The 241628-nt window shown below is 39.9% G+C and overlaps 13 protein-coding genes and 2 long non-coding RNA genes across 30 annotated transcripts; 6 read left to right on the forward strand and 9 right to left on the reverse strand.

Moving 5' to 3' along the window:
• Positions 1-6614: 6614 nt before the first annotated feature.
• apobb.1 (apolipoprotein Bb, tandem duplicate 1) lies at positions 6615-19145 on the reverse strand. Its single transcript, XM_067482355.1, has 25 exons — positions 19006-19145; positions 18866-18898; positions 18613-18725; positions 18381-18526; positions 18146-18290; positions 17850-18002; positions 17471-17595; positions 17288-17373; positions 16750-17194; positions 15779-15893; positions 15230-15376; positions 14923-15134; positions 14654-14849; positions 14374-14553; positions 14054-14257; positions 13779-13946; positions 13478-13683; positions 13070-13252; positions 12846-12976; positions 12550-12760; positions 12215-12468; positions 11929-12065; positions 11726-11835; positions 11248-11639; positions 6615-11152 (listed from the first exon to the last, which is right to left on the reverse strand). Exons 1-25 carry the CDS (start codon positions 19061-19063, stop codon positions 6840-6842), a joined length of 8463 nt encoding a protein of 2820 aa, XP_067338456.1. The 5' UTR covers positions 19064-19145; the 3' UTR covers positions 6615-6839.
• Positions 19146-26742: 7597 nt separating this feature from the next.
• Positions 26743-35285, forward strand: hpcal1 (hippocalcin-like 1). 2 transcript variants are annotated; one of them, XM_067482280.1, is made up of 4 exons: positions 26743-26847; positions 32066-32564; positions 33585-33690; positions 34824-35285. In XM_067482280.1, exons 2-4 carry the CDS (start codon positions 32187-32189, stop codon positions 34913-34915), a joined length of 576 nt encoding a protein of 191 aa, XP_067338381.1. In that variant the 5' UTR covers positions 26743-26847; positions 32066-32186; the 3' UTR covers positions 34916-35285. The 2 variants fall into 2 exon arrangements, with proteins under 2 accessions (XP_067338381.1, XP_067338380.1); XM_067482279.1 differs by having other exon boundaries at positions 26784-27081.
• A 153-nt stretch (positions 35286-35438) lies between these two features.
• pdia6 (protein disulfide isomerase family A, member 6) lies at positions 35439-41841 on the reverse strand. Its single transcript, XM_067482278.1, has 13 exons — positions 41698-41841; positions 41229-41370; positions 40486-40543; positions 40136-40262; positions 39788-39894; positions 39539-39675; positions 38574-38688; positions 37985-38125; positions 37515-37599; positions 37355-37427; positions 37115-37273; positions 36908-37004; positions 35439-36143 (listed from the first exon to the last, which is right to left on the reverse strand). Exons 1-13 carry the CDS (start codon positions 41714-41716, stop codon positions 36072-36074), a joined length of 1332 nt encoding a protein of 443 aa, XP_067338379.1. The 5' UTR covers positions 41717-41841; the 3' UTR covers positions 35439-36071.
• Positions 41842-45404: 3563 nt separating this feature from the next.
• Positions 45405-48243, forward strand: LOC137102982 (potassium voltage-gated channel subfamily F member 1-like). The gene has a single exon (XM_067482936.1). It carries the CDS (start codon positions 45646-45648, stop codon positions 47128-47130), a length of 1485 nt encoding a protein of 494 aa, XP_067339037.1. The 5' UTR covers positions 45405-45645; the 3' UTR covers positions 47131-48243.
• A 9065-nt stretch (positions 48244-57308) lies between these two features.
• Positions 57309-60858, reverse strand: LOC137102374 (phospholipase A2 inhibitor beta-like). Its single transcript, XM_067481830.1, has 2 exons — positions 60267-60858; positions 57309-60151 (listed from the first exon to the last, which is right to left on the reverse strand). The coding sequence occupies exons 1-2, from the start codon at positions 60300-60302 to the stop codon at positions 59123-59125; spliced, it is 1065 nt and encodes a 354-aa protein (XP_067337931.1). The 5' UTR covers positions 60303-60858; the 3' UTR covers positions 57309-59122.
• Positions 60859-61005: 147 nt separating this feature from the next.
• Positions 61006-62444, reverse strand: LOC137102376 (leucine-rich alpha-2-glycoprotein-like). Its single transcript, XM_067481831.1, has 2 exons — positions 62286-62444; positions 61006-62137 (listed from the first exon to the last, which is right to left on the reverse strand). Exon 2 carries the CDS (start codon positions 62133-62135, stop codon positions 61137-61139), a length of 999 nt encoding a protein of 332 aa, XP_067337932.1. The 5' UTR covers positions 62136-62137; positions 62286-62444; the 3' UTR covers positions 61006-61136.
• A 1371-nt stretch (positions 62445-63815) lies between these two features.
• LOC137102373 (rho-associated protein kinase 2-like) lies at positions 63816-89301 on the reverse strand. 6 transcript variants are annotated; one of them, XR_010911225.1, is made up of 34 exons: positions 88882-89300; positions 84077-84158; positions 83320-83420; positions 82755-82892; positions 81607-81867; positions 80820-80964; positions 80511-80649; positions 78950-79041; positions 76605-76764; positions 75485-75581; positions 75295-75374; positions 74789-74837; positions 74552-74687; positions 74350-74441; positions 73905-74151; positions 72997-73103; positions 72721-72880; positions 72389-72549; positions 72097-72281; positions 71828-71897; positions 71499-71602; positions 70967-71153; positions 70600-70693; positions 70259-70353; positions 69845-70033; positions 68825-68993; positions 68376-68588; positions 67886-67953; positions 67676-67764; positions 67018-67096; positions 66651-66918; positions 66268-66547; positions 65380-65470; positions 63816-64352 (listed from the first exon to the last, which is right to left on the reverse strand). XR_010911225.1 is itself a non-coding variant. In XM_067481825.1 (34 exons), exons 1-33 carry the CDS (start codon positions 88975-88977, stop codon positions 65125-65127), a joined length of 4518 nt encoding a protein of 1505 aa, XP_067337926.1. In that variant the 5' UTR covers positions 88978-89301; the 3' UTR covers positions 63816-64352; positions 65100-65124. The 6 variants fall into 6 exon arrangements, 5 of the variants coding, with proteins under 5 accessions (XP_067337926.1, XP_067337929.1, XP_067337928.1 ...); XM_067481825.1 differs by lacking the exon at positions 65380-65470 and adding an exon at positions 65100-65209 and having other exon boundaries at positions 88882-89301; XM_067481828.1 differs by lacking the exons at positions 65380-65470; positions 68376-68588 and adding an exon at positions 65100-65209.
• Positions 89302-90580: 1279 nt separating this feature from the next.
• On the reverse strand, positions 90581-102947 carry LOC137102446 (sine oculis-binding protein homolog). 6 transcript variants are annotated; one of them, XM_067481988.1, is made up of 7 exons: positions 102621-102947; positions 99827-99956; positions 99346-99540; positions 98355-98506; positions 97007-97102; positions 94845-96773; positions 90581-92663 (listed from the first exon to the last, which is right to left on the reverse strand). In XM_067481988.1, the coding sequence occupies exons 1-6, from the start codon at positions 102711-102713 to the stop codon at positions 94851-94853; spliced, it is 2589 nt and encodes an 862-aa protein (XP_067338089.1). In that variant the 5' UTR covers positions 102714-102947; the 3' UTR covers positions 90581-92663; positions 94845-94850. The 6 variants fall into 6 exon arrangements, with proteins under 6 accessions (XP_067338089.1, XP_067338088.1, XP_067338086.1 ...); XM_067481987.1 differs by having other exon boundaries at positions 94845-96794; XM_067481985.1 differs by having other exon boundaries at positions 94845-96821.
• Positions 102948-105718: 2771 nt separating this feature from the next.
• Positions 105719-107845, forward strand: LOC137103002 (uncharacterized). The gene is made up of 2 exons (XR_010911328.1): positions 105719-106078; positions 106791-107845. It is a non-coding gene; the product is annotated as an uncharacterized lncRNA (long non-coding RNA).
• Positions 107846-123235: 15390 nt separating this feature from the next.
• Positions 123236-130071, forward strand: LOC137102136 (reticulon-4-interacting protein 1 homolog, mitochondrial-like). Of its 2 annotated transcripts, none has more exons than XM_067481320.1 (9): positions 123236-123879; positions 123987-124135; positions 124644-124712; positions 125335-125459; positions 125900-125948; positions 126067-126203; positions 126743-126926; positions 128375-128470; positions 129493-130071. In XM_067481320.1, the coding sequence occupies exons 1-9, from the start codon at positions 123555-123557 to the stop codon at positions 129703-129705; spliced, it is 1347 nt and encodes a 448-aa protein (XP_067337421.1). In that variant the 5' UTR covers positions 123236-123554; the 3' UTR covers positions 129706-130071. The 2 variants fall into 2 exon arrangements, with proteins under 2 accessions (XP_067337421.1, XP_067337420.1); XM_067481319.1 differs by having other exon boundaries at positions 126067-126192; positions 126720-126926.
• Positions 130072-130168: 97 nt separating this feature from the next.
• LOC137102135 (beta/gamma crystallin domain-containing protein 1-like) lies at positions 130169-155045 on the reverse strand. Of its 2 annotated transcripts, XM_067481317.1 has the most exons (23): positions 152145-152383; positions 151896-151967; positions 150211-151601; positions 146312-149750; positions 145854-146033; positions 144923-144961; positions 144119-144237; positions 143270-143426; positions 142887-143026; positions 140737-140863; positions 139380-139415; positions 138525-138685; positions 138230-138353; positions 137663-137808; positions 136452-136578; positions 135884-135913; positions 135661-135773; positions 135153-135285; positions 134158-134297; positions 132711-132834; positions 132095-132253; positions 131604-131760; positions 130169-130958 (listed from the first exon to the last, which is right to left on the reverse strand). In XM_067481317.1, exons 2-23 carry the CDS (start codon positions 151941-151943, stop codon positions 130870-130872), a joined length of 7179 nt encoding a protein of 2392 aa, XP_067337418.1. In that variant the 5' UTR covers positions 151944-151967; positions 152145-152383; the 3' UTR covers positions 130169-130869. The 2 variants fall into 2 exon arrangements, with proteins under 2 accessions (XP_067337418.1, XP_067337419.1); XM_067481318.1 differs by lacking the exons at positions 151896-151967; positions 152145-152383 and adding an exon at positions 154717-155045.
• ripply2 (ripply transcriptional repressor 2) lies at positions 154026-170677 on the forward strand. Its single transcript, XM_067481322.1, has 7 exons — positions 154026-154145; positions 155359-155399; positions 160749-160843; positions 163826-163892; positions 166356-169996; positions 170085-170155; positions 170246-170677. Exons 5-7 carry the CDS (start codon positions 169883-169885, stop codon positions 170406-170408), a joined length of 348 nt encoding a protein of 115 aa, XP_067337423.1. The 5' UTR covers positions 154026-154145; positions 155359-155399; positions 160749-160843; positions 163826-163892; positions 166356-169882; the 3' UTR covers positions 170409-170677.
• On the reverse strand, positions 158435-162910 carry LOC137102137 (melanocortin-2 receptor accessory protein 2A-like). Its single transcript, XM_067481321.1, has 3 exons — positions 161018-162910; positions 160343-160442; positions 158435-159651 (listed from the first exon to the last, which is right to left on the reverse strand). The coding sequence occupies exons 1-3, from the start codon at positions 161301-161303 to the stop codon at positions 159174-159176; spliced, it is 864 nt and encodes a 287-aa protein (XP_067337422.1). The 5' UTR covers positions 161304-162910; the 3' UTR covers positions 158435-159173.
• Positions 170678-173354: 2677 nt separating the features above from the next.
• LOC137102840 (uncharacterized) lies at positions 173355-184535 on the forward strand. The gene is made up of 4 exons (XR_010911283.1): positions 173355-173761; positions 175569-175684; positions 175828-175929; positions 179325-184535. It is a non-coding gene; the product is annotated as an uncharacterized lncRNA (long non-coding RNA).
• A 6355-nt stretch (positions 184536-190890) lies between these two features.
• Positions 190891-201622, reverse strand: LOC137102839 (single-minded homolog 1-like). 3 transcript variants are annotated; one of them, XM_067482745.1, is made up of 12 exons: positions 201473-201622; positions 200202-200616; positions 198785-198867; positions 198569-198658; positions 198359-198467; positions 197819-197904; positions 197347-197546; positions 197072-197178; positions 196741-196888; positions 193800-193956; positions 193292-193679; positions 190891-192815 (listed from the first exon to the last, which is right to left on the reverse strand). In XM_067482745.1, exons 2-12 carry the CDS (start codon positions 200374-200376, stop codon positions 192082-192084), a joined length of 2277 nt encoding a protein of 758 aa, XP_067338846.1. In that variant the 5' UTR covers positions 200377-200616; positions 201473-201622; the 3' UTR covers positions 190891-192081. The 3 variants fall into 3 exon arrangements, with proteins under 3 accessions (XP_067338846.1, XP_067338845.1, XP_067338847.1); XM_067482744.1 differs by having other exon boundaries at positions 201395-201622; XM_067482746.1 differs by having other exon boundaries at positions 190893-192815; positions 193292-193676; positions 201395-201622.
• Positions 201623-241628: the final 40006 nt, after the last annotated feature.

A 241628-nucleotide genomic window follows, 5' to 3' on the forward strand; every position in this document is an offset into this window, starting at 1 on the left:
ATTATATTTTCAAATTTCTGTGCATGTTGTTGGCAATTTCAGAGTGATTTCATGCTGACTGTTCAGAGACCGTTCAGCCAGTTTCGAGAAATGTAAGGTTAAGGGATGTCTAAAGAAATCAACCATTCAAAATGAAAAGAAAAATCAAAAAAATTACAGATCTTAATTAGAAATATTAGCACAAAGTTACCTTATAGTGTTCATATAAAGGCCTCTTACAAAAAGTTGAGCAAACCTTTGCCCCAGGATTGTTGAACAACATGAATCATACGGACATAGAACCGAAACCTGAGTCAGCTGCTTCTTTTGTTACCTGCTGTACATGGAGTATGTTGTGAACACATATTAGACAGTGTCGTAGATCATTAGCTCTTCTAAAACGTTGCACACACTGAATATTTTAAATGTTTAATATCCTACCGATTACTAGATTTGGATTATTGTGGAAAATTGATTACTATATTTTATTATAGCATAAGAACCATAGGTCTAAGCGATTAGATAACAGTAATAATGTCTGCCTTCCCTCTAGGTGTGCCAGTTCCTTGCCCATGGTAGTGCAAGGTGTCTAACTGGCATAGCTTACAGTTAAACCCTAATGGAAAAGAGTCATCACTGAAGTCTTAGTTATACCTGAGTTTTTCTTGCTATGACAAGTCAAGATGTCTCCTATAAAGGAAGGCTTATTTCAGAAAGTATACTGTACATTAAAGCAGTGCTGGAATAAACAAAATGGTTCGGAAAATGAATTTCACGAGACTATTCGTACACAGAGTTTGAAAAATTTCAATGTTGTCATACGAGCTGATTATGAGAAAGCCCATCTTTTCTTAGATTAGTATTTGACCTTCAATTTGCCACATTCACATAATTCTGATGCCATGTTTCCCGTTACCACAAACCCACCAATTTACCAAAGATCTGTTGCAAACTTGAGGTGCAGCCATATTTATTAAAGAGATGAACAATAGCTGCAAGTTGGTTTATTTGAACAAGCCTCTAATAAGTAGTTCAAGTCAACCTGAGTGAATGCTCTTCAATGGGATGGATAAAGGATTTTCTGACCTTTTGTACAAAGGAATAAACGAGGTCAGTATCAAAATGCTGAGCATTTATAGAAAAACCTCAAGGAGATCAACACTTTCTCATTCTACAGTGTCAGATTCAGTAACATCTTAATTTTTTTTTTTAATTAGACAAACAGTGTGTTGTTCACTATTGTTGATTAAAACAAAGGTGTGTCAGCAGTGATGTCTTTACAAACATGGTTAACCTTTCACCTACTCAAGCAAGGCTGTGAAAGGTGTTAGATCAGGATTACAAAACAACTAAGGCAGAAGAGGATCTTACCTTCTGTGGGTTCTTTGTGATGTCCAAGCATTTTCCACTTTTACCAGAACAGTAGGGTGTCACAACATTCGAAACATTCATGGATCAAACACATTCTTAAACACCAAGGCACAAAGAAAAACAACAAATAATGAAGGAGAAATCCAGTATTTGTAATCGCATTTTACGCTTTGTCTACATTAACCTCAGCACATGAACTCACTCAATTGTGTTAGGAAAGCAGTGAGGACTCATTAAATCAATATGGTTCAATAGGTTACACGTGGTGTGACTGTATGACTACAGTGATCCTAACTAATTTGGATGCAATATTTCTGACGTCTGGAAGAGATATACAATAAATAAAAATAGAACAAAATGATAATGAGGACATTTTGGGAACACTATTCGTGATATAATAACAGAAAGCATGAGAAGAGGTGAGGTGACATTAGGGAAGTAGTTAATAGACTAACTCTTACATACATTAAAACCTGTAAGAGTGAGTTTTGGGGGTGAATTTTTGAGGTATATATAATATTTCAATAACATCTGATTGCATCTTGCTTGTAGTCTTTGGACTGCTGTAGACCCTAACAGGGTTTGTAAAAGCCAAACTCGTCAGTCATTTTAAATTGCTCAACAATCACTTCATCTCTAACTGCGGAGATACACAGCAGGAGCCATAACTGCTGGACTTGGGACAAAAAAAAGATTGAATGCCTCTGACTAAAACAGGGACTACAGCAGAGGGAAAAGATCAAAACCATTAGTCATATTTTTGAATCACTAGCGAGAAATATTTGATAACAAGCATAGATAAACAAATGATTCATAATAATTAACTCAATTAGACTCTGGATTTGGACCAAATGTGTGAAGTGATGCCTCTGAGGCAAATGTTGTGGTTCAGACAGACACCACACACACACAGTTAGTTACAAGTTACACATGCCACAAACTAAGAAAGACACAAAGTTAAGTAAAGCTCAAACAGCATTTATGTCTGATTTAATGAAGAAAAGGCTTAGCTGTAAGTTACAGTAACAACAGGAAAAAGTGCCTTATTGGCAGTTAATTAAACCATATGATGCTAAAAACTTGTTTAAGCTAAATTAAATGTGTAGCCAAGTTAGCTACTTGCTGGCTAACTCCTGTCCTCTCATACTACATCCATAAATCTCCTTGTTGGTCTTCCTCTAGACCTCCTGCCTGGCAGCTCCAACCTCAACATCCTTCTACCGATATATTCACAGTTTCTCCTCTGAACATGTCCAAACCACCTCAATCTGACTTTATCTCCAACACATCTAACATGAGCTGTCCCTCTGATGTCCTCATTCCTGATCCTGTCCATCCTTGTCACTCCCAAAGAGAACCTCAACATCTTAATCTCTGCTACCTCCAGTTCTGCCTCCTGTCTTTTCTTCAGTGCCACTGTCTCTAAACTGAACAGCATCGCTGGTGGCACCACTGTCTTGAACACCTTTCCTTTCATTCTCGCTGATACTCCTTTATCACTTTCTCTATCACTACACTTTTATCAGCCACATTACTACCAACCTCCAAATTCCATTGGTATTCACACCTCAAGACGTACATCCACAACTTATGCAGTTAAGTCTTTTAAAGTTTCTGCACTGTCACATTTTTAAAAGTTGTGATTTTTACATTTTCTGAGTGAATTAAGGAACAACGAGTGACAGAAAAAAGAAGAAAGGAATAAACGTATGATGCACCATGAAAGAGATGAATTAAGGGCGTAAAATGTTTAAGTGTCTCATACTGATCATAATATTAAATCGAGTTATTAATTACATTAGTCATGTCTGTATAGTTTGCAATAAAATTGGCAGACTGTTGTAATTCTCATCAGATGAGACCAAACGCTAATTCTCTATCTCAGACTGTTGTTTTCATAGTTGTTCATTTAAGTTAAGCTCCTGGAAGAGACGTTTGACTTTGTCCATTGTTTAAGATCAATGAATAAATCATTTAGATAACTTACAAGGACTTGGAGCTTTCCAATTACTGGAAAGCCCCAAAGGCCTACTGTAGCTAATAAATTCACAGACATAGAACTTGTATCCACTGTATTAACTGTTTGTGCATGTGTGTGTGTGTTTCTGTGTGTGTGTTGAGGCTAAGTCATGTCAACTGAACCTCTTGGTTGGAAACATTTCACTATCCAAGCAGCTTCTTCGGTCTGAGGGAAACTGGTTAGGAAGACCCAGTTACATACTTCACAGTAGGCCTTGTACTCGCCTGGCCTGAATAGGCTTGTTAGGTGGATAATAGGGGAAGTGAGAACAGGGCAGAGTTCCCTCAGACTGAAAAAGCTGCTCGGATAAGTAGTGAAACATTTCCAACAAAAAATGCATAATCAATACCAGGTCCTTGAGACCTGGTATTGATTATGCAGTAACCTGAATGCAGTCATTATTAATGAATGACAGTGTCTTCAATTAAGATGGGTTATGGGGCAATGCAAAACCACATTAGAATTATAATCATAAGAGCTCGGTCCCACCATGCTTAACAACAGCACAGATGTGAATATTGTGATGTCCTGTTTGCCTCTTACTTGCAGTTTTTCATTTGCAGAACTGACTTTTGCCAGACTATTGTAGGGCACATTATAGTAACAATATTTAGGTGTTCATCTCTGCTCTCAGTCGTGAGTGTAATGTCTCAAGGAGAACTACACTGTTGATTATAGTTTTCAGTGTGAGGAGTGATCCTTGCTTAGAGGGGTAAAACTAGGCAAGTGCTGAATATCTGCAGGCATTTTTTGCACATGATCAATACATTTAAGTCTGTTAAAAATACACATACACAGGACTCGCTAGTCATAAACTGCAAAATGTATAATAAACTAATAGTAGCCTGGGCAGCTCTCAGTGTTGAGCTGCTAGAATGTATTATGCATGTTGGAGCTGACTGTTGTTTACATATTGTTTTATTTTGTAGCTTAAAATTTCATATGAGAAGCTCCCAGTTGCAGTGGAAATTCTTCTATATAAGAAAGAGCTTGTATATAGTGTTAGGGGAAACTTTATTCCAAGGCACATTTATTGCTCTGTAATTTAAGAAGAGAGGGCAGCACTGTTAAAATACTGCCCTACCTCTGTCTGACCGGTATCTTCCAGTATCTTCTAGAACTACGTGATAACATGTTCCAGTATTGTCAAAGCCAACAAGCTAATGAATCCAAGGTTTCAGTTTCAGACATTGTCCCTTAAAGGCTTAAACAGGAATACAGCTGAGCTTTATTTACTTTCAATCTTAAAAAAGGTAAAAACTTGCAGGTACTTTCTAAGTATACTGTCAGTCAGAGCAAGGGACATATATCTAAAATTATCGATGTAAAATTTGCACTTCTTGCACTGATTCTTGTCTCAATACATTTTTACAATGAGGTGTCAAGTGCAAAGTTTGCTCACCTAAGTTAATTTATTTTGTCTCATGAATTAACTCATAACGTCCAATAACAAAAGGCATATTAAAAAACTTAGCCAATGAGAAATACAAAGGATCCTTTTTGTTTTAGGTAATTTTTTTCAACAACATGTTGAACATGAAAAATGGATGCAAAAGTAGCAGTGTAAGAGATAAATACATTGTTCCAGTGACTCCCCCTGGTCGGTAGATGACATTGCATGTGGCCTGTTTATCTCATCCACAGCCAGAAATTTTTAATAATATATAATAATATAATATAATAATTTAGATTCAGATATAGAAGGCTGCTAGGTAAACGCGGCTTTGAAATTATATTAATCAAACAGACTTTATGACCATGAATTTCTCTAGGAGCATGTCTAGGCTCTCCTCTAAGCATATTCTATATTAGGAGCCACCAGATGCATTGTTAACTTTGTCATAGTTGTAATGCTGATGGTTGAACTCAGGATCTTGATAGCAGCAACCAGAAGGAACATTCTGCTCTTAGACTGTTTCTAAACAAATGTTGTATGTGTATGTGTATGTGTAATGCTGTATGTGTGTTCTAGCACTGGTGTACAATGTACTTCTGAACTCTTTTGAAACTTTACTGACAGTTGTATATTTGTTGAACTTTCAGAGAAACTTATGTTTATGTTAAATACATTTTATTTATTTAACATAACATATTGAACCTCCTTCTAGTATCTAAACTACCACACAGAATGCCAACAAAATTCTTGTGCTTATAACCAGAAACCAAGATTGATATGTGAGGCTATGAATCATGCATTACATAATCCATACTGCTAAAAACGCTTGTTCAGAAATTGAAGGGCTTGTGTCTCCTGGTCACTGATAAGGAGCTGAACCTGAACAGGTTGTTATCAAGCTTCTTGTCAAAAGAGCACTGGACTGCAGTCCGTCTGCTGTGTAGGCATGATCTTATGTACATTAAACTGTATATCAAGTTCTGTGAACTGGTTATCTTCTTTGGATAAAATACCCTTATCATGACTTAAGACCATACTAAAACCATTGTTAATGTTGAAGCAGAGGTGTTGCTTAGTTTTAAAAATGTGACCCGAATCTTGCAACACAATGCCTCAGAAAAGAGTATTCATTTAATTTTTTAAATTGATTGTTGCTTTATTTAAGTTAACAAGATATCGCTAGTTTACAGTGATTATAACCATTCAGCAAGAAGATTTCTACTAGCATCGCTAAAAAGAAGTTACAATCTGCTTTTGCAGATCCTTAGGTAAAGTCAAAGTGTGCAACCTAAGCTAAAATTAGATCCTCTGCTCTGCACAGTAATCCCTCTCCCTGCTCTGATATAGCTTCCCTTTGCTATTTACAAGTTGCCATTTACAAATTACAATAAATAAGAATGTGACAACATGCAAACACCTTTTGGGAGTAAAAATGTCTGCACCCCTGCCTTTGCTCTTCAGTGGGTCTGTGTCATAGGAAGCCTCGACAGCACTTCTCCACATTAAGATAAGTAATTGAGCATATTTTAGGAGAATGGTTGAAAAATGTTGTTTAATGTACTTTAATCAAAATGTTAACCAATTCTTGAATTATGACTTGAGATTTAACAACTGTTTTCATTTACACTTTTGCAAGTTTGCATCCCCCTTGATTATTTACTTTATTCAGTCTCTGGTTAAGGAACAATGCTACTAGCGAATGTGCATTAAATATGATGTTGATGAAAAAAATGTTGTTCTCCTCTTCTTGGCATTTCAAAATAAGGAGATGCAAACCTTTGCATGCAACTGGATTTTATGGATATTGGCATGAAATTGAGACTAACATCATGAAGGAGGAAATCACAATTTTACAGAATGCATTACTATATTTTATTAATCCTTTTCACTCTGTGTGAGAAGGTGGAATTCAGTAAAATGTGACATATTCAATTATTGTACACAATAAACCATTTACAATTAAATTATACAACATGCATTTTTGTAAAGTCTATTGTTATAAATACGGTTAACAAGCTAATTGTCCATACATTTTTCAGATATGTTTGATGATTAAACAGATGGTAGTGTTTCTCACAGTGGGAGAGGAAATTCAAGGTCAATCTCAACCCTTTCTTCACTAATTTTCATATAGGATGGAACCTCTTCTAAAACTTGCTGCAGGACATCATAAAAACTATTACTGTCCACATTGGGAATCTGGATCAGACCTATTATATGAACATGTGGGGCAGTCTGCTTTTTCTGATGAACAACCTTGCCATTCAATTCAGCGTTTTCAAGAAGAACACTGACGTTGTAGAAAACTTTGTAGTCATCAAGGTGAGTCAGGGATACTGTGGTAATCTTTTGGCTATCAGGTGTAAAGACGGCTAAGTAATCCTTTTGCAGCTCTATATGATTCAGGTATCTAGTATTGCCAATATCGACATTTCCCTTGTTTTTGAGTTTAAAGACAAACTCAGCAGGATGGACTACAATGTTGATTCCATTGGACAGATTTCCCTTGGTTACACCACACAGTTCTGTCTCACAGTTTGCTTTCAGCTCGACCTTCATGTCATAGAGTTTGGCTTTGGAAAGGTTGGTAATTTCTGCATTAATTTGCTGTTTCATCTTTAAGATGGTAGAGTCCGTGTCACCAGAAAAAGTTAGTGTAACAATGTTTGGGGTGAATGTCACCTGTAAATTGCTCTTGTGGTTGACATCAGCAATATTATCCTTGCCAGTACCTGAATTATCCGCTGATAAAGTGAAGGTGAGGCCATCTTGCTGAGCTAATAATTTTTGGGTTACATTAACCTCACTTATGACATTGAGAGTAGGGAGGTTCAGTAAATGAGCGTAATTTGTGTCAAGAGAGGCAGACATTCCTTCTTCAATAGCAATAAATGCTTTGTTCAAAATGTTAGCAGTGTAAGGCGCAGTCGTAACCATAACTGCAGTCTTGGCTTGAGCTTGGCCTGATTGGCCATATAGAGTTAAAGATGCCCGATGTTCAAATCCAAGAGCAAGATGGTTGAACTGAATGGTCTCTACTAAGACAACACGGCTCATTTTAGGGATTCCAATAACCGTGCTGGACTGAAGATTGTAATTAAGAATTTCAAAAAATGAAGATGTAGCCTGGGAATTGAAGAATCCAGTAAAATGGGGTGTCATTTCATTCTCAGTGGAGTTCTGGAATCCAGCCTCCATCTTGACTGCGTATACAGGAGTGAGGAATTTAATCTGACCATAGAGGTTACCAAAGCATGGGACCACAACATCACTCGGAATGCCTGGCAGCCCGTTCTCAGGAACCAGCTCCTTAGGAAAGCGTGGAATGGTAGGGAATGATATCTCAGGAACAGTGATTTCTGGTAAGGTTATTTCAGGTATAAAAGGATGGTAGTTTAATGTTAGATCATTCAAGAACGCATCCATATGAGACATATCGATGTCACAGTTGAGAATGAACTCAAGTATTTTAATGATTCTCCCGCTGATGTCATCAAATAAAATTGTGGTGGGGGTCACAGTGTAGCCCACAATGGTGAATTCAGGTATGTCCAACTGTGTTGGAATTGTATGTTTTATAAATGTAGTAAACCTCTCACAGTTATAAACAATATCCCTGCCAATGATATGCAGTACTGATTGAATAATTTCTGCAATTTTGATTTCTCTCAAGTCTTCTATGAAACTTCTCATAACAAATTCAACGAAATTTCTTGTTGCCTCAACTTTCTGGGGGATTTCAAGAGTCCTGATTAGCCCGTTTAGGTAAACTGTCCACTCAGCAATAGAGAGATTGGCATAATCCACAAAATCCTTATAATTCAAAGTGTTAAGTTTTTGGACAATAGTTTCAATAAGCATATTATTGACCTCAGTTGATTTCAAATAGTCTATAGCACTCTGGAAGACTTGCATGAATTTGGTTGGCAGGTTTGCTTCCTTCACTATTTTGATTATAGCCAAGCCGGTTTCCTCAATTCTTGATTGCTTGATCAGCTCCACAGCTTTTTCCAGAACTGCTTGAATCTTTTTGTCAGTCCCAAACTTTGTAATGAGCTCTCTGATATTGGCAAAGAATCTGCTGATGCTATCCAAGATGCCACTGTCCTTAACCAGTCCCAAAATGTAATTATTTGGACTAAGAAAAAACTCGTCTGGAATCATTCTAATTAGTACCTCAAAGTAAGGACTTGCCAACTCCTCCATTATGTAGACAAGCATGTCCATGATATTATACTTCTTAATGAAGGCTTCCAGGTGTTGTGTTATCTCCTCAATTAGGATTTTAGGCAGTTCATAATTTCTTTTAATATAATCGTGTATTTCATAACCCTCCAAAAAAATAAAAAGCATGACACTAGTCAGTATTTCCTCAGATGTATGTATCAGGTTTCTCAAATATGCTTCCAAATCTTCCACAGAGATAGATTTTTCAGTAAAATCAAGGAAATGCTGCTTCAACTGAATTGCATTGCCTTCTATATTCATTTGAGAAACAAAGTCACTCGCATACTGTGGAAAATCCTCAAGTGTAGACATTATCCCCTTATTGATGATGTAGGATTGCAGAGCCTCTGCAGTATGTGCAACACAATCTATCATAATTTCTAAGTAGAAAGGCAGATTTTCCGATAGAGGGAACTGGATGATATGAGTGTTTGCATTCTTGTCATACTTTAGGAAGCCAGAGATTGTGAATTCCTGGTTCTCTGTGGAGTCAGTATCAAGCATGTTTGTGAGGATGGTTGCAGAGATTTCAATTCCAGTTTTCTCAGCAGTATTGTAGAGACTCGTAGCCTGATTAAAAGCATGCTTGTTCATTTTAGACTTCATTTCATAACTGGTCGTCTGCTCTTGTAGTGACAAAACAGTGACCATTTTGTTTTCAAATGTAGTCTCAAGGGAAAAACTGTTATCTAGCATCTGGGTTACTGCTCCCCTGCATTCATGTGAGCTACCAAAAGCCAGAGGATTTGCTCTAAGGAGAAACTTGCCAAAGAGCTGGGCACTGTGCGTCCCATACATGGTGATGTCTCCACCAGCATTGAAAATGGCATCAAGACTGATATCATATGGAACGATAGTGCAATGCAAGGAGTGGCCATAGTGCATTGCCTGTGAGGTGAAATGGACATCACTGCTGGTCTTGGCAGTAAGTCCGACAATTACAAGTTCACTGTTGTGGTTAATATGCGTCCCAAGGATTTTTCCAATAGTGGTGCACTTTGCAATAGCAATCTTATCAGCATAATTTACCTGATAGACGTGCTTGATTTCTTCGGGGCCGTACATAGCTTTCAGGGTTCCAGTCAGGTCCATCTTATCAAGCTCTGCATTTAGCTCAGCCTCATTAATGAAGCTGGCATCCAGAATTTTCAAGTTGTTATTGACACTTGCAGATGAGGAGTACGGTGTATAATCAACGATAATATCATGGCTGTAAGAGGCAAACTCACTTGCTGTGGCTTCAGCCTTTGATTTGAAGTTAAGGCTACAGAGAGTAATGGTCAGAGTGTTGGTATTGTTAGCTGTAACGTCATGTATTCCACCGTTGTTTGTAATGGATAGAGTAGCTTTTGAAGAATCAACCTCAACATTGAAGGTGTTTTCCAGAGGGAAGGGGCTTTGCAGGATGGTTATTCCACTTATGATTAAGCCATTCTCATTCATTTTTAGAGAAGCCTTCTTAGTAGCCTCATTCTCGAAGAGCTTCACATTAGCGTTTGTGTCTACTGCTAAGCCATTGACATCAAGAGAGGCAGTCAACACAGAATCAACACGGTTTTCAGAGTGGTCTGCATTTGTCTCGATCCTCATGACAATTCCCCTGGTACCAGCAGAGGCTTCAGCCTGGTTGTGGATCTTCATATCAAGAACATGGGCACTTGAATCACATTTCAGTGCCAGGATGTATTCTTTGAAGGAAAGCTCAATTACATGTTTGATAACATCTTGAAAGAAATTGGTGGCGGACACAACAGTGAATTCACCATTGCCAAGGTTTGCAGCAAATGTATTATGGCCCTGAAAAATAGTGGAGTCAAACTGAATTTTAGAACCCATCATTGCTTCTGACCTGTCTGGGAAGATGGTAAATGACTGGGTTGAAATGGTTTTAGCATACATGGTTCCAGCTGTAACTGTTCCCACAAAGCTGTTTTCTGCAGAGATTTCTTCAGTATTGATTCCACTCACACCAGTTTGCTCCAGTTCAAAATTGAGACCAAAAGGACTTGTAGCTTCAATGTTGATGCTTGATTTTAAACTGATTTTGTCCGTGATGGTTACATCCTCAACAATCTTAACACTGGCTCCAATTATTTTATGTGAAAATGAGCTTTCTAAATTGGCCTCAATTGAATCAGAGATGGTCAGCATTCCCAAGCCTAAAAACATAAAAATAAGGAAACAGAAAACAAGAAAAAATGAAGAATCAATGAAAAAAAATTCCTATTTATTTGTAATATTTCATCTGAAATACCTTTCATCCTTATTGAGAGGATTTCAAGAGGGGAGATCCCATTGACATCAAACTTAAATGAGTAGCTTGTGCTACTAGCTTGTGCTTGTGCTTCCAAAACATCTTTTCCAAGAGCGACTGAGGCCTCCATGGTGTACAGATTGCTCCTCAACAGAGTCAGTACGTCAGCTTTGCCAAAAAGAGGTAAAACTAGACTAAGACTCTCAGGGACAACAAACTCTGGCAGGGGAATCTCCATGGAGACAATCTCCAGTCCGAACTTAGGGAGAGAGATGCTAGGTGTGATCAACGTTTGTGGGAAGTTAAGGTCCTCTGATGATTTTCCTCCAAGAGGGAGAGGAATTGCAATGATGAAATGCTCGTGGCTGAAGTGGTAGACAGCTTTAGCTTGACTGTTAAAAAGGGAAAAGTAGAGTGTTTGGCTTACACGTTTTTTTTTTTAGAAAAACAAATGTACATTTGGGTTGTTCACACTTACATATTCAGGTACAGTGTTTCTGGCAGGGAAATCTCAGGCATATCAGGTAGTCTAAAGTTCTGAATATAAGGAATTTCATCACCATATTCTTCCATGTAGTTGTTTGTTGCCTGTGAAAAAGAAACAAGCAGTGTTTCATTTTATCAATGCTTCACATTTTTACCATAGAAAACATAAATGATGCGTAAACCTAAGACTCATACCTCCACAATTTTCTTGAAAATGTGACCAACTTTCATGTCGGTGTACAACACCTGGGTATTAAGAAGATCAATGCCGTACTGCCGAAATTCTTCGGTTTTCACATCAGACTCAAACTCAACCTTAATTTTGCTTTCATCTGCAATAGTAGAGATAGAGTAGAGATTTAGTGCTAGATGTTGTTACATTTATAATCCATGTACATATGCACCTGCCTAAAAGCTAAGTAGGCAAATTATTAAATGAGTGTCGAATTCTGAAAAAGGGCTAAGTGAAAAAATACATTACCATATTTCATTTCAATTCTCTGCTTAGAAATGGCATCCACCAACTGGATTTTACTTTCAAACTCCAATTCAACTTCTCCACCATATTTCATTTCAATTCTCTGCTTAGAAATGGCATCCATCAACTGGATTTTACTTTCAAGCTCCAATTCAACTTCTTCATCATATTTCATTTTAGCTGTGAGAGTGGCATCAGCATTTACTGAGGGTACAAGAAGTTGGACTTGCAGCATACCTTCCTTCATGGCCTTCAAACTGAAAGATGCACCTGTCAGTTACTGTAATTTCAATGACAGGGTCAAATTAATGGTATTTCATCAGGATTTATGGTCTTACTTGGCACGGCCAACTAGAGAGAGTTGCGGGAGGTTTTTGTTCGTAAAGTCAAGATAGATTGAGTGAGTTCCTTTTCCCTTTGTGTTTCCATTTGTAATGCCCAGCCTGAGTCCAGCCTCCACATCATAGTCAGGGATCTGGATGTCTGCTGTGAAGGCATTCTTCTTCCTGTTATATTTCAATATTGCTCTGGCTTCAGTTGGCTCTGTACCTGTTGTTGGCCATACAATCGATTAATATCACATAACCCTGATAAGACAGAAAGATTCGGACCTACTTTTTATATTGTACCGTACCTTCAGCCCTCAGAATAAACTTCAGAGCGTCAACCTTTTGACGACGCTCTTCTCCCTCCTTGAGGAGCTCGTAGGCAACAGTGGCTGTGTACTCTGTGACTTCACCAGTAGGGTAGAGCTCCACCTCAAATCTACAAAGATGAATTCATTAGTCTGTATTTCCAAGTAAAACTACTTAATTTGAAAAATTATTATTTACTGGAGGTTCGGAGAGTGTTGCTCACTTGCTGTCTCCAGTTAAGGGGAAGTAGGGGGTGGTTTCTCGAGACAAAGTGTCAAAGTACTTCACAGAAGTGCAGTATTTCATTCCAGTGAAGACCGGAGTGCACTTACTAACTTCAACCTTGTCCATCATTGTTGGGGTGATTGTCTTAACCTCTGATCCAGTAACTGCCACCAGATTGTTTCTAAAATTTAACAAAGTTATTATGTAACATTAGCTGTTTCTTTAATTTTTAAAATTACTAAAATTTTATTATTATTAATAGTCAGGTTAGCTAGGTTAACAGTTGCATTACAGCCAAAGGTGAATTGTATGTTCTCTGTGTTGCTTTCTCTATTACTAGTGATGCAGTTTGTCTGTGTACAACATTCAAGTTGAAGGAAATTGCATAAAACACCAAAGGTCTAACGTCATTTTGATGAGCTTTGTAGGACTGATTGGAGCAGGGATGGTCAGCTTGACGTGGTCATGTGCCATAGAGATCTTGGCATTGAGTCCACTCTCATGGAAAATGTTGGTGTGCATCTCTAATCCAGAGTTGACATATTCAGGGATGTGGGACCCAACTCGAGTTACAAACTCAATACCAGCGGAAGGTATGAAGGAGACTTCACTCTGCGTGGAAAGGTAGTAACAACATAATGAGCTGAATTCATGTTGTGTAAATAAAAAAATAAAGGTGGCATTTAAACACTTTCATAAATACTTACCATTTCACGGGCAAGCTTAATCCCACCCTTGACACCAGGGGTGAAAGTACCTGACAGTGCAATTCTTAGAGGCACACCGGTCAGAGTAGGCAGGAAGAATTCATTGTCCATGAAGATGTAGTGGGCAAAGATTGTGTGGTCACCATTAGCCATCATTGCTACAATTAGCTGTGTCAAATGAACGTACACATAGCACATTTAAAGGAGAAATACCAATGAATTGTTCAATTAGCAACCGTGCTCTTTAAAATGTAACTAATAACCCTTTTTCTTACATCAGTTGAAAACATCCTGAACATGTAGTCAATCATCCTGGTCACAGAGTAGGTCATCTCCTCCATTTCCTTTGTTGTCAGATATCCCAGCTCATTTCCCAAAAGTCTAAGATAAGCCATTGCCTCAGGAGACTGTGAAGACTTCAGATCCCTAACCAGTTTGTTGAGGTTGTTTCCAATCTCCCTCATCAGGTTCTGGGAGGTCTAAAATCATTGTCAATTATAGATCTAGATCTAGTGCATAATGTTTCCCTCAATGGCATCAAACATTATATTCAAAAATATAGTGTTTTTAGTCTGATTGGACTTTTAGAGTCTACCTGTTTTTTCATTCTGTAGTTCTTCAAAGCAGGCAGCATATCTTCCAGGATCTCATTGACTTTAAGTGGCGCATTGTCAGAGACAAAGTACATTGTCTTCAGCGCAGTGTCGGGGAAGAATCCATTCTCTCCAAACAGTGCATCAACAGTTGGGTCAAATCCATTGCTCTCCAAACCAATCTGTAGGGATTTGACAAACAAGACAATTTTTCTGTCACAACTTCTCTCAATTAAAAATTGTCTCAGACCACGATTTAAATTACTTAGCTTAAAATTGTACCTCCATCATGTCAATGTCAAAACCAAATGCTTTCAGAGTCATTTCAAGCATGACCTCCTTGGGCAAGTAACTTGAACCCTCAAAGATTACGTTGCCCTCCAAAGGTCCAATCTTGTAGTTGCGAGAAAACATAGTGGAGTATGTGAAGGGCCCAATTTCATTACCCTGCAGGACAACACGTATCCTCTGTCTCAGTCTGTGGAAAAGAAAAATAATTGTTACCATTGGCTACCTACTAAGAATTTAGTGGAATAGTGTTTTTTGCTTACTCTTGGGTCTCAGGCTCAGTTGAAGTCAAAATGTTATTAATGTGTGAAATTATGAAGCTCTTGATTTGTATGTCCCACTCATTGGGCAGGGCATCAATCAGCTGAATCAATTCACTTTGCTGTGGGTCCTTCATAAGCACCAAATATGCAGCAATACGCTTTTGCATGTGGCTGGTGCCTTCCAAAAGCACTTGCATGAGAACCTCTCTATCCTTTGTTCAAATGAGATAAAAAAATAAATAAAACATGAGCATACAGTAGAAGTAATTATTAAGTTGATTTTAGCAGTCTGTTTTAGTTGACTTGCCTGTTCAGAGACAGGCGCCTGTCTGTACACTTGGATGGCAGCCTGCTGTACAGCAAGGGAAGCTGCAGGATGGTTCACACACCCAATCACAGCACCTTGCAGAGCAGGACTGGCAGGGACCACAGCGGCGCCCATGTTTCCAATAACCTAACGTGAAAAAAAAAGTTCAGACATTTGGCTTTCGGAGGTTATCAAGAGGAGTTTAAGTTTTAAGTCTGTTTCTCTTTTTAACGGCAGTCATTCCTTAAACAATCCACATTTCTATGTATATTATGCATGAACAGTATGTACAGTATCTGAGAGTTCATTTCCACGGCCATTTTGTTTGTGGTATTTCAAACTTTTCTGAGAAACCCAAATTTTATGTGAAAGAAAAAAAATGTGAATGTCATTGTATTTACGATAAAAAAAATGTTCTCCAAAATTGTCTTAAAGTCAATTTTGTCTACTGATCTTAGTACACTTTGCACATTTAGAGTGTGAGCCAATGCCTCTGCTTGTTAATCCTGTCATTGATCGTCATTTTGCATAGTTGGGTGTGATACCTACCCTCAGTGTCATAAAAGTGTTGTCGTTGTCACCAGAACAGTCGCCCAACCTGGAAGCCATGAACTCAGCCACAGAATGAATCTCAGGGATCAGTTTTCCTTCAGCTTTGTAAAACCTGTTAAAGAGAGATTGGAAAAAATGACCACTAATGCCTGTGTATATTATCCATTATCCGTGGTGGAGGAAGTACTTAAAAACTGTACTTAATTAAAAGTACAAATACACAAACAAACATTTACTCTAGTAGAAGTATAATTACCCATTTAGATTTCTACTTAATTAAAAGTAAGTAAGTCCATGATTTATATTTTACTTAAAATATGAAAAATATAAGTACTCGTTTATTGTTTTCTCCCTGTCTCTGGACCAGTGCTGCTTTATGTTTTTTCTTTTTGGGGGGCGGGAGAGCATAAACTAATTCATTGTAATAGACATAAATGATGGATCCAAGCATTTATAGCCATGATCTAATGTTTTTTTCAGTTTTATTTCTAACTACTCATGTGGTAAAATTGCCTAGTGACAGTAACAGTCTAACAGCTCTGTGATTTTAAGAATAAAACACAGGACAAAATATATGACACATAAGTCTTTAAATTAAGGTTATAGATGGAGGGACTAACCTGTTCCTGGTTAAAAATAGCGATTCTTGTGTCGCTTATGACTTGATTTAATAAATTAAAAATGACAAAGTGGTTCATTATGAAATTTGTAAACTAAAGTGATTGTAACGTGTAATGCAACTTTGATTAGAAATGTGATATTTGATCTTAGATATAGTGGAGTAAAAGTCAAAGTAGCCTTAATTTAATCTACTTAAGTAAAGTATAGATACATGAAAAATGTTCTTAAGTACAGTAACAAAGTACTTGTATTTCGTTACTTTCCATCACTGATATTATCATACACAAAGGATAAAACATTGGATGAAATATTATTGAGCTATTCCTGATGTGGTCAGCTTCTCTTACCTCTTGACAACATTGCTCAGGGCATACATTATGGGCTTGTTGGGCTTATCTTTGGCCATCTGGAGCATGTCATGGATCAGGAGGGCAGAGGGGTTAGATATGAGTCCCATAGCAAAAACAGTGGCATCAACCTTCAGTGAGGAGCTGTCAAAGGTCCTGAGGATCTGCATGATGGCACTGCTGCACTCTGGAGTTCCACACTGGGCTAAAACCTGGTAGGTCAGGACATGGGATACAGCAAGAGCCTCAGGAATGACAGGACTCAGGGTCCCAGCCTTCATTCCACGGACCATGGTTACAAGCTTTTGGAAGAGGTGGGCCCTCCTTTCACCTTCGGTCTCGGGCAGAGTGGCCAGTTCTCTCAGGAGATTCAGAGCTGCGTTTTTATCCTGGAAAGCACTCTTATCTTCAACAGCTTCCATGTGAAGACCCCTGACAATGTCACCTAAAAAGATTTAAATAATAAGATATTGTCACCTTTATTTGACTTTTAGTGGCAATCCAAATAAAATCATTACAATTTAAATATGGGCCTCACTGTGTTGGAACACTCTTTCATTGTGAGAAGAAACCTGAACCAATGTCAGTTGTTGCTTTCCAACATTGGTCACTCCATATTCTCCCCTGTGGGAAGAAAACATAACACTGAAAATACTGTTAAACATGATGTACTTTTACTTATTGGAGCGTTTTAAATAGCCTAGAAGACAGATTGACTTACTTGTGAGAGAAAGGAATGAGGATGTGCTTTTCAGTGCAAGACCCAGAGGTCATGTGCTTCTTCTTATTGTCAAACCTGTAGTTGCAGGTCTGGTGGCTTTTGACCAGCTGAGCAAGAGGGTAGTGCTGAAAACCAACATTTATGTTAGTGTTGCATTTTGTTGAAAATGAATGAGGTAATAATTCTTGTATTTGTGCATCACAACAAAGACTTGGTGAACTCTTAGGTTTGTTTTTTGTTGTTGTAATTGATGTCCAAATTGTCCACATTTCTCTTGCTGCTATTACAGCCATAAATCCACAGAACTATCCAACATTGGATTTTTTTTATCTTTAGAGCCAGTGCTGCCACTGCATATTAGTTATACTGCATGTCTTACCATGCCAGAGATAAGTGCCAGGGGGCTGGTGTAATCTCTCATTGGTACGAATTTGTCACATGTGGACAGATCTCTTTTTAGCCTGATGTCAGTTGCAGCGTCCCCTCTTGCGTTAACTTTGTAATGGGTCTTGCACTTTCCATGGATAGTTGGCTAAAATGAAGAACATAAAGTTGATTAGTGTTTGCAATGTACTCTACACAGCCTTTTCAAACTTTTATTGCAAATACCATGAAGTATAGGTCACTTTTTCATTGGTACTATAATGTGTTTCTTTTCTTGTATAATCTATGTACCATATTCTCGTTGTCCTCTTTCAGCAACGGGACACCCAGTACAGATATTATACCCCTTTTGATGTTGAGGATTGTTGTTGTCTCACTATCCTCAGGGTAGAGTTTTACATCATACACACTATCAACCACAACCTTAAGAGGATATCTAAAATAAACGTGGGATAATAAAATATTATTTTCAGTGCAAAAGCAAAAAAATATTCGTGTTTGACATCTGGAATATAGAGTAACATACTTCTCCATTTCAGCAGCAAAGTCAGCAGAGCTGGGTGCAGGTCCAAACACAGGGTTTCCCTCCGCGTCCATGTCAACCACCTCCGTCAGGCTACAGCCAGTGGTGTGGACTATAAAACTGCAGGTCTGCGGCACTTCAATTTCAACCTGACAGAAGGCAAACGTTTTTTGGATCTTGACTGTCTGACAAATAACCATTGACTAACAATGATTGTAAAAGGTGCTTAATTTACAGTGCAAAAGGCTTTGGGTCCATTTTTGAGCGCTGAGGCTCCGTTGATAGCGTTCAAAGATTCTGCTTCATACTGGTATTCATACTTGTGTAGGGTCTTGTACGTTTTGGCCACTGGTACAGGAAATCAACACAAGCATGAAAGCAGTGCATTTAGTCCCATGAAACACACATTACTGTCAACACAGTAATTTAACTCATTATTCCATCTAAATTATATTTTTGATCACCACATGTAGTCGGGCATCACTTACACGGGCATGTTGGCTGATCATTCTCTTGGGAAACTGTTCACAAAAACAGTCAGTTAAAATATTTCCAGCAAAGCAGTGGACTACTCAAAAATCTATCTATTAGATTATGTTCAGTGTTCAAATAAATAAGTTACACTCACATGCCAAGGCAGATGTGCTGAGGAGCATTAAAAGGCCGAGCTTTGATGCCCCCATCATGGGTTCGTTTAAGTTCTCAGACAAGGCTGATCTTTCACCTCATACATCTTGGGGCTTTTATACCCTCAGTTTGGCTGTGTTCGAAAACTGGGAGGCACAGACAACACTTTGAATGCTCAAAGTCCACCCCACGCACCTGTGTGGAGGGACAAACGCAAATGTTTTCTAACTATATTTATAGCTCAAAGCACAGGCTTTCAAAATTGACCAGTTACTGAATATTAAATGTTCAATATATCTTGTAACTGTATTAAAGATACATTTTATGGTTATCTGGAAACTTTGTATAAGATAGTTTACAGTGATTAAAGCACGTAAAAGGTCAGCCTTATCAAATAGTAGTTGTTTTATAATACAATGTTTCTTAGTGTTGTCCACTTAATTTCCGGTTATTTACTAGTTTTAAATAATTTATATTGACCTTTATAAATACCCTATATTTATATAGATAAGTTACAGCTGTGGGCTCTTACACCTATCTGAACTGTATTTATTAAAGACATTATACATCAGAGCTACTTTCAATATTTAAAATGAAATTATTTTACTATTTACTATTATTAAATTGTCTTAAATTGATCATAACTACAGTGTACTACAAGTCAAAATGAAAACAGTGAAGTATTTGATTTGGGTTAAAGGATGAACTTTGACTTAGAGCCAAAGTTTCATAAAGGATTTGATTTGCTGTTTAAATTGGGACTGTGATCCAGTTTTTGGCAGGAACAACACATGCAATAAATAAATAAACAGCGATCAAAATGTGGATTGCTTGAAGCCATTTCTTTCATTGCATTTATTCTAAGTCCTTTTTATTATTTTGCAGCATTGCACAGAACTTGACATTTCAAAAACATTGGACTTTTTTTTTTATTTCATTCAGTGATTACAAAAATACATCTACATTTGTTGCAACATATCCTCATCAGCACCTCTTTAGAAGTTTGTCAAATACTGACAGTGTTTACACGGATAGACATACACGGATAGACATGTACACAGAGAGTCCAAAGGGGGTTCAAGCTTCTGAATACTTTGGTTTTTGGCTGCATGTTTTAGTGTTCTGCTTAGATTTATTGTGATGAATTAATAATGTTTTGTTTTAAAACATTTTTTTTACCATTAAATAAGTGGTGATACAAGCTTAATGTATAAAACCGTCTTGGCTGCTCCAAGCTTCTTGCAGTGGTGCAGCATTCGGACAATATCAGTGCATCTTTATGTTATCATTAGTTTAAGAGAAATTATTTTGAATAAAAATTTGATACTTTATTCTCATTGTACAAGAATATCGAATTTTCAACGAATTTTCGATGCACTCTCAGGGTACATACTCAAATAAAATACAACATATGAGTATAAAAATACGATACACCAATCACACGTCAACATCACATTCATATAAAACCTCACACTCAGTGCCAACGTTTGCATTTTAGTGACTTAGACTTAGTTAGAAGAAGACTTAGTTAAAAGCGTGTCCATATTGCACTTCAAAAAGTAAACATAATAAAATATTGCCCAATTAAATATGCTGAGGGTAGTTTTTAAGGTCATTGTTCGCTGTGCTTGTAGCTCTGGGGTAAAAACAGAAATTGTGTAGTGCGCATTATATTGGATCTCTATTGTTTACCCGAGGGCAGCCTTTCAACAAAGTGATGGGCAGGGTGGAAAGACTGTTTGAGGATGCTGTGGGAGGGGAAGTGAACATGTCATCCAGTGCTGGGAGTTAGTGATGTTATTTGCAGTCTTAATGATTCGTGCATCAGGACACCCCGTGGTAGCAGGACCCAAGAGGATGATCCATACAAATTGTTTTTTGAGCATTAAGAACCTGCTCCTCTAAAATATGTTGTGGGTTAGCAAACCAACTAATGTAAAAGAGAGGATACTAAGTCTTAATGCACCTTTTACTTGATTATGATTACTATGATTGTTTGCCTCTTCTTCTTTTAATATGAATTAATGCTAAACAGTGTTGGGTAAAAGGTAATAAAAACATTACTGCAACATGTGTGCAGTGCGTAAGATTCTTTCCACTGTGAATAACATAATATTCATGTTGATCAGTGTAAAACATTAAATTTTTAAAACATTAACATGCTGTCAATTTTAGACTGTGACCATCTGCATTGATTTAATGCTATGAAACAATTGAAAATGTGCAGAGTAATATCTGAATGCATCACTTTTACAAAATCCTTAAGAGCAAAAGTCCTAAGTAACGTTAGACCGAAAGTTGCAGTATATTGTAACAGCCTCTGTACTATTTCCCTTTGTATTACAATTTTTACACATATTAATTGTTATGATGTTCTGGTTTGTGTTTATTCACTTGGATTTAAAAATTAGCCACTTGATTGATTCATCTATTCCATCACCTGTAAAGGTTTTGCAAAATATAATCAAGAGCTTAGAATGAGAGGGGAAAAAAAGAAAATCAGAAAGAAAAAGATGACCACAGACCACAGTAAGCAGATCATTAAAACTATTTTCAGTCAAAAGAAACAAAAGAATGGCGGACAATGCAGGTGTTGTTCACCTGAAGAGGCCCATGACGGTGGTTTTAAAGCCTGTGACTTTACAGAAAAGAAATATGTGCAGTGCTCTGACAGGGTTCAGATTAAAGGTCACATGTGGCACTTTCTCATTGCTAAAAACACAGTATGGAAAGAAAATAGAGCTTCTTGACAGTGTGTGATTAGGCTGAATGCTAACTTGACAACTTGAAAGAGACAGAACACTGCTTTGTATTATTGTCTGTTTGCTTTGCTCTGTGCAATCACTGCTTATCTGTGGACTGGATTGCTACAATCAGTGCTAGATTCGAAAACATTAGCTTTGTCATCACATAAGTATTGAGAGCTGCAAATTTGTTATTTTGAGAGTCAAAATAACTAAATTAGAAAAATTATATATATATATATATATATATATATATATATATATATATATATATATATATATATATATATATGCTTTTGCAAACCTAAAAATGATCCCAAAAAAATGCAGTGCATGTGATTACACACTAAAAAACCCAATCATGAATACTTCATTCCATTTTGATTTATAATATTCCAAAATAAATTAACGATATAATACAGTTTGTAATAGTTTCTCTTCAAGTTTATTGACCTGTTAGCAAATCTGGTTGAGCAAACATTGGCTGAAAGTCCAGACACAATGAAGTCATACTCAAGGTACAGTATCAGTTATAAATCTCCATATTTGTTCAAAGTCATATTCCTAATTCAGTTTTATTAGGATCTGACACATTGCACTTTAAACCAAACCTAATAAAAGTTCACTGATATGGTCATTCTGGTAAAAAGGACCAAAGCTGATCATAAACAATGTGTGCTTGCATAGATGCATGTTAGAGGCTAACACTGAAGATTTTTTTTTATCCAAACAACTTCTAGAATAATATTCAAAATAATATTTGGAGTAACAATTTATTACATTTTGGCATATTTATAATATGTAAGACATTTTATGAGGCGAGATCACTAAAATTACCCGAATAAAAGTGGAAAAACACTAGTAGAGGATGTTTAAACTAATACATTTACTGTTGACATAATTCATGGAGTGCGAAGGTAACAAGTTGGGAATCAGGGCAGCACTTGGCATGACCTTAGGTCTTAGGTCTTTCAAGATATGACTTGATATGACAAATGATAGACATACTGTAGGACTTGGCAATTTACATGAAATTTAGGAGTATTGCTTTTTATTTTTTTATTTTAAGATTGTATTGACAGAACAGGTAATAAAGGCCTGCTGATGTTTAAGAAACGTATGTTGATTGGTGCCCGTAACGAAAATATCTCTTAAGAAGTGTCATCATATTCGGCATGATCAACTCAAAGACAAAGACATAAACGTGGACGTGGATAGCTTACAGACTGGGTTTACCAGGCACAGGTCGGAACTTCTTTTTTTAAAAGTCATAGAGCTTAGTCAGCTTAATCTGTCTATTGCAAAGTATGTTAACATGCATTTAAAGATCAGTAAGCGTTTTGCTATCGATCATCTGTAACACAAATAACTACACTAAACCTCTGTATAATTCTCTATAATTAAATTACATTTACTTTAACTTTATTGATATAGTGCCAATTCACAACAAAGTCATCTCAAGGCACTTAACATAATATCCAGATATTTAGCGAAATACCCAACAGATCCCCCTTGAGCAAGCCCTAGGTGATGGTGGTGAGGAAAACTCACTTTATTGGAAGAAACATTCAGCAGAACCACAGTTAAGGTGGGAAGCTATCTGCCTCAACCAGTTGGAGTAAGTGGAAATTGAGGAAAGAAAGGAAACGAGAGAGAGAGTAGCCACTACAGAGAGTAGCCACTGATGTAGTGTTTGTACTGATACTGCAATAGTACAACATGACTTCAGCAGCTGCAGCTGGAAGTTCTTCGTGTCAACTGATTGTTTACACAAATTAAAAAGAAAAACAATATTAATTAACAAAGACTGACCACGTGACTGAATATTTTAGACAACTTAATATCTTGAGTAACCAAATTTTACTCACACAAAACTCATAAATTGAATTATTCAAAGTTCTGTTATTTCATGTTTTCAAGGCAGCAGGTGAACTTTGTTCCTAAGTTGAACAAACCTGAAATGTTTTGTAATTACATGAAAATATATCATGATTGCTAAAGTCTGGATTGGCCTGATTTTGTTTTCTGGAATTGGCCAAACGGGTCAATGTCCACATTACAATAAACACACACTGTATTTAATGATTTGTGTTTGTGTGCTCAGAACTGTGACTGACTCTGAAATAAACTCATTAAGTGAATTGACCATATTAAAAATGCACATGCCACACATTTATAAGCAAATAAACAGGCTAATATTGTACCTCAAACAAGGCAAACCTTGATTTCAGTGCCATGTGTTTTCTAAATATTGATAGAGAACTATGGGGGCAGCATTGCCACTCACTGTTTAATGTAAAGCCAGACCAATCAATATTTGAGCTGTGTGTGCTGCATCTGATGCAGCGGATTAAATGCTAATTTGTGTCCTAAAGTGGGGACAAAGTGGGAAATTACACATTTTTACACTATTTTGCAATATGCATAGATTTAAGCCTTTCACATGAAATCCAGCTGAGTCAGGAGTCGCTACATCCCAGTAAGGTGCTATAAGCTCAAATAGTACTTTAAGTAGGAATTGTTTCTGAAATTACTGTAGTTTTCAAGTAAGTACACACGGTACAGACAGACAGCTAATCCATCTAAAAGTAGGACACAATAAAAACTTGATTTTACAACATTTTGAAATTATTTACTCAAGGGTTTGGCTCAAAATCAATAAAAGCGATGGGATCTTTCTTCATAATGACAAAAAGCTTTTTTCTTGCAAATAAAGTGTAAAATGATTTTGGCTATATGTCGAAGTGTGTCTGGGCAAGACACTGAACCCCCAACAGCCCTTTCCCATCCCAAGCTGTGCAGTGCTGGTCCAAGCCCAGTAGAAATTGGGGAGGGTTGGGTCAGGAAGGGCATCCGTAAAATCTGTGTCAAATCAACATGCTGACAATGATCCGCTGTGGTGACCCTGAACTCATGGGATAAGCCGAAAGGACAAAAAAAAAAGGAAAGAGTGTAAAATTATTTAAAGTAAAAAATGAAATGTTTTACAAGTTAATGGGCATATTTTAGTTTGAGAGCAAAAGAATAAACTGTTTACATGTAATAGTAAACAACCCGTGTGTGTGTACATGTGGCTGTATACTATATATGTTTATGCACTAAACATGGCCACAGAACAAACGACACAATATAGAACCATTACCTCCGGTTTGGTCATTGGCTGGAAAGGGACTGTGGCCGTAAACACCCCAAGCACAAACAAACAGGCCTGTGAATTCCCACAAAGTCCACCCATCAGCTTTATGACAGACCTACTTAGTAACAAACATCAGCAAAACACTACCAGCAGACTGAAGGGCTGTTAGCGACATCTAGTGGATCATTTTTTCTGAAGAACAACCCAGAAGTTCCACTGCTCCTCTTTATAGTGTTCTTACATAACTACACTGTCTCTTTTGTTTCTAATGTTCTAATTTAATTGGCCTTGACTTTGACTTAATGAATGTAAAGCTTGCATTCTCACAGCTAAATGTTAATATAGTGCACATCTTGTTTAAAGTCTACTACTCATTGTTACTGTGCTGTTGACTAACATTTAATTTAGTAAATATCTAAAACGGAGGAAAAACCTAAAAGTTGGCTGACAACAGTTTTTTCTAATTGCAATATTCTTCAGGGACTTTCAACCACATCTCGTGGTCTTTATAAACATATGCATTTACCCCAAGTTTAACCATTTTCATCAGTAGAGGATTTGACTATTTTACCAAACAATTAAAGTCAGTAAGTGTGAAAATGGTTAGCAGTCAACAGTTATGCCATTAAGGACCACTAATCAGCTTTTTTCAAATAGTTCAACTTAATACGTAATTAATTAATACTCTATGTAGGTTTACATGTAACATTTAGATTGAACCGACTTGCAGTGGCAACGTGATAAGCTGCTTTTTAATTTTAAGCGCTAGTGTCTTAAACTAGTCTCCAAAGGCTTTTCTCTTCTAAGTAAGTCTTGACAGCTTTTTCATCTGCTTTACTCCAGTGATGACAGGCTTTTGGCTGTATTAGCTTCCAAATTGGCAAAAGCACAAAAAGCAACCTCAGACTTATCAAACACTGCCCCAGGCCCCCCCTTTGTCTGCATTGTACTCACTATTAGGTAGAGATAAACACTCCATGTGTGTAAGGAGACAGGTGTCAGGCTTCACGAACCCACACACACATACACACAGTTAATAATTTATCCACTCACTGAAATGCTGACACACCACCCTGTCTGCAGTGTCACTTAAGCCTACACAAGCTTTTCATGGGTACTGATGGACCCGAGTACATCCTGGGAGATGTCACGCCGGGGAAAATAGTCTATAGATTTTTACTTCCTTGTGTAAACCCATAGTACAGCTTGTCGCACAAAACATTACAGAGACATACAAGTTGTTTTTTAAGTTAAAATTACAAAAAAAAAAAAACATTGTCAGCCAAGGAGGCATGCTCTCTTGTGCAACTCTAAAAATTAAACACAAATATTCTTTTGGGTGTTTATGGAGCGAGCAAGTTTTTTGCGTCATAATGACAGAAGTGTGTCAATAAAACCATTTTTCTACAGGATGCCATAATGTATGCGGCTGAAATCTCCTTGTCAACCTTAAATTCTTATTTGACAATTTATATCTAAGAATGTATTTGGAGAGACCTCTTGTTTGTTGTAGTACCACGATCTTCCGTCAAATGAGAGCAGTTTATTTTTGATACAGTGCTAATAATAGTCGCCAGTGATGATTTTCCACAGGACGCTGTTGCGACTGTTTTCTACGATGCAGGCTGCGAGTGTGGACGAATCCATTCAGCGTATAAGTGGGGGGGGAAGTTGGAACACTGCTCAAAAATTACAAATAAATATATGTTAAGTAAATCATTTTTAAATACCAGCTATATTTGTTTTAGCCAAATAACTGTCCGCATGGGTCTTTAGACGCCATGTTCCTTCACCTCGCAGCCAGACGACGTCACTTTAATCGCCTTTAAAGAGAAAAGAACCCTCATCAGTTGCTACTTGAACGAGCCCCATGAAAACCGAGCTCTGTGCCACATCTTCCACTAAATGATAAACCCGCTACACCGGGACCTGGATGCTGGAGTCCGCGCTTACGCTATCTCTGGTAAAACGCATATTGTTTGTTTCTATTTTTTTTTTTGTTTTGTTTTATCTCAATAACTATCAGACGGCTTTGAAGTTTAAATTATTTTCGTGTTGGATTTTACAGTAGGAGGAGGTGGTAGGTTTAGTACTTTTAGTTAGGCTGTAGTCTTAAGTTTGGCTGTAGGTGACGCCTTCAAGTGGGAAAGTGGACTTTTTCACCAGAAGACTAATAAACAAGTTTCTCCTAAACAAGGTAAGTTTTCATAACTTTATGGAAAAATAACTCGGGTGGGAAATAGCCACTGTAATGTCCAGCCCACGTCAGTGGTGAGTCTGCTCTTTACTGCCACAGAGGAGAGTAATACAGGGGCAACACCCATAAAAAACACATTTCATCCACACTTCAAAATATGTCCATACATATGAAGGCTGAAAAATATACTTAGAATTAATACAAGCTGTACAAGTACCTAGAAGCACACTGTACAAATATAGATATTATTAATATGCAATGTAGTTGAAGCTCATAATGCTTAGCAAGATGCTTAAAGTTATTAGGCTCTCACTGTTGACAATGTATACACAACATTTAAAATAAAAAATAAAACCCAAAGAACCTGTGCACCACTGGTGGAGCAAACACAAATACTTAATTAAATTATTAATATAATAATAGTGAACTAATCGTGTGGCTGTGTGTGCCACAACTGTTTTGTGTGACTGGGGTGTATGTGTTGTCTGTTCTCTGGTCACTCTCGCAAAAGATTTTAAACTAAGTGAACCAAACAAATAAAACCTAACTAATGTAGTTTGAATACAAAATAAATAAATATATAAAAATAAACTTTGGACAGCAGAAAATTCTAAGGCAAGAAGATAATTTTTTACAATCCCAATATGAATCTGCTAAAGAACAATTTTATTTCATATTATTTATTTGCACTGATGAAAACATTTTTAAATACTGATGAATCCGTGGAAGGTGTATCGTCGTGCAGTAGGACTCCATCCTTGCCAAAATTACACTCACCATCCCTCTTATTTCAGCTACTACTCCACACTATTGTTATTGTTGTATAGCTAACAGTTTTTAATAACAGGACCAAATCCAATGTGTGAACAGTGTGCATCCAGAATAAAATGGGCCCACTCACCAGTTGTGCAATAAGTATTCTTAAAAACTCACTAAATAAAAAGGAAGCTAATGATTTTTAATGAAGTTTGATCAGTTACATTTAGAATATGTAAATTGACACTTAAAACCCTGGACATATTAAGAAATGAAAATGACACATTATTCATTGTGCACGACCCAAAACACTGTGAGAAATGCAGTGTTTTACTTTAGGCTGCAATTAAAATCAATAGAAAACATTTTAAATATACACTCAAAAAAAGTGTTTCTTAAGTCTTGATATATGTCCTGCCCTGCGTGTGCCACAGATTGATAGTTATACCGCCTCCTACTCATAAGCCTTAGCAGTACTATGCTGTTGCCTTGACTACTGGTGTGTCAGGGGACTTCATCCTGATCCGATGCATGATTTTCTCTGACACTCGTTCAGAGAGACTGGCACGAAACAGCATTAGTAGCAAGAACTGGAGAGCTCATTTTCTCTTTTTCTTCCTTGTACACTGGCCCAAACTCCTCACCCACCTGATGAGGACTTAGTTACCAGCACTACACAGAACGTCTGGCTGCAGAGCTCCTCTGCTCATCCGCTGCACAGCAGGCTACAGGCACCACTTAAATGGGTAGTCTGCCTTCTCTCTGTGCACCGAACCATATTAGTTTGTTTGATTTACATTCCAGTCAAAAGTGGCACGATACAGACAGCATGAAAAACATTTTTTATGTCATGTTTACACGGAGTTGGAAAAGTACCCTGGTTACATAATGAAATGTGGAATCTATTTAATTATGGGAGGAAGAACAAAAATTGGAGGTTGTTCAAGTGATTAGACAAACCTTATGGATGCACTACAGGAAGCTTGCTTGTACAACTCCACCTATGTGCATCCATACATACACTTCCTCTCCAGTCATAAAGGGTTAGGGGGATGCATGATGCACTGGAGCCTGTGTGAAACAGTCTCATTAAGCAGGGCGCTCGCTGGAAATGTGGACCATACAGAACAGAGATGGGGGTTGGGGACAAGGAGAGAGAGTGTCTCTGTGTGACCTAGCGGAATTGCAAACAATAAATGTGGAATGGCGATCTCGAAGGGCTGCTGTGTATCAAGCACCTCTCGCAGCTTGTTCGGTTTACAAACTTATCATGCAACTGTAGCAGTCAAGGAACAGGGAATGTGAGTCTCTGTATAAGGTAGGTCATAGGGCTGTCAAAGCAATATTTAACAGTTATTTCTGAACACATATCAAAATATATTACAGTGTAGTAAAGTAGAACTTAAAAAACAAAATCAAAAGAGAAATGTAAAAAACATCTCAGATACAGACCTACAGTATGATTACTTCCATTTCCAAAAATGTTCTTGATGAAATGCTGGAAAGTCTTCCTACTTTCTGTTATCCTAAAAAGTCCTAGAAATCCTAAAAATATCCTAAAAAGCCACAATAGAAATATAGAATAGCCGTAATCTATTCACAGAAGTCTAGACTTTAATGAGCATATTTCGCTGAAATGCAAACTGCTTTGCAAGTGACAATCACTGACAAGGGTCTTTCTTGAATTTGGCCAATTATAGTCTTTCGCTATTTTTTACCAAAAAGGAAATCAACTCTTAATCAACTCAGAGCTACAACATAACAGCAGCACTTTACAATTGCCCAGCCTGGAATCTTCTGGGTTTCTTGTGGTTTTCTGTGTTTGTGGGAATAAATAGCAATGCCCATATTTAAGTCTGCCCCAGCTCAGCCTGCACACAGAGCTGTGCTGGAAAAGTACATGTGACCCAGAGCCAAGGAGGAGCTGCTGCTTCCTTATCCTGTTGTATGATAGAGCGGAAGGAAAATGATTAGGCCTGCAGGCCTTTATTCCGTGGCCTAGTTAAAACATCGTCAGCAGACAATGACTTCCCATTTTTTTTAGTGGGTCACTCCTCCAAGCTTGCTATGAAGTAAGCTGAGGCATCACAACATCCTAAAATGTGAGGGTGTCATTAGGGTGTCATTATTTCAAAAGTGAATAATAGTATTCCAAAAATCTGTTGAATTTAATATTTTTATTCTTGCTGACATCATAGCTTTAAAAATCGACTGGCAGCTGGTTGGTCCACCAATTCAACACCCGTTGAATAGACTGATATGAAATGTGATAGTTTTAAAAATTAACAGTCCCAAAAATCCCTGGCAAATCCCTTCACTTCAATGTATCTGCAACCGGCGGCTCAAATGCAACATAACTTGTTAAACGTTCATTCTTCACCCAGATCAAAATATAAACACATCTTGTTTTATGAACACCTTCAATGACAGATTACCATGAGCACATTAGCATTCTCTCCTGCTAAAATGAACAAATATCAATAGCACCATCACTGTGGCATTTAGCACAAAGCAGCATCACAAAGTTGTTTTGTGGAATATTAAGGAATTATAGTTCAATATAGTTTGTATTATAGTACAAATTTGAATCTTAATTATTAAAAACAAATTCTGCCATTCAAGAGGTGTACAACAGGATTCCTGACGTTTCATAATTTAATAAACATGAAAAAGAAAATGGGAAAAGAAATTTATTGTCCTGATGTGCTGTGCACCTGGCCTCATCGTTTCCTTTGAGTGACATTTTTCAGAGTTTGATGGCTCATAAACGTACAGGAAATTACACCCGGCTAAGAATGATGAGAAATGAAGACGTCTGTGTGTAAAAAAGACCCTGTTCAAATACACAGCTCTCATTTATTCTACGTCAGAGAGAATCGTTCTGATGCCAATCACACAGGAACGATGGCTTTTCCATAATAGAAAGAGTGAGAACAGGGGGCTAAATCTCCCCCTCTCTCTCTTTCATAAATTCATGTAATTGGACCACTGGTACAAGCAAAGCGGCTCGTGTAGTGTGGCTGGAAATTGTTTTTCTTTCTGTGTGTCATACTTTTTCCATTCTTTCTTCTTCCCTGCCCCCGCACATCTTTCTCTTTCTATCTGTCCCTCCCACTCACACTTTACCAGATACATGTTGTTAAAGATTAGCTCAGGTTTTGGCCATTTTATTCCTCATGATTTAGATTTCAAGTGGTAGTCAGTGGCTTTCAACTAATTATTTATTATTGCTTTTGCCATTTGTATCTTTGTTTGTTTCTGTTTCTTTCTTTCACATACAGGTACCTTGGTAAGGTTAGTTAGTTAAAATCATTTTAATCAAACAGATTAATTTCTGCTTTTGCGTTTTTGACTAAGTTATGACAGATATTTTCTTCTCATTTATACTAAAGAAACTACACCACTACCTATTGTTGACTCAGTCAGCATCATAACCTTTTTACTGACTAAGACACCCACCTTCCCCTCTGCCTCACCAGTCAGATGCAAGTGTCCCGTTTATTAGTAATTATACTGGTATAACTTTATTCTAAATGTGCCATGTTTATGCATCCTCACATCCCCAATGAATACTCCTGCATACATGAATAAAAACATTTTTCAAAATAACCATGGAATAACCATGGAAACAGATAAACCACAGAAACCAAAGGTGAATAGGACCAGGTGGTCAAAAGCTTCAGCGTCTGTGTTTGCATTGGTATGTTTTAGCCTTCTTTTGTGTTTCTCTTTCATCAGTACATGAACCTCCGCAGCTTAACCTCCACCTGTTTAAAATCAATTAGAATATCCATTCTCACATGAAAGTGGGGATTATTGTCGAAATGAATACCTGGCCTGCTCGGTAACAGTCAGCCTCGGCCTGACCTTTCAGAAAGTGGTTTTATTGAGAATTACAAAGCCCCAGGACACCTGTCCCTCCACCGTGCTGCGAAGGGTCGATATATTTATAGATCCCCATATCACTGGGTTAATACTGTGTCCACAGAGACCAGGCTAAACACTGCCACACAAACACATATGCACAAGTACCCTCATGACATCTAAGTTGCAATCTCATGTATGTACGTGTGGAAATTGACTCAACTGCTCTCCCTCGCCTTGGAGCATCTTTAGCAAATGTTCAATAATAAAAACACTCCTGTAAACTGACAGGGAATTATTGTACCCCTGAGTCATTCATGGTATTCACGCAAGGGAATTAATCAGGGTTGTTGGTGTCTTGCAGGAACGTAGGAAGTTGGGCAGCCTTCGACGTGGACAGTAAAAGCACACAGAGCTTGGAGACGTGAAAGGAGAAGGTAAAAACAACATCCCAGCTCACTGCCTGGTTGAGAGAGTGCTGTGTCATGGGGAAACAGAACAGCAAGCTGCGGCCTGAGGTCCTGAACGACCTGAGAGAAAACACAGAGTTCACTGACCACGAGCTGCAGGAGTGGTACCGAGGCTTCCTCAAGGACTGTCCCACTGGCCACCTAACGGTTGAGGAGTTCAAGAAGATTTACGCCAACTTCTTCCCCTATGGAGATGCCTCAAAATTTGCAGAGCACGTCTTTCGTACATTTGACACCAATGGCGATGCTACTATTGATTTCAGGGAATTCATTATTGCCTTGAGTGTGACGTCTCGCGGTGGGCTGGAGCAAAAGCTGCGCTGGGCCTTCAGCATGTACGACCTGGACGGGAACGGGTACATAAGCCGGGCAGAGATGCTGGAGATAGTTCAGGTGAGGACAAACATCATAACTCATACTAGAGGAAAGGCATCTCCACAGACATAAGTGATAAAAGTGAAAAAAAAAGAAGGAATATATGTATCTTGTCAGATTTCTTTAGGGTTAGCACATTTAAACTGAGCCTATATTGCTGTTTGGTAATTAATTATTGCTTTCCTGGATTATAGACTTGCAGAAAACAGTGACAAATGATGGTGAATTCAAAAGTGACATCTTTGAGCATTTTGTTGTATCAGTCCAAGCACTGAAGACATTTACCTGTAGGATTTGACAATCATACAAGACAAAGAAGAGCAGCAAAAGTTCCCATCTCAGCATGTGGCACAGACATTTGTTTGGTGTGTAAATTACAGGATATGCATCACATATGCATTTTAGCCTGCTGTCTCATTTAAGGTGTAGTATTCGTTTACACATTCATCCTCACTTCACCTCATGGATACAGGCTGCGTCTTTTTTTCTTATCACTCTGGCTATATTTACTCTTCCAATATGGTGAGCTGAGCAGCCTGCAGGGCCATATCAATATTGGCTCAGTCCTTTGTGTTTGTGGATACAAATGAATGTGAACACACACACACACACACACACACACACACACACACACACACACACACACACACACACACACACACACACAGAGTAGTGTACTGTTGTGTTGTTGTTTTTTAGCAAAACATCTTTCTACCATTTAAGACAGAGACCTCTAGATGATGTGAAATGTGTCTGACTTTTTATTAGATAAGCAAATAGACACATTCTGAGCTCACATCTGACTGGCCTGTTCAGAGAGAGACGTACAGTGATGGCAATAACAGGATGAGCTTTTGTTGCCAGAGCACCATCATTACCAGGTAGCAACGGAAAACAGGGCAAAGCATTCAGACAATACATGTAACAAACATGTCAGATGGGAACACTTATTTTTCATCTTTAATGACTCTAAAAGCTCCAAACAGATTAACAGGGAAATGAATTCTTACAGCAAAGTGTTCTTACTCTAATTTGTAGGCAATTTATAAGATGGTGTCATCAGTAATGAAGATGCCCGAGGACGAATCAACACCGGAGAAAAGGACAGATAAGATCTTCAGACAGATGGACATTGACAATGACGGTAAGACTGTTTCATTTTTTATTTTATTTTATGTGTATGCTTTAGTGTGGAAATCTCATAACCAGCTGTCACTTTCAGTACGGAAAGTGTAACTCCTGAATAAAACTGTTACGCTTGGGCTCATCTTACAGGGAATAGGTGTGTTAATGAGTTTGCTGTACAGCAGATGTACATAAAGAGGAAAAAATATTAATTTGTTTGCTGGTCCTTCGTGGCTGCAGCTGCAAAGACTCAAAATGAAACTTACTGAAACAAAAGTAGGCTACACAGTTGCAGATGCCCAAAGTTAGTACCTGCCATTTTTTCAAATCAAGTCAGCCAAATTATTGACATATGATGAAGGATTAGTTAGGTAATAATACTTGTCATTATCAACTATACCCAAGAACAATTTAAGAGCGACAGGAAAGATGGAAGATGTTGGAGACGAGGAATAGGTTGCCATAAAACAACATGACGTAACATGACCATGACTCACAAGATCCGTAATAGTCTTGTCATAACCTCCTAAGTCATATCGATGCCAACGATTCGAAAAGTCTGAAGGTCGAACTATGTGTGTCGAGCTTTATAACATCACATGGTACCACAGACCAGACCCACGGCTACATCTGTAATGGAGGGTAAATCCACCAAAACCCAGTTATCCCTCCTTCCTAATGAAATTTACAACGATGCCACATGACAGAAAGACGTGGCAACACACACACTCCACACTCTCTCATGTCCCTCCAGTTCAGACAACCTCAGTAACACAGAAATATTTATAAGTAACAACATCATTTTCAATATTTAATGAACCCCTTGGTTTGTTTTAATCATTGGAATTGTTGAATGTTATTTGACTTGTATAGGTTTATGTAGATCAAGTCTTACATTTCTGGTTGAAAATTGCATTGTTGCTCACACTTTTCGAGTGTCGTTCACTGGGTCATAAAATGGTTAATGCAAGTTTAATGGGATTTATTTTATGAATGTGCATTTTGCTTGTAATATGTTTTGAGAGCAGCAGGGATATTTTAGGTACATGAGCTCAAAGGGAACATCTGATGAGTTTCTGTGGATTTTTGTGGGTGACTGCTGGATGGTTCGCCCGTGTCACACGGTTTCTTTTTTTGGTTTCTGCTCCACAGGAAGATTGTCTTTGGAAGAGTTCATTAAAGGTGCCAAGAGTGACCCATCCATTGTCAGACTGCTGCAGTCAGATCAGGGAACCTCTCGTTAGCTCCGAAGACAGAGACGATTACAGATATACACTTTGTAGAACACACTCCCATATGCATCCAGCTTTATACAGTTCCCGTCAGGGGCTCATTCATCATCACGCCCCTTACAGACAACTTACATTTTAACAGCACTCCACGTCTTATGTTTACATTAAGGGATAGTTGTCTTGTTAATTTGGCTGATTCTCTGTGGACTATGACTTGCTCTTCAGTTGACGTATTCTAATTATGCTTTCTCAAAACACTCCCTTTGAAAAAGTTTTTAGATGTTCTCCATAAGTGAAGTGCCATATCATCTATTTATACTGACGGCTTACAAGTATTACCACTCTCATTATGTTAGGTTCAGAGGAAACTAATTACATCGCTTGGTATAATTTGATTGGACTTAAATGTGTTGTAGTTTAGCCATATCAACAGTAGCTTGACAAATCACAATACGGAATAAGCTTTAGTGTATGACTTTGGTATTGCATGCGCTCAGTAATTTTGTAACAGTCTATGTGAATAAAGAGGCCGTGATTGTTTTTATTCCTTTTTTATTTTTGTAACAAAAATGTAATTTTGTTTTCACACAATTGAAATAAAGTCGTGTAAGAAAAATCTACACAACGTGTCCCACAGTATCCCCTTGTCCTTGACACACGATGCAAACCCACCAATATTCTGGTTTAAAAAAGGAGAAATGAAAAAAAAAAAGAAAAATGTATTCACACCAGTGAACAGTGACTTGTTACTTTGACAAGTTCACATTAAAATATGCATTTGGGAATAGCTGAATAGGGAACAATGTTTGAAAGAGGCTTGAACAACTAAAATGCCACATTCAGAACCTCCTCCCTCCTCTCCACTGCTGGCAACGGCCGTATAAATATGCAGCTTTTAATGTTCAGCAGGTATGTGAGGCAGAGTTCACTCCAGGGACATCACACACACACACACACACACACACACACCTCCCCCCCTCATGTCCCCATGTGACTGACAAAGATGATGTGAGAAACTGCAGGTGTCTCTCATGTGTCATTTATAGAGTATTTCAGTAACAAGGCGACAGGTCCTCCCATTCGTCCATAGGAGAAGAGAGGCGGGTCGCGCAGGACCAGACCAGATCCAACCCAAGGCAGTCTGGCTCAGATCCCGCCCCATTTAGGCTCATAGCTCATCCTTCTCAAAGTCATCATCCAGGTCTACATCACTGAGGTCGTAGTCCTCCTCAACAGGAAGCTGGGGATGACAACAGTTTAAAATAAAGATTTAGAAAAAAAAAATGGAGCCAAGCATGAAAAGTGCCCCTTGTTTATAGACACTGAAAAACAATTTTTAGTGGACTGCACACTTGTAAAACCTTCCCTGAATTACAACAAAAAACTCCAGATCTGACATTTACTCTGAGACCATGCCAACTGTCTATCAAGCAGTTGGCATTTTTCTTGATATATTCCTTTGGGTAAATATCAAGTTCTTGCTGTTGTATATTACTCACATTTTGAAATGTCAGAAAATGTGATCTACTTGCAAATTGAGCAACTCCGCAATCTTAGTCCACACATGCTGCTTTAAAATGTTTTAAACTGCAGTAGATACACAAATGATAAAATATGAGAATCTTCATCTGCAGATATTTTGTTCCCCCCATGGATCCGGGACAAAATGCTCTCCATTTGGACACGGTCACTGGATACAGACATATCGTTTAAAATGACCTTTAGTAAAACTCTCAACGGAGAACACTGAAAATAAGAGTTTATGTTCAGTGGGAGCACAGACAAGGCTGATTGATCTGTACAGTACAAGCATAGAAAGTTTGGGTTTTGGCTGCGCAGAAATGCAGTGAAATATGCAGCTTGAGGTTAAGTAACATGTAATAAAATGTATTAAACATTGTGTCTGTCAATTTTAACTCTTGTTTGGCTGTAAGTCTCAAACTGACCACAATCCAAATACACAACGGAGACAAAGATCACTCTCGCTCTGACTCTCCCACTCACCTGTCCATCTTTGCCATCCCAGGCTTCAACAGCATGAATCTTAGGCATAGACCCACCTCCCATTGTGGCAGTTGAGCCACGGCCCACAGAAAGCTCCCTGAGGACAAAATCAGTCAAGTGAGCTCCACCTTAAAGTTTACTCTGAAATTTGTTTTTGTTTTTTTTAAGTTTACTAGTCAGATGACAGTATACAACAGCACCCCCTACCTGAGGAACTCATGAATGCCAGTCTCACTGAAGGATCCCCTAAGCAGAGCAAATTTCATCTTGCGGGCATTGAAGGCGGCCATAGCAGGGTACCCAAATCCACCAATACCCAACGAGGCCTCCAGATCCATCTGAGCTCCAGCTTCAGTCCACAGCCAGCTGATGAACGGACAGAAGGCTATTAGTCAGTCATAATTATTCAAACTGAATAATTATCCATGGCTGGTCTCTCCTACTTACCCCCACATCTTCTTCTTGTATTTCTCTGCCATCTTTATCATAACCTCCAGATAGGCATTTCTACCAGCTGCACCTGTTTAGATACAAGAACGACTGAAAGTGAGTAATTTGGGAATGAGACAGCCACTGCACCACCATTTGTGTAAATGGGTGTTCTCACCTGTGTCGAGGATGTGCGGTAGGACAGCAATAATACACAACTGACTGTCATCACAAGTCTTCTTCAAGACATCTTCGTTAAGAATCTGAATGACAAACATTCAAATCACACAAGTTTAATGTTTTGCGAATTTGCATAAATATATATGATTTAATTTTTTTTTGTCTAATAATATCAACTAACTAGCATTCTTTGTTACAGAACATCTGTTCAGCACAGTACAGTCACAGTCTTTAAGATGTGTCCTTCGTGTGCAATTTGTAATTCTTTTTTTAGGTGTTTTTTTTTTATGTCATTTCAAATGAATATGTTTGCTAGATAGGAGACAAGTTAAATCACAATTTGGTTCTAAACTATGAAAAAAAGAGGGGAATAAAAGACTGTGGAAATTCTGGGAGTTAAGGGACAAAAACCAGATGCAATATACAAGCTTCATATATGCATCTGATAACAGCCCCCATTGTACTGACCTCTAGCACTTCAGGAGGAGGGGCATTATCAGAAAACAGCTCCAAAGCCTTCTCAATGATGTCACCACGGGAACGTCCTCCCTGATAGTCCTCTGGGTCCTCCCCTTTGCGGAAAATCTTGATGGTGGGAAATCCACGGATCTATGGACATAAACGCATTTCTTCAAATCTGGATTAGGGAAGCAAATAATTCCTTGAAAAAAGTCCCAATTGTTTCTTACTTAATTGAAGATACCATCTAGGAAAGATATTTTGACATCTTCCTACTATCTTATATATTAAGACACATATTATGGTGGCAGGAATTTGGAGATTGACATCTGTAATTGTAACTGTATCTAGGAGGAGTAGGTGCATTTAGTTTGTAGGACTCTTTGAGAACAGTCAGTGTGTGGAGCTTGTAAACAGTAGCTTTAAAATGACCTCTTAATTTCAGTCACATTCTAAATTACATTTTGTTTAGTTTTTTGTACAAGGACTAAAAGGGACCGATAAGCTTAGTAATATTTAACACCTCGTATCCCTATTTGCATTGTGAGATGTCTTTGCTAATACATCGACATATCATCATTTACAGATGCTTACTTACCCCATAGCGGCTGGACACGACCTGGTGCGTAGTAGCATCCATAGCTCCGAGGTGCACTTTGCCCTTGGTCTGCTCCTTGACAGCTGTGGCGGCAGCTGTCCACTCAGGCTCCAGGCTATTGACAACAGGAAAGTGTAATGATTTAAAAAAAACAATAACAAAAAAACAAAAAACCCAAAAACCACACAACATAATACTGGTAATAATACTTCTACTAATCATAGATGTATTATCTATGATTAGTAGTATCATGCTACTAATATACAATAATACCAATTTCTACATTACAGTACATCATTTACTTACAAATTATAAACCTGGCATCTTTCCTTATGATTCCAGACAAAGAACTCACAAAATTCAAAAAGTTATTTCTTCATATCAACTTCTATATTCTAATTTTGAATTGCAAATACTATATTTTGCAATAGAATCTGTGATTTAAAAAAAAAAAAAAAAAAAAAAAAAACGACTTCATATATGTACTAAATGTACATATATAAATACACAATTAATAATAACGTAATAATTATGGCTCTGGAATGAAGGAGCTCAGACCTCAACTTTAAAAAAGGTACAATATACAGCACAAACTCAAAAATCTAATTACTGTGCTCCACCGAGCCGTCCCACTGGCTGCTCTGCTGGGGGCTGTCTTTGTGAAATTTAAATACATAAGGAACACTAGAAACTTACTAATAAAGCAGAAATAATTACAAATTTCCGCTTGGTCAAAAGAACAGGCTTGCTATTAAGAGAGTGTGTAACAGAAGCATTTGACAACACCTCTTTTTTTTTTAAATTGATGATGATTTTTTACTCTACTAAATATATATTCTAAAAAGTTACTAATATATTTTTAACTTGATAAGAGGAACCCCAGGCAAATATTTTATCTCTAATACTAATGAGAGTGTTTCACTGTTTCCTATAACTCACTAAAGACTGTCAGACACCAAACTTACTTCTTGCAGTGTCCACACCAGGGGGCGAAGAACTCCACCAGCCACACATCATCGCTCTCCAGCACCATCTTGTCAAAGTTGTCATCTGTGAGCTCAACTACATCCTTCTTGCTGCCACTGCTGCTGCCACCACCGCTCTGTTAGAGGGCAGCTGAGTGTCATTTAACCATGTTCGCTTGAGAGTTTTATCTTTCTAATTTCATAACTGCAAAAAACAACAGATACCAGACAGGTTCACTACTTCTCTACCTGCTTGTTGTAGCCAGAGCTTCCAGACTTGCCGCTCAGCCTGTCTTTCACCAAACTGCGCAAAGCGTTCATGGCTCCATCCACGATGGCCTGACTACTTCGTCCACCTGAGGGGTGAAACACATGCAGACTTTTGTTAGTGGAGCTGAAACCTAAAGGTCTGCAAGAGAAGTTTCTACACATTCAGTTTCGTTTCAAGTGAATTGCCAAGTGCCACCTACAGCATGCTGTAATCTCAACTATTCAAAGAGAAATGACTATATTTAAGAGAACATAAGGAAATCACTTTGGAGGAACATGTCAAATGTACATTGAATGTACATTAATAGGTGCTCTGCTTTTCTGTACCTTGGTACTCATCTGGCTTGTTCTTATTTGCTCCAAAGATCTTGATGGTGGGGAAGCCTCTCACGCCATACTGACCACCCAGTGACTTGTGCTGGTCTGCATCTACGGCACCAACTTTGACAATACCCTGAAGATTTGCATAACAAACAGACCAACCTTTATTACAGCAAAATATAACCAGACCGTTATAACTTTCTTCGCGTTGACAGTATTAGTATCTGGCCACTTTCAAGTCTCCGTTTACGGTTCTTCTAATGGCTTCTAAACACTTTAAGACATACTAAGACTACTATGTTTAACAATTTCTTAACTGGTAATAAACGTCAAGATGATCAGAGACATTTGTTTACCTTGAGGGCAGTGGCTGCTTTCTTCCACTCAGGAGCCAGATTCTGACAGTGGCCACACCTGTGATGATAAAAATCCAGGTGATGCATTGAACAATAAATAAACTTCTTACGATGGTTCATTTTTATGCTTAATAGACTTAAATGAGAGATGAGAAACATCACTGACATTCATTATTCACATTTTCAAGCAGAAAACTTCCATGTTGTCATTTGGTACATCTGAAGTTAGTCACTCAATCAAATGATCCAATATTAAAACATCCAGTGAATCTTTGACATCTTTCATTTACACAGACTTTAGTCCTGCACATCTCTACTGGCTACAAGTTTACTGTTCCTAGTCTATAAAGCACATATTGGCACGTGAATAGGTCAGTCAAAGCCAGTAACTTGCAAGAACAAAGCATTTTCTGTTCAGTTTAGCATTTTCTTGTGAAGTTTTTAACCCACCGCATAGCACTTTACACTGGTTTTGCATGAGGCTGTACTCTGCAAACAAAACTTTTAGAGTGCACCTTCTACCCACCCAACGGAGGAGGCACCACATTTGCATACAAGTTTCTAGTCCTTCTTCTGACCACGACTAAGGCTGATGTTTCCGTGAAAAGAAGCAATCACCAAGTGGGACTCAAAATACGATGAATACTATGAAACTGTCGCCAGTGTGTCACCATATGGGGTTTACTTGCCATCGTTACCATCGTTAGCTCTAATAATGGCCGACCACCGCTGCAAGGACTCACCAAGGAGCGTAAAACTCCACCAGCCAGAGACTGTCACTCTGGATCACCTCCCTGTTGAAGTTGGAAGCGGTGAGCTCAATAACATCGTCGCTAGATGAGTACAAAGCCTGGACACAAAGGACCAGGGAGCAGCCCAACACTCCTGGAAGAGAAGATGAATACACAAAAGGTTCCGCTTTAAACAATGCAAACTCTCCCATCGGCTAAAATAGGCGTTGAAGGGGACATCACCGTGCGTACGTTACTCACGTAAATAAATAGGAAGGAATAGGAAATAGGAAGTCATATTTCCGTTTATTAATCCATTGATTAAACGACAATGGAGGCCTCTCTCGCTCTGTTTTGTGCATCTTAACTTAGCTGCTGGAGCTAATGACAACAGCGGCGTTGTAACCCAAACACATTCACCAATAAGAGTCACGCAAATGTTGCATTTCATAAAGTGGAAAGCTTCGCTTTAATCACTCACCAAGCAGAAGCAGCCTCATGGTTTCCGTTGCTTTCCTCTTGTCTCTCTGGTTGGCAACACACACTAAACGCTACCGAGGAGTCGGGAAAAGTAGACCGAAGAACTCTTACCGTGGCCCACGCCGATTGGTCAGCTTGGGGCGACGCGGCGCCTCAGCCAATCAGCGCGCGCCGTGTAGTTTATTAGACCCGGCACGCTGAAGAAGAGAGCGAGGGAGGCAGTGGAGGAGGAGAAAGAGGGAGGCGACGAGTAGCTGCACCAAGAAAGGACCGACTCAGTCTCTTATCATTTTAGAATGAATCGTGTGCTTATTTTATTTTTTTTTTGTCATGGATGGATCAAAGGGGGTTTCACCAATTTTCAACTTGATTACTGTGCTTCTGCTTTGTGCAATTAACGCATATGAAACTTCCTTCTGCCTTCTCTGTTAGTTTTATGTCATCTGGTCAGTCGTACTACAGAGGACATGGTTTAGTCATGTTTCTCCTCCAGATCTCTACCAGATGATGTCACTTGGAGGATTGTTTTTTTCAGCTAGAAGCACTGAGATATTTCAGCACAGGCAGAGAAAATTTTAATGCCATGCAAAATCATCCACTCCTAAAATGGAACCACAGAAAGCAAGTTAAGATCAGTGACGTCACCACTCCCTTGCCTACTGGGCACATGTCTAGGGGTCCAAAGGGTCAGGTTAGCCCAGCAGGGCTACAGCTGCTGTTTCAAGTAAATGCTTGATGATGGAGAACAACAAATAGATGCACAATGACCTCAAGAATGGTTATAAAAAGGTTTAAATGGACATAAAGAGATGCACCATCACAGCAACTGTAGAAGGAGGCAAATTACATTATCTGTAATGTCAACGGTAAATTCAACAATGGGACGAATCCATTATTTATCCATTTCCCTTTGTACTCCCAGATTTGGTTGACATCAACACTCAAGAACTGGCCTTTTTTTTTACTCTGAAAAACTTGTTTTGCTTTAGCATGGTATTTGCTGTAGAATAAACCACCTACCAATGAGTTTATATAATTTCATTTGAACTTAAGCAGATAGTAAACACCTCACTTCTTCCTGCAGCAGTTATATCATCAATGAAGATAAGTAAGCATCCATACACACCTAAGCCAAAACGCCCCCACATGCTTTACAGACAAGTTCTAAAGGTGATCTAGAGACAAAGGGAAAGACTGCAGTACTCTAGGTATTGAAAACTGTCAACCTCAATATGGACTTTAACTACATCTGATTTTTTTGAAAACTGTAAACAGATGTAAATGTAGAAATGATCGGAATTTTGCCCCAAACATTATGAAGGACAGTTCACAACACTTCACACTGTATTGCAGTGTTAATGTATTGTGCCTATAAAAACAAGGTGGAGACACTTTTACATCTAAGTGCTCAGGGGCCCAGTGTCTAATCAGCCCATGTTTACAGAGAGGAAAGCTAAATTATCTTACCTACAGAATGAAACTTTTTAATAAGGCACAATTTATAAAGTTGATAAATAGTGGCTTTAGCATTGGCTAATGAATCATTGCTAATGTTTCATGGACCAGTTATAAATCATTAATAAAAACAAATCTTTTGTTACCAAGTACCCAGCACGGCATGCAACTGCACATGGGGCCTGAAGTCTACTTAACTCGATCAATCACGGTTTTGTTATAGATTGTTATAGATTTTTTCCAGGTAACCAACACACAGAATTCCTTGGCTGAGACCTTTTTATAACAACATAAAAAGTAAACCTGGCTCTTTACACTTTCATTTTTTTTGATAATGTATTTAATATATTGGAATAATTCCTTTTCAGTGTGTTTGGGTGTAAGTAAAGTAATGGACAAACATAAATGAAAACAATAAACTAAAAACCCAAGGAAGTGGATTTTACTTTCAATAAATGAATTATCAAATTTGTTGCCAATAATTTTGATTAAAAGTAATCATACAGCAGATGGCACATGTTGCTATTATATATATTTTATGGCTTAATGTTACTATGTGTATATATTATTTAACGTGTTAATGTATGCTTTAACCATGCATCGTATTTCATATCCATAGCTACAATGTAACTCCAACGGTTGAATAGCTAAAGCATAACTACAATCATATTCAGTACATAACAAAATACAGTAATATAAAACAAAAATATTGAAATTCTGCTGGAAAAGGTGCTTTAAAATGAACTTAACTTAAAAGCATTGTTAATGCTTTTGAACTAAAATGTAGTCATTATCTAAAGTCATGGACGTTCTCGTTAAAATGTTTTATTTATTTAAACCCACCACAGAAATCCTAACTGATGTTTGTCCATTAGGTTCAGAGAGCTAAAACACAATAAAGGTATTTAACCAAATCTCGATTTGACTCCACTGGATTGTAGTTACTTTAGTCTATAACAGAATCACTCGACTCTAATGTACAATGTTTTAATGACTCATTAATGGCTTCATATCCTCACTGGTTTGCACCATAAGCTAAAAACTAAAATCCCTTAGGCCCATATTTTGAAGGCGTTGTGTGGCACTAGGTGGAGACAAACAACAAAGCAAAGCACAGTGAAGCTGGGCTGATCAGTCTACCTGACTATCAATAATTCAGAGTAGTTTACTGCAGAACTAATCGGTTGTACTTAAACTACAAGTTGTAGGAAATGCTTTACAGCAAACGTCTGATAGTCTGAGAAACGAAATCCTGCAATGTGGCCACTGATTGCACTCAGCGGTGAGACTCCTTTTCTCCAGCCATCCGATATTGATTGGTCTAATTGTCTAATATTTTAAAAGGCTATTTGCTCTCAGACAAAGTGATCATGAGTAATTCTGAGTTTATATCGTTATATATATATAAGTTATTTGGTAATTGCCTATAGTACATTCAAAACTGATGATGGACAAGGCGTCCACAGTGGGTGCATGGGGTATGGAAAAAGATGTTACGGGCTTTTCTTGTGACAAGGGGTAATTTAGATAATGCCTGTAATCGATTATCTTGAACTAATTGTCACTCTTGGAGCTGCCATATAACGCAGCACCGTGCACATACCTGTTTTTCCTGTTGGCTTTACCATTCATTATATGCCGCCGAGATTTATGTTCTGCTGTGCCCGGCTGCACTGTGCGGCATCAAGACAACTGCAGTCACACACTGCACTACCGGAATAGACGGAGCAAAGCTGGAAAATAAAAGTATGATTTACTTATTTCAGTTTTTTTATCAGCTCGAGTATGAAATGAAATCGTCACATTGAGCTTAGTATGATAATGTATTTACAAAGCAGTTTATCTACAAACCCTTTTTACGCTTAGTGCCATCCCGTCATTCACGTTTTAGTCCACTGGAAGTTTGTCATAGCAGCTGAGAAGACTTCATATCCACGTGAAAAGTGTTTAAACCAATCAGCTCAGCAATGTTAAAAGTATTTAGCAATCTTTTTATGAATAAATAATGATACATTTAATGAAACAGGTGGGCTTTGGCAGTAGGAGGTTTGTAACAACCACAACAGTCAAGAGTTGTTTATTATATTTAGATAATGTGATGTAATATTTCAACATTGATTTCCATAGTAGGGCATAGGCTGTATTTTTAATAAAATTGTAAATAGACTACATGACCCAACTGTCCATTGTGTGTTTTATTTTGAAAGTTATGGCTGTAGATCCTGCGGTTTGATTGTGGCTCGCTTTACATTACGCGCACAGCAATGCCAACTTTCTCTGAGCGCACAGGCGCACTGTTCACTGCCACACAAGACTGCATGGAACTGAGGACACTTCAAGCTGCAGTCACCACAGAACAAATGTATTAATTATGATATATTTTTTTTACTTTAATAGGTATTAGATCATTTGGAAGATTTTACGCACAGCGCTAGGGCTCCGGGTGACGTGCGTGTAGTTTGCCAGTGAAGGCTGTTGCACACTGGTAAACATAATGTGGGGGATTCAGAGAACGCGGTATGCAGACTGCAACGGTTCTGAAGCCAGTGAAGAGACAGAGGTTGTTGTGAACATTGGTGGAGTGAAACAGGTGCTGTATGGGGACGTGTTGAATCGCTACCCGGACACCCGGCTGGCTGAATTGGTGGACTGTTCAGTTAGGTCTTCGGAGGAAATATCTTTACTATGTGATGACTATGACCCAGAGACTGGAGAGTTTTATTTTGACAGAGACCCAGAAGCATTTAAGTGCATAATTGAGTTGTATTATTATGGAGAAATTCACATGAAAAGAGGTATTTGTCCGATTTGTTTTATGAAAGAAATGGAGTTCTGGAAAATCGGTTCTGATTTTTTGGATGAGTGTTGTAAATGTCATCTGAAGGAAGTGGAAGATGAACTTGCAGAGATTGCAGAGAAAGTCAGAACCATCCTGGTAGACCGAGAAGGGGATCCGGCTGCGGGAGGCTGGCAGCGCTTCCAGATCTGCCTCTGGAGGCTGATGGAGAAGCCGGAGTCTTCACTGCCTGCGCACATAATTGCTATAGTTTCTTTCATCTTCATCCTCATTTCCTCCGTAGTCATGTGCGTCGGAACCATCCCTGACCTACAGGTGGAGGACTCAGAGGGTAACCTCACGGAGCACCCAACTCTGGAGGTCATCGAGACTATTTGCATCGGCTGGTTCACTATTGAATACCTCCTGCGTCTGATCTCCTCCCCTAACAAAATAAAATTCGTCCTGTCTTTCATGAACATAATCGACTTCTTGGCGATCATGCCCTTCTTCGTGGTACTGATTCTGACCTCTTTTGGCGCGGCAGTGATGGAGCTGGCTAACGTGCAGCAGGCTGTGCAGGCTTTACGCATAATGCGTATTGCGCGCATTTTTAAGCTGGCACGCCATTCATCTGGACTCCAGACCCTCACATCTGCCCTAAAGAGCAGCTTCAAAGAGCTCGGTCTGCTCCTCATGTATATGGGCGTGGGGGTCTTCCTTTTCTCCGCACTGGGCTACACCATGGAGCAGAACCACCCGGAGACCTTGTTTACAAGCATCCCACAGTCATTCTGGTGGGCTGTGATCACCATGACCACAGTTGGCTATGGAGACGTGTATCCTAAGACCACTTTAGGTCGGTGTAATGCAGCCATCAGTTTTCTTTGCGGGGTGATCGCTATAGCGCTGCCCATACACCCTATCATCAACAATTTTGTCATGTTCTATAACAAGCAACAGGTGCTGGAGACAGCGGCCAAGCATGAGATTGAACTGATGGCGCTGCGCTCCAATGACGAGGAGCTCAAGGCTGCACCTGGCGCCCATAAACACGTTTGCGGAGCAGGGGAATGGGGCAACGCCATGCACTCCTGTTACAGCGACACATACATCCCCTTACTGAAGGATCCCAGGGGAGGGGCCGGCATCCAGACCCCCAGCATGGACACAAGCTTTGAAAGCACAATCGAGGCAACGTGAGATGAATATTTCCTCTCACGAACGCTGAAGAAGATCCAGATCATTTGAATACATCCTGCAAAAAATAAACTTTAAATACATTATTCATGTTTAACTCCAAGCTTAATCACCAATTCTGAGTTAAGGATGACTTGAGATTGTAAATAGTGTTGTTGAAATAATAGGACAAGGACATTTAAAGACTGAATTGAGCTGAATCTTTGCGCAGTCAGTCTCCGTAGGCTGAGGGGTTTCTGTTTAAACAGCCAGTACACTGATTCCCCCATGTAGGCTTCTTATATAACAACCACATCCCCGAGTGCTCACACTTACACTGTAGAACGCACTGTAGCTTCTCTTATTGTACAGAAATATATCAAATTGAATGTTTGGAATGAATGAAGATAACCAGCTCCTCTAGGAGAAAAAGGAAATATAGTTCACCTGTTGTAGCTTTATAAAGATTGTACAGGAGCACAACTGAAGAAAACCACAATGTCATAAAATTGCAGACATTTTAAAGGTACATTAGAGAAAGATGTTGTTGAGAATATAAATGCAATGTCCATCTTTGTTTCTTTCAGTGATCTTCTTGGCATCTGCATATTGTCTGTAATTGACACTCTATGGTTGTGAGGTAATATATCAAATATAAAACCCCTCTGTGCAGAAATGTCAAAAGCTCTGACTGTGTTAGTGGACTGCAGCTCCAGATATGATCATGTTGCAGACACCAGGACCTCAGAAGTTTCCTTGGCTCCAGGACGTGTCCCCATATGATGGGTTTAAATATTGCAGCAGCCGTCACCACTCAGCCACTCCCCTGAGGTCCAGAGGAATAAACTTGACCAAGTTATGTGCAACCAGCAACAAGTTGGACGTTGAGCTAATTCCAATGGCGGAAGTATCAAACTTCCAAAACAGATCTTCAGGTTGCAGACTAGTTAATCCGAAAATATAATGGGCAAACAAGGAACTCTGATGAAAATATAAATAATAAAAAAAATAAGTGTATTAAAACTTAGCTTGTCACTTCATTTTTAAAAAGGCATGAGTCTTGCAATCATCATAAGATAGAAGTTGTATGAATAAAAAAAGAGCCTTATCTACCCGTCAAACACGTCTCTTAATGCATTACTGCTGTTATTGTGATGCAACATGAAGGGATGATGTTTTTCACACTGTGTCCCATGTTTTAAAAATGAACTCTAAATTGGCCTAATGGGTGCTATTTTAAAAGCTTACATTTTCACATTTTGAAAGGTCTCAACGCCTACATCATTAGTCTGAGTGACATGAAACTTGCTGCACAAATAGAACAATCCTGGCTGCCACAGTAGGGGAGCTGTAATTAAAATCTGACATGTTTTATTCAAATGTCATGTCTTAGATGTCACTGGTTTGTGCGGCAGACTGGAGGGTTGTTTTATGTCACAGTTGTGTTCCTGTGCCCAGTATTGATTTCTGGGGGGAATAATGTGAATGTAAAAACACATAAAAGAAGGAATACGTTTCCCATTACCTGAAAAGAAAGCGGCTGGGAGCAGGTAGCCTTAAAATGAAATGGTACAGCTTAATTTAATTGGTGATGGGCGGCTCTGCCCCCAAGTCAGCTGTGGTTTACATCCTAATTAAACACTTTTCCTCACTTTAGTCAAAATGTTTGACTAAGCTGCACATTTGTAACTTTTAGTTAACTAGTTTCATTGATTTGTTTACTCATTACCTATCTGTTAACCATTCAAAATGGCTTTCAATTACTTTTAGCTATTTGAAAAACGTATTCATAAAAAGATAAATGAAATGAAATTTAACAGTAGCTAAAAGTAATATAAAAATAAAATATAAGCATTTACCAAGTAACCTTAGGGAACTCTGGAGGTTTGCAACTTAAAAAAATGTTAAATCACATCCACATCTCAACTTTAGATGTTTTCATATATTAAAATATCAAATTGTCATTTTGTTTTTATTTAATGTAATTATTGTCTAATTATTACTGTTTGCCACAATCTTGCAACTACAAAACTATGTGCAGGATCCATGTTCCCCTAACAACTATATAGGACTCACTGCGGCACAGCACAGGTCACCCAAAACACCCCAATTTCAGCAGTATCCATATTTAGGTATTAAAAAGGTTATAATAAACTCATTTATCACTTGGGCCAATCAACCAGTCATATGGTTGGCTGTGGCACATGTTTGGCCTGATGGGGGAGCTGAAAGCAAAAGTCAAAAATGTTAAATTTGAAGTTGCAACATCGGCTGTCACGTTGAGATTGACAGTGAAAACAGATGACACCTTACTGCTGCCTCACTGATTGGGTGTCTGCATCAGTTACTAGGACAAGATGTCCATGTGTTTGATTAGTGAGAGACACTGATTCAGCATTAGCCACCTCTTCTGTAGTGTTTTCCACTGAGCTCCAGTAAAAGTTATGCATCCTGTAAGAAAGATCATGAAGCAGGTCAGGCAGGACTCTAAAGCCTGTCCACCCACATGTCCAAACACAGGGCTCTGCTATCTCTTCTGGACAGCCAGCAGATTCACACATGTCAAAGCATGGGAGAAAGGCCTTTGTGCTGGCTGACAGGTGGAGCTGGAATGTCAAAGATGTCCATTGTGCAAGAAAACAATGTTGCTGCAGTAGATCCACATGCAAATACACAAGCGCCTTCAGGTTCAAATTTAGATTTACAAGCACACTGGGGTATGCAAACATCACCCCTCCTCTCAGCCTCCTGCCTTCAAGTTCACACACACCACGGCTCACACAGACATATGCACACACTCCTTCACCCGTATACGCACAACCATGTGTGACCGATGCTACACTGGCCCACAGGCTAATCACCAATTCTTACACCTACATGTTGGTCATCTGTGGCATTCAGTGGGCGTTTTAGGTCAATAGATATTCCTGTAAATAAAAAAAAATGTGCTTGTTACCGAATATTAATAATAGCCATTTCATCCAGACAGTGTTTTCAAGTGAAGACAGATCTACTGTTCTAACAATCCTGAAGATATGCTGGGCAATACAGCAAAGTCTGTGTTCACTTTACTCCAAACACTCTGACTTACATTGTTCTAAATCCTCTAAACAGCCTAAAAGATTACAACTTTGTGGGTGTGTGCTTGGGAAAAGAAATGTTTAAGCCTTCACTGGCAAAAAATGTTTAGGCATTGATTAAGTTACTTTTCTGTTTTATGCCTAATGGTATTTATTTAATGTTACTGACATTTCCTGTCGCAGCTTAGCCAACGTCCAGTGAAAGCAAGCGGGGAAGACTGAAAAAACAAATCAATGCTTGGAGCATGAGTTGTTTGTTTCAGTATGACACTGCTGTGTGTGCACTGCAGTATACAATGGAATCTACTTTAAACTCATGGACCCTGTAAATAAGCCTGGATTCTTGGATACTTTCAGCTGCTGCAACACTGTTCGGCGAACGAATTGGTAAATCAGCGTAGATGTAGGTAGAAAAATGGCCATCGCCATTACAGTTTGCATGTGCTTCAGAAAATCAGAGCAATTCCTGAAACTCATGTTCCCCATCCAGCTGACTCTCAGCTCTGATGTTTTCTGGTGAAGTGCCAGCATACTGGTATTGAGTTACACTCAACCATTTTGATGCCAGCACGAACACACAGAGGCTCCACTCACCTCTCTTATTTCTCTCGACCTTTAGGACACAGATGATCATAGGCTTTTCCTCAACAAAAACAAACCTAATTTTGCTTCGCGTGTATGTATGTCCCCAAACAACTTGCCGATGTTTCTATATGAATGATGTGCTTGTAAGGGGAAACTGGAATTTGTCTTTTCAATCAAAACTTTCACGACATCTCAGAGTTTCAATCAAGAAATCTGATATTGCTCTGAGTTGGACACGGAAATGTAAAAAAAAAAGAAAAAGGGTACAGAAAGAAAGAGAGAAAAACGAACTGAAGACAAACAGAACAAAAAAAACAAAAAACAGAAGCATTCAAAAGTATAGCTCTCAAGACAACACTAAAAGCAGGTAATGAGTACCTGCTTTTACCCTCAAACGCTACAGATGGGGTAGTTTAATGGATTCCTTTGCTGTAGAAGATGGTCAAACATGTTCATTTGAATAAGAATGTGTGTGCATAACAGCTCACAACTCTGAGCATTATCTCTATCTAAGAGATATATTCAGCTGCAGGAAAGGGAAAAGGTAATCTCCCTCTGATGTCAGATTCAGAAGAAGAGAAAAACATGCTCCAGGACTGTGCAGCGAATGGCTTTAATGTTTCCAATAGAAATGTTTAAAATGCTGCGTAGGTGCACCATGGAGCACTTCGATTCAGGCGGAAAGCGGAAGAAAATTGCGCGATAGTAATTACATAAATTAAATATGACCTTCTACAAAATAGCAGAATGGGATGGAGCACCAAACCCACTCATCCCATTTGCATAAATGAAATCTTCTTTTCCCCCCAAGACCTTATCGTTTTTTTTTTTTTTCTTACTTGTTTTATCTTGCAGAATGTTCCCTGGCAAAATCAGCACATCTGCCCAAGTGGGTTTTTAAAACACAGAATAAAAAACAGCTGGGAAAATGTATAAAATACACTTTGTAGACCAAAGTTGCTTGTGCACAGTTTATGTATTAATAATTGAAGAAGCCTGAACATTTGTAAAGAGTTAACAATAAAACCACAAATGTTTTTTTTCTTTTGCAACCTACATACTGACCAGTGAAGCTGAAGTTTATCCTTCTGCAGGTTGATGGTACAATACCTTAGACTCCTATAAATGGAAAGAAAAACAAAACTGCGAATAGCATACGGGTAATGTAATTTGCCTGAAGACACCCAGTGAGTCAGTTTCCTTTATGTCTCATACGTGGTCTGTCAGAAAAGTTTCGCTCCTGCCGTGAGTTGAATGAAGGCTTGGAAACATTTCGATTGAGTTCGAAAACAGCTGCAGGAGAATAGGTCTGCACTGGTTTACAGTAGAGTGCCATGAGTATCCTAATCGATTGCACTAGTAGTTTATTGCCTCTAATCTTTTTTTTTAATGAAAATAAAGATTTATGCTTAGAGGGTCCAGGGTGCAAAATAAAAGTGTGATAAATGCTCTCAAAATATGGCCTCAGTGGGGATAATAAACCTTTAAATCAGTTTCAAAGCATTCACTTGAGACAAATTTGGAATAAAAGAGAAAGTGTTTGTTCGGGAGTTCAAAACTGCTTTGAGACTTGGTGTAAGCTCAGCATCTTGTGGTTATGGCCTCAAATTTTTCAGGTTGTTATTAGAGGAGTTTTTATGGTGCCTTTAATGCGAAGCAGAGACCAGGCTGTTCTGGGTGGTATCAGTTTAATTGGGAGCCTCAAGGAGGTGATGTGTCCTTAATGTAGTAAAAAACCTGTGGTGGCTGCTACTCAGCACACTTAATTACATACAGTATCGGCCCTCATTGGGGCCTCTGCTGCTCTAAGAACAAGCTCGTGGTCAGACCTTCTGTTCTAGAAATTACCTGTCTGCTTAGATTTGTTTGCCATACTGTAGATGTTAAAGCATCCACACACACACACACACACTCAACCCCCATACCTCCAAAGGGGGAAAAAATATTTCAAAGTAGTTTTTAAATTCATATAAGGTCAAAAGTAAAGATCTAAAGTATATAAAGGTAAATAAAAAAGATGTTTTCTCACTGAGAGGTAAAGTGAGAAGTGAACGTCTGATTCATGTCTGTGTATAATATGAAACTGGAGCAAGCAGGTGATTAAACTTGCATAGCGTACTGGAAATAGGGAAACAGCTGACCGGACTGAGTCCTATGCTTTGTATTTGTCACAGAAGTGTTAAAATGGTGGTAGTGTTGTGGCAAACAAGAGACAGACCCCATGTATTCACATGGATACGAGAAGTGTTGAACAGATGAAATTCCAAAGTGTTGCTTGTGAAGATATAGTTACAGTAGCTGCTGATATGAACTTTGTCTGACTGGAGACCTGTTTTTAACTCCTTCCCGTCTTTACACTTAGCAAACATCTTTACTCAATGTCTGACCTAAGAGTTTCATTGATCCTCACATCTTAGCAAACCGTTCATTTGAAAGTGGAATTTAAAATACAAATATTTGAAATAATAATATTTAATAATAGACTCGGTGAGTTGTGTGAGGAAACAATGCTTTTGCTCAGAAGCCCTGTGTTACAAAATGTAAAATTCCTGTTTTATATTCCACAGTTTCAGGCTGCAAATATGAATATGTAAATTAAAAGTTATAATCCTGCTGTTTTTTATTCATGTCGCTCTGCACTAATGTGTTGAACTGTGCTGCTTTAAGTGTAATTTTGTGGCGGTGCTGTTGCGTTTTGTGTGACTGCTTTGATCAGCCTGAAATAACACCCTTCGTATTTGTGCCACAGTCTTAAGATGAACTTAGGCTTTGTGAGCTGTGTTCACTGACGGCTTCTAACAACTTGTTCAAAGCATAAGCTTGTTAAAGCAGCTACACTTTATGTAAAAATCAATGCAACCTTTGCAGGGGAGTTTTAAGCAAATGAATTTAATTAGAAGATTATAAACAGCACCACAGAAAAGAAAGAAAGGACTCCCCAGTGTGCTGTACTACAGGGGCAGCACACATGTGGTTCCTTCTTTCCCTTTTCTGCATTTATGCCCTTCACTGAAGGTCGCTGCATCAAAAATGGCCACTTTTCACTGCATCAGCCAAATTCTAGTGGCCCTGTGTCACTTCTACTGATAAATCTATGGACATCCAAATGGGAAATTGGTCTTGAGAGACCACAGCAGCAGCGATTAATCTGACATGCTCGCTGATGCACTTGCCACCGCTGATTGTCCCGTCCAGAGACAATGATGTTTTGTGGAGTGAAACATCTTCGTTCTGCAGTAGCTTGCTACAATGATTACAATTAATTTAAGATGGCAGGTCATAAAAACAATATTTAGTGAAGGCATCATTGGACAGATTTCTCCTTCGGGACATGGGACATTTATCTCTGTCTCAAAATAACTCAAATGTTCATTTTTTTTATATGTGTGAGACAACTGTGTATTATACATTTCATTAAAACATGTGAAATTACGAATCAAAAATATACCACCCAGCAGAATCAGAAAGTCTACAAAGGTTTAATGGATATTTGAGCCACGAGCTCTAAAGAGAGGCATTTGTTTTCACAATAGTTCTTGTCTCAGTCAGGAAATAGGCAGCACATGAGTCCCAGTAAAACAACATGTTGTTTCATGTTCATTTATGATCTTAATGGTACTGGACAAAGACAGGCAAGCTGTTGCCACCAGCATCAATCTAAGCAAAGCTATAACCACCTGCTGGAAAAAGCCTTACAAATATATCTCTCAGCTAGAAATTAAATGTGCAAACTCAAAAAATATTATGCTCTTCCTACATTTAGATGTGGAGCCAGGAGGCAATCAGCTCACCTTGAAACCACAAATTGTCATTACTGCATCTGTGTTGTTGTGCACACACTGAACAACTGACAAACATGCTGACTGGTGAGTTTCAAAGATTGCTGGTGTATATTTGAGCTTGTCTCTAGGGAAAGATAATTAGCGGTTAAAACAGAGGTATTTGAAAAGATTGTAAATAAATTGTTACCTCAGTGTGCAACAATAGCTTTTTTTAGCCACTTTATCTCAATCTGCTGTTAGAAACAGTTGGTCTGAGCCTCTCTGTGTGCCCATTAGTGACACATGATCTTCCCCAGTTGCCTTGACCTTGTTGCTACATACTGTGAGCAAGTTTCAATGGCTGCAGGCACCTCTGCACGGCTCAATGCTCACCACCCAGACAACAGGTGAAAGGTCTATTATATGCACTGCATAAACCGCCACAGGACAAATGGAGACAGATGATAATCCGCATAACATCAGTGTGGAAAAGTACCTGTGAGCTGACATAAAAACTTATTGCAGAGGGTGTGAAGATCCAATGAGGAGGCTTAGACATCAAACAGAGATGAAATGGCGTGTCCTTGATTTTTGCTCTCAGAGGTAATTAAACTCCCTCTGCCCTGCGTGTCCCTTGTGTGGGCCTCTGTGGGTGAATACAGATGGATGGCAGATGGATGGATGGATGGTGGAGATCAATCTGGCATCCCTAGAGAGAAAAATTACAGAGTAAGACAAAAAAGGAATAGTGGTGACAGGAGTGTCTACTAGAAAGATTTTTCCTCTCACAGAAGCCTGCGGTGCATCGCTGCAGTGAATATTTACATAGTTATTACAGAGTTGATATGTACAGTCTGAAGACAGGAGAGGCGAAGAAGAAAGCTTTGAGCATACATCAGTGGAAGGGCCATTGTTTTTCTTGAGGGTGGGTTACTGAAAGAAACATGGATGTTGGCAGTAGAATCCATTTGAATAGTGCTCTTAACAAGTGGATGTTGGTTTGTAAATGGGATATTAGCTACACAATTTTCCACAACAAATCAACAGTTAAATTCATGAGCAATAAAATCCTCAACTGTCCAAGACATTATATTCATCCACAGTTTTACTTCTGCAGCTTTATTTGCTTTGGTATGACCAGAAACAAGATATGCTAGAAAAATGTTTGCAAATATATAACAAACATACTGTAACTGAGTCAGTTTACAATTTTGGGGGCTTTTTTCTACTTTTCTTTACGATATGATTTATTAAAATGTTGCTCAAATTGCACAACTAATAAAATACAAATATACTAATAAAAATAATATATAATTGTTGATGGATCCATGATTTTCTTGAAGAAAATGCAAACAAATGAACCTACAACTATCAAGCCAAGTGAGAAAATGTTTTTTTTGTTTGTTTTTTTTTTTGTATTTTGGCTGAACAATCTTGACCACTTTGTTTGTGTATAATCAGATTATTTTTGCAGTTTTTAGCCAGAAAGCGCACTGACACAAAGCTGTTTCTGGATGAAAAAGAAAGGAGCATCCACAAACTGAAGCTACAGCTCCTCTCTTTACACCCACCATCACTGCAGATCTATGTCCCTCATTAATTTTGCAGCTGTTGAGTTGTTAAGTTGTTGTTATCCTGATGTTTTTTTGTTGCATTTATCTTTCTTTGGAGCTTTGAATACCACTTTCAAAATGACTCCCAAAACTTTCTGCATTTTTATCTGTGAACAGAGCTTTTGTTGGATAAAAGCTGTTATTTTTCTTTCAAGGTTAATGTGTTCTCCATGTGGTTTCCATCATTTGGATTTGTGGCAAAGTGTTAAACACAGTGTCCATCTAGGAAGAGCATCCTAATAGCCCCTTAATTTCCCTGGAGAGCACAGGAGGCCATTTACAAAAACCAGTCATACCGTAGGGGAAGCGCAATCCTCTTTGCTGATAATGAGATAATGCACAAAGGTGACACCACCATGTTTATGTTGTCGAGTAGTGCCATCATTCAGGAGCAGGGGGATGAGATGAGTAAAATGCATGTAGATTTATGATAAATAAAGATAAAGATTAATGCATGTAAACATACCACAGTGTTTTTCACAACCTTCACTAGCTTGCAAATGGCTAAACATCCCTGATAGGCTGTAAGCTGCATTTAATGCTGAACATGCACAGGTTTGAGGCATAAACAAAAAATTCTGTCAATCCTGGGTAAAAAGCGTGGGTTGCTTGATAAAGGCCTCAGTGGGAGTGTTTGTACTTTGTTAAGTGCATGCATGGTAATGGCCTCAAGCTCCTAAAGGCAGCCACAGTGTGACTCCTCTCACCCGCCTTCGGGTAGGCTTTTAATGAGTCTAACAACCTCTTTTCTTATTTCAGCCTGAGCTCAAGCATAAAAAGGTGAGTACGACCTGCAAAATATCAAGGACGAATAAAAAAGGTGTGCAGTGCAGATAAAGAACAGTTGTATCTGCTGATGGATGTGTCTCCCTTGTTAGAGGTGAAACTTTGTCTTAGGATTTTCTTACTTTTTTAAGAATTGCACTACAGCCCATGATCTTTGTTTCAACTAATTTGAAGGTGCAGTTTCGAGGAAAGGCTGATAAAGAAAGTTTTGTAATTTCTTTTGATCACCAATAATATATTTATTTAATAAAGTTGGAGGATTTGACGCCAGATGATGAAATCTCACTTGATTTTTGAGCTACTTTGGACAAAGATGAAAGCCGTAAACACAACAGGGACAAGTTGGTTATGAAAACAGTCGACGTAACAAATTAGCAGACAGTTAGCAGATTTATTAACTCAGGAAAGATGCCAAAACCATTGTTTGATGACAGCAGTGAGTAAGAATCAAAACACTACAGTTGCAAGCCAAACAACATAACGGAAATTAAAATATTGCCTTATCTATAAACAGCATAAAATGAAAAAAAAAAAAAGTATCTCAAAACGTTTCTTACTTGGCTAAATGTGCAATGATTGTTATGACTGTTTATTAAAAATTAAAATGTGTTTATCCCAGTTCTATTCTAACTCCCCAGATTATATTAGTGCAATGATTACACATAGATAAGACATTATCATGGGGAATTCAACTATTATGAAAAACGAACATCAAATGGGGCATAAAGGACAAATAATAGAAATCATACAATGTCTGGGCCTGAAACTCTAATTTCAATAGTTGTTAACTGATTATGACAAAATGTCAAGTAATTACTCCACTATTATGTGCTAATGAGCAGCTTTCAAAGCCCATCATCTCTCCATTATTGCAACATTAAGTTAAAAAGGCCAAAGTCATTTTACGCGTGTGAAAATCTTGCCCGTGACCTTTTAGATTTCAGTCTCAGTCAGTCATCATTAGCCAACAGTTTGCCAGTGTACCACAGTATCATTCCTACATACTGATCAGGGAAGGAAGCTTCATCCCCATTTATCCAAGGAACACCCTGCCTGCCTATTACACACTTAGAAAAAACAGAGCCTGGGGTGTTGCAGGAACAAGATGGAGATTAAATGTCGCCCAAAGAGCAGCAGTAGTTGTTAAGACAGAGGAGAGTGCGCTTGTTCAATGTCCCCAAAGCAGATGTCTCCATCCAGGGAAGTTTTACTAAAAGGCAATTAGGCTTCAGACCAACAGTCTGTTCACAAACCCATCCGTCAACCTTTAACCTCCAGGACACAGTTCAGAGAGGTAAATTGTAAGACATACATCAAACCTCTGAAGTTTTCCTTCTGCTCTTTAGGGGGCATTTATGAACTTGGTTTAATTTTCGTAAGTAACAGCCTCTAGAGGAGGCAATGTTTTATTTTTTATATGAGTAATAAATTACATTTAGGTGCACTCACTGTGATCAAGGCTAGAGGACAAGGGTGTGTAGGCATGCAAAAAATATACACACATACACAGTATGAGAGAGAGTGAGACCTAAAGAAAGAAAAAGAGATATTTAAACTCATCCAGAGGAGGTCAGTTGGAAGACTCTTGGATTGCACTGCCCACACACTCCTACGTGCTCAACATCATTAAAAACAAAAGGCCACGGCTGAAACAATGCTGCAATCTGTGATGCAACCAACAACACGTGAGACAGATCTGCCGGAGTAAGGATTCACCATAGGAGCCTCGAAGCACAGCAAACTTCTGTAGGAGCAATTCTCCACCACCACCATTAGTCCTTTTTCTTTCAATCAATAACTTAAGAGAGTGTGCTTTTACTTCACTTTGAATTATTTAATTTTATTTAATCATTTACCTTAGAAATGATGTGAATAAACATGTTCATAATATGTTAGCATCAACATTTGCTTCAACACATTTTGTAAGTCAGCTCTCAATGAAGGGTATTTTCTGTTTAAGTCATTGCTTTGAAGATTTGTTGAGCGTTTAACGCCACCCAGTGGGCTGGACGACATCCAAACAATGGAGAAAGTGGTCTGGGACATATACAGTATATATATTATTAAAGTATTTATATAATTATGTTGTATTTCAAGATTTGATATAGTGTTAAGTTTTAATTTGACATAAGATTTTATTTCAGCACAGTGAGTAAATTAATACAGTATCCACCTTTTTAGCCCTTCCCCATTACTCATTTGTAATCTTGTCTGATTGTTTAAAACCAAGCTCACTGTCAGTTAAAGAAACCACTTGTTGATGTTTGAAAGCTTCAGGCCCTGCACACGTCACCTCCTCCAGAAACAAAACATTGTGAGGATGGACATTGAGCCACTTCCACAAATACTTAATCTTCTCATCACACACCCAGGGGTTTCCTGTTAGAATCACCTGAAAAGAGGATTTCCTATCGTCTAGTAGCCCTGAGGGGAGATGCTGCAGCAGATTCTGATTAAGCAGCAGCAGTTTAAGATGTTGCAGACCCTGAAAGAGTTTCCCTGGTAGCTCTTGGAGCTGATTTTCTTGCAGAAATAGCTGAGATAGTTTCAAGTTGTCGGTGAAAATTGTAGGTTTCAGTGAGATTAATTTGTTGCCTGCAAGGTTCAGTGACTCTAGGCGGTGCAGGTTTTTCAGAGCCTCTGGATGGAGCTCTTGCAGGTTGTTATGACTCAAGTCTAGATTCTCCATATTGAGCAGCTTTTGAAGCAGAGCAGCTGGAACGCTGGTTAAACAATTGCCCGACAAGTCCAGCCAGGTGAGGCTGCTGTTGTCAGAAAACCACTCAGCCTCTGCTTTTCCTATCAGATTATTCTTTAGGATGAGACTACGGATCGACATGTGGCTGAAGACATTTGGAGGCAGGTCACTCAGCTGATTCCCTGTGAGATCCAGTGTGTTCAGGTGAGGAACGCCAGTCAGTAGATCGGAGGGAAGGTGCGTCAGGTTGTTGCGATACAGCTGGAGGTTGGTTAAAAGGGGCATGGCACTTAAATGACTGGCTGTAATATTGCTTAGGCTGGTGGACTGGATGGATAGTTGCGTGATGTTGGGAGGCAAACCGTTTAACGGGAAATGTGTAAGGGAGCTTTGGCTACACACCACCTCTGCACCTAAAGGTCCAAGAGAACAGGAGCACAAATCTGGGCAGGAGCGGGCGCCTCTTTGTTGGTAACGGCATTCAGCCAGTGCCGTGAAAATCAGGAGGAGCCACAAGTTCATCTTTAGAGTGAGAAAAACATAAATATACATACATATAGTTAAATAAACATGAGCAAGTATTTACAGGTAAACTCACTGAACTGAAAATGAATTACAAATGAGAATATAATCCTACCTTAAAGGCAAAATAGAGCTCCATCTGTTTTTCCATCTGGACTTGGATTTAATCAAAGTCGAGTACATTTGTTCCCAGCAATGAGTCAGGACTAAATCTTGCAATAAGCAAACAAAACCAAGCAAACAAATCAGATCATCAACTGGTGAGTGGTTACTTTTTTCTGTACTTTCCATAAAGGAAAGATGTTACCACACGTAAATCAATATTCCGTTTTTTTTCCATTCCTACAAGAGCTGTAGGAATGTGTGCAGCAGCATGTGTGAGGCTGTTACAAGTGTCATCAGTCTCTTAGGTGCATGTATAACCGAACACGTGATGAATTGTTTTAATGTAATTTAACATAATCGTTTATTTTATCTTTTATAATCATTTATTCCAACATTTGCGTTTCTCCTTTTAACAAACTTAAATTTGCCAAACACACTGACAGTTTGGAACAGATGAGGCTGCCAAATACTGTATGTCTGTCAAACAGGAAGCTACAATCAGCTGCTGTTGAGCTTAGTTTAGCATTAAAAACAGCCAGAGCAACCTGCAAGGGCTGTTAACACATTGTGACTTGTTCGTTTAAGTGTAAAATTGGCAAGTTGTGGTTTTTCAAAAGCTTTAAAGGTGTTGCTAAGTGAATATATTTATCTTTGGACAGAAATATAATATTTCAACTGCTTCCAGTGTCTATGTTAAGCTTCGATTGGTTTACAGAGTGTGCAATGGAAGCAAGAAAGACATGCTGTGCTTTTCTTTACCCACATCATGTTTAATTACACACATCACAATCACAAAAGGGAAAGTTTCAGCCATTGAAAAGTAACAGTTATCACAGGCTGAATAAGGTGCATTCAGATAATGACAATATGAGTATTAAAACTATAACGAATCAGTGTTTAATTCACTTTCTGTCAGTGACATTACTGATCGTCCTCCCAGAAGCTGAGTGGAACATGTGATGGATTGAGGCTGGTAGACCTTCTCCTTGTTCTTCTGTAGCCATGACCAGAGGTACTCCAGCTTACGATTGCACAGCCAGGGGTTGGAGGCCAGGTCAATCCCCTGCTCATCCAGGGAGTGCAGCTTGTCAAGCAAGCCTGGAGGGATGTGGCTAAGCTGGTTGTTTTCCAGGGTTAGGATTCTGAGCTGAGGGAGCTTCTGGAAAAGGTCCTTGGGAAGTGTGTGGAGCTTATTTTGAGCGAGGAACAAATGTGTGAGGTTATGAGTGTTCTGAAATATAGATTCATCGAGCGTGTCTAACTTGTTATTGTTTAGATCTAGCTTTTGAAGTTTGGTCAGCAAGTTTAGAGAACTATTACAAATCTTCTCCAGATGGTTGTTGGAAAGGTCCAGATTCTCCAAGTGGGGCATATTCAGGAAAAAACCAGCTGGGATCTTTGTCAAACGATTTTCAGATAAATCCAACCAGGTGAGGCTGCTGTTTTCAGGAACCCACCTAGCATCAGCGTTATCAATGAGATTGTCCTTCAGCACCAAGCTGCGGAGCGGGGCATGGTTAAAGACATCTACAGGCAGGTGGCTCAGTTTGTTTTCTGTGAGATCCAAAGTGTGGAGATGAGGAACACCTCTGAGAAGATGTGACGAAAGGCTGTGCAGGTGGTTGCTGGACAGGTGGAGCTCTTGCAGCAGCGGCACGGCGTTTAAATGCTGCTCAGAGATTGACGTGATGTTTGTGAACTGGATTGTCAGCATAGTGGTGTTCTCCGGGAGACCCCCAGAAGGAAACTCAGTCAATGGAACCCCATTGCAGACCACTTCAGCTTTTTGGGGGAAGCATGTGCACAAAGCCGGACAGGACATAGTGCCATGGAAGAAATGTGCCAGCCAGAGGACGGCAAGGGCACAACAGGCATTCATTACTAGGACATAAGAAGGGACATCACACAGAATTAAATGTGAGCCGCACAACTGAAAACCTGCCAGAGCTTAAACACTTTCAATCATCTGAGCACAAATAAAATTAATACAAGTGATAAATTTCCAGTTTAGGCACATGATAAAACTCACTCTTGTTCTCTGGATGATTGAGTATCAGTAGCGCTGTTCCTCACACAGATTCAGCAGTGTCCACTTACAAATGACTGAGTCGTTTGGGGAACAGAATCCCCCAATCTAATCATTACTTACTGAGTAAACAAGCTGCTGTCACCACACAGCCATTTGTCAAGGACAGACAGTTGATTGAGCGACTCTAACCTGCAGGAAAGTACATAATGTGGAAACATAATTTGTGTTTCTGTGTATCATGAAAAGCATTTCCTCGTAAAATGGCTGATTTGGAAATATGTTGAATTCGACTATGCAAAGGCAAAGTAACTAAAAAGTCAAAAACTAATAATAAAAACAGTATTTAAGAGATTAAAAATGAGATAAAACAAAGTGGACATACTGAGAGGCAAAAAGTAGCAAAACAACACATTCAAGACAAAGTGGAAATAATGTTACAACCATCAGTACACTGTGTTCTTGATAAAACTTCTTTCACCAGATCAAATATTGGACATGATCGGACATTAGATATGGGTTTCAGAGTTTGCCTATAGCACTTTGATTATGAAATAGTAATACAAAGTAGTGATTGAGAAACTTATATATTTATTACAATATTTTACACGAGTTAAAGAAATTGCACATTTAAGAATGTTTTATTAGATATGATAAATTATACATTACTGGTGTGTTTATGTGTAAACAGCATTTTAATGTTGTATCTGGTAGAAACAGAGCTGACTATTAGAGCTAATTATTTTATTCGTGCTCCAAGTAGTTTATGCGTTATATATCTTTTTAGGTTTGTGTTATGTGTTAAGTATTTAAATGAATATAATGGAGTAAAATGTGCAGTATTTTAGGAGAGACAGGAAAAACTCAAGAACCCCCTTAAACTTGTATGCAAGTAAATTACATTATATAACTGCAAAACTGGGATACTTGATTAAATGTGAATTGTGGAGACGAGAATGAATATGTAACGAGGAGAAACAGCCGGGGAAAACTTCATGCCACCTGAGGCCACAAGGATCCACGGGCACAGCAGGTTTGATGTTGAGTTTACCACAAGATAAAGTCGCACAGCTGATAAAATACGACTTCAGCACATGGGCAACATGATGAACTGTTACATTATGTCCAATGAGTGCCAGTTGGCTTTAGGCTGTTCTAAAAGATTTATTTCAGTCAAGCCCACTCACTCCGCATGCACTTGTGAGATAGAGACGGACCTATTCTGGTATAGTTCAAATAGTCTCCTAAAATAGATATAACATCCTGGAAGGATCACTACAGTATTCCTGTGTTTCTATTTATTATGTCATGGATTTGCAATGAGGACTCTATATAAATGTCAAACGGACTGTTTCCTATTTGTGCATCTGAAAACAAATAAAATATTCTGACCGCTTGGGGAATATGCTTAACTGTGTATCTTCCTGATTTCACACAAATAATAGTTACAGTACACTTTTACAATACAGTGCTAACTGTTGCACCACCATACACAGCACTTTAAAAATGACATATGGACACAAATCCTACAGAACATGAATTATTCATTTTAAGGGTAACAGAATTTATTTGAATTTGTTGTTTCACATTATTCCATTACATGTTGTAACAGCTCTACTTTACGTGAATGTTCAAGGAAATCAAGAGTCAACAATGTACTGAATGTCAACAATGTTTTATACATTTGCAGTACAAGCAAAGACTGTAAATAATGTGCTTCAGAGTTATATCCATAAAAATAAATCAATTATATACTATGAGTTATACTACACTGTTGCAATACACAGACAGACTTCTTCATTGTATATACAAAAGTTCACACACATGCTTCACAAATATAAATCCACGTGAATCACTACATGTGAGGATCAGGGTTATAAAACAAGGCAGTTTTAATCAACAAGAACTAAGCTGAGTTTCTTTTCCTTTGGATAATGTCCATGAGTTGTGTTTTATTTCTTTTTTTCACCATCTAGTCCAATGAAAGAATAACACATGTAGACACTTCATCCAGGCTGTGGTCATTAATCTCAAAGATGAAAATACACATCTTTGATCAGCCAGGGTTAACTGTGAAAAAAAAGAAGAGAGAGAGAAAGAAAGAAAGAAAGAAAGAGAGAAAAAGAGATTGATGTGAAAAACTGGGATGCTACCAACAGAATGGCAGGACTTCAAAAGGCATGCCCACACATAATCCACACATATTAAACGAGGAAGCTATCCGGTAGCCACAGAATGCACAAGTAAAATGGGATTAAATTCAGACAGATATGGAAGTATTTTTGGTCTGCATGTTTACACGAGACAGGACAAGATATTACATTAAAAATCTGACAATTTGCTTATTTTAAGAGAAAATAGATCTCAAATATCTATGCATCCACTTGTTGAGATTAAAACAGATACAACATGTAAATCAGGGAGCCACGAAGGTGCTGGTAGCCAGATTTTCTATGGACAGAACCAACTAGATTATTTCTACTCTTTACACTAAGATAACCAACTGCTGGTTGTAGCTTCATGGTTACTAAAACCTAACCATCATCAAGAAGGCAAATAAACTAATCACTAAACATTCATATTTTACTTTACAATCCCCCCTCTTAAAAATGACTCCCAAATCTGTCTGTTTTTAAGCATGTACAGTGAGCAAGTTTCCAAAAGCTACACCTGTAACATTGATAAAGGTCTTTTAAAAGGATAAAGGATTTTTACACCACTGCAAAATTAAAATTCACACAAAAACATGCTTCTGGCTATTTTAAGGCTTCCAGAAATCTGCAAGCAAACACACGACTCATGCAGAGGTCCAGTTACCCTCTTTCCCCCCTTTTCCCTCTCCTCAGAAGAACATATCATCATCATCATCATCAATAGCGACATCATCCAACGACCAACTCCAGTCTTTCAGGCCAAGCTCAAGCAATCTGAAAAGCAAGTACGAGTTTCACTGAGGGGCCAAAAGTCTTTACCACGCTCAGCAGGGGGCATTACAGAGCTGTGAGCGGCGCGTGTCTAAATGCTCCTGGAAAGCTATAAGAGGCACAGCAGCACAGAATTGTGGCGGGGGACAGACAAACCAAGCTCTGTTACTTACAGTCTCCCAGCATGAGAGACATTAGGATGGTGGGGTCAGAGGTGAAGAGGTCAGGGGTCAGTGCAGGATGATACGGAGCATGGGGCCAGTGCTGAGGGATGAAAGCCAGTTAGGTTGTGGCACAGGGGTCAAACTTTGACAACATAGTGTCTTAGTCAGTCACAGAAAACAAGACCGATACAGTTAGTGTAGGTGTAGGGTGATTTCCATCTCATTTAGGAGATGCTGTGCAGGCTGCATACAGGACTAAGCATAAGCAAATGATCTAGAACTTCCCCAAAGCAAGACATCTTGTCCTATGGGACGGAGACTCATCAACAGACAAAACAAAATTAGTAATACCTAAAACTGTCTTCTGAAAAATACAGACTTTTTTGTAAGATCAATTCAGCTGTAAAGAGTTTCAGCTTTACTGTACCCGTGACCCTGAAGGGCACATGTCTGTTGTAAAAGGGAACATATCTACGGTTTACAGGGTACAAGCTCTTCTGTGACAGAGGGAAACAAAGGAATAAAAACTACTGATAAGCAGAGTCAAACATAATAAAAAATGAAGTGGAACAATGCCCATAATAAATGAAAACATGCTTCCAAGCATGATTTATAAAGAACATATACAGTGTTACATTATTTTGGTTTATTTGGGAACATATATTCAGTATGCAGGCACCTCTTGTATTGATATTGATTTTGCATTGTTGCCAGTGCTTCTCATTTAATATGGGGATGTATTTTTGTTGTTTAATCACAAATAAGCCTTATGTATTAGCAATACCGTACAGAGTGTGACAAACATTTTGTAATCCTTCGTAACAGTCAAACTGTAAAAACTGTTCAGGTGAAACTTATATATATTTTCTGTATTTGCGTTTTTTTTACCATCCTTACCTGGTCTTCCCTGATGACTGCTGCTGTCGGGTGGACTGGATCTTAATGGCTCCACGATGGGAAGCCATTTGAGGTGAACTCCTGGGTGATGGTCGCGGCGAGATCCGCGGAGAGGAAAGCAACGCTGCTTCAGGGGGGCTGCTGTGTCCTGCAGGTGGTGAACTCATCGTTGGGTTTTTCTTCGGGATGCGTTTGAGAAGGTGACTGACCCAACGCTGCTGCTCCTCCGGAGAGTTGGTCAGCAGAAGCAGCTCTTTGGCAGTGGACATATCATAGTTCACTGTACAAGAAAAGCAATTAAAAGGAGTCATCCAAAAAAGCTTGATTAACTTCAACCTTTTATTGTAGTAAAAACCAGACTTCTCTCTAAATGGTCTACTGACCCTTGCAAGGCACAATAACTTCCTCCATTCTGTCCAGGTGGTCTTTGTGGTACTTAGTGTGGCAGCAGCGGCACTCGAGGGCCGGAGGGGGCTTGAAGACATTCCACAGGGGCCGAGTGCAGACCTCACAGCTCGAGGGGAAGTGATAGAGCGTGAGAATGAACTCGTGGCCCTTGTGGCTGATGTAGGACGGGCGATCACTAAACGGCGTGGGCTCGACTACAACCTCTTGTTCACGTTTACTCTCGCCTTCATTGGCATACAGAATCTGGAGAGGGGAGGTGATGATGGGAAAGAAGTTTCATGGGAGTTGTTCAAACGGAGAGTCATTTAAAGAGGACAAATTGAAGAAGTTCCAGCTCATTACCTGGAATATCCTCTGAATTTCTCGGGCGTCTGCACGGTACACATCAGTTTGGGTGACGGGTCTGACATGAAACAGCTTACTGTAAAGAGAGAGATATGGAAGAGTTCGGTTCAGACCCGGGACAATTGTAGAGAGGGAGTTAAAGTAGTGGACCATAAATATTATATTTTAAATGATGTTGGCAGTAATGTGTGAAAGTCTTTCAAAACTTCCAATCAAATTTCTTCCTGATTTTAGTTAAGTCTACTTGAAAGACTCTTGTACTTTATGCTTTTTCAGTCAGTCTTACAGAAATAACTGTATACAGTATTGTCATGTCACTCCGCCGAGGTCACAACATCTTAAAAGCATCTTATTGGAAAAGAACTGAACACCTGTTGAGCTTCCCACCCTATGCACACACAGTATGTATATGCTGATTTCCATCCCTTATCTTGCATTAAACATATCAAAACTTTCACCGTTTAGCTCATAGCATGTGCTTAAGAACAGCCTCAGAGACCTGCTGGAAAGGCTGTAGACTCATAGTCATGTTATGCTGTAAAAGACTTCATGCTATAGTTGTAAAAAACTCCCCTATTTAATACATAAATTATAATATAATTACTATCATGTGACTTTACTGCACTTTAGTAAAACCTTGCTTTTAGTAACTCACTCAATTTCCAGGGTCATGAAAGGGTTGGCCTGCTCTCGGTCCAGTTCACTGTTATAAAACAGGATCTTTTTACTGCTCACCACTACGTACTGTAAAGGAAGAGTTCAACAAAAGGAAAAACTCGTCAGAGCAGGAAATGACGCAAGAGCAATTGGCAATTACCAAAGAAAACAAATCTGTAGATACGACAAATGAAGGTGGAAACGTTACTTTTTTGTCCCAGCCAAACCGCTTTGTGTTCTTGGTGGGAAGTGAAATCCAGCCCTCCAATCTGGAGTCTAGTTAGCAGAGAAAAATAGGGAGACGGGAAAAGGTTAACAAAGAGAGGAAAATCGCTTTAAATATGTAAAGTACTTAAAAAAAACACCTTTCCTGGTGGTGACACTTGTCCCTACAACCAAAATGATTTCAATTCACCTGCGCGCGCGCACACACACACACACACACACGCGTTTGATAAAGATAAACCAACTTTTATTTTTAGTGGTGTTTTTAGTGCAATAAATTTTAACAAAGCAGGGCAGAATTGAGAAGTTAGTGTTGCTGAGAATTAAAAAAGGATTAAAGTACAGCGAGACAAAGTCAATGGATTAGTCAGCTGCAACTTTGCACAGTTGAACAAAGTTAAAAACCACTGTTTGGTCAACTGCAGATTTAATTTCCACACCCGTCGTAAGTTTGAACCACCATGCAGGATCACCTGCAGATTCAGTGTCAGTGGGCTGTTCGTAGGTGAGGGCCAAAGGACGGTGGCCCTGCTCCACCTGTCCGTCACACTCTTCATCCTCAGAGTCAGAGTCAAAGAGAGGACGAGCCGAGTGAAGGTTAGGCCGGGTGTCGACGCAGACAGATTTGTGTGTGCGCTGGTAGGTGAATGACATTGATTCCGAGGTGCGTGAGTGAGTAATGCGCACTGTGACCAACCCAGGGAGGGAGAAATCAAAGTGAAATAAGGGGGAAAGAGGAAGGAGGTCATAAACAATAGTTCTGGAAGTCAGAGAGGCAGTGAAAACAAAGGAAACAGGAAATTTAGGAAGAGTGAGGTAGAAAGAGGACTGCAGGTAGTGAATGCAGGAACACTTTGTCTTATGGAACTGATGGGGTTTGTGCCAAATCAGCGCGACAATGAGTGTGAGGTTAGGTGACTACCTGGATAGCCGTCACTTATGTCCAAGTCATTGCCACTGCTGATGCTGGTGGAGTCAAGAGAGTGAACGCTGAGGGTGGTGAGCTGGGAACGAAGCTGCTCAATGTCGCTGTCTTTGCTGTCCAGCGCCATCTGAAGCTCCTGACGCACCTGGTTCTCTTCTGCTATCACCTGTAAAACACACAGGAACAAGTTATTTACTGCGATTCGTCATTTGTTTTTACTATTTAAAGTTATGATAAGAGAGTGAACATTTAGTTTCGTTATCTTAATCAATTACTATCCCAAATAATCTCAGATAGCAATAACAGTGACTGGACGAACCCTAAACTGTGCCGTTTTTTTTTACTGCTCTGTACTTGCTTCTCGGGTGTTTATGTCAGATAAGATTAGAGAACTTTATTAATCCCAGTGTGCATTTCAGTTATCAAGTTTTCGAGTTTACATATAATAAAATAAAGTAAACACAATAAATACATAAAAGATACAGTACATAGTATCAACAGCGACGACATTCACCTTTCAACAACACGTAGTCACAGGACTGTGTTGCCAAGAACAGTGAATTTAACCATTATTCGTTTACAATTATAGATGATTTAAGCTTTAAAGAAGTTTTAAGGCAATTATAAAACCTGAGAGAGAGTCATGTTCAATCATGCTCATTCAGTTTCTTGAGCTGCTTTTTGTGTTGTACAATAGATTTAATTCAGCTTGGCAATGATCAAAGACAAAGACTTTTTGTTGGACATGCTGCATGTTGTTCCAAAGATAAAGTGCGTATTTTTGGCCTCCGTGGTCAACGAGGAGGAATTTTTCCTCAACGCTCTCGAAAAGGAGATTTCTGACTTGCTGCTCATGACGGGCAGCATTTCTGCAACTTGCGACACAATCATGGATTTTAATTACTGGTAAAAATTCTGCTTTCTCAAGTATCTCACAGAAACACCTGTCTTCTTCTTAATGTTTCTTTATATATTCACAATGTGCCATTTGTTGTGTGGCAGTGTGGGCGTACTGACCGCCTGCATCTCCATCAGCTCTTTCTGGTATTTGAAGATGGTGCTGTTGAGTTTCTCCTTCTCTGCTCTGAGCTCCAGCTGCAGCTTCCTGTTCTCCTTCTCCTTCCTGTGCACCTCAGTGTCGATGGTTCGGTGACCTCCCCGCACCGTCTCCCTCCTGTTCATCACCTCAGCCAGCTTGTTGACGGCCTGAGAGAAAAAAAAACAAAAAACATTTTTAAATACGTGGGGAAGTCTGGACACAATCAATGCACACAACTCTATTATTTTGCCCAGAGTTCAACAAAAGCCTGTAGCTGAAAATTATTCTTAACTACAAATGATGTGATATAACAGCCATCTGTAAATAAAAACTATGAAAGTGTTAAAAATATTCCAGGCTTTCCAGACCTGTGTAGGCGCCCAGACACATACCTGAATTTTCAGTGTTCTTTCATTCTGCAGATGCTTTTCAAAGGACAGTTTGAGTGAGTTCAACTGCTTCTCCTCCTCCTTGGCTTTATGAAGCTCTGTATAAACAGCAGAGATGAATAGATGAATTAATCTTTTTTTTTTTTTTTTTTTTAGAGATAATCCATAACTTCTAATACAATTTTCTGCCATTTCCACAGGCACTCAATTCCCAGACGAAGATGTTAATGGACACGATTCGTGACGTTTTTACAGCCTTCTGCCCATAAATCATCTGGACAGCTTTTTACAATATTATCTACTATTGGCTAGAAATCTGCTCTCGATCCTGCTCTTTGACTCACGTTGCTGCATTTCCTTCAGCTGGTTGTTCAGCTCTTCTTTCTCACTGGCAAGGTTTGCTACGTCCACCGTCAGAGTGCGATTGGACTCTTCCAGCTGTGACAGGGTGACAGAATATAAGTGAGCCGTGTCCAAATGTATGCAACGCTTTTAAAAAAATGAATGGCAGCATTCATATTAAGAGGTCAGGCAACACATTGTGCGTCTCCCTGTTTAAAATACACGATAACATTTTGTTGGAAGTCATAACACATTTGCTATGAGGAAGTCAAATCTTAAAACAAACATGAGCCAACGTGTTCTTCTACTGGAATTTTAAAGACGTACACCCCCGTCTGCAAATAGCCTTGACCCTGACTCTGATCTCACCGAGCTGATGGTGGCCTCCTTCTCGCTGAGCTCCTGTTTGTGTCTCGCCATCATGTCTTTGATTTCCAGCTCCTTCATGATTTTCTCCTTCTCCAGATTAGAGTACTGCTCCTCGGCGATGGAGCGGGCCAGCTGCTCGGAGTCCGCCTTTGTCAAGCTGTCTTCCAGCTGGGCCGCCAGCGATTCCCTGCAGAGGGAAGGAAACAAGGAATCGTTATTATCCTCGTTGAGGATTAAAATCGTTGCACAACAAACATTATTGTTTGCTAGTTTGTGAGCTGTGCATGGTCACTGACATTCAACTCTCAGTACACGATGATTTCATATCCATTTCTTATCAATATTATGTTGTTCGTGTAACAAGGAGATATTTTACATGAGCTAATAATCCTGTCTTTACACCTCTCTACTTTTTGTTTTCTGTCTTTCTTTCTTTTAAATGTCCATACTGATGAGATACTCTACTGTTAATTTTTAGGGTTTTTTAAAAAATGGAAATGTTGGTTGTCACAGAACAGTAGGCCACAATTACCTCTCGTCTTGATATTCTGCCAGCTGTTGCTGAGACTCCTGGTAAAGCTTATTTTTCTCATCACACTCGTCCTTCAGCTCACGGATCTGTGTCTTGTACAGAGTCTGGGGTGAAGACAGCAGGAGATTTAATTAATTTCTTATCACAGATTGGTTAGTTTGCAAAATTTACACAATGGGTACATTTGAGGAGTTAGGGCTGCAAAGTAAAATGCACTAGTTAGGAATAAAATTTGAAATTCAGTGGCTCTATTAAAACCTTGGCTTTGCCACTTCTGTTTGCAGAAAGGCTGGAGAAAATCTTTTTAAAAGATTATTGGTTATAATCACCGTGAAATATTGCTCTGCCTCCAATTGGTCCTTCATTTCCTTCAGATGGCCATCAGCCACCTGCGCCTCCCTGGAACAGCACCAAAAATCTGTCAATCATTCCCCTCGGCCAACTGACCAAGCACAGCCAAACAACTTTCCTCAAATCAAATACGATGAATCAGATTCTCCACAATAATGTGCCAACAATATTACAGCATTAACAAATGCTACTGTGTGTGTGTGTGTGTGTGTGTGTGTGTGTGTGTGTGTGTGTGTGTGTGTTTGACCTGCGAAGCTCCTGGTTCTGTTTCTCTAGGTTCTGCTTCATGTCCAGCAGGTGGTTGAGCTCCTGCTTGAGCTGTTTCTCTGAGGAGCGGAGCACAGACATCTGCTGGTTCTGCATCTTGAGATCATTCTGGCTCAGATTCCGCTTCTGGGTTTCCTGCTCCAGGCGCAGGATGAGGTTCTCTATCTGCAAAAACACACACAGGCTTATTTTATAAAGATGGCACAGAAAACCTGCTGCATTTACAGCAAGTGCTGAATGTGAGGTACTTTAATTTATGCAGATAGACACACCTCCTCTGAAAGCTTATCTTTTTGTGCCTGCAGCTCCTCCAGCTTGTGCTGTGCCTGCTTGTAGTCACAGTCCAGCATGGAGTGATTCTTTTCGACCTGTAGGAGTTTACTCTCCAACTGCAGCTTCAAGCTTCGCTCCTCCTGTAGGGTACACTCCATCTCTACAACAACAAATCATCAGGAGGATAATCTATACTCATGCTCCAGCCTCCCTAAGACTTTATGATTTGTAATACTTGTCTTTATTTTTATTATTTCAATATCTGCCGCAGGTAAAACACAGCTCTGGCTTTTATTCGACCTGCAGTGGCGTTTTTTTCGATCTCGCTCACCTTTTAAGGCCTCAGATTTGGCCTCCTCGATGGACTGGTAGATTTTGTGCTTATCAGCGAGCTTGGCCCTAGTGGCCTTGTGTTCTGCCTCCTCCTGCTCCAGGCTCTGCTGGAGTGACTTCAGTTTGAAGGTCAAGTCAATCTCTTGGTTGCTCTTTTCCTACAAAGTCAAAGGGGGATATTAGTTTTCAATTGGTTAGAACCAGAGGAAAATATAAATTACAGGCTTTTCTTTAAATTCACACTGGAAATCAGCAACTGGAAATAACAACCAACCTTCTCAAGGTCACTGAGCTTCACTTGTAGCTGCTTCTTTTCAGACTGGATGGTGGACAGCGTCGATTTAACCTCTTTCAACTCCTCTTCCAGAACAGAAACCTGTCCTGATGTGGGGGAATAAGGATAAGGAGAACACAGTAAGAGCAAAACAATTATAACAAGAAATGAGGAGGATGTGTAAGATTTGTCATGGTGCACACTGCAAAAATCCAGAAATGCATGACAAAAAACTTGATGTCAGTGAAGACTAATGGAAATGTTCCCAAACTATTTTGGTCCAAACAGAAATGATCTTAGGTGAGACATTACACAATACTCCTCCACACTTTTCTGCCTCAAATGTATGAAAAACACCATACTTATGGTTATTTTCTCTTTATGCTTACTAACTCCACCCACATGGAAATAAAGAGGCTTCACAGCAAACAAGTAACACTGTTGTTTCGATACGTCCCCTCTGACCTCAGGGACTGGCTCCTCTGGACGGAATGAGCACGTTCAAGTTTCCAAACAGTGTCTCACAAGAGGTGCTGGCTCTGATCTGTTTTGGGCTTTTATAGCCTTTTGCTTCACTCTCAGCTTTTCAACAGATGTTTTCATCTATGATCACAATTTTCCCAAGTACGGCGCCAAAAAACGATTCACAGTCTAATACCCTGCAAAAGGTCCAGCACAAGTTGTGTAATGCCGCTTTCCTGCTACTGAAGAGATGTTGACTGCAGGAGTTTCGAGCAAACCCAGGTTTATTATGTGCATTTATAGCAAGAATGGTTTTTCATTGGTCAATTTTAATGTTGCTGACTTTAATTGACAATTCAACTCAAATGCCTCGCTGGTTGCTTAAGTTGTAATAAGGGTTAGGGTTACCCTTTAATGTAAAGGTGTAGTACACAATCACGTCTCACCCTGTAGGTCAGTAATAGTTTCTGTCCCGAGGTTTCGGTCTCTTCTCTCCTCGTCCAGCTCGGCCTGCAGCCCCATCACCTGCTTTTCCAGTTCCATCTTGGTGTTTTCCAGCTGGCTGCATTTTTCTTGCAGGTCCCTGAGGCTGACCTCCAGGTTCTGAACCTGTTTCTGTAAGTCCGCTTGACTCTTTTTCAACCTCTCTGCCTCTTCTTGCTCAGCCTTAATCAGAGTGTTGGCCTCCTCGAGCTATGGATAAGAAAGAGATGAGATAAAACTTGTTCCCTGAAGGCAAAATGCATGGTCAATGCAGCAGCAAAATGAAAGAGGGATAAGTTGAAGGATAATTAGATGAGCAATCAGTTGCTTTCTTGAGTATGGATTAGCACAAGAGAAGAAAGACAGAGCAATGTAAAGATGTTTTAAAAGGGAAAAAGCTCCCCTCACTTGTTTCTGCAGCTGGATGTTCTTCTCATTGGAGATATGGGAATTCTGGTTCTTCTTCCTCAGATCTTCCAGCTGATCCCTCAGGTTGTTCACTGAAAAGTAAACACAGAGGAAGTTGGGAAACATTTCAAAAGGCCTTTTCAGCTTATTCAGGAAGTTTCCTAATACTAAAGTAGGATTTTCTTCCCCTTCAGGAGCTCACGTTCATTCTCCAAGCTGCGTTTTCTGTCAGTCTCTATCTCCACTTTACGCAGATTCTCTGTACTCTGGTGCTGCAGCAGCGCTCGCTCCCTCTCCAGCTGCCTCAGTGAGGCTTCGACTCTCTGTCTGCTATTCATCTAATCAAAAAAGAAATCGCAAATGGGTTGATCACAATGGACTCAGACCTACTTTTTCACATCAGACATATGCATCTATCCATTCTGCCATTAATGCTTACCTCGTTGTCTAATTCTTTGACCAGCTTGTCTAAACGGTTAGTTGCATTTCTGAGCACAAAAAGAGAGTTTTATCATCCATATCATCCATTTCTAAATTTTACTTTTCCATAAATTGTATATTAAACACAACTAATAGATTATTTTTATTGTTGTTAAATATATTATTAACGTTCACCAGACAAAAGAGACAAATCCATTGGAAATGATTTCATTTCCTTTATTTTAAAATTTTGAATCTTCTAAGTGATGGATTTTTATACTAGTGCTTCAAAATGCAGTAATATGCTACACAAATCTTAAATCTTGATTAAAAAATGTATAATTATGTATCAAGACAAACAAACCTTTGTTTAATTTATTGTGTGACTGTCTTTATAATCAAAGTCAATAAATGTTCTCATTTAGACAGAAAATTGTAACATATCAGAAGCTGTATTTGCATTAAAAAATAAAAACAATAAAGGTGTGTGTGTGTGTTTGTGTGTCTTATTTGTTGTCATCATACTTGCACTTGTGTTCCAGATCATCTTTGGCTTGCATCTCATGGTCCAGCTGCTCCTCCAGACGATTAATCTTTTCTTGCAGCTTTCAGATGTCAGACAAACATAAAAATCAAATAATATCTAATGCTTATTTTATGCAATTTGTGTGTTCTCCTTTACAGAATTTTAGGACAACATGTGCAAAATACCAACCTCTTTCTTACTCTCTGAGCAATGCTCCTTTTTTTCAGAGTTTTCCTTGCAGTTTTCTAAATTCTCCACTGAGCACTTGTTATTTCCCTTTAGAAGCCTAAGAGAGAGAGGAGGACAGGGGTGAGTCACGAATGTTTACCCAAGGTAATTTTCCAGCCCCAACAACATCCAATCCTATCCACAGGTCCGCAGTTCTAAAAGCAAGTACACCAGGTGAGAACTGAGCATCTATCCAAGCATGTATTACATTAACACGACGCACCAAACCTGGAAACATGCACTGTGAAAAAAGCAATAAAGGCTGAAGATCTATAAAGGTCCTTCTAAAATCTGGATGGCTTCACCATGGAGAAGTCATCCCACCCACAGTGTCTGCTGCCAACTCTTAACATCATAATGGTAAACTTGCAATAGTGGGCAGTGTTGGGAATCGTTCTTCATAATGACCAAAAAAAACCCAAAGCAATTTTCCAATAATACTAAGACCAAGGTTTAACCTTCAGCATACATCTGCACATATGCCTAAACACAGTTTCAGAATGTGTAGAGCACATCCCCAAATTAATGTTTAAAGATGCAGGTGTATCTAAAATTACATGAAGGTTGTACCAAAACAAAGATTTGCCTGTATTCAGAAGCACAAATGCAGCAGAAATTAGGCACAAATTCAGCCTATTTGGTCCAACACCTGAATATTTACACATGCGAGGAATTCTAATCACTTACCGACTAAAATTCTTAAAATGTTTAGGATTTTAAATCTAAACACACAGGTACCATTTCTCATACTGCTTGAAACAAGGATAAACAAATCTAGACTTCTTCATAAGCACATAGGTAAGTTAAATGGACTGTCAGCACAAGGCAGCAGTGTGGAGCTCAAACAGGCACTCAGGGTCTGACTGGTTTAAGACTGTATTAAAAGGATCTTTCTTTTATTTTAAACACATATCTGTCCAAAAGCCAGTTTCCAAATTCTAAAATCCACATAAAAATCCCATTAGCAGTGGGAAAAGTACATTAGGTTAAAGAATAAGAAACAGACTTATAAACACAAATCCAGATAATACACAGAACCACAAAAACACAGATGAACAGTGTGTCAGAATTTAACACTTACTGGTCCTCTTTGAAGTAAGTGAAGCCGACAAATGGTAACTGGTAGCCAACAAAGGCTTTGGGTGGAGAAAAGGTCTCAACATCTCCTTTATCAAGCTCTATGTTGTCAAAGTTACTGGTGTCAATGTCACTGCTCAACTCTGGCACAACTGGGGCCACAGCTGGAAAACAGGAAAACACAGAGATGACTGAGATTACTGTGACAGAGATCAGAAGTACTTCAACATGCTACTAGTATTATATCTGTTTCAGAGTAAACTCTATGCCATCTTTAGCAGTGCTTATAGCAGGAGTGAAGTTTTTGCAGGTTGGCGTGAAGCGGACACCACTCCTTTTTCCCGTACAGTGCCCACTTTGTGTCCCACACACAGTGCCTTTCACAAAACGAAGCCTAAACATGCCAGGAGAGAACGCTCCTTCTGCTCTTTTCTCACAGGAGCAGGCGCACTTTAAAACTCTGCACAACAGGCAGACAAATATGTGTCAAAGGGCCAATCAGATAAAAGTAAGCTAGTCCTTTGGCCTTTAAATAGTTCCTAATTAAGAAAAAAAAAGCTGTTCTTCAGACCAGTGAATTTCTGGCTCTGAGCAAAGAGCTCATTACTGTTGGGTTAAGACACAGCCCTCAGTGTGACTTAAAGATGGTGGCGAGATCAGGCACAGCAATGAAACAAATGACGGGGAAATAAAAAAAGACGACGCAGAAAAAAAAAAAAAAAAAAAAAAAAAAACGCCAAAATGTGGTGAGACAGAAAGAGACATGGGCTGCTCCATGGAGGCCTTTGTGGCATGAATTCCCAGAATGCTCTCTGATAGCGGGTGGGTAATGACAGGCACCCATGGCCACAGTGAGAGCGGGAGAGCGGGAGCAACTCTCCAAACTGGGGCGCCCCTCTCATTAGACCAGTCCACATAGGCCACACAGCCTGCCCCGCCCGCTGCTACGGGGGGCACAGCTTCCCGTTACCATCCATTCATCTGTATGTCCGTCCAGATTTTTGGCTCTGATGTGTCCCACTGCTTCATACACTTGACAGAAGGACAACATGGAGAATCTTTGATAGAGCCAAATACAAAAGTGCAAAAAAATAACCCCCCAGAGTCATGGCCACGCACAGCAGGGAATCATGTAATTCCTGAAGAGTCACGGAGCAGCTCTGCACGACACCAGCATGGGAGCAGGGTCCTGTTTAAGGTGCGTGTTTGAGTGTGTGTGAGACAGGACATGCATGTGCAAACATGAAGAGAAGTGAGCAGCACAGCAGTGGCACAGTAGTGGTTTCATGTTCCAGACTGCCAGGCTCTGATCAAGCGTCCTGTCTGTTGGCTTAATCAGACCCAGGTGAAGCAAAGAGATGGGGGGGGGGGGGGTCAAAGAGAAAGAGCCTGCACGTAATTATACACAGACACAGAGGTCTTGTTCATATTCCTGGCATATCCTGTTTCCGTATTTCCTTCTTTCTTTTTTCCTTTTGCCTACCTAAATGACGTCTAATTTAGTAAGCTGACCTGCAGTAATTAAATGTTACGTTTAAAGACTGTTTCTGTGTGTAAATACTGACACGCGTTGATGATTTGTGCAAAATTTTGAATATTCAATACTGCCATAGAATCATAATTGTAGACTCAACAGCCATTATTATGTAACGAGTCAGGATATTATTCTGAGGTATGTAAATAGCCAGTAATAGACCATGCAGGCCAAAGCTAATGACTAAAATATCGTTAAATGAGGCTTAATACACTATTGCAACATGCATTTCTCTTTCTCTCTCTCTCTCATTTATCTCTACAAGGTTTTAAACAAGGAGATTTTTATCTGACCTGCTTCTTGACACCCTTTCAGTTTTCTCAGTGCATGTATTGCTAGTATGGGCGATGCAGCACTAGTATTAAATTCCATGCAAAGCCCTTACATTTTCTTATAGTGAAGTGTCTGGATTGAATGTCCCCATCAGAAGATCTAAAGGTAATGTTCTCTGCTATATACAGTGAAACCTGTGAAATACATATGCACTTAATTATCCTAAAGGTTTCATGCATCTCCACAGCATCCAGTCAAATAATTTAAGATATGAGCAAGGAGCATAAGGACAGCATGTGTTCCATTTATGCAGGCTTAATGGCTCAGGAGATGGAAATAAACTTTGAACTATGCCTGAAATGAAACAGCTCTGCAGAGTATTAGGATATAGAAAAATAATACTGTATGTAGAACATTGGCACAAAAGGTGAAAAAAGCCACACATTAGCACAGATAGAAAAAGAGGGAATCTGCACCTGCACTGTGGTGATTTAGAAACAACAATAACATCATATCAATAACATGCATATGCACACACTTACTCTCTCGGATGTTGTCAAATGTCCACTGGTCATTCTTGAAGAAGGGGTGGCATTTTATCTCATCCACTCCGGTGCGGCCTAGACGAACCTTCCTGCACACAGCAACGGGACCAAGACTGTGAGCAGAGCCTGCTTGGCCCAAACACAAAACACACCCTGCTCCGCCCTCCACCCACCATCTTCACCAAGATGTCATCCCAAACACACAGCCTAGCGGAGTGGCCACTCAGCTCGGACCACAATGACCAGCATGGAGAGCCGTGTGACCACTGGAGGACACCAGAAATGCTAGATAACCCCTTCTGACAAGTCAGAACTGAGATAATACACATCCAGGAGGAGAGAGAGAGTAAAGGCAGTAGGTTCACAGTACAACTTCAACAACCCTAAAAAACTACTACTAGAGCTACTGTTATGTTCCCTGCCACTTCTCTCTCTAAAACTGTACACACATTCCTTCTCTCTCTCTCGCCTTGTTCCCCTTTCCTCCCTCCTTCATTGCTGGGTACAAGGCTAGAGGGGTGCGGCAGTTAGGCTTGCCACGTGTGGGACATTCCAGACCCAGCCAAGAGAAAGAAAGGGCAGGGGCGGAGAGGAAGAAAGGTTTTAAACCCCCTGCATAAAAAAATTACTCAGTGCCGTAAAAGGAGAGAAAAAAAGAAAGTTACAGCAGAAGGATAGAGAAATGGCAAGTGGCACCAAACAAGTTAGAAGAAGAAAATGCCTAAAATAAAGAAAAAGGAAAGATGCACAGACATCTAAAAAAATAAGAGGATGGCAGTGGTAAGAGGAGTGATTCAGCATGACAGGCCAACAGTGACAGAGCGCTTGGGTTAAGCGCTTAATGCAGTCAATGGTCACAAAATATGTACGTTTGTGGTTGGAGAGCCGTACACACACACACACACACACACACACACACACACACACACACACACACGTGAGATTCTGTCTGTCTGTGGCGAGAGAAATGTCAGTGAGAAGGTAAATAACCGAGTGAGCATAAATGAAAGGCTGCTCTGTTGTGAAGCAGAAAGAGTCTGTGTTTGGTCCTCCTGGGGGCGGGGTTACTAAGGTAAACAGGAAGTGGTCTGCTTCAAGGGAATAGACACCTAACCAAGAATGTGATACACACACAAGAATTCATGTAACTTTTACATTTAATCGATACAAATATACAATTTAGATAGATATGTATATGTATTTTTTGCCAACAAGTCAGATGAAAAGATCAACGCGAACAATGAACTGACTATACTGCATATTATCACTGCAGCAAAAACTTGATGGAAATTATCTGACCTTGCCATAAAGCTCCATTGTTGTACATTAACTATTAAAAGCTATTTATTGCGCCGCAATGCTGCACTGAGTGTTGTTTTCACTCACTTTTATGAATCCTGTGTGATACAGTTTATTTTGAAGTAATATCACAATAAAAACTTCTCACATCAAATGTGTGACATTTATTTAGTGCATAGTCATACTGTTAGTAGTATAGTATAGTCCACACAAGGCAACCTGAAGTTGTGAAATACTCCTCCTAGGCCATTGTACTAACCTGTCAGTAAGAAAGGCACAGATGAGGTCTTTGGCATCCTGAGACATCTCTACATCATCTGGGAAGATGAGGGAGTTCTTGTGGTTCATGATCTTTCCATAGGTCCCCACCAAAGACTCGGCATAGAAGGGAGTTTCCCCTTTGAGAAGGACAAGACATTTCACAGTGTTGATTACAGGTAAAATGTGTTAAATTCAACTATCTGTATCTGTTGCGGATAATTAAATTGTGATATTTGTACTGTAACCTCCAAGAACGAATTCTGCACACTTTATTAGCTCCAACATATATGGTCTGTAAAAAACTCACCAACTAGCAACTCATAGATAAATACTCCTACGGACCACCAGTCACACTCCCGGCCGTAGTAACCTTCACCACCCTGAGACTGCAGCACCTCTGGGGAGATGTAGTCTGGTGTGCCTACAGCTGTGTCGCAGCGCACCATGCCTGTCTGCAACCAGACAAATACATAAGATATATTAGAGAGGAAAAGAAGAAAAAAAAAAAACGGGATAAAGAGGAAATAATAAAGAGGCCATATTTTCTACATTTCCTATATCTCAAAGATGATTAAAATCGCAATTTAAGCAACAAACAAAGAAAAAAAAACCATTGTGACACATCTGTTTTTGTATATAAAAAAAATAAAAAAACATCACGTGCCACGCTTACTCTGCTGGTAGGTTTTCAGAGGCCCTATGTGCGTGTGTGAATCCACTTGTGAACCAGCTATTTTGGAATTGCTGTGGTAAAAACAAAAGGTGGAAAAACACTTCCTGACCCACAGCAGAGGCGGGACGTCTGCTGCGCTCTAGATTGGTTGTTTAGCACAACAACCTTATTGGGCCTTGCAAAACAACCTGATGCAACTGTGCTGCACTGGGCTTCACTTCACAATCTAGACACATGGTGGTGCACAAGGGCCCAGAAAACGAGAGATGCTGCAATTCAGTAGCAGTGTCAGTGATTCAGGAGATGCATTCTACTCAAAGACCAACTTAGTCTAACGTGAACGGTTCTTAAGTCTTTCAAAACACAACGATCTAGGCTCAAGCCTTTTGAAAACAATAATACAACCATAAATGTAACCCACTGTGTCCATCCTCATGCATGTGCCAAAGTCTGCCAGCTTGAGGTGTCCCTGTTGGTCCAGCAGCATGTTGTCAGGTTTAACGTCGCGGTGGATGAAGCCCATGGAGTGGATAGCGTCCAGCGCCAGCACTACTTCAGCAGTGTAGAAACAAGCCCATTTTTCTGGTATGTCATAGTTCATGGTGAGTGTAACCAAGTCACCTCCTGCCATGAACTCCATCACCATATAGAGGTGCCGGTCGTCTTGGAAAGCACAGCACAGCTGGGAGACAGAAAACAAAGTCGCTTAATACAATTCAAAGCCCTACCCAAAAGTCAATATTGTTATAAAGATGTGACAACTAGGCGTGTGCGTCTGTGTGTGTACAGTATGTATGTGTTATCTCTGCATGATCTATGTTCGTCAGAGAACAACAGAAAACCCCATTCATAAAATACTTCCAATCTGGTGCCAAAATTATGACATCAAGTTACAGTCACTATAGCTGGGAAAAAAAATTATGTTACAGTAGGTCAACACATTTTTGCATAGCTTTGATTTTTCTGGTTGTCTCTCTCTTTATATACTGGATATACTCCTGAGACCCAGCCTACTCATTTATCTCCTCTGTTGTGGACATTAGTTTTTGACATATATCTTTTGACTCATTTTAGCTACCCTGCTCAGTAAAGGACATCCTGGCCTTTCTAATGATATCTCATGTGTTTGCGTGGGATGAGGAGAACTTTGTTTTCATGCTGAGACAAAATGGACAAAAGTTTCATGTTTAAATTGTTTTTTATTAGAACAATATCTTATCCTATTCTCTGTTGTATATTCCTTTGTCTAAATGTGTATCCACCTGGACTTTGCTACCATCTGCAATAACCTGGTTACATGTTAACCTGCACGTTGCTGTACTGGTACTTACAGAATAACAAAAAGGTTTGACCCATCTGATTCAAAGCGTCAATACTGATTCTCACTTTATTCTGTTTACCAATTCTCTATATTTTTTTATTGTTATATTTGAGTTCCCAACGGGCATTTAGCAAGGCACGGGGGTGGGGGGGGGTGGGGGTGGGGGTAATAGAAACATGCTCCAGTTCTTTCACTGGACCACGTGTTGTGAAGTTTTTTAAAGAATAAAACCTGTATATTTTTCACACCTGGACAATCCAGGGGCTGTTAGAAAAGGCCATGATGTGCCTCTCCTCCCAGAAGAAGGCAGAGTCCGACCTTTTGATCATTTCGAACTTGCTGAGCTTCTTCATGGCATAAACTTTCTGAGAGGCCTTGTGACGGACCTGTGGCAGAGAGGACACATTGTGTTAAAAACAGTGATAACTCCCCAAGGACATGATCAGCCACAGACAGGCAGATAGAAGCAGAGTGGGGAATCCATAATTTTTGTACACACCAACAAAAAGACATGCTCACACAAGATTTCAACCACAAACACTTAACACCCCCTAGCCATCCACACCCCCACACCAGACTTCACACTCCTCTCCTACGCACTGAACCTGCCCAGGCTTGTTTCTGCCATGATACACTCTGCAGACACTAGATTTAAGCTCTCACCAGGAAAAGAGAAAGACATGTAGAAAAACTGCAAGTTTGTGAGGAATTCCAGCAATGCTTTTGTTTTTTATTCACTACTGCAAAGATACAATAAAAAGCATCAGGGATCAATCACACACTTCTTTGCAGACAGAGAGAGAAACATCTCACCAGCTGCACTTCTCCATAGGCTCCCCTCCCGATCAGCTTAACCTTTTCAAAGTCCTCGAGCTTCACCTGCAGCTCTCGCAGCTGATCCACCGCCTTTTCGTCTGCAAGACACACATGCACGTTACTATGGCAACACAAACATCAAGCTGCAATCATGTGGGATAGGGTCAGTTATTAACTGCTGGTTCACCGAGTTGTTGTAAGTACATATAGTGTGTGCAGGGCAGGAAACCTCCATAAGAATGCCACAGTGAAAGTTAAATCAGTGGTACAGCAGATTAATGTAATTTATTAAAACCAAAATACAGTATACAAGATTGGTTAGCCTGGTGAGTGAAATGAACTTCTTAAAAGGGCATGCTGCTGTGTGCAATTTCCTAACATTTCAGGGAAATCTAAGCCACAGGCTGACATGTGGAATTAATTAAAAACTGCATGTTTTACTAGTGGGGAAAAAAAAACTACTTTTAGTGACAACAGATGTTTATCCATATATTCCATATCTCTACTGTGACTTCTAAAATGTGGCCTGAAGAAAATTTTCTTTCAGACTTTGGACAGTCATGCTATTCATCGTGTATGCATTAAAGATCTATTGTACAAACTGTATGCTGTACTTTGTGCTCATCTTAGCTCCACATGACCAGAGTTATATGTTTGGTATTTATCCCAACCTTATCTGTGTTTTGCAAGCTAACCATGTGAATCTTGACCTTGTCCACATTCACACAATCATCGCAAACACTGTAGCCCTTACATCGGTTCAGAAATGCCTCTATGTTTTTATTTTTCCGGAGCACAGGATAGTTCAAATCATGAGCCAACGCATTCACGGAATCCTGAAAGACAGGAAAGACATATAAATACAAATAAAAGTCATACTTTGTAACATACAATATATTATGTTAAAAAACAAAGCCTTTCCACTCAAATTAACCACTGGGTTGGATTATTTTACTATTATTGCTTGGGTTTGTTTGTTTGTTTGAACAATTTGAGAATAATGAAAACATGATTGAGTTTCAAAGCTGAATTTAAGGGTTGCTTATGTAGAGAGAGAAGGACTCAAAGAATGAATACGTTTTATGATTCTCATTAATCTGTCAGGACAAGTGGTTTAAGCTGGGCAACCATGGCCTTTTCCAAGATGATAAAACATCACAGAACTGAATGAACAGGGGAAGTAAGAAAGGAAATAATAAAATTTTTCAGAGCAGTGTGTTCCTGAATGCATCACGACTGGTGGATACAATGAAGCAGCAAAGCAAAACAAAATGGGACAATGGATGGAAAGACAAAACAAGTCATGCAACAACAAAACCTAATCAAATGATAAGGTTACAGCCCCCTGCCTAAGCACACAGCCCATCAACCAGGCCCAACACCACCCACTTCAACCAAACAGATACATCCGGCTCTTCAGAGCAGCAGGGGCAGCATCAGACTAAAAGCTGGGTCCTCAGTAGTGTCATCAGGGCTTAAATCGGTGGTGTTGGGTTTCACGTAGAACCAAAATGTCTCTGCAATCCAAACGCAGTCCGGCAGGTGGAGGTGGGGGTGGGGTTAGGGTGTAGTTTGATGCTCTGTTCACCCAAGAACAGGGGTCATGTAGAGACATTCAGCGTCAAGGGGATTGAGCCATAGCAGTGTCTATCGGCGTGTTTGTTCGGGGACATGTGAGTGGGTGGGCAGCAGCTTGTGGAACAATTCTGCACCTTTAAATAGCAGCAGTGAGGAGAGATCCCCCCCACCCCACCCCCAGCCGCAGGCGAGTGGAAATAGACCCAAAGGCTCAGAAACTATTGTGGGACAAACAGCTTATGCGTCTGGATTCAGGCTGAGCGGTCGAGGATCTGATCATTTTACATTGTGTGTGTGTGTGTGTGTGTGTGTGTGTGTGTGTGTGTGTGTGTGTGTGTGTGTGTGTGTGTGTGTGTGTGTGTTTAAGCGCAGGGACATGAGATAGTGCTCTCAGGGTATTGCAGCAGAGAGGCAGCTGTGTTCAACTTTGGTAAACTCTGTCATATTAAAATCATATGCAAATAAGATCTATTTTTAAAAATTCAAATAAAGCATTTCAGTCTTTGGAATCCTTGGATGTGAAACTGGTTTTGAAATATCAACTTTGAGTTTGCACATCCTAAGGAAATATTCTGGAACATGTCCACTGAGCCAATTATTTCTTTCATATATTTTTCCATGATAATCTCTTTATTTTCATTTTCACATCAGTTAGGTATTGTCACTTCCTTAAAGACATTTTCTGTGTCATCCACAGCCGGTTCTGTCAGTCAGAAATCCATTAGAAATTTCAACTGGGTTTGGAAGCAGTGCATCAAATCTGAATCCAATACTGAAGCTACTGAACAAATCAGCACCTGCAGTCTCTACAATGTCCTGGATTTTCAGTTAATTGTCCTCTGCTATTAGAAATGGAAGATGATTTAAAATATTCAATAGGCGAATTGACTTATCTAATAAATCTGGGTATTTAAACAGAATGGGACCCAAACTGTAACCAGCTATTAAAACCCAAACAGCTTGTAACATAAGCACTTTAGTCTATAACAGTTTGATGAAATAAAGATATACTCAGATTTGCACACATACACACTAAACGGTTTTGTGTATTCATATGTCGCAACTTCTCCTTTCACACTATATTTATATTTATCAAAGTGCATAGTCAAAATGGGGGAAAGAAAACAATTTTTGATAAAACATTAACAATGGCTGAGTTCTAAAGGCAATTAGTGAAAAAAAACGGATCCACCTCTGGAATCTGCACAAATCAGAGCATGATCCTGGGGTTTAGGGTGGGTTGTGACAACAGCCTCCCACTTACTCCTTTGCAAGCTGATATTGCCCAAGAGCAAGTTCTCCACTGCACTGACACATGGCATTGGGCACTAACAATAATATAGACAGAAACACAACCTGTCTTCATGTGTAATCAATTCACTTATTTTATGTCACACATTTTGCCCTTTGATGTAAAGGGTCAAATGTGCAGCAAAGAATGATTTTGGTGGTATTGAGACGCAATGCTGTGGGGGTTGGGGGCTTCACAGGAGCAGGTCCAGTGAGGCAGTTTAGAATTTAGCGAATGATGAATGCAGCCAAACTTCGAGAGGTACTGAAGAAAACCTGCTCCAGAGTACACACAACCTGAGGCTGGGGCGATGGTTTACCTTTCATTATGACAGTGACCTGAAGCGTACAGCCAAGACCGGCTGGAGTGTCTTCAGGATAGGCCTCAGACTGTCCACGTGTGCAAAGCCTGTAGAGACTTGCCAAACAAGACTCAAAGTTTTTGAGGTTCTTCTACAAAATACTGAATAAATGGTCTTAATTCTCGATTGATTTCACTTTTTTATTTTTAACAATTACATTTAAGAAAATGTAATAACATTATTTCACGTCACTAGGGGTTGTTCTTGAGACTGATGAGCAAAAACTCTAATTTTATCAAGTTACTGTACAGAGTTTATTGTCTTTCCCCAAAATAAAATATAACTTTGCTTTTTAGTATTGGTGCTTGAATATTCTTAGTGGAGCTTGTTAGGTTTAAGGTTTCGACTTTTCCTGGAATTTCTTGTAGTGCTCAGCAATTGTCGTCAGGGATTTACTTGTAATTAAGACATGATGAGAGATGGAAAAAGGACAATCATTTGAACAAATTTATAGTTTGACGCAAAGTATTATATATTATGAGCTGCAAATGTTTTAAACTACTTAAATAATCTATAACTGATCCGCCAATCATCACAACAATCATCCCCATTTAATTTTTTTGTTTGTTTTATCAAGCGCAAACATTATTTGCTCATTCTAACTTCTAGAAAGTGACTATGTGCACCTTTATCATTTTCAAAATCAATTTAAATTGAACAATTTTAGATTGTGGATAACTTAAGTCACATCTCAAGATAAATCTCTGGATTTTATTCTGTTGGGATTTTATGTATGTTTTATGTAGTGAGTGTTTTTTTCTGTTGATGGCCAAGCCCACCGAAACAAATTCCGATCGACAATGTCGACATGGCAATAAAGTATTGAATCTCGAAGACATGAGCTAGTGCTCTCAGAACTTGCACTAAGAATTTTTTCACTATTGTGCGGAAGCTAAAAGAAAGATCAATTAAATTTAGGAGCAACAGATTATTTTATTATGAAGACAAATAATATTTTAATCCCTACAATTTATAGAAAACAATACAAAATCTCCCAAAATCCATTTCCTTCGTTCTATAGATTAAAACAATTCTACAAAAACTATTTTGTGTCCACACAACAAAATTACGGATAAACAGGAAACAGTGATGTTAGTTAGCAGTGGGGGTTATCTCCATCTCAATTCCAGGATGTGACTTCAGCTTCCCGTAGGATAGCTTTCTGCATTAGCCAGCTTGGTGGCCATTGTTACTCAAAAGTCCACTGCTGAGCTGCTCGGATCCAGATGATAAAACCCCAAATGCTCACTGGTGAAGCTTAGCTGCTAGCTTGATGAGGCTTAAATGGATTCATCTCATTTTGTTCTCCAATTATTTCACTATGTGACATATTATTACTCTAAAAAGCTTTAGTGTACACTGGACTTCACCTGTGACTCATCAGCAGTCAAAATAAACACATCGCCACCAACAGGAAGTACAGGAGACAAAAACATTGTTTGTGTATAGACCAACATATACACAAGGGCATATGTCCTCACATCAACTTATTTACCTCAACAGGGCACAGTAAAGCATGAATGGGCTCCAAAGTAGCACCATAATAACCATTAGGCCTGTTGGTGATCTCTTAATACTACACATGTATGAAGCAACTTAATAACTTAAATGCTTTTCCTCAACATTTCCTCATCTGGTTGCTGCATGTGCTAAGTAATAATGTGACTAAAAGCATCCGGCCTTTTTGCTTTCTCAAAAAGGTGTGAGGTTTATGGTTTTGAGGCTGGTGTCAGGCAACTCTGAATCCGCTCAAAGATGTTTATGTGTTGTCCGAACAGGGGCAGTAGCTTTATCAAAGTTCATATATACATTCTTAGGTCAGGTCAGAGAGAGGAAGTGTCAGGGGCCACACACAGATTCCACGTTATGACAAACACGGGGATGGAGTGTGGACAAAACGGTGAATGAATGAGCAGAATTTAGGACACTAATGACTGGTTGTTTTCTGTTTCTAAAGAGCCAAACGTCGGATTTTTATAGACAGGTCATATATTTCCATTGTAACTGTTGAACTAACACAGGAAAAGGTGCCCACACGTTGTGATTAGGTGGGGTTTCCTTCGGCTCCATCACCGAATAAAAGCCAAACTAATGACAAACGGAGGTTTGACAAAGACTAAATGAGGCTCACTGTGACACTTCTTGTTGTGCATTCCAGCTGTTTTTCTAAAAAATAAAAATAAAAAAAGTCTCTTCAGGTCACGTTTTATCATGACAGAGGAATTACTCACGAAACAACTATGTGTATGTTTGCAACACATTCCAACTCAGCCCGAGTTTTTGTACATACCTGTACCCGTACATTATACACCCGTAAGGCGAAACTCACCAGGAGTGTTTCCAAGTTTAGTGCCGACTGTGGATTCCTCACCAGGGACTCCAGCTTCTGTAGTCGGCTTTCGAGTCTGCTCTCCGCTCCCAGCATGATCCCAGCACAGTGTATCCAGGTCAAATGACATGAGACAAACCCAAAAACACCTGTAGGCCTGTTTTTAGTGGAGGACCGCGCACCCTGCTGCGGGGCTTCCCCTCCTCAGGTCAGCTCTTCTGTAAACTGCGGCTGGTAAGATTAATTATTCATCCGCTGCCAAAGTTCGCACCGTCTCCCCCTTTTCATCAATATCGGAACAGAAAGTGGAATCCGCTCAGGCCTTCTGGCGTCCAACGGAGGCGCACTCTGCTTTCAGGTGTGCTCCGTCTGCTTCAGGTAGCTACAACAAAACCTGATCTGACCGCAACGTGTGAAACCTGTGGCAAAGACACTGTTAAGTTGGCCCGAAACAAAGCAGTGCAACTTCCGGTTTCAGCCATCAAATTAAAACTGAGACCGAACGGTAGGCTACAGCGATCAAAACAAATATGTCAATAAAATAATACCAGTGCCTTCTGCAATGGTAGCAAATACAAATTTTAAAAAAAGCTAATTTAACAGATAAAAAGAAAACTTGATTTTGTTTTGTATAGCTACTGTTTCCAAGTTCACAAATAACTTATAGTTATGTTTTCCATTGTAAGAATGTTCTTTATTTGGGCTACTGTTTGTTTTATTTGCTTTCATAAATCTCTTATTTATGTGTCCCATAGGCTACTTTTTTTAAAACTATCCTTTCTATTTTATATGTAGTAAAACACATTTTGTTGTATATGGTATTGGACGCATGTGCTACATAAATTACGTTTTTCTTTCTCAGACACAAAGGTTTATTTTACAATAATATGGAGCAAAGTGTTTCACAAGTTTATTATTTTAAAGCCCACATCCGGTTTGGAGGTAGCTAACTTTAAGTAACTTGACAAAAATCAATTCCAGATATGTTCCATCTTTTCCTGTGAACCTATATGGGTGTTTGATGTTTCCAGTCCAGCAGTTTTGGTCTCTGTCCTGCCTTTGGTCTTTTGCCCCAGGGCGAGATGCCATTGCCCCCTAAAACCTCCACAGACTGCTCCCAGCAAGCCCTTACCAAGCCGGAATTCCTGCCCTCTTATCTCATTCATCTCTTTTACCGTCACTGCACAGGGACATGACCAGCCTGAACTATTTACGGAATGCTGACGCGCTGCTTTGCAGACGAGTTGGCACTATAAATAGAAATTTACATAGGCGTAGGGTGGTAGCCATGCCATTTCACAAACTACATAATTATTTTATGTGTGAGAGTTAATTACAAGTTAACAAACAACAAAAACAAAAAACCCAAAAAACAACAACAGAGACTCCCTTGCTCTTAATAACTTTATTCATTTTACTTTACAAAGAGGTCTTCACCAAAGCTCTTGGTTACTGAATCTATATTGAAATACAAAGAATCTGTCAACAATCTATTCAGGCAGTGGGCTAAATGTTTGATAGGGGAGTTCAGAAAGTACCTATGAATTTCAGGCAACAACAAAAAAACCTGTGACACAAAAGTATGTTTTGTCAAAGTGATGGATTAACACACAAACCGTATCAGGTCAGAAATGGCAATGATTAAAATGTGCAATAATACCAATAATGGCAGTCTTAATAATGTCTTTTTTAAAAAATGTTTTGGCCTCTGGCGTCAGAGTCGAAGACCGCTTGTTGACACAGCAGCTGTTCGAATGGAGCAATGTCATCACCAGCTCATACAAGCTGTTGAGTCCGCTTGCCAGATAGATGACACTAACATAAAGGCATCACCTGTGGTGAGGATGTACACTGGAATGAGCGGGGAGACAGTCAAATGAGTTGCCTGTGTAGACACACTCACACAAACACACAGACAAACTGACGTGTGGTTTTGGAATGATGATGGGGTGGGCCACATTTAGAGTTATTCTAGGAGAAGACCGTGACTATCAGGGGACTGGCGAACTCTTCTAAGAGGCTTAATGGGGTGGCTGACTGTACCCTTGATATGACACTGCTGTAGTGGTTGGATTTAGCGATAACTTAATGGCAGTAAAATGTAGAGGAAAAGCTTTCTACTTGGCAGTGGATATCAATCAGTTGGCACTGGGTGCAGCGCTGTGTGCTGTCTTATCATGAGGGTGTCCGTAGACTGCCACTGTGCCTCCTGGTGCTTTCTTGTCAGAGAAGGGCAAAGTTACAAAGGAAAACACTGCTCTCTGGTGGGGATACAGTATAGGAACCTAAAGACAAAGGTCATTTAAGAGCTTCGGCACTCCCAAATACCATGATCAAAAAAGAACAAATGAAGAATAAAGCACATTTGTGAAAATCTACAGATGCATCATCCATAATTTAAAAACATAAAATAGAGTCTGTGTAGAGTTCAACTAGAAAACTAAATCCTTACAATGTTGGACAAATGATGGCAAAGCCTCTACGTGATCTAGCTGGATCAAATCTCTTTAGGTATCCCCAGTAGTGGGAACTGTAATACTGATTGCTGCATACTACAGCATTTGACAGTTGCATATAACACCACATTTGGTAATATTAGTAAAATTTTGAATTTTCTGATCAGAGCCAGCAACATGAAGCAATAAAAATCAGAATCAGGATCAGTTGAGCTTCCATGTGCCATGAATGCTCAAGATTTGAATTTCCCATGAATATGCATGGCACTTAGTGCTAAAAGTGATTCATATTCTGATTTGCTATTAAAGCTTTGGCAGATCAGGCGAATGATGAGGGAGGGTCTGAAAATCACACATTTATCTACCTGCGTCATCAGGTTGACTAAAGTGTTCACAGACCATCTCGACTACTGTATGTCAGCAGGTGTCCCTTCATTTATAATGTGTACGTTTACATTTTTTCAAAGGAGGCAGAGCAAGCATCGTCTGTCCTCAGAGATCGGGTTGTTTTGTCTTAAAAGCCCAGCCAGACGCCCTCCCAAGTGTCTCTGCCCAAGGGTAAAGTCTTAATTTCAGCAGAATTTCTCTCCTCCCTTGAAAGAAGTGAGCTGAACAGGGAATCACAGGCGATCTGTTGTGAGGAGTCAAACCTCAGAACTTGTGTGTATAGTGTGTACTGTATTTAGATTGGGTGGAGAGGTGGTGGTATACTATATTTCTGGCTGTTGGTCAAAAAAATAAAAAAGCTCCTGAAGTCTGAGCCCCGGTCGGCCAGGTAACCCAAAACCTGGAGTGGGGAGTCAGCGTGGGATATGGGAAGAGGAACAATGTGGCTCTTTGTGCAAGCTGGGCAGAGAAAACAAACCATTTCCCCTGGAAAGAGATCATGTTCAGGCTCCATCTGAGAAGACCACACAAGGCTGATCAGAGCAGTGTCTGCTGTGTGGAGCAAGGAGAGGAGGAGGAGCACATCTGGGCAGCAACACTAACTTGTGCACACGTATACATAGTTAACACACAATAGGACAATGTCAGGCAGGGGGAAGATCTGAGATGCTCCATATCAAGCGCTCATTGAATATAACATAACACACAAGCCAGCAATTCTCTTTGGTCCAAGACAAAATGTGCGACTGTGTTGTGTTCTTCCCCCTCGTTGACTTAATATGGCCATCTGGACTCCTTCCTGGGCTGGCACCCTGCTGATCTACAGGCAGAGCAACCCTCTGGTGGGCTGACAGGCTTTTGAGGGTGTTAGCACTGGTGTTGTCCACAAGAGGGCATGGCACTGAATCTGGCACTGCCATACAGTGTTAAACAGGGAGTCTGTTCATTAGAGGGGGGAGACCAATGAAAAAGAGAAGGAAACAGAGAAGGAGACTGGTGAGATCTTATACATTTTTTAGCTGTTTCTATGTAATTTCCATTTCTACCATATCTAATATCAACCCCTCCTGTTATGGACACTCATTCCTTAATCCGCCCATTCTACATAAACACTGAGAATGACGCTTTTAGTCATGTCAACACTCAGATAACTGTCGCACAGGGCACAATCAAGCCAAGAACATCTGGCCTCTTTCTCTCTCACACACTTACACAGACTTTCATTCAAACACACGTATTAAATGTAAACACACACACACACACACACACAGGCCAAACCAGGGTTCTGTACTCCCTCTGTCCCATTGCGTTTTAGTTTCAAACGCTCAGCAAATACCCATGTGGTGGGATCAGATTACATGGGGCTATAAAATATCCCAAATAAAGGCATGGAAAACTGAGACGAAAAAAAAAAAGAGGGCTGTTTCCTGAGGTGAAATCCTCCAGTTGGCTGCTGATTCTGTCAGTGTTGGACATTTTTAAAAGATGTTTAGCACCACAGACAATAGAACAGGACAGCAATGTTCAGCTGAGAGCACAGAGGTGGCCAGCTAAAGTCATTCACATACGGCAGCCAGCTCCCATTACACACAACGCAGAGCCATAAATCCTTCTGCACGACACAAGCAGCACACTGTGATTTCATATGTATTGGTTACTAAGGGGATGCATGAAACCACAACAAATGACAAAGAGTGAAGTAGGAACTCATTTAGTGAAAGTGAATCTCGTACCGCCTGGGCCCAAAACATCTGAGGTATAAGATAAAGGTTTATGTTGTGTTTTCTCTATCAACAGCTACGATTTTAAAACACTATTATTAAGTTGACCCCTGGCCTTTGGACACTTGGAGCAGAATATGGAGAGAAAAGAAGGCCGGCTGAAATCCAAACCATCTATGTAATATCAGTGGATTAATCTCAGGGCATACAGTAAAATGGTAACATGATCTCATTATGGCGAGGAACACGGGTGGTGTTACAGCCATTTGAACTACCAATCATGCAAGTGAAATCAAGAGGGCCTTTGATTGGTCCAAAGAAAGGAGGGTGTTTTTGCTGCAGTTCAACAACAACATCTGCTTGGCAGGGGACAGTGGTTAAAGAGTGGGGTAAAGAGAAAGAAAAGGATTAAAATGGGAGGAGGAGGAAAAAGTGCAAAAGTCCTGCATGGGAGAGAGATGAACGAAAGCCAGAACAGGGTGTCATTATGACATGTGTAATCGGAACGCCGTGGGTCATCCGCTGTGTTTTCCGATCCAGCACCAGAGCTCTATCACAACGTTTGGCTTCAGGGTCACATTTAGTCAGCCTTTGCTTGATCTGTCTTTCTCTCCCCGTCTCTCTGAGTGTCTGTTTGCACACGCTAGCCCATAACTTCAAGGTCACACTTTTGATTAAGCAGCAACCAGCTGTCCCCGTCTAAGACAATTAACCTACTGCCTACTCATACATTGCAAACTAACCTGGATACAACCATTGGCTAATTGGTTAAAATGTAGTCTCCCTCTTACACAAACGCCCACTCACATATCTTGGCAAAACTGAACTTACAAAACAGGCTGCCATGCAAACAAAGCACTGTGACTGTCAGGTAGTGGTGATCACCTTTCAAAGTGACTCTCACTGCTTTTGCCCTCCACCTTCTTCCCCCGTTGTAACTTTAGAGCACTGAGGAGTGCCAGGTTACTGGGATTCTCTCTCTTTGGCGCCATGCTGTTTAGTGACCATGCGCATGCTGTGAGACCCTTGATTAAGTCTGCCTCATCTATGTGTGAATCCCTGGCTAAATGGCATTTGAAAATAATTTCTGTTCTTTGAAGTGATCGACATAAAATAACAAATGCATGGAGTTTGCCACAAGGAACAATGTAATAGAACTTAAAAAAGGTATTTAAACACAGAGTCAATTTGTTATAAAATTACCTGGCAATGTCGGAAATACTCTAATAAACCCACTGGTTGTTTGTGGCAAGTCTTCTGCAGATGTTTGGATAAAATAAGGAGATAGAATAGATTGGGGTCCTTCTTCTATGTTCAATTCAGTAATACCTAATACAACAACAGCCAGTGAAAGCGGGATCATGTGTACTATGCCTTGCCTTTTAATAGCATCTCTCACCTCCATCTACTTATTCTGATCTCGGATTCGTAGGCACCGCCTCTTCAGAGCTGGCTCCATGTCTCCAACACCGGGCACATTAGCAGATGTCCGAAGGCTGCCCTTGTCCCTGAGTTTAGGCAAGAGCAGCGGGGTGGTGGTCCCACCTGTCTTTGGCGCTGTGGGCAGGGCATAAGCATGGTCCTCATCAGGAACATGGGGGTCCTCTCCTACATCCGCTACTATTGCTAAGGGCTCTTCTGACTGCATGACTGGGCCCTCGACCCGCACTGGGCCAACACCAGAGCAGTTGTTCTCTTTGATAGCTTCTAGCTCACTGACTGCAGGGTCATGAGGCTGTGCTGGTACTCTCTGTGGTAGGGACGAGTCCGGACTGGTAGGTATGGATGAGGACATTCCATTGGGACCGTGGTCATGAGGTCTCAGGACAGAAGACGTGGCATCGTATAGATGGCTGCTCCCTGTGGGGCTGGGTGGGGTGTGTGAAGGTGGAGTGTGAACATCCTGGTGGTGGTAGACAGTGTCATGTGAAGGGGACCGTGGTAGAGGAGGGGTAGGTCTAATGATGTCATGGAGCACTGACCTGGTACCCTGCCCATTTACTGATGCCCCCAGCCCTGATAGGTCCACCACTCCATTGGGACTTGGCTCCAGCTTCACTTGGGTCCTTTGAAGAACCCTTTGGATGACTTGTCGCTCTGACTGCTGCTGCTTATAGTCTGTCAATACGTCAGACCCCGGGGCTGAAGGCGGGGATTCATTGTACTGCGCCCTGGGGGAGGATGCTCCACTGTGGGGTGTAGATGTTGGAGATGGGAATAGCCTCTCAGTTTTAACCCAAGCAGTGTCTCTTGTGTTGGTTTCACTTGGTGAGGGGAGACCTTGAGTCAAGGTTCCACCCACTTTACTGGCTAACAGTCTGCTGTCCCCTTCAGGGATCCCTGGAGATAACTGCCTCGAAGCCCTGGATCTACCCTTGTCTACCCCCTCTGGCACAGGCTGGATAACTCCACTGTGGCTCGGAGCTTCCATGGTTGCCTTAGAAGAGACTGGAATGGGGATAGGAATAGGAATGGGGACAGGAAGGGGTACAATGATGGGATAAGGCACTAGCACAGTAGGCTGAGGCAAGAGAGGGCTAAAGGAAGGGATACCAAAGTTCATTATGGGAGGCATAGGAACAGGACCTCTTGGCAATATGTTCAGAGGAGGGGAGTGCAAGCCAGGAAAGTAGGCTCCTGGAAAGGGATGCATCAGACCAGGTGGATTTATGGAAGATGAGGCAGGGGGCTGGAGATGAGGAGAGTGAGGAGGCCTTTGAATAGGACTGGAAGGAGGAGCTGGGTGTCGGGGAGGATTAGCAAGGGGGCTTTTCAGGCCCTGAGCATGAAGTGGAGGTCTGATGAAGGGAATAGGGATTTGAGATATGGTCTGATGTTCCATGGGTGGGCGAATAGGAGGTGGAAGAGGAAGAGGAATAGGGTGGGATGGCACCTCAACAGCAGAGGGAGGTGGAGGAGGATGGATGGGTCTCTCCAGGGTCCTCACCCCGGAGACAGGGCCCTTGGAGGAAGAACTAGAGGATGGCTCTGTGGAGGAAATGGAAGTAGACTCTGCTGATCCATGGATAATTGAAGGTGCTTTAGGGGATATGTTTCTATGACGGGCTTCCCCATTGTTGTTGCTGCTGTTCCAAGACTCAGGAGTGAGTAGCTTTTGCCCGGCCACACTGCTGTCCATCCTCGCCTCCTGAGTAGTTCTACTTGGGCTGGAGCTCGTGCTGGTGAGAGCTGCACGAGCTTCTCTGTAGAAAACATCCATCTTGTACTGATTCAGACACTTGGTGCTGCAGAACTGGAGTCTTTCCTCACCAGATCCGAAGTCCAGGTATTCTTTAGTGTGACGGACATGCTTGCACCAGTCACATACCTGCGACACAGGTGAGAGAGACTTCGGGGGGTCATTGAAGTGATAGATCTTAAATGAAATCATTAAGACCTTTGTACAAATACACAGTTACCAGAGAAAGGCTGAATTTTTCACAGCCTCTCCAAGGCTGCAAGCTACATGCGTTTAGAAGCTATTTTGATCTTGTAATTTCATAGCATACTTATAATACTTTACACTGGAAAACAATAGAGACATTCATAGTGTCCGCTTACTCTGACATTGCTGTTTATCTTCAACACCAGTCTGGGCGAGTCCTCTGAATGGGGGTGCTGAGGCGATCTCTCACCATGGAGGTCTTCATCTCTGGCCTGACAGGGAAAAACAACAGTGTGACACACATGACATGAACCACTGTTAGGCAGTTTGTCAGCCCTGATTTCACCCCACCTTTGATGGATTAATTGTCCAATTCATGATGATGTAGCTGCAGTTGCTTTAAATCAAAATGTCAGACTGGAATTACTCTGTGGTCACGAAACTGAATTGGAGCTTCTCACATAAGTGTGAAAAATAGCTTCAACTGAAATTCCTTGTTATCAAGATCAGAAATAGTTAGAAGCAAGGTACCAAACTCTAAAGGTCAGAACGAAAACGGGAAAGAAATGTAGAAACAGCTGTGAAATAGATATGATTCTACAACTGAGTAGGGAGATAATACAGGTGATGTATTGTGGTATTATTAATGGCCCTGCCAGTATTAATCTGGGAAATTCCTCTTGATTCCCGTAAGTTGATATGCTATGGATTCGAGTGCTCCCCCATCTCTGTGACCCAATGAGTCGTGTTGAGTTACGAAACATGAGGCAGCTGAAGGTAAGGTATGCACTGAAAGTGGACACCTCACCCCAGGCCCCCTGGCCTTCCTCTCAGACAAGCAGCGACAAGCCAACGGCAATGCTTTCCCCTCCGCCTCCGAAAAACTAGAGGGCTTGTAGCACAAAGTCAGTTCAGCACTCCTTTTTTTTCTCTGTTGTCATATGAATAAACAGAGTATTAACAATGGCAAGAGTGAAAGGCGATATATTCGCTTGTCACCCCGCACCTCTAAAAACGGTATATCTATGTCATAATGAAGGGTGAAAAATTGTGGCAATGAGCATCACAGTAGTTGCCCATAGTTGAAGCTTTTCTGTCCTCCAGACCACAAGCACTAAATGGCCGGCCCCTCTTCCATTAACATGAAACTGATACTAGGTGTCCTCCACAAACTTTGACCTCCCACCCGCCATTCCTACATTGGCTTCTCTATAATAATTAGAACATGTGTTCTCAGAGGCCTCACTCCACCGCCTACCTACTTACCTACCCTGATGCCTAAAGCTGATGTATGGAAAGTGACACAGCTGAAACAGCCTTTGTCAACATATAGTGTTTGGATGTGCATGTGTATGCATGTGACCAACTAATCATTTTAATATTTCTAACAATAGGAGAGCAACTATACAGATAACTTACCACCATGTAGATTTCCATTTATCAGCATCAAGGAAGCCACCCCAGCTAAATGTTTGGTACTGCCCACAGTGCTGTATTTGCATACAATTTTTGTTTACCACTAACCTTATTGCGTTTGAAGTATGCCCGTCTGCAGGCGGCAAAACACTTCTCGCTGCAGAAGCTCTTGAGCTCTGAGCCCATACATAGAGAGTAGCGTTTTACACCTTCCTTCTGGCACCAAACACACACTATCTGCACATTCTGCACATCCTCCACTGCAGTGGGAAAAGCAGAAGAGAGAAGGGCAATTAATGAGTGTAATTTGCGAAGGTAGTAGTACACCACCTTGATGAAGTGTCCCTGTGCTTAAGAACTGTGAGCGGCTGCTAGAAGAAGGATGAGACTGGTGTTGATTACAGACGTTGTGAAAAGCTAAAGGCTAAGTCGTTTTCAGAGAGCTGACTTTTTACAACAGAATCAAGAGACATAAGTCAACTGTCCTCTTTCTGTCCAAGTGTCTCCTAAGATACCCTACATTCAATTAACTAAATAAGACTCAGGATGGTAGTCTTTTAGGGATGCCAACAATCCTGCTTACACCCCTGTTAGGCCTTATTATCTGATATTGTGTTTTGATTGTGCTGACGTTGGATTAAGCTGCAACTTCCAATGTACTGCAGTGTGACAGGAACATTACTGTCTATTTAATTTCTCTCAGTCTGTTATCTGCATTTTACTTGCTTAAAAACATATTAATCCACAGCTAACTTCATGTATCTCTCTTTCTCTAGACTCGTGAAGCCCCATTGGCATATGCACATATCTTAATATGATATGTACTAAAAAGAATCCTACAGAATGACACTAAACTAAACCAAAATGATGGCACTGTTTAACTGTAGCATAGGGAGAGATGTTATGTTATGTGATTGCGAAGCCACTTTACTCTTTGCAGCACATTCATCCCTACGCTATTCCCTCAAGACAGCCTCACAGCAACCAAACGCTATAATTCTCGTCATGAATTATTTGTTTGAACTTTGGAGGAGGGCAATAATCTTTAGTGCATAGAATTCGCAGGGATAACAATCTTTATCCCCACAGCCCACACTACCTGCTGATGGCTTTATAAGGGGCACGATGACAGGGGCGCTCTTGTGCTCCTTGGGAGTGGTCAGGGAGGAACTCGTTGACGAAGAGGAGGACGAAGAGGAGGGGACACTGGAGGACTCTCTCTCTCCACTCTTCATGGCCAGAACTGAGTGACTGACTTTGGTGTCCATGCTCTTGGGTTTTGGCAATGAGTTTTCTGGAAGTAAAAAAAAAAGGCTGTAACTTGGATCTACCATGTAACACAATAGCATAAATCCACTGTTTGTCCAGCATATGTTATGCACCTGTAACAGTTCCCTACACTGATTGAGAAACAACAGATGTATCTGAATAAGTGAAACTTGAGAAGGTACAGCCATAGGAGAGTATGTCTACCAAATTTGAACAGTGACTCAGTGTCTGCACTAAAACCTGCAGAACCTGTTAGATAGATACATTTGGGAGAACTTTATTCTAACAGAGAACTGGACACCAGCCCTCACCTTTTAGCACAGACACGTGCTGACGCCTCTCTCTGTAGTTTCTGATCTCGTTGGCCTCTGAGTCTCTGAGATCGACTTTGTCGTATCCGTACCATCCAAGGAGCTCGTTCATGGTGCTTTCTGCAAATGTCTGCATGGGAAAAAGAGGCAATAAGTGTTGAACACTGAATGTAAAGGGTAAGGGTAAGCGACCCATACCATGCCTGCAAATGAGAAACTGTGCCTGTCTTACAACCCTACATCTTAAGTTTGTTTGTGGAACTTTTTATCCTATGCTAAACATAATCAGACCTTCCTATTCTAAATCTAAGCGAGGGATTCTTTTTCAGCCCCAGCCCAGTTGGAGAAATGAATACGGACACAGTGGAGTACAGTATGACAGTTTTTCCATGATGTATTCAAGTTGTTTACTCTTGCTAAATCTGAGACGGAAAGGTTTAAAACCTAACACCAGTGTGAAATCTATGAATCATCCTTTGTTTATCTCTCTTAATTGGAAAAAAGAGGGAGAAAAGAAAACTGTTCTCCACAGATGGGATGTGTGGTCGTGTTTTTTTTATTACGACCAGATGAAAAAAAAAAAAAAAATACAAAGGTCTCTCTCTTCATCCACCCACCTCTCTCTGTGGCTTTGGGAGAACTGGATTGGAGGAGAAACCTGATCCAGAACGGGCAGAAATCAGAGCGGGACACCCTACACCACAGCGAGGTCCCACGGTTCTCGGAAATGCCCCGCTCCTCTCCCTTCTTCTCTCACTCTCTCTCCAATGTCCACCGCTCTGTCTCTCTCTATCCCTCTCTCTTTCTACAGTTTTTCCTGTCCTCCTCTTGCCTCTCTTTCTCTCCTCTGCCCCCGTCATCTTCGCCATCCTCCATTCTACCCCAGAACCTTCCAGCCCTGACACCCGACACAGCACTGCTTCTCACGTTTCACCCTTTTCCAGCACAGCCAGTCTGCTGTGGTGATGTTGTAGTGCTGTAGTACTGACTGCACATTCTTTCCTCTGCTTTCCTCACTCCGACCTCTACTCTGCACTAGGGCCTCAAAGAAATGGATCTCTCCCTTGCTTGCTCACTTTCTGCTGTGTGTTTTTGTGTGTGTGTGTGTCTGGGAGAGTGTGTGGGTGAGTGCAAGCAGTGGTATCATATCCAGCTAAATATGCCTAGTGTTGATTAAAGTTAAAGTATCCGGTATCTGGTGCTGCTCTTGGGTCTGACGTGGAGGGAGTAGGTCTGAATGTGGTGTTGAAACAGATGTATTACAGAGACAACACTGGGCTGGACCTCTTCCCTAACAAGAAGTCAGTTTGCCTGCCTGCTTTTCTGGCTGTCCCTGTCTTATTCTTTATATGTTGCCCTTTCATGATTTGACTTATAATGGTGCAAATCTTGGGGAATGTATGCTTCCCATCACGCCTAATTTTGCTATTGTGGGGTCCTATGATTGCAACTCTCATATATGCATACAACTCAGCGTCATTTAGTTTTTCGGTTTTCTTGTTAACGAAAGACGGGCAATTGTTTCTTCGCTCACCCCTCCGCTTCCCACAATGTTGTTTTTGTTTCTTTTTGGCAGTTCAGACAAACATCTGCTTTGTGAGAGTGACAAGCCATATCCCAAACCACATAGAGAGCAGCAGCCAAAGGCAACAAACCGGGGCTGACCCTGAGATTCAGCCCAGGCAGGCTTACATCAAGTGTGGATAGCATTTCACATGTTTTGATTAAAATTTGTTAAGTTGTAACACTACACCTCCCCTGGATATCAAACGCTACAATCCAAACCACTTACACAAAAAGAGCACATTTCCTCTCTCACGAGAGGCCAGAATGTACCCCAGAAACTGCTTGTCTTTTTAGATTTTTGTGCTTCTTGAAGGAGCCTCACATATCCCTTACCACTGCAGTCAACAGTCTCAAATAGCCAGTGTCCAACCCCAAACAAAACAGACAATCCATGGATTAGTTTCCATGCAGTAATGGGCTCATAATGGTGGGAGGGGAGTCATGTCTGGTACTGTGATTTAACTTATTACTGCCTCGAGAGCAACTGTCCTTCAAAGCAACAGGGCAGAGATTGTTAAAAGGCAGGTTATTAAGTGAAGTGTTCAATTCGCATGAGTTCAGTGTGGCGTTTGCATCCTTTGAAGGCGTGTGAAAGCACATTTTATGTTTTAGACGTGAGCTGTGGAAGGCTATTTAAAGGATATAAATGCCCTCTCTCTTTTGGGAGGCATGAGAGCAAACCTCTGCGGTATAACAAGTGTGCCCGCCGCAGGAGCGAGGAAGAAATGACGCACATCTGGATCTCCGCTGGACATTACAGTGAGCGCCTCTGGCCACAGCTGGCCTGACATGGCGTCACTGGAAGGCAAAGCCAACCTGCTTTTCTCAACTGCTAACATCTATTTAAAAACTAGCCTCCAACTCTCTCAATCACTGAGTGCGTGTTTGTGTTGCACTTATTTTATTTTTTTTTTAGTTTAGACAAACACTAAATATTTACTGTGATAGTTTATTAGTTTTCCAGGGGTTGAAGTCTGCTTAATGCATTCATACAATCCTGCAAATAAAACGTCTCAATGAGATATGGCTGCTTACATAAAACGCACATGAAGAGCGCTAATTGAAAACAAACTCGGTGTGTGTCTGATTATGCTCTGCATTGATTTGTGCGCAGTTGACTTTCGCTGGGCTCGGTAGGAAGAAGCGGGGAGCAGAAAAGTTATCACTCCGCTAATAACATGTCTACTGTAGAAAAACGAATCTGGACATGACACAAATTCGCCCTCACCTTCATCTCCTGGTTGATCTCCCTCTTTACGGGGTGCGCGGGTTTCCTGCTGCGTTTATTTTCCGGTGGTCTCCCTTTCTCCATCTCTGGCATAGTCCTGGCCTGGCTGGATCCGATCCGGATCAGTGTTAGATGTCAGCTGGAGTAGTTTTAGTGGAGTAGGTTAGAGTGAAAGCTGTCACTCCCGGTGACAGCGCCTGTCATTCCCGGACGTCTGAGTCCCTCATCTGGGGCTTCACACCATTCGAGTCCACTGAACATGCGTGCGCTATGGGATGGGGGCTACGCCGCCGAACAATCCCTACTCTCTCTGCTCCGACACCGTCAAGTTTCTACCGGTACCCAACACATAATTTCCGGTTTAGACTTTCAAAGTAAATTCCAAATGACAACCGTAAAGCAACATTTATTTCCAATGCAAATGCAAATCAGGAGCAACCTAGAAAACAATCAACATTTTTAATGAAGGAGATTTGATTTTGCCATGATTTGCATCGGAATGAAAGGTTTCCACGCATTCATTGTCAAAGTGCATCACACCCCATGTTTGCCATTTTTCAAGTCCTTAATTAATATATTTTTCAGTAATTTTGATATAATTTAGGATGGTGCAGTATTTGTGACATTGAAAAAGTAAAAAAAGTAAAAAGTAAAACTAACTCGATGTTATAGGTTACTCGCGGAAATCTTTCCACTATTTGAGTATATTGAAGTTTTTGGTCTCGGGGGTTGTTTGACACAGCTGGACATACACACTCACACACACACACACACACACACACACACACACAAACACACAAACCTAAAAATCATCTCGCTACCGGTCTAATTTGTGCACTCTCTGTGTAGCTTGACTCTGTCCTCTTCAGATAGGAAAGGGAAGGCCCTCTGATTTGATGTAACCCAACACCTGGCGCCCACCCCTCCCAAATCTCAACAGATACATTTCATAAGGAATGCAAAGACTGTGTTTTATCTAAGAGGACACAGTACAAACACTGTCTGTAAACTCTGTCTTAAAATAAAGAGATGAAAAGAGCACTGTGAGTTAAGTGATACCATGGCAGAATGTTTTAGGGCTTTCTCAAATGGCATCTGTTTGATCAGTGTGTGTGTGTGTGTGTGTGTGGTGTGTGTGTGTGTGTGTGACTATGACATTGTGTGTATATGTGCACAAAACACCTAAAATGTTTGCCCCTGAGCCACACTTGCCTCAGGAAAAGTACCAAAAAGTCCGGGTTTACATTATAGATGGAGGTATGTCCCGAGTCTGTGCGCAAACAAGAGCTTTCCAAATAAATATTTTCCATGGTTACGTGATGAGGATGTTCCTCCTTTGGTAAAGATGGATCAAGTTCAAAAACACAAAAATGTAAGTGATTTCAAAACTGTTGGGCGGTTACTTCTTTATTATTTTTACGACAATTTGGTCATATAGGGCTCCCCTTTTAAGTCACGTTCGTTTATTTCACATTTGTCCTAACTTTTGGTTTTGAAATGGCCAATTCCCCCCGGCCCCCAAAAATGAGGTTCTGCTTACTGCATCTTCAGTGTCTCCAGGTTGGTGTCACTGTGTCGTGACCCCCCCCCTGCAGAAAACAAAAAAAGACAGGTAGACAGACAGGCGGGACAGGAGTGTTGTTTCAGAGCCTCTCTCCTCCTTGTATATCCTGCTTTCCTCGTTGGAGGAATCTAGGGAGCAAGCTCGTGTAAACAGAAACACGATCTAGTGCACAGGGCTTGAGTTTCGCCCCCTCATAGACCCGTTGATGATACCCGATCCGGCCTGGCTTTGGGAACAGGGCTTATCTGATGCCTCACAAAAGGCCCCTCTCCCCCGCTCTCCATAACAACGCACATCTGGTGCCTCTGCAGGGAGTGCGTTCCCATTAGGTTCCTCTGGGGGTGAAGGCGAGGATATTCCCTCAAAAATCTTACACAAATGACAGAGGACGAGAGACAGTATTTATTGGCCTAAAGTTACGATCCTCAACATCTGGAGCGAATCAGAAATCGGCTACTTTGTGTATCATTACCTGCATTATTCCGGTGTGACACGTGATTACAGTGAACAAAGCCGGTCAATTTAAAACTTGATTGAAGTGTTCGTGTCTTCCTTCAGCACTGAAATGAATAACGCAGTGTGTGCTTTGTCTGTGTGTGTAGCCAACATTAGAGGGCGATGTCTACCCATTAGTTTGCATCTGTTGTGCCAGTGAATATAGTCTGGTGTTTTCCCCTCATCAGATTACATGCAAATATAGGCATCATGTTCCTTCTCCAGTGACTAAATGAACAATAACATGGTTTTAATCACAATTTCATGTCACATTTGACATTACCCTAAACTTTAAAAAACAGTTATCTGCTGTAGTATAACGTCCACAATTTTGTGCTGCATTTGTTCAGCAGTCGCCTTTTTTGAGCAGCCGCTGCAGCTTATGGATATATGTATGTAGGCTATGCATATTTTGCCCTATAAAGACTGTAGCTACAATTACAAAAAAGTTACTTTTTATTCATACTGATAGGTTTTAGGACGGGGTTGTTAAAATATCTACCGCAGCAGCAACGGGGACTATGTGTGATGCTTTTGCTGCCTTCTGCCTCACTTGTAAGTCACTTTGGATAAAAGCGTTTGCTAAATGACTAAATGTAAATGTGATGTGGTTTTAGTGCAAGTGGTCATAAATGTCCAATTAGCAAATTGGGAAGAACACTAGGGGTCGCTGTATCCATATTTATTTGGCCTCACCTGCAGAGACGGTTCAACAGGTTGTATCAACTTTGGTTGATATTGCCAGTTTTCCCTTTGGTTGAACGTTTCAATTTTTGTTTACGTTATGGCCAATAAAGTCAAAATAAATTATGTGTATCGGTAGCTGCGAACATTTCATTTTTTAAATAGTCAATTATTGCTCAAACCAAGCGGAATCATTATCACCATGGCAACAGAGGGTGCACGTCGATAGTGACATGCCGTGAGGCAGCGCACTCCAAAAATATGGCAGGGTAGTGCAAAACTCAGGGCTTGGATGGAGCATGCGCCCCCCCCCCACAATGTTTTAATACTCCACTGCAGTATAGTCTGCAATTAACATAAACTGAGTCGTTGTTTTCACAACGAAATTTCCGCAAAACCACCCACCATTTCACTGCGACACTGCATTTCTGTATAACTTTAACATTTCAGTCAAGTTTAGTGCTCAGTAGTGACACTACGTCACAGACCTGCAGCTGGTATAAAAAGCTCCGACTTTTGCACTGTCCACATTAGAGGGAAGCAGCCTTTGTGGGCACACTCCTCCATCCGGCCTATTTACTGCAACACATTTTAAGGAGAAGAAAAGAAACACACACACACAGACAAAAAAAATAAAAAAATAAAAGTAAAAATGTCCAAAATGACGATTGTTCATCTTGGAGTGATCGTATTCGTTCTTTGTTTATCAACACAGGTAAGACGCCATTTATTGTATTTTGAAACATTTTGTGGCTGAAAAAGTAATTTTGTTTATTTGATAATGGTGCATAGTTCTTGATGTGGACGGGGAGTTTATTTTTTAAGCTGGAAAGGAACTGGGCGGTGATGGGTTATTTGACTTTAATGATGTTTCTAGACAGCGTTTCAGATGATCTACATCGCATGATGCCAGACGAACTTCTCTTGGGAAATTACCGATTCCTAAATTGCTGTCTCTCTAATTAAACGACATTCCCAGACACGACATATATATATATATATATATATATATATATATATATATATATATATATATATATATATATATATATATATATATAAAATTTATTTATTTATTTTTCGCGTCGTCTACCTGTGCAAAGGCACGGAGGGAATCTAAAGTTACTTTAAGGTGCCTGTGCCAAACGAAACCTGACACGCTATTTGCTGACTAACCCATTTTTCCCCCTGGACACATGACTAGTCAGAAATAATATTGTGCTAATTTAAATTAGATTTAAAACTTGGCAAACGATGAAATTTTAATTCATTCCCAATATTTAGGGTTTGGCTCACAATCTCAGCAAGCTCCATTAAGTTTAAATATTTTCTTTGAGTCAGTCATATGACTGTGCTATAGAACAATTTGACATGTTTCGAGCTCACGTCACCTTTCCATCCTCTTCCTTTCGCTTGTCCACTAACAGGTGGTCTCCCAGAACAGCAGCACAACCCCCTTGGCGGGAAACTCCACCTCCAACCCCAACAACACCACCACCATGGCCACAGGCACCTACAGCAGTTCAGCCAACTCCACCTCTGTAACCGGAGCAGGCATCCAGCTGCACGCAGGCGCCTTATCTTTCCTTGTCCCCATTGTAATGGCAGCCTCTCTCTTGCAGTTCTACTGTTGAAGCCTGGACCCCACAGCCCTTCTTCTTCTCTGCTTCAGCACTCCCCTTACCCCATCATCCCACGCAGTCCACCCTCACCCGCCTCTCACAGAGACCGCAAGACTAACAAGGACGGACTCATTCTTCGTTCTCTTAAATAAGAATAAAATACAAAATTCAAGACATTTATTTTAATAAAAGGGGTTTCGGCTGGAGATGATCACCACGCCCCCCTCCCCACATCAGTCCTTTGCATGGAATCAAAAGGAATGGTGGTGCACCCAGCTCCCCTTTTGACTTGCGTATCCATAGTCACGGCATCACAAATGTCTCCGGATTGTCATCTCACATGTTTTGATTGAAATGCGGACCACTTGAGTGTACAGAGGTTCGTCTAGTGGCTTCACTTTCACCTGGCAATCAAAATCCGAATGGTTTCTGTCTGAAAAAATGAAGTCTGGCTCAAACACAGTAAGAGTTTTAAAAACCAAAGTCTGAGCCAGAGCCCATTTTCAGTTGGGTTTTTTTTTTTCTTAATTTGGCTCTTCAGTCTTTTTCTTAGAGGTGTCACAGAGATGTATGTAGCAAATAAATTGCCACAGGACATGTGTCAGTTTGGCCTTGTGATTTTTAAGAGTTGTAGTCTTTTACAATGAGGGTTTGATTGACACTTTCTCCCCCTTCATCCATGGGTTAGACCCAGGATATGACTGTATGTATAACTTTATGGCAAAGGTTGATGTTAGATTTATATTTCCCCCTTACAGTTTATATTTTGTATAAATGGAAATGTTGTACTGTTTATTAGTTTGAGTATAAGATAATGGAAGAAATGATAATGTACAATAAATTATAAAAAAAGACAACTATGTTTGTTTCTTTGATTCTCATTTTTACCTGTTGCTAAAATGTCTTTTAACCTTTTGCTTCTTTTATAGTCTTTTATAATCTTGTAGCACTCTTTTCCTTTTCATGGATATTTAGAGATGGAATCATCCTGATTTTGTTGAATTTAAAGGCTGTGGTGATGATTTATTATCATTACTGAGCCGCCAGGAAGACTACAGGCAGCTGCTAAGCTACAGGATACAGAGATAGACTCAGCATTTTCTGATGTCCTCAGTGATCTCTTCTGAATCAGTGCCAGAGCAACACAGACTAGATATGAAACAGCACCAACCTCTGAGGTATTTTAGTGATGTACAGAGTCTAAACAAGCTTTCGTCCAGCATTTAGATCATTATTCTTATTTTGGCTCGAAGGGGGGAGAGAACCCATGTGAAAGCTGGTAGCATGCACAAATTTATAAATTCAATCAGGAGTTGGAATCACTTTGTTGTTAATCAAATATGAGTTTGAAGAAGCGAGAGGGAACAAAATTTCATATTTAATTATAATTTAATTATTTCAACAAGTTTGAATTTTGGTTGGTACACAGCTTTCTCCATAGTCTCAAGGAAGACACACTAGCATTCTAGTTGCACTTTGTCGTTTTTATTGTAATTGATGTAATGAAAAAGCCAGGCTCTATTTTATTTTACATGCAAGGGGAATATTGTTCGAGTTGCTGGGTTGAGAGGGATGCAAGTAAAAATGGACAAAAAGCTATTCACAAAGCTAAAAACATCAAACCCCTCTGTGTGTGAGTGAGCTGTGTGTTGGCAGAGTGAGCAGTGTGCAGCGCGGAAATGCCTCAGCACCAGTAAAGCCAGCCTCATGACTCATTAGTCCAGACTATTGTCTCTCAATCCTCTCTGTACTGTTAACCCCCTCCCCCACCACCACCACCAGCACCACAACTCCAGCTCCCCCCCTTTTGAACATGATCTATCCATCAGGAAATAAATGTTAGATCTATCAGTGTTGCAAGAACAACACAATATCTAAAATATATGTATAAATATATAAAAGAAATTATTTAATAACATTATCCCTATAACTAATCCACTTCCATTTTTAAATTGCAAAGAAAGATTTAAAGATGTTTTCTTTTTCTTTTTCACTTGTTGATTGAAAATATTCCATGTGGATTTTATTTTCTCAGGTGATTCTTTACATTTCTTAAGGGGAAATGTTTTATTTGCAGAATGTAAAACGCATTTATTTATGTGTTGATTTATTATAATGCGTTTTTAAGGATGTAAAGGCTTGACACAGTTTTTATAAGAACTTATTTTTCTTTAGTGAAAACTTTTCGGACAAGGAGTAAACTATGACTACCACATCAGATTTTTTCATATTTTATAAAACCAGTCAATGCCAGTGGTTCCTCAGTTATGGTTTTAGGCAGGTTTGGAATACCAAATTTCCGTCGCAAATATGTGCGTTGCTTTTTTGGCAAATGATGCCTGTTTTCTTTGCGTGCACCTTTTCAAATGGTCAAATTCGAAAGTAGAACAGAGTGATAAATTCATTAAATAAAAATGCATGAGTCAGAAAAAAACAGCTAGCACAGCGTGTGTGTTCACAGATTCTCTGGTGGACAGTGGACAGCATGTCACGAACACTTGTGCAGTCTTCCAGTTCAATTATCCTTTAGGGAAACTCTATTGAAGGCTTGAAGTCATATTACTGTATGTAATGTTGTTGCACGGTATTGTATTACACGGGTGTCCATGGCTCCCTTTAAATACAGTGAGAGGGCATCAAAACAAAGCCATGACCCATCATTCCATCAATCACAACATAACACATTAAAACAGCAACCTCTCAGCAACAAAAACAGAAAAGAAAGACAGTATTATTAAGAATGGTATACCATTACCCTGTACATGTATTCTGTACTTCCTTATACACTTAGGACAATAAACATTCAATTGATTCAGTGTTCAAGGTAATGCAATTCTCTGAAACATGTTTAGAGTGAAGTAGAAGCTTATATAGTTTCCTGGAATCATAAGATATCATATATATCTGGTTACATATCATATAACCAGATATTTAAATTAGAAAACCAGAAACATGGTTATGGTTCCCTGTGCAGACACACTGAACATGGACATAGAAACAGCTTGGTTAATGTCATGGTTTAGTCCTTCATCAAAATTCTCAATACATGCGTACATTCTGTGAACACTCCACAACAGGGTAGGACACGTAGACTTACGGTTAAGGTTACAATAAGCACTTTAAAAAGTTCAGACAGAGTGGGATTTAGCATTAAATCTAGATCAGCCTTCCTTTCCTTAACTTTTGCCAAGAGTCTAAACAAGAAGGTCTGTAATTATCAGCAACACCCTGGTCCCCTGTCAGCCAGTATTTTGTTGCCCAATTATTCGACAACAAACATTATAAGCAGTAAAACAGATTTTCATAATTTTTTGTGTATCAAATATTGGTTCATGAGCAAATTAGTAGCATAATGTTCCATATTACTTTATTGTTTCTTATTTGTTCTCATCTTTTTTTTCGATTTATTGATCCAGATGATAAAAGTTTCAGTTTCATCTCAGCAGAGTGGGATTTGGCTGAGTCATTAATACACAGAATGTAGGCAACCATCTTTAGCCTTCCCTCACTCACGCCCCTTTCCTTCCTTTAATTGATTCTAAGAGCTAAAACGAGAAGTAAAACGCCTCACACAACACAGAAACAGTTTGAAAGTGGTTGGGTTATGAGTTTTGACCGCAGCATGCTAAAACATTCGCACGGAGCCCTTTCCATTAGTCAAAGAGTAGGTGTATTTCTGTTATTGATGAAATTCTGTGGTGCTTGCCTTTGTTCACTCTACTGTAGTCTCTTCTGACTTAATAAAGCAGAAATGCAGTTTCCAGTAACACCAGAGGCATCACTTTCCCTGTGCCAGATTTATTTTCCAGGAAGGACCCAATAAACAAACAGCAATCCGATAAGATGTGGTGGTGAATTTGTTCTTATATTACATGCACTTGTGCAGAAAAGTCATATATATAAAGTCACACAATGGAACAAATCATCTAATAAATAATTAAAACAATTTATATTTGTGATGCCACATTCTGTGGGGAATCTCTCCCTGTGTCTCCTCTACTCCATCTTGATTGACATTTCACCTCCACATCCATCTCTATAACCCTGACTGATATACAGTCCCCTCTCATCTGGTGCGAGGTGTGTCACCCAACAGATCTTTAATCATTGATTGGACTAATAAATTATTCAGGCAGTCGCCAGTGTTGTACGTTTCTTTGTCACATACAATCAAGGTGCAGCGATTACATCATCATACATAACACATAACGTTGACAAATGCGAGAACAATGTTCACAAGCACACGTTTTCCATTGCTCTTTGTGTTGTACAAGCAGATTTTTGTGTCTGTTTGCATGGCAGTGATGTAACTGATATTAGAGTAGTCACGTTTCTGTCATTATGTCCTAGGCCTGTCCAACTACAAGTGTCAAGTTTCAGAACTCTGGTAAGACACAACTCACAACGTGGTTGTTCATAGGACCAATAAAGCAGCTTGTTAGAGAGTCATTCTGTAAAAACAAACAGTTTTATTCAAATTGTAAAATTAACATTTAAGTTCAGCTTTATTCCAGGGTTTAGTCTCCTCTGTTTGTTTTGAGCTCATGAATAATCCAGTTCACACCTCACACAAATGACTTGTAGCTTGGTGTCACACCTGTCCAGCTCTGAGCCTGTTGCCTGGTGCCCAACACGCTGTGAAAAACAGGCTGATTTATAGACAGGAAAATGGCTTCAGTCACTGGCTTCTTAAATTGTGAAATCAGCATCAGAAAACTAACAGCAGCTGCTCAAACACTGTACATTCTGTACAGTAATTTGCTTTCCAGAGAAAAATAAATAGCCTTTAATGTGCTTGGCAGAGAGGGAAAAGCTAAACAGGTATAGTAGAAGCTGCAGTAAGCATCAAAACATGCTATTCTTCGGAACATATTAAGTCACTGACTCCTGCAATGTACTGGAGACTGGAACGGAATTCTACAAAAGTACCACTATTTAAAGGCATTTAAATGTTGAAACTAATGACATTATTGAAGGGCAGATGAAGATGCACATGAATGGCATAAAACTAATATTATGGATGTCCAGATGACATCATCCAGAGGACTAATTCAGTTCAGATTATGCAGTCTCATTGCTCACACTGCAGAGGCTGTATGTTGTGTCAACCTGCTGCTCAGAGCATCTGGAGGAGGTTCTTCTAAACTAGAATCATATAAGCAAGCCGAGAAGTCAACCTTTATGTGGTTCAGTAATTGGAATAGCCATGTATAGGATGAGAGTTTGGGTTGCCAGGTTGTGGAAAGTCCCTCTGTCACTTCAGTTCAGTTAATATGTTATATTTGATCTAAGTTATGTGTGGGTTTCACACTTTCAGTCCATCAGCTCTGCATGCTGCTTTAACCCTGAACTGATGGCTGATTCTCGAATTCTTTCAGGGCTTGTAAGTGCCACCAGTCTCACTGAATCTATCCACACAGTTAACACATTATAGCCCCTTTTCTCCTGCCAGTACCAGAGAACTGAAAACTGTCCAAAAACTGTATCTTTCTAAGCCCATGGGCATCAAGGCTGTGTCCCTGTCTCTTTCTCTCCTCCTCCTCATCCTAGATAGATAGATCTGCAACATTCATAAGGAGTTTAGGGTTGCGTTGTGTCTCAAATCGCAAATTATCTGTTCCTGTCAGACTTGAACCTTCACTACCAGAACTAGTTGTTGTTGTGTTAGTCTTTGCAGACAGTTATCGCACAACTACTGGATTTGTCTATCTATCTATCTATCTATCTATCTATCTATCTATCTATCTATCTATCTATCTATCTATCTATCTATCTATCTATCTATCTATCTATCTATCTATCTATCTATCTATCTATCTATCTATCTATCTATCTATCTATCTATCTATCTATCTATCTATCTATCTATCTATCTATCTATCTATCTATCTATCTATCTATCTATCTATCTATCTATCTATCTATCTATCTATCTATCTATCTATCTATCTATCTATCTATCTATCATCTACAGGTACAACAGTTACGGTCAGATAATTCAACTGATTAATATATGGATTGAAAAAACAGAAAAAAGTCCATTAACTAATTACACAATTAACTGAAATACCAAAGACAACATTAAAAAATATGCAATACAACACCAACCACAGCACTTATGGTCCAACATCGATTAATGGACTAAACAAGAATTTAATAGGTAAAGAGAGAGTAATGGAAGTTCTCTCATCACTGTAAAATACCCTGCTCATACTGAAGCATAAATGAGTCCCTTGATTTTATAGCATATAAAGTAGCACCATTAGGCTGCTAGTCAGACCTATAGGGTTTATGCAGGCAGTCTGCTGTTTCCCACTTCACTACGTATGATAAAGATTTCTAAGGCTCCTCACTCCTATCAGAAAGCTTATTTCACCAAGGTCTCCAATTTTATTGTTATTGATCGAGCTGCCAAAAATGAGTCCCGGACAGAAAGTGAAACTGCTTCAATGGAAAGTGTAATGATACAAGGTCATCAGACTGTAAATTGAATAATGCATTTTTCAATTAAATAAAACTTGCAGGTAACAACATTTTAGAGTTCATGCTTTTTCTTAAAGTTATTTGAGTACAGCTTTTATTAATGAGAAATCTCTTGGCTCACTGTATTATTATTATTATTTTGGTTAATGAGGCTTCCCTTGGTTGCAACAGACAGCTATAGTGGACCAATTAGCACAGATACAATCAGACATCTGTTTGATTTCAATCATTTTCATTAATCACATGCAGATAATCAATAAGGACCATAAACGAGTCAGCATTCATGTACCTGGGCAGTCGCTACAGAAACTAAACAGTGTAAAGCTGTTTGACATCAGTTCGGAAAACCTTCATGTTAGGGAACTTCATGTGCAGTCATGTGATTATCCGATAATGATTCCTCTTCTGCCATGCAAAGTTTGATCCATCTGTGAGCCATGTGTGCCCTGTTTAACTCAACAGCAGTGGGAGCCTACAGAGCTAACCTGATTTCATAAGCAAACCAGGTTGCATCCCAGTTTTACAGAGCCAGTGTCCCTGCTGTCAGTGGCTACCAAACTCAGAGTGTCCTTGGAGAGCAGCTCTGATATAACTAACTGCATATGTAGGACAAACTGTCTTCCCCTTCATGTCTAACCTTTTGGAAGGACACTTGATGCCACCTGTTTGCTGGGTATAACTTCCACCCCCTGTGCGTCAAAACAAAGCTATATGAGAAGCCTCAGCACCAATTCACACAAACTAATCCCAAACACAATGACTGTTGAATGCATTGTTGTTTGAAGGGGTGGAGTTGAAAAAAAAAAAGACCAACACAGAATATTTGACTGTTAAATTAACTAAACTCTTAACCTGAACAATTATTACAATTATTATTACAATGATGAAGTTCAACAGATTTGTATACTGATTAATTTCTTTATTTGTATAAAATGTATGAACACATACCCTTGACAGGATGCTAGTTAACATTAACGATCTTCACCCAAAATTAGCAGATTCTCTTTGACATTGCTCGGTTTCAGGAGATAACTCTTCATTAAACATTAAGAACTGCTCTGAATACAAAAACTCATATTTATGTAATGGTAATTTAAAAAAAAATTAGTTGGGTCCACAAAATTCATGTATTAGGGTTCAGAGTTTAGTATAAGTTGAGGAACACTTGGTGGATAAAATAGAAAACCCTTATGTGTGTTATTTACTAAACTCTATTACAGATTAAAGAGTTTTATTAAAGTAGTCTGTGAAAAGAACTGTATTAAATACAATATTTTCATCACAGTCAACAACAACATTGCAGATACATTGTCAAAAATGACAAAATCCTGTAGGTTTGATGTCCCAGTCACCACTCTCCTACTGAGCACGAGGGAGAGAGAGAGAGTGTGAATCTCAGTACCATCTGGTCTGCAAGGCAGCAGAGAATCAATACTTTTCCTCCGGGCTTCACTCGCCTGTCAGAAACATCTGACAAATTGAAAGCTTCACACAGAAATTTCACACACTTAAAATCGGATTTCCTGCCAAGACTGCCTTTGGGATTCTCATTAAAAGAAACGGAATATCAGACATTTTATTGTATAGTATTTGTCAAAATTAACAAAATGCTATTGGAGTTTCATCTGTAGAATAAACAGCATGGCCACTATAGGTTTACTGAAAGCTGTAAGAGTGGATTATTTATTTCTGTGAAATTTAGGATTATTAAATATACATTGTATCTACAATATCAGTATACAAATTAGCCACTGGGCACAAATCCTATGTGGTCTGAGTCTTGGAGACAGTAATAGCTATCATCTTTTCTTTAAGTTCATTGATCTTTTGCTTTTTTTTGTCTCAGTCCTGCACCATTGTGTGAGGTGTGCCATTGGTCATATCACATTTACAGGAAGCAAAAAAAAAAAAAAAACGATGCACAAACACCATCTCCAATGCAGAGGTCAGCTGGAAAATCAGCCAAAGAACTGCTGACGCTGTTGTTGTTGAATGAAGTAATAAAAAGATTTGCTTTCATCTTGCTGGTTTAAATAAATATGTGGGCACTTTCTTTCTTCATTTTTGAGGAAATTAATACATTTCTCATGTCTGTTTAGTAAATATCAAGTTGGAGATAGAAGCTAGAAACAGGAGGGAACTATTAGCTTGGCTCTATCCAAAAATTTACCTACCAACTCTACTAGTTTCTTGGTAAACCACCAGGTTAAAGGCAACCGGAAGAAACTAAAAAGAGTTCACTGTTTAACCCAGCCAAGGAAATGACATTGGATAACATTGTAAGTAAGTTATAGACCTGCTGGACCTTTGTTGCCAAGGTGGCTGTTTCCCTTTGTTTGCAGTGCTAACACTAACTAAGCTGCTGTGAGTGTACAAAAGAGAACACGCATATTTTTAGTATGTGTTGCTCTCAGAGGTTATGAATAACTTAATAACTAAATAAGTATATTTACTGAAGTACTGTACTTGAGTAAAATTTTGTGGTATCTGTACTTTACTGGAATGTTTCCATCATACTTTTACTTTTACTCCACTACATTTCAGAGGAAACTTTTACTCTAATACAATTATATTAAAGCTTAAGTGAATTTTTCAGGTGCAGATTGTTAAAACAAAATCTAACTAACTAACAAACCATTATGTAATGTTATGGATACAGCAGTTGTTTTGTCCAGAGGCTAAAGCCAACTTCATATTCTCACCTCGCGTTTGGTTAGTTGTCAATGTGTAGTCTGATGCCATAACCCTCCACTGTTGTCCAAAAACTATTAAAAACACATCAGCTAGACACACCGCTACACTGTGTGACATGTTTCTTCATTTTGAACTTTAACACCCTTGTAAATATTGTTCACATTCTTTGAGTCTTGGTAATTCTACCTTAAATACATGTGTAGCAAAGCGGCAGCAATACGAGTAAGTGTCTATTCAGAGCATATGGTTTTATGTACAAAGATCACAGGTTTTGGAATGAAGACACATGTCATCCAGGGGGAGCAAGGTGTCTGGCTCCTGTGATTAGGACACATTTTTGGCCTAGTACATCAAGGCTGCAGGCTGACCAACCAAATGTGAGAAGAGTAGATCCAGTTGACTATAGAATTTGTATGGTGCTTGTGGACGACATGATAATCTAGAAAATGACAGACATTATCCTTTAAAATCTGCTAGAACTTTGTTGTTAGGAAACTTTGGGCCTTTTTTTTCAAATATTGCCATAACTTTTTTCTCATAATGTTCATCTTTGAGAATTTGTTGAATACATCTGAATAAGACTCTGACAGTTCAACAGCATCACATTCAATAATGTTTATAATACATTGTTTTGTTAATGGAGTACTCATAATTCTGTACTTCAATCAAAGAAGTAAACAGAGCATTTGATAGTGGTTCATTTAACAGTAATGATGTATTTTTTAAGCAAATACTTGCAAGTATTGACTTTGTGCTGCTTGTGGTTATTCTTTTTCTAATTTCAGTTTGGCACCAACACAAGCCATGCTGAATAAGATTGTGATGTGTGGTGTAGAATTTAATGCTGTGTCATTGTGTCATGTGTCTCTTCTTGATGTATTTATTCTTTGCAAATATCCACTGCATATGTTTTTAGCAGATGTTTATCTAATTTACATACCTATATTAAATTACACATTAACATCAGATAAAGTTATTCCGTGTTGTTCTTCTTGCTGAATGCAAATACTGGCACAAAGAATTTTTTTTTTGCCAATGAGGCTGCTTTGTTCCTTATAGTCAGCTTAAAATGGATGTGTGCCTCATAAAACACACACTGTTAAATAAATATGACGTGGGAAATTTATGCGTTTGTGTGGACAGAGTCTAACCTGTTCAGTATGTAAAACCTGGTGATGACATGTAGTGATGGGCATGTAAATGTTTTTTAGTTGCAAAAGCATACAAAATAACACACCATAATTCAGTGCCTCATTATATCATACACCCAACTACTGTGCTTGAAATTGTGCTTTTTAAATGGACTGAGGAGCTGTTTTACCTTGATGATATCTCATTAGCAGCCTGTCAGCTTGACTCGCATCCCCTCCCCACCTTCTCCCATCCCTCTTTTCTTCCTACACTCCACCAGCAGGCGCTGACATTCGTATAATGAATGTGGTTCATTTTCCGACAGCTGCCCAATTAGGTGTAAGACAGTGTGGACTGGAGTTTAGTTGTATTTGTACGAGTGCAATGTTCTTTGGCAAAAGAGTTGTGTGAATTACAGCTCATGTCTGCAGGTGTGAGGTGAAGAAGAAGAATTCATCTGTGAACTACACTGAATAAATACCACATGTTTGTTCTCCATAATGCAGTGTATAAAGGTGCATAAAACATGGGGCAAACAAGAACAGGTTTAGACTCACTAGACTAGTTAACAACGTATTTACCATTAAAGTGATAATCTATCTACCATTTGTAAATAAATCTCTTGTTTGCATTTATGAATGAACACAGAAATGTTTGTTTGTATCTTGAATGGCCGAAACAGGGACAGGGGTGTGTAGATGGCAGGGATGCCAGTGTGAAGGACTCTGCCAAGTAGCCCTGACTGGCATTTACTGGAGACGCTGCATTGCAGTGCATGCATTATTGTTTGGAACAACATAATAAATTACACAGATTATAGAATCCCAATTCCAAAAAGTTCGGAAACCTAAATAAAATGCAAAGAATGCAATGATTTGCAAATCTCATCAACCCATATTTTAATCACAATAAAACATAAACAACATGTCAGAGAGAAATTTAGCCATTTTGTGGAAATAATGAGCTCATTTTGAATTTGATGGGTGCAACACATCTCAACAATGTTGGAACAGGGTGATATTTACCATTTTGTAGCATCCCCTCTTCTTTTAATAATGTCAGTAAACATCTGGGAAGTAAGGAGGCCAGTTGCTGGAGTGTTAGGAGGGGAATGTTGTCCCATTCTTGTCTGATGGAGGATTCTAGCTGCTCAACAGTCCTGGGCCTTTGTTGCTGGAATTTTTGTTTTATGATGCACCAAATGTTTTCTATTGGTGAAAGGTCTGGACTGCAGGGAGGCCAGTTCAGCACCCAGACTCTTGTCCTGTAAAGCCACGCTGTTGTAATGGATGTTGGGAAATATGCAAAGCCTTCTCTGAAAGAGATGTTGTCTGGATGGGAGCATATATTGCTCTAAAACCTCTCTGTACTTTTCAGCATTGATGGAGCCTTTCTTGATGTGTAAGCTGCCCACGCCATAGGCACTAAAGCACCCCCATACCATCAGAGATGCAGCCTTTTGAACTATCTGCTGATAACATGCTGGATGGTCTCTCTCCTCTTTAGTCCACAGTAAACCATGGCTTCCAATAAGAATTTTAAATGTTGATTCATCCGACAATTTTAAATGAGATTTGGCACAGAGAAAACGGCAGTATTTCTGGATCGTGTTCACATATGGCTTCTTCTTTGCATGACACTGCTTTAACTTACATTTGTGGATTGCACAGCGAACTGTGTTCACAGACAGTGAAATTTCTGGAAGTTATCCTGAGCCCAGGGAGCAATGTCCAGTAGAGAATCACCCCTGTTTGTAATGCAGTGCTGCTTGAGGGCTCGATGATCACGTGCATCTAGGTTTGACCTTCGGCTTTGTCCCCTGTCACAGAGATTCCTCCTGATTCCCTGAATCTTTTGATGATGTTATATACTGTGATCATCAAAGTTTTTGCAATTTTATGTTTTGGAACATTTTCTGAAATTGTTCCACTATTTTTAGACACAGCTTGTTACAGATTGTTGAACCTCTGCCAATCTTTACATCTAAGAGCCTCTGTATCTCTGAAATGCTTGTTTTACAGCCAGTCATGTTACTGACCTGTTGCCAATTAACCTAATTTGTTGTCAAATGCTCCTCCATTTGTTTTTGATTTGCAGCAATTAATATTCCATCATATTTTTTTACCCCACTTCCTACTTATTAGAGAAGTGTTGCTGACAAAATGAGCTAATATTTATGAAATGGTAAAATGTCTCAGTTTCAAAATCTGATTTTTTTTATTTTCTATTGTGAATAAAATATAGGTTGATGAGATTTGGTAATTATTGCCATTCTGTTTTAATTTAGGCTTCCCAACTTCTTTGGAATTGGGGTTCTAGGTGAGATTAGGGTTATTGTTTTTGTTAGACTTTATTAATTATGTGAATATAGATAAATGTACTGAAATAGGTGTGTCTCTGCACTTCTCATCAGGACAACTTTCGACTTGATCTACAATAGGAATGAGGACAGCTGAGTGTCCCTTGTATTCTGAAACAGTTTTTATGGATTTAAATTTAAAAATAAAATTTAGGTAAAGAATATGGCAAGGGTTGAAGGCTGTCAATGTTATCGGTTGCTCCACACAAGTAGTAGTATTACATGCATACTACCCTGTTCTTAAACGTTTGTCTATGCGCCTACACTGTATGTGTAAATAGAAATAGAGCTGCACTTAGTTTAAATAAACTTGTGATGATAGTGGACAAAGCTGAATGCTAAATTATCTACCGGGTGCTGCACTGGAGAAAGAAGAAAAATCTATTCAATGGAAATTACAGCACTCACAAGGCATGTGTGTGTGTGTGTGTGTGAGTGAGTGTGCATTTGTATGTGTGTGTGTGTGTGTGAGAGAGAGAGAGAGAGTGTGTGTGTGTGTGTGTGTGTGTGTGTGTGTGTGTGTGTTTGTGTGTCTGTGGTAGAGTACAGTGTACCAGAGTTTTAAACTGACAGCAGGAATTCTGACGTCAGCATTTACAGTATAGTTCGTGCTAATCTCTGGGATAAGCAGAGACTGAATCGTTCATTATATTTCCACTGCTGCACTGGCAGAGTGATGGAAGTGTTGTAGATAAGATGCTATGTGTGAGGAGAACAGGAAAGCCCATTTTTGTTTTCAGCCCCAAGGCTGACACAACATAGGATAACAACAGTAAAATATGTTGCATCAGGTTTTATTTTTTTCATTTAAAGCTTGTTACCTCATAATAAATGTTCAGAAGTAAATGAATACATAAATAAAGTAAGTATATTCACATGAATAAATGGAAATAAATACATAAATGAGGTGCAGGTTCATGTCCATGGTCGACTGTGGTCTTTCTGTGGGGAGTTTGCATCTTCTGTCTTGCGTCTGTCTCTGTATGTCTCTCTGTGTTGGCCCTATAGAATGGGGACTTGTCCAGGGTGTACCCTGTCTTTTGCCCCATGACAGCTGGACTCCAGCCTCCCCTCAACCCTAAACAGGATAAGCAGTTACAAATAATGAACGGATGGATACATATATAAATGAGCACGTAAATATTAATTCTTAAGCCATTGCAATGGAATTGTATCTTTTATTAATATTGTTCTCACAATATCAAGTTTTTTTCAAATTGCTGTTTTCAAACGCTACTTATTTCACAACTGTTTTTTATCCATCATGCCCCCTGACCCTCTAAGGAAAGTTAACACAATGACTGTTACCAAATTTACCCAAAACAAAAGGAAAGAGTCATAATTTTGCTAATTAAGTAAAAACAACACCTTTCGTTTTACAATATAAATGATGAAATTCCATTTCACTAATGAGGTTGAGTTGTAATAATTTTAAAAATTATCTCACCAATTACTGCTGCATTTATATAATATAATGTCACTGTGACATAAAATGCAAATTTAGTTGATACAAAATACTTGCGATGTATTGACACTTCAGCTACCTTTGTTTGTTATAAAGCATTATAAAATAAATCCTATACACTATACAAACTTATATAATACATCATGTATGGGTATGTATTAATGAAATTGTGTGATAAGAAACCAATTTATTCCAGCTCTGTTGTCTATATATCACTGTTAATGCATCTAAATGTTTCTGATGGACCTAAACCAATCAATCACTGTGCATAATATGGTCACAATAGTTACCATAAAATGTTGATTATTATTTTTACTGGAGACTGGCAGTATGATCTGTTCAAGAAAAAATGGGGCAGTTACCAAGGAGAGAAACCAGTCGTTTGTTCTAAAAATATAATCCAAGAGCCCAGATAGTGAGAGGTTATGGTGCACAGTCCATGGCTTTTCCTCTCCATTGAGCCTCAGAAGAAGCTTCAGCATAATAAACAAGGCTCACATGATAAACAAGGCTTGTGTGATCATTATCCAAGCTGTGAGGAGCCACTCATGCTTAACCCCACTGCAGGCTCACATTTAGCAGTAGTGTGCCAGGCATCTTGAGATTTGTCTTCTAATTGGTTTGTTTAACTCTGGGATGAACTTAAAAGAAAAAAAATTTATGGAACCGCAGGTGAAAATTATGTTAATTCAAGATTCAGAGAGTTTTTAAAACTTGGAAGGAAACTGTCGAAGAAATGTCCAACCCAGTCTCAGGTACCTGGTCAATAAGCGACCAATTTTGTTAAAGTGCTGTCTGAAAGATGACACTCTGTTCCCTCTTTTTGTCTGAGCAGCAGACAGCAGTATAATTCATTAGACAGAACCTCTATAATGAGCCAGCATAGACAAAGCACCCAATTTCCAGCATGTCCTCTTTCCCCTGGGAGCTTTGACAGTGTTGTTTGTTGCTTGGTGTCATGCTCAATCATGATTGCAAAGCTACGGGCCACTGTTCCTTTTCTTTTCTCACCTCTGTCCCTCTTTGTCCCTGAAAAACAAGAACATCAGTTCTGCTCACAGATTATGTCATTTGCATTAGACAAGTGTGATTAGTTTTTTTCTACAGCTCATAATTAGGATAACAAGGTGAGTGAAATGCTTCTCTGTCTTAGCTTTTATGCCTCATGAGATTTCCTGATGGAAAATCAAGTCACTCTTGCAGCGGAAATCCTTCTACCAGTAATCTGTAATGGCCAGCAGTAGGGCAGCTGATGAGCACACACAGTAACCAACATGAAGAATGAAAAGGCCTACAGTCATAAGCTTGGGTGCGATGCATCAAGAGGGCTTCTTATATGTGACCACATTCCCCAGATGAAGTCATGCAGTGAGAAGTGGATGCCATATTAATACTCTGAAGCATCATGTAAACATTAAAACAAATCCCAGTGCAACCCCCGTGTGTATTGCTCAAGGCTAACCACATAATGTTTTCAGGCCTTTAAGTTTTAATTTGCTGATCAGTTTTCTGTCCATTAGACTTTTCTACAGCAGCATGTCTTCCACCCATTTAGCTCCAGTTGATGGAGCAGTCTGCAATCACTTTAGTGTAGGGTGGAACTCTGAAGCTTACTGTGATAACTTTTTTCATGTATACTTGTGCTTTTATGGTTATAGTTAAAAAATACTATATTTACATTTACATTTACATTAAGTCGTGTAGCAGATGCTTTTATCCAAAGCGACTTACAAGTGAGGTACGAGGCAGGCAAAAATATATATCTACTAGATCTTTGTGTCGTGGTCATAATGCCACCAGTGAAATAAAATTATTTTTCTTCTATTAAGCTTTAGGTTAATTCATGTTTTTGGTGTGTTGCTATTTTATATCTAAAATTGATATGCGATACAATTCATGTTAATTCATATATTATTTTAAACATATTTAATTCAATATTATAATCTATTTCTAATAAAATAAACTACATTGTGCACGCTTCACAGAAAGAAAAATATGTAATCTTTAAATTTCGATATAGTAGTGTATTATGTGTATAAAGTGCATTACTTTCTATTAACACACGTCATAGTCATTCTCTTATTCTATTGGCCGAGCTATTTAGCTAAAGAATGCTGATTGGTCGTGCGTGTGAGTTCAAAGTTCAGCTTGGTTTGTAGTTTCCTGCGTGTGATAAATGCTGAATTCTTAAACAATAGTTTTTTTATCTTACGCTAATGTGGCACTCGATAATACACTTAATGTACAGATTGACATTGTCGCTTACGGTTTTGACCTGTTAAGAAGAGTTCTGAGTTTGTGTGCGATGCCAACCTGGACATGCTACTGTTAGCTCACAGGCTACCTAGCTAGCTAAGTTTGTGACAAGTGTACTTCCATATGTTATATTGTATAAAAGGATGACCTTGTAAACAAAGGCGCCGGAAGGACGATTTAAATGGGTTCGGTTAGAGTAATGGCAGTAAGTAGGCTTCTGCAACTGCATGTGCTTAAAGCAAATTTGCTTAAAGCGAAAGCAGAAGGCTCGAGCAAAACATTAATATTTGTCAGGGCTGGGGGCAGGACGTGCTTTAGAAGAAATGTCTGCAGTTCACCTTCAAGAGGGCAGAGCAGCATGTCAGCCTGGGTCATTGATCAGTATGGCACTAATGAAGTTTTGAGGTACATAGATGAAATCCCTATCCCCACTGTCAGCTCTGTCAGTGAAGTGATGATTAAAGTCCATGCGGCTAGTCTCAACCCCCTTGATATATCTATGAGGGGTAAGTGTTAAACTAATGATCATCACGGTCACTTTGGACCAGAGAAACATAATTCGCTACTGGTTTGGGGTTTGAATTTTTCTCCTACCTGCATTTTCTAACTACAGGTGGTTATGGGGCTAAATTGCTCAAATTAAGAAGGAATCCAATGTGTGTGATGGACAATACTGAGTTCCCTCTGATCCTGGGTCGTGATGTGTCCGGTGTAGTGGTGGATTGTGGCTCTGAGGTTACCCATTTTGCTCCAGGAGATGAGGTAGGGTGTGCTGTCTCTCTATTGAAGTGAGACCCTGCTACTCTACTGTGATTACTGTACATAATGGTATTTACTTAATGAAAGGCCTCAGCCATAAATTCTTTGTTTATTTTTTCAATCAGTATTGCTGATTTTTGTCTCACACTCTCAGACATCAATAGAATAATGAAATATCACCTCTGCAATAGCAATATAAGCGGCACCAATATATCTTATAATATATCTTTGTCAACTTTTTCTGTTTTTTTTATTTAAAAAAAAAAGCCAGAAAAACATTTCTGGCTGGTCCCCAGAGGAGTGGGATCATAACACCTGTGAAAAAAATTCAGATATAATATTCTAGCAATGTTCCATCAGTTCAAAAATATCTTTGGAAATGACTAATGATCAGAACAGATGGGAACAGCTGACTAAGAGGTTATTAACTGACTAAGCAGATTCAAAGACTGCGAGTAGGCGGTTTAATTGACTTCTTTTCAGGACGTTAAATGTTGCATTTATGTTCAAGGTGTGGGCTGCTGTTCCCCCATGGAAACAAGGCAGTTTTGCAGAATTTGTGACTCTAACGGAGAATGAGGTAAGATACAGAGTTAAATAATGTGATTGCAGTATAATTGACTGATAAACTCAGAAGCTCTATTTTTTGTCTTCCAACATTTAACCTGACAAAAATTAGTTTTTCACATTGTTGCCTTTAAAAAAACAAATATGGAAAGAGTTGATTAAGAGCTGTTACACAAACAAAGCATGAAACAAAAGTTTGGGAGAAGTGAATCCTGTTACGTAATCCCGCAGTGTAATTAGGATTAAGTTTGTTTGGTTACATGAGCCACTGTGGCAGCAATTACAGAGCCTCACAAATTTCCCCGTGTTTTCTTGCTCTGCTGTACTTAATTTATTCCGCAGTAACTAGTCAGCTGCCTTCACAGACGCCAACAGGTCTTTGAGCTTTGTGACATGCTTTTTTTTTTTTGTTGTTTTTGTTTGTTTTTTTTTGTTTCCCTTTTGAGAAATTAGACCAGTCATGCAGAACTTTACTCTAATTAAACATCAATGGTGGAATTCTGATTCATATCAAAATGATTTTTAAATTGTGACTAGTTGTCATCAGATTACTAGTGAATTATAGGATGTAATTTTAATTGACATGTTGATTATGTCACTAATGTTTGACACTGTCTGTGTGGTTGTTTTTGCAGGTTTCTCATAAGCCCAAATTGCTGAGTCACACAGAGGCAGCCTCCATTCCCTATGTAGCCAGCACTTCTCTGTCTGCACTTGTAAATGCAGGTGGTCTTTGCAGGGACTCCTCTTCAAATAAAAGGCAAGCCATCAACTTGATCCTGGATAACCTTGCACTGAATCCCTCTGCCCCTTCAGCATTTATACAGAGAACAGTGCAAGTGTGAATCACAGTACTGGGTGAAAAGTAAGACTAATTCTAATGTGCTTATTTTTTTTTGAGAAGAGTTTTAATATGATAAAACACCTTTTATTGGCACCTTAATGTCAGTGGCAGAATTGGTGTTTCATTTCATTCTAGTTATTGTCGTATGGGTTTTTATGTCTTTTGTTTAATCTGCTGATTGTGAGAATTTAACCTGGTGTGTAACCTAATGGAACTTTCACTCCTTTACTTATGTCATACCTTTCAATCCTGCAAATCCCCTTTTACCCCCCGAGGCCTCTGCTTGTAGTAGCTTCTTTGAAATGAGTCACACAGTAATTGAATGACCTTCTGGGTGCTGGGGTTTCTCCACCTAGAGTTTTGATCACCGGTGGATCAGGAGGTGTTGGAACATTCTCTATTCAGGTGTTTATCCCTCTAGATGCTCTACCAATTATTTCTGATTCTTTCAAACTGCTTAAGTGTTCTGACCACTCACCATGTCTCTAAATTCCCATTGTTTTTTCCCTCTGTGTGCTGCCAGTTGTTGAAGGCCTGGGGGGCCCATGTGACAGTAACCTGCTCCCAGAACGCCGAAGGCCTTGTTAGAGGGTTGGGAGCCGATGAGGTGGTGGACTACACAGCAGGAGATCCAGCTGACCATCTAGAAGTAATGGAAAAGTGTGTGTTTCTAGAAGTAACTAGATTCTAAAACTGTACAGTAGATTATGTGTCAAGTGGTTACATTAGATTGTTTTGTTTTTTTTTGATAGCAAATCAGAGCGGAATGTTCTTTGCTCTCCCTAAGCTCAGACTCTAATGAAGTATGATTAGAGTCAGTGCCAGTCCAATAAAGGTGCTAATGAAAAGGAATCATCCAGTACTGGTAAAATTGTGTGCACCTCCCCATCACCAAATGTGATAAACATCTTCTGTTTGCATGGTGCACCTGCTCACTGACTCCCTTTCTAGTTTCCATGGATACCAGGGCTTAAGGCCCGAACAACCGCTTGTTCACCCCCCTCCATACCCCCAATACGAAACAGGAAAACCCTAGCTTTAGCTTAAATCCAAACCTAGATCTTTTCCCAACATGATAAAACATAGATAGAACATAATCGCTAACCTGCTATGAATTCTGTACAGTATATGTTCCAGCGTATTGAACCTTTTTTTTTTTTCTTTTATGCCTGACAGTGTGTGTTTGCATGCTCATGCAGGTTTGATGTGATTTTGGACAATGTCGGTGAAGACACAGAGGAGTGGGCGATGGGCCTCCTGAAGCCCTGGTCTGGGGCTAAATATGTCACGCTGGTAACACCTCTACTCCATAACACTGACTCCATGGGCCTGTTAGATGGGACATTTCATGCTGGATTTAACCTGCAAACGAAGGCAATTCAGGTAAACATGAGAAAAATGTTGTACCTATCCCTTACTACCCTTTTGTTTATTGCTTATAAAATATTTCTAACTTGGCATATTTCCTCTAGTCATTATCATGGGTGTGGTCCAGATCCTTCCAAACTGAGAATGAATCTATGATCCTCAGTGACATGGACAGAAACATTATGTAATGGATGCACACCTGTTCCAGTCTGTAGACATGTTTATTTCCATTCGGTTGATCAGATGAAATTCATTTGAAATATGGCAGCAAAATCATGTCATAACCTCACTCTGCTTAAAAGCTTGATATTGTCTTATGGTAGTTTTTTGTGGTTGATGTATTGAGATATACTCTGTAGGGCGTAAGAAATCCGAATGAGTGCAGGTGAAAAGTTTGAATCTATGCATGCGTTGCTCATGTTGCTGCTCATACGTCTTCTTCCACCGGCTGGCCTGTTAGTGGAGTGTGTGTCTCTCTGTGTGTGTGTGTGTGTGTGTGTGTGTAAGGAGGGTAGGGGGTGAATGAGCGAGGACAGGGTGGAGCTGCTTTAGAGACTGAGTCAAGTTGTCCAGAGTAGTGGTGACAGCATGGCTGCCAGTGTTAGAATTGCATAGATGAGACTGTGCGAGTGTGGGCGTTACTAAAGTGTAGATGCTGTGTGTGTGTCTGTGTTTACCGCTGAACCAGCAGTATTTGGTGTTTGTGCAGATTGTGGCCGACTATCGCCCCCCCGACAAATGCCAGTGTTTGTCTGTTTCTTGCCAAGCCTCCGGGCCCCTTTGTCCATGGGAGCAGCCAGCTGGTCAGTTTGCAGGAGTCACTGCCTCATTCTGTCTCTGGACATCGTGTCTTTTTCATCTCGGGCATCACAGCACAACTGAGCCCTCTAGTGTTAAACCTTTTGGCAGGACTGAATGATTAGAAATAATCTGTTTTTTTTAGCAGGCAAAGATAGCTTTACCAAAGCCAATGAGGTGTGGCAAAAGGGATGCAGAATGGTATGATCAAATATCAAGCAGTGTTGTATTTCAGGATTAGTACATGGGTGTATAGTACTAATCTTCCATTTCACATTGTAGATCATTTTCTGGTTGCCTTTCTTGGGAATTCTGCCTTGTAACTTAATACTGTGTGCAGAACTACAAACCAGTTTTCAGTATATTTTTAGTAACAATATGATAAACATATATAATTTATATATGTAAATTTTAAGAGAAATCATTTAAAAAGTGAGTGTTTTTTACTATTTATACTCATCCGTCATCCTTTTTCATTGTTCAATTAATGCATCATATGTCTGGCATTTGTGATGCCACGGGGGCTTTTTGTGCCTCTGTTTTTGGTGACTTTTTATAACTTGTGACTTGACAAGGGTAAAGATGTTTTTATTAATATTTTAAGGCAGAGCTCAAATTAGTAGGACCTCTTTATCATTTCATATCCACTCTGTTTGCCCCACTAGAACATATTATCAAGAGGAGTTTTCTACCGGTGGGGGTTTTATGCTCCAGATGGGCCTGGCCTGGATGAGATCAGAGACCTGGTGGATGCAGGGAAGGTACTGTACTGCTTTACTACCCATATTTTAGTGTTTAGTACTATTCATATAATAAAGTGTTATTCAGTACTATTTATACGTACAGAATTGTAGATCCTCTTATTTGCACAGTATCAATCACAACCTAGGGTGAAGATAATACAGCACGTGAAATATGAACATACCATGGATACCACACATGCCTGTGTTCAAGGGTCCCTTGTGGCTTTGTTAAGGAGAGAGGATTCCCACTGTGCTGTCGGTTGATTGGTGGTGTGCACGGTTGGCTACTGGGCGATTGAGTCAGGCGCCAAGAGACGGCAAATGGATTTTTAAAGTGTGCTGAGCAACCACTCGCAAAAGCGTGCGGGACCTCTGGCCTTTTGTCCTGGGGCTTACAGCGAGCGACACACTCAGACGAGTGGTGCGAAGCCGCAGACACACAGCCCCCAGCACAAAACGCATACACATACTTTCTCTCTCCATGTTCTATTCTCAGCCAGAAGTGTGGCTGGTTTCCAGCGTGACGCCACCGCGCTCCCCATTCATTGTTAACGACGAGAGATGCTGACCAGAATAACAAGCTTGGCTGCTTGTGTTGTGGGACTAGCACAGGATTGTCCAGCCTCATCACATTCTGTACTCCTCCCTCACCTTTTTATATTTACAGCGATGAAAGCAGAGATAATGTGGCATTAGCAGCTTATGAGTAATTGTGTAAAAAGGATTAAATAATAGGATTTTATAATTTCTGATTGTCGTGGATTGACAAACAAGCTGGGCCCAGTTAAATTAAAAAATAGGCTAATTATTCATTTTGTCTAGTTTAAATCACTTCATGGATAATGTTTATCCCATCAGCACAATTTAGAAAAATGTGTAAATGCTGTTTGGTAATAAAATAGGCAGGCAAATGAATAAAAGTCAAATGCTATTTGTCCATCCTGTGTCTGGTTTGCTGAAGGTTTACATTTAAACCTTTTTTCCTGGCTGTTGTTATTGATCTTATATTTCTGGTAATTTTTTTTTTGCTTTTATTACAGATCCTGCCAGTTGTTGAAGCCCAGTTTCCATTTAGCCAGGTGCCCCAGGCTTTTCAAAAGTTGGAGCAGGGCCACGCCAGAGGGAAGACAGTAGTCAGGGTGGCTGATGATGATGATGATGATGATATACAGGCTGAAAAGTTGGTGCAGAACATCCGCACAGAGTCTCCAGAGTCAGAGCAGGAAGTGCAAGAAACTGCCAAACAAAACTAGAGACTGTACACACAGTGCCAAGACAATTAGTCTTCTGTGGTTCCTCTCACCTTTACTTGTGACAGCAGCAGACAATATTGTCCAAACAGATAAGTGGTACTGCTGTTGTTTGAAGACTACAAGTGCAACCTGAGCTTATAATGGGATCACATCAAAGGCTGTTCTTGTTAAACGTTAAACCCTCCTGTGCAATCTGGAAATTTACGCAAGGATATAGGTCGCGCTGCATTTATGATGTGCTGAAGTAACTATAATAAATACCATTCAGGTCATCAGCCAGCTGCTCATTTCAGACAGACATTCTATTGCTTTCTGATAACTGCAGTCTGGAGTTACACAATAAAGCATCTGTTACAAACATGGTCAGTAGATTCTATTTTCTTCTCAATAGATGCGTTTGACTAATAGGTGAAGCAAAAGCAACACTGTAAGATGTGTAGCAGTTTGCATTTTATTTGCTCACTCTCCATGTTGATCTTGGTGATAGTGCACCTGCCTGTCACTTTCTTGTCACGCTGCACTTCCAGTTATGTAGATGAAGCACATATAACAATACGTGTTCAACCCTGGGGTAAAAATAATTACACTTATGGCATGTTTAGTTTCTACATTGCTGTATACACCAAGTGCAGCTCATCTTCCGTGTATTTAAGAACTTTATTGGCAAAAATACTTTTATTATTCTGTAATAAAATGAGTTTGGGCTGTAAAATATAAAGTAAAGAAAAAGATTTTAAAAGAAACAGTGCCTTGTTTCCTAATGTTGCATGCAGCTAATATATGCTGGAATATGAGATTGCATACCAAAATACAGTATGAAAAAGGTATTAATACTGTTTAAGTTAATTAACAGGCAAACAGTTGTATTTGGTAAAACACAAAATATAAACCTTTGGATATATTACTATAACTTTAAAATATGAAGTTTTCAACTTCATATTCCACCGTGTGTTCAGTGGTTAGTCATACATTCTTACGGATTTATCCATAGATGTCTACGTTGACCTCCTTATTTGACGTTTTGATAGTTCTCCTGCAGCAAAGATTGAGCATGTCCAGTGACGTACGTCGTCCTTGATTGAATGTCACACAGCTGTATTAAAATCCTCTAGAGGAGCTGTGCATAGTAACGGTGGGGATCCAGTTTAGCAGCTTGTCTGTTTATCAGATAATCTCCACATTCCACCTTTGCTGGAGTTTGTTTGGATCAAAGGAGTTCAGAATGACTTGGTTTTTGTCATAGTGATGTCCCCCTGAAAGAGAGAGGTTTTCCATTTAATCTTTTACAATTATTCTCAGAACCATTAAAATAACCAAACATAATTAACACACAGCTATAGATAAATGATACTTAAACTGTATACTGTTTGTTTTTCAGTTTTTGTGTTATTTAACTTCACTACGACTTATTATATTTGATTTAGAACAGAATCATATGGAATCCAATGCTTCTCGGTGCAGTCAATAACAGCATGTAGATATACAGTCAGTCCACAAGGTGTCACTAATATAAACACGTACATCAACCCCCTGGATGTCAGTATCCTCGGAGTAGGCACAAGGTGCCTCATGCTAGCATTATTAAGAAGTAGAAGTGTAATGTAGAGGATAATTAATGCTTTTTACTTCTTTGATTTTATTTAATTTTATTTATATTTTTATTTTAGTATTTGCTATAAGGATCTTGTGTCAGCATGACACAATGGAAAATCCATAGAAGTTCACAGACTATAAAATTGATGGGAAACTTTTCACATATTTGAAAAGTTGCATCTGCTGGCAAACCTAGCCAGCAGTACTGTCTATACAAGTTTTTTTTTATACAAATACTTACTACTGTGTGTTTTTGTAAATAATTTTCTTTACATTAACAAGTCATGCCACATCTGGCTGCTAACCTTTGACTTCCAGGACCAGATCAGCGGAGGGTGTGTAGCGAATAAAGCCTTCAGGAGTGATACTCCAGAGGTGGATGTCTGGCTCTGGGCTGAGGCCGACGCGGCTTCCTGCCATCGTCACACTACCGCTGGGGCTCAGGCAGCACTCTTCCAACAGCTGGAAACACATGTAAGGGAGGTGATCAGTGGGATTTAAGACTGGCCAGTGTTTAGATTGTTTGTGTTAGTGTTGAGTATCTCTGAATGTGAATTTAAGAATTTATGTGCATTTTAAAATAAATTAAGTCTTAAAAGTGGGTCTAAAGTTTAGTTACTGTTTGTCTTGCATTTTCCTTGACCTGCTTTGGACCTGGTCTTGAATCAGATTAGATTTTGGTATTTATTTTTCTGTGAATAAGCTGGTCAGAACTACAGATACCTTGGCTCTAAAAAGAGCTCCATCCTTACTCGTTGATATAACCGTCCTGTGGACCAACAGCACTGTACTGTACCTTGCAGTAGAGACGTCCATTCTGGTAAGACCAGATCTGTTCAAATCCATCAGTCTCCTCTGCTTCTTGGATCCGCAGCAGCTTGAGATCATCTAAACTGCCAGTCACTGACATCAGGAGCTCCGTCTGTCTGTTCCTCAAGCGGAAGTGCACTTGCTTCTACTCAGAAAACACATGAGAACAATAATGCAGAAAATGCATTTAGAGTGCAGCCCTCACAATTTAGATGTTTATTTCTTTTGTCTTACACTTCATTTAAAGGTCTCACAATTCTCTACCATACAATTACAATCGGGTTAGGCTTAAATAGTTACGATCTCAGCTGCCGCAAAGTAACAATAAAATAATTAGCTTCAATTAGTAGTCTGTGGATGGTTGCACTGTGTAGCTTTCAGCCATATTTATTTAAATGACGGCTTGCATAAAATTATAATTGATGGAATTTGTCTGAGTGTGGTTTTGATTGTGTTCTTTTGATGCCAGATGACTCAACCTGACAAGAGTTTTGTTCAGATACAAAATTTAACTTGAATAAACAGAAGCTTAATGCATATTTCCACCTTTGTGGTGCTCAAAAATGAATATATTGTGCCCATTGTAGAGAACCAGCACAAACCTGTATCAGAGGCCGAAGGGAACCAATTTTCTGCCAGGTGCTGAAGTTACGCCAGTCTGGAATCTCACCCGGTTTCAGCAGAATCTGAGCACCCCGGTAGTTGACTCCCTCATATAAAACCCATCTGGTTGTAAAGAAAAAGCAAATAACACAGCCCAATATTACACAATAAACAATACTAGACAGTGTTTAGATGTAGATGCTGTTTGCTTTGTTGTAGTCATGTACAGTTCCTTTAATTCGTTTTTCCTTTACTCTGCATGGATGTGGATTTGAACGTTAGACAAAACTATTAGAAGAAAAGCTTTTTCACACTTTTCTCTTCTTTCAACTTGTGATGATAGTGTGATGTAAATGGTCTGCACTTATATAGCGCTTTTCTACCTTTACACTTCTTCTCATTCACCCAGTCGTATTCACAATCTCACACACCGATTGTGGAGCTGCTATGCAGCTGGCCAACGCTCATCCGGAGCTACTAAGTTGGGCTTCAGTGTCTTGCTTCAGGACACTTAAGAAGCCAGGGAACGAACCAACAACTGTGAGATTGGTGAACGACTGCTCTACCTCCTGCACCACAGTCACCCATGTGCATTTTGAGTCCTCTTTTCAATGCAGCACCTTGTCAAAAATAATCATCTCAAATGTGCTAAACTCTGCGACTGTGCCATTTCAATGTGACACTAAATGCTGCTTTTAACGTTTGTGCACAGTGGCTCAGTGTTTTGGCTGATTGCCTGTCTCTCCTGCTGTAAGAATGTGCCACTCCAGAATCATCCCTGGCTCACTGTGAGCCCTCTATTTCCTCAGCAAAGGCTCACACCTACGGTCTGAATCTTGCACATCACCAGGAGGTTTCCATCATTGCTTCCATCTGTCAGAACTGTCATACTGTAATACAGATAATGATATGTGCTGACCCTGCAGTCTGCTGCACTCTGCATTCAATAAATTTGAATCTTTCAAACATTATAACTGAGCAAACTGCTTTGGCTACATAGTCTTATCCAGAATACCAAGATACTTATTCATATAACCTTACCTTGGCTTCCTTTATTAGCTCTATTTATTTTACCCTTCAGTTTAGTGGCCTATGTTGCTGGGCGACATTCATGATTTTAATATTACCTCTTACCTATTGTTCAAACACTATACAATGAATGTCAGTTAATAAGAAAATGTTTGACACGTCAACTTGGCAGCTGGCAACTTTTCAAATCAAAAGAGATTTAAAAATGACAGGGATTTAAATGCGGTGCTGCTGAAAACCAGCAGAGGCCACTGAAGGACGTGAGTGATAGAAAAGAATCTCATTCTGTTTCACATATTCCTTTCAGAAAAATGGCTTTTACATATATGTGTGTTCAGTCTCCAGCAGTAGAGCTGTTATGCACGAACCTGTCAAAAATGATAATACGACGACGATAACGTGTTGTAATGCACTTACATGGCTCCTTCCACGAGCACAGAGTGGACTCTGCTACAGCCTCCAGCCAGCTGAAGGTTGACTGATCCATCTGTCAGAACCACCCTCTTTCCACGCAGACCACAGCGCTCAAAAAGAGTGATGGAAGGCAGTGAAAACTCCTGCCAAGGACAGAGGAATAGTAAGAAAGTACATTATGGAATCGAGTGGGTGGACAGCTGCAAGTCATGCAGGTTGAAATTATGGTTATTCTGAGGTTACCCTGGAAACAGACCACACTTGCACCTTTGTGCTCCCTCACATTTCTGCCCCCTGTGAACCACAACATGCTCATGCTTTATTTTCTTAATCTCGTGTTTTAGGTTACTGGAAAAAAGTTGTAAACATCATTTATTCATCTTCAGATTTTCTTTGTTATTTGACCTCATGTGTGTTTTTGTTTGTGTGTGGTTCTTTTGTGTGTGGGTGTGTGTGGTGTTGGAGCAGTGAGTCTAAGCACATGCCCTCTATGATTAATACAATACTTTGAATAAAAAATATTGTTATTTGCTAGCACTAGCTTGTGCTAGTGCTATGAAAGAATAATTAAAAGAACACCCTTGTGCACATTATACAGCTGAAACCTAAAGCTGCATAATGCTGGCAATTATCACTTATCAGTTTCTTTGGGACACTGAAAAAATATCAGCTTACAGTGCTGTTAAGAGCAGAGTGATTGGAAAACGTTAAATATAACATTAAATAAAAAAAAACAATGAGTTAATACTACATACTACTAATACTAACACTACATCTGGAGCTGCAGATGTAGGTCATAATTCTCTTTAGTTGGCTGATGACACCTTTCACATGGTACATAGTACAAAAATACTGGTTGTACAGCTTTAAATATATTGTGTGCATACTTATGAAGTATAGTCCCACAGTGTAATAAATCCTTGAAAATGTAATATCCGAGTTCAACGGTTTCAAAATTAGAGTAAGAGTTAAAGTATCATAAGAATGAGAACACTTACATAGCCAACAGTCTGTAGTGACTGGATGGAGGTGCTTGCACTGTCGAAGCCCATTGCGCTCAGATCTGGGTAGCTCCCCACTTCTAACACATACATCCTGCCAGTGAAGTTCTGGCCCTCAAATTGAAGCCAGCTGAACGTCATTTGCAAAAACACACACACATACAAGAATACAGTCATGTTCGCTCTAAATTTATGAGCAAAGATGATGATTGAAAACAATGTTTGCATAGCATGGGTTTCAAATATTAATGTACATCAATTAAATAATAACACTTTAAAATAATATGGATGTTGCAATTAAACAATGTAACACAGTTTATCACAAACTCTTTTTTAGAAAGCAGAACAGTGAGAGCATGTAGCACATCCTGAGTGCCACATATACTTTTGTAATATGGGCAACGAATCAGCTTACCACTGGGAAATCCAGCTGCTGCAGGATGGTGTAAAGTGTTTCACGATAACCACAGCATGATATTTCTCTATTGTGTGTATTACTGCTCACCTGCCAGCCACAACCTTACAGGAGGCAACGGAGAAGCCACTTTGCAGGGAGGCTACATTGTCCTCCAGAGCAAGCACAGAGCCTTGAAAACCTGGATCAGAGAAAAGCTGCACCTGAGGCACACACACACACACAGCAAGATAATAAGAGTGAGTCATCCCCCCAGATAAGATGGAGGACAATGTCTCAGCAAGAGTAGGTGTTTTGTTTTTAAACCACCTACCTTAAACTTGGGTGCCCTCTCAAGATCATCCTGAAATGACACAAGTTAAAAATCCTTTTTACAGTGAAACATGACAGTGAGCAATTAAAACATGTTTTGTGCACATGTCTATGTTGGTATAGTGGTAAAAGCTTATCAGTGACTTCTGAGTACAATTATCTTGGCATTAAATCCATGTCTGTCATCACTTGGTCGGAGACTGATGACTCACTTATCTACAATGATTTCATTTTCAGTCTTGTGACAAATATTTTTCTCTTTAACGCTGGGCAGAACAATTAACCCTTGTTTTTCCAGTGCTCTGTGTTTCCACATTTTGAATTGGTCACAAGCCGAAATGCCGTGACTGCTCACGTGACATGGAGGAACGTGGTTGGTGAAACTGGGAATCCTCAGGGGAAGTAAAAATGGACCAAGAAATTACATTATTCAAAACTGAATATTGTAACTAGCTGAAGCTCAGAGGAAACACTGGCAGAGACTGAATACAGATTCACAGTTACAGTATCATATGTCTCACCATTTTCCACCTGGAGAATACAGCAAGATTTAATAACATAGTTCCTACCAGCAGTACAGGCATTGCTGAGGCAACTCTGGGCTCGAGTGCCCCCCAGTCCTCTGGGCTTCCATACAGGCCTTTCTCCAGGATGTAGGACTCCCCACAAAAGCCCGGCTCTTCAAACACTACCCAGCTGAAAAAAGGAAAAAAACATGAAGAAAGCACTCTTTCATTTTGCACCGACATTTCAGAATTGTGTTTTCTTGATTCCTTGTAATTCTTAATTAGAAGAGAAACACAGCCTTTGATGCACCCACACTTGCTAACAAAAACCCACAGGAATTCAAAGTGTTATTCATTTATCATGAATGTCAACAGTCTAAATTCATAATAGCCTCCCATACAGCCTCCCACATAATGGCATCTCAGTACTTTCATTCAAATGTATCGTGGCTTGGGGTCCTGCATGAGTGTGTGTGTGGGATATTTCTGCTAAGACCTGTGGGGGGGGCTTTGTTTGCATTGTGGGCCTAATGTTTAAGATTACAAACAAGTCACTGACAGAAATGCTAAAGCAACATGCTGAGACAATCAGAGGTTCAGGGGATGGCTGCAAGAAATGGGTGTGGCAGTGCAGCTAAGCGAGGATAACCAATCATTTCTGTCCTGTTTCCTGAAGAAGAACAACATGTTCCATTGCACATTAGCCCCTTTTTTGTTAGTCTCTCCCTTGGGTAGCAGCGATCAGCGTTACATGTTCTGCATTTTATTGTTATGATTTGCTTCTGATTTTTGTATACTTCTGCATTTTTAGCAGATCATGTCATAAAGAATGTTAAATTAATTCCTGCAAACGGGTGTAAGTCAGCGCGCTGCAAGACCAACTCACACTGGCAGGAAGTGAGATGAGGAAACCTAAACATTAGTGAACTGTAAATCTGTTTTGACCTGTCAGCACAGGTGTGGCAGCCTTGCCGCTACACACCTGAGCTACTAGAAACCACGGTACACTTCACTGGAATTGTAGCTTCAACTAAATATCCGATGGAAGCATGCAGTGTCACTTGTCACAGACAAGGAATCAAGCCTACTTCCTTAGAAACATTAAAAAAGATCTTCCAGGGGAGAAACATCTGAAATATTCCAACACAGGTTTGCTCCAAATTTCTTTAGCAGGACAGATAACAATGCTGTGACCTGTGGTAACATTTTGTTTCCTATTACTGCTAAACTTGACAATTAAGGTTAGAGTGATAATTATAATACTTGTCACCTACACGCCACCAATGACATCAATAGACTGCGTCCTCATGCCATAGCCCGTGTCATCCATGTTTATAACAGGCCCGGTAATGTCAATGTTTACTCCCAGCTCGCCGAAGTCTCTGTCAGTGAACATTTTGAGGTGTGGAGCCATGAAATCCTGAAGCAGCAATAAAGACACCTGATTACAGTCTGACAGAAAACACTCCAAATCACATCACAAATAAAGATTTACATACTTAAGCATTTGGACAAATATCCAACTTTTACTCTGCAGTAAAAACAATAGCGAACCTCTGGGTTGTCACAGCCCTATTATAGAAAGGATGGGTCTCTCTACTTGCTAACAGTGCTCAGACTAGGGCTTCAGGGGAGAGCTTTGGTCTCCTTCACCTTTTAATGATTTTTATATAGATTTTTTCCACCATGAGAAGATTTTCCTGTTGTGAAAACAGAAGCTACTTTTATAACACAAATTGTGACCATCACAAACTGATGGTGGTCAAACCATAATTTAAACAGCCCAGCACAGTTAATATTCATCACATACCAGTGTTCAGTGAGAAGTATCCCATACTTACAGCCAGCACTGGTCGCAGGGACAGGATCTGCTCTGAGCCTCCCCAGTCGCTGCAGTCCAGGTACTCTCCTTCCTCCAGGATGTGCTGCTGGCCCTCAAACCCAGGCTGGCTGTAGCCCACCCAGCTGGAACACGAGAGGTGCAGAGATGTTGTTGGGTGAAGCTGTATTTTTAATTGTTGCTGCATTACATAACCTCAAAGTCGCCGTCTGTTAGCGGAGTAAGTCCTGAATAAATGTTCTTCTACAATCACCACCCAAAATGAACCATGGTGCAATAAAAGAATAAATACTCACAGTCCACCGATGACCTTCAAAGAACCCACAGATTTCAGTTTCCCTGAGTCAAGGGACGCTTTGTCTGTTGCTATGTCTCGTTCACCCTCACAAAAGCTGAAAACATCGCTGATAATTTCTAAATAGGAGCCCTCAAAGCGAGGCTTCTCATACACCACAGCCTGTAATAGAATAAAAGATAGTTTATACAAACATTGACTCATCATTTACATTGTTTGAGTAGATAGATTTCAGCTCTGTCTTCTTAGGTTTTTGTTATCGCTCCGATTTCGGTTGTGACACACTTTTTCATTTGTTCTTTTGTCCGTGTTGACACAGACGGTCAATTGCATTAATTGTAAACATACTGTAAGGATTTTTGGGTTAAAACATGATGCTTTTTTCCCAATGCAAACACACGTTTTTGGTCATTTGGAGTAATGTTTTATTTCTTGGTGAATCTGGACCATCCTATTGTAGTTCAGGATAAACACAAATGATGAAGAGAAATCTAGTCCTTGGATGCTTCGTCTGTCGAACATTTGTGAGCATAACATTATGAATTTATGCACTTATGCTTTTTGTCTTACGGCTTTTAAATTACAGTACAACACTTTGTGTGTAGGAAAGGAGTCTTTGTCTGTCATTTAGTGGTCTGAAAATGCCTGTTGCCAAAACACAGCGGTGAAATTCTTTGACATCGCTCTATTTTTGGAGTAAAGTAAACAAACCACTGCACAGAAAATTAACTTAAGAATGCAATGCACAATCCCAGCAGAGCTTTTGTGAAACATATTTTCCCCCAATCACATCACACTGCTTTTTAACATAAGCATTACTAAACTTCCAAGATGGAGGTTCATGCAGGATACATACCTTGACTTCACTAGGATTCTCCACTTTGAAACCACCCTGAAACAGAGACATCATTAACCACCTTTTTCTTCTGTAATTATTCTAAATGTACATTATAAAAAACAAGACAGTCAGCAACTGCACTCTTTTTTCTCAGAAATGATGACAGTTCAGATGAACCGTGATAGGGGGCAATGAACATTAATGGAATACACAGAACATGTTGACCCAGACTCCTGTTCCTGTGAGAAGTAGTTAAAGAAAAGTCTGCCTCTGACTGCCTTAGACAGAAGCTATTCATACAGAAAGGTGTCACAAAGGAAAAGTCACAACTGTAGACTCCTTTTTAAAACCCTTTTATGAGGAAAACATTTTGTGACAGCTGATAGAATGCATATAGCGAAGCGCTACATGGATACAAGAAAGCAGCCCTGGAATGACTTTATCTAATATCTTTAGCATGTTAGGTTACTCACAATTACTGTCTATATTACTACACATTCCGATGTTTGGCAGATATTATGCGGTTCAATTAACCTAAGGTGAACATGTGGGGAACGTGTATACCAATTGCCATGGCAACCCGTTCAACTGCAATGATTAGTTCATTAAACAAGTAGTCAATCTGCATGGAAAAAATGTGCAACTATACTATTAAAGTAATTTATCCAGTGGAAATTCCAAACATTTGCTGGTTGCAGTTTCTTAAAAATGGGGATTTGAATTCCCTTTGAATTCCCTTTGAATTCCCTTTGTATTATTTGTTAGGAAACTGAAAATCTGTCGGTCTGACGGTCTGTCAGATGGACTAAATGAGAAATCTGAAGATGTAACAGTGGAATTTGAGATTCCATAACAGGCTTTAGCCACTATTTGCTAATATTTTAGATGTAACGTTGTAACCAATTCCACCTCCATACATCTTTCAGACGAGATACCTTTTGGTCCCTCTGGCTTAGAGAATTCTCAGCAAAAACACATCCAGACTGCAAAATAGCTTCCTGCCCAAAGCCATCAGCCCACAATGTAGTGAAACAGAACACAGCGCTACACTGCCCCCCACACCCCTGATCCCTGAAGAAAGAACACCACCAGCACACACATTGAGCTCTTGTGCTAAAGCGTGTGATTTTTTTTATTTCCCACTGACTGTCATTCCTACAATCTAAAGACAACCTCACAGACTACTATGTTTTGCAAAGTGCAAATTAATCCTGAACAGAATGTTGCACCTTTGTATTTTAAATATGGGAATAAAGAGGTTTAGAAAATCTTAAATATTGTAATGCACATGGCTGACTGTAAATAGCAAATGTATTTATCACACAGATGAGCTGTCCTCTGCAGTAAACATTAGATGTCAGAGAGAAGCACACACCATTTTAAGTGGTCTAAGGGATCCCACAAAGGGTGACTGAAAGCCCCAGGTCTCAGGAAAAGGGTACACCCCCGTTTCCAGCACGGACAGCATGCCCTCGAAGCCTGGGTCACTGAACACCAGCCACCTGAAAGATGGAGAAAAACCTTGTTACATAATATTACATATTATTAAGCCCAAAGGTCCCTCCCCAGTTTGCCCAACTGTGCCTTGTGGTGGTTTTAAAATCCCTGCATGATTTGATACTTACTATAAAACATAGATAAGACATCACTGTCATATAAAGAGTAAATACAGTGATACTTGCTTTTCCATATGAAATCCAGTTTTCCTTCACAACACAGACAGGTTATTGATGATTTTTGCTTTGTGCATTAAGTACTATTGTGGAGTACTTTTGTTGTTTTTTTAATTTTTTCTTTCTCTACCTAAAAATGAGTCATGCAGCAACAGCTGAGAACAACCGCCATTAGTTTCATAATAAAACATCTTGAAAATGGCATCCTTGAGTTCAAAGGATATATTTCTTTTTTAGTGTGGCAGTGTTGCAACTATGCTCCCACCTTTGGCATTCTGACAATGCCTCATACCAGTTGTCACATCTGAGCCTGTGGCAGAAAACAAGAAGCCCAGCACAGTCAGTCAGTGCTGAGGAAGTGATACCAAGAAGTGGTATCAACCAGACCCCGTTGTTTTGCACCTCACTGCACTGCAATTTCTGTTGTTAATTCAAGATTTTTTAAATGGATAAAATTACCCATCGATCTGCATTTAATATCTCATTATAACAAAAGTTTGGTTTTTCTTTGAAGTTTTCAAGAGTAATGAGACCCTTAATGCAGAAATTGGTAGACACCCTTTAGCAGCAATTATAGCTTCAAATCCTGCTGAGCAAGTCCCTGTGAGCTTTGCACATCTGGACACTGTGCTCGTGGCAAAACTCATAGCTTTAGAAATGTCTACCCTTGACCTTCTTCATGCCTCACTAAAGTTTATTATACAGGTCTGGGGAAAGCTCCTTGTACTTGCAATGCAATGTGAATTTAAATGAGAGATTTCAGTTTTTATTTTTAATAATTAACAGTAATTTCTGAAAGATGTTTTCACTAAGGGATAATAAGTGAAGACTGATGAGGAAATGGCGATGTCATTCTTTTGAAATTACATCTACAACATACAAAGAATTAAGGGGTCTGTATGCTTCCTGAAGCTACTGTGCATTGAAGTAAAAGTAATCAATGAGTCAGTGTTGCTCAGTGAACTCGACTGAGCTATGTGCTCCTTTACAATAAATATTTTAAACACAAGACTACATCTGCGGAGCAGCTGCTCCACTTGTCTCTGAGCAAACACTGTAGATTGAGCTGATGTGGCAGAGTTGCTGAGATATTGAGAAATGCTGAAACATTCTCCAAATGGTAGGTTTCTATCAAAGGTGCCAAGGTGAACTTGCATAAATAGCTGTGGTTAAAAAAAAAAAGGTTTAATGTCTATAGCTTCCTCGGGGGAAGAGCGTAAACTGTCCTGAATGCCTACACCTCTCATGTGGAAAAAACATTCTCCTGCACTGCCAAGTTCTCTCCACACCTTAGTCTGTTTGTTACTCTCTGTTAGTCTCTGTGTTTTCTAAGTGCCCCTGCACCCTCTTTCTCTCTCTCTTTTTTTTTTTAACATGTAACAGCAGGATACACATTCCTGGGCAGGAAAATGAGTGAGAGTCAAACCAAAGATAAAACACTGGGAAGCGCAATAATGATTATTATCTCTCAGCTATTTGTCAAAGCCCAACACTGAGAACAACTCATTAAAAAGACAGCTGTACACTGAGCACAGCAGGAAAGATTGTAAATTCTATTCTTCTGGTTGGTCTGTCAGTTGTTAAGAAAACAAAAATCACTGCAGAGAATTGGGATTGTCTCGTGTGACTTTGCCACACGCTACAAGACAAAGACAACTTCTTTATTCTTTAGTGTCCAAAGGATTGTATTTCAAATAAAATATAACACATAACTGCTTTCCCCCTCTAATCGATCACAGGAAGAAGAACATGTGTCTCGCTAATGATTTGATTATGTCCTCTTAGTGATTACAGTCACGCATGAAGTCACACACACATGAATGATCAGTTTTGCAGAGACTGCTGTACTTACACCCCAGAGTGCACTTGAATGGAGGCGGTGCTCAGTGGGATGCCAAATGAGCCTGTCTCTATTGTGTCATCATGGTAAGGTGTTACTCTGCCGTGGCCCTCTGGTTCAGTAAAGAGTTCGATATGGGGTATGCTGTAATCCTAAACATAAAGGGAAACAAACACAGCAATTGTGAGCAGGGCCTGTTCTTAAAGCATTCCTCGCTGTAAAACAAGTAAGAGCTTCACTCACCGGGTCATATTTTTTCTGTTCTGGATGAGTGTGGGCTGAATATCACTAAGGCAATATCGCCTATTAGCTACATTTCAGTAGGTCATGTGAGGTGACGGTGATGTAGATATTAAAGGCCAGGTGAGGTGGAAGTATTTAACCAGAGCACTCACCCAGACAGCGAGTCGGATAGAGCCGATCAGCATCGGCGGGCTGTTGTGTGCTTCTGTCTCCAGCTCAGACTCGGCCCACTCGTTTGTCAATTCCATGTCTCCTTCCTCCAGTGTGATGAAGCGTCCTTGAAAGTCAGGCTTCTCATAAAGAATCCAGCTGTGAGAAAAATGTACAGCAAAAAAACGCAGAAACACATGATCATATATTAATACACATAGGACTAGGATGAAGGAATAAAAAGACATAAAAAGTGTGTCTTATAGCAGTAGGGCTGATGATGACAAAATCATAAGAACATGCAAAGGTTATCCAAATAAATATGTTATTGTCCCTTTTTGCCATTTAACCTCTGGGAAGAGCACCAACATAAAGTAGTAGGTCTACTGTCAGCAGAATGCAGAAATTTACATGAATGCACTCATGTTTCAGTTTTTCTCACATGCATGAGTATCATAAGGTACACATTCCACTGGTGTGACACGGCTTGCTAATGGTTTAACACCATTCCACTGATCTACGGGTGGCAGTACTGTGCCAAGAAAAGCAACAATGAATTTGCATTTGCATACAAGTAAAAAGCATTTTATATGTTTTTAGGCCTTAAAAAATATAGTTTATTTGATTGTGTGAGTCACTGTTAATGTACAGGAGCTCAGTGTAGAAAGCCCAAGAATAAACGTGATTAGTAAGCATGGAACTCTCAGTGCTGATATTTCATTAAATCTGTAAAACAGCCAGGAGCCTTAACATGCAGCACTTGCATCCCAGATCCACTTGACACCAAACAGAGCTACACTTCACATTTTCTTTCCCACATCTTAAAGTTTCAGCTCAATATTGCTACTTACCATCCTCTAACAACCTTCACGGATATGAGAGGTGAGAGCTGCAGAGACGTGGCATCTGCTACATCCCTGTAGATCTCATATGTTTTGCCACTGAACTCAGCTTTCTCAAACAACACCATCTGTGTAGAGACAAGAAAAGAAATAATCAATGGCAAAATGCATCGCATAAAATCAACATTCACTAGGAAGGACAAAATAGTATGGCTCTCACCTTTGTTTCACTTCTATGCAAAAGCAAAAGCATAAGTGTTTATGATTGTCAAGTCTCAAAAACACATACAGGAATCCAATCCCTTAAATTATCAGGTTACACTTTGATTTTTACAAACAAATTTAATATAAAAGTACATTTTAATTTTGTAGGCCAATTGCACTTTGAAGTTTGTGAAGAATGAACTGCAAAAACTATCTACTCTACAGAAGCTGTAGTCAACAGTGCTGTCTTACTTATATTCAAAAAGTACTCATGTTCTGACATCTAAGTCAAAGCTGGAGGTAGCCTGAATTAAAACAACGTGAGTGCCAGCGCATTCATTCTCTTTCTACCAACAACAAGCCCACAAATGAAATTCTACAATAATGAAGAGTCACGAGTTTTGAACTGTGTTGGCAGCATTGAATTCTATGATTGTAATCACATCCAGCTGTGCATTTGCACTAAACTGCTTTATAATACATTGTTTACCCCCAAGAACACCAAATGAAAAGCAGATGTTTTCACAGAACAAAGAACTGTCTGTCTAGATTCCTCTACCCATCTTGTTTCTGTTCTACAGTATGTGGGCAAAGCGTTGCCTACAGTACCTTTCCAGGACGCTTGTGAAATCCCTTGGCAGTTCTTATCTGGAATGCAAAAGCACAGAATTAGACTGTAGAGTATGGCAAGCATCTGTGAAATGCTAGAAAAGCTAAACCACACTTGTTTGTTTAGTTGAATGTCCTGCGCTTTCAATTTACAACCAGGGACACAGTGAATCCCTGGAAGGCGACTATACTCAACTGACACACTAGTTGAGATACTGGGCAGAAAATGAAGAACGCTCACACAATAGGCAGCTATGAATGCCAGCAACAATTTGGATAATCAAAGAATGACTCAAATAATTCTTTAAGCAAAAATGCAAAAGCTCTCTGGTTCAAAATTTGCTAGCGGCTTTAGCCTTGATAAACTGACTAACTATGCTTTGGACTGTTGGCTGGACTAAACAAGCGATTTAAACATTGAGATATACTGATAGGCATTTTCAAACAGGTAACTGTCACACTAACAGTTGTTTATTGTATGTCTTCTGGGAAAGAGCTAAGTACTAAAGGGGCGGTAATAAATTTGCAATCTATGCATTTTTCTGTCAAGAATCTTACAGTCACAACAATTTGTATGCAGAACTTACTATGCAGAAAGATGAAAACTGTCTACAGGCTATTGGAAATCAACATATGCAGAACAAAATTTTTGATTTATACTTTCTAGCGCATTCATGTGTTCAATAGGTCTCATCTTTTCAACAATCCCTAAATGCAGGAGCCAAATTAGTTCAAAGACAAGCAAGACAAAAGACAATAGGGAGTTTGAATAAGACGTTTCCCCTCAGATGATGCCCGAATAAAGAATCCAAACAGGATAAACACGTCCCTGCCAGACTAACCTCAAACACGTACTTCAGAGAAATGTACAGCTTTGAATTTGTGATGTGTGTTAAGTTATTCTTTGATTGTAAGTATGCAGCACACTTACATTTTTACTTAGTAGCTCCTGTGGATGAGCAGGAGGCTGCTTAAGCTCAGTGAGTGCACGGTGTGTAGTTGGAGGAATCCCGGGTAAACATGGACGCACAGCATTAGGAAGCAAGGGACTTGGTTTTACAACCAGGTCTGTTTCATCTCCAGGGACTGGAGTTGACATATTTCCAGGAACCTAATGCATAAACATAAAACCATCAAGCAAGTGTTAATAGCTGAATGCTCTGTGGTGACTTTTATTGTCATTGAGAAACAATTTAAGACAGAGCACTGTATCATTTGGAGTTGGACAATTCATGCTCTCTGTGTTGTAGTTGCTGAGTAGCTTTGCTTCACTTCAGCTTGTCTGTGCTTGCGAGCGGTATTTTGCCTGTAAGGTCTCTGTTATGAGGGCAGTAACAATTGTAAATAACATCAGTTTTTGTTGGCGAAAATACCATTTAGAAAACTGACCTCTTTTTTGATGTGATCCTGTCCTTGTATGCTCTGCACTGGCTTCAGTGGCTCTCGGGGGAGGTACTTCTCTAAATAGTCTGGCAGCTTGATGTCGTTAAAGGAGGGAAGTGGAGGAACTGACTCATTGACCACAGGCTTCACAGGCTGGGCTTCCTCTCTGTCGCTCGAGGCAGAAATTTGTTTAGCCAGTTCGCCTTTAATCGGACCTTTGGTAGTTGGGCTTGGTGGGGGTGGGTGGGACAAAGGTAGAGGACTTAGGAGGTGGGCTTCGCTGGGTGACACATCCCCAAAGCTGGTCTCATCTGCCTGTGTTTGAAGTCCATTCCTCTTCCCTCTAAGGCTGGAGGAGGTGAGGCTGTTGAGGACACAGCTTCCCTCCAAGCGAGATTTAACCTTGACGTGCTCATCTTTCTCTTCCTTAATGTCCTCGTCAGCCTTGACATTGTTTTTATCCTTGAGACGAGAGTGAGTGTCAAGGCTACTAAGCAGCATGCTTCTGTCTGCCAAACTCGCCCTGGCAGGCTTTAGCCCAGATTTAGTTTCTATGTTCTGGAGCTGTGCTAAGAGGCTTGGAGCCGTGTCTAAGCTGAACTTGTTCTTTCTCAAACCAAACTTAAACTCCTCAGGGTCAAACGTCTTCTCAAAGCGGTCCTCCTTGATGGCCGGCATGGCAAAGGGAGGCTGAGGTGGCCGAAGGTGGTTGTGTTTGCGAGGTGGGAGGGAGAATGGGGCACAAAGTTTCTTGATTTTCACAACGAAATCATCGTCATCCAGCTCACCGGAAGTGTCCAGCAGATTGCTCTCACTTCCGGAAGAGCTGAGTTTGGACTCCGGCACTTTAAGTCTCCGTTTGGGAAGGTCCACATCCAGCCAGCTGGAGGGCGCATCCTGATGTTTAGATGAATCATCTTTATTTAGTCCCCGTGGAAATTGGAGTTTCTTCATGGATGAACGCTGGACTGAGTCTGGGATCAGCTTATTAGCCTCTGGGAAAGTGAGTGCTTTTGGAGCTTGATTTGGCTGGTTATTGACTGCTTCCTTTTTAACATGTGAAACTACAGAGATATCACCATTAGCAGCAGGTGAAGGTTCATTCGCTGGTGGGCTGAATGTCCTTTTAGCTGTCTTCTCCATTACATTACCTGTGGATTTAGCCTCACTGCTATCAGAAGGGCTCTGTATTAATTTACCTGCCCCCTTGGGTGAAGTGGTATCACTTGTGGTTGCAGTTTCTTCTGATTCCTCACATGGTGGGTGACTGGGAGCTAATTTAACTTTAGCTTCTGGGCCTTTGACTTCTGAGGGCACAGATTTGACAGTTGATTTTTTTTTGGCATCATCTTGCTTCACTGCCTCACTGCTCACTGCTGGTTTTGAGACAGAAATAGGAGAAGGATCCTGAACAGACGATTCTATAGCTGCCATAATATCAGCCTGTGCAGTTATCAACAGTTGAGTGTCATTAGCAGCTTTTACGGTCACTTCCTTAACGGCTGTAGTTGCTTTGGTAATAGGCTTCGAGCAGGAGAACACAACATTAGCTCCATGTGTATGTGAGTCATGGGGTGAATTCTCAGTTTTTTCCACTGATGCAGAATTAGGCTGTGGTTCTGCTGCACTTACCACATGCTTTTTTTCTTTTCCAGGGCTTTCTGTAGACTTTGTTTGCAACTCAGGAGGCACATTTGTTGCAGTTTCTCCCTTCAAAGGCCCTTTATCTCTCTTGGTCCCACTCACTGCCTCATTAGCCGGGGTGACAGCACATACAGTGGCTTTTTCTGGATGTGTAGTTGCTGTCTGACTGACGTGCTGTGTTTGAGCAGGCAGGTCTGATGATCCATTAGTTTTTTCTAAAGACTGAGGGGCTGTTTCTGGTTGGTTGGCTTCTATTTTTGTTGTGTCTTTAATGGACTGTTTCTCATCTTTCTTGTCATCATTTTTATAAACATTTCTTTCTGTCCCTGAGATACTTTGTGCACTGTCTGAATCTTTGCGATGAATCCTTTGTGACTCCTTAGTGATGTCTGTGTCTGAACACCGGGGCTGTTCTTCATTTTTCTTCTCATTCTGATCAGTTTTTTTACTACCTGCTTTTTCAAATATCCCCACAGCTTTACTCTCAGCCTGATTTATTAGTTGTGTGTCATTGTTTTTGGGTTGCACTTCTTCCCCTTCCCCCTTTTTAACAGACTGCCTCACTTTTCCTTTGCTTTTTGATCCCTGTTGCAGAGACAATTCTTTATCTAATTTGACGTGTTCAACAGGTGACACCTGCTCCAGTGGCGTAGTCTTCTCAACATGTGATTTAATGGCTGCAGTGTCTCTGCTGTCCTTGGATACTAGTTCTCTTTCCTGTGTGAATACCAGGCTGCACCCTCCTGCATTTTCCTCCTTTTGGGGTATTATAACAGGGTCCTGGTCAATAGACTTCTTTGTTCCACTGTTGTGCGCTGGAGCGTCTGCTTCATCTTTGTTAACAGGCAATTCCCCCTGTGTGTTGACAGGTTGGTCAGTATTCTGTTTTTCCTGTTTGTTTACCCCTTTCAATTCTTTATTTTTTTCTTGTTTGGTATCAGACAGCGCCGGCTTATCTGACACATTTATTTGGGCTTTATTGGATTGAGATGAAACATTCTCTGTGAGTTGTTTGAAGGCAGCGACCGTCGCCTCAGTACCATCCACCTGTTCTTGTTTTAAAGCAGTGACTTGCAGTTTGCTTGCAGGTTTGTTTTCACAGTTTGGGCTGATGGGACTGGAAGGCTCTCTGCTTTTCCTTCTTTTAGAGCGGGAGCCTGTTCTGCTAGGGCCTTTGGACTGTGGACTGATGTTACTGCTAGTTTCTGAAAAATCGCCCGTTCCTTTAACTGAAACGTCTGATTCGACACTGTCAGGTTTCATGTGTGTTACTTTGGAGTCTGCTGGCTGTTCCTTAGGGATGGGAATCTCTGCAAGCGAGGTATCTTGTCCATCTGGTTTCAGTGTTATCTCTGCTGTTGTCTGTCTCTGCTCTTTAATACCCAGTTTACCCTGATTGTCCAGGTTTGGCGACTCCACGGGGGGAGGTGGCTGTATTTGAGACATTCTTGTCATGGCTGGCTTTCGAGGCGGTGGGGGTTTAACCTCTGGTATAGATTCTCCTGTGAAGTTCTTTGCTCGCTCCCTGATCGATAACACTTTCTCCCTGACAGGTGACGTAGAGCTGGACCTGACTGAGCCTTGATGTTCGGCTGATCTCGACCTCTGGTCTGACGCCACAAAATCTGCTGTCATCCTCTCTGTGGCTTTCCTAACTGGAGAGACATCAGCACTCCTCGGGGAATGGAAGATCTGCTTATGGCCCCCCACTGCCTGCTGGTGCTCAAAGAGGCTGATTTTATCTGCAATCCGGCCAACAGTTGCTTTAGGCTCCTCATCAGTTTTCTTCGGATCACCTGGTCTGTATATAATGAGAGTCAAAAATATATATTGTGAAACTTTTTAAGCATTTGGCTCAAGTACTGTACACGTGGCTCACTACAAACTACATAGAGTGACACAGAGAATGTGAATTTAATCTTTAGGTGATTCTGACCTATATTTGAAACTGACAGTTCTAATCTTCAAGCATTGTAGTGGACTTAGTGTTATGACTCATTTCACTGTTTTACTGCGGATACACCTGAGATATTCCACCGGCATGATTTAGCACATATTTCTGGGTTTTGACAGCAGTGCCAGGTTACACAAAAGGTTACACAAAAGGTTACACAAAAGTTAAAATGTCAGTAAATGTTGGACGTACACTAAATATATAAGAAAATAACTGGTCCTACAAATAACAGTTTTTAGTGGAAAACATTAATAGTTTTATTCATGTACAAATCGCATAAAGGTCTCTTTGTGTAACTTGAACTTACCTAGCATGAGACTCGGATTTGAGCGTATCCTTCTCTTCATCTTTGGTCTTTAATGCTAACTTAAAATCCTGGTTGCTTCCCGCTGCACTTCGTTCAGGATTCAAAGGCACATATTTAGTAAAAAGCTTCACCTCGCTTCGAGAAACTTTTAAACTCCTCCGTTTGGACTCTGGCGTTTCTGTCTTCCTTTCTACTTTGTAAAGGTCATTGTCCTCCATGTTCAGATCCCCATCAACCACACATGCCAGGGTGTCTGCAGAGAGTGAGTTTGAATCCTGGAAGTTGTCCAACTGCTCGACTCTCTTACTTTCCCCTCCTTCAGGTGAGGTCGGAAAGGTGTGGTTGTGCTTGGGGGAGGAGTTTTCAGATGACTCACCCTTGAGAGTCTTTGGACTTTTACCCTGTGGACTGGTGACTACGTTAGCTGATGAAGGGAATCCCTCCAGGGCATGCGTGGGATTGGGGGGAGTTTTCTCCCGGGGGCTGTTCCCTCCATCTCCCTGGGAGTTCTTCCTGCTTCTCCTTCTGGCTGCGTTTTTACGCCCCATGCTGTCTGCGTCTGTTTGTTCTTTGTCAGGTTCAAGCTCTAACTGTGAGTCTTTGTGTGATTTCAGTGACACTCCCACTAAAGCGCTGTAAAAACTCTGTGTCCCAACAGCAGGGCAATCATTGGGCGACTTGTCCTCTGCACTTTTTGAACTTGAGCTCAGTGATAAATCAACACCTGGTGAGGACTTTGCCTTAAAGAGGACATTCAAGCTTTTTGTGACTTCAGTGCGGACAACTTCCTGTTCAGCACAGGTGTTTTTGCCGCAGTGAGTCACACTGGTCTCCTCCAGGTACACACGGAACCTCTTGCCTGTCTGAGCCTGAGGCTGGGTGTGTGCCTGGTCAGAGTGCCATGCCACTCCCTGTTTAGAATAGGAGGGGAGATGTGTCAGATGACTGGCATTCTTTTCAGGATTCCCGCTCACTGAAGTACCGTTGCTGCTCTCCTCCCTCTCCTGGTCCTGCCCTATTCTCTTCTTCCTGGATTCCACAAACTCCTCCTCTTTTGCACGTCCTTCTCCGGTCTCAGTGCTGCTCACAACAGAGCTGTGCTTGTGGTCAGACTGCGTGGCGTCCTGCTCTTCATAGAGGAAAATGTCTCTGGCAAGACCCAGCAGACTGGGATTGGAGTTCTGTTCCTTCTCCTCCCCCCACTGTTGTTCCACTGCCCCGCGTTTCACAGACTCCTCACTCTGTTCTGCTCCTTCTAAATTATGGGGCTGATCAGCAGCCAGAGAGGTATTTTCTGTAGGACTTTTTGGACCCTTTTCCCTCCATGGAGAGAACCAGTTCCCAATACGGCCCAAGACCCCAGTGCTCGGCTGCTGCTCTGGGCTTTCAGACTAAAGCAAAGCATAAAAATAAATCATAAACACAAATGTCTGTTTAAAAGTGCCGCTGCAGTTGATGAACATGCATATTTCAGTTTGAATATGCTCAAACTTTTGATAAACTGACAGTAGTTAGACGTGGTAATGCAAATATCATTACTCGTCTATGAACAAAGGAAGGGAGTGCAGGCTTGTGATCTAATGTAAATATAAGTAGTGGTTTTTGTTCATAGACACTTTTAGTACGGCCATGCATCTCTCAGCATATCAAGGACATGCAAGAACGTTTGTAACCTGTACGCTTACCGTAGAAAATACCATATCATTCAGACTCTTTATGTAGGTTGTGAACATGATTTTGGTTTAGAACAAAAACTCCTACAGAGCATAAAACAAAACAAAATCATTCCACCAGACAATTCCACCAAACAACAGCAGTGTGAAAGAGAAGAAATCTCTGGGAAACTATTCTGCCTCAGCAAAGTGATAGATCCATCCATAACTCTGTAAATGAGAGCAATGCGCTCTGTCTGTAATTTAAAAAGATAAACTCACCCTTAGTTAGACATAGAAGAAAACTTTTCGGCACACTCCAACAAATAAACCGCTGTGTGTTTGGACAACATGAGGTCTGCACTGGGACACATGTCTAACTAATGAAGCAGTTGTCTTTGGTCGTCCTCGCATCCAGTGAAGCATCCACAACTGCACGAGGGCGAAAGACTATGGGATCGGGTTTATGAGTGCGTGCCGCTCAAGTTCTTTCCTCCTGCTCAGCGCGCGCAGACTGGGGGTAAAACGATGCCTTCAAGTTCTCCTCGTAAACCTCTAACAGCGGGGAACAGGTTAGTCAAGAAGTTATTTTCCCATGTCAGCCACTTCACCGCAGTTTCATTTTGTTGATATAAGTTTGGCTGAGAGTCAATTTTAGGTGTAGGCTTGATTTAACGATCGCCTATTATCAGAAATGAATGTGAAAATATATATTTTTTAAAAAAGTGTACGCCCGCTGTACATCAGAACCGTTAAGTTTCCAATCACACAAATAGTTTTTGCTTTCTTGCTTAAAATCCAAATTTTATTCATCCTAAAATTGGGTGAAATCCAAAGAAAGTGCTTATAGGAGTTGTACTTTGGAAATTATGCTGACTGGTTGGCTTTTATATGGATTAGTTCTCCTGTATTAAGTATAAAGGAAACGGCGATGAGTGGTGGTTATGTTTTCTGCGGAGTTCTGTTATTATTGTTTCAGATGTTATAAGTATTTAACAATATTTTTCTAGACACAATCATATCATCACATTTTGAACAAAAAAGCTTTGAGGGAACTTTTAGGTTGGGGTGCAAAAGTTTGCACCCCTTTTTTTGAAAGGTCAAAAAGAGTTAATACAAAGTTTTTGGGGATTTTTTTCCCCGTCACTGTTAAATGGATGTTTAGCTAGTAAATAAATCATAAATCATTTATCATGGGGAGTGCAAACTTTTGCACCGGTGTCATTTTATCCACCATAACTTTTTTAAATACAATCCTTAACCTTATTTTTCGTTATTTCTGATGATAAAAATACATTTGTACTAGCTGAATGTGCATTAAGAGTTACGTTTGCCTCCGCTTACACTGAACTGAAGCATTGAAGGGGATGTAAACTTAGCCCTGAACCTAATAATGCAATTCCAGCTAGTACAAATGCTCATTATTTTATTATCATTATCATATATTATTTATATATTATAAATGACTAAATGTAAATTAAAATTACGATGGTGCAAAAGTTTGCTTCACCTTGATAAAATTAATTAACTTTAATAACTTTCAAATAATTTGTAAAGAAGGTATCAACTGAATGTGCATAAAATTTCTGTATTTAACACCCCCCCATGTATTTAACATGAATGTGCAACATGTATCTGTGCTCAGTGACAATTAAGGTTCTTTTTCTTCTTCTTCTTCTTCAGTTAATGCATAACTTCATTGGTGTCCATACAAAGAACAGTAAATGCCGTGAACAGTGGTTTGCATCAGCGAAGTGCACACCATGAAGTGTATGGGAGACCCAAACGTTGACACATCACAGCTCAGCTCCTCAAGTACAAAAAGTATCACTTGGTTGCCAAATATCTGAGACATTTGCTTAACAAGTCAGTCCAAGTTCGTCTGGCCCGTGGAAGCTGATGGGTTTCTTGAGAGCCTGCCTACAATTTAGGATAAATATTCCTCCCACACTCTTTAAATATTGTACATGTTGATGTATGACCGATTAAACAAGTGTGAACGTCTGAGTGTAAAATTAGTTGCAAGTGCTCTGGTCTAGTACAGTGGCTCTGCTGCCCTGTCTTTGTTGAACCGTATCCGGATTGGTGAGGCGTGCGCAAACTAAAAAATCCTACATTGCTTAAAGCAGCTGAAGGCAGCAGGAGGATGTGTCTAAACAAAGTTTTCCAGGGGAAATGACACTTCGGCCGTGACTCTGTGGTTGTCGGGGCCTGTCGAAGGCGGTTTTGGTTTTGGTCCTCATGTTGATTTCGGCTGGTAGCTCAAGTCAGTCTTTCCATGATGTGAGTCGAAGCTTTTAACCCATTAACTACTTATGCATTATACTCAAACCTCTGTTTTAACCAACTAAAGGAGCTATATCCATAAATGCAGGGCGAGTTTTATAAGGCCCGTTTTCACTTTTCAGTTTGGCACAAAACCAAAACTACCTGTGGGTGGAGGTGTGGCCCTTATCATTAGTGGTTTAAAAAAAGAATATATATACCCTTTACTGTTGGTTATTATTTTTGGCCGCTCTGTCCCTTAACCCCCATTATATGTGCGGTTAATGTTTTTTCTGTGTGTTGGGAAGCAGCCTGAATAATTTAGATTTGCAATGTAACAGCTCAATAACCTCTTTTGAAAAGTATCTTTTCATAATTCAGGCAAATCAATCCACACTTATGGAGGTCTGACAAGTTTCTACACAAAAGTGCAGCCATAAAACTAAAGCAACGGTGGCCCACAAGCTTTCAGCCTACACTGTTATTCATTGAGTCAAGTCCCCAAATACTCTATCGACCCGAAAACCCCACAAGCCCCGAGTTCATTTCTTTCCAAGCCCCTCAGCAGAGACAGAGAGCGAGCTCTTACCATTATTACTGGGTTTCTGCTGCCTTCTCGGTTGTCTCGGGAATAAACCGGTCAAATGCAGCCCGTTGCAGAAGCCCTCACAAAAATGAAGACTTTCAGTGCCACCGCCTCTCTGAGGTAACCTGTCCCTCCTCAGGCACAACGGGGGGAGCCTGCAGCGCACTCCCTGTTAAATTCACTGCGGACTGAATCCAGAAAGAAACAAACAAACAAAGCAAAACTTCAAAGCTAACTTTAGTCCGCTGGTTAGATGCTATTGTCAAGGTTGCTTTAGTCATGCTATTTTTCCTAACAGTAATGGAGGCTCGGGTGCAGGTGGAATCTGCCCCGGCCAGGTAACACACCCCACGGCTTTGAGCAGCATGACACAACAGCCAGCAATGGCGGTTTGTTGTGCAACTATGTCAGGGCCACAACAAACACAGAAAACTGTTTTGTGTTGAGTGTATTTTGAATGTTGTCTGAGAGATGAGCTTTAGTTCATGGACCCTCTCCCACTAAAAGATTTTGCTTTGGTATTTGTGTTTCTGGTGGATTGGTCTATTTACCTGGAAAAAACATGGCAGCTAAAATGTCAGGCAAATGATTTCATGTATACTGCAACAGATATTGTACTAATCTGTTTTGTATTGTGTTTTATAGGCAACTTCCGTGCTGGACATTCATCTGACCTCAAGCCAATGGTAGGAGCAAATCTTTTTATTCACACAAACAAACTCTGTGTCTGCAACTTTTACATGCATCACATTCACAAATACATGCAAACACAATTCCCCTCTGTGGGTGTCTGTTTCCCATGACTTATTAATGTGCCACAGAAGCCGAAACCCGTCTCATTCTACACCTTATGAAAAATGTATGCATTGTCGTTCTTTTCTTCTCTTACTGATAGGAACACACACAAAGTAACCTAACATAATACTAAAAATTTGGCTGGACTTGCTTAACTGTCCCTAAGTGGCCACAGGTCAGATGTTACTGTTTTGGAACTCATTAAGCAAACCGCTGATTGAAAGTTACAGACGTATTAAAAAAAACCTAGAAAAACCATACGCACCTCAGTGCCTCTTCACCTCTGCTGGCTCCACTATTGACCCAGATTCTAAGGACTGTCTCAAGAAGTTGTAATAAACTCCCTATGCAAATACATGGGTGATACATCGTACTTATCGGAGTAATTTCCATGTGGCTAACAAGAGTATACAGGATAATAAAAACGTATTATATACACAGCTTAGCACTGCTCTGTGTCACATTAGCACAGTTACAGACATGCGTACCTGGCAGCTGTCCAATGTTATCGGCCTCCTTTTGTTCAAGCGAGCAGCTCCACAGGAGCCATGTGTAAACAGCTGCTTTGTTGTTGTTGAGAGAGAGAGAGAGACCGACTTACGCATTGTCTGTTTCCACCCAGATTTTGCTGCTTGGCAAGAGAGTTGAATTGGCAGGCTGCAGACAGACTATCTTTTGAAGTTAGAATAGGAATACAGCACATTAATCTCATCTCTAAGAAATGTCTGGTGCTTTTTTTTCTCAGCTTTTTAAACAGATGTGTAAGTGTGTTGGGCGTCAAAGGTTTTTTTTTAATAAGTAACACTGTATGTTTACTAAGCTTCAAGCAGAAAATACAGATGAGGGGTCTTATATAAATCGGTTAGTATAGTGAGTTGACTGTTCTAGTGCATTTTTTAATTCACATCTTTCATCACCACTGATGAAATGCTAGAGAGAATATGCTCTAATTGTTCAATAACACATTAGCTGTAGTCATCCTGGTGATTTGGATAACCTTTAGTCAAGGTAGTTGCCTCTGTAAAACAATTTCTTGAATTTGAATGGAGTTTATTAAATTTGTCTGAGTCATACTCATCAGAGGTCAGTGAGTTCAACTGCAGTAGGTAGCGAGGAAGTCTTTATTGCATTTCTTCTCCAGGGCTTATCCTTGAAATGGAAAAAGAAGTTGTAGTTATGTATAACACTGCCCATGATCATATGATGGCAGCATGTCCATGACTGCTGTGAAATATGTTGCAACTTCGTGCAACTGAACATGTAATTTTACATTTGACGGGCATTTCTTTCTAACGCCCACTGTATCCCCGAGAATGGTCTGCCTTAGCAAAATGTCAGTGTTTTCTTTTCTCCATGCCTGCCTCTCCCTCTGAGGCGCTCTCCCACTGCTGCTCATTTGTTGAAGTGTCATTGCAACCAACCAACTGTCAACCACAATGTCTAGAGACATCGCCGCAGGACATTTTGGAGAAAGAGCAAATGGCAGACTTTCTACATGGAATTCAAATAACTCTATTGCCCCACCCACTGGTTGTTGATCGTCACTACACACACAGGAAAAGGTAGAATTGGAAAAGACTAATCAGAGCTTGAATGCAAAGCAACGTGGAGCCTGCACTTGATAGTGAAGCACATGAGAAGTTGGCTGTCATTTCTAACGACAGAGAGTGTGTTTACTGGCAAATTTGCACACACACTGAGTTCACAAATTGAGTTAGAAAATTATTCACTTTTCTCTAGTCTTAGTTTTCCATGTGAATGTCGTGTCAGATTTCTTGTCTTTGGGATTCAGTGGTGGACACAGTTTGACTGAACACCTCCTCATGTAGAAAATACAAAAGTAAGAACGTGATTCACTGCTGTCTTCCTCATCGCCAGGCTATTTAGTCCTACATCACCACAGCAACTGTGTCCAGTGATGTTTTTGTTTTGAAGTTCTGCCATTCAGAAATCAAGGAATTACATATTCCATGTGGTGATAACAACACTAATGTATTTTTTTCGGCAGTGCCAGGCACGTCTCCTCCCAGGTCACAAGCGTCTTTCAGCTTGCTTGAGGGTAACACACAAAAGCACCCACGCAGGCACAGGCTCCGTTTGTCAGCAACTGTGCTGCCCCTGATTCAACACTTACGGATTGAGCTCCGAACTTGCAGGTTTTTCTTTACACTTTACTAGTATCACAAGCGAATCTAAACAAAGCCTCTGAGCATTAGCCACTTGTGTGCAGCTATATTTATCACGTAGGCTAACTGAGGAAGAATAGGAGGGAAAAGGAAAGAAAATAACCAAATTCTAAAACTATTCCCTGTGAAATCTGCCATCATTTTGAATTGATCAGAAACTATTTCAGTGTTGCTCAAGAAAGAATTAATTTTTGCAGTAATATAAGAAATTTCCCAGCTGAGGAGCTTGGTACAGAAAAGGCAACTAAATGGGTCGTTTGTCAAAATCTAATGTACTGATCGGGTGGAGTCAGTGTTACGTTAATGTTGATAGAGTCTCTGGCATTCCCAGCACATCCTCCCATCAGTCAAGTATATGTAGCTTGTGCCTGCATGCATGTGCAATGTTCCTTTGCATAATCATCACCTAATACTGCTCAAAGTAATTTAATTAGTTTTAACTTGGAAGAAGATTTTTTACATGAATAAAGACACAGGAGTGCAGCACTGCTAAGCACAAGTTTAACACTGAACCTTTTAGTGACGGCGTTCGAGTTACATATGATCTTTTGATCCAGTGCCATTATAAGATGTTATAGTATAGGAATGTGGACAGGGGTCAGCTTGGGAAAAGTTTGATGCTGGCCCTGATGAAGGTGTCAGAACATACAGCATACTGGTCAGAGTGACTAGGGTGCCCCCCCCCGTTTGACATTTAAGCCACCAATGCTGTGACTCATCGGTTTAAATCTGAAAATGCATCGAGCAATTTATAAATGCTACACCCAACCAATCTTGACGTGAGCTTAAAAACAATTTAATTAACATACATCATTTCTAAGTTGTACAGAATTCTGACTGCAAAAGCATCATGTCATATTTTTATCCATGGCCTCTTATCCAAGGTTAGCTTGCCAAAAAAAAAAAAGAGCAGTAATATGTTTAATTTTGTGCTACTTATTACATAAAGAACTTTTCTAATCAATTGCTAATTGTTTTAAATACAGAAATCATTTAATTCCATATTTTTAATCCAGGAGTGTGTTGTTGGTCAAGGACTGCAGAAGAAAACAAGACAACAACAGTCACAGTATGACTTTTACACGGCGTATTTCCCCCGTGACTCCACTGCCCCCTCTGTGCTTTATCTGTTCCGGTGTAGAAAGACGTCTTGCCCAGTACGGTACAACCACATCCTGTTCAGTTGAACCAAAGTCGACGTGAAAAGGGCCATTTTTGAGGGGCTATTTTTGAAGATGAAATATCACCTTGTAAGAGTGAAACGTGTCTCATCCTTTGTGCACCCTTGCTCGTGCTGATCTAAATGTATTCGTGTGGAAAAGGCTAAAAAAAAAAAAACTCAGAGTATCAGCTTGATAGCAACATATTTAGGTGAGAGTTTCCTTTAGTCAGGTCACAAATGGTCTTGTGAAAGGAAAGCAAGTAATTTTGCTACAATACAGGTATGTCCATGCCTTTCATCTCTTTGGAGAAATATCCTTAGTGGAGGTCACAGTGCTGAGAGTGAGACGGGGGCTCCAGCATGACGGACGGCTCGTACAGATCCTCCTCTCCAAATATTGAACTGTGCTCCAAGTTCACAAAATTAGGGATGTTGAAGTGGGACAGAAATGCAGACTCTCTGTCTGTACTGTCTTCCAATAGACCTTTAAGAGGTTGATTTCCCCCAGTTTCCTCAGCCTCCTCTTCCATATCACCCATCCCAGAGGAGCCAATACCCCTTGCCCCACTGCAGGCTCCAGGATGGGCCCACGCCCCTGGGTGCTTTCCACCATTCATATCTTCAGTTTTTTGCTTCCCCTGACCCTGATCCTCCTTGTTGACATAAAAATGTAAATATGAGTGGGACCCCGCTAGCAATGGTCGAGAGAAAGCTTTGTCGTTTTCATCTTGAAGGCCATCAATGTCAACCAGACAGCTATCTGGTCGATGGCGCTTATCAGCAGAGTCTGGGTTTCTGTAAAAAGACAAAAAAGAAAACACCCATAATAAGACTGCATCAAAAAAGGTTTTAAAAATATGACACACGAGTTTATTCTCAATTTTGTTCAGAACACTTTCAATTACTGAACATTTCTTGCCTTGTGTTCCTCTTTTTCACTAGTTATCTCTCTGTCTGTAAATGACTGTAATAATGAAAAACCTGCTTGGCACCTTTCTGCACAAAGAACAGGATGTAATTACATCTAGTCTATACTCTAATCAGCCAAAACCTGAAACCACCTGGTGCTTTTGATACATGGGTCGTGGACATGGGTCGGCTTGGGGAGAATGATGGCAGGTGTCAGAACACAGTGCAGGCTGCGTAGCCCCTGCTGACCTTGTCCACCACATTGAAACCACCAGGTGGTATCAATGTTGTGGCTGGTTTACAGAGATAATCTTTGCATAACAATCTTTTGCCACCCGGGTATCGCCTTCAAGTTAGATATCATCTTTTCACAACGTCACACATGTGAGGGCGACCAGTGGTCAGTCAACCTTACAATAGACCCCACAAGCAGATCAGCAGAGGAATCAGTGGAACTCATCAAAGCCCCGTGATGCTGAGGAAAGGTGCTGGATCTGTTAGAGCTGAACTGCTTGAGCTCTCCTTGGTGCTGAAATTGAAAGTGAAAGGGGGGATTGCATCCTGCTATTGTACTCACTCTTGATGTGGTGCTCCTGTCTTTGTGAGCAGCGTGAGAACAAAGAACATGAATATGACAAACACGGCGAGTCCGACCCAAAAGCCGATTACAATTGAGTCTGAAACGCAACAGAAGAAATAAAAATGTTATTATTGCACATTGGTTCAATGATTAATCGCTATGTATAACTTATCTCATTCCCACTTTTAGATCAAAACGACCAATTGCTCCTGCTGATGTGACCATTCGGCATTTTTAAAATTGATTAGACATCTTTTGCCCTGCTATTTTGTTTGATTACCCTTTTTGTTCATTTATTCATTTATTTGGCTTGTTCATTTACCACTGTCATGTAAAACGTTAATGCATTTACTGCAGAAATTTTTGCAGCTAGTTTTGTTTTTTCCTTCTTTATTTATTATAGAGAAGCAGACAATAGCTCCACAGCTGAAAGAAGAAAGACTGAAAGGTCGGGGGGAATGTGTCGGGGGTAATGAATCATTATCAACAGCGTTAAAGGTGAGTGGCTGATGTCGCATGCACAAACATAGACTCGCGCGTATTGGAAGGCGCGCGCGCGCGCACACACACACACACACACACACACACACACACACACACACACACACACACACATGCTTCACAAAGTAAAAGGCAATGAAGGCATTAGGAGATTTCTCAGCTGTATCTTACATCTGTGCGCTTTGAGTCCCTCGAAAGACACCGGCTCTTCGTCATAATATTCATACTGCCACACGTAGTCACTGCGACGTGCGCTGGTTTGGCTCCGATTGTGAAACTCGGACATTGTAAACCGTTTCCTCGTATATTTCACGACAAAAAACAAATTGAATGAACCTGTATGAATGAATGCTATTAAGCTACTATATACACAAAGTTTACAAAGAGCAATCTCCAGGGATGCGAAGCCTATCTGAAAACAAATCAGCCTGTGAATGTGGGAACTCCACCAGCCCATCGGATTTTCGCCTAGATGTTCATTTTCTGTAACGAAGTGCTAAAAAAAAAGGTGATAATGAGCAGGGAAATCCATCGCTTCACAATTACGGAAAATCTCAATGTATCCTCCTCAAAGTCCTTTAAGCCAAACGGCAGATTTTTGACGAGCCCTCCAGTGCGCATCACCGTCGTCCAACATCCTTTATATTGGCGACTCACTCGCTGGGATACTGAGATTACACTGCAAAAAAAAAAAAAAAAAAAGCCTATCGTAACCAGTCAGTCTGGGAGTTAACATAATTCTTCTAATATGACGAGACCAGGTGTTTCCACTGCAGCTGGCAATTCTTAAAGTGTGGAGGTTATTGTTGTGTTATAATCGTGTACTGAATTTATTCTATTTGTGGGTAAGAGACTCAACCTCAGTAGCCCCAAAATTATGTTTATTCACTACAACTAAACTGTAATATCTTTTGCACCTTAAGTAATTCCAACCACAAAGGAAAAAGCAGTTCAATCCAAACCAAAAGGGTTTTGTTGTCTAAACCCAACCACGGTCTATATGTGTGTGAGAAACACACTTTGAAAATCCATTAGTCAAACGTAGAAGCCAAATGTATTAGAACATTTACAGTAAAAATCTTCTCCAGATGCTGTTTTATACCACCTGGTGATTTTAATGTTTTGGTGGATGAGGGTCAGCATGTAAAAAATGCTATACTGGTCAGGTGTCAGAGCACACAGTGCACCACCAAGTGCATTTAATTATCTGACTGATCCCTGTGTTTCTTTCTTCTTCCATTCTGGTTGAAAAGTTGAAATTCTTTGTTCTTGTTGTTAAAAAAGTGGTTAAAACCACTCTAGACCTTGGAGTTTCCACCTTCAGAATGTCTCTTTTTAATCTATCAGCACAAACATCTGCTAAGAAAAGTGTAGGCCCATACTATATACCAGCCAATTTAACAAATTCCTAACACAGTAAATAATCCAGATTGTTTCATAGTGTCCACTGACACAGCCTATAAATCAAAGCACAGTGAAGTTTAATACCCGTGTGTGAGAATGAGGATTTGGCAGAGTTATCAGGTAGCACATCTTCAATGTACTATTGTGCTGACAACCTACATCTATTTTCAGCATTCATGGAAATATCAAAGTTGGGCCATTGGTTTTAGTGAAAACTCCCCGTACAGTTTTATCAAGTCTCTGGAGGCAGTGCACATGGTGTCCATTTGCCATTTGACTGGAGCGAAGGGGCTGTAAACAAAGCCTGACTAATGACTTTAAAATTGTGTGCCCTGAGGACATTTTGAAAACGTGTGCATGACTCTGCCTGAGGAAAGAACTGCTTATTAAAACCCCGAAACATCACATTGTTAATAGACTTTTCTTCACGCTTTGATAAATCTTCACTCAAGCAACAAGCTCAATTAGTAGTCCTGCATTATTTTAATTTATGAAGAACCTCTTAGCAGAGCCACTTCAGACATTTATTCGCTCACTGATGCTCCACTACAATGGATTTTCTATCTTAATAACTTTGGCATACTACGATGTAATAGAATACATAATAAATTGAAATCTTTTTGAACTTAGTGCCCTTTATGTACTTTACTGTATTAAAATGATCAGAGTTTTGACCTACAATATGGGTAATGTTTTTTTACCTTTTATGAATTTGACGATGCTGTGTTGCTTTATGTAGCCCTGGATGCTCCAGCTGCAAGATGTTTTTTGGCGTTTTTTGACGTTTTTTGGTCTCAGTTTTGGCAGAACTTGTTTTATCATTAGCCACAGCAGGTTGATCAGATTTGGAAATATCTGTGTAGTTGCACAGTCCACTAAATTGGGATTGAATGCAAACTCCAGTATCCTGCATTAAAGTCGAATGCCTTAAAAGCTCATCCACCACTCTGATGTCTGCGCTCCTTCCAATTTGCTTCCTGTATGTGATAAGAACAAAATTCCTATAGGGACTCTACAACCCTCTCTCCTCATAGATAGGCTAACTCAAAACAAATTGGCTGAAAGTATAAAAAAATCAGCTTCAAATAATGGCTTTTCAAATGTATCGAGATGTTACATTAAGGGTCCTAACCCAAAATATCAAACAATAAGACTAGACATATTAATGTCATCTCATGATACTGAACTACAAATGAGACAACATAACCACAGTGAAATCACTTTTTTCTCTCTCTCTCTCTCTCTCTCTCTCTCTCTATCTATCTATCTATCTATCTATCTATCTATATATATATATATATATAAATACACATTATATGTGTCAGTTATTATGGTGTCGGTTTTATTAAAGGTTGGAAGGAATGGATAGGCTGCATTAAAGCTCATCTAAAGAAATTTTATTTTGTCTTTTTCAGCTTCAGATCAAAAATGCATATAGCACAGAAACCAGTCAGTAACTCAAAGCAGTCCCACTGGCTTCTATTTGGTGTATTATTCTTTGAGCTGTGCCTTTCTTCTACTTTAGACACAGTGGTCACGGTGAGACAGGGCTAATATGCTTTGCTCTTTTCACAGAGAACCTTCCAAGGGCTGAGATGAAAAGAAATGTGCAAAGTGATGCTGTAGTTGGCAGCTAAATGCTGTAAGTACTTCTCAGTGAGCGCGGAACTCATACTGTTAGTATCACTGACACAAAAGATGTGTGCCGATTATATTTAGAATAGCAAATATGTAGAAAGACCCCACCAAATATGCCCCCTCCCCCTGCACCCAACAATCTGCAGTCTGTATTCGTTAGTGCTGTAAATTAGCTCTTCATGTAACCGGTTAGAGGAGTTAGTACTTTTTGACAACAAGGAGTCACAACTCCACACTGACATTTATGCACTTATTGCACTGATGTTTGATAGTAGGTGGCAAACTCAATAAAAGCAGTGAAAAGGACATTTTTGTGGAAAACACATGTTAATAGCAAGTTAACATTATCTGATTTCACTGTTGGGATCAATTGCAATATTTGGTCACTTGGGTGCCTGTTAAATGATGGGAAAACATTGCCCCTGTCTTTTAAAGCTGTTTTCGTTGCTCAGCCCCAGGTGTCTTGTTTTAACCGGCGTTGTGTGCGCCGAAGCCGAAAAACCGTTTCTGTAATATGGACAAACAGGTGGCTAATTGACTATTAAGAGTTTATAGTAGCTTTTAAAATGGCTCCTCACATTCAAAATATGGTGTGTTTTGCTGAGTGGCTGGCTGCATGTTATTAGTTGAAAAACTTTGTTACTCTAAATGAGATCACAGGAGCTTTCTTTGTCATTAAAACTCTTCATGCGCTGTACTTCTGTTTATTTAACTTCAGATTAGGCAGCTACACTACATACATTTGTCACACGCAGTAGCCTGGTGCTAACATGTACAAACGATTTGATAAAGGCCCAGTATCTCTCCTATACCCTATCACTCACCTTTCCTGAAGTCCAAACCTCGACGTAAGTTGAGACTCAATACTCCTCTGAAGAGGCTGCAAACCATCGATGCATGTAAATGACCCTGGGTGCTGTGTTGTCTGACTCAGTACTGCAGTTGCTGTTTTGGTTGAGAAGTGGGACAGTTAAACATCATGACTTGTTAAAACCAGAAAATTCTAATGTAAAAAATGTATGAAACAAATGTGTGAAGGTTGATTTATTTTTTTTAACCTTTGAAAAGCAAAATTGTTTTTCCCTCTCTCTGCCACACACTCTGTGTGTGAGTGTCTGTGCATTTTGTTGCTTGTTGCTTCTTCGTTATTTTTGATTGATTCAAACTCAGATTTTTGCATTTTTCTCTTTAACATTCATTCCACAAATGTGCTCTGCTGGGCTACTAGCACCCAGTGTAATATTCATAGATGCTGCTTGGGCATTTTTTCTATGTGCATAATCCCCAACAGGCAGTGTTGTGTTCAGACACATTGCATTTAAACACTGTCTCCTTGCATTAAAACAACACAGCGGGCTCAAGGCCTCACTCTATACAGAGCAGAAATTCAGTCATGATGATCTGGAGGTAAACAGTGGAAATATGGCTTTGAAATAATTCCCCGGGAATGTGCACTTACATGCACATGATTGACGAATGCAGCATCTTACCAAATGACATCATCCTGCATTGCAGAACAAGTTGAACCACATCCAGTTTTATTTATGCATAAGGCTGTGTTGTTTTGCCAGACCCCCCTGTGGTGCCAGTCCCCACTACATTAAACACACTCCCCTCTTTAAATGAACAAGGAGGACCTTTTTTCACACTTAGTAAAACTCTGAAGGCTGCTTTAGAAATGGTCAAGCACAGGCCAGATTTTTTCCCTTTACTTTCTTTTTGTGAGTTCCAAAAGTGAAAAATCATTCATTCAATCATTTGTTAATAAATCATAATGTCCTTGTGTCTGCTACTCAGTTCATTGTCTGCAGAACAGCCCTTTAACCTCCACAAGCATAAATTCACTACTGTGCCCCATTACAAATTCAGCCCTCAAGCACACACTTAAACCCACACTTTTCATTCAGTGCACATTATTTCCCATTTTTTGTACTTCACAATCAACCTCAGATATTCTCTCTTTCTCTCCTTTGAGTAAAATTGATTTTGACAAGTGGAATTTTTCAGCACATCAGCTATGATGAGCCTTCCATACCTTTTTTTGTCAGTATAAACTCAAACCTATGCTGCAACTTGAGTAGTCATGCAAGTTAATACGAGTGCAGTGTAAAAAAGGAAAAGACAGGAACTGTCATCTTTGCCATTTGTGTTGGTATTGCAGTCTATAAGATAAAACAAATATGATGGAGTAAGTGTAAATCAATGAATTCTGAATACATAATTGAAAGATGGGGGAGACATATTATTTAATTAATTAATAAAACAACAACTATCACAAAAAGACAATGGCACGATAATGGCATGCACAATTTACTATTATATAAAAGCCACTGTAGCTACATGATAGAGTCTGTTAACCTGTTCTAGCCTATTGTCAGATTCATTGTTTCATGCTTTATGCTTTGCAAATGAATTTCCTTGTTTTCCTAATATTTTTTCTCTGAACTCTGCCTGCTTCTATTTACAGTGCATTTTTACCATGTCGGATGGTTTCCAAGGGAACACTCGGGTCTTCAATTAAACCAGGATCTGGATCAGTCTGACCTTCTGCCCAGCTGTTCTCAAAACACAGTTCCTGGCTCAGGGAAAGCGATATAAACGCACCGTGACACTCATAAATCAATCATGACATCAACCCTAAAACACGTGTGAGGGAAATCTTGCAAGTAGGTTCAATACGTGTCTACAGGACATTTGATGGAAGAACTATACTCTGTTTTTCTGAAACTTGGATCTTTTTAACTACATCCAAGCTCAATGCCTCACTGATCATTTGGGGTTCTGTAGGGAGAAATTATATGTCCTCTTCATAATGCTAATTCCCTAAGTGTGCACAGTATCTGCATTTAAATGCAATGTGTATTGACATTTTTAGATATTGTTACAGTGTGTACATCTCTTTGGAAGCTGAAGCATCTATAAAACGATCGTCTTCCATTTGATGCACTATGTTGAAAGGCCGCTTTAAACAAGTTCTCTAAATGAAAGCTGGAAGCAGGAAGGTGGTGAAAAGTGCTGAGGCTGTGACAGCTCCTCTGTAGTACGTGAAATAAAGGCTGCCTCTCCTCCTTTTTATTGTGACATGAAGAAATGTCTCTGTGGTAATCCACAGTCACTGAGGAGCACTACTCATATCAAAGCAAAGGTCAATGTCAAGGTGGTAAAAACAGTTTAAAGTATTTTTAGATCTTTATACGGCTGTGCCATAGGTGGAATTTACTTATTCAAGATTAAACTTGAAATTTAAATATTAATTATACAACTTCAATATATTTTGACCTCTTGGTAAAGATGATATTTAGAATAAACAATTAGCCTTGACTAATTCGCAATGCTTGTCAATCAATGGGTCTTTACAATACACAGATCTCACACAGATCTTACCTGTGCACTATGTTTGAGTTATCTTTTCAAATGTGAACCCAGCCTGACAAAGCAATGATAAGTCAGTGATGTGAAGGAATCACTGAGCCTGCATAGAACCAAATATAGACAAGGGTTGTCGTCAGTGAGAGGGAGGGGATCATTTTGGATCACGGGGAGTGCTGTGGAGGAAAATGTTGTGAGTGTGAATGCAGGGAGGAGAAAAGAGGAGACACATACAGCTGCTTTCACACATTCACTATCAATCCATTAAACCTCTCAATCCTCTCTTTGGAAAACAAATACTAACAACACACAGCATATTTAACCTTTTTAATCTCAGGGATGATATATTACATTCAGGTTGCTCTCTGTTCATTAAAATAAGGCTTAAGGGTAGATTTTCTATTAGCATCATCTTGTAAATGGAACTAGCTTGTCAGTTCCTGGAAGACAACCGGCATCTTTAAAGATGATGAATATTTTTATAAGTACCCCAGCATGTACTAGACAGAAGAACATTGAAGTCCAAGGAAACTAACTAACCCTAAAAATATTCCTACCACTTGAGCATAACATGAGTGTTTATTTTCCATCGATAGTCAAAGAGAAAAAGCAATTTCAGTGCATCACTTTAAGGGTAGCTTCTCATCTAAAACACTAAAATAGATCCAGCAGAAAAACAGTGGCAGTTGAAGATATAGATTATATGAGGAAACCCGTAAAAAGGGGGCTTGTTAAATTTAAAATGGTGAACTTTTAGGTCAGACAAATTCAGGTTTTGATTAAAATTACAGACACCTCTCCAGTAGGGAGCTGCAGCTTCTTCTTTGCAAAATCCACATATTGAAAACCAGCAAGCAGCTCATCTTCTCTGAAACCTATACTGATTTATGCCTAATGGGTTTAGTCAATAAGGGATAATGGCTTTTTCCTGGATAGCCAGCGCTCTCTGAGATAAGCATCCTTAATATATTGACCGAGTCCTTACACATACAGCAGTGTGTGTGCATGTGTGGTCAGTTGTGTTTTTCTGTGGTTGTGACAGGCAGTAAAAATGTTCTTTCATTCAAATTTGACAAAGACTTTGAATTTGCTTCTCTGTTCCTGCTTCTGTAAAATATAATTTGTCTTGTGACATATTTTGCACTGTTCTCTCAGTGCATGTGACGTGTGTTTTGCAGAGCTGTCACTATAATATTACAAATACACAAGTTATATCTTTTTGATAACCAGCATTAAATAAAAAAAAAAACACTTTTAGCTGAGTTAGTTTTACTGTGCTCTGTCGTATTTCATTAATGTGTTTAATTTTGTGAACCTAACAAAAGTCATGTTTGTGCATATGCAACAAACAGAATAAAGTATCGCCTATAACATGCTATATAGGCCGGTATAGTTCAAATAATTGCAAAAGGATGAGTAGAATCCAGTTAACTCGTAAGCAGAAAAGGAGACTAAGAGCCAGACAGTGAAAGCAAGAGAAAAAGTGGAGAGAACAAGGTCCGTGTGGACCTTATTAGCTCCAAACTCTGGCTCCCCAGAGGAGTTGTGTTGTGTGAATGGGGCTAGTGGGCACAATTCAGCTACAGTCATGCACAGTTTACTTTTAAACACAACCTAACCTAACATAACCTAATCACGGAGCAAACCCACTTTTAACAAATGATACAAATGAATCTCTCTGTCTTTCTCTCTCTTTGCGCAAACACCCGCAGTGGGCAGACAGTTCATTTAAAAGTGTGTTGGGTGTTACTTCGCTCTAATTAGCAGTTGATCTCAGCATGTAGCCTCACGCCGCCCCCTACTGGTGCGATGGGAGGTAACACATCGTTTTATTTAAGTAAAGTGGGCTAATTAAGTGAGTAGATTACAGAATAACCTAAACTGTGAAACTCCTATAGAAGTCCCAGAATTCCGTTTTAATAGGATTTCTTTGAGCTGATGCATTCAAGCGCTGCATCTGCTGAGGTGCAGCTATTAGCGACCCTCCTGCTGTTGTATAAATAAAAACCTGACGCGTGTCAACACCCCCTCCAAGCACACGAGCCTTCCTCGATCATCTCACTCAGCAGGCAATTAACAGTTGGGCACGCGTTTCTTCGCACCTCGCACCCAAATGGCTACAGAGGAAAATAACAGATAAGGTAAAGGTAAAAAGGTCGAAGCCTTCAACAGGTTATAACAACAATATTTTTACAATTAAAACTGAAACAGCAGTTGATTTAAAACCAATTTAGAGTCATGCTACCAGGTGAGCTTTAAAGAATAAAATGATGCCTTTACAAAGGCCCAAACCCTTAAGAGTCGTACACGGTGCCCTAATTATCAGGACAATTGGGCAAATAAACACTAATACTTTATTTGAAAAGTGTTTTAAATACCCCGGTCCTGTAGAAGAAATCGGCTGTATACATTCAATGTTGAGATGATTAGAGAAAAAGTGACCATATGGTCCGAGTTTGCTAGAGTGTGACTTCTCACCTCAACACCGTGGCGCATGGAAACACTTGGAGACGCGTCAAAGCGCAATTTGGCACCAGTCGCCGGGGCCCTGATAAATAGGATGTTCCTGCTTTCAGCAGCACATCCTCCGAGGACTTCACACAGCACTGATCACTGCAAGCAACCATGGACAATTTCACCAGTGCTAGTGGATTAACTTTTACTGGAGATAATGTTACCCAGCAGTCCAATTTGTGGAGACCGTGGACTGGAAAAGAGAAGAAACGCGCCGCACAGAGTGTAAGTGTAGTTAAATTTAGCACGTCTTTCAAAGTAAAGGTGAATTGTTTAATGGACCAAACGTCTAACAGACCTGTTTAACTTTCAGGCTCAATCCATGCACGGAGCCCGTTCTGATGCAAAGCACCTCAAAACCCCTCAGGTCGTTCACCCAGTGAAGTAAGTGGAGATTTGCGAACACATCTACACCTTTGTTTTCATGTCTGGTCTTTTATTATATCTTATTTATGTTTTTTCTTCTTTTTAAAGGTTGTTTTGGCCGAAGTCGAGATTTTTCGACTATCTGTACCGCGAGGCAGAAATGCTCCTGCGTAACTATCCGGTCCAAGCCACCATCTGCCCTTATGACGACTCCAGCAGCGATGAAGACAGCGATGATGAGGAGGGGGAGGTCGAAAAGGAGCTGAATTAAAAGTCCTCCTTTAAAACCTGAAGACAAACTGTTTCACAATGTGATAATATATATTTATACATATATATATTTCTCTTAATTTATTCCTGTAAATACATGTAAATAGAGCCTTTTCATATACCAAACCAGAATGTATGCTTAAGTTATTCCTATAACATGTCTACCTCTTTTGTATTTTATCGAAAGTTGCAATAAAATGCATCAAATGAACGTGAATGTCAGGGGCTTATTTCTGTATTTACATGGAACTGTAGGTTCTCTTCTACTGTCATAAATAAACAGTGAATACAAACTGCTGGCAGTGTTCACTAACCCACCGGAAATGAAACTTTTTAAAAGGAATAGAAAACTCATCTCTTCTTCTATGGAGTTTCCGGTTTTAGTTTGTTTATTGGAAGCTTCCAAACACATGCTCCTGTTTGTACCCGAACAGCTTTTTCCCATGGATAGGTGCGAGGTTGTAAACACAACATTTCCTGCCCAAAGTGCGGAAACTGGGTGACAGGAAAGTCTCAGCAGAGCAGATCAAGATCTGGGCTTAGATAGTCAAATGGAAAACGTTTAAGAACCATTGAAGCAGTCAGTTGAAACTAATAACCACAGACACGACAAGGCTTGAATAGCGTGATTGTATTTGGTTTAAACTTAGAAGATCTCTACAGAAGGTGATTGGATGAGGTGATTTCCCACAACTCACTGGAGAGCATGGGAGGGATGAGTGCTTCCACAAAACACATTTGGCTGAATTAGTATTCCAATTCCACTGTTTGCAACTAACTGTCACAACTCTCACCGTTTACACCAAGACAATCAAAAGTGTACAATCACCATTTGCACTACAGACTACACATGACAACAGTTGCCCTTTTTGTTAATGTGCAGTGCTTTATATTGCAATGCTGCAGTATGTATATTGTTAGTAAAGTAAATATAAAGTTATTAACTCATAAGGGAAGTAGTTTTACTGATTTCAAGTGATTTTGTAAATGTACTGACGTAACTGGATAATAAACCACAACCACAACAGCAGGCGGCTAATCTCTGCTAGTACGGTACTTGTGTTTGCAGATCGACACTTCACATATTTCATGCATCATATCCCTATGCTAAATATATTAACTAAATAATATGTGGATGGTTAGAGCCCACTTCCTAAGACATTTACACTCATATACACCAATAATACAAAAATTTGAAATCTAATATTCTGTGAAACAATGATGCAATGACTCAAACCATTACTGAACAAGCCTTCTGACTAACTCAGTTGAACTCAGTTGAATAAAACCAGACGACCACAGAAAGATGCACAACAAAACACAAAATGACTTAAAAATGATGATGAACAATGCCAATGTGACCACAAATCCGACACCAAGAAGTAGACACAGAAGTAGTAAAAACAGAACAAAATGTTGAATAACAAATATAAGCTTATTACAAGCAGACCCATTCTTTAGTCTGTGCTCATAATATGTCCACTCCTTGATCTCCTCTTTTGAGCCCTTGCGTGGGAACCTTTGAACTCATCTTGAGGTGTCTTGCAGGGTGCAAAGTTTACACACATTCTTACGGTATGAGACCCTCAATGGCTTGGTACACTGTCTGCCACCAAACTGGTGGCCTCAAATGAACAAATAGCTAATGAGGACAGTTTTAAACCTGACAAGCACCCTTTCCCTCCCATTTTGTGTACAGCACCTAACATTACAAATGCATCAGAAAAATAAAGTAAACACAATTAAGCAATGTTTGAACTGCAGAGTTACTGCAACAGAGATTGTAAGAGGGGCTTCTGAGCATCAAATTAAAGTTTATATCCAGTTGCAGGCTTGATATCAGGAGCTGTGCTGAAGTGATGAAGCCCTGATAACCTCTCCACCCTTGCCTGGACTTTCCCAGGGTTGGGTGTCAGAGCTGCAGGAGTGTCACTTACTTGGGTGTGAAAATTGCTCACGTCCAGAGTTAAATATAAAACCTGGGACTGATGCCCAGTCTGATGAACTTACAACCTTTACCGCACTGCAAGTTTGGGTCAAGTGAAGTGTGAACCTATGACTTGTTGTTAGATTTGTTTCAGATCAGAGTAAAGTATTTGTTTTACATTTGATGCTGTTGCAAATTTCACTTGCAGGCATGTGACCGTGGTTATTGGTAAAAATTGTAGATTGGCTAGTAGAATTTATTTAATTTGTTTTTCGTCCTTTCGGCTTATGCCGTGAGTTCAGGTCGCCACGGCGGATCATTGTCCGCATGTTGGTTTGGCACAGTGTTTACGCCGGATGCCCTTCCTGACCCAACCCTCCCCAATTTTCGTCCAGGCTTGGACCGGCACTGCACAGCTGGGGATGGGAATGGGCTGTTAGGGGTTCAGTGTCCTGCCCATAGACACTTCGACATATAGCCGGGACCGGGGATCGAACCACTAACCCTGTGGTCCGTGGACGACTGAGCTACAGCCGGCTAGTAGAATATGGTTAGAAAAAAGGTTTGTAGTACAGTTTCTATTTGTTCCTTTGTGTTTGAATGCTATTTGAGAAATACATTGAATTAAGATAATTTTTTAGGTATTTTGTAAATATTTTGGTCATTAACTACATAGTGTTGTGAACCTTGCACAGTTTTAACTTTTCAGACACACGCTGCTTTTTCCCAGGAGCAGGTGTGAATTTTGGTGTGAGGAATACACACCTAAGCTGGACAGTGTTCAGCTGACCTCTGGTCACACAAATGCCACCTTCTCCTGACCTCCGAAGAGTCTTACACCAACCTCTAAGCGGTTCAATTATAAATATAATGAATAAATAATCACTCTCACATTTCTTTCTTTCTTTCTTTCTTTCTTTCTTTCTTTCTTTCTTTCTTTCTTTACTTCCTCTACAATGCCTATACTTTCTAAGCCATTGTTGTAAATAAAGTGTGGCTCCTGCTTTAATGGCCCTGTGAACTTTGTCTGAGCGTGTGGTGTGATCACAGACACCAAAAGAGGTGATGAAGTGTGACTCAGCTGAGCAGAGACGCAACCTTCTTGACCTGCTTCTCACAGTCACACCTTTTCTTGCTGCTGGCAACCGAGGGGTTATTGTCAGAGGTCCACTAATCCGGAATAAATAGATAGTGGATAGTTTATTTGTGGCTGGTCACACATTATTGCACTTTCAAAGGTAGTTCAGCTGTAAGTCAAAAGGGGGCACTGTGCTCCTGCATATGCATACTGTTGTGTCCCAAACATACATGTGGACAGGAAGTGCTGCCTTAGGCGGGATGTTTGGGGGTATGTGGCTGCTGTCAACAGTGTGAAAATGTGATTTTAAGCAGTGGATTTCCATACACATTGGGAAGATGATGGAACAGTAAGCATTATTGTCTTCATGTTTATTTTTATTACGGAAGTTGTGTAAGTCTTTGTGTTTCAACATTTGATGCAGCTGACCAAGTAGCAGTGACATTAGATGTTACGTGTAACGCTATAATGTGCCTAGTTAGGTACGCAAAAAAAATAAAAAAATAAAACCATACAATGTGTGAGTGAGAGCTGGTGCTTGCTCATGGTTAAACAATCATAGCTTCTTTTTTCCCCACTGGGATACCGGAGAATGCTGCAGAGCCAGTACAATAAGGCTTCCTTTTAATTTGTACACTGCAGTGAGTGCGTTTGACCAACAGATGGCGCAAGATAGCCAAAAGTAAATGTTCCTCAGGCGTCACTGCCTACGGGGCAATGCTGCCAAACCTCCACCTGGGGGCTGTGCTGCATTTATGCACAAATGAGGGATCTAAAATTGTAATAAATAAATCGAAATTCTGACTTATAGACATAAAATGTAATTATTCTTTTGTTACAAAATACATTATAAAATACTTTAAAACAAGCAGTTTTGGGAAGATAGTTGTGTTAGAAAATCGTTTCATTCAAAAAGGTTTTGGCCTACAGTAATTCTCCATTAAAAAAATGCAATCATTGAATGACAGTGGATATTACTATACATTTCAAATATTTCGGGGTCGATACCGAGTCCAATAAAGGTTAATAATAATAGAATATGAACTGATTATGGATTGTTTTTATTTTAATAAACCTTTACTTAGTAACAATTAAACATATACAACAGAAACATAGACATTTGTTGTATTTATTAGCCTGTATTTGAATATAAATTTAGTTTGATATTTTCTATTAAATATGTATTTATTTTTAGATATACACATTATACAGGGGCTTAACATTTTGTAGAATTCGTAATTTTCATTAACTTTACGTACATGTGTAAATTTATGTTCATATTATTTGACCACTTCATAATTTATAAACACAAGTTCTTTTGACTTGAGGTCCTTTGGTTTGAAAGGATTAGTTGAATTAATGAATGGCTATAGTTCAGTGAATTTATTCAATTATTGCTGAAAAACCAGCACGCAATAGGTGAACACTCTCTAGAGGCTTTTCTTTCTTTTTCCTTTCTTTCTGTCTTTCTTTGTAGTTTGGAGAAAACAGATTTTGGAAACCTGCTGTTCATCTTGAATACATGTTAAGTCAAGGTTGTTGTTTTTTTTCTTCAAATAATAATGAAAATAAAGGTTAGTATTCAGTTCTGTCACTACCCCTGTCCACCACCTGCAAAGTCATTGGGAGCAGAATAAAATAATGCAGTGAAAATAAATACGGTTGCATATACTTCAGTTGAAGCAACATGTTGAATTCATATTTTTTGTGTGATTAAATCATTTAGCATATAGCTCATGAAAACACTTTCACACGTTTCTCCTCTGGATGTCATAAACAAATACCACGCAGGTGTGACTAAGCAGCATGCTTGAAGTAATGTGACAGAGGACTATAGGAGCATAAATCTATTTCCTTCATATTTTATTTCTTTGTTGAGCAAGATAAACCAAAGTTGCTCTGGTTCCTTCGAGCATATCTGGCTCACATTGCATCGCCATCTAAGAGATATAGCTGTTGTTCTTTTCTACACCTTGTTATCGCACTCTCAACTTAAATAGTTAGTTTAGTTTCATCTCTCTGAGATGTGTGCACTGGAGATAATTACAATTTCAGCAGCGTTTGCCAGGTGATTACCTCATAAGCCCCTATTTCATTTGATAAGTCACGCATTGATTTAACTCAGAGTTGGACCTAATGGAGTATCTTTTCCACAGCCACAGTGATTTGTATGCTGGGGCGAAAGGACAACGGTGGATTGGAGGCAGAAAAACAGCCACTCGCCATTCCCGTTCACTCAGCCGCTAGTGAAAGATGAGCAACGAGAAGGCAGGTTTAATCACAGCAGTCTGAATGCAAACAGTAAATCACTGCGGGAGCTGATACAGTAATGTGTGGTGGTGGTGGCGGTTAGAATAGTCCCTCTCACAGAAAAGCTCCCTGCTTCTTTTTTATATTCCCTCTTCATTCAGGCAGGGAGGGGGATGGAGTGATGATGAAAACACTGGATGAGAGATAAGAAGAGTGAAGGGAATCGAGACCTGCTTGGTATTCACCTGTCTCTCTGGATCAATAAAGGTAATTTGGGCTGATTCCTCCCTGTAGGCCTCTTAGCAGACAGAAGGGGAGAGGGGTCAGCCACTGCTGAGCTGCAGGGAGCTGGAATAACTTAGAAACACACTCTGCAAATCACTGCCCCTGTTTGAGAATCTCTCATTCAGCTATTCCTCCGCATTAACAAGCGCTATAGTGTGACACAGAGTCCTCACAATAATGTGAGTGGAGGTACAAAAAGGGTACCTTGTAGTTTTTGTACGTATTGTGATGTATAACATAATGTATTTGTGTGGAAGAAATAACCAGCTGATATTGTGGCTGCCATGTCATTTTGTGGCCAAAATAAAACATCCCCTGCAAAAGTTAAAAATTAGCTTATCCTTTGTGCTTCCTTTATCTGAACCTAACCAGAAAAAGACACAGGGAAAGAAAACATTTTTTCATGACTATTCAATACACGGGTTAAACTTTGAGAAACCTGTGACAACCACTGTACAGTTCACACAGGGGTTATGATGCCCACGAAGAAGAAGGGTTGAAAGTTGAATGAGAAATTACGCCTGTTGGCAACACACACACACACACACACACACACACACACACACACATACACACACAGAAAAAACACAGATGCAAGATAAGACACATAAATTGATGGGTGAATTTGTTTTTTTGCTTTTTAATTCGTTAGCTAATTTGTTCCTGTTTGGTTTCTAATTCTGTCTAAACTTTTACAGTTCTTAAATGAGTTTTTGCTTTCGGTTCCCATTTTATTGTTTTTGTTCTCACATTCTTGATCACAACCTCTGCCTTTCAGTCTCTTGGGACTGGAGCGGGTCTCTCCAGTTGGTTATAGCCATGGAGGATGCCGTCCGTCATGTGGGGTCACCAGTCTGGGAGGAATGCTCCATGTCAGGGATGTCAGGGATGGAAGGGGTGTCCCAAGGGACACAAACTCCACAAGGAGTGAACCTCACCTCCGTATAATCACTATTGCATGTCCAACTTAAGTTGTATGTTTCATCACACAGGTGTGTGCTGCACCTGCATTTATACACACATGTTGTTGTCAGTTTGTGTGCTCGTGTTCCCAAGCACACTTACACCTTACGCGCTCATTCATACTATCGCTTTTCACGTTGCTCTATACTAATAGTTGTATAAAGGCTCATACACTCAGTAGCTGATCGCTTGAGAGCAGAGGTGAAACCCGCTGTGCCCCAAACATTCTGCATGTTGAGTTACAGTTTCCATAATTTTGTTTATTTATTTATTTCTGAAAGAGCAAACAAATGTCGTCCTGCAGTCTGGAAATCTCTGTCCGCAGGGATTCAGTCTGGCATCAGACACCACGGTGAAAAGAAACAGTGGAGCTATGTACTCTGTTTACACATAGACACATTTTCTGACATTAGATTACTTTTAGTTTATAAAAATGATTCATCAACTGTAAATTCTGTGACTTTGCATAAAACAACATTGACACTGGCTTTATTCTGAGAAAGACATTGAAAAATGTTTTGCTACGAAAATCTTCAACATTACAAAGCTTGCAGGTCAGTGACTGTGTGCAACTTTACCATCTTTACCTATTATGAACCTTATTTATCAGGGAAAACAAACAATGTATTAAATACATCAATACACTGGTCTTGATATGGACAAAAGGCAGATTTAATCTACATCGGACAGTTTGACATTATACAACAAGAGAATAAGACATATAAAAAGCAGATTTCATGTTACATGACACAGCATCCATAACAAAAAAAAAAACTTATCCCAGATAAAAAGTGTCTTGCAGAACTGTGATTAGTAATCTACCTTTTCTTTCACACCCTACTATTAAACTTCTATTATCTTGCAGCATCATTAATTGTTTATTGAGGAAGCACATATTGATAGCCCAAATTGTGCAGAACTGTTTGAGGCTGACTTAGCTGACAAGTCATTTCCATTCTAGTGCCCTGACCTAATCACCATATCTTATTACCATTCACATGAAAACACTAATTACAAAGGCAGGTTGAACCTGATTTATGCTAATGGAAACGTGAATATGCGACGGATGCATTAATCTAGAGTATAGGACCCTGCGCTGGTGTTAACTGTGATTAGCATGTGATTACCATAGCATGGGTTATATCTACTGGAAGCCCTGCTTCTGTTGGACTCAGAAAAATCTCTACTCACTGCCAGGGAATGAGACTGTGACTCTTCATGGCATGAGGAAATAATGTTGATAATACAAAATGAACAATTTTTGATTGTTTTCCCCAAACAAAAATATCTTAATTAGCAGCGATTCTGTCTACCTGATTTGAACACTTTCTGTTTTAGAATGAGTGTAGTGGTTAAGACACGGGGGATTAGAGCTCTTTTTGTCATAGGAAGTTTGTGGGATTAGGACAGAAAAAAAAAAAAACAACAGTTGGAGCATCAAGGAAATATGTTAATGGGTCAGTTCACTCAGATTTCAGAAAATAAAAAACCCTGGGTGAAAGTAAATACAATCTTTTTATCAACCTTAAGAAATCAACTGTAGCATCTCTTCTCCTAAGCAGTGTCCCTGCTACTCTGAATATTTAGCAGAGGACTTCATTAACAATTTTCACTTTGTGTAATGACAATTTCTTTGTTAAATAGGAAAGTAATTATGTTTAAATACAGTGTAGAAATCATAACTCAAAGATGAATCTTCGAAACACACACATGAAACAAACTATGTTTATGGGAAGAGGTACATGTGTTTTTCAGGCCTTTTTAAAATCTAGAGCTGACAATATGTTCACAATTTTGTTGTGCGTTTGCTAGTCCCACAATATTTTCCGGCTTCCCCAGCTCGTCTGTGGCTGCAGCCCATTTCTTTCGACTGAAGACATAAAACTTTAGTACATAATTTCATTAGCAAGTTAAGCTATTTACTAAATTAGCTTGGCACTTGTAGTTTTTAGTGCATGTTTCTCAAACAAGACTAAATAGTGCACTTGTTGGAGACAATTAAACATTTTCAGCAGCAGATTAATACACATTTGGTGCTCTATAATAAGTACTTATTCCCATAAGTCCCAATAGGAGGGTGGTGTATGTGGGACTGAGAGCCAGATGTATGTTTTTTCCAAACTTTGCTCATTCAGACTCCTTCTATCAGGTCTATGTTTGCATTAAATGATTAAAGTTCTTTTAATACATTTAGCCTTTTTTTTGACATTAGTTGACAATTAGAGAAAAATTCCGAACAGGACTAGTCTCCGTAAATACAATAAAGGGATTTTATTTCGCCATGCATTTTGAAATAAATGGTTGCACTCTAAGCCATGATTTCCTCACCCCACGCTGCAGTTTTAAAATATACTGTATCATTAAGTTTCTGTAATATGTTGTATTAAAATAAGTGTTTTTCTTCTAAATGGCAGATATGCAGATGTGTTGGAAAAAACTCTGCATCTTGCGTCTCCCTGTGACGGTCCTCTGCACCATCTGTTACTGTGGCCGAGCCTCCTCCGTGCGGCTTCCAGCGGACAGGAGGATGCGTTTGTTTTGGGAGACACAAGAGCACAAAGAGAGGGGGCCCATCCCTATATCCCTGCTTTGATCCCACTATTGAGTAGACACAGGCGTGTCCCTCTCTCTCTCTGCGTCCCCCCGGCTTCTGCCTGCCTGGATGGCTGGTCTGATGGCTAACAGAGCCCGGGCGCCCTACGCGTTGCACTCCAGCAGAATGAGCCTATTGACGAGGCAACAGATTGGCTTTAAGTGTACCTGATGGTTGGCTGCCACTTATCCCTGCTGGTCCCCCTTCTCTCTCTCTTTCAACCAACCAAAGACAATCCCAGTGTCTCCATCTTTCTAATACAAATTGCCAATGTGTAGTGGATTTAGGAGAGTGGCAGAAGCCATTGTTGGGTAATCTGTATCAAAAAGGAGAGGTGATGTTGAGTGTGGTCCTTTCTTAATCAGGATTAGGCTTGGTTTTTCTCTGTGAGCTCTCTCTGGATGATGCGTTTGGCTCGAGCAGCAGCTTGGCAGAGATAGGACAACTCTGTGACGGCTACTAAACCAGCCAGAAGGTTGAGTAAGAAAAAAAGTGTGGGAGTGTGCACGTGTGTGAGGAGTTTGTATGAGGGTGGATTTGTCATTACACAAGCAGAGGGTAATCTGGCTTTAATAGGTGTTCTCAGGTGTTGGTTCTGATGTCTGCAGCAATGGTGTTGTTTGCTGTTGGGAATCAGATCCTGAGCCTCCCCTTCCCCCGTCGCCCTCCCTCTGCCTTGCTCCGGTCCCTCTGCACCCCAGCTAATACCAGGCTCATTACACCGCTATCGATCGGCCCTCGCCTCCCACTAAAGGGCAACGAAGTCCTCTCCTCCCTTTCTCTCTTTTGTCATCCTTTTCCCCTTTTATACCCTTTTATAATCTGCGCTCTTTTCTACGTGCCCTTTCTCCTCCAGCGATATCCTACATACAGCTATTTCCTTTCTGGCAATTATGTTTCAGTCCAGACAGATGAATTTCAAGGAACTAAGAGTGCATGGGTGAAAGTGACAACACAGTCAGCATAAACTTACTATTTGGCAAAGTCTGCAATGAAGAAAAATCAGAGATTGATTAAAAGTGATATTTTTGCTTTTGTCAGTGTTGTTTATGGTTGCCATATTTTGACCTAAGTGCTTGTGTGCTGCAATGTAAAGAGCATTGTAGATATGTGCTAATCTACAAATTCTCAAAGCATCGCTACTGTAAAACCCTGGTCTTTCACTCACCCCCCTACAACCCCTTCTGTTGCCATGCTTTAATACCTCCTTCTGACCTTTTTTCATTTTCTCACAAGAGATTTAGTGTCTTGTAAAATAACACCCAATTTATTATCCAAATCTCTGTAAAAGTATGCAGCCTTCTGTGAGCCAGAGTGCAGTCGCTGTGAGGTGTCTAGAAAGGAAAGGGAAGGAATGTCTTGAGTTGCAGCACTTTGTGTGTAGTGTGCAGGGATCACATCAGACAACAGTTTTGTTTGCATGTAAATAGATGTATGAATATATGCACTGCATTTGCACAGATGATAGAAATATGTGAAGCAGTAAATGAAAATCTGGTTTAGCAGCACATTGGGGCCCATTACTCAGGGTGTTTCTGGAAGGAACTAATATAGTGTATTTTGAAACTTTATTGGTAAGAGATGAGATAATTCCAAGTTAATGAATGTGTGGAACATAATTTTACTAAATATATCACTTCTGTCAAATATAAATTAATTTGAGCAATATTAAAAAAAATTAAAGAATATTTCCTTTTGACTGATTATCTTGATATTGATAATGTTAAGATGTTTGACATATGACTTGGAGGCATTTAATGAGCTGAAACCATACACTTACAGTTAACTTAGTTTTTAAAATATGTATCATATGTTGAAATGAAAAAACACAAAGCTCAAATTCTAATGAAATTACACAAAATCTAATTTAGCCTAGAACCAGATTTCATTTAAGAAAAATAATATTTCCAGTCTAAACTTGTATAATTAAACTTAAAGGGGTCTTTTGGGCTCAATTAGAACTATCTCCTTCGTTTAAGTCGATGTGCTAATATTATCAAGTTTTTAATACATACCAAAGCATTTCTACAAACACATCTTGCAACAAGACCTTTCCTTTCTGTTGACAGAATTATTTGCATTTCTGCCGCTACAGTAACTCAGCAAGGGGTTGTCTGTCCTCTGACCTCACAGCTCACATGCTGCATCGCCTGTTTAACCATAATTGCTTGCATACCATATTACAGCATACGTCTTGACTTTGCATTTTCATCCTCTGGCACCCTGGCTGCAAAGATCACTCAGTGAGTGATTTCACTCAGTCTTACAGTACAGTTTTATAACAGAGGAGTATTCAACGCAGCATTGCAAAGGTGCTGCTGGGTCTCCTGTTGTTACCCAGGTTGACTACCTCTGACCCCCCGCTACCTCTACATCTTTGTTTCACGGCTGACAGAAGGAGTGCCAGAGCTCCTCCAGCTCGGGTGATTTATGACCAGCAGCTGCTCTTTCAGCCCAAGACCCACACAGCTGGGTGTCAGATGTGGTCTCCCTGTAAGTAGAAACTTATCTGGCAACCCAAAATCAGTCAAGGGCTGGACAAAGAGTGAGTAGGGGTAAAGAGGAGAGAAGACCAAGTGGAAGAAAGATGGAGTGGCAAGACAGATCGTGAAAAAAAAAAAAAAGGAAGCAGTGAGACGAAACAGATGAGAGCACAAGTTAGCACGACAGAGCAATAGAGCTAAGGAAAAAGATTTAACTACACTGAATTGGGTAAAAGCTGGAAACACATGAAGGAGATGTCAAGTCCTGATACAATAAAAGTGGGAAATGTGGCTCAAGACAATTGATTTGAAGGCACCAGCTAAGCTCTGCATTGATTTCTGCGGGTGTAGAGAAAGCAAAATGTTTGTATTATTTCATAAGCCAATTAGCTGCAAGGAGACTCCTCTCCCTGTGTGCCTATTGACCCACAGTCTGCGGCTACAGCTTTATTGTCTTGGGGGCGCTCTATAAAAGATCAATAATGGGCGCCTGATTGGATTATGGGCTGATCAATGCATTGTACTAATATATCACCAGAGTGATTACAGAGCACTGGCTAATAGGAGGCCTTAGAGAGCTATAATGACATCACACTTTTGCTGGTGGTTAAAAAAAAAAAAAAGTTTGGGGATGAAATTATGCATATGTATGTTGGTACATGTGCAGGTGCATGTCCCATGTGTGCACATGACTGTGTGTTTGTGTGCATGCATGCAGGGGGCAGTGTGGGGGTAGATGGTGGGTTGATTTTCTTGCTAATCAAACAGCTGAAGAATAGTGCTACCAGATGGTGCACGATAGCTTAGAAGGGGCCATCATCAGATTCACGCTGCAACATAGTGACAGGACTGATGCTGGGTTCAGTGCAGCAGCATATGTGGACACTGAGAGAATAATGATGGCTGTGAAAACTATGCTGCACACAACAACATCAGATTTTTTTTTAGTTCTTAGATAAACATTTAGGGCATTGTTTCAAGGGTTGTTTGTGATCCGGTTAGAAGCCTTTTCTTTTTAATATTTAACATGTTTCACCGCAACAACTAAGATGATTTTAAGTGCTTATGAAAGTGTTACCAAAGTAAACATGTAGCTGTTATTTTTTAATTAAATTTCAGAAATTTTCCATAAATGTTCCATAAACGTATTTAGTCAGCCATTTCCTTTGAAATATTTAACTGAACCATGTTGCTGTCCTGTGAAAACCCTGTATCTTCAAAACAAAAACAACAAAAAAAGCAAATATATATAAAGCATTTATATTTTTCGGCCAAACTAACTTGAGTTTTTTTTTTTTTCAATAAACTGATTGTTTAATTAGATTAAGATTTAACCTGTTGCAGGTTTATTATCTACTCCTTTAGACTAAAACCAACATGTTATACAACAGTCCTGTAATAAATGTTCCCTTTATGGACACAATGTTTAGTTTTTGTTGAATCTATATGAAAAAAATTATGCTACTCTTGAATTGTACTGCTTTACAGAGAGGTGTTTCTCTTATTTAGCACTAATAATAGAAACATCAGTCCATTTACCAACTAACCTTTACCTTACATGAGGAAGTATTTACATGTAAATTTGTTTTAGCGTTGCAAAGCTGACACCTGAAGTGTAGAACAGCAACATTAGTTACAAAATTACCTGGTAATGCTTCAGTTTTTATAAAGAATTATTTTTTTGAGAAAATGTGTTTTCATTGTATTGTTTTTTATTTTTCCAAACCTCAAATATCCCCTAAATTTTAAAATTTATGAAAGAAAACAGCAAGGAGTAGCCAGCTGGTAAAGTTCTCCATTGTCTGCTAGACTGAGAGGAGAAACGTGACTGGGAGGCTAATCTTGTTAGACACTTAGCACCAGAATGCCAAAAAGTAATGATGTAATGGTGATGATGAACCTTTTCACAAGTAATTATCTGTGTTTATCAACACGTGTCAGGCCATTTACTATAATTGAGTGAGTGATAGCCACCAGTCTCTTCACTGCCATTCATAATTTCTTTGATTTGCCATGTGTTTCAAAGCTCAGACTGCAATGATACCAATAGTGTGATGACGAAATCGGCTGCCACACACTGATGGCGTGTAAGAAGCACTGCTTTTGTCCCAGTTCTTTATTCAGCATTACTTTCCTAAAGAGAGATGAGAAAGTGTAAGAACGAATAAGTTGTGGTTAAACACCTTAAATCCCCTTTAAGGTTTCTTTGTTTGGCTTCTTCTTAGCTGCTTTGTCCCATGTCTCCTGCTCAAATACAAGGCAGCGATATCATCTTGTCCTGCCGACTTTGTAAAGTTGCTGTTTGCTCAAGAGTTTAGGGGGCTTCTATGTGACAAAATGTGAAAGCGCTTTTAGAAGAGATAATGAAAAGGAAAATTGGTGGATGTAAGCTGTAAATGTGGTCTTTAAAATGTAAAATGAAAGTGGGAAGCAAAGCCTAGCAGATGTTTATTTAATTGTTCTTATGTATTTGGTTAATTTTCCTCGTTAAAAATGTACGTAATTTGGAATTTATTTGCTTTAGTATTTAGTTACATTGACAAAATAAATGTTGCATGAATATTTAAATATTTGTACACATTTTGATTTGAAATTAGCCATTTTTTTTAAAGCTTACCACCAGAAATTACAAACACTGTGACATCAGACTTTTAAAAGTTATGTGTATCTATGAACCTTTTCTTCATAGGTTTACCTATCTGCCAGGAGCTTTGATGCCTGTTTCTCAGTCCTGGCTGTTTAAGTGTTCGTTTAAAAGCTGCTGTCTCCCTGAGGGCTTGTCTTTTACCCGTCAGCCCTGTCGAAAGCACTAATCACCGCACAAAGCTGAGTGAGCGCACCATGCGCTTGTTAGCCCTCTTCCCAATCTTCTGCCACGTCCCCCTTTGACATCCACACGGGCACTTAATTCCTCCCTATTATGTTCTTATGTTTCTATAGCCTCCTAATGAGACAAGAAAGGGGAGTATCGGGTTGTGTCCATTGATGCGACTGGCCCGGCGTGTGTTGAATGCGTGTGAATGCATGTGCCGGTGCTCTGAGCCATCTGCCCATCACAGGAACATAGCGTGTAATAACAGAATCATGACCGTGGAGATCAGGGCCCAGGCAGGGAGTCTTGTATTCATGGCGCTTTAAAGGCAGCCATCCAATACTGATCAGACACGCCCAACTCATCCTACCCTCCATGCTTCTTTATGTGCACCCCAAATGCACCCGTACCCCCTGATTCTATCCTTCCAGCAGCTTGGGGCTCAGACTCCATGTTGCCAGGGGTGATGTGGCCGTCAGGGTCAGAGGTGCTTGTTGGAGGTGAGGTTCAGACAGTGGGCCCATCTGATAGGACCATCTGGACGAGTGCCCTGACATAATTAGTTATTAATTCTTCTCCAGGGGGAAAGAGAGGTGGTGGTTACACACAGCTAACTCGCACTTGCTGCTCTTAGCAGGACTACAGCTGTACAGATAAAACATGAAAAACAAATAAAACCAAATTCTTCTAAATGGTAACATGCTATGTTAAAAGATCACTTCCTGGTGTGATTCCAGTAGTAGGGTTTGGAACTGCTGTCCAGCCCCAAAATGTGTTGAAAGGTTTACGATTACTGAAAAACACTGACACTTTTGATGAACTTTTGAAAACATTCTTGCACCAAACAAAAACTGTGAATTTCCTCCCTTGTGCTTCCAGTAAGCGGCAAACTTTGGTGTTACTCGCTCATAGAGAGAGAAACAGTCGCGGTGATAAAACCAACTAAGACGAGGCAGGAAAAACCAATTTCTTCACCAACAAAATCAGATAAAGTGGAGCACATTGCAGCGAAACCATAAAGTTTGCTACATTTTGATTAATGGCCGCTCGCTCTGGCTACTTTAAAAACATGGCCGCGTAAACTCTTTTTGCCTCTCTGTGCACAGTTATCGCCAGCTGTGTGGGAGCTAAAATAGGACCTTTGTCTAGAGGCATCTCAGAAAATTAGAAAATGACTAAGTGAAGCAGAAACAGATGACAGTGGTTAGAAAAAAATTCATAAAATTCACAGAAAGTGAACTGTTTGATGACATATAATAACAAAAGAGTGTACTAGATTTGCTGCTCGGTGGTAAAGGGCAAATCATACTGAAATAATCAAATTATCTGGGTTATTGTTGTTACACAGGGGTAATTGTTACCAGTAACTTGGATTTGGTATATGTTCGTTTCTCGGCGTCCTGTTTCAGAAATCCATCTGGTGTTCAGCTCTTTTTTGAGGAGTGTATAATGTGGCTATCAGGGACTATAGTGGTACAGTGTCAGCACCGGCCCCTCCTGCTGCTCTGCTACACTACTGCTTCTGCTGCTGCTGCTGCAGGGGAATCTCCTCATTGGTATGCAGGCAGTGACTTGGAGCTGTGGAGCACCGGCACCCTCTCTCTGGGGACTCTCTCCTCGCTTTTTCCCCTCTCCTTCTTTCTCCTTGTCTTCTGCTCCCTCTGCCTCTTGCCACCCTCATGCAGCTGTCACAGTATCTGCTCTGTAGGAGTGCTAGAGGGATCGCAGGAGTAGAAGGGTCCGGCTGATGTGTTGCTTTAGAAACAGAAGATTTCCAAACACACCAGCTGAAAAGGCTTCTTGTGAGAGGTGTTGAATCATTAAGATTTGTAGCGTGCATATCGTTTGGTTGTCAAAGCACAAAGCATCTCCAGAGGCCTTAACGTGCGTAAATATCACATTAAAGTAATGATATCTAAACAACAGAATAAGTCTTGTGAAATGAAAAATTATAGTGTCAGAATTCCCTCCGATCTAGTCTTGGCAGATTAATGTGCTGTTTACAATAAGACGGACTGAGATGCAAACAAACAAACACAACTCCTTGGCACGTGTACCAGAGTGTTTCACAGAGATCTTGGAATGGACAATGGCGGCTGAGAGCAGAGGGGGAGAGCAGGCACAGATCCTGTGCGGCTCCGTGGATTTGGCAGGAGTGAAAGCAGTGAGAAGAGAGCCGATGCCAGCCAGATTCAAGCTGTGGGCAAATCAAGCGTGAAATCAGGAACAAAGGGATTCACAGGATTGGAGGGCATTAGATTCACACTGTCTGAGCCTCAGTTGTGTGTGTGTGTGAGAGAGTGACAGGGACTCCGGATATTGTACTTGTAGTCTTTTTTAATAGCCTTATTGCTGAAAGATTAGCGAGTTTTAAATGAAGGAGGTTTTGTTATGGTTTTATGAAATTGATCATGCTTTTAGTATAACTTTTGAAACAGAGTTGAAAAAAAATTGATAAACTTTAATTGTTAATTTGTGGCATTTATTCAATGTGGCTTAGTGTTTACACATTTTTTTGTCGCTTTCACACAAAGGACAAACTAACAAACTAGAGGCTGCAGATTCAGTTACTCCAACTCTTTTGCGTAATTTAAAAACATTCAATTTAAAAATTCATCACTCACAGTTGTTGGCTTTATTTTTTAGGCAAAAGGACCCTTTACAGTTAGTGACCGCAATCAGTTTATTAAATCTGGCAACTTTTTGTATGTCAGTGATTATAAATTAGTTATCATATATGACATGTTTTAATTATTCTAAAATAATATGTTTGATGTTTGATGTTTGTGGTCATATCCTTCAGTGTTGTTATTTATTCAATAAATCCAAATGAAAGGTCACTAACAGGCGTAAAGGAAAAAAAACGAGAGAAAAAAAACATTGCTCTATAGATTGACTTTAAATGGATAAAATTAGCTATTTCTGTCCCTCACTTTAAACTTAATAACCCAGTGTTTCAAAGTGAAAACTTGCTTTTAGACGTATGGAAAAACCTCAAACTAAAATTTGGGACCAAACCCAGAATTCATCCCCTCCTGGGTAAGTCAGCCCAACCTTTACCCATTCTTCCTCTCAAGCTCAGTCAGATTTGATGGGATGTGTCTGTGAAGTGCCATCTTAAGGTCTCTCCATAAATGTTCTGTTGTGTTTAGGTTTGGCTTTGTTTATGCCAGACAGTTATTTAAATCTTTGGGAAACTGCAGGCGGGCTGCCATAAACCTTTTCCTCAAAGCAGCTTCTGTCCAGCCATAAAGGACGGATTGATAGAGTGTTGCTTTGTGGCAGGTTCTTCCATTTTGGCAGAGGACTTCTGAAGCTTTGTTAGAGTGGCTGTTGGTTCTCGGTTGCCCTTCTGACCAAGGCCCTTTTTGACCGGCTACTCAGTTCAGCCGTGCGCCCAATTCTACAGAGAGTCCCGGTGGTTCTACACTTTGTTGAGGCCACTGTGATTCAATTAACTTAATGCAGAGTGTGATATTTTGCATAAATGCACAACTTTCTGAATAGCCTCATGCTTTAATTAGAATTCTAATTGGCGAAATTAAAAGAGAAAGTCATCACATACCGTGACTAATAAAATTGCACTTTAATGTTCAATAGTGCATTAATGATTTCACACTGCTTATAATCACCGAAACTTTTCAAAGCAGGATTCCTGTCTCATCTACTGTGACAGAAAGACAAATCTTATTTCCTGTCTACTTTGCAGAATGACCCCAGTCTCCCAGCTCAGCCAATCAGATCAACCAGATGACCTCAATATCCTGATCCACCCAATCAGAACATCCAAATGTGTTCTGGTGCAGTGATGTTTGCTGTAGAGGTGTCACCTACTGCCATGGTTGACTGATTTTCCCAGGTCTTGAGTTATTTTGCTCTTAGAAGACTCATTTGCAGATGACCCAACCCCACAAGTCCACAGTTCTGTTACATATTTAGAAGCCCCATCACTCATTTAAATATTTGGAGGGAATGAGCAGAATTAAACAATTTTAAGATGTCAGTTCACACTCAGAGGTCATAAAGTACACATGAACAGAAAACATGTTGAAACATTTTCCTCTGCGCTGGTCTCAAGCTCTTTTCACAAGGATGACTCGTCACTAAGCGCCAGGTTGAATTATGGAGCCACTATTGGAGAAACACTTTAATAGATGTATGAATATGCAATTGTGCCACAATCCTGGGCCTGAAATCAATCAAGTAGACATTCAGAGGCTATTCTGAGCCTCACCACCTGCACCCTTGTATTCTGTGGTCATTTGTGAGGTTAGGATCCATTTCTCCTTCACTGCAGTTGTAAAACCCTCTGATCTCGCCCCTGTGGTTCCTAAGTTTACCTCCACATAGAGTCAACAGTATGACACAGCCAGCATCTTTATGTCCTCTAACTGCTAATGCCTTATGGTGTAAACAGAGCTCCCTTATGCTTTTTATTTGAAGTAGCATAGTAGTCAAATTGACTGCAAATGATTTCATTTTCCAGCACTGTTGTTCATTATGAGGCTTCCTTAGAGTAAAGAAATAATTACCATAGCACATCTGTTCGTGCAGTGACATCATGCCACACTTTGTTCTATAACCGATTAATTTAATTTTGATGCCAATATCTGCTGTCCTCCAGGAAGCTGCTTTATACTTCTACTCCACTGCATTTCAGGTAGTAATATTTACTATCTATCCCACTTTGCAAATTTAGATTTTCAAGACACACATAGAGCTTTTTTCACAACCTGGCAACCAAATGTTCATCTCTATGATTTATGACTGATCTTTAAAACATTACCAATTTGTTACATATTAATAGAACCATAACTTAGCAAACCTTTACAAATGGTGCCTTAACATAATGGTAAAGTTGTGCTAATTTGGCATGAAGATGTATGACAAATGCACAGGTGATTTATTTCAAACAGCCCAACAGTATAAAGTAAGTTAACATAGCCCTTATTTGACCAGCTCCAGCATATGCATACACATTATTTATTTAGTAACAAAACAATAATATATAGTATAACTTTCTGAAATTATACTTTCTGGTTAATACGTATTTAGTTTTGTGTGATAACGCTAATGACTCAAATATATTTACTTAGTTGCTTTACCTCTAAAGTTATTTTTAGCTAAGGATTTTAGTGCTTTTATCACTGCTACTGTATTTGGTGAGTGTACTAGCTGTTTTCTCTGGATGTCCGTGAGAATCCCATACAGCTAACACTCTGAGGTTCCATAATAGCCTGTTTCTTTCAATAGGGCTGAGGTGGGGCAGAGAGGATTTTGGATGAAAAGGAAGAAGTAGGGTGAGTTGGGTGGGGAGGTGCATGCAAGTTTGCAAAGTCCGGGCAAAGGGCCCAGAGTTGGCTACGTTTATAGCCGACTCTACATGTGAAAGCCTTCAGGGCACATCAGGCAAAAGCCCTAGTGTCTAGAAAGGGGAAAAAATAGGCCTATTATTATTGGAGTGTCTCAGCAGTAAACACACACTCAGCCACACTCAGTCTTTTGCACACACACAGACACACACTCATCCTTCCAAAACCTGTGTGATGTTAACAGCGGAGCGGTGTAACAGTTCTACCTCCTGGAATGACGGCAGCAGTAACATCTGGCAGACTATCAGATGATCATGTCAGCAGTGACTGGTGGGAGCTCTGCATCCAGGCTCAGACTGTGTCCAGGTCCCGCTCAGCTCAGACAGGGAGGCAGGAGAGCAGGCCAGTTTTCCAGCTACTTGAGAATAACTTACATGCATTAAAATACATGGCAGAGACATTGCAGCTGAGCAGAGGTCAGAGTGGCTAAATGTGCAGGTAGAACTGCTCTACACAGCAGGAACGTGTTTCTGCAAGTGCATTAAAAATGTGACTTGGTACAGCAGTTTGTTATTGTACTAATAACAAAATTAGTCTCTTCATCATAAAGTCATATTGTTTTATCTGCTTCGTGGGATGTGTAGTATTTGTGTTTTTATGTATGTGTACTTTATATTTGGATATTTGTGTTTGCATGTAAAAAAGTTAAGGCAGCAGCGAACATAAATATGTGTGTGTGTGTGTTCATTCAAAGCTGCTTTCGCAGGCAACAGTTTGTCGTCAAAAATAAACACAAACAAAAGGTATTTGTTTACAACTGTATTCAGATTCAAGAGACTTCCTAACCAATTAATAAATAATTTTGCCCCTTTCTTGCCCAAACGTTCATCGTATAATGATATTTACGTCATAAATTAAATAAGAAACTAAAGGCATTTAACACATTTTGATGCATTTTCGATCAATCATTTTAACCCTTTAAGCTGTGATGACAAAACGAAAACAAATGGCTGTCTTTGAGAACAATTTCTTTCAGGTTTTAAAGCATACCCCTGGGAAAAGGTTAATTGAGGTAAAAACAGGAAAAATTGGATTCCCATATGTAAACAATATATTTTTTAGCAACTACCTTTTGTTGATACATACAATTTCTATATTTAGAGGGCACAGTGAGACTATAAATGAGTCTGTTCTCCAAGTGAGGACATTTCTGATATTATACACTTTTCCATATCAGAGACATGATTCTATTCTTCTTATTCCAATTCATTTTTCAAATTAAATGTTGGTGTGATCCAAACACCAAATGTGATTTAATGCCACCAGTAAAGATTCTACTTGGACAAAAAGAAAAGACACGTACAGATAACAGCCCACTGACAAATAAATACAAGGAAACATTGACATCAACAGTTGCACATCATGTGTCAAACATTATGCTCTGTGCAATTGAGTTTTAAGTTAAAGGGGGCAATGGAACAACACATTTTCTGACCGCCTTTGGAAATTGTGTCCAGGACAGATTAACTCACATGGCCAGTGATGCGTGAGATGTTTAAAACAGAAACGCTAGCTTGATGTTTAACCAGACTCCTGGGTTGCCTTTGCAGGCAGAGGAATTCAGTTATCTGCCATTAAAACAGCACTTTTTTCTTATGAGATGAAGTAAAAACCTCTGCGCGGATCTAGGTGGCACACCGAATGTTAATTCTTGAACACTACTTGTTTTGAGTCTTGAAAAATCGTCCTCTCATGGCCAAGAAAGGTAACCGTATGATACAAAGGTGTGACAAACACAAATAGTGCTGAATGAGCCACAGAGGCCGCTTCAACCCAGTGCAGGTACCTTTTATTAGTTTTACATTGTCTCGCCCTATGCGGCAAGCACCTGATCAGTGTTGCATGCTCATACAGCACCAAGTTACTGTAATGACCTCATTTCAAGAACAGGGCCTAATAGCACCTGATATGTCAGCTCCCATTGGTTATGATAACTGAGGTTGGCTTGTGTCCCTGCATCTGCTCAGCCTGCATTCTCACGTGAGATGCCACATCATATTGGACTCCACCATAGGCCAGGCCCGAGTAACTCCGCAGGTTCTCCGAGTCATATAGGTGCTCCAGGGAGTAGCCAGTCAAAGCATAGGCAGCTTGCTTGTCCAGTGGCTGCCGATCCTGGGCTGGATAAAGCAGCAGTCCCCCCTGGGGCTGTGATGGGTGCGGCGACAAATCTGCCTGCATGTAGTCTTTGTTGAGGGAGAGGCCTGATCTGGGGATCCCATCAGAGCTGGGGCTGCTGAGACGAGACAGTGAAGCAGGACTGGTTGTGTTTTCATCGTTGTCGTGGGGACCGAGCACTTTGACGTTATCTCGGTGGTGGAGGCGTTCAGAGCGGAGGTCGATGTTTGGGGCTCCAGGACCACGACACACCACGCTGGGCATGTTGAGCTGGGAGTGGTGGGGTAGTGAGGATGTGAAGCATGGGCTGTGAGCCTTCGTGAGGCCTGAGACGTCCTTGTGTTGCTGCAGACGGCTCTCCTCTTCTTTTATCATCTGTTGCGTGGCGCGGATCAAGGTCTCCATCTTGCTGGGCTCTCGTGGGCTTGCTCTGAAGTGTTCACCATGGTAACGATCACCCGAATCACTGGTGGACCCGCCTCCATCCGGTGAACTCACTACACTTTCTTCATCCCAGTGGCTCCGTCCTGAAAGGAGAGTTCAATGGCCACATTTAAGAACACTGGAATAAATGAATTACATTGTGTTAATGAGTAATTTGATTCCTTCTGGCCGTGTGTACGGTGTGTGAAATGCTTGAACATGATCTTTATCACACGTGTTTTGTATATATTTTAAATAACAGTAGCTAAAACCATTAGTTTGTTTGCGTGATGTCTACACTTCTACTTTAAATGCATGTACAACCAGTCTGTTTGACTGAATGTCTTGGCAGAACCAAAGTGGGGGTTGTTTCACTGTTTGAGGATGTGAAATGTGAAATAACTTGGCTTTCAGTTGCAGGCAATTTTTGAACAGATGGTAGCAATCGGCACACTGGCAAGAGACGGCGTAAACAACTTAGCATGTCACATAATAACATTTGGAAAACAGCTACCAGAAGAAGCTAGGCCAGAGCTATTTTCAGAGACAGATGGTCATGGTCTCAACCCTAACACCTCACCGTGAATGGCTCCATGGTAGGATGTGATTTCATAGCCCTCGCTGTTCTCCACTGAAGATTTCGGCAGCGAGAGCACAGAGCGTGTAGCATCCCACCAAACTTCTCTTCCCGACTGGGGGGTTCCCAGGAAGTAACGGCCGCTCTGGCATCGGACACGGTCACACGTGGTGGTGTGAGGATGTGTTTGGGCATGGGCAAGCTCATCTTCTGATAGGCCCAGGCTGTAGCACAAGGCGCCTGAGTCTGGATACAGTCGATAGGCACAAGATGCCTCTGCAGCCTCACCTGGGTCCAACAGCTGAGGAGATGCAGAGTCTGTCAGCGGGCTCCCTCCCCATTGGCTTTCTTGGTCTGACTCTGAACGCTCTGGGTTGAAAGCTGAAAACTGCTGGACCGAAGCAGGGAAACCACATTTCTGAGAGACTGTGATTTGAACCTCTTTCTAACAATTAAGATGGCACTGAGTCTCCTTTCTTGATTTAGCTCTGTAAAACACGCTATTTATTACCTGTGGGTAGGGTGACACTCTGGCTTTGGCCTTGGCCAGGGTCAAACGTGACTTGGTGCTCTTCCTGTCCTCTGCGTGACTGTCTGTGTAGGGGAAGGCTGGCTTGGTGGGGCTCATCTGGTCCAAGGACAGCTGCATTCCCTTATACTCAGTGTCCCTTTTGATGCAAACAGAATGAAAATAGTGAATGTGTTACCTACATTTATTCAGTTTGTGATTTGTTCAGTAGCAAAGACATACTAACGATAACAATGGATTGCAGCAAAATTTGTCAAAAAAATGTATGCCGCCATCAAAATAACAACTTGATCCCCTGACTTTTCTTCTCCTGCCATCAGCAAGGTAAATATTTATTTGGATCAATATTGTGTGTTATAACTAAATTCCTGTGAAATTTAAGATATCATCAGCTCAGCTAGCATGCTAACTTGGCAAGTGATGATAGAAAATATAGTGATGAGTTCTTATACATGTTTAAAAATGGGCATATTAGTATTGTCATTTTGACGATGGTAGTATGCTGATGTTAGCACCCAGTTGACCTTTACAGAGTTGCAAAAATGGTAAAGATCTTAGTTTTTAAACATTCATGTCTATCAGCTTAGATTTGGTTTAAAAGATTGTATGTATGCTCTGCCACACTCCACACAGCCCTTTTAAGTATTAGCCGCTATCAAACTGAAATAAATACTGCTGCAAAACATACAAATCAGGCAGAAATTGTTAAAAGTTTCTGATTGGTTAAAAGGGCGAGCCCTTAATTCAAAAACCTTTAGATGGGAATTTCTCAGCATCACTAGCGGTGCTGTCGTGTGAGTCTAGCACACATGAGAGTACTTTTCCCCAGTAATTACAATTTTGGAGATTATTTCTAAGAAAATATACGGAAAAAGTGTCATACTGTAGCGTTAGGATGGTTGTGTCTTGCTAAAGGACAGTCTGAACGTTGTTAAGCAAGGGCATAGTGTTAGTCGTTCACCTTTCCCATTTTTGCCAGTTAATTAAGAACTCCTCCAACCTTTAGGCTAGCACTCTTCCCACATAACCACCTTATTCCTTCTTAAACAGTTTTGATGTTAGTGTTGTACCAAGTGACATAATCAGCAATTAGTCTGCAGCAGACGTCTTGGCCAATATTGGCTATAGATAGCTGGACAGACTTATTTTCCAAACAGACTTTTTATGATATGAATGATGCAAGGACTATGAGAAGTGAAAACAGCATTTAAGATAAGTTCAAAAGATTAAGCCCTCCCACTTCTGAGAAAAATAACAGACACCCTGAAGAAAGTTAATCATTCTTTTCTGCTGTGCAACCTTTGGCAGAATACTGCCAGAAAGCAAAATGGGTAAATGTGCACCCACAGATGCATGTGCATGCACTCTCCCTCACCACTAGAACTGATCTGTATCTTATAAAAAGTCAATTTTTGTAGAGTGCACATGTTTTTTACTTGTGTATGCAGCATGGAGGCTGCACCATCTTTGACATTTTAACCCACTGTCCTGCGGTTGAACTCAATCCAAGTGTCACTGTTGAGGGAGTGAAAAGGCTCCTGTGTCAAGTGTTCAGCAAACATGAGCCTATTCTTAACTTATCACATCAACAGTATGTAATAGCAGCTGCCTGGCATTTTAAACCCTGTGGCCCATCCCTGACCCTGCACAGCCAGCCTCTTTAATATGACTCTAAATATGACCCATTCTTTATGTACAACACCTAAGGGGAAAGGCTGTGTTTGGATAGCGAGTACACAGTGTGAGTGTTATTTGCTCTTGCAGGTATAGTTGCGTTGTCTGGTTCTGCATCCTATCTGCCCTAGCTGACTTATGTCTGAGCCAGTAATGTTGGGCCTTTGTGCAAACTCAGCTGTGTTAGCCGAATTCCACCTCAGGGTCAATGTCAGAGCACCTCATGTCTGAAATACGCCACCAGCCAAGCTCTAAATATGATTTATTAATGAATTCTTCTTGGGTTAAAATGCTGTCGCACAAGATGATTAAATTGTTTTTTTGATGTAGTTGTTTTTCCCTTATTCCACTGTGTGTGTGTGTGTGTGTGTGTATGTGTGTGTGTGTGTGTGTGAGTGTATGTGTGTGTGAGAGAGACGGAGAGAGAGAGCTTTCACCACTTCTGTGTTAGACCTAATTATGCTTTTGGAAATTCACTGTCATTTTAATGTAGTTACTTTGTTTTCTCCTTACTGCATTGAAGAAATCAATACTTGGAGTACAGCCATATGCATGCATGCACATACAGCGGCTTACACAATCTCTCCGTCAAGCACACAGAAGGACACACACAAGTGCACACCCAGAAAAGTGACATGTGGATCAACCAAACCTAACGAGGAAAATCCAACATGTGCTACAGCTATGAGATAGCTATTGATTCCTAGTTCAGCGTTTGATTGATTTTGCTTTCCTTAGAGTGCAGATTGATGGTGACAGTAGAGGTTTTTTGATGGTGTTGAACCCTGATGTTTGTCTTGCCGTCTCTAAGGGCCTAAGTGTGCTTTGTGCTCTCATAACACACAAATGCCTGCAGCCCCAGTATTTGGTGGATTTGTACAGGGGGGCTACAGAGGGATAAAGCGAAGGATTTCTCCAAGAGTCAAAGACCTATCATATCACAGAGTGAGCTTCAAGCATGGATCACAAGGGTGTATGGTATGATTTTACTTAATCTAGTCAAATTTTTGTGCTTTTCCCTCAGCAAACACCATGAAAAATGCAGCTGCTTTTAGACCAGTGTAGCCCCATAATTTAAGGGATTTTAGTCCAAAATGCAAAAAGGTATATAACCTATTTTCACATTTACAAAAAGGCCTTTTAGCAAATGTCTTGAGAAAGATTTCATGGTATCAATTTGATTGGGAATAGAAAACAATAGCTTTCTTTAGAAATGTCTGATTTTTGGGATATCATTAGTAGGACTTACGTGAGGACGTAGTTGACACTGACAATACAGTGAGGTCTTGAGGATCGACTGTTGTGGACGATTGTGGCGTAACTCTGAACCCAGACCCATCCACCATGCTTAGCCAGGAAACGATAATACTTAGTGGTGACTTGGCCTTTTACCAGCACTGAAGGAGATCAAAGAAAGAGACAGAAGACAGAGATTAATCTATTTAACCACATGCGTTTTTGTGCGCATGTGTTGTGTGTGATTGTCTACACGTGGTGGCTGCAGCAGGTTGTCTGAGCAGTTTCTGTCTGACGATAAACAGGCTGTTGTAAAGGCATAATAGAGTAGGCTTGTAACTCACAGAGGTGGTGCGCACAGCGGAGGTGGAAGATGTCACAGCTGTGGACGTGATGGTACAGTGTTTTCTCTATCAGGTCCTGGGGCTCATAACCTGTCAAGTCTGCTACCCTGGAGAGGAATTAAGGTGCAATGTTAAAAATATGCTGAGTGATTCAGTGCTGTTTCTTGTTTCTCTGTAGATTTTGAGCAATTTTGTGGAGAACCCATGGGATCATAAATTAAGCACACCCCAGGAAATTGAAAATTATAACCACATTCTGTAAGAAAATCACTTACCTGGAGTCCAGGAAGATGAGCTTCATGTCCAGACTGGCTCTAAACATAAACATGTTGCTGTGCAGTTTAATCTCAGTGACAGCGCTGGGTGGCAGAGAGTGTCCCACCGCCACCAAACCCACATTTTGGTAGCAGCCCTCAAAAGGTGACATGTCCAAACTGTACTGACGGATCTTCAGGTAGCCGCTGCAGTGGATGACCTGCAATAAAGCAGACGGAAGAAATGTCTGCTGTAGTAAGAGACTGTAGTAAATAAGTTGGCAAAATGATCAGTGAAATGGAATATATGATTATTATTGAAATACAACATAATTCAAATTTGTTGAATACAGTGAAATTACAAGGATGCTACATTATTTTTTTCTGGCATGGAGAAAGCCCTGGGACATTAACAATTTTCAATAAGTCATTAATTACATTTTTTTGGACTTTTGTGAATTAACACAAACAAAGTTAATTAAACACTGCCCACCTTGTATCCACCACTCGTAAGGCCTGCGTTCCTTTTTGCCAGCACACATTTCATCCGCAAAAAGAAAGAGCGCTCCATTTCAAATTCTGAGAAAAAAATAAATTAAAAAAAAATATATATATATATATATATACATATATATTTGTGTATATATATTTATACACGCCTAAGTTACTGCTGTATCTGCATTCTGAAACGCATATTGAAATTCATATTATAAGCAGTGGCTTTTTTTTTTTCAAAAATGAATACATTGAAAAAATGCATCCTTTTTCCAACAAAATAAATCGATGCGTGAAAAAATAAATGAAGCAATTTGACGGTTTCAAAATCCGTTCTGAAACAATCTTTCCATAGGATGTTTGACGCACACGCACAGGTTCATGCATAAATATTCAATCTGTATAATAACGAAACATCCGCTCCATTGATTATACGCTTTGGTTCTAGAAGCATTAAGTTTGAATTAAATTGCAAATTGACGACATATATTTGCTATACCTGCGTATAGAAAGCTATAAAGAGGAAATGTAATTTTACCTTGGATGAAATGGGAGTGATAGGGCTGATGTGGCGTCAGGACTGCCGTCATCTCGTCGTGGTCCGCAGGATGGACATATTCATAAATACTGTTCCCAGTCAACTCTACCTGTTGAGAATAACTCAGGTAATTAACGTGTACTATTACCTCCAATATTAGATGGCCCTTCAAAGTATTCTAAATTAATACATGTGGTTGTACGTACGGACCTGAGACAGTCCTAAATGGACCGATGCTGTCTCTGAAATGTACATTATCTTCCCATCTGGAGCCACGACGAAGATGAATCCATCCAGCGTCTGCACATAAACAACAGGCCACTTTTACCTCTGATTTCCTTCTTCCTACTGCCGACCGTGTTTATTCTACTGCAGATCAAGAACTGTTGATTAAGCAAGTATCATTATAATAAAATATGAATCTACCTGCAGTAAATGAGATCCCAGTTCTCGTCCAATATTGTCCAAGGATCTTGTTCGACTCGCATGACCCCAAGCCTCACCCAGACCTGGAGAGTAAAAACAGGCGTTGGGCTACAGTGTATGTATCCTGTTTTTTTTTTTTAGTTTTATTTTATTTTAAATGTATTATTATTATTATTATTATTATTATTATTATTATTATTATTATTATTATTATTATTATTATTATTATTATTATTATTATTATTAAACATAGTTCCATTATATTTTTGAAACGGAATGAATTTCAATGAGCACCACAGGCAGTTGCGCTTTCACTCGAATCCGCAGATGCATATTTAAAATATAGGGAGGCAAAAATTTATTTTCAGTAGAATAATCACTTTAATCAGTATTATTAGAGTTTGGGTATTATCCGTAAATTTATGAACTATTCCCGGCTGTAAATAAAAACTCTCGGACGCGCAGGATGAATCCCTCCACCAGATGAGAGGATGTAGAAAAAAGGATGGCTTTCGGTTAAATGATACAAAATATCTTTTTTCCATCCTCGTATTCTTTCGTGTTACATGACGTACATTATTTGTGGATAGTGTTGCCTAAAGTCTGGGTTTATCAGATTTAATGGAAGATTATAACATTTTACTTTATAGAGAGAGGCGATGTAATATTGTACATGTGTGTGCCTCCTGCTTACATGGCTGTGGGTGATTAGAAGCCTTGCAAAGCCTTTTTTTATATAATTGGTACGTCTTGTTCTCAGTCACGCAGTCAAAAGAAGCCCGCAGAGACCTGTGTATAAAAGATGGAGGCAGATCGTCTCCTTTGGACACTCTGAATTAAAAACGAACATAATCCATTTGTAAAGACTCCCCGCAGATCAACACGAAGTCAATAAAATGTTCTCCTATAAAAGTTCTGTATGGATTTAGGTGCAGTGTAGTGGAAATTTAGATTAATTTAGATTTAAATTTAGATTAATTGTATTGTTAATTCGTTTTTTCCGTCGTTACAATATCGTTAGGGGCTAAAAAAATATTATAATAATTCGTTTTATTTTAATTTAAAAGTATTAAGCCTTAAGTGAAATGTATTTTTATTGTGGCATTGCATTATTATTAAAATACTGAGTGCTGGATTTTGTGAACTCTCCCACATATATTTTATATTATTTTATTCTTTTATGTTTTATTCTTATGATTGAATGTTTTCTGTTTGAAATATTACTTTGTCAAACTTTGTGTTTTTAAGCCCTGCAAGGACAAAAGAAGGTCACACATATTTTCTAAATAATAATAATAATAAAAAGTGAATACACTGATGCCACTGTGTCCTCACTAATCTGAGTTCCACAGCTGACAAGAATGTCAATAAACAGACCCAGCAGATTTGAAAGTGTGTAAGTGGGTTAATCGCTCACCCTGAGGGAAAACTATTCTCATCTTCAGGTAACTTGTTGTCAGTCTTATTATTGAGGCTTTGTCCAGCTGAGAGGTGATGGCCGACGGTAAAGGCAACATTTTGGCCAGTTCGTAAAATTCACTGTTCTCCTTTTCCCGTCTAGTCCTTGCAGCCGTTTTGGATTTCTCCTTCATTTCGGCGCCTTTTTATTGTATCCTTCCTTGTCTGAGACGGCGGTGATCATTCAAATCAGCAGTTTGACTGATTTCTCCCCACTTTTCCTCCTATTCATTGTAGTTTTTATTTTTTTTTAAAAAGGAGCTGGTGCATTAATATAATCTGCCGAATATCCCCCCGGTACTCCCAATGGACGCGCAATCAGGGCCACTTCACCTGGTTGATGTGATACCTCCACCCTGTCGTTCATCCATGACCTGCAAGACAGAGAGGAAAGACCACTGTTGACATATTCAGTATGAAAATCATCATTGCAGTTGAATCTGCAGAGGCCAGTGAGAGCGGACATGATGTAACTGTCAGCTGTGCTGAGGAGCTGTTTGCCTGATAGAGGCCTGCGCGTCAGATGGAGCTGACTCTTGAAAAACAGCGTGAGAGATTAATTCACCCATCAATCATCAATCAAATTTATCATCGAATTTATTAAATATGGTATAAGGCTACAACAGTGGCCGCAATACGAAAACAGTTAGTTCACATAATGTGCAGCAGAAATTTAGTGTAATATCGGGGCCACAGATAAATCCCGTGGATATAACTTGTGAAGATATATGTAGCGTGTTTGAGCTAATTGCCCCTTGATGCGTTTGTTCCTAACGCATCAATATTCATGCTAAGTTCCTATAGATATATAGGACGAGCTGAAGCTTTTGGTGAGAAAAATGTGTCTGTCTTATTTGAATTTGGACGCATTTAAAACTATTTAATTCTTACAACGAGATGAGATAAGTGTGCATACTGCCATTTCGGTTACTTCAGGAGCTGAACACACCACCGCTTCAGCAGCAACGGGAAACGATATTGGATCACACAATTCCTGAAACGTGGGCAACTCCATTGTTAAAAAAACAAAACAAAAAACCAAACAATAATCTCACCTCACTGACAGGATATTTTGTCACATTTTAAGAAAAATATAAGGTCCAGCACTAGCTAAGAAACCTGTTGACGCAGATATATTTGCAGTATTCCTACCCGCGCAGAGATACACTGTATTTTCCTACATCTGGGATCGATCCTGTGGCCTTGCGGGTAGCCCGCTGGGAATTTCACCTGTCCTGAACCGGGTTCACCAGTCGTCCCAGTTAAGTTTGGTCTCAGTTCCTCCTGGATTTCCACCTGGAAAGGCGAACGGGTCGTGCGCTGCATACACCTCTCCAAATTATAAGAAAGCGCAACGAGTATCATGCGTGCCGAACAAGCCTCCTCTCCTCAACTATCTCAATGTCCCTCTCTGGAGCAGCTAGGGGCCCGCCCACCGTGTGTCCAGATCGTTGTGATTGGATGGAGGCGTTGGAGGGCAGTTTTTGATTGGACACTTACCGTGGGCGTCAATTGGGTACAAACAAGGTATGCACGGCACTTTGTAAATCTGATTATGTTTTTGTCATTAGCTTGGAGATCACGGATCAGGTTGAAATAAATAAATAAATACATACATACTTATGAAAGATGAGTGCATGAAAATGTTTTGCACGTTATAGGATAAATACAGGTGGTCATTAAGAAAATATTGTGTAATAAAAAATTTATATATTTTTGTCATTCCCTTAAAATTATTAGACAACCAAGAAACAACTTTTTCAGTTTGTGCACATTTAATATAATAACAGCACTTTCTTCACGGATTATTATCCGAATTACAAATGATCTCACTGTCGCTTTCCTGACTGGAATTGCGCCTATTTCCTGGAAATGTCTTATTAAATCCAGTGAATAATCGTTATTGTGGAAAAAAACAAACCAACAAAAGCGTGGTGGATGGTTACTGACAGTTTAGTAATAAAAACACGGAACCAACAATTAAACGAAGGGAGTCAGTATTTTCACTTCGCTGTTGTTAACTGACTGGTAAATAAATAGGCCTTAAATCCCCCCCCCCCCCTTTTTTTTTTAAGAATCCATATACTGATTCGCCCTGATGCCAGTTTTCAGGAGGCCTATAGGGTCTCCCCAGTCATACTGTACACATTCGACCAGATCCACAGGATTCCGTACTTATTTGCCTCAGAAGTCACACTGTAACACATGGCTCTGTTTTCATTATTTAACTTTACACTGGAAACCGAAATGTTTCGGTTAAATGTTCATCGGCTTCTTCCATAAAAAACAAGCAAAACAAAACTGGACATGATGATATTTGTAATGCACCCTCACCTTGTTCTATTTCATAGATGGGATTTTTTTTTTCTGTAAATGTAAAACAGGTTACAGTCGGCTGAGAAAACGTTGCGCCGCGACTAGAGCTCATGCAATCGTTTGGTGTCCGTCAAACACGTTTATCTGAGGATTAATTTCCATGGTGTGAATCAGATGAGAGCGCCGAGGCGCATGTAGTTTTTTAATTAGATACCGGGCGCTCGGATGGGGGGCTGGAGGGGCAGACGAGTGGACTGGTGGTTAGAGCAGCGGGCGCGGTGACGGGGGGCGTGGACGCATGACGGTGAGCTCATTATGCACGTAATTAGCCCTTAAATTGATGCTGCATCCTGCCATAATTGGAGATTCTCCTGCTGCCTGGGAACAGATTTTGTACCGTCTCTCTTCTTGTGTCTGTGTGTGTGTGAAAATGGTTTCTACTAGACTTAAAATTAGCCCCACAAAGCCATATCATTCTATTATTTTCCTATTTGTGGCAGATAAAAACAACAAATTGGCAATTAAAGCACATGCCCAGATGCTGACTGGTCTGGAAAGGAAAAGATGTTAGTGCATCCATCACAGCTGATTTTTTTAGAAGCGGTATCTAAAGTATCTAGAGTTCCCTTTTGTGCAAGAGGCACTAACAGGTCAGAGGTCAACTTCATGAGCTTGTTGTCTTTCTCTATGCAAAGGTTTTGAATTTCATATTGTTCCCTGTGGTAAACAGCTGCAGCAATACCCTTTTAACATTGGCATTTTTACAAATAAAAAGAAATGAACTACAGATCTTTTACCATTCATAAAATGAGTGAGTGACAGCCTGTCAGGGATTGGGAAGGTCTCTGCCCCTTGTGGAACTCATACCCTCAGAGAAGTTAATTCCTCTCCAGGGTGGCAGAGCTGACGGCTTATGAAGATCTACCCTGCCCGGACATCCTGTTAATGCCCCACCACAGGCTGTCAAAGCAGTGGAGCCCGCTCTGCTGTCCTCCCGTCCCCACCTTCCGCCACCTGAATCTCAGCCACCTTTCCATTTTTATTGTGTTTTTACAAATCACGCTTCTCTGTGGGTTGCCAGGCCCGAAATTCACCCCAGCATGGAAAATAAGGGACGGGAGGGGGCAGGTTAGTGAAGGTTAGGAAAAGGATTTGAAGTAGAGGTGGGAAGGAGGTGAGAGGATGATTATGAACAGAAACATTGTGCATCAGTTTCTGTGACGAGATCTCATGACAATCTGAATGGTTTCTGTGTTTTGTGAGCTTGGTCAGTGATGTGGTTATCACTTTATTAAGAAGCTACACTTGAGCAAAGCGGTTAAAGGCCTTAAGATAAACATGTTCTCACTTATTGCCTATAGTATCCATGCCATGGAAATAGGACAAAGATTTGATAAAATACTTGCAAAAAATAAATCTCAACACAGGTATTATTTACAGAGAAGCATTACCAGTAACTCGGGGTAATGCACAGACCCAGCTGGGTAAACTCTTCAATTCTCAGAATTGATTTGAGATGTGTCTAAAAGCATCGTCTCATGAAGAAAATCAAGCTTGGAAGAAAAACACTGGCATTATGAAGAGATTAAAGTGAGGTTTGTTGTTTTTTTGTTTCCCTGAGAAGTCGCTCTGTCTTTCACATTCCTCACTCGTACTGTAAATAAATGTGTCAGCCTCTGCTCTAAAGTGTGCTCACGACAACAGCTTGTCAACAACATTGCAAGTCCCTGAAAATGATTAACAATTCATTGCATTATATTCATAACAAGGTGACAGCAAAAATGCCATGCAGTAATTTTAAAACCCAGCATGATTTTTTTTAGTTTCATAATTAAATCATTAGACTGACCATAACTGACTGTACTCCTTCATGCCGTTCATGTACAGTAGGTTAATTTGTCCGTGAGCCCCTGCAGCCTTGGAGAGCCACCTCTGCATTTATAAACTCTCCTCCACTTCATCTTCCTTTCCTGTCTCCTCCTGCAGTACTCTCACTAATTACTTCATCATGGACTCATACAGGTGCAAAAAACCTGGTTAGCTGTAGCATCATACAGGAGTGACAATGGTGGAAGTATCTGTATGTTAAGGAGAAGAGACATAGTATGAAAGAGGAAGGATTGTAACAAGATGTTGGGGGGTGGGGGTCGGTGGGGGGGGGAGAGAACAGATGAAAAACATTCAATAGTAAATGTGTTAGTAAAAGATTTCACAGAACGAGTGAAAAGCAATGAGACTGAGGCACCATGTCGGGTTACACTCTGTGCTCCGAGATTGAAACGGTTGGGCATATGTAAACAGGCTGCATGTTTGAGCAAGATTTGCCAGTTGTGTTTTGTGTAAGCTATTACTGATTCTTTGTGTTCTGTTTTCCCTAAAAGACCGAAATGTTATTTAGTACTCCCCACCTTCTTTAGCTGTCGGTTTTGAACCAGCCATTTTATTTAGAAAGTGATGGTTGGAAATGTTATATTGTATTCTTTTTCTCCCATTAACAGTGACTCTTTCCCATCAATTCTTGCTCTCTCTGTCTCTTTCTGCCAGGTCCTTCACTGAGCCCATCTGCTGTGTGCAAGCGTTAATTAACCACACTGCCATTTCCTCTGTGCGCGCTGCGTTTGAAGGTGCTTAGAGTACACGAGTCAGCCCCACAAGTTCATCAAAATGCTAATTCAGCCCAAATTAAAGTTGTGATTAACATTACACAGTTTCCTGTGCAGACAAATCGATCTCTCCACGAGCTTTCTCTCTCTCTCTCTCTCTCTCTCTCTCTCTCTCTCTCTCTCTCTCTCTCTCTCTCTCTCTCTCTCCCTCTCTCTCTCTCTCTCTGGGTGATGAGTGTCTGGGGAGAGGAAGACTTTCCTCTTGGGTGTTCTTGTCATCATCGCTAAAGTGGAAGAAAAACAGAAGCAGCCCGCAGATGCAGCAAATGGTGTGTCAGTCAGATTTTTGTCTAAATCCATTTTCTATATAACATAAATTAATACACACCAAATCATTTCATTCTATCCCATAGGAAAACTGTTTCACTTTGAAACTCCTTCTGTTTGCTTCTCATATTTGACCTTAATCACCTTGACCTGTCCAAATGTACATATTTGTCCTGTCAATGAGCTGTAAAATGTTAAGTACAAAATAAACACATTGGTACGTTCTCTGACAGGTTAGCTGTGCTAATCCATGAGAGCAGCTCAACAAGCCACATGCTCCTGGTGCAACAGGGGTGGTGCCATTTGTATTTTTGTTAAAACAACAAAAGCTTGACATTCCCTGTGGGTAAACAGCAGTAGGATGCTTATTTGGGTACATACTGTACCTACACACACTCACACAGATAAACTTCTCGTGGTAATGAAAGCCCCTAGCGTTCATCACTCTGTCTTAAGCAGTGGTTATTGAGGCATTAAATATGTCTACACAGGGCTCAGTGAAAGGCTGCCAGATCAGTGTTCTCCTCTGAGGGGCCCCTGTTTGCATACAGACAGGTTGGGGTATTGGGAACGTGTGCCGAATGGAGCCTGGGAGTTGTAACTGGGTGCCCACCACTCTGGTGTTAGTGCCATTATGGGATGTCACTGTGGGAGAACTGCGGCTCTTCAGCAGGATTACTGAGATTCTTGCTGAAATTGAGCGGAATTGGAAATGTGGCCGACGGATTCTCTCTTAAGTGATGCGTGCACGGTACTGGCACACACACCCACAACCACCCACCCACACACACACACACACACACACACACACACACACACACACACACACACACACACACACACACACACACACACACACACACACACACAGAAACTCACACACATTTACCTTCACGTTTAAACAAATGCACATTTATGTAGACATTTTGCCACAGCAGGAACTCTGATAATGTTGATTTGTTGATTCTTATATAAAAGAAAAGTACACAATCTGTTGTATACTGTCAACTTGATCAACTATGAAATTTCTCTTTTCTTTTCTTTTGATTTCTTCTCACAGCATGTCAACAACTGCAAAACAGAAGTAGTGCATACTTGACAAGCCTCTGATGTGTGTTTGCATAGTAAAAAATGTGGAGGTTGGTTGTGTTTTTTTAAACACTGCTTGCAAACCAAATTCTCTAAATGAAACAATAAAGATTTGAATTGTATTGAAATGAAGTGAACTGAAACAAATGTATGTCAAAGTAAACACGACAATCTCATAAAGTCAGTTCCCTCGCTCCAGTAAAATTTAGCAAGCACTTTTATTTCCCTCATACTGTGTAACAGGGTAACAGAGATTCATCTAAATGTTGGTGTGTTGGACAGTAGTACAGTAGTATTGTAGTAGTAGTAGTAGTTCTACAACAATATTAGAAAAGACAAGTGTAACCACAGGGCTCAGATACACAAAAAGCGTCTTAGTAGCCTCGTTTCTAATGGGCTTTGGGGGTCATTGTGCAAAGGCCACGGTGCCTTCTCAGGTCCCTTCTTCTTGTGTCGTAAAATAAACATGCTGGGTGCGATCCTAGTGAGAGTGAACATTAACACCCCGGCCGCTGGCCCATGGGTCAGCCAGGGGTCAGCGGCCTGGGGTGGAGAGAAGGATCGAGATTACTCCTCTGCACTGACACCAACATGGCTTCAGATGCTTTGGTCTGGGGGTGTTTGAGGCGCCTGTGGTGCCATGTAAATTATGTCCTAAGGATTATTGGCTGGCTGTTTATGGGTAAAATGGTGTTTCTAGCTTCTTGTTTACTTGTTTAGGTTATGGTTATACATTTTTCCTGACGAGGGTGATGATGAAAGTTTTTCTTTTAGCTCTGTAACTTAATACGCTGCGACATTTTAATTTTACACATTTATAAGGTCCTGTGACAGCTTCATATTGTATTTGTAATTTATAATTAGCATCAGGCTACTGTTCTGACAGGGCCATTCCCCCCTGTATGCTGCTCTTCCCCAGCTCTTTTTTTTTTTCTAAATGCTTAATTATGTTCACCAGCAACTTTGTGTCTTTCATAAAATGCTGAGCAGGAAATGCACGGTGAGTTTTTGAGAGGCTTTTCAGTAAAAAAGACAGCTGCATGCTGTCCACAATGATCCTCTGCTAGTTCGTAACTATATTGATTTAGTAGTAGTCAATTTTTTAGGTGTTTTCAAGAAGCGCTTGCATCACGTCCCAGGTCCAGAAACAACATCATTAACACAGCTTGCTAGACAGCTAGCATTACTTTACATCCTGTCAATCGACACACAACTGTTTATACCAACCTTGAGCACAATGGCATCCTGTCTGCACACTGGAGTCCATTTATGGCAAGTATCAGACATCTGACCCAACCCAAATCCGACCCTAAACCATTAAGCTTTCTGCAGTCACAGGTTTCTCACACGGGGATGCTTCAGCTGGTAAGACATACGGTTATGCTTTCTTGTCAGCACATGCACTAATATCACACTCTGTTCTAATAGGTTGTCCTATATAAACATAGGAAAATTTGGAATCAATTAGTCCACTGGCCTACCGGGACTTGGTACGTTTGCTTAAGACAGATACTCACATTCTTAAGTACAAGAAGAAACTGATGAATGTGATTCTGTGTGCACAGAAACAAGCGTACGCACGGTTTAAGCATATAACTACATAGTTGATAAATAAGGCCCAGAAGAGGCAGAGCAGAACGGCGAGTGTCTCCCTCTACAGTGTCGCCCTGGTGCATTATTCAGCCGGTCATTCACCCTGACTGTGGCGAGCCACAGATGTCAGACATGGCTAACCAGCTATTGTAGAGAGGAGGCACGAACATCAGACCTGCCAAGACTGGTCAGACTTTATAGTGAACTACATATTGTATATTAACATTAAGAAAGTGAGAAGGAGAGAGTTAAAGGTGAGAAATGATTGACAGCCAGACAGAGGACGAGCAGTGTTTGGTTTTCTAAATTATGCTATTTATTATTGTTTTCATATCGCTTCATTATATTTAAATCTGTACTTTTCTGGCCAACCAGCAGACATTGCAATTACAAAAAAGACAGGAAGGCCAGATTTATAAGCCATCTACATGCCACAGGATTTATTTGTGCTTTTTACCTATATCCGAAATGTCCTTATAAAGTCTCCCTGTGCAACAGTTAGGCATAGATCACATTCTGGCCTTTGCAGAGGCCAGATAACACCGTAAGGCTTTCAGACATCTCATTCACATTGGGAACGGTCTGGAAGATGCTTTACTAGATGGATTTATATGTGGTGTGCACTGATGTCGTGTGATTGAATGTCTGTGTGCATGTGTTGAGCTGACTCTGTGTGGATCCGTCAGGGGACTCATAAGGCGGGTTTGAATTAGTCATGAGATAGAAGGAGGATGTGTGTGTGTTGGTCTGTGTGTGCATGTATGACTCAGAGTACTTTATGGTGAAAGAGCGTGTAAATAGTGAGCGGAGACAGATGTGGTCTCATCCCTGAAAGGCTGAGGGTAAAAACAAATGAGAGGGACAAGACCTCAGGATCAGAGAAGAGCGGGACCTTTCTCAACTTAACTTAAATCCAGTATCTCACAGGTGAAAAAGAGGCAAAGCATCTAAATATGACACATAGTCTAACAGATTTGCATAGATAGAAACAGACAGAGTCTCGTTCCTGTATTCTTTTGCATTGCTAGCTGATTATATCATGTTGCACAAAGCAAAATCAAACCTTAGAAAAGTTGGCACAATTTTTTTTTTTCATCTGTGCAGATTAAAGCTTCACCTAAGATGTTAGCCACAGCTCTAAACACCACAAACCCCATAAAACATGAGCCTGAGAGTTGTGAGACACATAAAAGCAAGTGCAATATTGATTTACAAACCGCATGGTGAAACACCTCCTCGTCATGGCTCATTACTTCCGAGCGCCGAAGAATCGTGCGGGTTGCTGAACTGAAGTCAGTGATCATGAGGCACAGGGACTTTTTAGATCCACATGCACAGGTTTTAGGTGTCCCAGTGTCTAGACCGTGGCACCCAGAGAGCATGGACACGGACCAAAGAAAGACATTTTACGCACGCAAACTACTGCAAAAAAAATCTCAATAGAAACTTCTGAAGAAGTGCTGTTTGGAGCTACTCACTTGTGTAATTACAACAAGGCAGTTACAGCCACAGTCCTGTTTTCAACATTGCATGTTTTGGATTTGGTTACAGACATGTGTGTCCAAGCATTTTTCCATGCTCTTATCGATTCGTATAATTAGAACAATTACGCAAAAATTGTGTTTGTGTCTCGACCTCCTAATAGTGTGTTGTTACAGCAGGGAAATATTATACTAATTCATTAGTTTCACTCTGTTAATGTTTTGGTGATGTTAATTTTAAAATAGAAGATATTGATATACTAGCATATCTCAGCAGTGCTATTGCTTACTCTTGAGTTTTACACACAGACACATCAGACTATGTCAAGGGTAGAATGATAATGTTCTGGACTTACTCCTATTTCCTTGTGTTTACACAGTCTGCCAAGCTTTTTAAAATAGGGACTGGCATTCAATGTCTGACATTATTAGAAAATGGGAAGAAAACCGACTTCAAGCATAAAATACTTTCAGAAAGCAGAAAAGTATAGCAGAAAACAGTAAGTTTGTTTCTTGTTTTTAAAAAATAATGGTTAAGTCTTTCTCTTTGGCATGTAGAAATAGTATAAACAGTACACGAACATTTAATAAATTGTTTACAGTACATCATAATGTCAATATACAGTTTACATGTAATATAAATGTACAGTAATTGCTAGCAATTATAATTTTCTCTGGCATATTTATTGTGTTACAGTTGTATTGTAATTAATTATCTGTTTATACACAAGCCTCCACATACACTGTATAGTTGTTGACCAATGTATTAATAAACACTTTTACAACTACAGCATAGTATGTTGTAAACCATTTAGATGCTAAATAGGGCACTAAGTAAAGTGTCTCCCATCTGTTATGAAATTTAGCAGCTGGTCTTTAGCCTTGACAACATATCATCAAGTATTTTAAACTGCAAACTATTTTAGATTTATCAGGATAAATAACAGTTGGATCCTAGTTAAATGTTAAACTGCTGCTGCAACTACTGTTACAAAAAAAAAAAAGAAGATTAAGGGCTGATTATAGCTATACATTTTTCCTATATTTGTATACATTTATAATCGAACGTATTAAATGCAGGTACTGTAAATCTCAATGTGTCATTCTGTGACAAAATGTAGATTGGAAACAACATTTACACCTTTATGTCAGTAAATCTGATGTACAAAGTATATATCTGAAAAGTTAAGCAAAAACATCAGAATGAAAACACATACGGGATTTAGGACATTAGGGGTGTGAATAGGAATTTTGCTTTGAAGGACCTTCTATTCCTAAAAGTACTTACCAGGCAAATGTTGTAAACTTAAACATCTTTATAGGCCAAGTATATTTAGGGCTGTTATTTTTTATTGTGAATATTTCTTTTTAAGTTGTATTTCTTACCAGACCTACACAGCAAGATGCAACCCAAAATATGGCGTCAATTTCCAGTTTAATTCACCTATACTGCTTAATATTTCTATGTCAAATTTACATCTGTAAATAAAATAAAATACATATAAATGTGTTGTTTGTCAGGATTTATTTATAGGCACTCAACAGCCAACAACAGCCGCAGCAATAGCAACAACTTCATGTTCCATGTCTCATGCAAATCTTTGGAGACACTCTGTTTTGCAGTGGAACATAGCATTTACATTTCATGAGCTCACTAACCTTTTTTCGTTCTCCCAGCATAGACTTGTCACTGGGCTGATTTACTGGACCAGTCATTTCCATGCAGGCCAGCGGCTGAAATGTTCTCCCTGCTGCAGATGAATATTTACATGGCAGTTAACAGGTGGCGAGTAGTTTAATCGTGGTAATTGCTCCATGGCACGTGTAGCAGGAGCATTGCTTGGGGCTGTCCCACTCCTGTGATGATGCATCCCAGGGGATACATGTGTGGTTATGTGTGTTTGTGCACCAAGTTTTATATATTCAAAGTGGCATGTATGCTCCATAAAGTGCACCATTGTGCACTATGATATGACGCTTGGGTCAGAGTGATTTTCTTTACTCATGGTAACGGTTCATTTTACCACTGCTTTACATTTGTGTTGCACGTCATGATGTTTAGTTTTTATTGTGATACATATTGTTTCATAATGAAGCCATCAACAGTTTTGAAAGAGCACTGCACTTAAAGCATTTTAAACATAATCATCAGAATGAACCTCTAATCTCTTCATAAAAAAGAGAAGGAAATAAACATCTAAATATTTAGTCTGCATATTTGCTGAAGAAACCAAAGCAGAATGTGAAGCTGTATATTGCATTTCCTTAATTTTAAGGTAATGTGTTTATTTCAAACCAGCTTCATTATTTTAATTCAGTGGAAAGAACGGATGTGTTATTGTGTGACAGCCATGCAAATGTTAAAGCACTGGAATGTTCCACAAACAGGAGCAGATGGACATGACAAGCCCCTCCTTTTCACTCTCAAGGAGCATGACATCACCACATATGGTTGCAGTGATTGATCTGTCGTTAGAGAGTGATGGCTGGCTGAGTGGAGGGAATGGGGAAGGGATATGCACAGAGCAGAGGCAAAGTGCGGGTATAATGTTTTCCATGGCAAAACTCATACAGTCAAAGGGATGAACGTGTTAATGGCTAAAATGGTTTGTAAACTGATTGCTTGTGTTTGCTGTGTATCTTAGTAAAATAGGACGTGTAGTATGTGGAGATCTTCCATAAAACGTTTTACATCCAGTTGTGTTGACATTTCTCTTTGCATGCTGTGTTTTTCTTAACGAAATGCAGTGAAAACCTTGCCCAGGACACCCAAAAAAAACCAAGGGACAGAAATAGTAGAAATATTTTTTAAGTCTAATGTTAGGGTAAATATATCTTTGTAAACACAATTGTCCGCATAGATTTATAAAACATCATAAAAACAACTTATTTCCATCAATTCTTCGTCTATAGTGCAAATCGTAAAATTTAGAGAAGTGGCTGTCAATCCATGCTTTGTATGTTGTTACATCCATTTTAGTGATATTACTTGTAATGATATATAGTTAGCACCTATTGGCATAAGAAATATAGGCAAAATATACGAGTCAATGCAAAGGTCGCCATGTTACTCAAGTGTTACCCCTGTTCAAAAAGTCAAACATTGCAACTCTGTAACTGTTGGCGATAACAAAAATGCAAATTCTGAATCACAAAGCATAAAAAAATGTGCAAGAGTCCCTAGTGTGTGTGTGTGTGTGTGTGTGTGTGTGTTCGTGTGTGCGTGTGTTTGTGTGTGTGAGGGAGAAAGCAAGAGAAGGATGATGATGTTGTTGGAGAGAAAAGCAATGGGATGGATATGCACCTCCAGACACAGTACAGAAGCTGGGAGCTTGTCTTGTCCTGCTGTGTGTCTGGCAGATTGCTATGGAGCCTGTCATTGCTGCCAGCAGGGTGTCCAGCCACTACATGGCATTCAGCAGGGGAGCTGAATAAATCACTGGAACACACACAGTCCAGCTTACAATTCACCTGACAAAGCGAAGACTGCCCTCTAGTCATGCCTATACTTTATCTAGATAAAGTGTGAGCACTGCTCTGACAGTAGAATTACCACTATGATTTTAAAATAACTGCGTTTTGTTATCCTGCGTTTCGAGCATAGTTGGATAAATAATATATAAAACATAAGTGCTAATCATTGTAGATAACAGAAATCTGGTTGATAGTCACTGAAATGAAAGGAGAGAGCGTTTACCACTGTAGAGTATTTTACAGAAATTACCTTTTTAGTTTTTCCGAGCCTTGATTCTCAACAGGGGGTAAGAAAGAGTACACTTAATCTGTACTATGATCATGTTTTATACATTTTTCTATGAATAAACTTCAAGATACTAATACAGACTTTGCATTGACAATATCTGAAAGTCTCCAGAATTAAGTTGTAAATGTTGGGTAAAAGTTTCCTATTAAGAAAAGTCATTTAATATTGTAAACAATATAAATCCTGAATAGTGTTCATCTAAATGTAACCCAAACATTTTGATAACACAACAAAGACAGGTTAATAGTGTCACTGCATGTGTTTCCAGAGCTTTTTTTTTACCCCAACAAACATAAAGATTCTTGCCAAACAAAGACAACTTCATCACATATTAGATAATAAAATAAAAATTAATTTTGAAGACGATGAGCAACAGCCACATTGCACTGCAGTGTTCTGTAGTCAAACAGCATAGTGGTAGAAAGTAGCTATTGACTGTAAGGAAAAAAATCCCTTCAAGATATACAACAATAATGGTTGCAAGGATAATATTTATGTCTTTTTAAAAGGGATGCAGGGCATTTTAGGAGCGCATTCAAGTCATTACCTGTGAAACGGCTTTGTTCCAGCTCATAAAGAATTAACTGTCCTAAAGATCAAGTGTCACAAATGTCCTTCAGGGTTAATGCATACCTGACCTCAACACTGCACCACATTTTTATGAGAAATTTAGAGATGATCCACACAAATGAAGCCAAGCTCATAAGCCTTCCACACTAACCAATCGATCAGAATTCTTGTGGTTCAAGCTATTTATATATTAGACACAGTATCAGATTGGGTGATAAACTGGTACATTAAAGGAATTCTACTTAATAAAAACATGTTTACAGTACACGCTGCAGTAACAGAAATAGTTGACAAGCCCTTTTTGGAGTGACTTGGAATTGTGTGGTTCTAAGTTCACATGGATCGTTTCACGGACAGGCACATAGATGTCAGTGTCACCTCGTTTTATCCTGGAATGCAATGAGAAAATACATAAAAACCCTGCAAGTGGACCAGAAAATAATAGACTGCGCTGCTGGAAAAAGTGTCTCATTGGTTTGATTTGAGGAATGGCCGGGATGAGGAAGAAGACAAGCATGTATTTACACGAGACACCCACAACGGCCTCCATAATCAATCCTCTGATTTCTCACGATGCAGACTCAGCCAAGAATGAGTGTGTGGGATGGAAGTCATGGTAAACGGCATAATTTTTTGCCAGCAGCCTATTTAAGCCTTTTTTTTTCTAATCCACATAACTGCAGATCTTTTCCCGTAATGTCATACTTAACATAAAACCTACATGTGCACATGCTGGCATTTAAGGAAATATGTTTGCCACTTAGATTACAAAATATCCATTTAATCTCAGCGTCTACATAGTGGAAAAAGGATTGTGTGTGTTCAGCTGGTAGTTTGGATGCAGAGACTTAAATTCCAACAACAGTATAAAAACCAAGAAGCCCCCATGTTGTTTAATTAACGTGTTCATTTGTGTTGTCAACTATAGGCACCCGTGTGTTTTGACATTACACATTTAAGGCCACAGATTCAGAACGGTGCAAGAAACATGTTTGTGCATGACGATGTAGTTTTGTGTAGAAAGCGGAAGCATATGCAGCTCGGGAATAGGCAGTGGTAAAGGGTTCGGGTTAAGGTCAGATTAAATACCATTAACATGAGACATTATAACACATGCCTACCCAAAAGTAGCTGATCTCTGTAGTCCAACTGCTTGCATACCGTTTCTGTTTCCCGTCTAACATACAGTAAACGTTCAATAAGATGGACTCAGGCGGCGAGTTGCAGACACATGTCACATCCCCTGTAGAGCAGCACGAATGCAACAATTTTACTATCTCCACAACGCGGCACAAAGTTAACAATGACTGGATTGGTACCTTTAATTCAGAACATCATTATACAAATATATATTATGCAGAACAAAATGTTGCCACAATCCCACCTCAAACAGGAAGTGGAAAAAGGGGGCTGAAGTCCTTTTTGTATAGTTTGTTCTCACATTTAACGTATCTGGCTACAGAGTAATAACCTACTGATACTGGGGCTGAAGACCTGTGAGAAAATGCAGGATTAAAGCATGGAGGAAATGTCTGACTGGTCATTTGAAATGACCTGTCATGAAAACTTGAGGGGGGAATGGGTTCTCTGCTGCAATTACCAAGCAGATCTTGGTGTGACTCACCGTAGCTTAGCTTTGCCGGTGCATTAATGGGCGACATAAGGGGAACATGGGTGCTCATGTGTAAAAAGCAAGTGTTTCCGTTTGCAGAAGGGGAGAGTGGAATGGTGTCACTAATAACTGTTTATTGCTCGGCGTTGTTCATGCTGTCACATTTCCCCGAGCGAGAGCTTAACTTTCTGTGTCTCTGTTGTCACCCCTTTGTCTTTATGTCTGTCATTCCCTTTCTCTCCCCTGTGCCTATTTCCCTCTCACTAACTTCAGTGGCAGCTCAGCAGACCAGAGTGAGTCCATGTTTTACATAATCTCAAAGGCTAAGCAGCAGATCGGGTGGTTGATACGCGAAGCTGCATGCCAAACACTTCCACCAAGATTTATGACTTGGCAAAATCAGTGAAGCTACCATTCTTTTACTTGCTGCCCAGTTTGTTTTGGCCTGATGGTTGCAGATAGTTTACTCCTTGTGAGTTTAAATGTATGAAAGTACAACTGACAAGATTTGGATCCCTCTAGAAAATGATATCACTGAGTTCTCTATTCCGGTTTAAAACTTTAATCACTGTGGTTGATGGGTAGACAATCACAGGTTCTATCTTCACAACACATGTGTTTATCAAGAAGCCTGAAGGCTGAAGTTTGTAGATTCACTCAGTATAAGACTGTGGATGTGAATTAATGTAGGTTTAGATTTTAATCCTGCAGGAATTGCTTTTATTATTTTATTGTTTTAATTACACCAAGTTGTAAACATAATGATATGCTGGTACTGTGCATGGTGAATGTATTAGCAAACAGTTGCCAATTTAGACATAAAGTAGACAGAAGGCAGCATTTGCTGATTACTTCTGAATACAAGTCCAATATTCTCTTTCTACATTGCATCTCCACAGACTCCTGACAAATGTTTCTTGTTCACAAGTGAAACATTGAACATTACACATAATCACATGACACACTGGCCATATAAAAGAAAAGATTACTGAATACATTTAATAGAAGTTATGGGAGATGCTAAGATTTACATAGATTTACTGTAAATTATTATTCTCTTAGTGTACTTTTATTGTATATTTTACAAAAGCCTTTTGGGACAAGACAATGAATTATTCCAGGTTTAGGAAATGTTTTTAGGCAAACATCGACACTAATTAAGGATTTTACAAATTCTGTAATATATTTCATTTTTGTCAAAGTAATATCTGTAAAATCCCACAAAAGGTGAAATATATTATGACTTCATTTCAATGTCGTAAATTCTCTGCTTTGTAACTTTGTAGTATTTGTTACTCAGAGTAATAGAAAGCAAGTGTGTGGTACTGGTGTTGAAACGTCTTATCGAAGGATTAAATACATCTGTCCCGGACTTTTATTACTATCAAAATAAACTGTGTCCGTGTGTTTTTTTGTTTTCTTGATCTTAGTATCCATCTTGTACTTTGTCTCTGTGCTATGGCAGTTTTATGACCTTTGTAACTATGCCTCATTTAACTTCGTTTACACAAGGAAGTGATTATTGCTCACTAGCTGACACAGGAAAGGCCAAGTCATGAATATAAATAATCTGAAATTTGACCCGCTTGCTCCACTTTCCCAATTATTCTGAACCATCACATTCTACAATATTGTATATATCTAAACATGTTGTTGTGTGTTTTCTGTTTGTAAATCATTTGAAATGTTTGGAAGAAGTGCGAGCAATTTGATTTTTTTATACATTAAAAAAAAGAAGCCTCTATGAGGCTCACTGAATTTTGATGTACAGTAGGCAAACCAGACTTTATATCCATATGTCCATAAAATTTCTTAGCTTAAAAGATAAAAATATTTTCCCACTTCCGATGAATTATTTTTGTATGTCTACTAATTTCTTAATTATTTTATATATACCACAAACATCCACCCGCCTGTTCTGTTTCCAGATGGAGTGTTGCCAGCCAAGTAAGGTGTTTGCTACAAGCCCAGCTGTGTAAATTGCTAATTTGGAATCAGTAAACGAAAACCTGAGTTGTCCACTGAGGCAAATATTATAATTGTTTGCAGATTATTGTGATCTGGCTGGCAACTCGGTAGAGGATGTGAGTAAACGAGAGGAAAGCTCAGCTCAAATAAATGCAGTTACTCATTGAATGGAGCAGTAAGGCTGATGGCACACACAGCCACGGGGGAAATATCAAGCCTGCGAATCCAGGAGGTTCTCTGCTGGGAAGGCTGGTTCACTCATTTAGACACACATCTTGATTCTGCACGGGCCCCTAAAGTTTAAACCCATTTTTAAGCATGCGGTAAAAGTACTACCATGACCAGTGTCAGCCAGTTATTGATAATGGTAAAGAAAAGCAGATTTAAACAATTACTGTTGTATTTGCTGTGGGAAATGTAGTTGATGTGTAGTTTTACTTAGGAGAAACTAAATGTTCGGCGCCCAAAGTATGGGGGAATTTTATGTCTTGACATTTGAATAAGTTTTTAAAGCTTTTAGTCCAAGGTGATGTGATGTGGCCATAGAACTGAATTAGAAAACTCTCAACTGCCCCCCAATTGCACATTTTGATATTAGTTTTTTTTTTTCTTGCCGTTTTTGGAAATGCTTGTCAGATTATTTGTTTTTTGTGAAACCTTTGTGAGAAGACGTTGCCACTCTCATGTATTAAGCTACAGCGAGTAGCTTGTTATCTTTAGCTTAGCACAAATGCTGGAAGCAGCTAGCCTGGCTCTGTGCCCAAGAGTGTGTGTGAACTGCCCACTCTAGTCCAAAGAAAGGGATCTTTATTGTGTGGATCGACGAACGGTAGCCCAACTAATTCCACCTACCAAAATCTCTAAAAAGGAGCAAACTACTCATTCTTGGCCTACTGTGCCTAGTTGGTGGAATACAAAAAAAAATGTAGACTCACTGTATTTTGTACATTCGCTACAGCACTGTGTTAATTCCTGCACAAACAAGCATGACTGCTTCCCTTGTCTCGGGGGGGATGGTCCTACAAACACAAACAAGTTTGATTGACACATTGTGGACCAACCATTTACAAGAAATCATGATAAAACTACCCAGAGACACCATTCGTTTTCCTGTAAGCACTCACAGTAAACCAGACATGCAATTTTCAACTTACAGTTTTCCAGTCAGGTAATGTAATTTAAAAAAAATGTGCTAAAAGATAATAATTTGCATGAAATAATATTTATTATGGAATATTTATTATTTTAAGACACTTACGCATATTATATCTACATAAAAGGTGGTATTGTTAAAAGGATTAAACTACAATTATTATTAATGTAAATAAAAAAAATAGGCCACTTCTTTTTTCAATTTAAAGCCAACCTGAGTCTTCACGAATCATGTTGAACGAACTTCATTAAAATAAGGTTTGATATTATTGGAACTAATTAAAATCATTTTTTATTTTATCATGTCATTTTAGTCTATTCCAGTATTATAAGAAGGGGTCCACAGATTTACTGGTAATTTATCATGCACTGGAATGACGTGAACAGGGGTCTGACTAAGTCAAGGCCAATAGATGCTCCCCAACAGCCTGGCGCTGATCAATGGTCTGCTTGGTGCATCTTGGACATCCCTTCCTTATTATTAGCTACAGGGCCTGGAGAAAGTTGTTAATTCTGTGGAAATGTTTCCAAAATATAGTGGCAGTTTGTTCTTCCTCAACTACTTTGCTGTCATTAAGAACCCCAACACTCCGGTTTGGGATTCATTGATATAAGAGGGATGGTAACTACCCTATGTAAAACTGTGTACAATTGAACCACCGAAAGCAACTTTCTGGGATCAATTGTGAACTTTATCATGTTAAGCAAGAATGACCTATAAAGTGCCCTTTGTCCGTAATTGTTCTAGGAAGAATTGACTATTTGCACCTTTTCTTCTCAAGAATGTGAAAGTGATAATTCTGTTCAGTCTAATCTCTGCAGCACAGAGACTACAAACCTTTAGATCTAAGTCTGCCAAAGACTTCTCAACATGTTGTCCCTTGATCGCCTTTTCTACCACAAAAACAAAATGCCCCCAAAGAGTGTGTGAACTGCCCACTCTGGGAAAAAATGGAAAAGAGACTTTAATGTCTGGAACAACGAGAGTAGAGTTGGTTGACACTCCTCTGTGTGAAGCAATGGTCTTCAAGGATGGGTGGTCCGTCTGGGGCTGAAATCGGACGTGTGTGTAGGGGTGTGTGAGGTCCCTTTGTGCCAGGGGAGAGGGGTCTTTGTTCTCTTAACCAGGGAGGAGGGACCAACAGATTAAGCCTTTAGAAGTGCAACCGACCACCATGAGGGCACGCCACAAGGGAGAAGGAGTTTGTATGTTGGTGTGTGTGCGTGTGTGTGTGTGGTGTTTATGTGTCTGTGTGTAAGCATGCACATTACGTGTTATGGAACATGAGTGAAAGTAGTAAAAAGATAGAAGAGGGGAAAATGACACAGATGAGAGGAAAAGTCAGAGTGGGCATTTGTACCGATTTGCATGCAAATTAGCATGAGTTTGTGAGAATCTGATGCAGGTCAGCAGGTCAATAGTTCTTATCCATCTGTCCTTCTGATGGCATGCCTCCCAGGTCAGTTTGATTCCTCTGTGAGGGAGCTAATCTCACCCAGTGCTCAGTGAGCCTCTACAGCATCCTCTGATCTGCCCCTCAAACACACGACAAAATGAGCCTGTGCAGAGGGGAGGGGGAGTCACACACACAATTGTATATACATGCAAACACACACACACACACACACACACACTGTTGCCTTAAGATTGTAGTTTTTGTCCAAGTTACACACACGAAAACCTTCAATATCAAACATAAGCTAAATATTCCTGAAGAATCATTTTGTGTGCATCTACTTTGAACCTCAGGACGAGAAATCCTTCCAAACATGGACCTTTAAATCATGTTCTAACACTTTCAACCCAAACGACAGTATAATGTAGGTCTTTTGTCTCTGCAGTAAAATGGAGCCCTACAGCACTGTCGATACTAGACCCGTTGTCATGGCTACGATAATAAACACACTAATAGACAGTTTGGTGAGGTTTAGGCACATGATTAACGTATGACTAAGTGTAAGTAAAGATCATAGAGTGAATTAAAATATATTGAAGGTTTTTTTTTTAAGGTTAAAGGCCCTTCGTCATCATCATCACAATAAAAATGCAAGAATGTGGGATGGCGATGGATAAAATAAATATTGAAAGGCATTAGTTTGAAATGAAAGACGACTCCACACAGTCCTGGGTTTTGATTTACTCCCTATGTGGATTCTATGCTTTGCTTTGCTTTTATAAGACATATCACCTGCCTTTCTCCTTTGCCATTGTCAATATTACTGTACAGGTGCTAATGACTTTTCCGTTGTAGCCGATTTTCACTCCACTCTGTTGTCCTGTGTGGTGCTTTCCATCTTTTACAAGCATCAAGCAGGTTACAACATATGCAGAGAATTATTTTTAAATACTATTTGACCCACGTCTGTAGAGAGCAAAGCTTTTGGGAATAGGACAAGCACGCCATCTGTGATGCAGTCCCCCATCAGCCCTCTATCTCATGAAACAGTCCGACCTCCTCCTCCTTCGCTCCAAGTCCTGTTCTCCCTCTTTCGTTTTTCAGTTTTCTCTCCGATCCCAGTGTTCCTCCGTCTGTCATGGCGGCTGTCTGAACAAACAAACACACGAGGGTCCACAGTGAGCCAGACGGTGAGATGTGGGATTGTTTGCTGTGTTGCTCCCGTGCGGGAGAAAGTTTTCTTAAGAGGCACACAGAGGTCTGGAGCTCAATGGAGAGACCACAAAACAAATATTTACCCTCCTGCCTCCAGTGCTTAAGCCCTTTCCTTTCTTCCTCACATGAGGAACAAGAGAATAGACCCACTTTTGGTCCTGAACACAGAGAAAAAGAGAGAAATGTGGTCCAACTGATATGAAGAGGCTTGATTTTAATCTTATGGGCTGGGATTGAGTTTCTAGATTATTTAATGATACAGTTAATGCTGAACTCAAAATAGAACAATTATTAATTATCTTGCACTGCTGCAATTACACATTTGATTACTTGAGTCTTAAAGACAGAAAAAACATGGCTGTGTGACTGTTACAGTCTCTAACCCTTATCACCCTGTGATGCCATGTTTTTATTCTCCCACTTATAATCTCTGGTCTGTCTTTGTCTTCCTGATACGATCAAACACAAATCAACAGATCTCACTGTCCCTCCAATGCAGCCATTAAGCTCAGCCACTATCTGAATTTAAAGTGTTTCTCCTGTCACTCCCCTGCCTGTAAATATGCACATGTTTGACTACAGGGTCAGGGAGGAAGACAGGAACTGGGCAGAAATGCCTACTTCCTGGAGGAGATGGTACAGGGGGGTGGATGGGTGGGGGTCAACCAATCATGCGTCAGCACAGAGACACTCTTGGATGCACGCCGTCACACAGAGATGAACAATGAAGCAGAGGGGTAAGTGGGAGGGCGCTCACAGGAAGTGGAGGATTTCACTTGTTGAGGTGTGAGCCCTGTGATGGACAGATATACAGGTGTTAATATCCTGCACAAAGGAAATAGTGGTACGCTTGACTGACTTTCACTGAGCACTGGGGTGTCCTCAGGTTGGCCACAGAATTTCTAATGCCTGGTTCTCCTTCAGACTACAAAGACTAAAAAAGGGCCTGACAAAAATACAGATACAGATAATTAATGGTTACTAAGGTTAGGAGAACCATAAAGAAAAATAATACTTAATGCGCACATATATACATACACACACAAACACACACACACACACACACACACACACACACACACACACACACACACACACACACATATATATACATATATATATACACACACACACACACACATATATATAAATATATACACACACACACACACACACATATATATATATGTGCTAAACCAATCCTTTGTTTTATGTTCAGGAACATGGAGCACATAGAAAACAAATCACTAAATCACCAGTAGAACTGTAGTGCCATCTTGTGTTCTGCATGATGCATCTTTCTTTATAGCACTAGAAAATAATGTTAAGCAGCCTGAGAACACTGAAGGCACAGATTTAAGAAGCATTTACTTTGGGAATAAAGGTGGGTTTTTACTTGAATCTACTTATTTTGTCATTTGGCATTTTGACATTTTTTACATTTCATGGACATTTTCAACGGAAAAATGTTTCACAACCATTGTCTTTTGCAACGTGATTCTTTTTTGATTGTCTTTGATATATTGAACCTTGTCTGCGGTCCTCAAAGACATTTTTGTGTGATCTTACCTATGTGTCATATCCTGAAGATGTCCGGAGGTAAAGCAGCTTGTCCACTTTGCTGTCACATGGCTGGGGGGTTAGTTCCTAGGTTCTGCTGTCCACATGTTCTTAGGCAACACATTGAAGCCAAAATTGCTTCTGATGGCCAGGCCGACACATTACATGCTGCCATGTGTGTGAATGGGTAATTTAGAGGCCAATTGTAAAAGCACTCAAAAACTGTGCTATTTATATCTTAATGTCAGACACTGAATAGCTGTCTGTAGTTATAGGGGGACTTAAGTCTATCCTAAAATGTTGTGCAACAGAGCAGTTACCTGCAAACACCTGGGGGGGTGGGGGGTTCTTAAAGGTAGGGATGTTTTTTTTTTTTATTATTTGTAGCTGATTGGAGGCTGATTTGTGTTTCAACAAATGTCAATGCTGATCTGTAACTAATTCCCGCCTCTGATCATCCCTGTCAATATAATACTGTAGGGGCAAGACAATAAAGCTGTTCTGTACTTTAACCACTAGGTGTCAGCTTAGTTTTACTGAAATGAAAACGCTGTTTAAGTTCATTAGAAACACTGGCATGACTGGATCCATAAATAGACACAATAACCCTACTTCTGCCACATTAGAGTAGGGTTTTATCTTTCTGCTTTTGCTTTGGTTGGTGGCTTATTTTCTCCATACTCATCACTCATCAGCGGTTATATTTCACTACCCGAGAAGATTGAAAACAAATCCCGATCTTTCTGTAGATAGCTGACATAAACATACAGTATAATCTAATACATGTATGTTTGTGTTTATGTCACAGATGATAACCTGAGATACAGAATGTTTCACTGTAACAACCAACAATTTCAGTTTAGTCTAGTTATTTTCATTTATTTGACATGTAATGATTTGAGATAAGACTTATTAAGAACCTATTAACACCCTATGTCTGACAACCAATTTCACAATCTCTCTCACATGAATAACAGGCTGTATATGTTGCAAATATATTGCACAGTCAATACTCTGCGGGGATGACATGAGAAAGAAAGACAGAAATCATGTCATGTGGTTTTTGTATTAGTTTCCATACATGTTCCTATCAAGTTAAAGCTCGGCCAAGATGATACAATAAAAATGACATGATATACTGTAGGTAAAATCATTCTACATACTTTTCTTTGGAACACAACTTAGCATGCATTAAACAGTCCCAATCAAACCCTCATTCATAATTAAAGAAAAAACTCATTCATGTTTCCTGTTGTCAGCTACAAGATGTCTGAGTGCACTGTTGTAGACTTCCCACATATCCCTGGGAGTCAGCGGCCGTAAGACAGTTTCTAGACAAAGAGACGGCTAAGGAAGGGCTGTCAGCGGATATGGATGCTTCCAGAGCTCATTAAAGGCCTGTCTGCAGCATGCCAGGCTCGGAGAGACAGAGTCGGAGATAGAAAGCAACATCATAAAGGAATTCCATCCATCATTTTCCTCCATGACATTAATATCTGTCATATACCTCTGACAATGCAATACTGCACCCCTGGAGTGAGACATCTTTCTATCATTGAGTTGTAACACATGCCAAGAGGGATGTCTAAGTGTGTGTATGCGTGTGTGTGTGTATGTTCACGTGCATGTGTCCCTGTACACTTACAAAATGTTTGAAGGAGAACGGGAGGGTTTATGTATGTATTGTTTCTTCCGCCTTGTTCCTATTATAAAACACTGACTGTGATATTGCTGCAAGTGAATGTGCTTCCCCCACCAGAATAGCTTCAGTAGTATTCTACACAAAAGCAACACTTTCGACACACAAACCACCTAAGGCTGTTGTACCAAATGTGGAATTTGGAGCACTACTCCGGGATATTTACAAAGAAATGATTCATAATGCGCAATATCAGGGTGGAGAAGCAATACTAAGGTGAAAGCACTGTACTCAGCACATCATGGATTTAAATGTTAGTCCTTGCTGTGGGATGTGCCAACACCCCGTCCTGTCTCCTCACTGAGCTCTAAGTGGTGAAGCAGAAATGTCTCCAAATTATTTAGTAAATTCTTTCTCACAAACTCTTGATTCCCACAGGAGGGATTCACTTTTTTCTGACTTTCCAACTCGGATGCTGCCTAACAGGGGCTCTGCATCTTGCTCAAGGACACGTCAGCAGCAGAAACCTGCACTGGTGTTGTTTGTTTCGCCACTCTTAGTGGAACAGAAAAATGCAAATAACCTAAACATTGCTTGCTTGTAGGTTTTAGTTTTGAGTCATAATATAAAAAAAGTTGTCAGATATTTTGCTAAATTCAAGTTAAACTTACATAAATGTTCAAAGTTATCGGCACAACATTTTGGTTGTTTTCGAAACTAATTGTGTTGTCACCAATTACCATACAGATGCTAAAAACCAACAGTGATTCTATGGATTGAGCTACTTTTACCTTCTAAAACCAGAAAAACTGTAAATCAAGCTGCTGGATGGATTTTCAATTGTACACTGATTAACCCCCAAGAAGATCAATTCTTTCCATGCTTTCCCGATAGATTACACTGAAGCCAGACTGTAGAGTTATGATCATCGTGCATGCCTCTATCTTTCCCTCTTGTTGGGGGACTTTATATTGAGTGCTGCAGGAAAAGTTTTGCAGTTTATAAATCAGACTGTTTCGTTGCAAGATAGATTTGAGTCACACACGTGGAGTGTCAGCATCCTGTTGTTTTGACATAAAGGGATTGAACCTATTAATGTCTAATCTTTTTAAAGAATTTTAAGATATATTTTGTGAGCATCTCCTTCTCACTCTCCCTCTGTCTGTTAGTCTCTAACGCTCCTCCTCCCCCAGCTCCCAGGATTGCTGCAGTAGCACAGTGCTGACTTCCTCTGACAGGTCTCTCCTTGGACCTCTCCTTCGGGCCATTTATCAGCAGGCAAGCCCTGAACAGCAGGGCACAGATTGGCAGTTGACTGTAACGCTGTTCAACGTGAACGAGCAAAGGAGCCTAAGGGGCTGTGAATGAGAAATAATACAGAGACGAGTTGAGTAAACACGATCCTCCAGTGTAATGAATCAGTTCACAGCATTTCCTTGACAACAGAAGCCTGTCGGGTATAAATGAAAACACATGCATAAATATTCTCCCTGGTTAATATTTTATCAGTTACACCCGCCCTGCATCCACATGAAACATCACAATGTGATGAACCAGCACCCATCCGAGCGGTGACCATATGTTGTTCCACTTTTCTTTTTCACTGTTAGTGAGTTCAGAGTGAGGAGCAGCTTGTTTGCTACAAGTCTCATCTTCCAAGGCGATTAATCATAATTTCAGACAACATAGAAGTACAAAAAACACCCTACTCTGCCTGAGTCTTGTTTTATTTACTATTTTTCAAACGTGAAGCTCTCATGTATATATGATCACCCATTTTGCAGCAGGATACTTCAATCACCGCTGCTGTAAAAGCAAAGGTGACTAGTGTTTTTATGGAGGAGAATGGAGATATGTGGTTCTAATTAGACCACTGGCTTTCTCAGCGGACCTCCTGTGACTGTCTGTGCTCAAACACTATTTAATCACTCACATGGAAAAGAGAATGTAGCAATTAGGCTTCACATAAAACATGTTGGATGATTCCTGTTGTCGGGCAGCAGAGATTCAGGCTACAGCACTTGGAAGGATTCTTAGACAAGCAATCAATCACAGAGAGTTGGATGCTACTGTGGAAGAGTAATTATAGTAGTAGCATATATGGAGGAATGTGTGGCGCTGTGCTAACAGCATGGTTTTGCACAATGCCAGTTAATCAGTCAGTTGGTCTGTTGGTGCAAAATGTTTTGTTCAAACCTAAATATCACAACAAAAATGCAATTTCTTGTGCAGACGTTCACAGTTCAAGAGCATTCAGAGGATAAAGCCTAACGATTTTGATGTTTCCCTGACTTTTCCTTCAGTGCCACCATGAGGGTGACATTTGTGGATTTGAGTCAAATGTCAGTCAAATAACTGTTGGATGGATGCTATGACATTTGGTACACAGATTCAGTACCCCCCTGCCCCCACCACGTACTTAGAAAAAACTGTAATAACTTTCCTGACTTTTCATCTCTAAAACTGTTATTTTTCATGCCGTATTAGATGCTAAAACTTTTAATTAATGTGGTAAACATAACATCGAGTTTTCAAGTCTGCCAATTGATCGGAGAAAAACCTTGTACCCTGACAGACCTGTGCCACATCACAATAAGATAACCCACAACCCCCAGAATTCAGTCAGTGCGATAAGTAAATTCATTTCTCCTTACCAAGAAAGCCAAGGAAAAGATACTGGGAAAGACAGATATACTAACACAAAGTTGATGTTTTCTCAGGGAAAGAAAAACAAGACAACACTGCATTCTCTGGCTTGTTGGTGGGTCGCACACCTCCACAGTTACCATGGTAACAACCATCCCTGAAGAGTAGGGTTTTCGGCTCAATCCCAGAGTCCAGTGTTTGATTGAATGCTGTCAGGATGTACAAGAAAATCATGACGTATAGGAACACCACTGATGTACACACTTCACACAGAGGCACAGTTAAGAGCAATAAAAGACTTGTGTGTATGCAGAAGTACACAGGTGAGTGTATACAGCGTGTAGTAAAGAGCAGGTCACAGGGGGGGTCTAGAAGGATTTTTTTTGGCCTGAGAAAAATACCAATGATCCTCACACATTCACTCACTCCTCATCCTGGACATACACATGCACATTTTATACCATGAACTCTCTAGGAATTAGCATCAATTAAATAACACCAGTTTTTAAAATGTGTAAATTATATACCTACTGCAACGCCACTTTGCATGTGCAGCAGACACAATAATATCTTTTAACAATAACGTGCAAAGGTTGACAAGGCACCGTTTTCCAAATTGGAAAAGAAATCGCTGCCCTTTCTGCTAACAGTCTGAATCATTTTGCTGTTGCCTGCCAACGTCTTGCGCACACTAATTTGCAACAGCAAAAAATTAGCAGCAAGATATAAGTAGATGAACATTTTGTGTGACTTCGAGACGTGCCAGACACAGGGAGCTACATTTAAAAGGCACATTATCTAAATCTGTGTCACATAAGTGCTATGTCTTTGTTGCCTTTATACAATGTGAAGTTCATTTCCAGTGATAATTAAACCCTTAGCTCATTTTCATCTTCTTACCTCTACTTTACATAATTATCCTCGAGCCACTTTCCACCGCATGGGATTTTAACAGCTGGGTACTGAAGACAGAGCATCTCAAAAGGATATAATTTGTCTACGGCGAAAATAGACTTTTCGGTTTAGGGCTATGATCACTGGTACGTCTGACCACACATGGGCACTTGGACATTGATTGTGGCATTTTGAGTTCAGCTTCAAATCACACTTGTTGATTATGCCAACATTGAAACTCTCATATCAACATAGTGTTGTAAATACAACATACTTTTTTTCTCCCCCCCCCCCAAAAAAAACGAAACAATTAGCTGCTTTAGATCATTACGACTCCAGGAACACTGCCACAAACAATTACAAACAAAATTGGTCATGGTGAACTAAAAACAGTTCAAATCAACACACAGTACTACCACTATCTCTGATACACCATTTGCATTTGCATCAGTAAGTGACTAAAGCAACAGTGCCTGCCAATTGCATAAGTGGTTTGCTAATGCTACAGTATTTATGACACCATAAACAGCCTGTTTCATTAGAGGTGAGTGTAGAGCATTGAAAGGTCAAAGATTTGTTTCACAGACATGTGGCAGTTTTATCATCCTAGTCTTTATGCCCTGTGAGTGTTTAACACAACTGTGAGCACCTATCTAATGCTTTAAGTACAGACGCTCAAAGGGATGATGTGAATGTCTGTGTTTCATTTTAAGTTTTTTTCTAATGGGATCCAGCTTGAGTTGTAGGCCTCTGCAGTGACTATATTTGTTAAAGAGTGCTCAGAGTGGGTACATCTGTAACCAGGAGTGCCCGGTTAGGAGCTGGGATGAAACCACGCAGTCGCAAGAAAAAGTAATGGTACTCTTCGCAATTTCCTTGCTTTCTGCATACATTGGTCATGAAATGCAATCAGATCTTCACCAAAGTTACAAATATCAACAAACACAATATTTCCGAGAGGATGATATAAAACATTCATGATCTTTCAAACATACGTCTCCATTTCTACGAAATGTCATTACTTTTTCCTGAGACTCTAAAGGCTACGTAATGAATGCATTACATTGCATTATAAAGCAGAGGGCTTCCATTATTAGGTGGCCTTCTGCTGTTACTACACACTCCATATGGTAACCTATATATGTTTAAAAAGCTTACAGGTTTATCTCACCGGATTAGACGCACCCATTCTCGTTTGTCTCCAGCTATGAAGGTTTTAAGGTGAGTGTCTAAGGTGTTTGCTTTTACAATAGAAGAACGTAAAGTTTTGTTTGTGGTGCATGCAGCTTTCAAAAACAGGGAGGAGGAGTTCTGTGGGCCCCTATACATATTAATTTGTGGTTTTTGTTTGTAAAATAACTGGCAATATTTCACAGTATCACTTTTACTGTAGATAACTTGTTTTTTAAAGGGGTGTGAGATGTCAAAATAACAACAGACTGTAATGAAGCACAGGCAGTAACACAGATTAACACTGGGCAGAAGGACATGACAAACCAAGACGAGATTAACCAAAATGAGTTATTCCCCGCTTAATTACTTACAGATGCCTCAGTCATCAGGATCATGAGGATGCAAATCAATTTGGATTGTACAACATATACTCATCCATCATCTGACATCCACATGTTCTGATCACTGCATCACATCATCATCACAGTACTTCCTGCATGAGTTTGTTCTGAATGTCATAGAGGACTATAGCATGAAGTGTATATGCAGTATGTGTTTTTGATGTTATAAAATGAACATAGTTTGGAGAAAGCATTCACAAGGACAGATAAACAAAAACATTTGTGTACATACTGCATGTAATGAATGTGCTTTCTCAGAGCCCGTCTGTGCAAACGGGACTGATGGTGAACAGAAAGTCTGTCGTCACCCCCTCCACCACAGGAGAATAGTGACTCCAAGGATTTCCAAAGAGACAAGGAAAGAGAAAAAGGAAGAGAGAGAAAGGGAGAGGGACCAACAGGGTGTGTGTGTGTGTGTGTGTGTGTGTGTGTGTGTGTGTGTGTGTGTGTGTGTGTGTGTGAAAGGCGGGGTGTATGGGGGTGAGTGTATGTTGGGCCAGTGATGATAAATGAGTCTACACCATGCTGTCATTTGTACTTTGGCATCGGGTCCAAAGCACAATTTAGTGTAAAATATTACGCCAGCCCCTTCAGATGACAAAGTTTAATGTTGATGTATGAATAGACAGAGACTATCCCCAGCTGCTATTGAACAGAGGGAGGTAGCTATTCTTCTCAAAGGGCAATTAATTAGCGTACACACAACCACTGCAGAGCCTGGACACTAAAAAGGGCAGCCACGATCTGGTACAGGCAGCAACAAAATGCAGACGACTCAGTGTTATGATGTGTGAATGTAAGATGGTTAGAAGCACCTGTAAGAGCCTGGTGACCACAAGGAGAAAACATGGATAGTTCATAACATTTTGACATATTACACAGTTTATTTGTGTCAAAGCAAATCTTACACAAAAAACCTTTAGTTTGACCTCTAAATACAAGAAGTCATGATATACCCCAAAGGATCAGGATGTTCTTTTAGTATGATACAATTTCTCCCCCTTACATAACCACAACAAAAGTTTCTAAAATAAGTTTTCTGGTACAGGTGCTGCGCACTAATTCCTATCAGCAACTTGCACCTGAATCATCCTTTTATAATTGCAGAGATAGCATGACAGCTGCCTTTAACTGCAAGAGGCAGCCAAATTTCTGTCTGGATTATGGCAGCCACTGCAGCTGTGCATTTTCAGCTGTCACCCACCGTTCTGTAAAGCACAAGATGGCAACTGCTCCAGTTATACTTATTTATTATTGTCAAGGTCTCAGTTCCGTTCAGTTTCAGTATCTAATATTTGTATGTATGTAACTGGGTGCAAATGCCTGTACGCCCTTATTTTTAAATGGCAAAATATTCATTCATCAAAAATTAAAGTTACATTTGAATTATTTTTTTAAGATAGATGCAAACATTTGGACTGATATAATTTTTTTACTATAATATATTTTATACATTCTCTGACCATTTTTGTTACTTCTAATGATTAAAAAGAATATCTGTTCCAGCTAAATGTGGATTCTAAATATGTTGGGTTTAAGGTTAAGTTTGCATTCCCTTGTATGGAGTTTCCATGTACAGCATAGTGATTTACGAGGTGTCATATTATGTCGTCCTAAAGCCTTTAATTTTCTCCATCCTCAGTTCGTCTAGTATTTCCATTATTGCAGGATTGTTTTTATTGGAACAAATGTGACTACAATCTGTCAGATACATACACAATTACAATTTACAGCTTTATCATCACCACAAAGCAGGTTGTCAATGTGTCTAATGTGTCTAGTTTAAAGTAAAGTAGTTAGACTGATTGTTACGTGTGGATTAAAACAACAAAAATGCAACTACAGACTTAGGAAGGAGGTATGGAGGTATGATCCGTCCTAACAGAGAAAATACTAAGGTGAATGTGTTCTATGTACTAATGTATATTGAATTCTACTACATGTGTTGCATGGGTTTTGTTACTATGTGTTTTCACCTTGTGAGACCAAACATGCGATACTGTTTCCACTTTCACATTCTGTTCTGTCTGTTTGAATGATCCGCCATGTAGCCTACGGGTTTTGGAAACCAACGGAAACCAAGACGACAGCAAATATCTGACAGCAGTCAATTTATCTAACAATGGTTAAGAGATGAATTGGTGATAACTGATATAGCACATTTACATTTGCTATGAATCACTAAACAGAGAGTAAAACTGAAGCTGATTTGCTGGTGTTTGGTCACAAACGTACAAGTGTCTGATTTGACTTGATGCTGGTGCACGATTAAAAGTCAACAAAGAGGGCGCCCTGCTCCTGAGGGAATGAATGGAATATATTTAATGGCAATCCATCCAACATTTGTCAAGAGATTACACTCAAAATCACGAATGTGAACCTCATGGTGGCACTAGAGGACAGACAGATTGACATTACCGTAAAACCAAGTGCAAACCAAGAACAAATGTGATGAGTATAATGCTAGTTTCAGCTGCCACCCCCCTTTCTACGGAACTGTGTGTTAAGTGTGTGTTAAGCTTCTAATGGAAAGTGGTTTTCCCTTTTCTTTTATTGTTTGTGTGCATAGGCATTCATTTTTAGAATGGTGCTTTGGATCCATATGTGTCCCGAGTCTCTTTTTATTGATTCTTGCAGTGTGCTGGAACACGTATAACCAGGGCCTTTTAGTGACCTGAAGAGAGAAACCTTAGGTGAAATGTGTGATTATCCTGCCTGCCTGACTGCCACACTGACCAAAGTCATCAAAACAGGAAGCTTTTCTTCTCTAACCATAATCTGCTATGTAGGCAAAGATTTAAACAGTCCAAGTGAAAGATCCATAGCAAACCAATCAGTCAATTCTTCTCTTTCCCGAAGTTTCCAAACCACCTAGATCTACTGCCTGAAGCTGTTAGTAAATGGAAACTTTGTGGATGCACATTTGCATTATGTAAGATGAAGTTTTAATGAGCCCCATGAGAAATATGCTTAATAGGCAAATAATGTTTAAAACCTTAAAACCTAGCTGAGCCTGTTCTTGTGCAATCAGCTTTCACTGGGAAAATATAGTCTGTTTTCTAAAGAGTAATATCACAACATCTTCGGTTTTTCTTGATTTATGACAGTTTTATTGTCTTTGGTTGTTGGTGAAGAAACAAGTTACACAAAGTATCATGAACAAATTCACTATACATATCATTTCAATTGATGTGTTTTATGCAGTGCTTGAACAAACTGGATTTTTAACCACAACTGTTTGCTTTTACTGTAGTAATGCACTGTACAACATTACAAATAATGAAATGTTTTATAGAAAGATTTTTGCTTTCAATTGGATTTGTTTTCTGCATAAAAGGACCAGAAAGTTGGACATTGCCATGTCAACAAAGTTCCATTAGGATGGTTAATTACAGAATCCATCATTAAGATTAAAGGGGAGATAAGACTTTCAAAGTCTACTCACTTGTTCATTTTTGTTTTTGTGCCCGGTGAAAGAAAAATATAGTAATAGACATTGTGACTTAGTTTAGGTGTAAGTCTATGAGACACCACAATATAACAAGGATCCAGCAGGAGCCTGAAATTAATTTAAAATGAATTTTGTTATTAATATCTGTGGCTGTCCTACTATGATGTCCAAAAAGCTTTGGTGCTATTTTTGTAATCGAGTTCCACACTAACGAGCGTACTGACTTGCATGAAATTATGATTTGGTGCGAGTAATGCAGTCTTACGTGTTTTCACCAGATGGTGGGAATTGATTAGCTATACAGGCGGGAGGTGCGGGACATCAGGTTGATGCTGTGGAAAAGTCAGTGAGTGTAAACGTGCACAGCAATAACAGGGAAAAAAGGTTTTGGTTTGTTTCCTGTTTATTAACAACTTAATTTATAGCAATAAGAGTTCATGTGTTCACAGCACAGTTTTTAGTACTTATGACCTCACTGACTTCTCTATAATCTGAATTACACCAGAAGCCCCTGATGTGAGTGTGCACCTGTAAAAGCTGCTGCAAACCCTGCTATGGACACACACAAGCACACACGTACAGACACACATAGTGAGGAAGTGCAGGGAGATACAAGGTGATTCCTGCTACCTCAATACAGTCAACATTTCCTCAGTAGATGAGCACTTGTGATAGTTGCTGAAAAGAAACTCTGCAGTGCATCGTACAGAATGTAAAATAAGGGGGAAAAAACTTTTCCACTCTGCTGTCAGAAAACATTATATTTGTGCTCAGCTACTGGCTGGATGTTTTGCTAATGCTTGCATGCTTACATTGCATCAATATTTCTGCCCTTATATATATTTTGCTGCCATTTAGCTTTGAGTATGTCTGAAGTAGGCAAAATAGTAAAAAAAATAAAAAATGCACAGTAAAGGAGGAGGGTGAGTCGGGTGGGTAAACTGAAGGCAATCTGTTAAACTTCTCGTCTGCACTTTTTTGTGATAAAACTGAAGAGGAGAAATTCTGCCACTCGTGCTGAAGTAAAATGAAATTGAAAGTGTTCAAAAAGCTTCAGAGCATTATGCCGTTCCATTCTCTTCCATTAATCTCGCAATATTCCATGGCCGCAAAGGCCTATTTATAGTACAGGGGATGATTAAGTGGTGAAGGACTGTGCCACAAAGGGAACCAAGCTCATTTTCTTTTTCTCAGCCTCTCTCTTCCTTACTCAGTCTTTACCTACTGTGCCTTGCTATCTCTTTCTTTCCCTCCCTCTTTGTCTTTATATTCTTTCTTACCATCTTCTTGCTTTTTCCATCCAGCCTCCACTTTTTCATAAGTATATACAATATATTACACAACCTTTCTTTGCATAGTTAAGTTGTCAGTGAAATTATGTTAGACTCTAGGGGAGGAAGTCTTTTAATTCCATTTTTTTCCTATTAAGCATTTGACAAAAGGGTTTATGGAAGTGCTAATTGTTATGAGGCAACAGAGGGAAGAGTGACAGCCTTAACAAGGGAGGATGAAGCCCCATCCAGTACTAAGTCAGGCTGGATTAATATTGAAAGGTGTCCATTAATTGGAGATAGAGGAGAAAAAAATGCATGAGAGATCCCATTTACAGTGGGTATAGAGACAAATCACCCCCTTTGGAAGCCTTCACATTTTACTTTTCACACATTGAATCATGGTGGATTCAATTAGGCTTTTTTTCTATTTTGTGTGAAACTGAAAACAGATCTCTAAATCAAAAATATAAAAACATAACTGTTGCACTGGTTTATCGAAATGATTAAAAAGCAGACATCAGGGGATGGACACAATATACCTGGATATATTTCCAAGCCAATAAGTATTTCTGAGATGACAGGAAAATGGCACATGTGTAAATCAGGCTAATGATCACCCTCAAAAACTGAGTGACTGTGCAATAAGGAGGCTTGTAAGGGAGGCCACTAAGACAGATATGACTCCTCTGAATGAGTCACAAGCATCAGAAGCTAAGATGGGACATTCTTTTTGATACCCACTGTGTATGTGCTTTTGTAAAGTGTCCTTGAGTGAAAGTAGAGCACAATAGAAAGGGTTAAGCCCGTTTTCATGCGTACAGGTGTGATTAATGGAGGAGAGGAGAGGAGAGGAGAGGAGAGGAGAGGAGAGGAGAGGAGAGGAGAGGAGAGGAGAGGAGAGGAGAGGTCTGACCTTGCTTCAGCTCAAGACTGGCCTCATTTCATCACCTCCAGAACATTGTGGGCGCAAATGAGATCAAAACCTTCTTTGTTTCCACACTCTATGTGCTGGTCCAGATCCAATTTTTTTTCTCTGGGTTTTACGCAGGCTTAGGTGGCAACATTTTCCTGCAGGGTAGATTTTGTACAAGGCTTACTGTAGGTTCTGAGGACCTTTTGTAACAAGTATTTGTCTATTAAAACCACTCTGAGGATTTGTGCCAGGAGGCAAAACAACTGGAGGCACTTTATAAGACTTGAAAGTTGAATATGTTGAAAAATGAAGTAATTTGTACACCATATAGTATAAGCATGCGTTTGTGACTGGGATGCCTAAAATTAGCCATGAAGATTTCTCTTGTTCATAAAGAATATGGTTGTCTGTATGAGAAAAACAGACTGCACGGGAGTAGGGAGTTATTTAAGAGTTTGGGATTGAAGGAGCTACAGTACATTACTTGTACTCTAACACATACTGTTTGCATTTAAATCTATCACAGTTCTTTTGCAACTATGGAACAACCAGAGCTTGTATTTAAAGACAAATTTGTCACAATTTTTAGCACTGTAGCACTGTTTATCTGTCCAATATATCTTGGCATTACTGCAATCTTGGCATCAAATAAAAACACTTGAGCTGTAGTGCGTACAGTCCATGTACCTTGAGTTATTTTTAATAAATCCCTAACCAGGCAATTTGATGATTCTTAAATCCATGCGTCAAATTCCATTTAATTTAAAGACACAAATTTATCACATTTATGATGGTATAAATTTGATTCATGCTGAATTACTTGTAAATGAATAGCTCGCCCTCCATCTCTCCACTCTCTGGGTAGTGAAACCCCAACTTTAAATCCCTCTTACCAAAGCAATATGAGCCTGAAAAGCTATTAGAGCATGACTGCTGAGAGATGAACAAGACAAAAGCATTATGCCTGTACCTTTCCGGAAGGAGAGAACAATACCAAGCTATTTTCACTATGACAAGCCATATTAGTCGTGCCAGCTTTTGCCTGGCGGAAACTCCTCTGTGATAGCTTGTCTGGGACATTTTGTTTCCAGTCACAGTAGCTGATCCCTTGATTGAAAACACTGAATGCTGAGAGGGTGTTATCCCTGTTTGGAGTTTCTGATCCTGGATGTCTGGGGCGACTGCTGGGCCCCCTCATCCCCTGCTGCAACAGTTGATCCCTGGATCTTAGAGGAAACAGAGTGGATTGCATTACTGAGATGGAGGCCTGAAAATGTCAGGGATGTTTGCCTGCTACAACCCTTCACCCAAAAGAAGTTGTTCAGGTGTTTAACTGCATGTACAGAAGATTTCAAATTAAAAGTTCTGAGTTGTGAGACTGTAGTTTGTAATAGTTCCTTCTGCATCACTTCTGATGTGCATGAGTGAATTATAAGACAAAGGGCTCATAAAAATGTTTTCATCTTATTGTTACCAGTTTTAATATATTTGCAATTTGAGACCTACATGTGTCTTTATTGGTACAGTCTTTGTTTTTTGTTTTGTTCATTTTTCAACTGTTCAGTTTAGTATTATTTATTTGCTCTAAAAAATAAATGAATAAATTCATATGTATCTGCACTTAAACATATACATTTATACCTCTTCTTACACATACAGACACACAAACACATGCCACACACACGCGTTAACTCAGATCTAGTTTCGTATTGAATGATGACATAGGATCAAGTTGGCATCATTCACAATTACATTTAGTCGAGAGGAGGTGGAGAGGCCTTCACCCAGTAACTGGATGTGCGGTTTAATCCCTGGCATTTATGGTTCATAAATGTCTTAGAGCAACGCACTGACGTTAGTCCCTGTGGTTCAGGTGAGCATAGGAGCTGCCATCACTGGTTTGTTTGAATAGTTGTCAGACACATTTGTCCAGTTTACAGGTGGTTTCTATGTGTCTTTTATTAATGGACTGAAAGCTTCAGATGTACACAAATTACTCGTGTGTGTTTATTCTTTATTAACACTGTGGTTCTGAAATGCCCTCTTCTTGTTGTCATTCATGAACCAACGATCGAGTTGTCTTTGCAGAAAGAAAAGCTTATTGAAGGCTTTTCAGTAACACACCCCATAGATTGTAAAGGTGTCTGAGTTCCTCTCTTATTCTCCAGTCCCCTTCTCTGCAGGCAAACCCTTGGCATCGACTAGCCCACTGGGGAAAGTCACTTTTTGTAGGCTTTGCCAAGATTTCTATTTGAGGGCCAAACTACAATATGTACGCAGACAGATACACCTGACCACATCCTGTCTATTCCTCTTTTTCAAACTTTTACTCTGGCTGTCTCTCTTTATCTCTCTGTCTCTTTCTCACACTCTCACCCACACACACACACTGAGAAATGCTCTGTAAGGACGTCCTTATCCTGCAAACCAGACTCTGCTGGATGCTCTGTAATAACAACTCCAGCCGTCCACCATCCAATCAGCACAGCTCTCTGCTGTGCATCTATGTGTATGTGTGTTTATGTTTGTGTGTGTTTGTGAAAAAAAACTTTTCCCTAAAATCTGAAAGCACAAAATACAGAAAGCATTTATTTTCCTGAACAGACAGAAACTATTTACACAAAATAAATGACATATATTAATATTTATACTTACTTATTGGTTAGGGCTTTTTCAAGGAACTCATATTTTTTATATATAAATAATGTTGATATTCAGATGAATATTCTGAGAAACATAAAGGCATGAAACAAAAAATATTTACATATTACAAATGAGTGCATTGAACATAGCAAGCATCCTGATGGACAGATATGGATTATGGTGTTGAAGAAGTTTCAGAATTTCTAATAATCATTTGAACTTTTTCACACTGGGAAACTGGGTCAACTTCATCGTTCATTAGAGCTGTTATAAATCCATGTGGACAACAGCTGTTACCTAATCAGACTTACCTTTTTGCATTAATATTCAAAGTAAAGGGTTTTCGTTGAGGATTCCTTTGCAGTAGCCCTGAAACATGGTACAGATCGGGTGTGTTACAATAAGGACAGTAAAGGTCATACTTCGTACATTTGGGTGACACAGTCTGCTGGCTTTTATTTTGAGCTTTTGTGCACATGGATCTGGGCCCTCTAGGATTATAACATATTATTCTGTATTGGCTGGTTCAATCTTGTCTGAAATTATGATGCTATCTTAAACTAAAACTAATTAAAAATTATGGATCCAGAGAGTGAAATAGATTTAATTTAAGATATATAGTGTAAGTAAAATCTAACCAGGAACCGATTTCAAAGCCCACTCATGGTCTACCCACACACTTATTTTGCCTGGATAAACCTCCACTCGCGGATATGGGGGCTTGATTGGCATCTCCTCTTAATACTAGCACAGGTGGGAGATGTTGTACCTTTACATTTTTTATTGACTGGTATAGTTCAGTGGGGGGCATGTAACTCCAGCATGTCTCAGTCAGTCTTCAACATCTGTATAGGTTATATTGGACAGAATAACTAAGAGCACGGTTGTGGGTGTACACAGATTTTAATAAATAAAAGAGAACCGCAGCAGACATAGTGATTTGCATTAGTAGGAAAACCACAGTTGGAGCATCAGCCCCCAGAAATTCTGTATCTGTAGTATCCAAGGGTCACAGTGTCACATGACGGCAAAGATGGTCTTTCACACAGAAGACACACAAAATCTTCAAATTATAAATGCATGACGAACATTTTAGCAGATTACACTGGTGATAATACGTAATCACATTATTTGTACACAAGTGTAACACAGTAAAGTGTGTGAGCATAGTAAAGTGTGAATGCGTGGGCTACTGTTGCAGATGTTAGTATGTGTGCTTGTCATTATTAGTATTATTCTGTCTTCAATTGTAGGGTCACACTTTCAGGCCTGCTCATCACAAATTGTTGGAACTGTGACCTGCGTGTTCTTCTAATGACATTCGCTGTACCAGCCCGTTCCCCTATTTGTCCAGTCCGTTTGAGCTACATGCTGACACCAAGGGTGTTTGTGTCAGTCATATACACATAGGGCTGCCAGTAAAGTAAAATGGTCAAACATGCTGCATCCAGGAATTATTAGGTAATTGGCTTTGATCTCACCTACTCTTAAGACTTATTTTGTTTCTGGGGATTCAGAAAAAACTTATTAGAAATAAATTTGCCCATGGGTATTTGGCCTTCTTCACATGTAAATAAATAGCAGAATAATATAAATAACAACCACGCAACACCTCACAGAGGCGTTAGAACATGACATGTCCCGCCTACAAGTTACCCTATTGGCCAGTCTCTGTAACAGCACTTCCCTGTCTTCCTGTTTTATCCAGTCCACACATCTGTGAAGTCGTTAGCAAGAACAAACTTTAGCCCCTGGGCATTATATTTTTTGCTAAGTAAAGATTTACAAGCTATGACTAATCTTCTTCAATCCAAATTCTGCTTTGAATAATATAAAAAACAAGCGAGCATAAGCAACTTAAACATTGTAGCATAACAGGCCTAAAAAACGTTATATACTGTCTTATATTCTTCTTATTCAAAAAAGAAAACACAGGTGATTTTGTTTTCTAACAAACTAGACAGCCAGTTGTCTAGTGATCATTAGAACCTTCACATATCTTTAAATTAACACTCTCTGTGCTTGGTTTAAGTAGCCGTGCCTATCAATGAGCGTAGGATAAATAAAATTCCTTTTTTGTATAATGCTGTACAATTAACCAGCATCCTTGACTACAAACAAATAACAGTGCTCTGCAACGGCATCAACAAAACTGAACAAAACAAAACCATAGTTTTAGCTTTATGTAGCCGGTACCTTACACGCTGGCAGTTTTTTGTACAATCTTTCTAGTTATTCTACTTCTGCAGTGCTAGTAATGGGACTTTTTAATCTATGCAGTACTGTAATGTGGTTGTTTAGTCATCGCAGTAAAGATTCATTCGCTTAATGCTACTATGATGAACTGGTGATTTGATCACAGGTGTGATGATGCAAAACTGGTTGAATATAATATAGTGCTCAACAAATAACCGTGCCATTTTTAAAAATATTACCATGGTGGATAGAAGTTACAGATGGCTGTTACATTACAAAGTCAGAGTGCAGCACGAGAAGCAAGTCTGCCCTATACTGTGGCTGCAGGAGAGGTGGGGGGGGGGGGGGGGATTTGCAGGCATCCGTCAGGACTAACTGGAAGTGACAGTGTGCAGAGAGGTCCTAATTACTGTCTCACTTGACTAATTGTCATCTCTGAAGAATGAATTCCCACTGAGGACTTGGGGATCTCATTGACATCACTGCTCAAAACATACAGGCCGGTGCTGACTTGCATGCCGTACTGTTTGAAGGCATTGCTGAATCAAAGCCACAAGTGGAAAAATCACTGAACCTCAAAACTGCCATGATTACAGGCTCAAGTGTTACAGCAAAGGAGAAAGTGTGGGAGCTTGTGTAGGGCCCTTCTTCGGTTAGTCAAAGTGTTAACACATCTCTAAATACTGTCACCCTGCTATAATAGACTGATGATATGATACTGTTGTTTGCTTTCGGGAGACGACCACGTTAAAATAAACTTGTAACACTCAGAATAATGCAGTAGACATGAGCCTTAGTGCAGGCCCGACTGAACTGAATGAATGCCTTCTCTTTCAGGGTCTTACCATTCAAAGTGCATCAGCTTCTCGTTTCCATGGTTTCCTTCCCTCTGCCATTACTATCTTTCCACCAGTCTGCCTGCATGAGAGAGTAAGGGAAGGAGGGGGAAGAGAGAGAGAGAGAGAGAGTGAGAATGACAGAAGGCTTTTAGCAGTGGTTATCTCTCCTTTGCATAAAGTCCCCTTTGCATTACTGAATGCATGAATTGTGTCTGAATACACACACCAGCCAGCCCATATGGAAGCCTCCCTGGGTTACAAAGCGAGTGGGTGTGTATAAACTCATCTAATTTGTGGACTCTTTCGAAAACGACAAGGTTTGATGATAGATGAAAAAAAAAGAGTACATCTCCCAAGTGATACAGGGGTATTTTCCTATTAGTCACAATGACGTTGAGGTGCAGAAGTCATTTTAACAACATATTAAGGCAATTTGCCATAACCATCTTATCTAACCACTTTACACACACGCTTATGTTATTCTGCCCAGCTCCCTGTGAAGTGAAAAGTTTATCGAACTTTGGCTTTTAATTGTGGATCAAGATATTAACGCTCAGAAAAATGACAACAAGAATACTTTGACAGGGACTCAACTGATACTTTTGTCCTCCAAAGGCCTTTGCTCGGGCACAGGCATACAACATTTTTTTATATATACATATATAAGAAAA

Source organism: Channa argus, chromosome 17 (assembly GCF_033026475.1).
Source record: "Channa argus isolate prfri chromosome 17, Channa argus male v1.0, whole genome shotgun sequence".
Taxonomy (NCBI): domain Eukaryota; kingdom Metazoa; phylum Chordata; class Actinopteri; order Anabantiformes; family Channidae; genus Channa; species Channa argus.

Bases quoted from the DNA above. Each gene is read 5' to 3' on its own strand.
- apobb.1 (XM_067482355.1), bottom strand. From the start codon at position 19,063: ATGATGGGGGCATCAAAGCTCGGCCTTTTAATGCTCCTCAGCACATCT. The intron at 15,135-15,229 runs GCAAGTCAACTA...ATTTGAACAAAG, and splicing joins AGGCGCCTGTCTCTGAACAG to GATAGAGAGGTTCTCATGCA. The intron at 12,066-12,214 runs GTAATGTATTTT...CTACTATTGCAG, and splicing joins GAGAATTGAAATGAAATATG to ATGAAAGCAAAATTAAGGTT.
- hpcal1 (XM_067482280.1), top strand. From the start codon at position 32,187: ATGGGGAAACAGAACAGCAAGCTGCGGCCTGAGGTCCTGAACGACCTG. The intron at 32,565-33,584 runs GTGAGGACAAAC...TCTAATTTGTAG, and splicing joins AGATGCTGGAGATAGTTCAG to GCAATTTATAAGATGGTGTC. The intron at 33,691-34,823 runs GTAAGACTGTTT...TCTGCTCCACAG, and splicing joins GATGGACATTGACAATGACG to GAAGATTGTCTTTGGAAGAG.
- pdia6 (XM_067482278.1), bottom strand. The intron at 40,544-41,228 runs GTGAGTCCTTGC...TTATCATCACAG, and splicing joins GTGGAGTTTTACGCTCCTTG to GTGTGGCCACTGTCAGAATC. The intron at 37,005-37,114 runs GTAGGGGGTGCT...TTTTGTCCTCAG, and splicing joins GGCATTCATGAGTTCCTCAG to GGAGCTTTCTGTGGGCCGTG.
- LOC137102982 (XM_067482936.1), top strand. From the start codon at position 45,646: ATGTGGGGGATTCAGAGAACGCGGTATGCAGACTGCAACGGTTCTGAA.
- LOC137102374 (XM_067481830.1), bottom strand. From the start codon at position 60,302: ATGGAAAAACAGATGGAGCTCTATTTTGCCTTTAAG. The intron at 60,152-60,266 runs GTAGGATTATAT...CTCACTCTAAAG, and splicing joins AGCTCTATTTTGCCTTTAAG to ATGAACTTGTGGCTCCTCCT.
- LOC137102376 (XM_067481831.1), bottom strand. From the start codon at position 62,135: ATGAATGCCTGTTGTGCCCTTGCCGTCCTCTGGCTGGCACATTTCTTC.
- LOC137102373 (XM_067481825.1), bottom strand. From the start codon at position 88,977: ATGCTGGGAGCGGAGAGCAGACTCGAAAGCCGACTACAGAAGCTGGAG. The intron at 82,893-83,319 runs GTGAGATGTTTC...TCTCTGCCACAG, and splicing joins CCTATGGAGAAGTGCAGCTG to GTCCGTCACAAGGCCTCTCA. The intron at 72,282-72,388 runs GTGTGTCTATCT...GTGTTTTTGCAG, and splicing joins AAGATAAGCTTTCAGAGGAG to ATAGAGAACCTCATCCTGCG.
- LOC137102446 (XM_067481982.1), bottom strand. From the start codon at position 100,695: ATGGCGAAGATGACGGGGGCAGAGGAGAGAAAGAGAGGCAAGAGGAGG. The intron at 99,541-99,826 runs GTGAGGGCTGGT...TTTTACTTCCAG, and splicing joins GCACGTGTCTGTGCTAAAAG to AAAACTCATTGCCAAAACCC. The intron at 96,822-97,006 runs GTAAGCGGACAC...ATTTCATTTAAG, and splicing joins AGATAAACAGCAATGTCAGA to ATCTATCACTTCAATGACCC.
- LOC137102136 (XM_067481319.1), top strand. From the start codon at position 123,555: ATGGGTTCGGTTAGAGTAATGGCAGTAAGTAGGCTTCTGCAACTGCAT. The intron at 124,713-125,334 runs GTAAGATACAGA...TTGTTTTTGCAG, and splicing joins TGACTCTAACGGAGAATGAG to GTTTCTCATAAGCCCAAATT. The intron at 126,927-128,374 runs GTAAACATGAGA...TTGCCCCACTAG, and splicing joins TGCAAACGAAGGCAATTCAG to AACATATTATCAAGAGGAGT.
- LOC137102135 (XM_067481317.1), bottom strand. From the start codon at position 151,943: ATGTTCACAACCTACATAAAGAGTCTGAATGATATGGTATTTTCTACG. The intron at 137,809-138,229 runs GTAAGTATGGGA...TTGCTGCTTCAG, and splicing joins CCCTGCGACCAGTGCTGGCT to GATTTCATGGCTCCACACCT. The intron at 135,914-136,451 runs GTAGGAACTATG...GTGTCATTTCAG, and splicing joins CAGCAATGCCTGTACTGCTG to GATGATCTTGAGAGGGCACC.
- LOC137102137 (XM_067481321.1), bottom strand. From the start codon at position 161,303: ATGGGCTGGTGGAGTTCCCACATTCACAGGCTGATTTGTTTTCAGATA. The intron at 160,443-161,017 runs GTAAGATACAGC...GTTGCGTTTCAG, and splicing joins GGGACTCAAAGCGCACAGAT to ACTCAATTGTAATCGGCTTT. The intron at 159,652-160,342 runs GTGAGTACAATA...GTCTTTTTACAG, and splicing joins ACAGGAGCACCACATCAAGA to AAACCCAGACTCTGCTGATA.
- ripply2 (XM_067481322.1), top strand. From the start codon at position 169,883: ATGGACAATTTCACCAGTGCTAGTGGATTAACTTTTACTGGAGATAAT. The intron at 169,997-170,084 runs GTAAGTGTAGTT...TTTAACTTTCAG, and splicing joins AGAAACGCGCCGCACAGAGT to GCTCAATCCATGCACGGAGC. The intron at 170,156-170,245 runs GTAAGTGGAGAT...TTCTTTTTAAAG, and splicing joins CAGGTCGTTCACCCAGTGAA to GTTGTTTTGGCCGAAGTCGA.
- LOC137102839 (XM_067482745.1), bottom strand. From the start codon at position 200,376: ATGAAGGAGAAATCCAAAACGGCTGCAAGGACTAGACGGGAAAAGGAG. The intron at 198,659-198,784 runs GTAGATTCATAT...GTTTATGTGCAG, and splicing joins TGGGATCTCATTTACTGCAG to ACGCTGGATGGATTCATCTT. The intron at 196,889-197,071 runs GTGAGTTACAAG...GATCTCCTTCAG, and splicing joins CCGCTGTGCGCACCACCTCT to TGCTGGTAAAAGGCCAAGTC.